The sequence below is a fragment of the Engystomops pustulosus genome, chromosome 8 (genome assembly GCF_040894005.1).
Source record: "Engystomops pustulosus chromosome 8, aEngPut4.maternal, whole genome shotgun sequence".
Taxonomy (NCBI): Eukaryota; Metazoa; Chordata; class Amphibia; order Anura; family Leptodactylidae; genus Engystomops; species Engystomops pustulosus.
The window spans coordinates 7,765,648-8,054,005 of record NC_092418.1 but is presented as its reverse complement, the minus strand read 5'-3'; the positions used below and the strand labels follow the sequence as shown (position 1 = coordinate 8,054,005).

Below are 288,358 nucleotides of genomic sequence, written 5' to 3'. Positions count from 1 at the left end.
ACAGTCCCAGTGCCTGGATCTATGTCAGCAGATGTTGCCATACAGACTGCAGCCAGTGTATTGTCCCTGGAGAAATGTGGAATCAGACCTTTCTGTGTGTTATGTACCACCAGGATTGTGAAATATGGATTTATATTCCAGGATTGTAGCTGCTCACACTGCTGTGCTCTGTGCATTTGTTACTCAGGTTTGTTCTACAAACCTAAAATATAAATCCACATTTCACAGTCCTGCTGCTACTAACAACTTAATCAGTGGTCTGAATACACATCTCTCCAGGGACAATACCAGGGGCGTAACTAGGCGAGGCAGGGCTCCATAGCAGGTTTATTAGGCCCCACCCCCCATTCCATACATATCTGAAGACATTTATACAATCAAACGCACACATATAGAGCATATAGCCACATATACAGCACATATACACATCACTTGTATGTTATATACTTATTATACTGTGCAATGTGCAGCGTAATAGGTATATAATGCTGCACATCCTCCACTCTTTAGTCTGTATGGCCAGATTACCGGGCCCCCCTGACACTGCGGGCCCCATAGCAGCTGCTACCACTGGACTGGCTGCAGTCTGTATGGTCAGATTACCGGGCCCCCCTGACACTGCGGGCCCCATAGCAGCTGCTACCACTGGACTGGCTGCAGTCTGTATGGTCAGATTACCGGGCCCCCCTGACACTGCGGGCCCCATAGCAGCTGCTACCACTGGACTGGCTGCAGTCTGTATGGTCAGATTACCGGGCCCCCCTGACACTGCGGGCCCCATAGCAGCTGCTACCACTGGACTGGCTGCAGTCTGTATGGTCAGATTACCGGGCCCCCTGACACTTAGGGCCCCATAGCAGCTGCTACGACTGGACTGGCTGCAGTCTGCATGGGTCGCACCTGCTGATAGATTCCCTCTAAGATAAATTTCCTTCAATTTCAGAGGCAAAACATTTTGTTCAGAAGAACTACAAGGGTCTGTGTGAGCGGCTGGGGCTCCTGTCCCCCATACTGCTGTCTTTACGGGCGAGACGAGTCATCAGTGATGCTGAAGAGGAGGAGATCACAGCGCACCGCACGCGCCTCCAGAGGAATGGCACGCTGTTAAATATGATCATAAAGAAAGGAGCCGAGGAGGAATTCTGTGCGGCTCTCCGAGAGAACGACTCCCGTCTGCTGCGGAGCCTCGAGGACTCATTGTCCAATATGAAAATTACATGAATCTCAAGCCATAATCCCCAAAAAAAATTGCAGGGTGAAATTTACAAACTTGGGTTTTTCTAGCATTTGCTGTCACATGACCTCTTTCACATGGACGGGTGAGCACACGGCCGCGCGTTGGAGAGGGTTGAGCGCTGTTCCCGTCTCCTCTCTCCATAGCGAGGCGCATATATATACAGATATAGCAGGCTCTATATGTCCCCCATGCACGGTGTAGTACTACACTTGTGTGCACCTATAGCCACCGATGGGGATGTATATACAACCACACATTATACGCCCCCACGCGGCAGTGTGACAGGGGCCTATTCTTGTCTAGTTTTTCCTTATACTTAACTAGTAAATAAATCCCGTACTTTATATGGCAGCCATGTACGGAGCGGTGCTGGGGCTTGTTTTTTGCAGGATGCATAGGATTTTTATCTCTGCTCACGAGACTTTCACATAATGTTATCAGACGCTTATGATAAATCTTCGCAGCGGTGTCCTCATCGGCAGTGGACGCGCACACCTAGGGCCACCGGTGGGGTCAAGGCTAAAGGCACCAGCAGCGTCTGGTTAGAGTTTAGGTTACCCCTAAGGGTGTTGTCTACGTGACCTCTAGGCTTTTACCGAATGAACCCTTAAATATTTAATAAGATTGGACATAACCAAATATCCGTGACTGAAGGGGAGCGGATCGTTACCACCAGCACGGAGCGGCCTACGGAGCGGCCTACGGAGCGACGCAGGGGACTGCACTCCATACCCAGAGCTACAGACGTCACTGGATCCCACCTAAGTCCTATTATATTATTTCATGCAGTATGTATCAATATATTAAGAGAACAGATTTTATTTAGTATGAATAGATCTGAGCATTGTATCACGTACAGTCCGTTGTATCATTCAGGCCATGGTTATGGTTTACAAGTTTATCCAATGCAGCTGAAAAATAATATTAAAGGGCAGGTGCCAAAATTTGAGATACATTAAGGTCTACACCCCCGCACCCCCCCCCCCCAACTACAGAATCGCTGAAGTCCTTTTGCATTGCAGCTGATGATTTAACCCCATCCTCCTCCTACACTAGTGACGTTATTTGCAGCAGTGCTGTAAATTGCTGTCCATTTTTAGCCCCGCCGAGCTCTTTCCTCACTTCATGGTCGCCGCTAGAGAAGGACAAGATTCTACCACTTTAAAAATGATAAAAATCCAAAAAATGCTTAGCAATGTGATTAATAGGGTCTCGGACGTGGACATCAGGCAGAGAATTAGGAAAATGTATTAAAACAAGCAATCAGCTGTAATCTGGACATCACACATTTCATAGATACTTCCATTTCTACAGTGTAACATAATCTCTAGAAATAATACAATGTAGAAAGTTATAAATGCTTTAGGTCACTTTTAGCAGCACAAGTGACAGCTGTGTGCAGGCTGGTGGGTTGCCAGTTTGCAAGTACAGGCGGACCCCTACTTACGAACAACCGACCCCTAGTTACAGACGGACCTCTGGATGTTGGTAAGTTACTGTACTTTAGCCTCAGGCTACAATAATCAGCTGTGACAGTTATCACAGGCGTCTGCAATGAAGCTTTAGTGTTACTCCTGGGAGAGCAGGGAGGGCTTAGAATACTTGGGTGGTAGTGATTGGGGGTAGAGAATAACAATTTAGGTGATAGGGGGATTTAAAGATGGGGCACTGACCCACCGGCAAGGAAGTCCTGGGCGAAGTCGGTTCCTGAGACCCGGTTCCCTAAGTCTGCTGCCGGTCGCGATGCGCGTCGGGAGTTCGGGGTGCAGCGTGGATGGCAAAATTTAGACATTTGCACCCTGCTTCCATTAGATCGTCTAATCTGACGGATTCGGATAAACCACGGAATTTTAAAAAGGATTTGTGTCACAAGATCAGCACTTACATGCAGCGGGAAGAAGCAGGTGAACTCCGGGGACCTCGGCGCAGCAGTGACACCTGCAGGATATCGGGCACACGATCTTATTGAATCCCAGCAGACCCGTATCCACGTCGGACAACGCGCCACAGGATCGTGACAGGACCGGGTCAGTAAATCCGCCCCATTGTCTTACTTGCAGTTAGACAGATTTCAGAGTCTGGTGCCAAAGGCTGCAGGGAACCCATTGCCGTGTCCAGGGCGCCTGTGGTTTGGTCGTTTGGGAAGGTTTTTGCAGTGGATACATATTGGTCAGCATAGCAGAAGGTTTGGAGGACTTGGTTTTTAGATGAATGGGGTGTGGAAGTGTTGTGTCTACTATTAGGACCGCGTTGTGCATGTACCTGGCAGGGTGCGGCTGCTATTGGGATGTGACTGACTTACGAGGACTCGCTATTAGTCTTCAGGTCACTGCTCTCCGCCGTCTCCTCAGCCGAACTCCGAGATTCCCGCACATTTGACCTTTAGCCAATAAGCGCTCGTCCTCCCCGCCAGCAGTGTGCGCATGCTCTGTGAGGACTATGACTATGTTGGCCACTCATTCTTCGTGTTGTTGCTCCCTCCTCTCTGCCTCTATCATGTGTCATTATACTGCTACCTGTAGGGGGCGCCATTCCCTCCACATTTGCAGCTCTGGAAACTTTGTATGCGCGAGCATCTCATGGTTTTGGAGCAGATTGTGACGGATCCTCAGCTCTCACAAGAGGTCCATGTATGAGAACTAACCCTGGCTGTGATTGGCTGGAGCGCCCGGCCTTAGCTGCTTCCTAGGGTCGTCAACTTGCTGTAAAATATTCACCAAACTTACCCAAACAGATGTGCGGATCATCTGCGTCACGTCCGTACGGCTGTGTGCCGAACCGAGGAGGAACTGTGCAGCGTCCTGCGGGACAAGGACCCCCTCGGGGAGGGGGGGGGGGCCTACACAATCTGTCCGCTCAGGCTACGTTCACACGTGCATTGAAACACAATACAACTGCTACAGAGATTTGTCTAATTACAGTACGTTAACATGTTTACATAACGCCTCGTTAGTGCAATGTTATCGCAAATGTAAACGAGGTCAATCTCTGTCTCCTCGGCTGTTGTATTGCGCTTCCAAACGCCACGTAATTACCACGTGTGATCGCAGCGCGGCGCGGATTCACATCATGTCTTACGGATTCTTGCAGGATTGGTCTTCCGGTGATTTGTCGCAAAAACGGATCATTGAAAAAACCTTATGTCCTCGGGGACCTCGTGGCTAATAATCCAGTTACCACATTTCTGAAAACATTGTTCATAATTTTTATACAGAATTACAATGATCCCCCAAATATTAAACATGAAACTTTCTGCCTCGGGGGATGATTTAGTTTCGAGCACAAAAAGGCAGAAAATATTTCAGAAAATTACTAATATATTTAAAAAAAAAAAAGGAATTGTTTTATATAATTTTTTTTTTTAAACATTTCTTTGGCTTTTATTTTCCCCCTCGGGATCTGGGGCTCCTCAGTGATGGCCGCTATGCAGCACATGAGAGTCCGTAACATGTGCACCATATGGCGGTACACAGAGTACTTACCACATCAGCAGCAGATGCCCATGTGTTGGCCGTATCCCCTGCTTCGTAGTGAGGGGCCACTGCCGGCCCGGGGGTGACCTGTGTCTTGTCATCCCTATGACCCCGACCTATGACCTTGTACCAGAGACAGCAATACACAGAGCGATACTCAATATCCTTTATTGTAACGGCCAGCGTGAGCGGCTGCAGGAGGATCAGACAGGGGGAGAGGCGCGATGCTCTGCAGACAACACAGGTCACCACAGAACTAGCACAAGTATCTGTCCCCGTATATAGGACGTCACAGCTCGGGGTATAATACTGCACCAATCACTGATCTGCTCTAACACCCAGTAACATCACACAGCAGCGGTGGCTGTGTACACAAAACGAGAGGGAAGGAGGGGGGGGGTCTGTAATGTGCACAGTGTGAATCTAGAGGTGAAGGGTCTCGCTTTATGGGAGCCGCACTCCCAAGATGTCACATAGTGGGATATATAGTATATACACATCAGGTACAGCGTGCAAAGCATTATGGGAGTGCCTCCAGGGCTGCTGTATATAGATCTATACGGGATTACCAGAACTAAGAAAACCACCACCCCCATCATCCATCCCAATGAAACTGAGCTGCAGTACCAGACACAACCTGTACACAAGGGTGGCGCCATCTCCCCTTTAACCTGTGCTTATCCCTGAGTCCTCTATGCCCCCCCCCCCCGGGGTCACTACACATTACAGTGTAATAGTGGTGCCTGGCGCCTCTCCCTGTGCATGATGGGAGCTGCTATACCGGCCCGAAAACCAGACGGGAGACACATGGCCACAAAACTAAAACTAATTCATGTCACATGGTGCGAATATAAAAGAAAAAAATGTAAAAAAAAAATTACAGTAAAATGATGAGTGGTCAACACAACCGAGAGCAGCGCCCCCCGAACTCACAGCAGAGAGAGTGACCCCAAACCTCCACCGGGGGGGGGGGCTGGGGGAGAGGTAACCTAGGCCCAGGAGGGTTCCTGGACACACAATACTCAGATAAGAAATGATTGCACGGGACCTTCTGCGCCCCCTACTTCTTCTTGGCGCGCTCGGCGCGGTCCAGGGCGGCCATGTTACAGGACGCAGTCACCAGGTGCAGGAGGCTGATGAGGGACTTCACCAGAGACACCGGGCAGCAGAGCCGGACCACCAGCCGGAAGAGGCCCACCGCCCCCAGGGGGCCCAAAGACACTGCGGGGGGAGGAGACGTTAGTACAGAGGGTCACCCCAAATATATCACTACACACTGCGGGGGGGAGGAGACGTTAGTACAGAGGGGCACCCCAAATATATCATCAACCACCCTGTGTATAACATTACACACACTGCGGAGGGGGAGGGCACCCCAAATATATCACCAATCACCCCATGTATAACACTACACACTGCGGAGGGGGAGGGCACCCCAAATATATCACCAATCACCCCATGTATAACACTACACACTGCGGAGGGGGAGGAGACCCCAAATATATCACCAATCACCCCATGTATAACACTACACACTGCGGAGGGGGAGGGCACCCCAAATATATCACCAATCACCCCATGTATAACACTACACACTGCGGAGGGGGAGGGCACCCCAAATATATCACCAATCACCCCATGTATAACACTACACACTGCGGAGGGGGAGGGGACCCCAAATATATCACCAATCACCCCATGTATAACACTACACACTGCGGAGGGGGAGGGCACCCCAAATATATCACCAATCACCCCATGTATAACACTACACACTGCGGAGGGGGAGGAGACCCCAAATATATCACCAATCACCCCATGTATAACACTACACACTGCGGAGGGGGAGGGCACCCCAAATATATCACCAATCACCCCATGTATAACACTACACACTGCGGAGGGGGAGGAGACCCCAAATATATCACCAATCACCCCATGTATAACACTACACACTGCGGAGGGGGAGGAGACCCCAAATATATCACCAATCACCCCATGTATAACACTACACACTGCGGAGGGGGAGGGCACCCCAAATATATCACCAATCACCCCATGTATAACACTACACACTGCGGAGGGGGAGGGCACCCCAAATATATCACCAATCACCCCATGTATAACACTACACACTGCGGAGGGGGAGGGCACCCCAAATATATCACCAATCACCCCATGTATAACACTACACACTGCGGAGGGGGAGGGGACCCCAAATATATCACCAATCACCCCATGTATAACACTACACACTGCGGAGGGGGAGGGCACCCCAAATATATCACCAATCACCCCATGTATAACACTACACACTGCGGAGGGGGAGGAGACCCCAAATATATCACCAATCACCCCATGTATAACACTACACACTGCGGAGGGGGAGGGCACCCCAAATATATCACCAATCACCCCATGTATAACACTACACACTGCGGAGGGGGAGGGGACCCCAAATATATCACCAATCACCCCATGTATAACACTACACACTGCGGAGGGGGAGGGCACCCCAAATATATCACCAATCACCCCATGTATAACACTACACACTGCGGAGGGGGAGGGCACCCCAAATATATCACCAATCACCCCATGTATAACACTACACACTGCGGAGGGGGAGGGCACCCCAAATATATCACCAATCACCCCATGTATAACACTACACACTGCGGAGGGGGAGGGCACCCCAAATATATCACCAATCACCCCATGTATAACACTACACACTGCGGAGGGGGAGGAGACCCCAAATATATCACCAATCACCCCATGTATAACACTACACACTGCGGAGGGGGAGGGCACCCCAAATATATCACCAATCACCCCATGTATAACACTACACACTGCGGAGGGGGAGGGGACCCCAAATATATCACTAATCACCCCATGTATAACACTACACACTGCGGAGGGGGAGGGGACCCCAAATATATCACCAATCACCCCATGTATAACACTACACACTGCGGAGGGGGAGGGGACCCCAAATATATCACCCCATGTATAACACTACACACTGCGGAGGGGGAGGGGACCCCAAATATATCACCAATCACCCCATGTATAACACTACACACTGCGGAGGGGGAGGGGACCCCAAATATATCACCAATCACCCCATGTATAACACTACACACTGCGGAGGGTGCTGAGACATTAGTACAGAGGGGCACCCCAAATATATCATCAACCACCCTGTGTATAACATTACACACACTGCGGAGGGGGAGGGGACCCCAAATATATCACCAATCACCCCATGTATAACACTACACACTGCGGAGGGTGCTGAGACATTAGTACAGAGGGGCACCCCAAATATATCATCAACCACCCTGTGTATAACATTACACACACTGCGGAGGGGGAGGGGACCCCAAATATATCACCAATCACCCCATGTATAACACTACACACTGCGGAGGGGGAGGGGACCCCAAATATATCACCCCATGTATAACACTACACACTGCGGAGGGTGCTGAGACATTAGTACAGAGGGGCACCCCAAATGAATCCTCTATTATAACCCGTGCCCCCGTGTATAGCTCTGCACACACCAGTAATGGGGGGAGGGGGATAGTGAGAATAGCGCCCACCTGCTGGTCCCTCGCTGAAGTGCAGCAGGTACAACATGCAGTAGAAGAGCTCGTTCCCAGCGCACATGAAGAACAGGACCGGCTGCGAGAAGAACAAGTCATTAATACAGGAACACGCTCCGAGCCCCCCGGACCCCGTGCATGAGGCGTCACACATACCCGGGAGGTGTAATAGAGGCGCAGCACCGGGTTACCGGACAGGTCGATGCTCTTGTGGCTGTCGCTGCCCTTTAGGGTTGAGCTGGTGACAATAAGAAAGGAACAGATGAGACGGATGACACCCGGAACACATCACCAGATTTAACCCATCAAACTCCGCCCCCCCCCCCCCCCCCCCTCTGGTCAGGTATGAAATGTCTTTCCCTCTTTACCTATAAAAAAAATATCTCCCCAAAGCCATGTGACACTGAGCACAGAAGAGTCAGGTTGCCTGAGATGAGGCAACTTTAGAGGCTGAAGTGGAATGATACCTGGTGTCATCGTAAAGATATGAATCTCATCTCTAAAACCACATCAGACTTGTGTTTCTGGAGATACAGGTAGGTAAATACACAGCTGGAGATGTGAGCCGCAGAAAAACATCCATTTCTTTTCTTTTGCTGCCTGTATCTCCGGTTCTGTAGCTCACGGAACCTCAAGCCCGATGTAATCTGAAACTATGTAACTAGTAGTATAGACTCAGGTTAATCTTTGACACCAGCGCTCTGCTCCTCGGTGCTATAGGAGCCCCTGATGAACAGTCTGGCAGGTATTAGATCCCTGGATGAGGGGAGGTCTCATCTTGCACCCACACCGCAGGGGGCAGTACCGGTAATTAACCCTTGGTGTGCGCGCCTGTGTCCCCTGGATACCTGTGCAGGTGCAGCCAGTGGCTGGCGATGTCCAGGCTCATGCTCAGCTGGAACAGCAGGGTGTACGCCGGGTACAGCAGGGACAGGTTCACCAGCAGGCACATGGTGGCGCAGCGGTCAGTCAGCATGTCCAGCATGGCGCCAAACTTGGTGCCTGGAGGAAAGAACACGTTATTACCCTGCTGCGTGCGGGGCCCGGCGCCTCCCCTGCCGCGTGCCTCACCTTGGTTGAGCGCTCGAGCTGCGTGTCCATCAAAGGCGTCCAGGAGGCCACTGAGCAGATAGAAGGTGGAAGCCACCAGGGGGGAGGTCGGCATGAAATAGAAGGCGACGAAGGCAAAGAGGATCCGGGCATAGCCTGCGGGAGAGAACACAGCCCTCATTACACTGCAGAGCTGCACTCACTATTCTGCTGCGGGAGTGAACACGGCCCTCATTACACCGCAGAGCTGCACTCACTATTCTGCTGCGGGGGATAACACAGCCCTCATTACACCGCAGAGCTGCACTCACTATTCTGCTGCGGGGGATAACACAGCCCTCATTACACTGCAGAGCTGCACTCACTATTCTGCTGCGGGGGATAACACAGCCCTCATTACACTGCAGAGCTGCACTCACTATTCTGCTGCGGGAGAGAACACGGCCCTCATTACACTGCAGAGCTGCACTCACTATTCTGCTGCGGGGGATAACACAGCCCTCATTACACTGCAGAGCTGCACTCACTATTCTGCTGCGGGAGAGAACACAGCCCTCATTACACCGCAGAGCTGCACTCACTATTCTGCTGCGGGGGATAACACAGCCCTCATTACACTGCAGAGCTGCACTCACTATTCTGCTGCGGGAGAGAACACGGCCCTCATTACACTGCAGAGCTGCACTCACTATTCTGCTGCCGGGGATAACACAGCCCTCATTACACCGCAGAGCGGCACTCACTATTCTGCTGCGGGAGAGAACATAGCCCTCATTACACCACAGAGCGGCACTCACTATTCTGCTGCGGGAGAGAACACGGCCCTCATTACACTGCAGAGCTGCACTCACTATTCTGCTGCCGGGGATAACACAGCCCTCATTACACCGCAGAGCGGCACTCACTATTCTGCTGCGGGAGAGAACATAGCCCTCATTACACCACAGAGCGGCACTCACTATTCTGCTGCGGGAGAGAACACAGCCCTCATTACACCGCAGAGCTGCACTCACTATTCTGCTGCCGGGGATAACACAGCCCTCATTACACTGCAGTGCTGCACTCACTATTCTGCTGCCGGGGATAACACAGCCCTCATTACACCGCAGAGCTGCACTCACTATTCTGCTGCCGGGGATAACACAGCCCTCATTACACCGCAGAGCGGCACTCACTATTCTGCGGCGGGAGAGAACACAGCCCTCATTACACCACAGAGCGGCACTCACTATTCTGCTGCGGGAGAGAACACAGCCCTCATTACACCGCAGAGCTGCACTCACTATTCTGCTGCCGGGGATAACACAGCCCTCATTACACTGCAGTGCTGCACTCACTATTCTGCTGCCGGGGATAACACAGCCCTCATTACACCGCAGAGCTGCACTCACTATTCTGCTGCCAGGGATAACACAGCCCTCATTACACCACAGAGCTGCACTCACTATTCTGCTGCCGGGGATAACACAGCCCTCATTACACTGCAGAGCTGCACTCACTATTCTGCTGCCGGGGATAACACAGCCCTCATTACACCGCAGAGCTGCACTCACTATTCTGCTGCGGGGGATAACACAGCCCTCATTACACCGCAGAGCTGCACTCACTATTCTGCTGCAGGGGATAACACAACCCTCATTACACTGCAGAGCTGCACTCACTATTCAGCTGCTGGGATAACACAGCCCTCATTACACCACAGAGCTGCACTCACTATTCTGCTGCAGGAGAGAACACAGCCCTCATTACACTGCAGAGCTGCACTCACTATTCTGCTGCAGGAGAGAACACAGCCCTCATTACACTGCAGAGCTGCACTCACTATTCTGCTGCAGGAGAGAACACAGCCCTCATTACACTGCAGAGCTGCACTCACTATTCTGCTGCAGGAGAGAACACAGCCCTCATTACACTGCAGAGCTGCACTCACTATTCTGCTGCAGGAGAGAACACAGCCCTCATTACACTGCAGAGCTGCACTCACTATTCTGCTGCGGGGGATAACACAGCCCTCATTACACCGCAGAGCTGCACTCACTATTCTGCTGCAGGGGATAACACAGCCCTCATTACACTGCAGAGCTGCACTCACTATTCAGCTGCTGGGATAACACAGCCCTCATTACACCACAGAGCTGCACTCACTATTCTGCTGCGGGAGAGAACACAGCCCTCATTACACCGCAGAGCTGCACTCACTATTCTGCTGCAGGGGATAACACAGCCCTCATTACACCGCAGAGCTGCACTCACTATTCTGCTGCGGTGATGATCACACCTCATGCACCTCTATCCGTACCCCATAGCTGCCTGACCACAGTCTGAGCCCAATGCATGAGGACAACTGGAGCCAATAACAGGGGACGGTTTGTTACAATGTGTCAGTGCAGCCACATCCCAGCAATGTATAGGACTGCAGTGACACTGACACACTGTAACAACCCCCCAGCTGTGCAGAAGCTCAACCTCTGGAGCCTTTCCCCACTCATGAAGTTGATGTGTAATGAGGAGTCGGTGGTAATTGGACCGATTTGTGCTCGATATTAGCTGGAAACTCCGCGACTGAGGCACCGGCCGCCATTATCCGATCTCCACGCCCGATTCTTACCGATCAGATTGGGCACAAACAGGAAAATATTCTCTTCCGACATCTTGTTCCGTGACGTCACTGGCCGGACTCTGGCTCCCTGGCAACCGCTGCGGCACAAGCGAGAGGTGGAGGACAGAGCGTCGCCTGCAGGAGCAGTGAGAAGGTGCAGCAGAGGTAGAGCATCTCCAGAAATATCATAGAGCGCAGGGGAAGGGTAGAGCGGCTCCTAGCGGAGGTCCTGGAGAATAGTAATAGGTAACGGCGCCACCTGATGGAGGCAGCGGGTACTGCAGGCGGCTCCTCCTCTCATCCAGGACATGATGAGGACCACCACATAAGATGTCACCCGGTGTGGGGCGTCCGCGCCTGCTCAGCGGGTTCTTCCACCATTACAGTATTTCTGGAGAGATTTGTCACCCCAAACCTGCTGACCCTGAATCGCTGTACATCTACACAAGGTCAGGGGTCACCGTCTACCTAACAGGAGCTGTGACCCTGATTATGGGGCGAGGGGCAGCACAGGGAGGACACAGCGGGCGGGGAAGGTAAATACATATTTATTCCATGTTCAGGGTGAGGGGGGTCTGGCGGCCCCCTCCACGTCACTGTCAGACCCCGGACGATTCCACTGTGCGATCCGATTGGTGAAACGACTGGAGGATCCACTGCCTGGAGAGAGCGGGACGGGCTGCGGGGGAACACAACCGGGGTCACACATCTGGTACTTATTACCCCCATGTCCCCCCGCGCACCTGCGCCCCGTGTCCCCCCGCACACCTGAAAGACGTTGAGCTCCTCCTCAGACAGTAACGGGGAGCGTCCATCAGAGAAGGAAGATAAGGAATGGCGCGGGGAGCGGCGGCGCTGGGTCAGGAAGGCTCCACCAATGTTCTCCTCGCTACGTACCGTCTCCAGCTGGAAGGAGAAGACTATAAAATGTAAGAACTATGACCATGTGTGACAACTACTCCCATCCGGTTCTCTCTATTATATACAATCACTTCTGGCTCTGATCCGGTTCTCTCTATAATATACAGTCACCTCCGGCTCTGATCCGGTTCTCTCTATAATATACAGTCACCTCCGGCTCTGATCCGGTTCTCTCTATAATATACAGTCGCCTCATGCGCTGATCCGGTTCTCTCTATAATATACAGTCACCTCCCGCGCTGATCCGGTTCTCTCTATAATATACAGTCGCTTCCCGCTCTGATCCGGTTCTCTCTATAATATACAGTCACCTCCGGCTCTGATCCGGTTCTCTCTATAATATACAGTCACCTCCGGCTCTGATCCGGTTCTCTCTATAATATACAGTCGCTTCCCGCTCTGATCCGGTTCTCTCTATAATATACAGTCGCTTCCCGCTCTGATCCGGTTCTCTCTATAATATACAGTCACCTCCCGCGCTGATCCGGTTCTCTCTATAATATACAGTCACCTCCCGCTCTGATCCGGTTCTCTCTATAATATACAGTCACCTCCCGCGCTGATCCGGTTCTCTCTATAATATACAGTCGCTTCCCGCTCTGATCCGGTTCTCTCTATAATATACAGTCACCTCCCGCTCTGATCCGGTTCTCTCTATAATATACAGTCACCTCCCGCTCTGATCCGGTTCTCTCTATAATATACAGTCACCTCCTGCGCTGATCCGGTTCTCTCTATAATATACAGTCGCTTCCCGCTCTGATCCGATTCTCTCTATAATATACGGTGCCCTCCTGCGCTGATCCGGTTCTCTCTATAATATACAGTCACCTCCGGCTCTGATCCGGTTCTCTCTATAATATACAGTCACCTCCGGCTCTGATCCGGTTCTCTCTATAATATACAGTCACCTCCCGTTCTGATCCGGTTCTCTCTATATCAGAACCCGGTCCACTCATCCTCTAGGCTTTGTACTGTGGGTCCGGTTCTGGTACCTGCTTGTGATGTGACGTCCTGTCAGTCACATCTTGGCTTCTGGTCACATCTTCTCCCTGTAGGACATAAACAGTTATCATGGGGTCAGTCAGGACCCCCATCCCCGGACCCCGGAATAGTCCTCACATTCTGTGTCCCGGTCCATAGTCCCGGGGTCCATGTTCTGTCAGCAGAAGATAAGAAGATGAGAAATAACGGAGAGATGACGCCACTAACGCCGTGCGCCGTGTCCTTACCTGCCATCACTCCCATCATCCGGTCTCTTCTCGGCTGTAAGGAGAGAGGCAGCGTCTTACAATGTGTCAGCCTTGGCGTGTGATGTGACTGCGTGTTACACGTATGTGCTCAGGCGTCCGGCACATGGAGAGGGGTGAGTGACTGGCCCCCCAGTGACCTCTCATACACCGGGTGTGAGGAGCTTAGGGACAATGTGCTGTAGTATAGATGCATTCTGCTTCTCTGCCAGTAGATGTCGCTGCTGCACCGTGTAATATGTGATGGTGCCCAGTGACTTGGGTACCTGGGGCAGGGGCCTGGGGGTGCACAAGACCCCGTGGCAATGGGCTCACAGAGGCCCATAATAGGGGGCACATGGGCCTGAAGTGCACAGGGGCCCGGGGTTGTTACCCTCTGGTGCACTTTGTACGGTCTCCAGGAAGGCTCCATAGCTGGTTCTGAGCTGGTGCTGGTTCCGGAACAGCGCTCTGTATTCTTCCAGGTTATTCTGCTCCAGCAGCGAATTCCCAATCTGGAAGGAGGCCTGGAAAGCCAAGGGGGAGGGATCTAGCCCCTCCGAGGCGTGGCCAAGGGCGCCCTCCGTGGGCTCATGTGCCGGCTGCAAGGAAGGTGAGAGTCAGTCACATCACGTCTGACAGGCAGCAGAGGTACTGACAGGGGTAATGGCCTCTGTAGTATCTCTGCTTGCTGCCGCCATGTACTGAGGCTCCGTTACACATCAGATCCCGCCCACGTCCTGATAGTTTGTTACAATGTATCAGTTCGGCCCCTCCTGCTCCGGGTGCTTTACCTCTGTGGACTCCAGGATCTCAGTTGCGCTTTGGACCCAGGTTTTCTCTTCCATCATGACTCGGGTTAGAACCTGCATTTCTCCTCCAGAGCTGCGCTCCTCCTTCCTCCCTGTATTCGGGTCGTTCTCCTCCATCTGCTACGGCGCACACCTGAGCCTGACCAATAATAACAGGTATTCAGGAGCACTGACCCCGCCCCCGCAGAGGCTCCTAGGATGGGGAGGAGCTACCCTAATAATAGCTAATGAGGGCTGACCCCGCCTCCACATAACCAGGGGCTCCTATGATGAGGAGGAGCTACCCTAATAATATCCAATAAAGCCCACCCCCGCAGGACCAGAGGCTCCTATGATGGGGAGGAGTTACCCTAATAATAGCCAATAAAGCCCGCCCCCGCAGGACCAGAGGCTCCTATGATGGGGAGGAGCTACCCTAATAATAGCCAATAAAGCCCGCCCCCACAGGACCAGAGGCTCCTATTAAGGGGAGGAGCTACCCTAATAATATCCAATAAAGCCCACCCCCGCAGGACCAGAGGCTCCTATGATGGGGAGGAGCTACCCTAATAATAGCCAATAAAGCCCACCCCCGCAGGACCAGAGGCTCCTATGATGGGGAGGAGTTACCCTAATAATAGCCAATAAAGCCCACCCCCGCAGGACCAGAGGCTCCTATGATGGGGAGGAGCTACCCTAATAATAGCCAATAAAGCCCGCCCCCACAGGACCAGAGGCTCCTATGATGGGGAGGAGCTACCCTAATAATAGCCAATAAAGCCCGCCCCCACAGGACCAGAGGCTCCTATGATGGGGAGGAGCTAACCTAATAACAGCCAATAAGGCCTTAGTATGAATCGGGGGGCAGTGTGTCTGGTGGCGCCATCTACCTCTCACACCACTACATTACATCCATACATTATCCTGTATCCGGGGGGAGGGGCCGCAGGTTATTCCCCGTCCTGCGCTCAGGCTACACTAACTGCCACTCTGCTGTCATGGAAACAAGGGTTGCTAGGCGCTCAGGCGGTTGCTGATGTCATCAAGCATGTGCCGGCCATTTATAACCGCAGCTCCATCTATAGATGAGGGGACTACAACCCCCAACGGAGCAGGAGAGAAGAGCCGAGACGTTATTATAAGGCTACAATCCTGACTGATACATTGTAACAGAAGAGCCGAGACCTTACATTCCTGACTGATACATTGTAACAGAAGAGCCGAGACCTTACATTCCTGACTGATACATTGTAACAGAAGAGCTGAGACCTTACATTCCTGACTGATACATTGTAACACAACCTCAGCTAAGAGCCAGGACGTCAGTTCAGGTTCAAATCCATTGCTATGACCACAAGAGTCTCCATTCACTGACAGCAGCAGAGGTGGTGAAGGATTACTTGATACATGGCTCCCAATCCTCTGCTTCCCTTCACACAGGCAGAAGAGGGATCTCCCAGAGTGGACACCAGGGCCCCGGGGGGCTATTAAATCCTCCGGCCAGTGCGGCGTCCATCCTAAAAGGAACCTGTCAGGATTGTAGCTTCTCCAGATGCATTGGGGACGTGTCCTCACACTGCTGTGCTCTGCGCTGTGAGTGTTCTGTATTAACCCTGGATGGATGTGCAATGACACCTCACACTGCTGTGCTCTCCATAGCCGTAGGTAGGTATAGTTCCCAGAGAGATGTGACAGCAAAGCTTTGTACATGTTGATAGTAGCAAAATCTTAAAAATGTGGATTTATATTCCAGGATTGTAGCTGGACTTGGGATACTCTTCACTGAGCACAGAACACTCCTTAACCTCTGCTCTGAGAAACCGCTGGTCATATAAAAAAAAAAAAGCTGTTCCCTGATTAGTGAAAAGATTTCCTAACATGAGTGCTCCAAGTCCAGCTATAATTCTGGAATATGTGAGAACATCTCAGTGTACCTGGAGAAGCTACAATTCCGGAATATAAACTAATATATCACAGTCCTGATGCTACTGACATACACAAAGGTCTGATTACACATCTCTCCAGGGACAACACATGAGACTGGTTACAGAGAGCACAGAGCACAGCAGTGTGAGGTCAGATTACACATCTCTCCAGGGACAACACATGAGACTGGTTACAGAGAGCACAGAGCACAGCAGTGTGAGGTCTGATTACACATCTCTCCAGGGACAATACATAACACTGGCTGCAGAGAGCACAGAGCACAGCAGTGTGAGGTCTGATTACACGTCTCTCCAGGGACAATACATAATACTGGCTGCAGAGAGCACAGAGCACAGCAGTGTGAGCTATGATTACACATCTCTCCAGGGATAATACATAACACTGGCTGCAGAGAGCACAGGGCACAGCAGTGTGAGGTCTGATTACACATCTCTCCAGGGACAATACATAACACTGGCTGCAGAGAGCACAGAGCACAGCAGTGTGAGGTCTCATTACACATCTCTCCAGGGACTATACATAACACTGGCTGCAGAGAGCACAGAGCACAGCAGTGTGAGGTCTGATTACACATCTCTCCAGGGACAATACATAACACTGGCTGCAGAGAGCACAGAGCACAGCAGTGTGAGGTCTGATTACACATCTCTCCAGGGACAATACATAACACTGGCTGCAGAGAGCACAGAGCACAGCAGTGTGAGGTCTGATTACACATCTCTCCAGGGACAGTACATAACACTGGCTGCAGAGAGCTCAGAGCACAGCAGTGTAAGGTCTGATTACACATCTCTCCAGGGACAATATATAACACTGGCTGCAGAGAGCACAGGGCACAGCAGTGTGAGGTCTGATTACACATCTCTCCAGGGACAGTACATAACACTGGCTGCAGAGAGCACAGAGCACAGCAGTGTGAGGTCTGATTACACATCTCTCCAGGGACAGTACATAACACTGGCTGCAGAGAGCACAGAGCACAGCAGTGTGAGGTCTGATTACACGTCTCTCCAGGGACAATACATAATACTGGCTGCAGAGAGCACAGAGCGCAGCAGTGTGAGGTCTGATTACACGTCTCTCCAGGGACAATACATAATACTGGCTGCAGAGAGCACAGAGCGCAGCAGTGTGAGGTCTGATTACACATCTCTCCAGGGACAATACATAACACTGGCTGCAGAGAGCACAGAGCACAGCAGTGTGAGGTCTGATTACACGTCTCTCCAGGGACAATACATAATACTGGCTGCAGAGAGCACAGAGCGCAGCAGTGTGAGGTCTGATTACACATCTCTCCAGGGACAATACATAACACTGGCTGCAGAGAGCACAGAGCACAGCAGTGTGAGGTCTGATTACACATCTCTCCAGGGACAATACATAGCACTGGCTGCAGAGAGCACAGAGCACAGCAGTGTGAGGTCTGATTACACATCTCTCCAGGGACAATACATAACACTGGCTGCAGAGAGCACAGAGCACAGCAGTGTGAGGTCTGATTACACATCTCTCCAGGGACAATACATAACACTGGCTGCAGAGAGCACAGAGCACAGCAGTGTGAGGTCTGATTACACATCTCTCCAGGGACAATACATAACACTGGCTGCACAGAGCACAGCAGTGTGAGGTCTGATTACACATCTCTCCAGGGACAATACATAACACTGGCTGCAGAGAGCACAGAGCACAGCAGTGTGAGGTCTGATTATACATCTCTCCAGGGACAATGCATAACACTGGCTGCAGAGAGCACATGGCACAGCAGTGTGAGGTCTGATTACACATCTCTCCAGGGACAATACATAACACTGGCTGCAGAGAGCACAGCAGTGTGAGGTCTGATTACACATCTCTCCAGGGACAATACATAACACTGGCTGCAGAGAGCACAGCAGTGTGAGGTCTGATTGCACATCTCTCCAGGGACACTACATAACACTGGCTGCAGAGAGCACAGAGCACAGCAGTGTGAGGTCTGATTACACATCTCTCCAGGGACAATACATAACACTGGCTACAGAGAGCACAGAGCACAGAGCACAGCAGTGTGAGGTCTGATTACACCTCTCCTGGGACAAAACATAACACTGGCTGCAGAGAGCACAGAGCACAGCAGTGTGAGGTCTGTTTACACATCTCTCCAGGGACAGTACATAACACTGGCTGCAGAGAGCACAGAGCACAGCAGTGTGAGGTGTGATTACACATCTCTCCAGGGACACTACATAACACTGGCTGCAGAGAGCACAGAGCACAACAGTGTGAGGTCTGATTACACATCTCTCCAGGGACAATACATAACACTGGCTGCACAGAGCACAGAGCACAGCAGTGTGAGGTCTGATTACACATCTCTCCAGGAACAATACATAACACTGGCTGCAGAGAGCACAGAGCACAGCAGTGTGAGCTATGATTACACATCTCTCCAGGGATAATACATAACACTGGCTGCAGAGAGCACAGGGCACAGCAGTGTGAGGTCTGATTACACATCTCTCCAGGGACAATACATAACACTGGCTGCAGAGAGCACAGAGCACAGCAGTGTGAGGTCTCATTACACATCTCTCCAGGGACTATACATAACACTGGCTGCAGAGAGCACAGAGCACAGCAGTGTGAGGTCTCATTACACATCTCTCCAGGGACAATACATAACACTGGCTGCATAGAGCACAGAGCACAGCAGTGTGAGGTCTCATTACACATCTCTCCAGGGACAATACATAACACTGGCTGCAGAGAGCACAGAGCACAGCAGTGTGAGGTCTGATTACACATCTCTCTAGGGACAGTACATAACACTGGCTGCAGAGAGCACAGAGCACAGCAGTGTGAGGTCTGATTACACATCTCTCCAGGGACAATACATAACACTGGCTGCAGAGAGCACAGAGCACAGCAGTGTGAGGTCTGATTATACATCTCTCCAGGGACAATACATAACACTGGATGCAGAGAGCACAGCAGTGTGAGGTCTGTTTACACATCTCTCCAGGGACAGTACATAACACTGGCTGCAGAGAGCACAGAGCACAGCAGTGTGAGGTCTGATTACACATCTCTCCAGAGACAATACATAACACTGGCTGCAGAGAGCCCAGAGCACAGCAGTGTGAGGTCTGATTATACATCTCTCCAGGGACAATACATAACACTGGCTGCAGAGAGCACAGAGCACAGCAGTGTGAGGTCTGATTATACATCTCTCCAGGGACAATACATAACACTGGCTGCAGAAAGCACAGAGCACAGCAGTGTGAGGTCTGATTATACATCTCTCCAGGGACAATACATAACACTGGCTGCAGAGAGCACAGAGCACAGCAGTGTGAGGTCTGATTACACATCTCTCCAGGGACAATACATAACACTGGCTGCAGAGAGCACAGAGCACAGCAGTGTGAGGTCTGATTATACATCTCTCCAGGGACAATACATAACACTGGCTGCAGAGAGCACAGAGCACAGCAGTGTGAGGTCTGATTACACATCTCTCCAGGGACAATACATAACACTGGCTGCAGAGAGCACAGAACACAGCAGTGTGAGGTCTGATTACACATCTCTCCAGGGACAGTACATAACACTGGCTGCAGAGAGCACAGAGCACAGCAGTGTGAGGTCTGATTACACATCTCTTCTTGGACAATACAGAACACTGGCTGCAGAGAGCACAGAGCACAGCAGTGTGAGGTCTGATTACACATCTCTCCAGGGACAATACATAACACTGGCTGCAGAGAGCACAGAGCACAGCAGTGTGAGGTCTGATTACACATCTCTCCAGGGACAGTACATAACACTGGCTGCAGAGAGCACAGCAGTGTGAGGTCTGATTACACATCTCTCTAGGGACAATACATAACACTGGCTGCAGAAAGCACAGAGCACAGCAGTGTGAGGTCTGATTATACATCTCTCCAGGGACAATACATAACACTGGCTGCAGAAAGCACAGAGCACAGCAGTGTGAGGTCTGATTACACATCTCTCCAGGGACAATACATAACACTGGCTGCAGAAAGCACAGAGCACAGCAGTGTGAGGTCTGATTACACATCTCTCCAGGGACAATACATAACACTGGCTGCAGAGAGCACAGAGCACAGCAGTGTGAGGTCTGATTACACATCTCTCCAGGGACAATACATAACACTGGCTGCAGAGAGCACAGAGCACAGCAGTGTGAGGTCTGATTATACATCTCTCCAGGGACAATACATAACACTGGCTGCAGAGAGCACAGAGCACAGCAGTGTGAGGTCTGATTACACATCTCTCCAGGGACAATACATAACACTGGCTGCAGAGAGCACAGCAGTGTGAGGACACATCTCTCCAGAGACCACACTGGCCGCTGTTACCCCTCCTGCTCATGGTGACTCCCCGCTGCCCCCCAGAGGTCGCACACGACACGGACGCCAGTTTCCATTCCAGTTTAATACTTTAATATCCAACATATGTCATGTAATGTAAAGTCTCTGCAGTTTCCTGAATGCCCGCGGCTCCGAGCCTCGTCCTCACCTCCCAATAAAATAAATGGAAAAAAAAAAATTACAGAAACTGCGGCCGGAGGCCTAGACGCCCCGCGGGGATAATGAGGAGTTTTTTTAATACATTCCTTAATAGTTTTGTCTTTTTTTCAGTTTTTACATTTTTTCTAATAAAAAAAAAAAAAAATCTCATCAGGCATCCGATCTCTCGCACGCGCACGGTACACACAGACGCACAACCGCCCGGCAGAACACCCAATGACGACAACAGCGACCGAACGGATCATAAAAGGGACTAAAAAATCATAATCAGGCGATTACCCAGTAAAGTGCTAGAAAAACAAGCCGTGTTTGATCTTCTACCACAGACGGGGGGTGAAATACGCTGGCCAAGGAGGCGGGGCTATGTACAAGGGGCGGAGTCACCCAGCGCAGGGGGGAGGGGAAGTCCTATAGTGCAGGAACGGAATCGAAGCAAAAAAAAAAAAAAAAAAGAGAAAACTTAGAGGGGACGTCAGAGAGCGGCCATATTGTCATCATCACAGGAATATGTAAGGGGAGGGGGCTCCCGCCACGGGATGGGGGGCGCTGGCCTCAGGAGTACGAGAGGTGGGAGCCGTTAGAGAGCTGAGACGTGACACTGGTGCTGCGGCTCAGCCCCGACTCTGAGGGTCCCCCCGGCGCCCCTCTCCTCAGGGGTTGGGGGCTGTTACGCAGGAGGAGGAGGCCGGCCCGGCCGCTGGAGGAGGACGGCGAGGCAGAGGAGGAAGAAGAGGAGGAGGAGGAAGGCATGGCGGAGGAGGAGCCGGGGGGGTGCAGGCCCCATGATGAGGAGGGAGGGGCTAGTAGTGTGGGTTGGCGCCAGAGTTGAGGTGCTCCAGTATTTTGCACCCCGTGGCTCCAGTGCGAGCCGCTGCGGGGCACAGGACGGGAGGGCCAGCCGGGGGGAGGCGCGGGGTAGCCCTGGTTGAACGCCTCCGCAGGGATTCCAGTCAGCGCCATGTTGCTGAATCCTAGTCGCATGCTCTCAGAGTCGAAGGCTTCGATCTCCCGGGCCTGGCGCTCCAGGAGGCTGCGGATCCGCTCCGAGCGTTCGCTCTGCAGGGCGAGCATCTCCTCCTCTATCTGCAGGGACAACAACACACAAGTAGAACACCCGCACCTCCTCCAAAATCCCCAGCATTACATGATCAGATCCTGGCTGCCCACAGCCGCCACTAGAGGGAGCCGCATGCAGCGCTATGATCAACACCGGAGCCCCCAGTGCCCGACTCCCACCCAACACAAGAACAGGGATCTACTTCCACCTGATTAACGGAGCGACAATCCATTCCCAACTATAATAACGTTATCCAAAACTACCCCTTCAACCCTACATGTATGACAGGTTGTAGCGACTGTCCCCAGCCCCCTCCTCCCACCGCTGCCCTCACCCTCTGCTACGGCACTGCCCCCGCTACCCCCTCACCCTCTGCACCATGGTGCCCCCGCTGCTCTAGCACTGCCCCCTCACCCTCTGCATCATAGTGCCCCGGCTGCCCCCTCTCACCCCCTGCTCCAGCAGTGCCCCCCACTCGTCCTCTGCACCATAGTGCCGCCGCTACCCCCTCACCTACGGCACTGCCCCCGCTACCCCCTCATCCTCTGCTACGGCACTGCCCCCGCTACCCCCTCACCCTCTGCACTAGTGCCCCCGACTACCCCCTCACCCTCTGCACCATGGTGCCCCCGCTGCAACTCTGCTCCAGCAGTGCCCCCCACCCGCTGCCCCCGCTTGTCCTCTGCTCCATAGTGTCCCCCTAACTCTGTGCTCCAGCAGCACCGCCCTTAGTCCCCGGTGCCCTCCTCACCACCGGCAGAGCCCCCGTTATCCCGCTCACCCTCTGTACCATAGTCCCCTCGGCCGCCCCTGCCCCCTCACCCTCTGCTCCAGCAGTGCCCGGCGGATGGACACGCGCTGCTCCAGCTCCTTGATCTCGCGCTCGTGCTGCGCCTCGGTGTGGATCTTGATCTTGCTCTGGTAGGCGTTCAGCAGTTCCAGTTCTTTCTGCAGCTGGATCCGCAGCTCCTGGTATTCCGACTCCTGGGTCTCATCCAGTCGGAGCTGAGAAAACAAGAGGATCATGGGATGAGCAGAGGAAAGTCCTGGATCCAACTAAGGAAATACACGGCGGTGCGGGGCACATTCACCACAGGCCCCCACTGGAAGCTGTAGTGTCACACTGGGGGCTTTAGTGGCAAACAACGTGGACAAGGGGAGCTGCAACCGATCGCTGGGGGCCGTAGTGACCTGCGCCAGGCACGCTGGGGGCCGTAGTGACCTGCGCCAGGCACGCTGGGGGCCGTAGTGACCTGCGCCAGGCACGCTGGGGGCCGTAGTGACCTGCGCCAGGCACGCGGTGGCCAGAGTGGCACATGCCCGGGTGCTCTGGGATTAATAGGGACACACCAGGAGCCGCAGCGCCCCCAGCCCTGATCCCCGGGACCTACGGCTTGTGTGGAGAGCATTTCGTTGATGCTGTGGTCGTACTGCTCGGCCAGGATCGCCAGCTTGCGGGTCTGCTCGTCCTTCAGCCTCTTGAGGATGCTCTTGTGCTCGCTCTTGGGGGTGGTCTCCAGCAGGTGGTTGCGCAGCGCCTTGTACTGCCGCGTCTGGATCTTGCACGTGTCCTGGAACTGACGCTTTATCTGAAGCTCCTTAGACTAGAGATGGAAATGTGTAAGGGGGAAGAGCAATGCAAGATGGAGGGGGAAAGGCAGAGAACAGGGGTGAAGAGAAGACATAGTCAATCCTTCCTGAGCCACCAGGGGGCGACAGACACTGCCCCTTCCATGCCTAGTGTAGCCTACATCAGGACCTATACACAGTGCAGCAGCAGCAGGGGACAGCACTTCCAGGTGTGTGGATGGAACCAGCGCCTTAAGCTTCCCCTGCTTGTCCTGCATTATACTCTAGTTACATCCAGAGCTGCAGTCACAACGGCCTTCAGTTTAAAAACGTCTCCCCAATAATATCAGGATGCCCCAAGGGTTATATATTAGACACCAATACACCACAATGGATGCAATTCGTGATGGGCTCTTCGTTGTGAGCTGGCTCATTAGGCTCCGCTCACCAAGAAGAGCCGGCTCTTGGCACCGGCTCGTTCTCGACCTTTCCATTACTAGACTCAATGTGCCGTGTTACCTCTAGAGGGAGCCAGCAGAATTGTGGATGCAGCTCTGGATGTGACTGGGGATGAAGGTTCATCATTGTACAGTGTTAGTCCCTGGCGCCCACCGGCTTTGCACCATTAACCCTTTCTCTGCCTACAAGACTCAGCCTTACAGCCCCCAGACCCCGGACGTGATGACAAATGGTTCATGATAGAAAGAAAAATGACACAAACTGGATGAGTTTCACTTCCGGTTTATTACAAACTAAAAACACAACGAAAAATAGAACACAAAAAAAAAAAATTAAAAAAAACTATGAACAGAAATGATGTATTTACAATGAAGGGGAATATATATATCTCCATCTGGAGGAGGTAATAAATAGGTTTAACCCCCGCCTGCCCGCTCTCGCCTCTCCCCGGGGCAGTGCAGGGGTTAAACGTTAAATATATATATATATCTCTAGTGGTAAATATTACACAGAATTCAGCAGGATTTTTCCTTTTTTTTTTTACAATGTACAAAAGGGAGAAAATAAATTAAAAAAATGGAACAGAAATAATACAATCAAATAACGGACGGAGAGCGCTTTGTTTTGTTTTTTTGTCTCATCTTGAAGTTTGGGGTAGGCTGGTCTCAGGCACAGAAAGGGTTAATGGGCTGCTCCCCCAGAAGGAGCAACATGACCCCACCCCCCACCCCCTGAGAAATGTCATACACACAAGAGCCACTAGGGGTCACCCACAGCATCAACTGCACCAAGCAATGATGTGCAATACCCCCCGCAGCCAGCAGATGCCCCCGCACACAGCGCTGCGCCCTCCTGCAACTCCAGCCAGCACCAACCTGCAGCTTCTGCAGAATCACAACCGCCATGAGCGACTTATAGCTCAGCAATAGCAAGGAAATCAGCAGCGACTCTTACCATGGATCCCCCTCCCCAGGAGGACACCACCATGACACTATATGACAGACCGTGGGGGAGGTGGAATGGTTAACCTCTTCCCTGCCACAGAGACCAGCGTGCGCCCTCAAAAATATATTAAAAAAATCAAAACAAAACCCTTCTTAGCGCCCCCTAGTGGTCTGATCCTGATGACGTCTAGTACATAGAAATCTGATAAAAAGTGCCAAGGCCTGGATACTGCCCCCTACTGGGTAATAAGTGCAGCACAGATACGTTTACCACAAGGAACGATGTGCAACAGGAAATCAGATACAATAGTGCAAGCAGCGAGCGTCGCCACCCTCCCTGCAGGCGCCATCTCTCCTTCACTTTATACATTAAGGCACTTTATGCATGTGAGCGGCGCAGCTGTCAGCGCCATGGTATAGGAGGGTGTGATCGTCTGGCGGTGCTGACCCTTCCCGCTGACCTTCCTATGGGGGGCGCCCTCTGCTCCCTGCTCTTGGCGTCCGCCCTCCGCCGCTGCTCTCGGCTCAGGAGTCTGGGGATGCGGCTGGGCTTCTCCTCTCTTATCAGCTTCATTTTGGTCATGTACATGAGGGCGAGAGGGGGCAGGACACCGCACAGCCTGCGCACACCCTTGGTTAGGCCATCATTTAGAGTCTTGGCCACCTGGGAGGGGGTCCTCGTGAGCCTCCACCACCACGAGGGCTTATGGTTCCCTGCAGAGGAGCGGCTGGCAGGCACAGGTATCCGGCTCCGGAAGCCGCCTTTATAGGTTTTAGGGAAGAGGTAGAAGAGCCCTCCCTCGCCCGCAGCCCCACAGCGCTGGAGAACCCTGAACAGAGGCCGGGGCAGCCGCAGCAGCGCCCGCAGCCAAAGCCGCCGAGATCTTTTGGGCCATCCTTTGAGCCACTGGCCTGCAGGCCGGCCCAGGGAACCAGCCGCCAGAAAGATGGAGAGGAAAATCCCTGGGGATGTGAAGACCCCCACAGCAATCGCCAGAACGGGCACATAATATAATCTGAGCCTGTAACTCATTGCCAGCGCAGCCAGCGCCCCCCAGCTCTGAGCCAGCAACATGAAGGTGGCAGAGCTCAGAGCAAAGACCCAGCACAGGAGGATGTACCCGCACAGGAGGCTGGCGCCAAGCGTCTCTAGGGCCACTAGTGCAGAGTCTAACAGGGGCCCCGATCTCCAGAGGGTGAGGAGAGCCAGCAGAAGAGGAAGCAGCGACCAAGGGCAGAAAGGTCTGGAGGCTGCCAGCAGAGTCAGGGCACCGCAGATGGCATGACTGGCCAGCGAGGAGGAGACCTGTGAAGGTGCCGGACGGGTAGAAACCTCCGGCTCTGGTGCCCAGGCAGACGACAGCTCAAAGTAAGGAGCGTCCTGGTCTGGACACCCATCGGCCTCGCTGCGCTCTAATGCCACATCTGCTGCTTCCTCCTCCTCCTCCTCAGAGCTGCAGAGGCTGAAGGAGTCTCCCTCTACCCCCTCCTCTTCCTCCTCCTCCTCCTCCTCCTCCTCCCCTGGCCTTACTTTGAGGCTCTTGGGTTGCTGCCGGACCTCCGCGGCGTGTTTCTGCCGTAGTTCCTGCTCTCGGCGCTTGTTGTACTCCAGCTGGTTGCCCAGCTCCGTCTGATGCTGGAGACGGATGAGCTCGCTGCGAGTGTGCTGCAGCATCTGCAGGTGCCGGAACTCCAGCTCCTGAGTGCACTCGTGCTGGCGCAGAAGCATGGCACATTCCAGGTCCCGCTGGGTCTGCTTCTTGTTCAGTTCCTGGAAGAGAAGGTAGTGGGGTCACCAGGAGTTTTATTGCCCATCCACGTTGTACCTACATGATCCCATGTCAGCAGCACTCACCTCTCTCAGGAGATCCTGATCCAGATTGTGCCGGGCCAGAAGCATCTTGCGCTTGTACTGTCGACACTGGAGCTCAAAGTACTGGCGCTGCCGGCGTAAAAGATTGGCCTCCTCCTCGGCCTGGTAGTGCTGCATACTCTCCTTCTGGCGGAGCAGCCATTCCTGCTTCTCCCGCTTCGGGGTGCTCTGGTTCTCCTGTAGTTCCTACAATAACAGGATGCATTTCATACTGGTTCCAGAAACCTCCATATACCCAGTGCCTAGAGAGCAGCGGAGCACAGGGCTGACCCAGTGTCTGCCGGCTCCAGGACCCTGAGTGTAGACAAGTTTGGAGACAGATTGTTACCTCCTTCAGCTGCTCCTTGCGGATCTTGTACTGTCGCTTCTGGCTCTCCAGCAGGTTTGTCAGCTCCTTCTTCTGCTGGCCCAGGATGTGCTGCTGAAACTTCTTCTCTTCAGTCATGGCAGCCTTGGCCTGGGAAGTAAAGACAACCTCACTGACACAACATCTAACCATCTACCTAAATAGAACCCACACAGGGTCACCCCATTAACATCACCGACAAGCAGTGGGGGACAGCACAGTATAAGCAATCACCAGCCGCCCGTCACCCTAGAAGACCCTACCTCCTTCTCAAAGATGGCCTGGTGCTTCTTGGACAGTTTATCAGTCTCCGCAGCGAAGTTGCTCCTCTGCGCTTCCAGCTCTTTGTCCAGGCGTTGCTGGTGCTCATCCAGCTCGGACTTCAGCTTGTTCTCCAGCGCCATAAGCTGCTTCTGGTGCTGTCTGCGCATGCGCTTGTACCCAGACATTTGTTCCCGTAATGCTGAATCCTGCTCATGTTCCTGGATTTGCCGCGTCACCTACGGATGAAGAAGGCACATAAGAGACATAATGAGGGTCTTAGAATTCCACAGTAGTGATACATTACAGAGCCTGAGGGGACCCTTACCAGCGAGGCTGTGCGGATCGTGGCAAAGTGGTCCCTGTTGCGGCAGTATGCCCTCCTGCGTGCGGCAGAGGATGACTGCTGAGCCTCCATCTCTGGCTGGTATGGATCATCGTAGATGTTGTCGTGAGGCTGGTAAGAAAACCAACGTGTTACTGCAGGAACGGTTAGGGAGCCGGGTGTGTGGGAGTAAACGTGAGGCGGCTAGAGCACAATGAGGAAAGGGCTCTTCCTATGGCCTCTAAGCATGCAGACACATCACCTGTAGGATATGGCAGCTCGGTCACATGTCTTACCGGCAGCCGGTGTATGACGGAGCTGTTGGAGGTGACGGTGTGCTCGCCCTCCTGCATCATGGCCATCTCTCCGCTGTCATCGGAGGCGTCAGCCAGGCTGTTCACCGAGCTGCTCTGACTGCTGGCGCTGATGGACATGCTGGGCACAGACTGGCTGCTCTCCATGCTGGTTATTGTACCCGTGCAATGGAGAAACTGCTCAGACTCCTAGAAGGAAGAGAGAAGACGGGTCACATCACAAGGTGAATGACACTTTATTTGCCTTGACTTCAATAAGACAGGGTGACAGCTGGGAACCCTGGTCATCATGACAATGAGAATCTGGCCCAGGTGTCAGGCTGCTGCTCCACTCCAAATCTCTAGGACTGACAAGGACGGCTCCCACAGACAGCACTGAGCTCCTGCTCGCCCTTCTCCTCCTGCCACCTGTGAGTAGAGTCCCATCCTCTCACCTCCTCCTCCTCAGTGGTCTCAGTGTTTGGCCCATTCTGGGTGTCCTGGAAGAGGATCTTCTTCATCTTGCGGTACTGCAGGTTGTCGAGCTCCCTCACTGCATCTTTTGTGCGCTGGATCAGTTCCATGATTACGGTTTGTGGCCTTTCCCTTTGCAGGAAACGATGCTGTAATGAAAGGGCAGAGGTCACATGAAGAGGTCACATGAAGAGGACACCGTCAGGTCAGAAATCCTCCGCACATGGGTCACTGGACTCTTCTACTCACCTTAAGCAGCATGTCAGAACTAGGCCGGTCCTGGGGAATCTTCTGGAGACATGAATCCACAAAGTTCCGGAAATATTCAGACCTACACAAAAGGGGAAAATTAATTATAAGTAACAATGACCCCCCCCCATAAGCTGCACAGTGTATACTAGTGATATACCAGGGCACAGGGGCCGGAGGAGGCTGCACAGCGTATACTAGTGATATACCAGGGCACCGGGGCCGGAGGAGGCTGCACAGCGTATACTAGTGATATACCAGGGCACCGGGGCCGGAGGAGGCTGCACAGCGTATACTAGTGATATACCAGGGCACAGGGGCCGGAGGAGGCCGCACAGCGTATACTAGTGATATACCAGGGCACCGGGGCCGGAGGAGGCCGCACAGCGTATACTAGTGATATACCAGGGCACCGGGGCCGGAGGAGGCCGCACAGCGTATACTAGTGATATACCAGGGCACCGGGGCCGGAGGAGGCCGCACAGCGTATACTAGTGATATACCAGGGCACAGGGGCCGGAGGAGGCCGCACAGCGTATACTAGTGATATACCAGGGCACCGGGGCCGGAGGAGGCTGCACAGCGTATACTAGTGATATACCAGGGCACCGGGGCCGGAGGAGGCTGCACAGCGTATACTAGTGATATACCAGGGCACCGGGGCCGGAGGAGGCTGCACGGTGTATACTAGTGATATACCAGGGGACCGGGGCCGGAGGAGGCTGCACGGTGTATACTAGTGATATACCAGGGGACCGGGGCCGGAGGAGGCTGCACGGTGTATACTAGTGATATACCAGGGCACCGGGGCCGGAGGAGGCTGCACAGCGTATACTAGTGATATACCAGGGCACCGGGGCCGGAGGAGGCTGCACAGCGTATACTAGTGATATACCAGGGCACAGGGGCTGGAGGAGGCTGCACAGTGTATACTAGTGATATACCAGGGCACAGAGGTCGGAGGAGGCTGCACAGTGTATACTAGTGATATACCAGGGCACCGGGGCCGGAGGAGGCTGCACAGTGTATACTAGTGATATACCAGGGCACAGGGGCTGGAGGAGGCTGCACAGTGTATACTAGTGATATACCAGGGCACAGGGGCTGGAGGAGGCTGCACAGCGTATACTAGTGATATACCAGGGCACCGGAGGAGGCTGCACAGCGTATACTAGTGATATACCAGGGCACAGGGGCCGGAGGAGGCTGCACAGTGTATACTAGTGATATACCAGGGCACCGGGGCCGGAGGAGGCTGCACAGTGTATACTAGTGATATACCAGGGGACCGGGGCCGGAGGAGGCTGCACAGCGTATACTAGTGATATACCAGGGCACCGGGGCCGGAGGAGGCTGCACAGTGTATACTAGTGATATACCAGGGGACCGGGGCCGGAGGAGGCTGCACAGTGTATACTAGTGATATACCAGGGGACCGGGGCCGGAGGAGGCTGCACGGTGTATACTAGTGATATACCAGGACACTGGGCCTAGTAGGATGTGGTACTTACCAGTGATTGGACTGCAGGACAGGAGACTCGTTCTGAGCGATGTGGTATAAGGCACTCATAGCATTCATATTAAACAGCGGTGGTTTCCTCTCAGCTACAGGAAACAAGAAACATGATGAAAATCATTCTACATGAAAATTTCTTCCCCACCTCAGGCGTCTCTCCTCCTCCCTGGTGGGGTCTCAGCGCTATGAGTCCATGCAATGGCGCTGCGAGGAGGGGGAGAGGTCAACACTAACACAGCGCAGGCCATGCACATCACGTAACTGTTTCACTGCTGATTTCTACTACTTATTTCATGCTGCACGCTCCTTTGTGTGATGCAAGCGGCCGGTGGATTTACTACTGAATTACTTTATGAGAGGACACAATACATCATGGGAACTGTGGGCAGTCTAAATTTGGCTTCAGGGCAGTTAAAGGAAGAAGTCACATACCTAACTCAATGCTTGTGATCCCCAGGGACCACACGTCTACCTTCCCGTCATACTGCCCCTCATCCATGGCAAGAATCACCTCCGGAGCCATCCTGCGGAAAAGAACAGAACAGGTCAGTGTATACACGAATATGCTGAGCAGGGGGGCAGGTAATCAGCCCTATTCCTAAGGTCCTTAGGCATCACCCATTACAGACCTCCGGAGCCCCCATTACCAGCACACAGTATGGGAGGAGGTGATTAGAAGTAAAGGAGATTAATACCAATATTATCCTTGTGCAGAGATCATCATTCACCACCCCAAAAGCACTCCAAGACCCAGATACTGGACTTTTGCCCCGACTATATGGAGGAGAATGTGAACACTGCCCAGTAATGGACATGTTATGGGCAGAACCACTCACCAGTACGGGGTCCCCACAAACGAATTAGCTGGAGCCACTATGGAAGCAGAACCGAAATCCCCCAGCTTGACCAGCCCCGGCTCTGTCAGGAGGATATTCCCAGCCTTCACATCTCTGCAGGGGAGGAATACATGACAGGAGTCACTAAGCAGCTCCTCCATCTCTTATGTAGGGTCACTGTCCATAGACACTTACCTGTGGATCATGTTGTGGGTGTGGAGGTAGGCCAGACCCTGGAGTGCACCATGGGTAATAGCAGCGATCTCCACCTCCTGAAGGGGCTTCTTGTGAACTACAGAATAGAGGAGCAACGGGAGCATGGACAAGAGCCGAGAAAGACAGGCAGAAGACCCCCATAGGACCCCAGCACTCACCCTCCAGGAGGTCGGAAGCAGATCCCAGGCAGTACTCCATCACCAGCTGATCAGCAGCGCCCGCGGGGCAGGGGAAACAGAAAGAAAGGCTATTAGTCAGATGTGTGCAAAAGATTATGGCTGGTGGGGATGAGGAGAGAGGGGGCAGAGGCCTGGCACATAGGAGGAGGGAGAGGAGAGAGGGGGCAGAGGCCTGGCACATAGGAGGAGGGAGAGGAGAGAGGGGGCAGAGGCCTGGCACATAAGAGGAGGAGGAGGGAGAGGAGAGAGGGGGCAGAGGCCTGGCACATAAGAGGAGGAGGAGGGAGAGGAGAGAGGGGGCAGAGGCCTGGCACATAGGAGAAGGAGGAGGAGGAGGAGGAGAGAGGGGGCAGAGGCCTGGCACATAGGAGGAGGAGGGAGAGGAGAGAGGGGGCAGAGGCCTGGCACATAAGAGGAGGAGGAGGGAGAGGAGAGAGGGGGCAGAGGCCTGGCACATAGGAGAAGGAGGAGAAGGAGGAGGAGGAGGAGGAGAGAGGGGGCAGAGGACTGTCACATAGGAGGAGGGAGAGGAGAGAGGGGGCAGAGGCCTGGCACATAGGGGGAGGAGGAGGAGAGAGGGGGCAGAGGCCTGGCACATAGGAGGAGGAGGGAGAGGAGAGGGGGGGCAGAGGCCTGGCACATAGGAGGAGGAGGAGGAGGAGGAGAGAGGGGGCAGAGGCCTGGCACATAGGAGGAGGAGGAGAGGAGAGAGGGGGCAGAGGCCTGGCACATAGGAGGAGGAGGGAGAGGAGAGGGGGGGCAGAGGCCTGGCACATAGGAGGAGGAGGAGGAGGAGGAGAGAGGGGGCAGAGGCCTGGCACATAGGAGGAGGAGGGAGAGGAGAGAGGGGGCAGAGGCCTGGCACATAGGAGGAGGAGGGAGAGGAGAGGGGGGGCAGAGGCCTGGCACATAGGAGGAGGAGGGAGAGGAGAGAGGGGGCAGAGGCCTGGCACATAGGAGGAGGAGGAGAGGAGAGAGGGGGCAGAGGCCTGGCACATAGGAGGAGGAGGGAGAGGAGAGAGGGGGCAGAGGCCTGGCACATAGGAGGAGGTGGAGGGAGAGGAGAGAGGGGGCAGAGGCCTGGCACATAGGAGGAGGGAGAGGAGAGAGGGGGCAGAGGCCTGGCACATAGGAGAAGGAGGAGGAGGAGGAGAGGAGAGAGGGGGCAGAGGCCTGGCACATAGGAGGAGGAGGAGGGAGAGGAGAGAGGGGGCAGAGGCCTGGCACATAGGAGGAGGAGGAGGGAGAGGAGAGAGGGGGCAGAGGCCTGGCACATAGGAGGAGGAGGAGGAGGAGGAGAGAGGGGGCAGAGGCCTGGCACACAGGAGGAGGGAGAGGAGAGAGGGGGCAGAGGCCTGGCACATAGGAGGAGGAGGAGGAGAGGAGAGAGGGGGCAGAGGCCTGGCACATAGGAGGAGGATGAGGGAGAGGAGAGAGGGGGCAGAGGCCTGGCACATAGGAGGAGGATGAGGGAGAGGAGAGAGGGGGCAGAGGCCTGGCACACAGGAGGAGGATGAGGGAGAGGAGAGAGGGGGCAGAGGCCTGGCACATAGGAGGAGGAGGAAGAGGAGAGAGGGGGCAGAGGCCTGGCACATAGGAGGAGGAGGAGGAGAGAGGGGGCAGAGGCCTGGCACATAGGAGGAGGAGGAGGGAGAGGAGAGAGGGGGCAGAGGCCTGGCACACAGGAGGAGGATGAGGGAGAGGAGAGAGGGGGCAGAGGCCTGGCACATAGGAGGAGGAGGAAGAGGAGAGAGGGGGCAGAGGCCTGGCACATAGGAGGAGGAGGAGGAGAGAGGGGGCAGAGGCCTGGCACATAGGAGGAGGAGGAGGGAGAGGAGAGAGGGGGCAGAGGCCTGGCACATAGGAGGAGGAGGAGGGAGAGGAGAGAGGGGGCAGAGGCCTGGCACATAGGAGGAGGAGGAGGAGGAGGAGAGAGGGGGCAGAGGCCTGGCACACAGGAGGAGGGAGAGGAGAGAGGGGGCAGAGGCCTGGCACATAGGAGGAGGAGGAGGAGAGGAGAGAGGGGGCAGAGGCCTGGCACATAGGAGGAGGATGAGGGAGAGGAGAGAGGGGGCAGAGGCCTGGCACATAGGAGGAGGATGAGGGAGAGGAGAGAGGGGGCAGAGGCCTGGCACACAGGAGGAGGATGAGGGAGAGGAGAGAGGGGGCAGAGGCCTGGCACATAGGAGGAGGAGGAAGAGGAGAGAGGGGGCAGAGGCCTGGCACATAGGAGGAGGAGGAGGAGAGAGGGGGCAGAGGCCTGGCACATAGGAGGAGGATGAGGGAGAGGAGAGAGGGGGCAGAGGCCTGGCACACAGGAGGAGGATGAGGGAGAGGAGAGAGGGGGCAGAGGCCTGGCACATAGGAGGAGGAGGAAGAGGAGAGAGGGGGCAGAGGCCTGGCACATAGGAGGAGGAGGAGGAGAGAGGGGGCAGAGGCCTGGCACACAGGAGGAGGATGAGGGAGAGGAGAGAGGGGGCAGAGGCCTGGCACATAGGAGGAGGAGGAGGAGGAGGAGGAGGAGGAGGAGGAGGAGGAGAGGGGGGGCAGAGGCCTGGCACATAGAAGGAGGAGGAGGGAGAGGAGAGAGGGGGCAGAGGCCTGGCACATAGGAGGAGGAGGAGGAGGAGGAGAGAGGGGGCAGAGGCCTGGCACACAGGAGGAGGGAGAGGAGAGAGGGGGCAGAGGCCTGGCACATAGGAGGAGGAGGAGGAGGAGAGAGGGGGCAGGGGCCTGGCACACAGGAGGAGGGAGAGGAGAGAGGGGGCAGAGGCCTGGCACATAGGAGGAGGAGGAGGGAGAGGAGAGAGGGGGCAGAGGCCTGGCACATAGGAGGAGGAGGAGGGAGAGGAGAGAAGGGGCAGAGGCCTGGCACATAGGAGGAGGAGGAGGGAGAGGAGAGAAGGGGCAGAGACCTGGCACATAGGAGGAGGAGGAGGGAGAGGAGAGAAGGGGCAGAGGCCTGGCACATAGGAGGAGGAGGAGGGAGAGGAGAGAGGGGGCAGAGGCCTGGCACATAGGAGGAGGAGGAGAGAGGGGGCAGAGGCCTGGCACATAGGAGGAGGAGGAGGGAGAGGAGAGAGGGGGCAGAGGCCTGGCACATAGGAGGAGGTGGAGAGGAGAGAGGGGGCAGAGGCCTGGCACATAGGAGGAGGAGGAGGAGGAGAGAGGGGGCAGAGGCCTGGCACATAGGAGGAGGAGGAGGAGGAGAGAGGGGGCAGAGGCCTGGCACATAGGAGGAGGAGGAGGAGGAGAGAGGGGGCAGAGGCCTGGCACATAGGAGGAGGAGGAGGGAGAGGAGAGAGGGGCAGAGGCCTGGCACATAGGAGGAGGAGGAGGGAGAGGAGAGAGGGGGCAGAGGCCTGGCACATAGGAGGAGGTGGAGGGAGAGGAGAGAGGGGGCAGAGGCCTGGCACATAGGAGGAGGAGGAGGAGGAGAGAGGGGGCAGAGGCCTGGCACATAGGAGGAGGTGGAGGGAGAGGAGAGAGGGGGCAGAGGCCTGGCACATAGGAGGAGGAGGAGGAGGAGAGAGGGGGCAGAGGCCTGGCACATAGGAGGAGGTGGAGGGAGAGGAGAGAAGGGGCAGAGGCCTGGCACATAGGAGGAGGTGGAGGGAGAGGAGAGAGGGGGCAGAGGCCTGGCACACAGGAGGAGGAGGGAGGAGAGAGGGGGCAGAGGCCTGGCACATAGGAGGAGGAGGAGGGAGAGGAGAGAAGGGGCAGAGGCCTGGCACATAGGAGGAGGTGGAGGGAGAGGAGAGAGGGGGCAGAGGCCTGGCACACAGGAGGAGGAGGAGGGAGAGGAGAGGGGGCAGAGGCCTGGCACATAGGAGGAGGAGGAGAGAGGGGGCAGAGGCCTGGCACATAGGAGGAGGAGGAGGGAGAGGAGAGAAGGGGCAGAGGCCTGGCACATAGGAGGAGGTGGAGGGAGAGGAGAGAGGGGGCAGAGGCCTGGCACATAGGAGGAGGAGGAGGAGGAGAGAGGGGGCAGGGGCCTGGCACACAGGAGGAGGGAGAGGAGAGAGGGGGCAGAGGCCTGGCACATAGGAGGAGGAGGAGGGAGAGGAGAGAGGGGGCAGAGGCCTGGCACATAGGAGGAGGTGGAGGGAGAGGAGAGAAGGGGCAGAGGCCTGGCACATAGGAGGAGGAGGAGGGAGAGGAGAGAGGGGGCAGAGGCCTGGCACACAGGAGGAGGAGGAGGGAGAGGAGAGAGGGGGCAGAGGCCTGGCACATAGGAGGAGGTGGAGGGAGAGGAGAGAGGGGGCAGAGGCCTGGCACATAGGAGGAGGAGGAAGAGGAGAGAGGGGGCAGAGGCCTGGCACATAGGAGGAGGAGGAAGAGGAGAGAGGGGGCAGAGGCCTGGCACATAGGAGGAGGAGGAGGAGAGAGGGGGCAGAGGCCTGGCACATAGGAGGAGGAGGAGGGAAGGAGAGAGGGGGCAGAGGCCTGGCACACAGGAGGAGAGGAGGGAAAGGAGAGAGGGGGCAGAGGCCTGGCACACAGGAGGAGGAGGAGGGAGAGGAGAGAGGGGGCAGAGGCCTGGCACATAGGAGGAGGAGGAGAGGGAGAGGAGAGAGGGGGCAGAGGCCTGGCACATAGGAGGAGGTGGAGGGAGAGGAGAGAGGGGGCAGAGGCCTGGCACATAGGAGGAGGTGGAGGAGAGGGAGAGAGGGGGCAGAGGCCTGGCACATAGGAGGAGGAGGAGGGAGAGGAGAGAGGGGGCAGAGGCCTGGCACATAGGAGGAGGAGGAGGAGGAGGAGAGAGGGGGCAGAGGCCTGGCACATAGGAGGAGGGAGAGGAGAGAGGGGGCAGAGGCCTGGCACATAGGAGGAGGGAGAGGAGAGAGGGGGCAGAGGCCTGGCACATAGGAGGAGGAGGAGGAGGAGGAGGAGGAGGAGGAGGAGGAGGAGGAGGAGGAGGAGGAGGAGGGAGAGGAGAGAGGGGGCAGAGGCCTGGCACATAGGAGGAGGAGAGAGGGGGCAGAGGCCTGGCACATAGGAGGAGGAGAGGAGAGAGGGGGCAGAGGCCTGGCACACAGGAGGAGGGAGAGGAAAGAGGGGGCAGAGGCCTGGCACATAGGAGGAGGAGGAGGGAGAGGAGAGAGGGGGCAGAGGCTGGCACATAGGAGGAGGAGGAGGGAGAGGAGAGAGGGGGCAGAGGCCTGGCACACAGGAGGAGGAGGAGGGAGAGGAAGAGGGGGCAGAGGCCTGACACATAGGAGGAGGAGGAGGAGAGAGGGGGCAGAGGCCTGGCACATAGGAGGAGGAGGAGGAGAGAGGGGGGCAGAGGCCTGGCACATAGGAGGAGGAGGAGGGAGAGGAGAGAGGGGGCAGAGGCCTGGCACATAGGAGGAGGGAGAGGAGAGAGGGGGCAGAGGCCTGGCACATAGGAGGAGGGAGAGGAGAGAGGGGGCAGAGGCCTGGCACATAGGAGGAGGAGGAGGAGGAGGAGGGAGGAGGAGGGAGGAGGAGGAGGAGGGAGAGGAGAGAGGGGGCAGAGGCCTGGCACATAGGAGGAGGAGAGAGGGGGCAGAGGCCTGGCACATAGGAGGAGGGAGAGGAGAGAGGGGGCAGAGGCCTGGCACACAGGAGGAGGAGGGGGAGAGGAGAGAGGGGGCAGAGGCCTGGCACATAGGAGGAGGAGGAGGGAGAGGAGAGAGGGGGCAGAGGCCTGGCACATAGGAGGAGGAGGAGGGAGAGGAGAGAGGGGGCAGAGGCCTGGCACATAGGAGGAGGAGGAGGGAGAGGAGAGAGGGGGCAGAGGCCTGGCACATAGGAGGAGGAGGGAGAGGAGGAGAGGGGGCAGAGGCCTGGCACATAGGAGGAGGAGGAGGGAGAGGAGAGAGGGGGCAGAGGCCTGGCACATAGGAGGAGGAGGAGGGAGAGGAGAGAGGGGGCAGAGGCCTGGCACATAGGAGGAGGTGGAGGGAGAGGAGAGAGGGGGCAGAGGCCTGGCACATAGGAGGAGGGGGGAGGAGGAGGAGGAGGAGGAGGAGAGAGGGGGCAGAGGCCTGGCACATAGGAGGAGGAGGAGGAGGAGAGGAGGGGGCAGAGGCCTGGCACACAGGAGGAGGAGGAGGAGGAGGAGAGAGGGGCAGAGGCCTGGCACATAGGAAGGAGGAGGAGGAGGGAGAGGAGAGAGGGGGCAGAGGCCTGGCACACAGGAGGAGGAGGAGGAGAGAGGGGGCAGAGGCCTGGCACATAGGGAGGAGGAGGAGGAGGAGGAGAGGGGGGCAGAGGCCTGGCACATAGGAGGAGGAGGAGGGAGAGGAGAGAGGGGGCAGAGGCCTGGCACATAGGAGGGAGGAGGAGAGGAGAGGAGAGGAGAGAGGGGGCAGAGGCCTGGCACACAGGAGGAGGAGGAGGGAGAGGAGAGAGGGGGCAGAGGCCTGGCACATAGGAGGAGGAGGAGGGAGAGGAGAGAGGGGGCAGAGGCCTGGCACACAGGAGGAGGAGGAGGGAGAGGAGAGAGGGGGCAGAGGCCTGGCACACAGGAGGAGGAGGAGGGAGAGGAGAGTAGAGAGGGGGCAGAGGCCTGGCACATAGGAGGAGGAGGGAGAGGAGAGAGGGGGCAGAGGCCTGGCACACAGGAGGAGGAGGAGGGAGAGGAGAGAGGGGGCAGAGGCCTGGCACATAGGAGGAGAGGGAGAGGAGAGGAGAGGGAGAGAGGGGCAGAGGCCTGGCACACAGGAGGAGGAGGGAGAGGAGAGAGGGGGCAGAGGCCTGGCACATAGGAGGAGGAGGAGGGAGAGGAGAGAGGGGGCAGAGGCCTGGCACACAGGAGGAGGAGGAGGAGAGAGAGGGGGCAGAGGCCTGGCACACAGGAGGAGGAGGAGGGAGAGGAGAGAGGGGGCAGAGGCCTGGCACATAGGAGGAGGAGGGAGAGGAGAGAGGGGGCAGAGGCCTGGCACACAGGAGGAGGAGGAGGGGAGAGGAGAGAGGGGGCAGAGGCCTGGCACACAGGAGGAGGAGGGAGGGAGGGAGAGGAGAGAGGGGGCAGAGGCCTGGCACATAGGAGGAGGAGGAGGAGGGAGAGGAGAGAGGGGGCAGAGGCCTGGCACATAGGAGGAGGAGGGGAGAGGAGAGAGGGGGCAGAGGCCTGGCACATAGGAGGAGGGAGAGGAGAGAGGGGCAGAGGCCTGGCACATAGGAGGAGGGAGAGGAGAGAGAGGGGGCAGAGGCCTGGCACATAGGAGGAGGGAGAGGAGAGAGGGGGCAGAGGCCTGGCACATAGGAGGAGGAGGAGAGAGAGGGGGCAGAGGCCTGGCACACAGGAGGAGGGAGAGGAGAGAGGGGGCAGAGGCCTGGCACATAGGAGGAGGAGGAGAGAGGAGAGGAGAGGGGGCAGAGGCCTGGCACATCAGGAGGAGGGAGAGGGAGAGGGGGCAGAGGCCTGGCACACAGGAGGAGGGAGAGGGAGAGAGGGGGCAGAGGCCTGGCACATAGGAGGAGGAGGAGAGAGGGGGCAGAGGCCTGGCGCACAGGAGGAGGGAGAGGAGAGAGGGGGCAGAGGCCTGGCACATAGGAGGAGGAGAGGGAGAGAGGGGGCAGAGGCCTGGCACATAGGAGGAGGGGAGGAGAGAGGGGGCAGAGGCCTGGCACATAGGAGGAGGAGGGAGAGGAGAGAGGGGGCAGAGGCCTGGCACATAGGAGGAGGAGGAGAGAGGGGGCAGAGGCCTGGCACATAGGAGGAGGAGAGAGGGGGCAGAGGCCTGGCACATAGGAGGAGGAGAGAGGGGGCAGAGGCCTGGCACATAGGAGGAGGAGGAGGAGGAGGAGAGAGGGGGCAGAGGCCTGGCACATAGGGAGGAGGAGGGAGGAGAGAGGGGGCAGAGGCCTGGCACACAGGAGGAGGAGGAGGGAGAGGAGAGGGGAGAGAGGCCTGGCACATAGGAGGAGGAGGAGGGAGAGAGAGAGGGGGCAGAGGCCTGGCACATAGGAGGAGGAGGGAGAGGAGAGAGGAGGCAGAGGCCTGGCACATAGGAGGAGGAGGAGGGAGAGGAGAGAGGGGGCAGAGGCCTGGCACATAGGAGGAGGAGGGAGAGGAGAGAGGGGGCAGAGGCCTGGCACATAGGAGAAAGGAGGGAGAGGAGAGAGGGGGCAGAGGCCTGGCACATAGGAGGAGGGAGAGGAGAGAGGGGGCAGAGGCCTGGCACATAGGAGAAGGAGAGGAGGAGGAGGAGGAGAGAGGGGGCAGAGGCCTGGCACATAGGAGGAGGAGGAGGGAGAGGAGAGAGGGGGCAGAGGCCTGGCACATAGGAGAAGGAGGAGGGAGGAGAGAGGGGGCAGAGGCCTGGCACACAGGAGGAGGAGGAGGGAGTGGAGAGAGGGGGCCATAGGAGAAGGAGGAGGGAGAGGAGAGAGGGGGCAGAGGCCTGGCACACAGGAGGAGGAGGAGGGAGAGGAGAGAGGGGGCAGAGGCCTGGCACATAGGAGGAGGAGGAGAGGAGAGAGGGGGCAGAGGCCTGGCACATAGGAGGAGGAGGAGGGAGAGGAGAGAGGGGGCAGAGGCCTGGCACATAGGAGGAGGAGGAGGGAGAGGAGAGAGGGGGCAGAGGCCTGGCACATAGGAGAAGGAGGAGGGAGAGGAGAGAGGGGGCAGAGGCCTGGCACATAGGAGGAGGGAGAGGAGAGAGGGGGCAGAGGCCTGGCACATAGGAGAAGGAGGAGGAGGAGGAGGAGGAGAGAGGGGGCAGAGGCCTGGGAAATTGAGAGGAGTGAAAAGGGTGGGTGCATGGGATGAAAGAGGACAGGGCAGAAACAGAAAAGCAAAGGAGACAATTTCATAAAATGCGGAGGGCAGTGCCAGTCTCTGGGACACAGGAGAATAGAGGGGGTGTATGGAAGTGATGCGGGCGGCCGGTGGGGGGCCATTGTCTAAAAGCTAGTGCTTTTTCTGTACACACAGAGCGCAGCTCCAGCCTCCCACACACAGCCATCAAAAGACACAAGTGCACCGAGCACAGCACATAGCAAGAGCGTATATGATCAGCGCCAAAGTGAACACACAGCTGCATGGCATACACAGGGGCACAGACCATGCCCACAACATACAGGGCACTGATACACAGACCAAGATCAAGATCCTGTGCAACCAGGAAAGTGTATATAGCTTATAACAAAGCTGCACTGAACTCAGAGCTGAGATCTCTAAGCATTCACAAGACTCCAGCAGCAGAATAGTGAGTGCAGCTCTGGAGTATAATACAGGATGTAACTCAGGATCAGTACAGGATAAGTAATGTCATGCATGTACACAGTGACTGCACCAGCAGCAGAATAGTGAGTGTAGCTCTGGGATATAATACAGGATGTAACTCAGGATCAGTACAGGATAAGTAATGTCATGTATGTACACAGTGACTGCACCAGCAGCAGAATAGTGAGTGCAGCTCTGGAGTATAATACAGGATGTAATTCAGGATCAGTACAGGATAAGTAATGTCATGTATGTACACAGTGACTGCACCAGCAGCAGAATAGTGAGTGCAGCTCTGGAGTATAATACAGGATGTAACTCAGGATCAGTACAGGATAAGTAATGTCATGTATGTACACAGTGACTGCACCAGCAGCAGAATAGTGAGTGCAGCTCTGGGGTATAATACAGGATGTAACTCAGGATCAGTACAGGATAAGTAATGTCATGTATGTACACAGTGACTGCACCAGCAGCAGAATAGTGAGTGCAGCTCTGGGGTATATTACAGGATGTAACTCAGGATCAGTACAGGATAAGTAATGTCATGTATGTACACAGTGACTGCACCAGCAGCAGAATAGTGAGTGCAGCTCTGGGGTATAATACAGGATGTAACTCAGGATCAGTACAGGATAAGTAATGTCATGTATGTACACAGTGACTGCACCAGCAGCAGAATAGTGAGTGCAGCTCTGGAGTATAATACAGGATGTAACTCAGGATCAGTACAGGATAAGTAATGTCATGTATGTACACAGTGACTGCACCAGCAGCAGAATAGTGAGTGCAGCTCTGGGGTATAATACAGGATGTAACTCAGGATCAGTACAGGATAAGTAATGTCATGTATGTACACAGTGACTGCACCAGCAGCAGAATAGTGAGTGCAGCTCTGCAGGATAATACAGGATGTAACTCAGGATCACTACAGGATAAGTAATGTCATGTATGTACACAGTGACTGCACCAGCAGCAGAATAGTGAGTGCAGCTCTGGTGTATAATACAGGATGTAACTCAGGATCAGTACAGGATAAGTAATGTCATGTATGTACACAGTAACTGCACTAGCAGCAGAATAGTGAGTGCAGCTCTGGAGTATAATACAGGATGTAACTCAGGATCAGTACAGGATAAGTAATGTCATGTATGTACACAGTGACTGCACCAGCAGCAGAATAGTGAGTGCAGCTCTGGGGTATATAATACAGGATGAAACTCAGGATCAGTACAGGATAAGTAATGTCATGTATGTACACAGTGACTGCACCAGCAGCAGAATAGTGAGTGCAGCTCTGGAGTATAATACAGGATGTAACTCAGGATCAGTACAGGATAAGTAATGTCATGTATGTACACAGTGACTGCACCAGCAGCAGAATAGTGAGTGCAGCTCTGGGGTATAATACAGGATGTAACTCAGGATCAGTACAGGATAAGTAATGTCATGTATGTACACAGTGACTGCACCAGCAGCAGAATAGTGAGTGCAGCTCTGGGGTATATAATACAGGATGAAACTCAGGATCAGTACAGGATAAGTAATGTCATGTATGTACACAGTGACTGCACCAGCAGCAGAATAGTGAGTGCAGCTCTGGAGTATAATACAGGATGTAACTCAGGATCAGTACAGGATAAGTAATGTCATGTATGTACACAGTGACTGCACCAGCAGCAGAATAGTGAGTGCAGCTCTGGGGTATAATACAGGATGTAACTCAGGATCAGTACAGGATAAGTAATGTCATGTATGTACACAGTGACTGCACCAGCAGCAGAATAGTGAGTGCAGCTCTGGGGTATATAATACAGGATGAAACTCAGGATCAGTACAGGATAAGTAATGTCATGTATGTACACAGTGACTGCACCAGCAGCAGAATAGTGAGTGCAGCTCTGGAGTATAATACAGGATGTAACTCAGGATCAGTACAGGATAAGTAATGTCATGTATGTACACAGTGACTGCACCAGCAGCAGAATAGTGAGTGCAGCTCTGGGGTATAATACAGGATGTAACTCAGGATCAGTACAGGATAAGTAATGTCATGTATGTACACAGTAACTGCACCAGCAGCAGAATAGTGAGTGCAGCTCTGGGGTATAATATCAGGTATGTAGTTACCCAGGCTGTGTGCTCCCGCAGGTAACATCCTTTATATTCAATAGTGTTGGGATGTCGCAGCTTTTGGAGAAATTTTACTTCCTTTATGATGTCTTGCCATTTCTGAAACGGAATGAAGACATTTAGTGAAGGTTTATGACCAGCAGATAACCCCCCGGCCCCGCCCCCGCGGTACCTACCTCATTAGACTGCTTGCCACTATAAGACATCTTCTTAATGGCGACGACCTCATTGTTGCGGATGTCTCGGGCCTGGAGGGGGAGAGCGGAGGTTATGGGGACGGTCGCTATTAGGCAGCACTGACCCTATAAATGCACCTGGAAACTTACAAAATAGACAGCGCCGAAGCTGCCGTGCCCGATCTCCCGCAGGTCGGCAAAGAGTTTTTCCGGGTCATCTTTAAAGAAGAGCTCGGCCACCTCGGGGTCCTTCAGGCTGCCCGCCCGGGCGTTGGACGGCATGACGAGGGCCAGGGGGTACCCCCCGCGGGATGCCGCCGCCACCACTCCCAGTGGAGAATGGACCCACCGAGGCTGCGGAGGAAGAATCACTGATTACTGCATGGGGGCAGGGAGAGGGGGCTTATTACCAGCGGGTACTAGAGGAGGGTAACGGGGCGGCTGGGGCGAGTACATGGCCCGGAGACCAGATAACATCACGCAGGTGACAACAGCATCATCACCCTGCACGACCCAGAGCACCCACCATTAACCCTCCCCATGCCACGTACATCACCACTGAACACATTGCACTAACCCCTGATTTGCCAGGTAGTTTCGGACCTGCATTAACCCCTCGAGTGCTGGCGAGACAGTCCAGGTTTAGTTGGGGAGATGAATGATGCAGAGCCCCCGCCTCCTCTGCTGACAGCCATAGTTACAGGTTTACTATTGGTTTTCACCCAGAGGGGCAGGAGACAGGAGTCAGGCTGAGCAGTCATAGTCAGTGCATCGTCTGCAGCCCCCGGCACAATGCAACGACACTGCAGCTACGACCCTCTCACTCTGTGCAGCCCATGGAGGAACCAGAAAGCAATTCACCTGCATCAGTACTCATCAGTAATGATCAGGAGTGATACCTCACCTGCTCCCGGGAAATCAGAACCAACTCCAAGGACAGATGTGAGCCACAATGCACCCAGCTGCCGCCCCTGACCCTACCGCCTCTGCCCGAGAGCCCCGGCCCTGCCTTCAGCTACCGCCCCTGACCCTAAAGCCGACTGCCACCCCTGACCCACCGGCCCTGACCCTGCACCCAGCCGCCGCCTCTGACCGTGAGCTCCTGACCCTGCCCCCAGCCGCCGCCTCTGACCGTGAGCTCCTGACCCTGCCCCCAGCCGCCGCCTCTGACCGAGAGCTCCTGACCCTGCCCCCAGCTGCCGCCCCTGACCCTACCGCCTCTGCCCGAGAGCCCCGGCCCTGCCTTCAGCTACCGCCCCTGACCCTAAAGCCGACTGCCGCCCCTGACCGTGAGCTCCTGACCCTGCCCCCAGCCGCCGCCCCTGACCGTGAGCTCCTGACCCTGCCCCCAGCCGCCGCCCCTGACCGTGAGCTCCTGACCCTGCCCCCAGCTGCCGCCTCTGACCGAGGGCCCTGACCCTGCCCCCAGCCGCCGCCTCTGACCGAGAGCTCCTGACCCTGCCCCCAGCTGCCGCCCCTGACCCTACCGCCTCTGCCCGAGAGCCCCGGCCCTGCCTTCAGCTACCGCCCCTGACCCTAAAGCCGACTGCCACCCCTGACCCACCGGCCCTGACCCTGCACCCAGCCGCCGCCTCTGACCGTGAGCTCCTGACCCTGCCCCCAGCCGCCGCCTCTGACCGAGGGCCCTGACCCTGCCCCCAGCCGCCGCCTCTGACCGAGGGCCCTGACCCTGCCCCCAGCCGCCGCCCCTGACCCTACCGCCTCTGCCCGAGAGCCCCGGCCCTGCCTTCAGCTACCGCCCCTGACCCTAAAGCCGACTGCCGCCCCTGACCGTGAGCTCCTGACCCTGCCCCCAGCCGCCGCCCCTGACCGTGAGCTCCTGACCCTGCCCCCAGCCGCCGCCCCTGACCGTGAGCTCCTGACCCTGCCCCCAGCCGCCGCCCCTGACCGAGAGCTCCTGACCCTGCCCCCAGCCGCCGCCCCTGACCGAGAGCTCCTGACCCTGCCCCCAGCCGCCGCCCCTGACCGAGAGCTCCTGACCCTGCCCCCAGCCGCCGCCCCTGACCGAGAGCTCCTGACCCTGCCCCCAGCCGCCGCCCCTGACCGAGAGCTCCTGACCCTGCCCCCAGCCGCCGCCCCTGACCGAGAGCTCCTGACCCTGCCCCCAGCCGCCGCCCCTGACCGAGAGCTCCTGACCCTGCCCCCAGCCGCCGCCCCTGACCGAGAGCTCCTGACCCTGCCCCCAGCCGCCGCCCCTGACCGAGAGCTCCTGACCCTGCCCCCAGCCGCCGCCCCTGACCGAGAGCTCCTGACCCTGCCCCCAGCCGCCGCCCCTGACCGAGAGCTCCTGACCCTGCCCCCAGCCGCCGCCCCTGACCGAGAGCTCCTGACCCTGCCCCCAGCCGCCGCCCCTGACCGAGAGCTCCTGACCCTGCCCCCAGCCGCCGCCCCTGACCGAGAGCTCCTGACCCTGCCCCCAGCCGCCGCCCCTGACCGAGAGCTCCTGACCCTGCCCCCAGCCGCCGCCCCTGACCGAGAGCTCCTGACCCTGCCCCCAGCCGCCGCCCCTGACCGAGAGCTCCTGACCCTGCCCCCAGCCGCCGCCCCTGACCGAGAGCTCCTGACCCTGCCCCCAGCCGCCGCCCCTGACCGAGAGCTCCTGACCCTGCCCCCAGCCGCCGCCCCTGACCGAGAGCTCCTGACCCTGCCCCCAGCCGCCGCCCCTGACCGAGAGCTCCTGACCCTGCCCCCAGCCGCCGCCCCTGACCGAGAGCTCCTGACCCTGCCCCCAGCCGCCGCCCCTGACCGAGAGCTCCTGACCCTGCCCCCAGCCGCCGCCCCTGACCGAGAGCTCCTGACCGAGAGCCCCTGACCCTGCCCCCAGCCACCGCCCCTGACCCTGCCCCCAGCCACCGCCCCTGACCCTGCCCCCAGCCACCGCCCCTGACCCTGCCCCCAGCCACCGCCCCTGACCCTGCCCCCAGCCACCGCCCCTGACCCTGCCCCCAGCCACCGCCCCTGACCCTGCCCCCAGCCACCGACCCTGCCCCCAGCCACCGCCCCTGACCCTGCCCCCAGCCACCGCCCCTGACCCTGCCCCCAGCCACCGCCCCTGACCCTGCCCCCAGCCACCGCCCCTGACCCTGCCCCCAGCCACCGCCCCTGACCCTGCACCCAGCCACCGCCCCTGACCCTGCACCCAGCCACCGCCTCTGACCCTGCACCCAGCCACCGCCTCTGACCCTGCACCCAGCCACCGCCTCTGACCCTGCACCCAGCCACCGCCTCTGACCCTGCACCCAGCCACCGCCTCTGACCCTGCACCCAGCCACCGCCTCTGACCCTGCACCCAGCCACCGCCTCTGACCCTGCACCCAGCCACCGCCTCTGACCCTGCACCCAGCCACCGCCTCTGACCCTGCACCCAGCCACCGCCTCTGACCCTGCACCCAGCTACCGCCCCTGACCCTGCACCCAGCTACCGCCCCTGACCCTGCACCCAGCTACCGCCCCTGACCGTGAGCTCCTGACCCTGTACCTAGCTACCGCCTCTGACCGAGAGCTCCTGACCCTGCCCCCAGCTACCGCCTCTGACCGAGAGCTCCTGACCCTGCACCTAGCTACCGCCTCTGACCGAGAGCTCCTGACCCTGCACCTAGCTACCGCCTCTGACCGAGAGCTCCTGACCCTGCACCTAGCTACCGCCTCTGACCGAGAGCTCCTGACCCTACACCCAGCTACCGCCTCTGACCGAGGACCCTGACCCTGCTCCCAGCCACCGCCCCTGACCGAGAGCTCCTGACCCTGCACCTAGCTACCGCCTCTGACCGAGATCTCCTGACCCTACACCCAGCTACCGCCCCTGACCGTGAGCTCCTGACCCTGTACCTAGCTACCGCCTCTGACCGAGAGCTCCTGACCCTGCACCTAGCTACCGCCTCTGACCGAGAGCTCCTTACCCTGCACCTAGCTACCATCCCTGACCGAGAGCTCCTGACCCTGCCCCCAGCTACCGTCTCTGACCGAGAGCTCCTGACCCTGCACCCAGCTACCGCCTCTGACCGAGAGTTCCTGACCCTGCACCTAGCTACCGCCTCTGACCGAGAGCTCCTGACCCTGTACCTAGCTACCGCCTCTGACCGAGAGCTCCTGACCCTGTACCTAGCTACCGCCCCTGACCGAGAGCTCCTGACCCTGTACCTAGCTACCGCCCCTGACCGTGAGCTCCTGACCCTGCACCTAGCTACCGCCTCTGACCGAGAGCTCCTGACCCTGCACCTAGCTACCGCCTCTGACCGAGAGCTCCTGACCCTGCACCCAGCTACCGCCTCTGACCGAGAGCTCCTGACCCTGCACCCAGCTACCGCCTCTGACCGAGAGCTCCTGACCCTGCACCCAGCTACCGCCTCTGACCGAGAGCTCCTGACCCTGTACCTAGCTACCGCCTCTGACCGAGAGCTCCTGACCCTGTACCTAGCTACCGCCTCTGACCGTGAGCTCCTGACCCTGCCCCCAGCTACCGCCCCTGACCGTGAGCTCCTGACCCTGCCCCCAGCTACCGCCTCTGACCGAGAGCTCCTGACCCTACACCCAGCTACCGCCTCTGACAGAGAGCTCCTGACCCTGTACCTAGCTACCGCCTCTGACAGAGCTCCTGACCCTGCCCCCAGCTACCGCCCCTGACCGTGAGCTCCTGACCCTGCCCCCAGCTACCGCCTCTGACCGAGAGCTCCTGACCCTACACCCAGCTACCGCCTCTGACAGAGAGCTCCTGACCCTGCACCTAGCTACCGCCCCTGACCGAGAGCTCCTGACCCTGCCCCCAGCTACCGCCTCTCGCCCTACAATACGCTGCCTTCTCTGACCCTATAGCCCACTACCACCTCTGGCCCACAACCCCTCGCTACCGCTCCTGACCCCCTGCTCTGATCCTACACACGGTTTCTTGATCTGACCCCAGGCCTTGATCCTACACCGACTACCACCTCTGAGCTACGATTAATCTATTGCCTTCACCCTACAACCAACCGCTCATCCCTGAGCTACCAAATGACACGCTACACTCCGCCTTTAGTTAGTCAATAACCTCCATCATAACCATCCTTCTAGAGCAGCAACAGACTCACTGCTGTCACCCAGCACCCGGCTGTTATATACCCTCTGTTCTTACTGTGCCACCAGCCACCATTGACTCGCCACTGTCCTCACCCTTGAACTGAATTACCCTTGCAGCAGCTGGCAATGGCTCCCAGGTTGCTCCACTGCCCTCGTAAAGCCACGGATGCCCATCCATTCCTATAACCAGGCTGCACCCATTAGTCTTCCTCCAGGCCCTGCACCCCTGTTCTTTAGGCACAATAATTTAAGGCGCAGATCTGAAAACCCAACACCAATTTCTTACACCCAACCCCCCCACCCTCACCTACTAGTGGATGGCAATGCCAACAGGTTGCTCCATTGCCCTCCATGAGCCCCAGACAACCCCCATTAGCCTATTGCCAACCCACAGTCCAACTCTCCACCCACCTACCACCAAACCACCACCTTGACCATAAACTCAGTCGTCACCGACCCACTGCCCTAACTAAATAAACTGGTGCCAATAACCTACTACCTACCCCTAGCTGCCACCAACTCACTGCCCTCACTACCACTCCCATCATTACCTGCTGCCCTCACCCCTATTCTGCCTGGAGACCCATTACCCCCACCTTTTATCATGAACTGGTTTCTCTTCCCCGCCATTCCCCCCCTTACTGTCCTAGTGGCTGGGAATGCCCACTGCCCTCCCTGTGCCCCAGACTGTCTACCACTAACCCACTGCACTCACCAATAGTCTCCCACCAGATCCTCCAGCCCAGTAGTGTCCTCGAGGGCGCCGTGCCCCTGCCCCGCCCCCCACCTACAGCCAGAGGGCGCCGTGCCCCTGCCCCGCCCCCCACCTACAGCCAGAGGGCGCCGTGCCCCTGCCCCGCCCCCCACCTACAGCCAGAGGGCGCCGTGCCCCTGCCCCGCCCCCCACCTACAGCCAGAGGGCGCCGTGCCCCTGCCCCGCCCCCCACCTACAGCCAGAGGGCGCCGTCCCCCTGCCCCGCCCCCACCTACAGCCAGAGGGCGCCGTCCCCCTGCCCCGCCCCCACCTACAGCCAGAGGGCGCCGTCCCCCTGCCCCGCCCCCACCTACAGCCAGAGGGCGCCGTCCCCTGTATCCCGGTAAATAAAGGGGTTATAAAAAGTTATTTAAGGCCGGGCTGGGGTGGACTATTTAAAAATAATAAACATGTACTTACCTCCTCCGGCGCCGCCCATGTCCCATGCCGTGGTCCGTTTGATCTGTGCCCCTGTTTGTTTACAGGGGCACAGAAAACGCACACAGGTAACTTCCGGTCCACGATGTGGCCGGCTCCTCCCATCCGTCCCCATCTCTCTGCGTTGTAAGCGGGGGGAGCTTCCGGCCGGCCTCCTCCCTGTGCGCCCTTGTAATCAAACCGGTGCACAGAGACAGACCGCGGCGCGGGACATCAGCAGCACCGGACGAGGCAAGTAGAGGTTTATTATTTTTAAATAGGGCCGGGCTGGGGTGGGGTGGGCTAAGTAAATTTTAACACCTGAATAACCCCTTTAAGTACGGTCACATGGGCCTACCAACTATTCCTAACAGAAAAGAATTCCTGAACTCAAACTTTACCCTTGGAGAGACAAGTTTCTTTTTATACACAAGGCACCGAACACCCACAACCCAGCCTGCCCGCAGTGTACCGAGGGAACCCACAGATCAGGTCACCCCACATCTCAGTTATTTCGGCAGTGAGGAGCATTGTTCACCCCTGAAATAACCCAAATACTCACGGTAAGACAAAAATATGATCAAAAGGAAACCCCCACTGCTATACAGCAATATGAGCCGCCACCAGGAACAGGAACTTTTTGATTACAGAGAAAAATCGCTGGACACTGGAGCCCCTGAGGGAGGCGGAGAACAGCTCGGGGGCTCCCTATATGCATAATTATGCAGGTCTCTCACAGCTCGAGCCGCGTCACTTACATGGGAATAGGTGGAGAGAAGCGCCCCTGGAGCTGCTGGAGGCGTGCATAACTACGCATGTAGGGAGCACCCGTGCCGGTCTCCACCTCCCTCAGGGGCTCCAGTGTCCAGCGATAGCACAACTTCTTTCTCTGCCATCAAAACGTCCCTGTACATGAGCTTTATAGATCAGTCTCCTGCAGCACTGCAGCAGTAAGTGATAGCGGCTCACACCGCTGGATAGCAGGGGCCGAGTGCCTTTAAATCAGTGATGATGTCCCCTGCAAGATAAAGGGGAACCCCAGAGAGGAGGCAGAGCCAGTGTGATCCCCGCACTTCAAGGGGATGTCCAATGACATAACTGCACATGATGCCTGGATGCTACGGGCTGCGCTATGAATAACAACATCACACCGATACTTCAGTCCATTGCCAGTGGAGAGGCCGACTATGAGACGGGGGTGATCTATTGCACTCTGCTAGCAGCCAGCTCTGCACAATACTCTATTGCTCACAGTTATCAGCCACTTCCTCCAGTTATAACCCCTGCCGGCTGTAATCATGGCTGGTCACAGGGACAATGGCTGGATACTTCCTGTGCTGCTCCGCGCCGTCCCTTCCTGGTGGACACAATGGCCGCACGGTAAACTCATTATATTACGGAGCAACCAAGACACCCCAAAAACATCAGACTCAGACAAGAGACAACGAAAACAATCAGATGTTCCTGCTCATAGCACATAATAGAGCAGCCGGTCACAGTACGAGCAAAGTTGAGCGACACTTCTGCTCCAGATGTGGAGGAATCTCAGGGTCATCAGACGCGTTCAGCCTGCAGGGTAAAGTATGGAGGTCATGGTCCTGGCAGACATAGCTAGGCCTCTACGCCAAGCACCATCTCTGCTCTAGTGCCAGCGCCCCAGAAGGCACGGCGGCCATCACTACTCGTCTTATACAATGTGGCGGCCATCACTACTCGTCTTATACAATGTGGCGGCCATCACTACTCGTCTTATACAATGTGGCGGCCATCACTACTCGTCTTATACAATGTGGCGGCCATGCTGGGAGTGAGGGGTGCTGAGGGTACAGAGATAACCTAGAAGTGTTTGGTTTTCTCCATTTTTATAGAAATTCTTTGTCCTGAGGAACTTCAAGTCAACAACTATGGCTTCACCTGGTGCAATGTCACAGCCAATCAGATACATACATAGTTATAGGGAGATTGTGGGCTCCCGAGGCTGGGGATGATGGGAGTCATACATAGGGAGATTAGATTGTGGGCTCCTGAGGCTGGGGATGATGGGAGTGATACATAGTTATAGGGAGATTGTGGGCTCCTGAGGCTGGGGATGATGGGAGTCATACATAGGGAGATTAGATTGTGGGCTCCTGAGGCTGGGGATGATGGGAGTGATACATAGGGAGATTAGATTGTGGGCTCCTGAGGCTGGGGATGATGGGAGTCATACATAGGGAGATTAGATTGTGGGCTCCTGAGGCTGGGGATGATGGGAGTGATACATAGGGAGATTAGATTGTGGGCTCCTGAGGCTGGGGATGATGGGAGTGATACATAGGAGCCCACAATCTAATCTCCCTATGTATCACTCCCATCATCCCCAGCCTCAGGAGCCCACAATCTAATCTCCCTGAGGCTGGGGATGATGGGAGTGATACATAGGGAGATTAGATTGTGGGCTCCTGAGGCTGGGGATGATGGGAGTCATACATAGGGAGATTAGATTGTGGGCTCCTGAGGCTGGGGATGATGGGAGTGATACATAGGGAGATTAGATTGTGGACTCCTGAGGCTGGGGATGATGGGAGTCATACATAGGGAGATTAGATTGTGGGCTCCTGAGGCTGGGGATGATGGGAGTCATACATAGGGAGATTAGATTGTGGGCTCCTGAGGCTGGGGATGATGGGAGTGATACATAGGGAGATTAGATTGTGGGCTCCTGAGGCTGGGGATGATGGGAGTGATACATAGGGAGATTAGATTGTGGGCTCCTGAGGCTGGGGATGATGGGAGTGATACATAGGGAGATTAGATTGTGGGCTCCTGAGGCTGGGGATGATGGGAGTGATACATAGGGAGATTAGATTGTGGGCTCCTGAGGCTGGGGATGATGGGAGTGATACATAGGGAGATTAGATTGTGGGCTCCTGAGGCAGGGGATGATGGGAGTCATACATAGGGAGATTAGATTGTGGGCTCCTGAGGCTGGGGATGATGGGAGTCATACATAGGGAGATTAGATTGTGGGCTCCTGAGGCTGGGGATGATGGGAGTCATACATAGGGAGATTAGATTGTGGGCTCCTGATGATTACAGTAAGGACAGGTTTCCTCTATGGTGGGAGCAGAGGGGTCTCCAGACCATACAATATATAGGGAGAATCTGTGCCTCTACAAGAGAACTGCAGACAACTACAAATCCCATAGTCATGTGGAAGGTGGAGCAGGAAGGAGTCCGTGCAGCATTCAAAAATTCCTGAGCTTCAGAGCTGCAGTCTCCCAGCATCCCCTGCTTCGTCAGTGCCCTGGTGCGTTGCATTCTGGGAAGTGTTTCCTCTCTAGTAGACTTTGTGCAGGCATGGCTGCCCCCTGCAGCAGTGTCTGGGGGGGGTCTATGCACAGGCAGGCTGGGTCGTGTCCAGGTGACAGCTGGGTGCTCTTTGGCACCTCCGGTTGCTCCACATTTGCCATTACTTGGACTCCATTGAGGCAATGGATTTTGCATTGTCGTACACATTAGTTATCACTGTTCCTGTGAGCTTACAATCTAAATTTCCGGACACACACAACAAGGGCCTATTTACCCATCAGGATATTTTTGCCGCTTGGGAAGTAACTAGAGCACAAAGAACCTGCAAGCATCAAGCTATGGAGTCACCGCGGCCCCGCTGTGACCCCCCCACATCAGCAGATGCCCCTCCTCCCGTGCACCCAAGACTCTAAACGCCCCCCACGTCTGGCCAGTACCACAGTAAACATCTTACAGAATCCAAACCCATCAAACTTTATTTACCACGACAACACAAAGAACGTCAGTCCTGATGGAGCCCCAACACATCTTCCACACCAGGAGGCTATTGTTCCCTGTTATCTACCAGTTCACGTGCTTGCAGGAGGGGTAGAGACGCCCTCCAAAAACATCAAAATAATATAGAACCCCCCCCCCCTCAATAAGTCACCATCGCTCTCCATCCGCCAGATGTATGTGTGGCGGGTTTATGGGGAGCCCAATGCTTATCCTTGGTTGAACCCATTGGGGGGCCAATCATTAAGGTCTCCCATACTAGTCGCCCCCCTGCCAATGGGCGCAGCGGGTCACTGATAGCAGATGCTGAGTGCCCGCCCCGGCAGGTGACACCGGCCACCATCTGTAGGTTGATATACGGACCCCCTACTATATGTAAGACCCCCGCACTTACCTGAAATTGTCAGGGTGCCGCGGGGTGGTCCTGGTCTCCGTGGGGGCGGCTCTCAGTGGGCGCGGGGCGTCAGCCGGTGCCCACGGCCTCCCATGTTGGCTCCCCGGGCAGAGAGCCCCCCAATCCCTGTAAGCCTGGTGGTCTCTGTGGACATAAGCGGGTGTCACCGCCTGAGGGCGATATCCAGGGTCTCTCAGAGGGCGATGGGTGCTCAGCTCAGTCCCTACAGAGGGGCCCCCATAGGGCCAGGCCCGGGCTATGCTATGTGTACACAGCCCTCCTCCTACATGATGTGCAGCACGGAGCGGGGTGCACGGGCGGCCTCGGTGTCAGTCTATAGGAGCATCGTACACCCCCTCCTCCCGTCCTCTCTATACTGCTCTCTCCTCCCCCTCCCACTTTTTTTTTTTTCCTCTCAGTCCATCCAAGATGGCGGACCGGGCGGGAACTAAACCGGAAGCTGCTAGGGACTCCTCGGGAGCATGCGCACAGCGGCGAGGCGGCTCCGGAGAGAGGGAGAAAGAGGTGCGGTGCGCAAGCGCGGAATCTGCTCGGTCCGTGGGCAGCCGAGTGTAAAAGGTGCGCATGCGTGCATGTTTTTTTTTCCCTTTCTCTTGTTGAGAATACTGGTAAAACTTTATTTACAAAAACTGTTACACGGCAAGCACAGAGGAATGGTCTCAGGGGGAAGTGAGGCCAGAGATGGGGTCACTGCTGGGGGGACAGTGCTAATAATAAGGGATAGCATTGAGTCTGGGGGGAGGTGCTTTATATAGACTCCATTTCTGAGACCTCATACTGTCCAGTTATGAATCAGCGCTGATTGTGAATCAATTTCTCCTGGAACAGGAATGAGAGCAAGACGACCCCTATAGAGGAGCGGTCCTGTAGGTGGTGACCCCAGACCAGTTCTCATACGTCTTGGCCGTTGTTTGGGTCGTGTTTGTATTCTGTTATTGCTATCACCAGGGGCATAATTTAAGGGGGTGCAGAGTGTATGGGCCCAAGAGGCTCAGGGGGGGGCCACAATGGGGCACATTTACTAAGGGTCCGTTGGACGCATTTCCGTCGGGTTTCCTGACTATTTTTGATTTGCGCTGAATTGCCCCGTTTTTTTTGGCGCATGCAATCGGATTGTGGCGCATCGGCACAGGCTTTCATGCAACACAAATCGGGGGGACGTCGGACAATCCGACTGATTCGGACAAACAGCGGGATTTAACTTTCAAAATCGTGACGCAAGATCAGCACTTATATACACCGGAAACAAGATGGTGAACTCCGGGGACCTGAGTGGGGAAGCGACACATGCAGGATATCGAGCGCACGATCTTAGTGACTCCCCGCACAGCGCATTATACACAGACAATGCACTTACATGCACCAGGAAGAAGAAGGTGAACTCCGGGGACCTGAGCGGGGAAGCGACACATGCAGGATATCGAGCGCACGATCTTAGTGACTCCCCGCACAGCACATTATACACGGACAATGCACTTACATGCACCAGGAAGAAGAAGGTGAACTCCGGGGACCTGAGCGGGGAAGCGACACATGCAGGATATCGAGCGCACGATCTTAGTGACTCCCCGCACAGCGCATTATACACAGACAATGCACTTACATGCATCAGGAAGAAGAAGGTGAACTCCAGGGACCTGAGCGGGGAAGTGACACATGCAGGATATCGGGGCAGGATCTTAGTGACTCCCCGCACAGCACATTATACACGGACAATGCACTTACATGCACCAGGAAGAAGAAGGTGAACTCCAGGGACCTGAGCGGGGAAGCGACACATGCAGGATATCGGGCACATGATCTTAGTGACTCCCTGCACAGCACATTATACACGGACAATGCACTTACATGCAACAGGAAGAAGAAGGTGAACTCCAGGGACCTGAGCGGGGAGGCGACACATGCAGGGTATCGGGTGCAGGATCTTAGTGACTCCCCGCACAGCGCATTATACACGGACAATGCACTTACATGCACCAGGAAGAAGAAGGTGAACTCCAGGGACCTGAGTGGGGAAGCGACACATGCAGGATATCAGGTGCAGGATCTTAGTGACTCCCCGCACAGCCCATTATACACGGACAATGCACTTACATGCACCAGGAAGAGGAAGGTGAACTCCAGGGACCTGAGCGGGGAAGCGACACATGCAGGATATCGGGCGCAGGATCTTAGTGACTCCCCGCACAGCCCATTATACACGGACAATGCACTTACATGCACCAGGAAGAAGAAGGTGAACTCCGGGGACCTAAGCGGGGAAGCGACACATGCAGGATATCGGGTGCACGATCTTAGTGACTCCCCGCACAGCGCATTATACACGGACAATGCACTTACATGCACCAGGAAGAAGAAGGTGAACTCCAGGGACCTGAGCGGGGAAGCGACACATGCAGGATATCGAGTGCACAATCTTAGTGACTCCCTGCACAGCGCATATACACGGACAATGCACTTACATGCACCAGGAAGAAGAAGGTGAACTCCGGGGACCTGAGCGGTGAAGCTACACATGCAGGATATCGGGCGCAGGATCTTAGTGACTCCCCGCACAGCGCATTATACACGGACAATGCACTTACATGCACCAGGAAGAAGAAGGTGAACTCCGGGGACCTGAGCGGGGAAGCGACACATGCAGGATATCGGACACACGATCTTAGTGACTCCCCGCACAGCGCATTATACACGGACAATGCACTTACATGCACCAGGAAGAAGAAGGTGAACTCCGGGGACCTGAGCGGGGAAGTGACACATGCAGGATATCGGGCGCACGATCTTAGTGACTCCCCGCACAGCGCATTATACACGGACAATGCACTTACATGCACCGGGAAGAAGAAGGTGAACTCCGGGGACCTGAGTGGGGAAGCAACACATGCAGGATATCGGGCGCAGGATCTTAGTGACTCCCCGCACAGCACATTATACACGGACAATGCACTTACATGCACCAGGAAGAAGAAGGTGAACTCTGGGGACCTGAGCGGGGAAGTGACACATGCAGGATATCGGGCGCATGATCTGAGTGACTCCCTGCACAGAGCATTATACACGGACCATGCACTTACATGCACCAGGAAGAAGAAGGTGAACTTCGGGGACCTGAGCGGGGAAGCGACACATGCAGGATATCGGGCGCAGGATCTTAGTGACTCCTCGCACAGCGCATTATACACGGACAATGCACTTACATGCACCAGGAGGAAGAAGGTGAACTCCGGGGACCTGAGCGGGGAAGCGACACATGCAGGATATCAGGCGCAGGATCTTAGTGACTCCCCGCACAGCACATTATACACGGACAATGCACTTACATGCACCAGGAAGAAGAAGGTGAACTCCGGGGACCTGAGCGGGGAAGCGACACATGCAGGATATCAGGCGCAGGATCTTAGTGACTCCCCGCACAGCACATTATACACGGACAATGCACTTACATGCACCAGGAAGAAGAAGGTGAACTCTGGGGACCTGAGCGGGGAAGTGACACATGCAGGATATCGGGCGCATGATCTGAGTGACTCCCTGCACAGAGCATTATACACGGACAATGCACTTACATGCACCAGGAAGAAGAAGGTGAACTCCGGGGACCTGAGCGGGGAAGCGACACATGCAGGATATCGGGCGCAGGATCTTAGTGACTCCTCGCACAGTGCATTATACACGGACAATGCACTTACATGCACCAGGAAGAAGAAGGTGAACTCCGGGGACCTGAGCGGGAAAGCGACACATGCAGGATATCGGGTGCAGGATCTTAGTGACTCCCCGCACAGCGCATTATACACGGACAATGCACTTACATGCACCAGGAAGAAGAAGGTGAACTCCAGGGACCTGAGCGGGGAAGTGACACATGCAGGATATCAGGCGCAGGATCTTAGTGACTCCCCGCACAGCACATTATACACGGACAATGCACTTACATGCACCAGGAAGAAGAAGGTGAACTCCGGGGACCTGAGCGGGAAAGCGACACATGCAGGATATCGGGTGCAGGATCTTAGTGACTCCCCGCACAGCGCATTATACACGGACAATGCACTTACATGCACCAGGAAGAAGAAGGTGAACTCCGGGGACCTGAGCGGGGAAGCGACACATGCAGGATATCGGACGCAGGATCTTAGTGACTCCCCACACAGCGCATTATACACGGACAATGCACTTACATGCACCAGGAAGAAGAAGGTGAACTCTGGGGACCTGAGCGGGGAAGTGACACATGCAGGATATCGGGCGCATGATCTGAGTGACTCCCTGCACAGAGCATTATACACGGACAATGCACTTACATGCACCAGGAAGAAGAAGGTGAACTCCGGGGACCTGAGCGGGGAAGCGACACATGCAGGATATCGGGCGCAGGATCTTAGTGACTCCTCGCACAGCGCATTATACACGGACAATGCACTTACATGCACCAGGAAGAAGAAGGTGAACTCCGGGGACCTGAGCGGGAAAGCGACACATGCAGGATATCGGGTGCAGGATCTTAGTGACTCCCTGCACAGCGCATTATACACGGACAATGCACTTACATGCACCAGGAAGAAGAAGGTGAACTCCAGGGACCTGAGCGGGGAAGCGACACATGCAGGATATCGGGCGCAGGATCTTAGTGACTCCCCGCACAGCGCATTATACACGGACAATGCACTTACATGCACCAGGAAGAAGAAGGTGAACTCCGGGGACCTGAGCGGGGAAGCGACACATGCAGGATATCGGGCGCAGGATCTTAGTGACTCCTCGCACAGCGCATTATACACGGACAATGCACTTACATGCACCAGGAAGAAGAAGGTGAACTCCGGGGACCTGAGCGGGAAAGCGACACATGCAGGATATCGGGTGCAGGATCTTAGTGACTCCCTGCACAGCGCATTATACACGGACAATGCACTTACATGCACCAGGAAGAAGAAGGTGAACTCCAGGGACCTGAGCGGGGAAGTGACACATGCAGGATATCAGGCGCAGGATCTTAGTGACTCCCCGCACAGCACATTATACACGGACAATGCACTTACATGCACCAGGAAGAAGAAGGTGAACTCCAGGGACCTGAGCGGGGAAGCGACACATGCAGGATATCGGGGGCAGGATCTTAGTGACTCCCCGCACAGCGCATTATACACGGACAATGCACTTACATGCACCAGGAAGAAGAAGGTGAACTCCGGGGACCTGAGCGGGGAAGCGACACATGCAGGATATTAGTGAATCACGACAGCTCCAAATCCTCGTCGGACATTCCGGATAAGCGGCGTCAATGGGATGGGTAAGTAAATATGCCCTAATGTGTCACTTTCCCATATCAGAAGAACAGACCTATAAACGGCACTAGAGGTAGCATAAAGTGTGGGCTACACCCCATAGAAGTTACTCAGGTGGTGCAACACATCAGTGCTAGGTGTGGCAGGATGGTTAGCTGTGTCTGTCACTACAGATACCAGGAGACCACCTACAGGACCGCTACCCACGAATTTAAGCTTGGCCCTGTCCACAGATCACAAAAAAGAGGGGGTCAGTACCTGAGTACCTCAGTCAGACCCCTCGTCGCTCCGGGAGATTAATGGAGCAGACGGCTGGGCATGACCATTCTGCTCCATTCATCTCTATGGAGCTGACGGAGATCAGTGAGCATCTCGCTCAGCAATTTCAGTCGGTTCCATTGAGATGTATGGAGCAGAACGGTCATGCGCAGCCATGTGCTCCATTAATCTCCCGGAGTGATTAGTGGTCCAACTGAGGTACCCGGGACCCCATCGGACTCCTCGTTTTTGTGATCACTGAGACCCCCACCGATCAGCAAGTCTAACTTGAATTAATTGGAAAACCCCTTTAAGGAGGAACGGGGGTGCAGTGCCAGAACCCTGCAAAATGATCTCCAGGAGCCCTCCACGAGGGCCCAATGTACACGGACTTATAGCCCAACACCTTGCAGGGTTATCGGCATTTGTCAGTGAACACCAAGATTGGTGTCCTGTGCTCTTCATGGGTTCACACTGAGCCCGTGACAGAAGTGACGGAAAGAGTCTTGAGACGCTGTGGAGGATGTTATGTTGCCTGCACCATCCTACAGCATGACCGGTGTGACAGTGGATCAGTAAGTCTTCCATGCAGGGCCGATTCTAGCATATTTGCTGCCTGAGGCGAATATTAAAATGCTGCCCCCCCCCCCACTCCCTGTTAAGTAAATCCTTAAACTTTACTAACAATTAACAACCCTACAGACAGCTCCCTGACACTGTGTGACTGACTACAGGATCTAAGAGGCATTAGTGGCATCTAGTACCTTATAGATGACAATCTCTTCCATCAGGAGGACTTTATTCCGGGTTCTCCAATCCATGACGTATCACTGCTGAATTCACGGCCAGATATCTTCAGCTCCGTGCAGCATCTCCACCCGGCGTCCCTAAAAATACCACAGTCACTTACAGTATAAAGTCTCCTGGAAAACAACACTGCGCTCCTAAATAATATATACCCCTCACAACACAAATGACCGCACGCTACCCCACATATAACACATCCCTTCATTATATAGGGATAAAATCTATATACATATAATATACTGTATCCCATATACAGCCCCTGCAGCTAAGTAATATACTGTACCCGATATACAGCCCCCCCCCAGCATAGTAATATACTGTATCCCATATACATCCCCCCAGCTTAGTAATATACTGTATCCCATATACATCCCCCAGCTTAGTAATATACTGTATCCCATATACAGCCCCCCCAGCTTAGTAATATACTGTATCCCATATACAGCTCCCCAGCTTAGTAATATACTGTATCCCATATACAACCCCCCAGCTTAGTGATATACTGTATCCCATATACATCCCCCCAGCTTAGTAATATACTGTATCCCATATACAACCCCCCAGTTTAGTGATATAGTGATATATAATATATACAGCACCCCCCAGTATAAAATGATTCTGGCCCCATATAATATATACTGAATCCCCCCCAGTATAAAATAATTATAGCCCCAAATAATATCTATAGCACCCCCCCAGTATAAAATAATTATAGCTCCAAATAATATCTATGGCATCACCCCCCCAGTATAAAATAATTATAGCCCCAAATAATATCTATAGCATCACCCCCCCAGTATAAAATAATTATAGCTCCAAATAATATCTATAGCATCCCCCCCAGTATAAAATAATTATAGCCCCAAATAATATCTATAGCATCACCCCCCCAGTATAAAATAATTATAGCTCCAAATAATATCTATAGCATCCCCCCCCAGTATAAAATAATTATAGCCCCAAATAATATCTATAGCATCCCCCCCAGTATAAAATAATTATAGCTCCAAATCCCCAAATAAAATATACAGAACCCCCCCGCCCCTAGTATAAAATAATTCTGGCCCCATATAATATATACAGCACCCCCCCCCCCCTAGTATAAAATAATTCTGGCCCCATATAATATCTATAGCATCCCCCTAGTATTAAACAATCATAGCCCCAAATAATATATATATATAGCATTCCCCCCAGTATAAAATAATTACGGTATAGCCCCAAATAATATAAATATATATTGCATCCCCCCCAGTAATAAAGAAATAATTATAGCCCCAAATAAAATAGCATTCCATGATACCTCCCCCCCCCCAGTTTAAAATAATTCTGCCCCATATGATATATATAGCCCCCCCCCCCCCGCAGTATTAATTATTAGCCACAATTAATTAAATACATGAAAAATAATAAAATCCTACTCACCTGCAGGCAGCTGCTCCCTCGCCGCGGCTCCGGTGTTCACGCGGCTCTCCTGTGAGACGCGGCTCCGCACAGTGACACAGGCGCCGCGCCATGACGTCATGGCGCCTGTGTCACTGCTTAGAACGGAGCGACGCAGCTGCCGGAAAGGCGCTGCGTCGCTCCGCATATAAATCGCGCCTGTGTCTTAAAGAGACAGGCGCGATTTATTTAGCTGGTGGGCGATTCGGGCGTTAATGGACGCCCGAATCGCCCACTTTAGAGCGGCGAATTTCGCCGCCCTTTACAGGGACCCGCATTCTGCCGCCTGAAGCGAGATTTTCATCTCGCCTCATGGCAGATGCGGCCCTGCTTCCATGTGCAGGCCAGAGGTGTCCTGACTGAGGATGAGATCATGGTGAGACCATATGCAGGTACAGGGGCCCCGGGTTCCTTATGATGTATGACAATGCTGAGCCTCATGTGGCTGTTGACTGTCAGCAGTTTCTCCATGATGAAGTTATTGTTATTGATGCCGTGGACTGTCCAGACCTGCATCCAACTGAGCATCTGGAACCTCAAGTCTCCTCCCATCCAGTAACACCACGTTGTACCACAGGCTGCCCAGGAGCTAACTGAGGTATGGTGGAGAACATCTGCCGTGTCATCATGAGCATGCCGAGGTGTTGTAGGGAGGTCATACAGGCACGTGGAGGCCACACACACTACTGAGCCTCATCAGGAGCATGCCGAGGAGTTGTAGGGAGGTCATACAGGCACGTGGAGGCCACACACGATACTGAGCCTCTTCAGGATCATGTCCAGGTGTTGTATGAAGGTTATACAGGCACACTGAGGTCACACACTACAGAGCACCACCAGGAGCATGCCGAGGCATCATAGGGAGGTCATACAGGCACATGGAGGCCACACACATACTAAACCTCATCAGGAGCATGCTGAGGCATCATAGGGAGGTCATACAGGCACATGGAGGTCACACACACTACTGAGCCTCATCAATAGCATGCCGAGGCATCATAGGGAGGTCATACAGGCACATGGAGGCCACACACACTACTGAGCCTCATCAGGAGCATGCCCAGGCATCATAGGGAGGTCATACAGGCACATGGAGGCCACACACAATACTGAGCCTCATCAGGAGAATGCCGAGGAATCATAGGGAGGTCATGCAGGCAAGTGGAGGTCACACACACTACTGAGCCTCATCAGGAGCATGCCGAGGCATCATAGGGAGATCATACAGGCACATGGAGGTCACACACACTACTGAGCCTCATCAGGAGCATGCCGAGGCATCATAGGGAGGTCATACAGGCACATGGAGGCCACACACACTACTGAGCCTCATCAGGAGCATGCCGAGGCATCATAGGGAGATCATACAGGCACATGGAGGTCACACACACTACTGAGCCTCATCAGGAGCATGCCGAGGCATCATAGGGAGGTCATACAGGCACATGGAGGCCACACACAATACTGAGCCTCATCAGGAGAATGCCGAGGAATCATAGGGAGGTCATACAGGCACATGGAGGACACACAATACTGAGCCTCATCAGGAGCATGCCGAGGCATCATAGGGAGGTCATACAGGCACATGGAGGCCACACACAATACTGAGCCTCATCAGGAGAATGCCGAGGAATCATAGGGAGGTCATACAGGCCCATGGAGGCCACACACAATACTGAGCCTCATCAGGAGCATGGGGAGGCATCATAGGGAGGTCATACAGGCACATGGAGGCCACACACACTACTGAGCCCCATCAGGAGCATGCCGAGGCATCATAGGGAGGTCATACAGGCACATGGAGGCCACACACACTACTGAGCCTCCCCAGGAGCATGCAGAGGAATCATAGGGAGGTCATACAGGCACATGGAGGTCACACACAGTACTGAGCCTCATCAGGAGCATGCCGAGGCATCATAGGGAGGTCATACAGGCACATGGAGGCCACACACAATACTGAGCCTCATCAGGAGCATGCCTAGTTATTGTAGGGAGGTCATACAGGCACATGGAGGCCACACACACTACTGAGCCTCATCAGGAGCATGCCCAGGCATCATAGGGAGGTCATACAGGCACATGGAGGCCACACACACTACTGAGCCTCATCCGGAACCTGGTTGTGTGTTGTAGGGAGGTCGTACAGGTAGATAGAGGCCACAGACCACTGAGCCTCATTGCCTTGAGGTATTTCCACTGTTGGATCGGCCTGCAATATGATTTTCCACTTTGATTTTGAGGATAATTCTGTATATATACACACAGACCTCCATGGGATATTGTTCCTTAGCACCTTCCACGATGTAATGATTACAATCATAGAATGTAACTGGAGATTTAATTCATTAATATCTAAGATAGAGGATTTTAATGTTCTTATCAGCCATTAGCTCTCTGCATCATCCCTGTTACCCTGTAGATCTGCTCAGAAACGCTGGGACAGGTAAGTATGGGGTGTTTTCTTTAATAATTTGAAACAAGTAACAGAGAATATGTTGGTGTGCCACAATGTGGGGGGGAGGGTACAAGAGGAGGCCCACAATATAGCGAGAGAGGGGGGTATAAGTGGGGGCCGCAATATGAGAAGGAGATGACAGGCCGCAATATGAGGGGGAGATGAGAGGACACAATATGAGGAGGAGATGAGAGGTCACAATATGAGGAGGGAGATGAGAGGACACAATATGAGGGGGAGATGAGAGGACACAATATGAGGAGGAGATGAGAGGGGATACAATATGAGGGGGAGAGGAGGGGCCACAATATGAGGAGGAGATGAGAGGCCACAATATGGGAAGGAGATGAGAGGCCACAATATGAGGAGGAGATGAGAGGCCACAATATGAGGGGGAGATGAGAGGATACAATATGAGGAGGAGATGAGAGGCCACAATATGAGGGGGAGATGAGAGGATACAATATGAGGAGGAGATGAGAGGCCACAATATGAGGGGGAGATAAGAGGACACAATATGAGGGGGAGATGAGGGACCACAATATGAGGAGGAGATGAGAGGGGATACAATATGAGGGGGAGATGAGGGACCACAATATGAGGGGGAGATGAGAGGGGATACAATATGAGGGGGAGATGAGATGATACAATATGAGGGGGAGATGAGAGGACACAATATGAGGAGGAGATGAGAGGCCACAATATGAGGAGGAGATGAGAGAACACAATATGAGGGGGAGATGAGAGGCCACAATATGAGGAGGAGATGAGAGGACACAATATGAGGGGGAGATGAGAGGCCACAATATGAGGAGGAGATGAGAGGCCACAATATGAGGGGGAGATGAGAGGCCACAATATGAGGAGGAGATAAGAGGACACAATATGAGGGGGAGATAAGAGGACACAATATGAGGGGGAGATGAGAGGCCACAATATGAGGGGGAGATGAGAGGCCACAATATGAGGGGGAGATGAGAGGCCACAATATGAGGAGGAGATGAGAGGTCACAATATGAGGGGGAGATGAGAGGTCACAATATGAGGGGGTGATGAGTGGGGCCACAATATGAGGGGGAGATGAGAGGTCACAATATGAGGAGGAGATGAGAGGCCACAATATGAGGGGGAGATGAGAGGATACAATATGAGGGGGAGATGAGAGGTCACAATATGAGGGGGAGATGAGAGGTCACAATATGAGGAGGAGATGAGAGGCCACAATATGAGGGGGAGATGAGAGGCCACAATATGAGGGGAGATGAGAGACCACAATATGAGGGGAGGGTGAAGGGCCACAGAAGGAGCTGGCTGAGGCACTGATTGCTTTTAATAGGTCCTACCTAAGGTGGACCTTACATCCATGTTCACCAGATTGAGTTACATTTACAAAGCTCGTTACTTCTTAAAAAGATTTATTGCCAGGAGAACACCCAACATGCAGAGAGTCTCCATTGGATGTGTGTAGCGGTGTTGAGCGTTTGGATGGCGCTAGGACGACCCAATGTGGTATTTTCAAGATTTTTTAATTTTATAAAATTAGCAACGCAGTGATAAATATAAATCTATAAAAATAACAATAATAGTTCCGAACAACGCGTTTCGCGCTCGAGCCGAGCGCTTCTTCTACTTCATGAACCAGAAGATACTACACGTGCATCACAGAGTGGTGCCTGCCAGCACAACTCCGCCAGGTGAGAGGTTATATTTATATTTATCATCCTACTATTGACAAAGGGTATTACACCATAGAAGCGCCCCTGTCTCTTTCTCCAAACATGCAGAGAAGGGGAGGTCTGACCGCTAGGACCCCTACAAATCATGATCCGTCCTAAAATCTCCTGCAGACCCTTTCAATCTTACCAAAGTTACCCCCAATCTAATGAAGGACAGGGAGGAGGCAACACTCTATGAATGTAAACATCCACTGTACAGTAACCATAATGACTCCCATTCATTCTCATGTGTGGCCCCTCCACAGGACGGGGCCCGGCTGTGACCGCCAGGAGAAGATTAGACATCGGACAATCCGGGAGAGTGGGGGGAATAGTTTATTTCAGTGTGAAAACAAAATTTATATCTGGAAAAACACCCACAGTCCCCATCACAGCGCCGCGGGGGTCCTCTTGTCCTTGATGGGGTTGACCCAACAGGCACTGACCACGAAGAGCAGGAGGGCAACGAGGAGGCAAACGAGCATCGCAGCCAACAAGTGCCCAGAGGAGACAGCACAGTCCTCCTGATAGGAAACAAAGGTGGTCCTGAGTGGCGCAAATCGCAGTGTGTCACTGTCCCCCCAAGTGTCAGCGTGTCCCTGTCCTGTCCCCCCAAGTGTCAGCGTGTCCCTGTCCTGTCCCCCCAAGTGTCAGCGTCTCCCTGTCCTGTCACCCAAGTGTCAGCGTGTCCCTGTCCTTTCCCCCCAAGTGTCAGCGTGTCCCTGTCCTGTCCTCCCAAGTGTCAGCGTGTCCCTGTCCTGTCCCCCCAAGTGTCAGCGTGTCCCAGTCCTGTGCCCCCAAGTGTCAGCGTGTCCCTGTCCTGTCCCCCCAAGTGTCAGCGTGTCCCTGTCCTTTCCCCCCAAGTGTCAGCGTGTCCCTGTCCTGTCCCCCCAAGTGTCAGCGTGTCCCTGTCCTGTCCCCCCAAGTGTCAGCGTGTCCCTGTCCTATCCCCCAAGTGTCAGCGTGTCCCTGTCCTGTCCCCCAAGTGTCAGCGTGTCCCTGTCCTGTCCCCCAAGTGTCAGCGTGTCCCTGTCCTATCCCCCAAGTGTCAGCGTGTCCCTGTCCTGTCCCCCAAGTGTCAGCGTGTCCCTGTCCTATCCCCCAAGTGTCAGCTTGTCCCTGTCCCTCAAGTGTCAGCGTGTCCCTGTCCTATCCCCCAAGTGTCAGCGTGTCCCTGTCCCCCAAGTGTCAGCTTGTCCCTGTTCCCCAAGTGTCAGCGTGTCCCTGTCCTGTCCCCCAAGTGTCAGCGTGTCCCTGTCCTGTCCCCCCAAGTGTCAGCGTGTCCCTGTCCTGTCCCCCAAGTGTCAGCGTGTCCCTGTCCTGTCCCCCAAGTGTCAGCGTGTTCCTGTCCGGTCCCCCAAGTGTCAGCGTGTCCCTGTCCGGTCCCCCAAGTGTCGGCGTGTCCCTGTCCTGTCCCCCAAGTGTCGGCGTGTCCCTGTCCTGTCCCCTCAAGTGTCAGCGTGTCCCTGTCCTGTCCCCTCAATTGTCAGCGTGTCCCTGTCCCCCCAAGTGTCAGCGTGTCCCTGTCCTGTCCCCCAAGTGTCAGCGTGTCCCTGTCCTGTCCCCCCAAGTGTCAGCGTGTCCCTGTCCCCCCAAGTGTCAGCGTGTCCTTGTCCCCCCAAGTGTCAGCGTGTCCCTGTCCTGTCCCCCAAGTGTCAGCGTGTCCCTGTCCTGTCCCCCCAAGTGTCAGCGTGTCCCTGTCCTGTCCCAAGTGTCAGCGTGTCCCTGTCCTGTCCCCCCAAGTGTCAGCGTGTCCCTGTCCTGTCCCCCCAAGTGTCAGCGTGTCCCTGTCCTGTCCCCCCAAGTGTCAGCGTGTCCCTGTCCTGTCCCCCCAAGTGTCAGCATGTCCCTGTCCTGTCCCCCCAAGTGTCAGCGTGTCCCTGTCCTGTCCCCCCAAGTGTCAGCGTGTCCCTGTCCTGTCCCCCAAGTGTCAGCGTGTCCCTGTCCTGTCCCCCCAAGTGTCAGCATGTCCCTGTCCTGTCCCCCCAAGTCTCAGCATGTCACTGTCCTGTCCCCCAAGTGTCAGCGTGTCCCTGTCCTGTCCCCCCAAGTGTCAGCGTGTCCCTGTCCTGTCCCCCCAAGTGTCAGCGTGCCCCTGTCCTGACCCCCCAAGTGTCAGCGTGTCCCTGTCCTGTCCCCCAAGTGTCAGCGTGTCCCTGTCCTGTCCCCCAAGTGTCAGCGTGTCCCTGTCCTGTCCCCCAAGTGTCAGCGTGTCCCTGTCCTGTCCCCCAAGTGTCAGCGTGTCCCTGTCCTGTCCCCCAAGTGTCAGCGTGTCCCTGTCCTGTCCCCCAAGTGTCAGCGTGTCCCTGTCCTATCCCCCAAGTGTCAGCTTGTCCCTGTCCTTTCCCCCCAAGTGTCAGCGTGTCCCTGTCCTATACCCCAAGTGTCAGCGTGTCCCTGTCCTGTCCCCCAAGTGTCAGCGTGTCCCTGTCCTGTCCTCCAAGTGTCAGCGTGTCCCTGTCCTGTCCCCCAAGTGTCAGCGTGTCCCTGTCCTGTCCCCCAAGTGTCAGCGTGTCCCTGTCCTGTCCCCCAAGTGTCAGCGTGTCCCTGTCCCGTCCCCCCAAGTGTCAGCGTGTCCCTGTCCTGTCCTCCCAAGTGTCAGCGTGTCCCTGTCCTGTCCCCCCAAGTGTCAGCGTGTCCCTGTCCTGTCCCCCCAAGTGTCAGCGTGTCCCTGTCCTATCCCCCAAGTGTCAGCTTGTCCCTGTCCTTTCCCCCCAAGTGTCAGCGTGTCCCTGTCCTGTCCTCCCAAGTGTCAGCGTGTCCCTGTCCTGTCCCCTCAAGTGTCAGCGTGTCCCTGTCCTGTCCCCCCAAGTGTCAGCGTGTCCCAGTCCTGTGCCCCCAAGTGTCAGCGTGTCCCTGTCCTGTCCCCCCAAGTGTCAGCGTGTCCCTGTCCTTTCCCCCCAAGTGTCAGCGTGTCCCTGTCCTGTCCCCCCAAGTGTCAGCGTGTCCCTGTCCTGTCCCCCCAAGTGTCAGCGTGTCCCTGTCCTATCCCCCAAGTGTCAGCGTGTCCCTGTCCTGTCCCCCAAGTGTCAGCGTGTCCCTGTCCTGTCCCCCAAGTGTCAGCGTGTCCCTGTCCTGTCCCCTCAAGTGTCAGCGTGTCCCTGTCCTGTCCCCCCAAGTGTCAGCGTGTCCCAGTCCTGTGCCCCCAAGTGTCAGCGTGTCCCTGTCCTGTCCCCCCAAGTGTCAGCGTGTCCCTGTCCTTTCCCCCCAAGTGTCAGCGTGTCCCTGTCCTGTCCCCCCAAGTGTCAGCGTGTCCCTGTCCTGTCCCCCCAAGTGTCAGCGTGTCCCTGTCCTATCCCCCAAGTGTCAGCGTGTCCCTGTCCTGTCCCCCAAGTGTCAGCGTGTCCCTGTCCTGTCCCCCAAGTGTCAGCGTGTCCCTGTCCTATCCCCCAAGTGTCAGCGTGTCCCTGTCCTGTCCCCCAAGTGTCAGCGTGTCCCTGTCCTATCCCCCAAGTGTCAGCTTGTCCCTGTCCCTCAAGTGTCAGCGTGTCCCTGTCCCCCAAGTGTCAGCTTGTCCCTGTTCCCCAAGTGTCAGCGTGTCCCTGTCCTGTCCCCCCAAGTGTCAGCGTGTCCCTGTCCTGTCCCCCAAGTGTCAGCGTGTCCCTGTCCTGTCCCCCAAGTGTCAGCGTGTTCCTGTCCGGTCCCCCAAGTGTCAGCGTGTCCCTGTCCGGTCCCCCAAGTGTCGGCGTGTCCCTGTCCTGTCCCCCAAGTGTCGGCGTGTCCCTGTCCTGTCCCCCAAGTGTCAGCGTGTCCCTGTCCTGTCCCCTCAATTGTCAGCGTGTCCCTGTCCCCCCAAGTGTCAGCGTGTCCCTGTCCTGTCCCCCAAGTGTCAGCGTGTCCCTGTCCTGTCCCCCCAAGTGTCAGCGTGTCCCTGTCCCCCCAAGTGTCAGCGTGTCCTTGTCCCCCCAAGTGTCAGCGTGTCCCTGTCCTGTCCCCCAAGTGTCAGCGTGTCCCTGTCCTGTCCCCCCAAGTGTCAGCGTGTCCCTGTCCTGTCCCAAGTGTCAGCGTGTCCCTGTCCTGTCCCCCCAAGTGTCAGCGTGTCCCTGTCCTGTCCCCCCAAGTGTCAGCGTGTCCCTGTCCTGTCCCCCCAAGTGTCAGCGTGTCCCTGTCCTGTCCCCCCAAGTGTCAGCATGTCCCTGTCCTGTCCCCCCAAGTGTCAGCGTGTCCCTGTCCTGTCCCCCCAAGTGTCAGCGTGTCCCTGTCCTGTCCCCCAAGTGTCAGCGTGTCCCTGTCCTGTCCCCCCAAGTGTCAGCATGTCCCTGTCCTGTCCCCCCAAGTCTCAGCATGTCACTGTCCTGTCCCCCAAGTGTCAGCGTGTCCCTGTCCTGTCCCCCCAAGTGTCAGCGTGTCCCTGTCCTGTCCCCCCAAGTGTCAGCGTGTCCCTGTCCTGACCCCCCAAGTGTCAGCGTGTCCCTGCCCTGTCCCCCCAAGTGTCAGCGTGTCCCTGTCCTGTCCCCCAAGTGTCAGCGTGTCCCTGTCCTGTCCCCCAAGTGTCAGCGTGTCCCTGTCCTGTCCCCCAAGTGTCAGCGTGTCCCTGTCCTGTCCCCCAAGTGTCAGCGTGTCCCTGTCCTATCCCCCAAGTGTCAGCTTGTCCCTGTCCTTTCCCCCCAAGTGTCAGCGTGTCCCTGTCCTGTCCTCCCAAGTGTCAGCGTGTCCCTGTCCTGTCCCCCCAAGTGTCAGCGTGTCCCTGTCCTGTCCCCCCAAGTGTCAGCGTGTCCCTGTCCTATCCCCCAAGTGTCAGCTTGTCCCTGTCCTTTCCCCCCAAGTGTCAGCGTGTCCCTGTCCTGTCCTCCCAAGTGTCAGCGTGTCCCTGTCCTGTCCCCCCAAGTGTCAGCGTGTCCCTGTCCTGTCCCCCCAAGTGTCAGCGTGTCCCTGTCCTGTCCTCCCAAGTGTCAGCGTGTCCCTGTCCTGTCCCCCCAAGTGTCAGCGTGTCCCTGTCCTGTCCCCCCAAGTGTCAGCGTGTCCCTTTCCTGTCCTCCAAGTGTCAGCGTGTCCCTGTCCTGTCCCCCAAGTGTCAGCGTGTCCCTGTCCTGTCCCCCCAAGTGTCAGCGTGTCCCTTTCCTGTCCCCCAAGTGTCAGCGTGTCCCTGTCCTGTCCCCCAAGTGTCAGCGTGTCCCTGTCCTGTCCCCCCAAGTGTCAGCGTGTCCCTGTCCTGTCCCCCAAGTGTCAGCGTGTCCCTGTCCTGTCCCCCAAGTGTCAGCGTGTCCCTGTCCCCCCAAGTGTCAGCATGTCCCTGTCCCCCCAAGTGTCAGCGTGTCCTTGTCCCCCCAAGTGTCAGCGTGTCCCTGTCCCCCCAAGTGTCAGCGTGTCCCTGTCCTGTCCCCCCAAGTGTCAGCGTGTCCCTGTCCTGTCCCCCAAGTGTCAGCGTGTCCCTGTCCTGACCCCCAAGTGTCAGCGTGTCCCAGTCCTGTCCCCCCAAATGTCAGCGTGTCCCTGTCCTGTCCCCCAAGTGTCAGCGTGTCCCTGTCCTGTCCCCCCAAGTGTCAGCGTGTCCCTGTCCTGTCCCCCCAAGTGTCAGCGTGTCCCTGTCCTGTCCCCCAAGTGTCAGCGTGTCCCTGTCCTGTCCCCCAAGTGTCAGCGTGTCCTTGTCCTGTTCCCCCAAGTGTCAGCGTGTCCCTGTCCTGTTCCCCCAAGTGTCAGCGTGTCCCTGTCCTGTCCCCCAAGTGTCAGCGTGTCCTTGTCCTGACCCCCAAGTGTCAGCGTGTCCCTGTCCTGTCCCCCCAGTTCTTCCATGTCAGGTGGTCTTACCTGAGACATCATTGCTTTCAGGCCGGGGTCTCCTCTATAGTGCAGACTATAACACTGTGGGGGTCTGTCGCTCTCGCCCTCCATCACATAGAGCTCTTCTGGGGGCTGCTGTCTGCTGGGGTTTGCTGCATAACACTGCAAGGACGACCTGCAGGGAGATGATCAGTGATGATGAAGATGTCCTGGGGCAGCTGTAAAGGACCCCGTATGTCTTGTCGTGTGGTAACATTTTGGGGTTCATGCTTTGGCGTCAGTTTGACAAAATCAGTGGGATCTGATAAGAGCTCATATAGATGGACTCACCAGCTGTGGGGCAGGAGGCTCCTGGGACCAGTGACTATAACACAGCACTTTCCTGAGCACTCGGCATCACTGAGGTTACATTGTGCGGACCGCCAGCTGCATGTCACCGTGAGGAGCAGATGGGAGTCTGTGTCCAAACCTGCGGAGAAGGACGGGGAGACAGGGGGTCTGCAACAAGGGAAATACACCCTAGGGGTCTGTCCTCACACTGCTGTGCTCTGTCTTCAATGCATCGAAGGGCTCCACATCATCTCCCCTCTGGTGACTGCTGTTGTAGCCAGAGGCCTGCTGGTGCAGAGAGTTCAGGGCACAGCAGTGTGAGGAGCACCCCCAGTGCACATGGAGAAGCTACAAGTATAAATCCAGCGACCCGGCGGGGGGGGGACTGGATCAGCACCGCGAGGACGGACCTGTCATCCCCAGCTGTCTGGCTGTGGCTCGTATCTGCAGAGCGCTGTGATTGACAGATGACGGCAGAGTCACGCTGGCCAGGACCGACGCGTTGGCGACATCTTCGGACGACTGGAGGGAGGGCACAGCAGCGGTGGCGTTCCAACGTGGACAGAGCTTAGAGGCGCTCAGTGTCTGCAGAACCGTGTCAAAATCCTAAAAAAACAGAGGACGAGAGAGGTGCCACTGCTCACAGCTGAGGGTTTGTCGCAGTGTACGAGTATATATTACATTCAGGAGCTGACAGGGCCCCCCTATAGATGGTGTACAATGTGCAGTGTAGTATATATATAATCCTGCACATCCTCCACTCTTGAGTGTGTGTGGTCAGATTACAGGGCCCCCTGACACTGCGGGCCCCATAGCAGCTGCTACCCCTGTAGTTACGCCCCTGGGAGCTGGGAAGATCCAGCAGGAGATTTCGGTTACACTGGATTCCTACAGGATACAGAACTTCCTTTCTCTCCTGTATTTTGTTACAATGTATCAGTCTGCAGTCCAGACACATGTAACAAATCCTCAGCTACGAGTCAGAAATTCATTCTGGGATCAGTTCACATTCCCAGTTGATACGACATGAGGAGCCATTCCCCGGATGTGATGGACGCTGCAGGGGACCCCAATGGCTGCAGGTCAGGGGGGCGCACACCCACACAACGAATCAGACAGGTATGTGAACAGAGCCTTAAAGGGATGCAGCCCGCGCCCTGGAATCCCCTTTACCTTGGTGTAGTCGGCGTCGTTCACCGGAAACGCGCGGATGTAGAATGCGTAGAACAGGAAGGTGGCGGCGAGCATCAGCAAACACAACCAAAACGTCACTAATGGCGGATGATGGCGGACGCAGAGGCGTAACCCCCCGCAGAACTGACAGGACATGGCGACCGCTCCTCATCCTCAGCACCTGAGGGGACACAAAACACAAGAGTAACCCCGCCCCCGCAGAGCCACAACAACATGATTACAGGGCGAATTATTCAGGGGCGGGGCTATACTCATCTGTCTCCTCCCCCACACATATTACCGCCACTCAGCTTTCCCAGATACAGACCCAGAGTCTAGTTATTACAGGGCACGTTTATTTGTATTGTGCGGGAGAGCAGGCTGCGCGCTAAGCATGCTGGGACTTGTAGTTCTACCTCCCATGATGCTCCAGGACTCCCCGCTCCCCCTCCCGCCGCGGTAGCGCCCCCTCTGATACCCCATGTGTAGCCGGCAGCAGGCTCGCGGCGGGGACTCTGTCACTCCGGTCCCTCAGCCCGTGCACTGAGGGTGAGGGCTACAACAAAATGGCGTCCGATCCACGACGGTTTAACGGATGTCCACGTGTCGCACAGTTACCATAGAAACTGCCAACGGCTCCGCGCTCCGGACACAAGTATCGCCGCCAGAGCGGAGGGAGCGGCCACCGACATGTACGACCCGACACCTCACACACCCCGACAGCCAGCCCAATCCCTGCCTGTAGCCGGCCTATCCTGTGTGATACTGACTGCTGAGTCGTGTATCTAATCCTATCCTGTGTGATACTGCCTGCTGAGTCGTGTATCTAATCCTATCATGTGTGATACTGCCTGCTGAGCTGTGTATCTAATCCTCTCCTGTGTGATACTGTCTGCTGAGCTGTGTATCTAATCCTATCCTGTGTGATACTGTCTGCTGAGCTGTGTATCTAATCCTATCCTGTGTGATACTGTCTGCAGAGCCGTGTATCTAATCCTATCCTGTGTGATACTGTCTGCTGAGCTGTGTATCTAATACCATCCTGTGTGATACTGTCTGCTGAGCTGTGTATCTAATCCCATCCTGTGTGATACTGCCTGCTGAGCTGTGTATCTAATCCTATCCTGTGTGATACTGCCTGCTGAGCTGTGTATCTAATCCCATCATGTGTGATACAGCCTGCTGAGCTGTGTATCTAATCCCATCCTATGTGATACTGTCTGCTGAGCTGTGTATCTAATCCTATCCTGTGTGATACTGACTGCTGAGTCGTGTATCTAATCCTATCATGTGTGATACTGCCTGCTGAGCTGTGTATCTAATCCTATCCTGTGTGATACTGACTGCTGAGTCGTGTATCTAATCCTATCAGGTGTGATACTGCCTGCTGAGCTGTGTATCTAATCCTATCAGGTGTGATACTGCCTGCTGAGCTGTGTATCTAATCCTATCCTGTGTGATACTGACTGCTGAGTCGTGTATCTAATCCTATTCTGTGTGATACTGACTGCTGAGTCGTGTATCTAATCCTATCCTGTGTGATACTGTCTGCTGAGCTGTGTATCTAATCCTATCCTGTGTCATACTGTCTGCTGAGCTGTGTATCTAATCCTATCCTGTGTGATAATGCCTGCTGAGCTGTGTATCTAATCCTATCCTGTGTGATACTGTCTGCAGAGCCGTGTATCTAATCCTATCCTGTGTGATACTGTCTGCTGAGCTGTGTATCTAATCCTATCCTGTGTGATACTGTCTGCTGAGCTGTGTATCTAATCCTATCCTGTGTGGTACTGCCTGCTGAGCTGTGTATCTAATCCCATCATGTGTGATACAGCCTGCTGAGCTGTGTATCTAATCCCATCCTATGTGATACTGTCTGCTGAGCTGTGTATCTAATCCTATCCTGTGTGATACTGACTGCTGAGTCGTGTATCTAATCCTATCATGTGTGATACTGCCTGCTGAGCTGTGTATCTAATCCTATCATGTGTGATACTGTCTGCTGAGCTGTGTATCTAATCCTATCCTGTGTGATACTGACTGCTGAGTCGTATCTAATCCTATCCTGTGTGATACAGTCTGCTGAGCTGTGTATCTAATCCTATCCTGTGTGATACTGTCTGCTGAGCTGTGTATCTAATCCTATCCTGTGTGATACTGTCTGCTGAGCTGTGTATCTAATACCATCCTGTGTGATACTGTCTGCTGAGCTGTGTATCTAATCCCATCCTGTGTGATACAGCCTGCTGAGCTGTGTATCTAATCCCATCCTATGTGATACTGTCTGCTGAGGGGGGGGGGGGGGTGCTGGGGCGCTATTTGTTGTTCCTTTCTATATTGGCGCAGGGGCCGCAGGTGACCCCCCCCCCCCCCCTCCTCTGCTGACTCGTCACATTCACAGAATCCCAGCCCAGGACCCGGAGTGCAGGAAGCTGTAACCAGGAAGACGCACATCCTGACCCGTATCCTGGGGAGGCGGCAGACAATGACACCCAGTGTGTGACCCTGCAGACTGTCCTCACACTGCTGTGCCCTCTGTATCCTCACACTGCAGAGATGTGTAATCAGTCCTCACACTGCTGTGCTCTCTATGTATCCTCACACTGCAGCGATGTGTAATCAGTCCTCACACTGCTGTGCCCTCTCTGTATCCTCACACTGCAGAGATGTGTAATCAGTCCTCACACTGCTGTGCCCTCTCTGTATCCTCACACTGCAGCGATGTGTAATCAGTCCTCACACTGCAGCGATGTGTAATCAGTCCTCACACTGCAGCGATGTGTAATCAGTCCTCACACTGCAGCGATGTGTAATCAGTCCTCACACTGCAGCGATGTGTAATCAGTCCTCACACTGCAGCGATGTGTAATCAGTCCTCACACTGCAGCGATGTGTAATCAGTCCTCACACTGCAGCGATGTGTAATCAGTCCTCACACTGCAGCGATGTGTAATCAGTCCTCACACTGCAGCGATGTGTAATCAGTCCTCACACTGCTGTGCCCTCTCTGTATCCTCACACTGCAGAGATGTGTAATCAGTCCTCACACTGCTGTGCCCTCTCTGTATCCTCACACTGCAGCGATGTGTAATCAGTCCTCACACTGCAGCGATGTGTAATCAGTCCTCACACTGCAGCGATGTGTAATCAGTCCTCACACTGCAGCGATGTGTAATCAGTCCTCACACTGCAGCGATGTGTAATCAGTCCTCACACTGCAGCGATGTGTAATCAGTCCTCACACTGCAGAGATGTGTAATCAGTCCTCACACTGCAGAGATGTGTAATCAGTCCTCACACTGCAGAGATGTGTAATCAGTCCTCACACTGCTGTGCCCTCTGTATCCTCACACTGCAGAGATGTGTAATCAGTCCTCACACTGCAGCGATGTGTAATCAGTCCTCACACTGCAGCGATGTGTAATCAGTCCTCACACTGCAGAGATGTGTAATCAGTCCTCACACCGCTGTGCAGCTAATGTTATGTACCGTCCCTGGTGAATTGTGTAGTCCACCCTTTGTATATGTCATTAGTAGCAGCAGGACTGTGATATACGGATTCACATTGCAGGTTTGCCTCTTCTCCAAGTGGCCTGGGGATGGGGAATGTCCTCACACTGCTTTCCCTATGACAGAGCGCAGCACGTGCACAGAAAGCCTTGAATGAAACAGGTTCAAAGGGCTCTCACCCCAATCGCAGGGTAGGACCTGATTCTGGTGACACCAGGCCTGTATCTGTATTCAGTGGAGGCTGCAGCAGGGCAATGGGGGGCTATCCTCACACTGCTGTGCTCCGTGTACAGGAAGGGCTGACTCAGGGACTGTCCTCACACTGCTGTGCTCCGTGTACAGGAAGGGCTGGCTCAGGGGCTGTCCTCACACTGCTGTGCTCCGTGTACAGGAAGGGCTGACTCAGGGGCTCTCCTCACACTGCTGTGCTCCGTGTACAGGAAGGGCTGACTCAGGGGCTCTCCTCACACTGCTGTGCTCCGTGTACAGGAAGGGCTGACTCAGGGGCTCTCCTCACACTGCTGTGCTCCGTGTACAGGAAGGGCTGACTCAGGGGCTCTCCTCACACTGCTGTGCTCCGTGTACAGGAAGGGCTGACTCAGGGGCTCTCCTCACACTGCTGTGCTCCGTGTACAGGAAGGGCTGACTCAGGGGCTCTCCTCACACTGCTGTGCTCCGTGTACAGGAAGGGCTGACTCAGGGGCTGTCCTAACACTGCTGTGCACTGTGTACAGGAACGGCTGACTCAGGGGCTCTCCTCACACTGCTGTGCTCCGTGTACAGGAAGGGCTGACTCAGGGGCTCTCCTCACACTGCTGTGCTCTGTGTACAGGAAGGGCTGACTCAGGGGCTCTCCTCACACTGCTGTGCTCCGTGTACAGGAAGGGCTGACTCAGGGGCTCTCCTCACACTGCTGTGCTCTGTGTACAGGAAGGGCTGACTCAGGGGCTGTCCTCACACTGCTGTGCTCTGTGTACAGGAAGGGCTGACTCAGGGGCTCTCCTCACACTGCTGTGCTCTGTGTACAGGAAGGGCTGACTCAGGGGCTCTCCTCACACTGCTGTGCTCTGTGTACAGGAAGGGCTGGCTCAGGGGCTCTCCTCACACTGCTGTGCTCTGTGTACAGGAGGGGCCCTGGCTGATGTGTCCTGCACTGCGCATCTACCATGACCGGGGGCAGCAGAGGATTTCGGGCACTTGTGTTAGGCTCTGCTCGGCTGAGCTGGACCTCTGCAGGGGATTTGTAGCAATGTGTCAGGAAAGCGCTGCACGAGGTAGGTCTGTACAGAGGAGTCGTGGAGGCAGGAGGGTAATAAAACTGACTTTAATGACAATCTCTCCCAGGCCCGGCCTTCCAATCGCCAAGTTTGGGTTTTGGAGCCTCAGCCACAGCGTGAGAAGGGTTAAAATAAGATGCAGAAAAAACAAACAAATAAACTAAAAAAGGTAAGAAGGTGCTTAGCGAGTTCTTAAAAGAAAAAAAAACGGAAACGCTTTCCTGGTGGAGAATCCTTCCCTGTGGTACCGCGGGGGTGGGGGGCGCCGCTCACATCACGGGGGAAGGGGGGGGGGGGGGGCAAAGCAAAAAGGAAGATAAAAAGGAAGCGCAGAGTCCAGGGAAGCGCCAGGGCTGAGGCCGCTCATCCACACACGTGCACAACGCTGGAGGCAACCCGGCCCCTCTGCCGCGACTATGGGGGGCAACACAAAATAAAAACCAAACTAAAATAGACTCTCCAGGAAATGCCACCTTAACCCCTTCCTGCACAGAGGGGTATAAAGCAGTCTCTCGAGGGGCACAATCTCTGTGGCGCATCTTGACTGCCGCTCTGCGGACTGAGTGTTGCGGGGGGAGGTGGTGGGGTCTGGGGGGATGGGCGCTTGTGGTCGGGCCTCACCAGGAGTCAGGGGGCTCCGCCCTGTGGAGGGTCCGTTAACCTTTACCATCCATGGTTTCTGCATATACAACTACACGAGAGGGATCTGCAAGAGAAGAGGTCACAGGTCAGCTCAGTGATGACATCCAGGACCCCCCCGGAGGTGACGCGACACATGGGCAGCGAGCGCCATCTCTTACCTTTCTTGTGTAAGTTCCAGACACGATTCCACTCTGCAAGACAAGCAAAGAAAGGGTTAAGCACTGAGCGAAACAATGTCACAAACCCTCAGCTGCAAGAGGCTAGGGAATTGTCAGAGAGAATACAGTGTAACAAACCTTCAGCAGTGTCTAGGCTGTATATACTGAAACAAGCCTGGAGCCCACATGATACAGTGTAACAAACCATCAGCAGTGTCTAGGCTGTATATACTGAAACAAGCCTGGAGCCCACATGATACAGTGTAACAAACCATCAGCAGTGTCTAGGCTGTATATACTGAAACAAGCCTGGAGCCCACATGATACAGTGTAACAAACCATCAGCAGTGTCTAGGCTGTATATACTGTAACAAGCCTGGAGCCCACATGATACAGTGTAACAAACCTTCAGCAGTGTCTAGGCTGTATATACTGTAACAAGCCTGGAGCCCACATGATACAGTGTAACAAACCTTCAGCAGTGTCTAGGCTGTATATACTGTAACAAGCCTGGAGCCCACATGATACAGTGTAACAAACCTTCAGCAGTGTCTAGGCTGTATATACTGTAACAAGCCTGGAGCCCACATGATACAGTGTAACAAACCTTCAGCAGTGTCTAGGCTGTATATACTGTAACAAGCCTGGAGCCCACATGATACAGTGTAACGAACCCTCAGCTGTGAGGAGCTCAGCTATGGACTCACCTTGCAGACTGTAGGTGACCATGGCCTCCCAGTCCCTGGGGTTGTCCATGGCGGTGGCCTCGGGGTCAGCACCTTCTATGTAGAAGCCATGGGACAGACGCACCATCACGGGGGTAGCTGTGTCCTGGTCACCGCCGCCTTCCACTCCTCCGGGGGTCTCCTCTTGGTGGTCCCTCCCCTCGGCGGGTGCTGCCTGGCCGGCCCCAGGTTCGTTGATGAATGACAGCCCCCACTCGTTCTGGAAAATGGCCCCCAGGTTGTCCTGGCTGACGGGGGAGGGTGGGGAGGAGGAGGACAGGGAGGAGCAGGAGGAGGAGGACAGGGAGCCGGGGTGTGGGGTGGGGCCGTCACCCTGGGGTGCAGTGTTCAGCAGGCAGTGGGGTAGGGTGGTGGAGGTGCGGAGGGCAGAGCTGGGCACCAGTCCTTTGCCGTCCAGGTTCTCCTTCACCTTGCTGGCGTAGCTGATTTTGGGCAGGGTCCTGGCGCTGCTGCTGTCCACAGGAAAGACGGGCAGAGGCTTGAAGAGCAGCCAGCTGTCGGTGGCGGGGAGCTCCTTGTCGGCGGGGGGCGAGGGCTGGCGGGAGAGCGCTTTACCTTTGTCCTGCTCAGGCCTCATATCCGCACACGGGGTTTCTGTGGAGTTTAAGGCTTCGCGGTTCCTGGGGCGCTGGGGGTGGGGCCCCCCTCCGGGCCGGGGCACCCACGCCTTACGTTTGCCGTCCCGGTACTGGCTCTCATAGTCCCAATAACCTTTGCGGTGGCCGGAGTAGGAGGTGCGGTGGTGGTGATGGTGGTGTGTGGGGTAGTAGTTGGGGTGGTACTGGGAAGCGGGGGGTCTCTGCACCCCTCGCCCGGAGGAGTCCTTCTCACAGCCGCGCAGGTGGCGCAGGTTCAGGGAGTTGGAGGGGCTGAGGGGGGCGCTCTCCTCGCTGCGGCCGCCTGATAGCGCCTCGATGTCCGCGCCGTAGCCGTTAGAGTCCCAGGAGCCTGAAGAGAAAGACCAGAAATGATTAGAGAAACCCCCAAGTCACATGACTCCTCTGCCCTAAAACCCCGCCCACATGACTCCTCTGCCCTAAAACCCCGCCCACATGACCCTCAGAAGCACTGCAGGGGTGTCCGCCATCACAGGAAGTGATACTAACACCAGGTCTCCTGATACATTGTATCTGCAACAATACAATGTAACAAAGTGTATCAGCTGGGGTCCTCCAGGCTGCTCCCCCCCCTCCTGTATACATACAGCTGGGGTCCTCCAGGCTGCTCCCCCCCCTCCTGTATACATACAGCTGGGGTCCTCCAGGCTGCTCCCCCCCTTCCTGTATACATACAGCTGGGGTCCTCCAGGCTGCTCCCCCCCCTCCTGTATACATACAGCTGGGGTCCTCCAGGCTGCTCCCCCCTCCTGTATACATACAGCTGGGGTCCTCCAGGCTGCTCCCCCCCCTCCTGTATACATACAGCTGGGGTCCTCCAGGCTGCCCCCCACCTCCTGTATACATACAGCTGGGGTCCTCCAGGCTGCTCCCCCCCTCCTGTATACATACAGCTGGGGTCCTCCAGGCTGCTCCCCCCCCTCCTGTATACATACAGCTGGGGTCCTCCAGGCTGCTCCCCCCCCTCCCTCCTGTATACATACAGCTGGGGTCCTCCAGGCTGCTCCCCCCCCTCCTGTATACATACAGCTGGGGTCCTCCAGGCTGCTCCCCCCCTCCCTCCTGTATACATACAGCTGGGGTCCTCCAGGCTGCCCCCCCCCTTCCTGTATACATACAGCTGGGGTCCTCCAGGCTGCTCCCCCCCCTCCTGTATACATACAGCTGGGGTCCTCCAGGCTGCTCCCCCCCCTCCCTCCTGTATACATACAGCTGGGGTCCTCCAGGCTGCTCCCCCCCCTCCTGTATACATACAGCTGGGGTCCTCCAGGCTGCTCCCCCCTCCCTCCTGTATACATACAGCTGGGGTCCTCCAGGCTGCCCCCCCCCTCCTGTATACATACAGCTGGGGTCCTCCAGGCTGCTCCCCCCCCCTCCTGTATACATACAGCTGGGGTCCTCCAGGCTGCTCCCCCCCCCTCCCTCCTGTATACATACAGCTGGGGTCCTCCAGGCTGCTCCCCCCCTCCTGTATACATACAGCTGGGGTCCTCCAGGCTGCCCCCCCCCTCCTGTATACATACAGCTGGGGTCCTCCAGGCTGCTCCCCCCCTCCTGTATACATACAGCTGGGGTCCTCCAGGCTGCTCCCCCCCCCCTCCCTCCTGTATACATACAGCTGGGGTCCTCCAGGCTGCTCCCCCCCCCTCCTGTATACATACAGCTGGGGTCCTCCAGGCTGCTCCCCCCTTCCTGTATACATACAGCTGGGGTCCTCCAGGCTGCTCCCCCCCCTCCTGTATACATACAGCTGGGGTCCTCCAGGCTGCTCCCCCCCCCTCCTGTATACATACAGCTGGGGTCCTCCAGGCTGTCCCCCCCCCTCCTGTATACATACAGCTGGGGTCCTCCAGGCTGCTCCCCCCCTCCCTCCTGTATACATACAGCTGGGGTCCTCCAGGCTGCTCCCCCCCCTCCTGTATACATACAGCTGGGGTCCTCCAGGCTGCTCCCCCCCCCCCTGTATACATACAGCTGGGGTCCTCCAGGCTGCTCCCCCCCCCTCCTGTATACATACAGCTGGGGTCCTCCAGGCTGCTCCCCCCCCCCTCCTGTATACATACAGCTGGGGTCCTCCAGGCTGCTCCCCCCCCTTCCTGTATACATACAGCTGGGGTCCTCCAGGCTGCTCCCCCCCTCCTGTATACATACAGCTGGGGTCCTCCAGGCTGCTCCCCCCCCTTGCTGTATACATACAGCTGGGGTCCTCCAGGCTGCTCCCCCCCCTTGCTGTATACATACAGCTGGGGTCCTCCAGGCTGCTCCCCCCCCCTTCCTGTATACATACAGCTGGGGTCCTCCAGGCTGCTCCCCCCCCTTCCTGTATACATACAGCTGGGGTCCTCCAGGCTGCTCCCCCCCCCTTCCTGTATACATACAGCTGGGGTCCTCCAGGCTGCTCCCCCCCCTTCCTCCTGTATACATACAGCTGGGGTCCTCCAGGCTGCTCCCCCCCCCCTCCTGTATACATACAGCTGGGGTCCTCCAGGCTGCTCCCCCCCCCCTCCTGTATACATACAGCTGGGGTCCTCCAGGCTGCTCCCCCCCCTTCCTGTATACATACAGCTGGGGTCCTCCAGGCTGCTCCCCCCTCCTGTATACATACAGCTGGGGTCCTCCAGGCTGCTCCCCCCCTCCCTCCTGTATACATACAGCTGGGGTCCTCCAGGCTGCTCCCCCCCTCCCTCCTGTATACATACAGCTGGGGTCCTCCAGGCTGCTCCCCCCTCCCTCCTGTATACATACAGCTGGGGTCCTCCAGGCTGCTCCCCCCCCTTCCTGTATACATACAGCTGGGGTCCTCCAGGCTGCTCCCCCCCTTCCTGTATACATACAGCTGGGGTCCTCCAGGCTGCTCCCCCCCTCCTGTATACATACAGCTGGGGTCCTCCAGGCTGCTCCCCCCCCCTTCCTGTATACATACAGCTGGGGTCCTCCAGGCTGCTCCCCCCCCTTCCTGTATACATACAGCTGGGGTCCTCCAGGCTGCTCCCCCCCCTTCCTGTATACATACAGCTGGGGTCCTCCAGGCTGCTCCCCCCTTCCTGTATACATACAGCTGGGGTCCTCCAGGCTGCCCCCCACCTCCTGTATACATACAGCTGGGTTCCTCCAGGCTGCTCCCCCCCCTCCTGTATACATACAGCTGGGGTCCTCCAGGCTGCTCCCCCCCCTCCCTCCTGTATACATACAGCTGGGGTCCTCCAGGCTGCTCCCCCCCTCCTGTATACATACAGCTGGGGTCCTCCAGGCTGCTCCCCCCCTCCTGTATACATACAGCTGGGGTCCTCCAGGCTGCTCCCCCCCTCCTGTATACATACAGCTGGGGTCCTCCAGGCTGCTCCCCCCCCTTCCTGTATACATACAGCTGGGGTCCTCCAGGCTGCTCCCCCCCTCCTGTAGTTCCAGGCTCCGCCCAGCAGACAGGAAGGAGGAAGCTGCAGAACGTTACACAAGAGCCGCTGCAGGAACGGGGCCAAGATATGGTAAAACTACAGGGGGGGGGGGGAATGTGGCCCCTCCCACCATACATCCCTATATTAACCCCTCCCTGCTCCAAGACGCTGTGTACCCCCTGATCTCTACAGGTCACAGGACTCCCCCCTTCCTGTAACATGTGAAAGCCACAACATGAGAGCAGAGACCCCCCCCCCCCCAAATATAGAGAGAAGAGACTGTGCAGACCCCCCCCCCCCCTCTCCTCCCGGTATATATATACACCCCCCCCCTCTCCTCCCGGTATATATATACACCCCCCCCCCCTCTCCTCCCGGTATATATATACACCCCCCCCCCCTCTCCTCCCGGTATATATATACACCCCCCCCCCCTCTCCTCCCGGTATATATATACACCCCCCCCCTCTCCTCCCGGTATATATATACACCCCCCCCCCCTCTCCTCCCGGTATATATATACACCCCCCCCCCTCTCCTCCCGGTATATATATACACCCCCCCCCCTCTCCTCCCGGTATATATATACACCCCCCCCCCTCTCCTCCCGGTATATATATACACCCCCCCCCCTCTCCTCCCGGTATATATATACACCCCCCCCCCCTCTCCTCCCGGTATATATATACACCCCCCCCCCTCTCCTCCCGGTATATATATACACCCCCCCCCCTCTCCTCCCGGTATATATATACACCCCCCCCCCTCTCCTCCCGGTATATATATACACCCCCCCCCCCTCTCCTCCCGGTATATATATACACCCCCCCCCCCTCCTCCCGGTATATATATACACCCCCCCCCCCTCTCCTCCCGGTATATATATACACCCCCCCCCCCCTCTCCTCCCGGTATATATATACACCCCCCCCCCCCTCTCCTCCCGGTATATATATACACCCCCCCCCTCTCCTCCCGGTATATATATACACCCCCCCCCCTCTCCTCCCGGTATATATATACACCCCCCCCCCTCTCCTCCCGGTATATATATACACCCCCCCCCCCTCTCCTCCCGGTATATATATACACCCCCCCCCCCTCTCCTCCCGGTATATATATACACCCCCCCCCTCTCCTCCCGGTATATATATACACCCCCCCCTCTCCTCCCGGTATATATATACACCCCCCCCCCCTCTCCTCCCGGTATATATATACACCCCCCCCCCCCTCCTCCCGGTATATATATACACCCCCCCCCCCCTCTCCTCCCGGTATATATATACACCCCCCCCCTCTCCTCCCGGTATATATATACACCCCCCCCCTCTCCTCCCGGTATATATATACACCCCCCCCCCTCTCCTCCCGGTATATATATACACCCCCCCCCTCTCCTCCCGGTATATATATATATATACACCCCCCCCCTCTCCTCCCGGTATATATATATATATACACCCCCCCCCTCTCCTCCCGGTATATATATATATATATATACACCCCCCCCTCTCCTCCCGGTATATATATATATATACACCCCCCCCCCTCTCCTCCCGGTATATATATACCCCCCCCCCTCTACTCCCGGTATATATATACACCCCCCCCCCTCTACTCCCGGTATATATATACCGCCTCTCACCTGTCTTGGGGCGGCTGCGGTTGATGTGGTTCATGTCGTGCTCGCTGGGGCTGAGTCTCTCCTTCCTCCGGCTCACTGCGCGCTCCCGCGGGTTACTGTTCTCATCCTGGGCCCGGTGCTCCTTGTGCATAATAATCACGATGCGGGGCGCGGGCGGCGGCGGTGGACGCGGGATCCGGGGACTGGACGAGACGAGAGGCGGGAACGGCGGAAAAGAACGAAACACAGCGGCCCCGGACACTGAACCTCACCCTCACAGGCGGCAGCAGGAAGAGGCTGAGGCCGCCCGCTCCGGCCCGGGGAGGAGCGTGACGGGGCGGGGCTACGTCGCAGGAGAGGCGTAGGGCACGTGCTACGTGACTATGCGCGCGTCGCCGCGAGGGGTTTCCGCCATGTTTTTGGTGGGAAAATGTCTGACGCAATACAAGGATTCATGAAAACTTCAAGTATTCGTGAGATAAACTACTAATATCCTCCCAACTGTGCACCAGGACGGAGTATACTATAATACTGCCCCCTATGTACAGGAATATAACTACTATAATACTGCCCCCTCTGTGCAAGAATATAACTACTATAATACTGTCCCCTATGTACAAGAATATAACTACTATAATACTGCCCCCTATGTACAAGAATATAACTACTATAATACTGCCCCCTATGTACAAGAATATAACTACTATAATACTGCCCCCTATGTACAGGAATATAACTACTATAATACTGCCCCCTATGTACAGGAATATAACTGCTATAATACTGCCCCTATGTACAAGAATATAACTACTATAATACTGCCCCCTATATACAGGAATATAACTACTATAATACTGCCCCCTATGTACAGGAATATAACTACTATAATACTGCCCCCTATATACAGGAATATAACTACTATAATACTGCCCCCTATGTACAGGAATATAACTACTATAATACTGCCCCCTATGTACAGGAATATAACTACTATAATACTGTCCCCTATGTACAAGACTATAACTACTATAATACTGCCCCCTATGTACAGGAATATAACTACTATAATACTGCCCCCTATGTACAAGAATATAACTACTATAATACTGCCCCCTATGTACAAGAATATAACTACTATAATACTGCCCTCTATGTACAAGAATATAACTACTATAATACTGCCCCCTATGTACAAGAATATAACTACTATAATACTGCTCCCTATGTACAAGAATATAACTACTATAATACTGCCCCCTATATACAGGAATATAACTACTATAATACTGCCCCCTATGTACAGGAATATAACTACTATAATACTGCCCCCTATGTACAAGAATATAACTACTATACTACTGCCCCCTATGTACAAGAATATAACTACTATAATACTGCCCCCTATGTACAGGAATATAACTACTATAATACTGCCCCCTATGTACAGGAATATAACTACTATAATACTGCCCCCTATGTACAGGAATATAACTACTATAATACTGCCCCCTATGTACAAGAATATAACTACTATAATACTGCCTCCTATGTACAGGAATATAACTACTATAATACTGCCCCCTATGTACAGGAATATAACTACTATAATACTGCCCCCTATGTACAGGAATATAACTACTATAATACTGCCTCCTATGTACAAGAATATAACTACTATAATACTGCCCCCTATGTACAAGAATATAACTACTATAATACTGCCCCCTATGTACAAGAATATAACTACTATAATACTGCCCCCTATGTACAGGAATATAACTACTATAATACTGCTCCTATGTACAGGAATATAACTACTATAATACTGCCCCCTATGTACAGGAATATAACTACTATAATACTGCCCCCTATGTACAGGAATATAACTACTATAATACTGCCCCCTATGTACAGGAATATAACTACTATAATACTGCCCCCTATGTACAGGAATATAACTACTATAATACTGCCCCCTATGTACAAGAATATAACTACTATAATACTGCCCCATATGTACAAGAATATAACTACTATAATACTGCCCCTATGTACAGGAATATAACTACTATAATACTGCCTCCTATGTACAAGAATATAACTACTATAATACTGCTCCCTATGTACAAGAATATAACTACTATAATACTGCCCCTATGTACAGGAATATAACTACTATAATACTGCCTCCTATGTACAAGAATATAACTACTATAATACTGCTCCCTATGTACAAGAATATAACTACTATAATACTGCCCCCTATGTACAAGAATATAACTACTATAATACTGCCCCCTATGTACAGGAATATAACTACTATAATACTGCCCCCTATGTACAGGAATATAACTACTATAATACTGCCCCCTATGTACAAGAATATAACTACTATAATACTGCCCCCTCTGTACAAGAATATAACTACTATAATACTGCCTCCTATGTACAGGAATATAACTACTATAATACTGCCCCCTATGTACAGGAATATAACTACTATAATACTGCCCCCTATGTACAGGAATATAACTACTATAATACTGCCTCCTATGTACAAGAATATAACTACTATAATACTGCCCCCTATGTACAAGAATATAACTACTATAATACTGCCCCCTATGTACAAGAATATAACTACTATAATACTGCCCCCTATGTACAAGAATATAACTACTATAATACTGCCCCCTATGTACAGGAATATAACTACTATAATACTGCCCCCTATGTACAGGAATATAACTACTATAATACTGCCTCCTATGTACAAGAATATAACTACTATAATACTGCCCCCTATGTACAGGAATATAACTACTATAATACTGCCCCCTATGTACAAGAATATAACTACTATAATACTGCCCCCTATGTACAGGGATATAACTACTATAATACTGCCCTCTATGTACAGGAATATAACTACTATAATACTGCCCTCTATGTACAAGAATATAACTACTATAATACTGCCCTCTATGTACAAGAATATAACTACTATAATACTGCCCCCTATGTACAAGAATATAACTACTATAATACTGCCCCCTATGTACAGGAATATAACTACTATAATACTGCCCCCTATGTACAAGAATATAACTACTATAATACTGCCCCCTATGTACAGGAATATAACTACTATAATACTGCCCCCTATGTACAAGAATATAACTACTATACTACTGCCCCCTATGTACAAGAATATAACTACTATAATACTGCCCCCTATGTACAGGAATATAACTACTATAATACTGCCCCCTATGTACAGGAATATAACTACTATAATACTGCCCCCTATGTACAGGAATATAACTACTATAATACTGCCCCCTATGTACAAGAATATAACTACTATAATACTGCCTCCTATGTACAGGAATATAACTACTATAATACTGCCCCCTATGTACAAGAATATAACTACTATAATACTGCCCCTATGTACAGGAATATAACTACTATAATACTGCCTCCTATGTACAAGAATATAACTACTATAATACTGCTCCCTATGTACAAGAATATAACTACTATAATACTGCCCCCTATGTACAGGAATATAACTACTATAATACTGCCCCTATGTACAGGAATATAACTACTATAATACTGCCCCCTATGTACAGGAATATAACTACTATAATACTGCCTCCTATGTACAAGAATATAACTACTATAATACTGCTCCCTATGTACAAGAATATAACTACTATAATACTGCCCCCTATGTACAAGAATATAACTACTATAATACTGCCCCCTATGTACAGGAATATAACTACTATAATACTGCCCCCTATGTACAGGAATATAACTACTATAATACTGCCCCCTATGTACAAGAATATAACTACTATAATACTGCCCCCTCTGTACAAGAATATAACTACTATAATACTGCCCCCTATGTACAAGACTATAACTACTATAATACTGCCCCCTATGTACAAGAATATAACTACTATAATACTGCCCCCTATGTACAAGACTATAACTACTATAATACTGCCCCCTATGTACAAGAATATAACTACTATAATACTGCCCCCTATGTACAAGACTATAACTACTATAATACTGCCCCCTATGTACAGGAATATAACTACTATAATACTGCCCCCTCTGTACAAGAATATAACTACTATAATACTGTCCCCTATGTACAAGAATATAACTACTATAATACTGCCCCCTATGTACAAGAATATAACTACTATAATACTGCCCCCTATGTACAAGAATATAACTACTATAATACTGCCCCCTATGTACAAGAATATAACTACTATAATACTGCCCCCTATGTACAAGAATATAACTACTATAATACTGCCCCCTATGTACAGGAATATAACTACTATAATACTGCCCCCTCTGTACAAGAATATAACTACTATAATACTGTCCCCTATGTACAAGAATATAACTACTATAATACTGCCCCCTATGTACAAGAATATAACTACTATAATACTGCCCCCTATGTACAAGAATATAACTACTATAATACTGCCCCCTATGTACAAGAATATAACTACTATAATACCGCCCCTATGTACAGGAATATAACTACTATAATACTGCCCCCTATGTACAGGAATATAACTACTATAATACTGCCCCCCTATGTACTAGAATATAGCTACTATAATACTGCCCCCTATGTACAGGGATATAACTACTATAATACTGCCCCCTATGTACAAGAATATAACTACTATAATACTGCCCTCTATGTACAAGAATATAACTACTATAATACTGCCCTCTATGTACAAGAATATAACTACTATAATACTGCCCCCTATGTACAAGAATATAACTACTATAATACTGCCCCCTATGTACAGGAATATAACTACTATAATACTGCCCCCTATGTACAGGAATATAACTACTATAATACTGCCCCCTATGTACAAGAATATAACTACTATAATACTGCCCCCTATGTACAAGAATATACTATAATACTGCCCCCTATGTACAGGAATATAACTACTATAATACTGCCCCCTATGTACAAGAATATAACTACTATAATACTGCCCCCTATGTACAAGAATATAACTACTATAATACTGCCCTCTATGTACAAGAATATAACTACTATAATACTGCCCCCTATGTACAAGAATATAACTACTATAATACTGCCCCCTATGTACAAGAATGTAACTACTATAATACTGCCTCCTATGTACAAGAATATAACTACTATAATACTGCCCCCTATGTACAAGAATATAACTACTATAATACTGCCCCCTATGTACAAGAATATAACTACTATAATACTGCCCTCTATGTACAAGAATATAACTACTATAATACTGCCCCCTATGTACAAGAATATAACTACTATAATACTGCCCCCTATGTACAAGAATGTAACTACTATAATACTGCCTCCTATGTACAAGAATATAACTACTATAATACTGCCCCCTATGTACAAGAATATAACTACTATAATACTGCCCCCTATGTACAGGGATATAACTACTATAATACTGCCCTCTATGTACAGGAATATAACTACTATAATACTGCCCTCTATGTACAAGAATATAACTACTATAATACTGCCCTCTATGTACAAGAATATAACTACTATAATACTGCCCCCTATGTACAAGAATATAACTACTATAATACTGCCCCCTATGTACAAGAATATACTATAATACTGCCCCCTATGTACAGGAATATAACTACTATAATACTGCCCCCTATGTACAAGAATATAACTACTATAATACTGCCCCCTATGTACAAGAATATAACTACTATAATACTGCCCTCTATGTACAAGAATATAACTACTATAATACTGCCCCCTATGTACAAGAATATAACTACTATAATACTGCCCCCTATGTACAAGAATATAACTACTATAATACTGCCCCCTATGTACAAGAATATAACTACTATAATACTGCCCCCTATGTACAAGAATATAACTACTATAATACTGCCCCCTATGTACAGGAATATAACTACTATAATACTGCCCCCTATGTACAAGAATATAACTACTATAATACTGCCCCCTATGTACAGGGATATAACTACTATAATACTGCCCTCTATGTACAGGAATATAACTACTATAATACTGCCCTCTATGTACAAGAATATAACTACTATAATACTGCCCTCTATGTACAAGAATATAACTACTATAATACTGCCCCCTATGTACAAGAATATAACTACTATAATACTGCCCCCTATGTACAGGAATATAACTACTATAATACTGCCCCCTATGTACAGGAATATAACTACTATAATACTGCCCCCTATGTACAAGAATATAACTACTATAATACTGCCCCCTATGTACAAGAATATACTATAATACTGCCCCCTATGTACAGGAATATAACTACTATAATACTGCCCCCTATGTACAAGAATATAACTACTATAATACTGCCCCCTATGTACAAGAATATAACTACTATAATACTGCCCTCTATGTACAAGAATATAACTACTATAATACTGCCCCCTATGTACAAGAATATACTATAATACTGCCCCCTATGTACAGGAATATAACTACTATAATACTGCCCCCTATGTACAAGAATATAACTACTATAATACTGCCCCCTATGTACAAGAATATAACTACTATAATACTGCCCTCTATGTACAGGAATATAACTACTATAATACTGCCCCCTATGTACAAGAATATAACTACTATAATACTGCCCCCTATGTACAAGAATATAACTACTATAATACTGCCCCCTATGTACATTAATATAATAAGGAAATACAGCATTAGAAGACCCATCCAGAAATGCAACTAGAACTAAGAACATCCAGGAATTCAGCACCAGAACCAAGCTTTTTACAGAAATTCTACCTTGGAACCAAGCTTCATATAGAAACACAGCCCCAGAACCAAGACCCATTCAGAAATACAGGACCAGAACCAATCTTTGTACATAAGTATAGCTCCACTTTTTTATACTGTTGCTCTAACTTATATGGTGGCTCCTCCTCTTCTTTATATTATGGCCCCATCTCATTATATTGAGCCTCCTTTATCCTGCTCCTTATATTGTGGCTCCTCCTCCTTATATTATAGCCCTTCTGTTTGTATAGTGTTCCCTCTTGCTCTTTATATTGTGGCTCCTCCTCTTTATGTTGTGGATCCTCCTTCTTATATTGTGGCTCCTCCTCTTTATGTTGTGGAACCTCCTTCTTATATTGTGATCCCTCCTCTTTATATTGTGGCCTCCTGCTCCTGATATTGTGGTCCCCTCTCCTCTTTATGTTGTGGCTCCTCCTCTTTATATTGTGGCTCCTCCTCCTTATATTATGGCTCCTCCTCTTTATACTGTGGCCTCCTGCTACTGATATTGTGGTCCCCTCTCCTCTTTATGTTGTGGCTCCTACTCTTTATATTGTGGCTTCTCCTCCTTATATTATGGCTCCTCCTCTTTATGTTGTTGATCCTCCTTTTTATATTGTGGCTCCTCCTCTTTATGTTGTTGATCCTCCTTCTTATATTGTGGCTCCTCCTCTTTATATTGTGGCCTCCTGCTTCTTATATTGCGGCTCCTCCCCTTTATATTGTGGCTCCTCCTCTTTATATTGTGGCTCCTCCTCTTTATATTATGGCTCCTCCTCTTTATACTGTGGCCTCCTGCTCCTGATATTGTGGTCCCCTCTCCTCTTTATGTTGTGGCTCCTCCTCTTTATATTGTGGCTCCTCCTCATTATATTGTGGCTCCTCCTCTTTATATTGTGGCTCCTCCTCTTTATGTTGTGATCACTCTTGCTTATAATGTAACATGCCTGACGCGCACCTCATGCATATGTACTGGGAATGTACAAAGCTGGGAGGGTATTGGCACAAAGCACTGGATCTTATTTTTAGGGTATATTCAGTACGGGGCAGTATGTGTTCATTGTGGTTTTGTTTTCAGTGTTGTAAATGGAAAATGTAATAAATACATAAATAATTGCCCTTTTTAGGGCACTCTGAAGAACTGCTTGGTGTTACTCATAGGCCGCTACAGTACATTCATAGCATCATACACTACATTACAGTCAGGCGCGGAGTAAGATCAGGGGGGGGGGGCCCTGGGCTGGATGAATCTTGTAGCACCTACAAGTCTGGAATTCTCTTCTTACATATGGTACTAGGATGTGTCCCTTCTGCCAGTATCTGTGGTTTCAGGACCTTTAAAGGTCCTGATATGGCTCCTGTAGACAAGATGTACCAAGATTTCATGGATAAGGGTCCTTCTCAGTATAACACTTGGTGAGTGGTTTGGGTGGCCATGGGCCCCCTAGAAGTCTTGGGCCCTGCCTCTATTATAATTCCAGTACTACATTCCAGTACCAGTCGTTGTACTATTTGCATCAAACCTTAAACTGCACCTGTGTTTTCCTGAAAGCAGTGTACCGGCGGCCCTGTACACGTGGGAAAGATAGAACATGCTCTATCCTTTCCCTGGTGTGCGGCCGTGCGCCACTATTTCCTATGGAGGGAGGAGGGGTCACCTGCTCCCCCCGCATACGGCGGTATGCACGCACGGCGGGCATACTGCGTGTGAATGAGGCCTTAACTGCATCCGTATGTTTCTTAACCTCTTAAAGACCACCACGTCTAAAAGCTACTTCTTTCTATGGCAGCACATCGTAAGAAGAGCTTTCAGGACCTCAGGTCCTGCTGGTGCTGGACTGTGTTATAAGACCCGGGATTGGAAAAGCTACAAAATTTCAAAAGTGATGACGCTTGGATATATTTGGTGTTGCTGTATGTTTATTGACCCAGAGAAAAAAAGTAATACCGGTGTGTTATTTACGTTCGATGGTACAGGCAGAATTTTTTTTTTTCGTGTGGGTGCTTTTGACGCGCAGAACTTGCATTGCGCTCTGACCCATTGTAATCAATGGGCTTTTTCAGACTTGCATTTTTTTTCACGCGCGTTTAAATCTCGACATGTTCTACTTTTGCAAGTCACGCGTGTGAAAAACGCACCATACACGTCTATGGAGACGCATAAAAAAACGCATGGCACTCTGAGGCCACGGTCACACGTACCGCTAGACGTCCGTTCATAACGTGAGGCTATTGCACAGGGGGAGGTCCTCAGCTCGAACGCACATGCGTTTCCAGAGAAATGCATGCTATCGGCTTAACAATCGCATGCATTTCCCTGGTAACGCATGTGCGTTCGGGCCGAGGACCGCCCCCTGAGACCGCCCCCTCGGGGGCAAGGACAAGCTGTCCTCGTGGGAGGTGTCTTACGCCAGACAGACGAGTTTCAACATGGCCCGCTGCCGTTTCTCCATGGCTGTCCTGAAACAGGTAGTAGCCAGCCTGGCACTGACCGGATGAGGAGGCAGGAGAAGAGAAAGAGGCAAAGGATCTTCAGTCCTCAGACGTACATAGGCCACAGGGATCCCTGATGCGAGCTCAGCAATCACCACATATAAAGACATGTAACGTGTTGTCATGTGCACCGTGAAACCAATGGCAGTGCACATCTTATTTCCTCCACGACATGTTGGTGAAGGGCGGGGATGGCCTGACCACCTCGCTTTGTGTGGAGACAGGCGGCCTTGTCACTCAGGGCGCGTTCACACGTTGCGTTTTGGTCGCGTTTTCATTGCGTTTGAAACGCATATACAACAGCTGATGAGAGGTGATTTGCCTAATTACATCACTGTTTACCTTTGTAAACGCAATGGGAATGATAAATTCCATCTCTATGAAGTGCAATTTGTTATGCAGAAAACAAGCCCTCGCACTGCTCTGTACATGGGGAAATAAAAAAGTTTGATTTTTGATGGTGGGAAGTGAAAAATGGAAATGAAAAAAACAAAAAAGGGCCAGGTCATTAAGGGGTTAAGAAGTGTGTTAACCCTTTAGATGTTTTTTTACAGTGGTTAAAGGGGACCTGTCATCAGTATGTTGTCAGCAGTTAAACACCTTCCAAATCCTTCCAGCTTAAGGGCATCATCCAGAAAATCTACTTTAACCCCTTACCGACATGTGACGTAATAGTACGTCACATGTCGGGTCCCGGTACATGGAGAGGGCTCGCGGGCCGACCCTCTCCATAGCCGGTAAGTCTTTGCTGCATATTGTAATGAATGAGGAGTAAAATCCCCATATACTGCCATATTGTAGTATGGCAGTATATGGTAGGATCGATCAGACAACCTAGGGTTAAAGTACCCTAGGGAGTCTGAAAAATAGTAAAAATAAAAAAAAAGTTAAAATAAAAAAATTATAATAAAAAAACCTAATAATTCAAATCACCCCCCTTTCCCTAGAATTGATATAAATGAACAGTAAAAATCATAAACACATTAGGTATCGCCGCGTCCGAAAATGTCCGATCTATCAAAATATGATAACGTTTTTTCACTGCGTTTAATCCCGTAACGGAAAATCGCGCCCAAAGTCGAAAATGGCACTTTTTTTGCCATTTAAAAAAAATTAAAAATTCTATAAAAAGTGATCAAAAGGTCATACAGTCCTAAAAATGATAACATTGTAAATGTCATCAAAATCCGCAAAAAAAAACACCACCCACAGCTCCGTACACTAAAGTATGAAAAAGTCAGAAGATGGCAAAATCCCCCAAAAAAATTTTGTACAGGAGGTTTTAATTTTTTTAAATGTATGAAAACATTATAAAACCTGTACAAATTTGGTATCCCCGTAATCGTACCGACCCAAAGAATAAAGTAGACATGTCATTTGGGGCGCACAGTGAAATCCGTAAAATCCAAGCCCACAAGAATACGGCACAAATGCGTTTTTTTACCAATTTCACTGCATTTGGAATTTTTTTCCCGCTTCCCAGTACACGGCATGGAATATTAAATACCACCATTTTGAAGTGCAATTTGTTAAGCAGAAAATAAGCCGTCACACAGCTCATGGAAAAATAAAAAAAGTTACAGATTTTTGGATGTGGGGAGTGAAAAATGAAAACGCAAAATCGAAAAAGGGCCGCGGCGGGAAGGGGTTAAAGTTAGATGTAAGGCTAAATTCACACTGCCGTGAGCCTGCCCTAGCATGGTGGGCACACGGCAGCGCGGGGAGAGGAGGAGGAGGTGAGCGCAGCTCACCCCCGTCCCTCTCCATAGGAAGTAATGGCGCACGGCGCCGTAATACGGGGAAAGATAGGATATGTCCTATCTTTCCCCGGGCTACGGAGCGGTACGGTGCCGCACGTGTGCTGCACCGTACCGGTCCCGTACAGGGCCATGAGCCCATAGGAGTGTATGGGGGACGTATATTGGCCGTATATACGTCCCCCATACTGTAGTGTGAATGTAGCCTAAGTTAAATGTAAAGTCAGGGAGGTGGAGAGTTTAGCGCTGAAGTCAAGTTCTCCTGCCTCTGATCACCTCTTCTCTGTGCTGGACTTCAGGAGACCTGATCAATAATGTCCCAGGACGCAAGGCCATCAATTGCAGTCAATTACAGTGAAGGGGGAATAATAAGGCAGGGAAAGCCTGATTTTCGTGTTAAAATCTCCGCCTGCATGACTTCATAAAACTAATTTACATCTCACTTCAAAGTAGATTTTCTGGAGGCTGCCACCGCACCAGGCCATGAAAGACACACGATCAGGTAGGGGTTCAGCTGCTTGACCTTCACAGGGGTCACGGGTGCTCCCACGACCCATATTGCAGGTCGCAGGCTCAACCGTGCCCATCCGTGTTTGCAGGGGGGGGGGGGTTGCATGCAGTGCTCACCTCTCCCCGCTCCTCATTCCCGTCTGCGGCCTGTCTCCTAGGGCGCATGCATCGGCTTCGGGAAATTAAAAGGGCCAGCGCACCGTGAATTTGCGCTGGTCATTTCCCAGAAATCTATATAAACCTGCCTCTTCCTGCACATCCACCCTGTCGGATCTTCGTGCTGTTGCTGTAACCTGCACCTCGTTCTAGCGATTGGATGTCCCGCTGTCACCCCAGACCTGTTCTCGACTTCGCTCCTCCACTGCAAACCCTGACCGATTGCCTGTCCCCGACCACGAGATTCCCGGCCGATTGTGTACCTCGACCTTGGCTGCCACCACGGGCTAGTCGCACTTGTGGAACGACCTGGTGGTACCAAGACCAACCTGCTCTGCGGCTGCTCTGGTGAAGACTGGGTATAACTTAGACTCCGGTCCCAGGTGTCAGCTTGTGTCATTGTCCAGAGGGACCACAGACCCCGAGCCTTGACATTGACAGCATACTGCTATTAGTTTATTAGTCCAATTTCTGATGACAGGTTCCCTTTAAAACAAAATGGAGGTGGAATTTACAAGCTGTAATTTATTTTTCTAGACAATACATTAATTTTGGCCAAAAATTAAACCGTCACAAAGTATCCAAACTCCATAAAGTTTTATTGCCCTGCACGGAGGGTGCTGATCTTCGCTGTAATTCCTGCGTACTGCCGGGGCTCAGCATCTGAGCAATCACTATGATGTAACTTACGTCAAGGTGCAGGAAGGGGTTAATAATACATGCGGCAGTATAACCACAATCCAGACATAAGAAAGACAATGTAAGTGCAATAACATCTACAGTGGATGAGCCATGGAGGATGAGCCACGAGTTTAAGCAATCCGCTATAGTAAGACCTCAACCCAGGAGATTACAGGATAGTCCCTGGAGCCCGCCCCGGGCCCCACCCAGAGCCCATAGAGCCTCATATTTCTGCAGAGCATTACGCTTCTGGTATACAAATTACTCCAGTCCTAAAGAAAGTTAATTCTACTTTTAAACTCTGAGATACGAGGAGGGAGAGGATCTTTCCAGCGGAAACCTATTCATTTACTAGCAAGATATAGCAGCGGCAGTATTGACTCCATGTATACACACTGTTCCCGAACAAGGGACTGGCGGCACAGCGTACAAGTGACTGATAGCTCGGTCCAGGTGAACAGGCCTCCTCCATGCTGCAATATGATGGAAGGTTCCCCCTGGGGCCCGTGATGGTAGTGGCAGCCAGGGATCACACGTGCAGACAATTTTGATGAACATAAAAACACACAGGGGCACATTTACGAAGAACAGTGCAGTGTGTACTATGTGCAGTGCCCTGTGTAGTATGCAGGGGGTGTACTATGTGAAGGGTGTGTACTATGTGCAGTTGTAGGAATTTCTGGCGCTCATTCTTCATGAATCCAGCGCCCTGCACTGCCCCCACTTTTTTTTTTGGTGCATCTTTAGCGTAGAGTGTGCAACACACTTCATTGGACTTTGCATGATAAATGTGGCGCACGGTCTGACTGAGCACCGGAGCGCCCCCTTCAGTGCAGAATTGTGTGTTGCATGAAGAATAGAGCAGCCGCGCCACAAAACGACTTCTTATACCTGTGCAGCTTGTACCTAAAAGAACGTCCGACAGCAAACTGGCGCGGCCTTTAGTAAATGAGCCCCAATGGGTGACCGGCTGAGGTAGCGGGTCCTTCCTGCTTGGTCCACGGGGAGGCTGGTGGTGGGATGCAGTCTGGTAGGTCCTGTAGCTCCATGCTGGAGAATGAGGTTGGCTGCTTGTGCAGCAGTTTTAGGGCGCTGTCCCACGTTGCGTTCGCAAACGCAGACGCAGACCAAACCGCGCCCACTGGGGCGGTCCGCGGTCCGATCGCATCGGTGTTTTTCAATGGAAACGCCAGCGCGGCTTGTTCCCGATCGCAGGCGTTTCCATAGCAAAACACCGATGCGATCGGACCGCGGACCGCCCCAGTGGGCGCGGTTTGGTCTGCGTCTGCGTTTGCGAACGCAACGTGGGACAGCGCCCTTAGGGCGCTTTCACACAATGCGGTTTTTGGCACATTACACTGGCTTCAGCCCGGATCACACCCTGAGGTTACATTGTGCTTCCACTGCATCTGCTAAAACGCAATGTAACCTCAGCGTGTGATCAAGGCTGAAGCCTCTGGAATGCGTCAAAAACGCAACGCATGGTGTGAACACGCCCTGAGGGCAGCAGGAGTCTCTGCGGATTCATTCTCTATTATAGAATCATGGTCACACGCGGCTTTCTATCCGTTTATTTTTTGTACGTGATGTCTTTTTTTTAGACCTTGTGCACATTTTCTATTTTCTGCAGTTTTGGGGCTGCACACCCGCGGGTCACCCCCACAGCGCCCTGTCACGACCAGCATGCACCGCGCCGCAGAGGACCCCGCTCCTCCCGGCCAATCAGATCCCCCGTCTCACGCGGCCGCAGGCCTGTGGCTCCAGTGAAAGCTGTGCCCACTCGCCGTCCAATGAGATGCCGGGCCGCGCGTGACGTCACCGGGAGTATATATAGCGGCAGGCCGGGTTTCCTTTCTCCTCTCGTCTTTAGTCTCCTCTGGTGGAAGTAGGAAGGAAGGTGCGTGCCGGGCGGGGGCGCAGTGGTGTGCCCGGGGCATGCTGGGACTTGTAGTTCTCCTGTGTGATGTTTGTGACGGGTTCCCCTTCCTCCTGCTGTTATATGTCACTGTACAGGATGTTATAAGCTGCTGTTCTCTGGTATCAGCCAGTCCCCGCCTCTGGTTCCTGACTCTCTGCTTCTCCTTTCAGAATGGCTTGTAACAAGGAACAGACCTTCATCGCCATCAAGCCTGACGGCGTCCAGCGGGGGCTCATCGGCGACATCATCAAGCGCTTCGAGCAGAAAGGCTTCCGCCTGGCGGCCATGAAGATGCAGCTGGTGACTACTGAGGGGGGGATGGTGGGGGCCCCCTGGACTTGTGACTACTGAGGGGGGAGGGGGAATGGTGAGGGGGCCCCCGGCCTTGTGTGACTACTAAAAGGGAAGGGGGGTGGTGGCGATGGCCCCCAGGGGTGACTTCGGTGGACCCCGGGGTGACTACAGGGGGATGCTGCAGTGGGCCCTGGGGGCGGGGGGTGACTACAGGGGAGTATTGCAGCGGTGTGACTACAGGGGAGTATTGCAGCGGTGTGACTACAGGGGGATGTTGCAGTGGGGCCCCGCTGTGTGACTACAGGGGGATGTTGCGGTGGGCCCCGGAGTGACTACAGGGGAATATTGCAGTGGTGTGGGTACAGGGGGGCAGTGACTACAGGGGGCCCCGGGCTTGTGTGGTCTTGACTTTGCCTCTAATCTCTGATTCCTAATCTCTGTCGCGGCTCACAATCTGCTCAGGTTCTCGGTGACCTTGTGCGATGCTCTGCAGGGTGATGCTGTCTGCGCCTCCAGGGCTTCCGGGTTTTTGGGAGGGTCGGGTTTCTGCTGCTTGACTCGTATTAACCCTTCAGTAGCTTCTCTCATCCTGAATGTATTAACTGTTTTTTTTTTCTTTTAGGCTTCCAAAGAGCTTCTGAAGGAGCATTACATCGACCTCAAGGACCGTCCCTTCTACAATGGGCTGGTGGAGTACATGCACTCGGGGCCAGTGGTCGCCATGGTCAGTGATGGGGGGGGTGCTGTCCATGGGGAGGGGGAGGGGACTCCTGTCAGATTCTGCCACTGATCAGGGGGTTGGTTTTGGGTCTCTGCAGATGGTCGCTCCTGCACTGTGCAGTCCTCTTTAGGCCTGTAGTGCAGATACTTGCAGGTTTTGCCCGTCTGTAGTCAGGACCCACCACCACCACCCCCCAGGGTGCAGTCAGGGAAAACCTCATCCTAATCTGTGTCCTTCAGGTCTGGGAAGGACTGAATGTTGTGAAGACCGGCCGTGTAATGCTGGGGGAGACCAACCCTGCCGACTCCAAGCCGGGCACCATCAGGGGAGACTTCTGTATCCAGGTCGGCAGGTGAGTAGCTGCTGGAACAGTGACCATGAGATGTAGCAATCTGACATGCTGGTAGGACACCATGTAAAGGGGCTCAGCTCCTCCTGCTCCATAACATGCTGCCTGAAGGTAGGACACTATGTACAATCTGCTCTGCTCCTCCTGCTCTATAACATGCTGCAGGTAGGACACTAGTGAACATTTAATAGGTGATCAGTCTGTTTTCTTGGCGACTTCTTGGAATGGGGTGACGTCGTTTATCTGGTATGTCTGGATACATTGCAGATTAGGCAGTAACATTGTATCATGTGGTTTATTTTAAAATCCATTCAAATGCTGCCGCTGGTCCCTGGGCTCAGGTTATCGGTTATTATGAGGCTTCTAATCTACCGTGTTATATTCTAAGATGTGGTTATGGTGTATGATGCATCGTAGCTGTAGGTGGACTCCCATATTTCCACAGTGGTGGATAGCACTAGGACTGTTACTACTTGCTCTATGTTGGGCTGCGCTGGGTCTATAGCAACAATGGTTGAACCTTCTAGAGACCAAGTGCCCAAACTACAACCAAAATCCACTTATTCTTGACAAACTGGCAGTGTAAGCAGTAACTTATTGCTGTCCTGTCAGACTTTATTGTATCAGTGTCCAGAAAACCTTGATGCAGTAGAAAGATATTTGTTATCATTGTAGCTTCCTATTAAGGGCCCCCTAGAGGGAGCACAGGGCCCAGAGCAGGAGCTAAGTGTTCCGGCTTTCCACCCTTCACTCCTATAGTCTCGGGCAGCCATGGAATGTGTCCCTAAATGCAGAACATCCATGGAGGATTTATCTGCTGGGTTGTGGCATTGCTGTGCACCTTGAAGTAGGTATAGGCATAGTGACCTCTACAGGCAGGGACAGGGATTGCAATATTTAGAATGTTTGTGGGGTTTGTCACTGCCAGGTGACCTCCCATTGAAAATGACTGCTGGGGGTGTAGCCTCGGGCAGCGATGGGCCCTGCTGTCATGTGTATCTCCATACATGAGGCTGTGGTATCCACCACTGAGTGCATGAGGACGTCAGCTTGGCACAAGAGTGGTTTAGACTAGATCCACCTTTCTTGCAGGCATTAGTAAATGTGTACTTCCCGGAGATGAAGATACTGGAGCGTCTTGTCCTCCTGTGACCATGGTCTGCAGCCAGTGTTGTGTAATCAGACCTCACTGCTGTGCTCTCTGCAGCCAGTGTTATGTATTGTCTCTGGAGAGATGTGTAATCAGACCTCACACTGCTGTGCTCTGTGCTCTCTGCAGCCAGTGTTATGTATTGTCTCTGGAGAGATGTGTAATCAGACCTCACACTGCTGTGCTCTGTGCTCTCTGCAGCCAGTGTTATGTATTGTCCCTGGAGAGATGTGTAATCAGACCTCACACTGCTGTGCTCTCTGCAGCCAGTGTTATGTATTGTCTCTGGAGAGATGTGTAATCAGACCTCACACTGCTGTGCTCTGTGCTCTCTGCAGCCAGTGTTATGTATTGTCTCTGGAGAGATGTGTAATCAGACCTCACACTGCTGTGCTCTGTGCTCTCTGCAGCCAGTGTTATGTATTGTCTCTGGAGAGATGTGTAATCAGACCTCACACTGCTGTGCTCTCTGCAGCCAGTGTTATGTATTGTCCCTGGAGAGATGTGTAATCAGACCTCACACTGCTGTGCTCTGTGCTCTCTGCAGCCAGTGTTATGTATTGTCCCTGGAGAGATGTGTAATCAGACCTCACGCTGCTGTGCTCTGTGCTCTCTGCAGCCAGTGTTATGTATTGTCCCTGGAGAGATGTGTAATCAGACCTCACACTGCTGTGCTCTCTGCAGCCAGTGTTACATATTGTCCCTGGAGTGCAAAGCCCCTGTCTTTGAATGACGGCTGTAAGAAGAGCCTTTACACTGTAGGCAATGGGTTCTGCAGCTATATACTGAGCACAGCAGTGTGAGGACACAGCCCCAGTGCATGTGGAACATCTACGAGCCTGATATATAAATGCATAATCAGTCCTGCTGATATGATCACATGTAACCCGAGACCACACAATTTATAACTAGGACTGTGACACTTGATGACGGGTTCCCTTGAAGTCTTGTGTTAGTCTCACCTTGTGACGTACCTCTAGTGGTTCTTCTGGGGTCAGCCTAATCCCCCAGGTCAGAGGTTATGTAGCCACACAGATGATGCTGGTGTCAGATAATCCAGTCCAATGTGACCTGTCATCTGCTGGTCTCTGCTGCGGATTAACCTCTTGTCATGTGTCAATCCTGCCGCACAGATGCTGACAGATCCTCAGATTACAGTAATTCCTTCCCTGCAGTGGATCTGTGCAGCGTAGGGTTAAACTCTCCTGTGCTGATCCAGTATGACACCCCCAGCGCTGCAGCACTCATGGATTGTATAGAATCTGCTGTGGGAGGTGTAGTCATGTCATGTCCTCTCCCCTCCTGCAGGAACATCATCCATGGCAGTGACTCTGTGGAGAGCGCCAAGAAGGAGATCGCCTTGTGGTTTAAGCCCGAGGAGGTGACGGACTGGTCCAGCTGTGCCTATCAGTGGGTGTACGAAAACTGAGCTCCACTCACCGCCACATCGTGTTCCGTTACTACAAGACGCAATAAGTGTTATACTCCGAGGCCATGACCCGCTGCAGGACGCTGCCCGGGACCTACCTGCTAACATACAATAAATCCTTCAACCTGGTTTGCACAATCTGATCTCATGTGGTTTTTGTTGTGGGTAATGGGTGGGCAGAGCAAAAGGCAGTTATTACAAGGGAGTGCTGCAGTGTGCCACTCCGGATCAGTATTATACTTCAGAGCTGCACTCACTACTCTGCTGCTGGTGCAGTCACTGTGTACATACATGACATTACTTATCCTGTACTGATCCTGAGTTACATCCTGTATTATACTCCAGAGCTGCACTCACTATTCTGCTGCTGGTGCAGTCACTGTGTACATACATGACATTACTTATCCTGTACTGATCCTGAGTTATTTCCTGTATTATACCCCAGAGCTGCACTCACTATTCTGCTGCTGGTGCAGTCACTGTGTACATACATGACATTACTTATCCTGTACTGATCCTGAGTTACATCCTGTATTATACCCCAGAGCTGCACTCACTATTCTGCTGCTGGTGCAGTCACTGTGTACATACATGACATTACTTATCCTGTACTGATCCTGAGTTACATCCTGTATTATACTCCAGAGCTGCACTCACTATTCTGCTGCTGGTGCAGTCACTGTGTACATACATGACATTACTTATCCTGTACTGATCCTGAGTTACATCCTGTATTATACTCCAGAGCTGCACTCACTATTCTGCTGCTGGTGCAGTCACTGTGTACATACATGACATTACTTATCCTGTACTGATCCTGAGTTACATCCTGTATTATACCCCAGAGCTGCACTCACTATTCTGCTGCTGGTGCAGTCACTGTGTACATACATGACATTACTTATCCTGTACTGATCCTGAGTTACATCCTGTATTATACTCCAGAGCTGCACTCACTATTCTGCTGCTGGTGCAGTCACTGTGTACATACATGACATTACTTATCCTGTACTGATCCTGAGTTACATCCTGTATTATACTCCAGAGCTGCACTCACTATTCTGCTGCTGGTGCAGTCACTGTGTACATACATGACATTACTTATCCTGTACTGATCCTGAGTTACATCCTGTATTATACTCCAGAGCTGCACTCACTATTCTGCTGCTGGTGCAGTCACTGTGTACATACATGACATTACTTATCCTGTACTGATCCTGAGTTACATCCTGTATTATACTCCAGAGCTGCACTCACTATTCTGCTGCTGGTGCAGTCACTGTGTACATACATGACATTACTTATCCTGTACTGATCCTGAGTTACATCCTGTATTATACTCCAGAGCTGCACTCACTATTCTGCTGCTGGTGCAGTCACTGTACATACATGACATTACTTATCCTGTACTGATCCTGAGTTATTTCCTGTATTATACCCCAGAGCTGCACTCACTATTCTGCTGCTGGTGCAGTCACTGTGTACATACATGACATTACTTATCCTGTACTGATCCTGAGTTACATCCTGTATTATACCCCAGAGCTGCACTCACTATTCTGCTGCTGGTGCAGTCACTGTGTACATACATGACATTACTTATCCTGTACTGATCCTGAGTTACATCCTGTATTATACTCCAGAGCTGCACTCACTATTCTGCTGCTGGTGCAGTCACTGTGTACATACATGACATTACTTATCCTGTACTGATCCTGAGTTACATCCTGTATTATACTCCAGAGCTGCACTCACTATTCTGCTGCTGGTGCAGTCACTGTGTACATACATGACATTACTTATCCTGTACTGATCCTGAGTTACATCCTGTATTATACTCCAGAGCTGCACTCACTATTCTGCTGCTGGTGCAGTCACTGTGTACGTACATGACATACTTATCCTGTACTGATCCTGAGTTACATCCTGTATTATACCCCAGAGCTGCACTCACTATTCTGCTGCTGGTGCAGTCACTGTGTACATACATGACATTACTTACCCTGTACTGATCCTGAGTTACATCCTGTATTATACCCCAGAGCTGCACTCACTATTCTGCTGCTGGTGCAGTCACTGTGTACATACATGACATTACTTATCCTGTACTGATCCTGAGTTACATCCTGTATTATACACCAGAGCTGCACTCACTATTCTGCTGCTGGTGCAGTCACTGTGTACATACATGACATTACTTATCCTGTACTGATCCTGAGTTACATCCTGTATTATACCCCAGAGCTGCACTCACTATTCTGCTGCTGGTGCAGTCACTGTGTACATACATGACATTACTTATCCTGTACTGATCCTGAGTTACATCCTGTATTATACCCCAGAGCTGCACTCACTATTCTGCTGCTGGTGCAGTCACTGTGTACATGGTATGTAATGTGTGGAGTGATGGACAGGTTCTGTGCCTTGTACTAGCTGAGGATCGGGCTTCGGCCATCTTGTGTCCCCACGTGCTGTGGTTTGGGGTGTAGTCTCAGCACATTCTCCTGCTGGTGGGGGCTATGGCAGCTGCTCAGGGTTTTGGCAATGCACTGACAGGTGCAGGTTCCTGCTCTCATGTACTGCAGCGCCCTGACACTACTGTATACTCTGCAGGATCATGTGATCAGGTGCAGATTATATTTCACTATCCTCATTTCTTCTGTTACCCTCCCATGATTCCATGCTCTATGTGCAGCCTGTGCCTGCTGTTTCATGGAGAGAATCCCTAATTTATAGTAAAGTCAGACATAGGAGCAGCAGAAGTGTAAAAGTTCTCTATAGGTTTATGTTAATCGGTGTAGTTGGAAAGTCTAGGACAACTTACCTGCTGTGCCTGGGATTTCAGGGGATTAATAGTATAAACCCCAAAGTTTCCTCAATTCTGACACTAATGAACAGGTTCTCTGCCTAATCCTCAGCACTTTCACTGCAGCCGCTAATATCAGGACTAATCCACACTCAGTGCAGCGGCCGCAACGTAATGACGTCTCCATGATCCCAAATCTCTCACACTAAGTAATGTCATGTACGGTATGTACAGTGACTGCACCAGCAGCAGAATAGTGAGTGCAGCTCTGGAGTATAATACAGGATGTAACTCAGGATCAGTACAGGATAAGTAATGTCATGTATGTACACAGTGACTGCACCAGCAGCAGAATAGTGAGTGCAGCTCTGGAGTATAATACAGGATGTAACTCAGGATCAGTACAGGATAAGTAATGTCATGTATGTGCACAGTGACTGCACCAGCAGAATAGTGAGTGCAGCTCTGGGGTATAATACAGGATGTAACTCAGGATCAGTACAGGATAAGTAATGTCATGTATGTGCACAGTGACTGCACCAGCAGCAGAATAGTGAGTGCAGCTCTGGGGTATAATACAGGATGTAACTCAGGATCAGTACAGGATAAGTAATGTCATGTATGTACACAGTGACTGCACCAGCAGCAGAATAGTGAGTGCAGCTCTGGGTATAATACAGGATGTAACTCAGGATCAGTACAGGATAAGTAATGTCATGTGTGTACACAGTGACTGCACCAGCAGCAGAATAGTGAGTGCAGCTCTGGAGTATCATACCATATAATGAATGGATGTGAGGCTGCACTGCCCTCTTCTGGTAGAAAGTAGCAGTGATCTTTTTATTTCCTGTTATATTGTTTTTTCCAGGATTCCTTAGTTTTCATTGGTGACTTTTTGAGTTTTTTTTTTTTTAAGTTTTGTCTCCGGGACGGAACTCAAAGTAGTAATTTGTTAGTTTTAGTTTTTCACCACACAGATTGAATGTGGTGATTATACAGTTCAGGGGCAACAGTGTTACACATTCAGTTACCTGCAGGGGGGGGAGAAATGTGCACATTGGGAGTTCTGGTTCTCATGGAGTGACCCGTTTTTCACCCTGCTGGGTGAGCTGGACATCTTTTACTGATTGGAGGTCCAACAGAACCCATGAGAATACAGACTTGCTGTATCCACCCTACACCCGTTATCCGGCCCCAATAATGGATGAACACATTTCCATAGGATGCGTCCTGTTCTGCCCAGCCAATGAGACCTTATCACTTTTCATCCAATGAGGAGCCGGGCAGCGGGTGATATCATGGGATGGGACCCTCCATGTGGCGGGACGTAACGCGTTCTACTCCAGTATCTGGGAGTCCTTGTGGATTACCTGGTAGCGCGGTGCCCATGGCCGCCCAAATCACCCACCAAATTTTAGACTAAAAAAGGTCCAACAAATGTCCTGAAGCCACAGATAGAAAGCAGCAGAAGAGACGCATGATCCATGTAGGAAGTGACTCCAGACTTGTAGGGGCCGTAATATCCCTACACCCCTGACCCATGGGGGTCTTCTGTTCCTGGATTCATTGTTATCAACAGCGCACGACTGGGGTTGCTTGGGCCCAACAGATAATATTATTCTTCATCATCCCCAGTAAACAGACCCTGCAAATCAGGTTGTCTTTTACTGTATCTATGGGGTCTGGGTACAATAACCTGCCCTTGTTCTCTGGTATCAGCCCCCGGTCTCTCTGATTTTGATGTGACAGCATGGAAGTAACTGTCCAGAGGAGTCTCATCCGTGACATCAAAAAAGTCTTCCAAATAACGAACATGAAGATGCAGCAGGTGACGACCTGAGAGAGCACCTGAGAGAGAAGAAAGGCGTTCCTGGAGGTTCACGCACCGGGAGTAGAGCAGGTCTGTAAACTGGTGATCACAGATCACCACCACTTGGTCTTTGTATTGTTTGCCTTTTTATACGGACCGAGCTCCTCCTTAAAGGGAAACCGTCACCACTATTTTCACAAATACAGGTAGTGACAGGTTCCTATAGAGCTCTAGTAAGTATCTGACACCCTGCTTGTAGCTAAAAATTATGCCCCTGTGATTCCCATATATTCAACTTTATAGTTTTACCTGGTAACTAAGCATGGCTACAGCGAGTCCAGGTGGGCGTGGCCTCCTCAGGCTGAATCCAGCAGCTCCTCCCCATCCCATCTCTGTATGCTGCTATAATGTCATGTGACCAGGGTGACATCATCACAGGTCCTATAGCTTTTGTAGCATTAGGAACTGTACACTATGCATATATGTCATTAAATCACAGCATATTTTATCACATGAAATCACAGCAGCCTGCATGCAGAGCAGTAGAAGTCCATGGAGGCTGCTGTGATGGTTTTATGTGGTCAGATATGTACATGGGGTATAGTTTTCATATTAAGTAGCTCAAGGACCTTTGATGATGTCACCCTGGTCACATGACATTAGGCCACGCCCCTGTGGACTCGCTCCAAAGCTGCATAGATACCAGGCAAGATTATAACTCTGATTTTATTTGGATCTGAGGGGAACAATTTTTAGCTACAAGCAGGGGGTCAGATAGTTACTAGAGCTCTATAGGAACCTGCCACTACCTGGATTTGTGAAAATAGTGGTGACGGGTTCCCTTTAAAGCTTGACATAAACTTGCATTTATCAATAATATGGATAATACAGCGACAGGACCCGACAAATGCATTTAATTTTTGCGACTCCGCATCCAGACATACCATGCTGGACAATATTTTTAACTTATCAACTGGAGAAAACGCAAAAAACATGGATTTACAGAAATTGTTCTGGGACCTGGAAAAACTCCTCGTTAAGGAAACACGTACATGGTGGGATTTTTCAACGCTACAACAATATGCAGAAAAAAATATGATCCCACGAGGTCTTCGCCTCAAAAAAATACCGACCACCGTGTACTCAGAGGAATTTGTTACAAATTGGAACTCCATACTTACCACATGTTCTTTACGCCTAATGGACTTAATTTTAAAACATGAAAAAATGGCGTTAGACAGTGTACGTGTGGAAATACAGAATACACAAAAACTTCTTCAACCCCATATGCAACATGCCCAGTTTATAGAGCTGGATAACAAATTGAAGAATCACATCTCGGACCTAGAGAAACATATCACCACTACAAAGAAAAACAAATTTCAACGTGACCTTTTGGACTACCAGACCAATACTGTCTATGAATGGGGCAGAAGAAACAGATATACACCCAAATCCATACTAAAGAAAAAAACCCTCCACATATGACACTGAGGAGGACAATAACAATAAAAAGGCAGTCAGCTTCAGTATCACTCGGATGATTCCACTATATCAGAGCCCACCATTTCTACAGGACCTCCAACCTACTATAGAAGCACCAAACGACAGAACAAGACAAAAAACGCACCAGGAGGGGGCGAAGAAAACATAACAAGACAATACCCGAGGAGGAGCACAAAGCCTGCGAAGAAAAAGTAAGCGTCTTAAATTTATCATCGTATATTATTAATGTCGCTCCTCTCTAAAGGACTCAATTATGCCCCCACCAATCATTTTGATCTATATAAAACTATTTTGGACGTTAACAATTTTGTTCGTTTATTAACAGTAAAAAAACATTTTTTCAAGCTAGAGGATATTGATAACTATAATGCTGATGATTCCAAAGAATTTATTGTAAATGATTTTAAATCAATTGATAAAAATTTGAATTTTCCTTCTGTCCAAGATGTTATTGTATATGATACACTGAATAGTCTAGCGGATTATACTTATGATAGAGAAAATGAAACTATTAACATAACCACTAATTTCAAGACTACTAACCCGCTATTCTATCCAGTACAATCAAAACCCCCAGTTCTGGATAAATTCCAGGAGGTTATTCAGTCAGAACTTGTTAGATTACATGGTGAAGCTAGCATGCCCAGAACCAAAAAATCAAATCTAACTAACGGAGAAAAACATGCAATCCATTCTCTTAAATCTAATTCAGACTTAATTATACGTAAAGCGGACAAGGGGGGGGGGGGGGGGGGCAGTAGTCCTTCTTAATTTCGGATTATACGTTATAATGTCTAAGATGTTATTACAGGATCAAAATAACTATATTCCACTTACATATAATCCCACCAAATGTTTTTTGACACGATTGGCTATATTGTTGGAAGAAGGTGTAACTTTGGGTATACTTACGCCTAAACAAGCTGAATATATGTATGTACAAAACCCAATTACACCCATCTTCCACTGTGCACCTAAGATACACAAAGACAAATTTCCACCACCGATGCGTCCCATAATTGCCGGCATCGGCTCTTTGAATGAACATACGGGAGCATGGCTGGATTCATTACTACAGCCATTGGTTATACGTTGTCACGGCTATTTAAAAGACATAAACATACTTCAAGTCTTGCAACAAACTAACTGGCAACCTCACTATTCATGGCTGACGTGTGACATAGAGGCTTTATACACCAGCATACCTCATTCACTAGCCACCACAGCTCTGTCATACCACCTTAACAAATATTCCAATTACTCTTATGATCTAAAAATGTATATTCTGGAAGTTATGCAATATTTATTAAACAGTAATTATTTCCAATATGACGATACATTTTTCTTGCAAAAATCAGGTGCGGCGATGGGGGCTAAGTTTTCCCCATTGCTGGCTAACCTATACGTTGCATGGTGGGAGGAGATGTATATTTTTGCCGATAATAACCCGTTCACTACTCAGATGGTCAGATACGGCCGCTTCATCGATGACGTCATCATCATATGGGGCGGCGATGTGGCGACCGTATCCAATTTCATCGAATACCTTAACAGCTATCCATTAAACCTATATTTTACATTTCAGTGGCACAATAATAACATCACCTTCTTGGATTTACATTTGGATACACATATTCATTCAGAACAGATTTTCACATCCACTTACCGAAAAAATACAGCCCGCAACACTATACTTCATAGCTCCTCACCCCATCCACACTATAAAAAGCATTCCGGTGGGGGAAATGCTTAGAGCCAGAAGAAATTGTTCCACTGATACAGCGTTTTTTAAGGAAGTTAACACTATTGAACAAAGACTAAAGAAGAGAGGCTACACTCAATGGAGCTTAGATAGAGCTAAAAACATTGGCCAAAATAGATCCAGGGAAAGCCTACTCTCTGATTCCCATAAACCTCCTTCTCCTCCTACACAAAGTGTTAAACCCACTTTTGTCACCACGTATAGTGTAGAACATAAAGCTATAAAAAACATCATTAGCACATATATACCTATGCTATACCAGGATGATATATTGCGGCAAATTTTACAAGAGGGCTTCTCCTTTTCCACCAGAAAAGCCCCAACCATAGGTAGTATACTGTCTCCGAGTGACACTAACAGAAACATTCATACAAGGTCTTGGCTAAACACCAAAGGATTTTTTAAGTGTGGGGCTAAAATCTGTAAAAGTTGCAAATTTGCACGAAACTGCAAAACAACATTAGATAAAAATAAAAATACGGAAATTACCATACGCGATTTTATAAACTACAATACTAAAAATGTTGTTTATGGCATTACATGCACTTTTTGCAACAAAGATTATATAGGTTGTACAAGCAGGGCATTAAAAGAACGCATAAGAGAACACCTTAATGGTGTCACCAATCCTGATTATATAAACCCATCCAATGCCGCCAGGCACTTTATTAACCATCATGATAGAGATTTATCAGGCTTTATTTTCTGTGGCTTGGAAAGGGTTAAACAGAATAGAAGGGGTGGCGATCTCAGAAGAAAACTTCTGAATCGGGAGGGATTTTGGATCCTCACTAAGGATTGTATATATCCTAGAGCAGTGATTTTCAACCTGTGTGCCGCGACACATGGTTGAGTGTGCCGCGGGGAGCCCCTGTGTAGCGCTGCCGCCGCGCCCCCGTGTTTCTGCCCCCCATACTTACCTCCAAGCCCCGCGTCGGCGATCCGCCCATCTTCTGTAGCTCCTGCACCGCGCGGCCCATGTCACGTGACGTACGCGACCTGACGTAAGGTCGCGTAAGTCACATGACATGGGCCGCGCGGTGCAGGAGCTACAGAAGATGGGCGGATCGCCATTAGGAGAGAAGTTACGCGGAAGAAGACATCAAGGGTAAGTATATAAGGTTATTATTTGTATAGGGAAGGAAGCTAGGGTCTTTTTTTTATTAGTAATGGGGGGCCTCTAGGGTCTTTTTTTTATTAGTTAAGGGGGGCCTCTAGGGCCTTTTAATTAGTAAAGGGGGGCCTCTAGGGCCTTTTAATTAGTAAAGGGGGGGGCCTCTAGGGCCTTTTAATTAGTAAAGGGGGGGGCCTCTAGGGCCTTTTAATTAGTAAAGGGGGGGGGCCTCTAGGGCCTTTTAATTAGTAAAGGGAGGCCGCTAGGGTCTTTTAATTAGTAAAGAGAGGCCGCTAGGGGCTTTTTATTAGTAAAGGGGGGCCTCTAGGGTCTATTAATTAGTAAAGGGAGGCCTCTAGGGCCTTTTAATTAGTAAAGGGGGCCTCTAGGGCCTTTTAATTAGTAAAGGGAGGCCTCTAGGGCCTTTTAATTAGTAAAGGGAGGCCGCTAGGGGCTCTTGATTAGTAAAGGGAGGCCGCTAGGGGCTCTTGATTAGTAAAGGGAGGGCTCTAGGGCCTTTTAATTAGTAAAGGGAGGCCACTAGGGGCTTTTATTTAGTAAACGGAGGCCGCTAGAGGTTTTTATTAGTAAAGGGAGGCCGCTAGGGCCTTTTAATTAGTAAAGGAGGGGGGCCTCTAGGGCCTTTTAATTAGTAAAGGGGGGCCTCTAGGGCCTTTTAATTAGTAAAGGGGGGCCTCTAGGGCCTTTTAATTAGTAAAGGGGGGCCTCTAGGGCCTTTTAATTAGTAAAGGGGGGGGCCTCTAGGGCCTTTTAATTAGTAAAGGGGGGGGGCCTCTAGGGCCTTTTAATTAGTAAAGGGAGGCCGCTAGGGTCTTTTAATTAGTAAAGAGAGGCCGCTAGGGGCTTTTTATTAGTAAAGGGAGGCCGCTAGGGGCTTTTTATTAGTAAAGGGAGGCCTCTAGGGTCTATTAATTAGTAAAGGGAGGCCTCTAGGGCCTTTTAATTAGTAAAGGGGGGCCTCTAGGGCCTTTTAATTAGTAAAGGGAGGCCGCTAGGGGCTCTTGATTAGTAAAGGGAGGCCGCTAGGGGCTCTTGATTAGTAAAGGGAGGCCGCTAGGGGCTCTTGATTAGTAAAGGGAGGCCGCTAGGGGCTCTTGATTAGTAAAGGGAGGGCTCTAGGGCCTTTTAATTAGTAAAGGGAGGCCACTAGGGGCTTTTAATTAGTAAAGGGAGGCCGCTAGGGTCTTTTAATTAGTAAAGGGAGGCCACTAGGGGCTTTTATTTAGTAAACGGAGGCCGCTAGAGGTTTTTATTAGTAAAGGGAGGCCGCTAGGGCCTTTTAATTAGTAAAGGGGGGGGCCTCTAGGGCCTTTTAATTAGTAAAGGGGGGGCCTCTAGGGCCTTTTAATTAGTAAAGGGGGCCTCTAGGGCCTTTTAATTAGTAAAGGGGGGGGGGCCTCTAGGGCCTTTTAATTAGTAAAGGGGGGGGCCTCTAGGGCCTTTTAATTAGTAAAGGGGGGGGCCTCTAGGGCCTTTTAATTAGTAAAGGGAGGCCGCTAGGGTCTTTTAATTAGTAAAGGGAGGCCGCTAGGGGCTCTTGATTAGTAAAGGGAGGCCTCTAGGGCCTTTTAATTAGTAAAGGGAGGCCTCTAGGGCCTTTTAATTAGTAAAGGGAGGCCGCTAGGGGCTCTTGATTAGTAAAGGGAGGCCGCTAGGGGCTCTTGATTAGTAAAGGGAGGGCTCTAGGGCCTTTTAATTAGTAAAGGGAGGCCACTAGGGGCTTTTATTTAGTAAACGGAGGCCGCTAGAGGTTTTTATTAGTAAAGGGAGGCCGCTAGGGCCTTTTAATTAGTAAAGGGGGGGGCCTCTAGGGCCTTTTAATTAGTAAAGGGGGGGGCCTCTAGGGCCTTTTAATTAGTAAAGGGGGCCTCTAGGGCCTTTTAATTAGTAAAGGGGGGGGGGCCTCTAGGGCCTTTTAATTAGTAAAGGGGGGGGCCTCTAGGGCCTTTTAATTAGTAAAGGGGGGGGGCCTCTAGGGCCTTTTAATTAGTAAAGGGAGGCCGCTAGGGTCTTTTAATTAGTAAAGGGAGGCCGCTAGGGGCTCTTGATTAGTAAAGGGAGGGCTCTAGGGCCTTTTAATTAGTAAAGGGAGGCAGCTAGAGGTTTTTATTAGTAAAGGGAGGCCGCTAGAGGTTTTTATTAGTAAAGGGAGGCCGCTAGGGCCTTTTAATTAGTAAAGGGGGGGGCCTCTAGGGCCTTTTAATTAGTAAAGGGGGCCTCTAGGGCCTTTTAATTAGTAAAGGGGGGGGCCTCTAGGGCCTTTTAATTAGTAAAGGGGGGGGCCTCTAGGGCCTTTTAATTAGTAAAGGGGGGGGGGGCCTCTAGGGCCTTTTAATTAGTAAAGGGAGGCCGCTAGGGTCTTTTAATTAGTAAAGAGAGGCCTCTAGGGCCTTTTAATTAGTAAAGGGAGGCCGCTAGGGGCTCTTGATTAGTAAAGGGAGGCCGCTAGGGGCTCTTGATTAGTAAAGGGAGGCCGCTAGGGGCTCTTGATTAGTAAAGGGAGGGCTCTAGGGCCTTTTAATTAGTAAAGGGAGGCCGCTAGGGGTTTTTTATTAGTAAACGGAGGCCGCTAGAGGTTTTTATTAGTAAAGGGAGGCCGCTAGAGGTTTTTATTAGTAAAGGGAGGCCGCTAGGGCCTTTTAATTAGTAAAGGGGGGGGGCCTCTAGGGCCTTTTAATTAGTAAAGGGGGCCTCTAGGGCCTTTTAATTAGTAAAGGGGGGGGCCTCTAGGGCCTTTTAATTAGTAAAGGGGGGGGCCTCTAGGGCCTTTTAATTAGTAAAGGGGGGGGGGCCTCTAGGGCCTTTTAATTAGTAAAGGGAGGCCGCTAGGGTCTTTTAATTAGTAAAGAGAGGCCTCTAGGGCCTTTTAATTAGTAAAGGGAGGCCGCTAGGGGCTCTTGATTAGTAAAGGGAGGCCGCTAGGGGCTCTTGATTAGTAAAGGGAGGCCGCTAGGGGCTCTTGATTAGTAAAGGGAGGGCTCTAGGGCCTTTTAATTAGTAAAGGGAGGCCGCTAGGGGTTTTTTATTAGTAAACGGAGGCCGCTAGAGGTTTTTATTAGTAAAGGGAGGCCTTTTATGACTGTTTTAGTGTCATTTTGTGCTATTTTAGTTGGTTGTGTGCCCCAGGATTTTCTAAGTATAAAAAGTGTGCCGCGGCTCAAAATAGGTTGAAAATCACTGTCCTAGAGGATTCAATGTGAGAAATGACTTGCTAGTCAATTACTAAATCCCAAACTTTTGTTTGTGTTTGTGTTATGCATTATGATGTTTTGTCTTATACCACGATGTTTTTTATTGTATAAACACATAGTATCTGAGGTGCGATAGAGACACACACACTTGTGAATTACCTTACCATTTCTGGTATCTAGAATACAAGTGTCTCTCGCACCACACTCACTTTTTATCTATGACTAATGACCGAGAAGGTCAGAAACGCGTCAGATACTGTTTTATTTTGTAATCGCTGTATCCATGCAAGAATAGAGCTTAAAGTTTTTTGATACTAACAAGCAAGAGTGCGACCCTCATCCTTTACAAGTTTATTGCACCTGAGAGAGAAGAAAGGCGTTCCTGGAGGTTCACGCACCGGGAGTAGAGCAGGTCTGTAAACCGGTGATCACAGATCACCACCACTTGGACTTTATAATGTACAGCGTAGGGTCTGTGTGGTGTGTTATGTACAGTGTAGGGTCTGTGTGGTGTGTGATGTACAGTGTAGGGTCTGTGTGGTGTGTGATGTACAGTGTAGGGTCTGTGTGGTATGTGATGTACAGTGTAGGGTCTGTGTGGTATGTGATGTACAGTGTAGGGTCTGTGTGATGTACAGTGTAGGGTCTGTGTGGTGTGTGATGTACAGTGTAGGGTCTGTGTGGTGTGTGATGTACAGTGTAGGGTCTGTGTGGTGTGTGATGTACAGTGTAGGGTCTGTGTAGTGTGTGATGTAGAGTGTAGGGTCTGTGTGGTGTGTGATGTATAGTGTAGGGTCTGTGTGGTGTGTGATGTACAGTGTAGGGTCTGTGTGGTGTGTAATATACAGTGTAGGGTCTGTGTGGTGCGTGATGTACAGCGTAGGGTCTGTGTGGTGTGTGATGTACAGTGTAGGGTCTGCGTGGTGTGTGATGTATAGTGTAGGGTCTGTGTGGTGTGTGATGTATAGTGTAGGGTCTGTGTGGTGTGTGATGTACAGTGTAGGGTCTGCGTGGTGTGTGATGTACAGTGTAGGGTCTGTGTGGTATGTGATGTACAGTGTAGGGTCTGTGTGGTATGTGATGTACAGTGTAGGGTCTGTGTGGTATGTGATGTACAGTGTAGGGTCTGTGTAGTGCGTGATGTACAGTGTAGGGTCTGTGTAGTGCGTGATGTACAGTGTAGGGTCTGTGTGGTGTGTGGTGTGTGATGTACAGTGTAGGGTCTGTGTGGTATGTGATGTACAGTGTAGGGTCTGTGTGGTGTGTGATGTATAGTGTAGGGTCTGTGTGATGTACAGTGTAGGGTCTGTGTGGTGTGTGATGTACAGTGTAGGGTCTGTGTAGTGTGTTATGTACAGTGTAGGGTCTGTGTGGTGTGTGATGTACAGCGTAGGGTCTGTGTGGTGTGTGATGTACAGCGTAGGGTCTGTGTGGTGTGTGATGTACAGCGTAGGGTCTGTGTGGTGTGTGATGTACGGTGTAGGGTCTGTGTGGTGTGTGATGTGCAGTGTAGGGTCTGTGTAGTGCGTGATGTACAGTGTAGGGTCTGTGTGGTGCGTGATGTACAGTGTAGGGTCTGTGTGGTGTGTGATGTACAGCGTAGGGTCTGTGTAGTGTGTGATGTACAGTGTAGGGTCTGTGTGGTGTGTGATGTACAGTGTAGGGTCTGTGTGGTGTGTGATGTACAGCGTAGGGTCTGTGTGGTGTGTGATGTATAGTGTAGGGTCTGTGTGGTGTGTGATGTACAGCGTAGGGTCTGTGTGGTGCGTGATGTACAGCGTAGGGTCTGTGTGGTGTGTGATGTACAGCGTAGGGTCTGTGTGGTGTGTGATGTACAGCGTAGGGTCTGTGTGGTGTGTGATGTACAGCGTAGGGTCTGTGTGGTGTGTGATGTACAGCGTAGGGTCTGTGTGGTGTGTGATGTACAGCGTAGGGTCTGTGTGGTGTGTGATGTACAGCGTAGGGTCTGTGTGGTGTGTGATGTACAGCGTAGGGTCTGTGTGGTGTGTGATGTACAGCGTAGGGTCTGTGTGGTGTGTGATGTACAGCGTAGGGTCTGTGTGGTGTGTGATGTACAGCGTAGGGTCTGTGTGGTGTGTGATGTACAGTGTAGGGTCTGTGTGGTGTGTGATGTACAGCGTAGGGTCTGTGTGGTGTGTGATGTACAGCGTAGGGTCTGTGTGGTGTGTGATGTACAGCGTAGGGTCTGTGTGGTGTGTGATGTACAGTGTAGGGTCTGTGTGGTGCGTGATGTACAGTGTAGGGTCTGTGTGGTGCGTGATGTACAGTGTAGGGTCTGTGTGGTGCGTGATGTACAGTGTAGGGTCTGTGTGGTGTGTGATGTATAGTGCAGGGGTCGGGATGTGGCTCTTTTGTTGGCTGCATCCGGCTCTCAGACAGATCTATAATAAATTGTGATGGTTGCTGCGTGACTGATCACTGGACACAGGGAGCCATCGTCTAAGCCTGGGTCAAAGGGAAGAGAGTGATTGTTACTTATGACTACTTATTTACTGGGGGCATGTGCCTTGGCCACCTATCTACCGGTGGCATGTGACGTGGCCACCTATGCCTCTGGGAGGCATGTGGTGGGTGTCAGGATTTGGAGTAGTGAACCCCCTGGACCACCGCAGATGATGTAAGCCAACACCTGGGACCGGAACCTAAGTGGCACCCGATGTTCAGCAGAGCCGCCACAGAGCAGGATGGTCTTGCTGCAGCGTGGTACCAGCAGGTTGTTCCACAGGCATGACTTGTCCACGGTGGCAGCCAAGGTTGTGGTACAGAATCACTAGGCAGTCTTGTGGTCAGGAACAGGCAGATGGTCAAGGCAGGCGGCAATGATGTGAGGTCGGGGACGGAGCAAGAGGTCAGGGCTGGCAGCGAAGGAGCAGAATCAGGAACAGGTCAGGGGTCACAAGGGGAGGTCAACACTTGGGAAGGAAACACTGTGGAGCTTCCTCATAGGCATGAAGCACTAAGATCTAGCAGGGAATGCTGGGAGCGCCGGTCTTTATAGGAACCCGGGAAGTGAGCAGCGCCAATCAGCGGCGCACTGGCCCTATAAATCTGCGAGTACCGGCGCATGCGCTGGCCAGCTGGGTCAGGACCAGGACAGTGGTGAGTTGCGTGAGCTTAGGGGATGGGTAAGGATTGGTGGGTGCCCCCATAGTGCTGCCATCCCTATAGAGATGTGTACATATATACAGGACTGTAACCACGAATACATAGATAAAGGCCTAGAACCGGAAAAGAGTCTAGAACATATCCCGATGTATCGTCTGGTTCAGTCCCCCCACCTCTGACAGGGGATCTGGGTGCTGCTCTGGGTGCTGCTCTGGGTGCCTCTTGAGTGACGCTACTGTCCATGTCTGGGCAGCTATCATTGGAGAAACACCCCCTGTATACACTCAGCGGAGACTGGGGACGGATACCATACAGTAGCATCCGACCTCCACGGCCCTATGGCCTCCGCTGACCATGTGATATAGGATGATATAGTGGAGTCTTTCATCCAGTGCGTCCTGCTGGACACAACAGAAACAGAGCTGCCGCAGGAGGAAAGAAGACCCCACGTGTCAGTACACGCCTATGGATACATACAGGGTACACCCCCCCCCCCCCCTGCATAAATGCTGAACGTGCGCAGAGAACAGGACTGGATCCTTCCAGCTTTAATGAACTGTCCACAACAGAGCCCCCTCCAAAGAGCTGTCCACAGCAGAGCCCCCTCCAGAGAGCTGTCCACAGCAGAGCCCCCTCCAAAGAGCTATCCACAGCAGAGCCCCCTCCAGAGAGCTGTCCACAGCAGAGCCCCCTCCAGAGAGCTGTCCACAGCAGAGCCCCCTCCAGAGAGCTGTCCACAGCAGAGCCCCCTCCAGAGAGCTGTCCACAGCAGAGCCCCCTCCAGAGAGCTGTCCACAGCAGAGCCCCCTCCAGAGAGCTGTCCACAGCAGAGCCCCCTCCAGAGAGCTGTCCACAGCAGAGCCCCCTCCAGAGAGCTGTCCACAGCAGAGCCCCCTCTAAAGAGCTGTCCACAGCAGAGTCCCCTCCAAACAGCTGTCCACAGCAGAGCCCCCTCCAAAGAGCTGTCCACAGCAGAGCCCCCTCCAGAGAGCTGTCCACAGCAGAGCCCCCTCCAGAGAGCTGTCCACAGCAGAGCCCCCTCCAGAGAGCTGTCCACAGCAGAGCCCCCTCCAGAGAGCTGTCCACAGCAGAGCCCCCTCCAGAGAGCTGTCCACAGCAGAGCCCCCTCCAGAGAGCTGTCCACAGCAGAGCCCCCTCCAGAGAGCTGTCCACAGCAGAGCCCCCTCCAAAGAGCTGTCCACAGCAGAGCCCCCTCAAGAGAGCTGTCCACAGCAGAGCCCCCTCCAAAGAGCTGTCCACAGCAGAGCCCCCTCCAAAGAGCTGTCCACAGCAGAGCCCCCTCCAAAGAGCTGTCCACAGCAGAGCCCCCTCCAAAGAGCTGTCCACAGCAGAGCCCCCTCCAGAGAGCTGTCCACAGCAGAGCCCCCTCCAGAGAGCTGTCCACAGCAGAGCCCCCCCTAAAGAGCTGTCCACAGCAGAGTCCCCTCCAAACAGCTGTCCACAGCAGAGCCCCCTCCAAAGAGCTGTCCACAGCAGAGCCCCCTCCAGAGAGCTGTCCACAGCAGAGCCCCCTCCAAAGAGCTATCCACAGCAGAGCCCCCTCCAGAGAGCTGTCCACAGCAGAGCCCCCTCCAGAGAGCTGTCCACAGCAGAGCCCCCTCCAGAGAGCTGTCCACAGCAGAGCCCCCTCCAGAGAGCTGTCCACAGCAGAGCCCCCTCCAGAGAGCTGTCCACAGCAGAGCCCCCTCCAGAGAGCTGTCCACAGCAGAGCCCCCTCTAAAGAGCTGTCCACAGCATAGTCCCCTCCAAACAGCTGTCCACAGCAGAGCCCCCTCCAAAGAGCTGTCCACAGCAGAGCCCCCTCCAGAGAGCTGTCCACAGCAGAGCCCCCTCCAGAGAGCTGTCCACAGCAGAGCCCCCTCCAGAGAGCTGTCCACAGCAGAGCCCCCTCCAGAGAGCTGTCCACAGCAGAGCCCCCTCCAGAGAGCTGTCCACAGCAGAGCCCCCTCCAAAGAGCTGTCCACAGCAGAGCCCCCTCCAGAGAGCTGTCCACAGCAGAGCCCCCTCCAAAGAGCTGTCCACAGCAGAGCCCCCTCCAAAGAGCTGTCCACAGCAGAGCCCCCTCCAAAGAGCTGTCCACAGCAGAGCCCCCTCCAGAGAGCTGTCCACAGCAGAGCCCCCTCCAGAGAGCTGTCCACAGCAGAGCCCCCCCTAAAGAGCTGTCCACAGCAGAGTCCCCTCCAAACAGCTGTCCACAGCAGAGCCCCCTCCAAACAGCTGTCCACAGCAGAGCCCCCTCCAAAGAGCTGTCCACAGCAGAGCCCCCTCCAGAGAGCTGTCCACAGCAGAGCCCCCTCCAAAGAGCTGTCCAAAGCAGAGCCCCCTCCAAAGAGCTGTCCACAGCAGAGCCCCCTCCAAAGAGCTGTCCACAGCAGAGCCCCCTCCAAAGAGCTGTCCACAGCAGAGCCCCCTCCAGAGAGCTGTCCACAGCAGAGCCCCCTCCAGAGAGCTGTCCACAGCAGAGCCCCCCCTAAAGAGCTGTCCACAGCAGAGTCCCCTCCAAACAGCTGTCCACATCAGAGCCCCCTCCAGAGAGCTGTCCACAGCAGAGTCCCCTCCAAAGAGCTGTCCACAGCAGAGCCCCCTACAAAGAGCTGTCCACAGCAGAGCCCCCTACAAAGAGCTGTCCACAGCAGAGCCCCCTCCAGAGAGCTGTCCACAGCAGAGCCCCCTCCAGAGAGCTGTCCACAGCAGAGCCCCCTCCAGAGAGCTGTCCACAGCAGAGCCCCCTCCAGAGAGCTGTCCACAGCAGAGCCCCCTCCAAAGAGCTGTCCACAGCAGAGCCCCCTCCAAAGAGCTGTCCACAGCAGAGCCCCCTCCAAAGAGCTATCCACAGCAGAGCCCCCTCCAGAGAGCTGTCCACAGCAGAGCCCCCTCCAGAGAGCTGTCCACAGCAGAGCCCCCTCCAGAGAGCTGTCCACAGCAGAGCCCCCTCCAGAGAGCTGTCCACAGCAGAGCCCCCTCCAGAGAGCTGTCCACAGCAGAGCCCCCTCCAGAGAGCTGTCCACAGCAGAGCCCCCTCCAGAGAGCTGTCCACAGCAGAGCCCCCTCCAGAGAGCTGTCCACAGCAGAGCCCCCTCTAAAGAGCTGTCCACAGCATAGTCCCCTCCAAACAGCTGTCCACAGCAGAGCCCCCTCCAAAGAGCTGTCCACAGCAGAGCCCCCTCCAGAGAGCTCTCCACAGCAGAGCCCCCTCCAGAGAGCTGTCCACAGCAGAGCCCCCTCCAGAGAGCTGTCCACAGCAGAGCCCCCTCCAGAGAGCTGTCCACAGCAGAGCCCCCTCCAGAGAGCTGTCCACAGCAGAGCCCCCTCCAGAGAGCTGTCCACAGCAGAGCCCCCTCCAAAGAGCTGTCCACAGCAGAGCCCCCTCCAAAGAGCTGTCCACAGCAGAGCCCCCTCCAAAGAGCTGTCCACAGCAGAGCCCCCTCCAGAGAGCTGTCCACAGCAGAGCCCCCTCCAGAGAGCTGTCCACAGCAGAGCCCCCCCTAAAGAGCTGTCCACAGCAGAGTCCCCTCCAAACAGCTGTCCACAGCAGAGCCCCCTCCAAAGAGCTGTCCACAGCAGAGCCCCCTCCAAAGAGCTGTCCACAGCAGAGCCCCCTCCAGAGAGCTGTCCACAGCAGAGCCCCCTCCAAAGAGCTGTCCAAAGCAGAGCCCCCTCCAAAGAGCTGTCCACAGCAGAGCCCCCTCCAAAGAGCTGTCCACAGCAGAGCCCCCTCCAGAGAGCTGTCCACAGCAGAGCCCCCTCCAGAGAGCTGTCCACAGCAGAGCCCCCCCTAAAGAGCTGTCCACAGCAGAGCCCCCTCCAAACAGCTGTCCACAGCAGAGCCCCCTCCAGAGAGCTGTCCACAGCAGAGTCCCCTCCAAAGAGCTGTCCACAGCAGAGCCCCCTACAAAGAGCTGTCCACAGCAGAGCCCCCTACAAAGAGCTGTCCACAGCAGAGCCCCCTCCAGAGAGCTGTCCACAGCAGAGCCCCCTCCAGAGAGCTGTCCACAGCAGAGCCCCCTCCAGAGAGCTGTCCACAGCAGAGCCCCCTCCAGAGAGCTGTCCACAGCAGAGCCCCCTCCAAAGAGCTGTCCACAGCAGAGCCCCCTCCAAAGAGCTGTCCACAGCAGAGCCCCCTCCAGAGAGCTGTCCACAGCAGAGCCCCCTCCAAAGAGCTGTCCACAGCAGAGCCCCCTCCAGAGAGCTGTCCACAGCAGAGCCCCCTCCAAAGAGCTGTCCACAGCAGAGCCCCCTCCAAAGAGCTGTCCACAGCAGAGCCCCCTCCAGAGAGCTGTCCACAGCAGAGCCCCCTCCAGAGAGCTGTCCACAGCAGAGCCCCCTCTTAAGAGCTGTCCACAGCAGAGTCCCCTCCAAACAGCTGTCCACAGCAGAGCCCTCTCGAAAGAACTGTTCGCCTATATGAAGCTCCCCCATTGGCTGCTGCTCACTAGAGAGGACTATTAAGTCACAACATCATCCAATATAGTAACAGTGCCTACACAGTATCCAATACAGTCACAGGGACCCCACAGTATCCAATACAGTCACAGGGACCCCACAGTATCCGATATAGTCACAGGGACCCCACAGTATCTGATATAGTCACAGGGACCCCACAGTATCCAATACAGTCACAGGGACCCCACAGTATCCGATATAGTCACAGGGACCCCACAGTATCCGATATAGTCACAGGGACACCACAGTATCTAATACAGTCACAGGGACACCACAGTATCCGATATAGTCACAGGGACCCCACAGTATCCGATATAGTCACAGGGACCCCACAGTATCCGATATAGTCACAGGGACCCCACAGTATCCGATATAGTCAAAGGGACCCCACAGTATCCGATATAGTCACAGGGAACCCACAGTATCCGATATAGTCACAGGGACCCCACAGTATCCGATATAGTCACAGGGACACCACAGTATCCGATATAGTCAAAGGGACACCACAGTATCCAGTATAGTCACAGGGACCCCACAGTATCCGATATAGTCACAGGAACCCCACAGTATGCGATATAGTCACAGGGACACCACAGTATCCGATACAGTCACAGGGACCCCACAGTATCCGATATAGTCACAGGGACACCACAGTATCCGATATAGTCACAGGGACCCCACAGTATCCAATACAGTCACAGGGACCCCACAGTATGCGATATAGTCACAGGGACACCACAGTATCCAATATAGTCACAGGGACCCCACAGTATCCGATATAGTCGCAGGGACCCCACAGTATCCGATATAGTCGCAGGGACCCCACAGTATCCGATATAGTCGCAGGGACCCCACAGTATCCGATATAGTCACAGGGACCCCACAGTATCCGATATAGTCACAGGGAACCCACAGTATCCGATATAGTCACAGGGACCCCACAGTATCCGATATAGTCGCAGGGACCCCACAGTATCCGATATAGTCGCAGGGACCCCACAGTATCCGATATAGTCGCAGGGACCCCACAGTATCCGATATAGTCGCAGGGACCCCACAGTTTCCGATATAGTCACAGGGACCCCACAGTATCCGATATAGTCACAGGGACCCCACAGTATCCGATATAGTCACAGGGACACCACAGTATCCGATATAGTCAAAGGGACACCACAGTATCCGATATAGTCACAGGGACACCACAGTATCCAATATAGTCACAGGGACCCCACAGTATCCGATATAGTCACAGGAACCCCACAGTATGCGATATAGTCACAGGGACACCACAGTATCCGATACAGTCACAGGGACCCCACAGTATCCGATATAGTCACAGGGACCCCACAGTATCCAATATAGTAACAGGGACCCCACAGTATCCGATATAGTCACAGGGACCCCACAGTATCCGATATAGTCACAGGAACCCCACAGTATGCGATATAGTCACAGGGACCCCACAGTATCCGATATAGTCACAGGGACCCCACAGTATCCGATATAGTCACAGGGACCCCACAGTATCCGATATAGTCACAGGGACCCCACAGTATCCGATATAGTCACAGGGACCCCACAGTATCCAATACAGTCACAGGGACCCCACAGTATCCGATATAGTCACAGGAACCCCACAGTATGCGATATAGTCACAGGGACCCCACAGTATCCGATATAGTCACAGGGACACCACAGTATCCAATACAGTCAAAGGGACACCACAGTATCCGATATAGTCACAGGGACCCCACAGTATCCGATATAGGCACAGGGACCCCACAGTATCCAATATAGTCGCAGGGACCCCACAGTATCCAATATAGTCACAGGGACCCCACAGTATCCGATATAGTCACAGGGACACCACAGTATCCGATATAGTCACAGGGACCCCACAGTATCCAATACAGTCACAGGGACCCCACAGTATCCGATATAGTCACAGGAACCCCACAGTATGCGATATAGTCACAGGGACCCCACAGTATCCGATATAGTCACAGGGACACCACAGTATCCAATACAGTCACAGGGACACCACAGTATCCGATATAGTCACAGGGACCCCACAGTATCCGATATAGGCACAGGGACCCCACAGTATCCAATATAGTCGCAGGGACCCCACAGTATCCAATATAGTCGCAGGGACCCCACAGTATCCGATATAGTCGCAGGGACCCCACAGTATCCGATATAGTCGCAGGGACCCCACAGTATCCGATATAGTCGCAGGGACCCCACAGTATCCGATATAGTCGCAGGGACTCCACAGTATCCGATATAGTCACAGGGACCCCACAGTATCCGATAAAGTCACAGGGACCCCACAGTATCCGATATAGTCACAGGGACCCCACAGTATCCAATATAGTCGCAGGGACCCCACAGTATCCGATATAGTCACAGGGACCCCACAGTATCCGATATAGTCACAGGGACCCCACAGTATCCGATATAGTCACAGGGACCCCACAGTATCCGATATAGTCACAGGGACCCCACAGTATCCGATATAGTCACAGGGACCCCACAGTATCCGATATAGTCACAGGGACACCACAGTATCCAATATAGTCACAGGGAACCCACAGTATCCGATATAGTCACAGGGACCCCACAGTATCCGATATAGTCACAGGGACCCCACAGTATCCGATATAGTCACAGGGACACCACAGTATCCGATATAGTCAAAGGGACACCACAGTATCCGATATAGTCACAGGAACCCCACAGTATGCGATATAGTCACAGGGACACCACAGTATCCGATACAGTCACAGGGACCCCACAGTATCCAATATAGTCACAGGGACACCACAGTGTCCAATATAGTCACAGGGACCCCACAGTATCCGATATAGTCACAGGGACCCCACAGTATCCGATATAGTCACAGGGACCCCACAGTATCCAATATAGTAACAGGGACCCCACAGTATCCGATATAGTCACAGGGACCCCACAGTATCCGATATAGTCACAGGGACACCACAGTATCCAATATAGTCACAGGGACCCCACAGTATCCGATATAGTCACAGGAACCCCACAGTATGCGATATAGTCACAGGAACCCCACAGTATGCGATATAGTCACAGGGACCCCACAGTATCCGATATAGTCACAGGGACACCACAGTATCCGATATAGTCACAGGGACCCCACAGTATCCAATACAGTCACAGGGACCCCACAGTATCCGATATAGTCACAGGAACCCCACAGTATGCGATATAGTCACAGGGACCCCACAGTATCCGATATAGTCACAGGGACCCCACAGTATCCGATATAGTCACAGGGACCCCACAGTATCCGATATAGTCACAGGGACCCCACAGTATCCAATATAGTAACAGGGACCCCACAGTATCCGATATAGTCACAGGGACCCCCCAGTATCCGATATAGTCACAGGGACCCCACAGTATCCAATATAGTCACAGGGACCCCACAGTATCCAATATAGTCACAGGGACCCCACAGTATCTGATATAGTCACAGGGACCCCACAGTATCCGATATAGTCACAGGGACCCCACAGTATCCGATATAGTCACAGGGACCCCACAGTATCCGATATAGTCACAGGGACCCCACAGTATCCAATATAGAAACAGGGACCCCACAGTATCCGATATAGTCACAGGGACACCACAGTATTTGATACAGTCACAGGGACACCACAGTATCCGATATAGTCACAGGGACCCCACAGTATCCGATATAGTCACAGGGACCCCACAGTATCCAATATAGTCGCAGGGACCCCACAGTATCCGATATAGTCGCAGGGACCCCACAGTATCCGATATAGTCGCAGGGACCCCACAGTATCCGATATAGTCGCAGGGACCCCACAGTATCCGATATAGTCGCAGGGACCCCACAGTATCCGATATAGTCGCAGGGACCCCACAGTATCCGATATAGTCACAGGGACCCCACAGTATCCGATATAGTCACAGGGAACCCACAGTATCCGATATAGTCACAGGGACCCCACAGTATCCGATATAGTCACAGGGACACCACAGTATCCGATATAGTCACAGGAACCCCACAGTATGCGATATAGTCACAGGGACACCACAGTATCCGACACAGTCACAGGGACCCCACAGTATCCAATATAGTCACAGGGACACCACAGTGTCCAATATAGTCACAGGGACCCCACAGTATCCGATATAGTCACAGGGACCCCACAGTATCCGATATAGTCACAGGGACCCCACAGTATCCGATATAGTCACAGGGACCCCACAGTATCCGATATAGTCACAGGGACCCCACAGTATCCGATATAGTCACAGGGAACCCACAGTATCCGATATAGTCACAGGGACCCCACAGTATCCGATATAGTCACAGGGACACCACAGTATCCAATACAGTCACAGGGACACCACAGTATCCGATATAGTCACAGGGACCCCACAGTATCCGATATAGTCACAGGGACCCCACAGTATCCAATATAGTCGCAGGGACCCCACAGTATCCAATATAGTCGCAGGGACCCCACAGTATCCGATATAGTCACAGGGACCCCACAGTATCCAATATAGTAAAAGGGACCCCACAGTATCCGATATAGTCACAGGGACCCCACAGTATCCGATATAGTCACAGGGACCCCCCAGTATCCGATATATAGTCACAGGGACCCCACAGTATCCAATATAGTCACAGGGACCCCACAGTATGCGATATAGTCACAGGGACACCACAGTATCCAATATAGTCACAGGGACCCCACAGTATCCGATATAGTCACAGGGACCCCACAGTATCCGATATAGTCACAGGGACCCCACAGTATCCGATATAGTCACAGGGACCCCACAGTATCCGATATAGTCAGAGGGACCCCACAGTATCCGATATAGTCACAGGGACCCCACAGTATCCGATATAGTCACAGGGACCCCACAGTATCCAATACAGTCACAGGGACCCCACAGTATCCGATATAGTCACAGGGACCCCACAGTATCCGATATAGTCACAGGGACACCACAGTATCCAATACAGTCACAGGGACACCACAGTATCCGATATAGTCACAGGGACCCCACAGTATCCGATATAGTCACAGGGACACCACAGTATCCAATACAGTCACAGGGACACCACAGTATCCGATATAGTCACAGGGACCCCACAGTATCCAATATAGTCGCAGGGACCCCACAGTATCCAATATAGTCGCAGGGACCCCACAGTATCCGATATAGTCGCAGGGACCCCACAGTATCCGATATAGTCACAGGGACACCACAGTATCCGATATAGTCACAGGAACCCCACAGTATGCGATATAGTCACAGGGACACCACAGTATCCGATACAGTCACAGGGACCCCACAGTATCTGATATAGTCACAGGGACACCACAGTGTCCAATATAGTCACAGGGACCCCACAGTATCCGATATAGTCACAGGGACCCCACAGTATCCGATATAGTCACAGGGACCCCACAGTATCCGATATAGTCACAGGGACCCCACAGTATCCGATATAGTCACAGGGACCCCACAGTATCCGATATAGTCACAGGGAACCCACAGTATCCGATATAGTCACAGGGACCCCACAGTATCCGATATAGTCACAGGGACACCACAGTATCCGTTATAGTCAAAGGGACACCACAGTATCCGATATAGTCACAGGAACCCCACAGTATGCGATATAGTCACAGGGACACCACAGTATCCGATACAGTCACAGGGACCCCACAGTATCCAATATAGTCACAGGGACACCACAGTGTCCAATATAGTCACAGGGACCCCACAGTATCCGATATAGTCACAGGGACCCCACAGTATCCGATATAGTAAAAGGGACCCCACAGTATCCGATATAGTCACAGGGACCCCCCAGTATCCGATATAGTCACAGGGACCCCACAGTATCCAATATAGTCACAGGGACCCCACAGTATCCAATATAGTCACAGGGACCCCACAGTATCTGATATAGTCACAGGGACCCCACAGTATCCGATATAGTCACAGGGACCCCACAGTATCCGATATAGTCACAGGGACCCCACAGTATTCAATATAGTCACAGGGACCCCACAGTATCCAATATAGTCACAGGGACCCCACAGTATCCAATATAGTCACAGGGACCCCACAGTATCCGATATAGTCACAGGGACCCCCCAGTATCCGATATAGTCACAGGGACCCCCCCAGTATCCGATATAGTTACTGTATATGGCAGGAAAGATCAGGCCATTTATGGTTAAAGTATCCTAGAGGGTCTAAGAAATAGTGAAAAAAAATAAAATGTTTAAAAAAAGTAACAAATTAATAATTTATTAAAATTTCAAATCACCCCCCTTTCCCTAAAACTGATATAAAACTAAATAAACAGTAAAAATCACAACCACATAAGTATCGCAGTGTCCCAAAATGCCCGATCTATCAAAATATAAAAACTGTTCTTGCCGGTGGTGACCCCCATAACGGGAAATGGCGCCCAAATGTCCCAAACGCCACTTTTATACCATTTTACATCACATTAAAAATTAATAAAAAGTGATCAAAATGTCGCACAGACCTGAAAATGGAAGCAATTAAAAAGTAAAAAATGACCCCCAGCTCCAATTTTTCTTTGGAATTTTTTTCCAGCTTCCCAGAACACGTCCTGGAATAATAAATAATCACGGAGAAGTAACAAACCTCACACAGATCTGTGCACGGAACATGAAAAGTTACGGATTTTTGAAGGTGGAGAGTTTCATCCTAGGAGTGATAGGAGGAAACTGTCCCCTGCTGGTGTGATGATGTGGAGGCCATGGTATAGGACAGTCACCCCTAGTAGTGATAGGAGGACACACTGCCCCCTGCTGGTGAGATGATGTGGGGGCCATGGTATAGGACAGTCACCCCTAGAAGTGATAGGAGGACACTGCCCCCTGCTGGTGTGATGATGTGGGGGCCATGGTATAGGACAGTCACCCCTAGTAGTGATAGGAAGACACACTGCCCCCTGCTGGTGTGATGATGTGGGGGCCATGGTGTAGGACAGTCACCCCTAGCAGTGATAGGAGGACACTGCCCCCTGCTGGTGTGATGATGTGGGGGTCATGGTATAGGACAGTCACCCCTAGAAGTGATAGGAGGACACTGTCCCCTGCTGGTGAGATGATGTGGGGGCCATGGTATAGGACAGTCACCCCTAGAAGTGATAGGAGGACACAGCCCCCTGCTGGTGTGATGATGTGGGGGGCATGGTATAGGACAGTCACCCCTAGTAGTGATAGGAGGACACACTGCCCCCTGCTGGTGTGATGATGTGGTGGGCATGATATAGGACAGTCACCCCTAGCAGTGATAGGAGGACACTGCCCCTTGCTGGTGTGATGATGTGGGGGCCATGGTATAGGACAGTCACCCCTAGCAGTGATAGGAGGACACTGCCCCCTGCTGGTGTGATGATGTGGGGGCCATGATATAGGACAGTCACCCCTAGCAGTGATAGGAGGACACTGCCCCCTGCTGGTGAGATGATGTGGGGGCCATGGTATAGGACAGTCACCTCTAGTAGTGATAGGAGGACACACTGCCCCCTGCTGGTGTGATGATGTGGGGGCCATGGTATAGGACAGTCACCCCTAGCAGTGATAGGAGGACACTGCCCCCTGCTGGTGTGATGATGTGGGGGCCATGATATAGGACAGTCACCCCTAGCAGTGATAGGAGGACACTGCCCCCTGCTGGTGAGATGATGTGGGGGCCATGGTATAGGACAGTCACCTCTAGTAGTGATAGGAGGACACACTGCCCCCTGCTGGTGTGATGATGTGGGGGCCATAGTATAGGACAGTCACCTCTAGTAGTGATAGGAGGACACACTGCCCCCTGCTGGTGTGATGATGTGGGGGCCATAGTATAGGACAGTCACCTCTAGTAGTGATAGGAGGACACTGCCCCCTGCTGGTCTGATGATGTGGGGGCCATGGTATAGGACAGTCACCCCTAGTAGTGATAGGAGGACACTGCCCCCTGCTGGTGTGATGATGTGGGAGCCATGGTATAGGACAGTCACCCCTAGCAGTGATAGGAGGACACTGCCCCCTGCTGGTGTGATGATGTGGGGGCCATAGTATAGGACAGTCACCTCTAGTAGTGATAGGAGGACACACTGCCCCCTGCTGGTGTGATGACCCCTAGTAGTCATAGGAGAAAACTAAGCGCTCTGTGGTCATGTGCGTCTCCTCTCATGGCCAGGCTGCACACAATAAGAATAATAATTTTTATGTATATGGCGCCATCATATTCTGTAGCGTTACACATCATAGGAGACACATACAATATAATATTACATGACAGAGGGCAAACAGTCATATGGAACAATAGGAGTGCGGTCCCTGATCACAAGACAGTAAGCTATTGTGTCAGTGACACTGATGGTGAACCTTTTAGAGGCCGAGTGCCCAAACTGCAACCCAACACCCGCTTATTTATCACGAGGTGCCAACCAAAAATTAGAGCAGTAACTTATTGCTCCCTGTTCAACAACTCTTAATCATATTGGCCTCCTGAGGACAGCAGCACAGTAGAAAGATGGAAAATTTTCATCATTTTAGATTCTTTCCAGTTTTGTACACAGGATCGTGCGGCCACCAGGAGGTCCTAAAATAATTCAACCCGGTCTAATTCTCCCTCTTCCTACTCTCCCAAGAGCGAAGTCAGTATCAGAATATGTCTGAACGCAGCATCTTTTAAGTTTCTTGGAACTGACGGAAGATTCTTTGAGTCCTGTCTGGTGCTGGGGTGATGGCCCGGGTGCCCACAGAAAGGGCTCAGAGTGCCACCCGTGCCATAGGTTCACCACCACTGGTCTATGAGGATGAGAGGGTGACACAAGAGCTTACAGTCTATGAGGATGAGAGGGTGACACAAGAGCTTACAGTCTATGAGGATGAGGGGGTGACACAAGAGCTTACAGTCTATGAGGATGAGGGGGGACACAAGAGCTTACAGTCTATGAGGATGAGAGGGTGACACAAGAGCTTACAGTCTATGAGGATGAGGGGGTGACACAAGAGCTTACAGTCTATGAGGATGAGGGGGTGACACAAGAGCTTACAGTCTATGAGGATGAGGGGGTGACACAAGAGCTTACAGTCTATGAGGATGAGGGGTGACACAAGAGCTTACAGTCTATGAGGATGAGGTGGTGACACAAGAGCTTACAGTCTATGAGGATGAGGGGGTGACACAAGAGCTTACAGTCTATGAGGATGAGAGGGTGACACAAGAGCTTACAGTCTATGAGGATGAGGGGGTGACACAAGAGCTTACAGTCTATGAGGATGAGGGGGACACAAGAGCTTACAGTCTATGAGGATGAGGGGGTGACACAAGAGCTTACAGTCTATGAGGATGAGGGGTGACACAAGAGCTTACAGTCTATGAGGATGAGGGAGGACACAAGAGCTTACAGTCTATGAGGGGTGACACAAGAGCTTACAGTCTATGAGGATGAGGGGGTGACACAAGAGCTTACAGTCTATGAGGATGAGAGGGTGACACAAGAGCTTACAGTTTATGAGGATGAGGGGGTGACACAAGAGCTTACAGTCTATGAGGATGAGGGGGTGACACAAGAGCTTACAGTCTATGAGGATGAGGGGGTGACACAAGAGCTTACAGTCTATGAGGATGAGGGGGTGACACAAGAGCTTACAGTCTATGAGGATGAGAGGGTGACACAAGAGCTTACAGTCTATGAGAATGAGGGGGTGACACAAGAGCTTACAGTCTATGAGGATGAGAGGGTGACACAAGAGCTTACAGTCTATGAGGATGAGGGGGTGACACAAGAGCTTACAGTCTATGAGGATGAGAGGGTGACACAAGAGCTTATAGTCTATGAGGATGAGAGGGTGACACAAGAGCTTATAGTCTATGAGGATGAGGGGGGACACAAGAGCTTACAATCTATGAGGATGAGGGGGTGACACAAGAGCTTACAGTCTATGAGGATGAGGGGGTGACACAAGAGCTTACAGTCTATGAGGATGAGAGGGTGACACAAGAGCTTACAGTCTATGAGGATGAGGGGGTGACACAAGAGCTTACAGTCTATGAGGATGAGGGGTGACACAAGAGCTTACAGTCTATGAGGATGAGGGGGTGACACAAGAGCTTACAGTCTATGAGGATGAGGGGGGACACAAGAGCTTACAGTCTATGAGGATGAGGGGGGACACAAGAGCTTACAGTCTATGAGGATGAGGGGGGACACAAGAGCTTACAGTCTATGAGGATGAGGGGGTGACACAAGAGCTTACAGTCTATGAGGATGAGAGGGTGACACAAGAGCTTACAGTCTATGAGGATGAGAGGGTGAAACAAGAGCTTACAGTCTATGAGGATGAGGGGGGACACAAGAGCTTACAGTCTATGAGGATGAGGGGGTGACACAAGAGCTTACAGTCTATGAGGATGAGGGGGTGACACAAGAGCTTACAGTCTATGAGGATGAGGGGGTGACACAAGAGCTTACAGTCTATGAGGATGAGAGGGTGACACAAGAGCTTACAGTCTATGAGGATGAGGGGGTGACACAAGAGCTTACAGTCTATGAGGATGAGGGGGGACACAAGAGCTTACAGTCTATGAGGATGAGGGGGTGACACAAGAGCTTACAGTCTATGAGGATGAGGGGGTGACACAAGAGCTTACAGTCTATGAGGATGAGAGGGTGACACAAGAGCTTACAGTCTATGAGGATGAGGGGGTGACACAAGAGCCCTACAGTCTATGAGGATGAGGGGGGACACAAGAGCTTACAGTCTATAAGGATGAGGGGGTGACACAAGAGCTTACAGTCTATGAGGATGAGGGGGTGACACAAGAGCTTACAGTCTATGAGGATGAGGGGTGACACAAGAGCTTACAGTCTATGAGGATGAGGGGTGACACAAGAGCTTACTGTCTATGAGGATGAGGGGGGACACAAGAGCTTACTGTCTATGAGGATGAGGGGGGACACAAGAGCTTACAGTCTATGAGGATGAGGGGGTGACACAAGAGCTTACAGTCTATGAGGATGAGGGGGGACACAAGAGCTTACAGTCTATGAGGATGAGGGGGTGACACAAGAGCTTACAGTCTATGAGGATGAGGGGGTGACACAAGAGCTTACAGTCTATGAGGATGAGAGGGTGACACAAGAGCTTACAGTCTATGAGGATGAGGGGGTGACACAATAGCCCTACAGTCTATGAGGATGAGGGGGGACACAAGAGCTTACAGTCTATGAGGATGAGGGGGTGACACAAGAGCTTACAGTCTATGAGGATGAGGGGGTGACACAAGAGCTTACAGTCTATGAGGATGAGGGGTGACACAAGAGCTTACAGTCTATGAGGATGAGGGGTGACACAAGAGCTTACTGTCTATGAGGATGAGGGGGGACACAAGAGCTTACTGTCTATGAGGATGAGGGGGGACACAAGAGCTTACAGTCTATGAGGATGAGGGGGTGACACAAGAGCTTACAGTCTATGAGGATGAGGGGGGACACAAGAGCTTACAGTCTATGAGGATGAGGGGGTGACACAAGAGCTTACAGTCTATGAGGATGAGAGGTCGACACAAGAGCTTACAGTCTATGAGGATGAGAGGGTGACACAAGAGCTTATAGTCTATGAGGATGAGGGGGGACACAAGAGCTTACAGTCTATGAGGATGAGGGGGTGACACAAGAGCTTACAGTCTATGAGGATGAGGGGGTAACACAAGAGCTTACAGTCTATGAGGATGAGGGGGTGACACAAGAGCTTACTGTCTATGAGGATGAGAGGGTGACACAAGAGCTTACAGTCTATGAGGATGAGGGGGTGACACAAGAGCTTACAGTCTATGAGGATGAGGGGGTGACACAAGAGCTTACAGTCTATGAGGATGAGGGGTGACACAAGAGCTTACAGTCTATGAGGATGAGGGGGGACACAAGAGCTTACTGTCTATGAGGATGAGGGGGGACACAAGAGCTTACTGTCTATGAGGATGAGGGGTGACACAAGAGCTTACAGTCTATGAGGATGAGGGGGTGACACAAGAGCTTACAGTCTATGAGGATGAGGGGGGACACAAGAGCTTACTGTCTATGAGGATGAGGGGGGACACAAGAGCTTACTGTCTATGAGGATGAGGGGGTGACACAAGAGCTTACAGTCTATGAGGATGAGGGGGGACACAAGAGCTTACAGTCTATGAGGATGAGGGGGGACACAAGAGCTTACAGTCTATGAGGATGAGGGGGTGACACAAGAGCTTACAGTCTATGAGGATGAGAGGGTGACACAAGAGCTTACAGTCTATGAGGATGAAGGGTGACACAAGAGCTTACAGTCTATGAGGATGAAGGGTGACACAAGAGCTTACAGTCTATGAGGACGAGGAGGTGACACAAGAGCTTACAGTCTATGAGGATGAGGGGGTGACACAAGAGCTTACAGTCTATGAGGAAGAGGGGTGACACAAGAGCTTACAGTCTATGAGGATGAGGGGACACACAAGAGCTTACAGTCTATGAGGATGAGGGGGTGACACAAGAGCTTACAGTCTATGAGGATGAGGGGGTGACACAAGAGCTTACAGTCTATGAGGATGATGGGAGACACAAGAGCTTACAGTCTATGAGGATGAAGGGTGACACAAGAGCTTACAGTCTATGAGGATGAAGGGTGACACAAGAGCTTACAGTCTATGAGGATGAAGGGTGACACAAGAGCTTACAGTCTATGAGGACGAGGAGGTGACACAAGAGCTTACAGTCTATGAGGATGAGGGGGTGACACAAGAGCTTACAGTCTATGAGGAAGAGGGGTGACACAAGAGCTTACAGTCTATGAGGATGAGGGGACACACAAGAGCTTACAGTCTATGAGGATGAGGGGGTGACACAAGAGCTTACAGTCTATGAGGATGAGGGGGTGACACAAGAGCTTACAGTCTATGAGGATGATGGGAGACACAAGAGCTTACAGTCTATGAGGATGAGGGGGTGACACAAGAGCTTACAGTCTATGAGGATGAGGGGGTGACACGAGAGCTTACAGTCTATGAGGATGAGGGGGTGACACAAGAGCTTACAGTCTATGAGGATGAGGGTGGACACAAGAGCTTACAGTCTATGAGGATGAAGGGTGACACAAGAGCTTACAGTCTATGAGGATGAGGGGGTGACACAAGAGCTTACAGTCTATGAGGATGAGGGGGTGACACAAGAGCTTACAGTCTATGAGGATGAGGGGGTGACACAAGAGCTTACAGTCTATGAGGATGAGGGGGTGACACAAGAGCTTACAGTCTATGAGGATGAAGGGGTGACACAAGAGCTTACAGTCTATGAGGATGAGGGGGTGACACAAGAGCTTACAGTCTATGAGGATGAGGGGTGACACAAGAGCTTACAGTCTATGAGGATGAGGGGGTAACACAAGAGCTTACAGTCTATGAGGATGAGGGGGTGACACAAGAGCTTACAGTCTATGAGGATGAGGGGGTGACACAAGAGCTTACAGTCTATGAGGATGAAGGGGTGACACAAGAGCTTACAGTCTATGAGGATGAGGGGGGACACAAGAGCTTACAGTCTATGAGGATGAAGGGGTGACACAAGAGCTTACAGTCTATGAGGATGAGGGGGGACACAAGAGCTTACAGTCTATGAGGATGAGGGGGTGACACAAGAGCTTACAGTCTATGAGGATGAGGGGGTGACACAAGAGCTTACAGTCTATGAGGATGAGGGGGTGACACAAGAGCTTACAGTCTATGAGGATGAGGGGGGACATAAGAGCTTACAGTCTATGAGGATGAGGGGGGACATAAGAGCTTACAGTCTATGAGGATGAGGGGGGACACAAGAGCTTACTGTCTATGAGGATGAGGGGGGACACAAGAGCTTACTGTCTATGAGGATGAGGGGGGACACAAGAGCTTACTGTCTATGAGGATGAGGGGGGACACAAGAGCTTACAGTCTATGAGGATGAGGGGGTGACACAGGAGCTTACAGTCTATGAGGATGAGGGGGACACAAGAGCTTACTGTCTATAAGGATGAGGGGGGACACAAGAGCTTACTGTCTATGAGGATGAGGGGGGACACAAGAGCTTACTGTCTATGAGGATGAGGGGGGACACAAGAGCTTACAGTCTATGAGGATGAGGGGGTGACACAAGAGCTTACAGTCTATGAGGATGAGAGGGTGACACAAGAGCTTACAGTCTATGAGGATGAGGGGGTGACACAAGAGCTTACAGTCTATGAGGATGAGGGGATGACACTAGAGCTTACAGTCTATGAGGATGAGTGGGGGGACACAAGAGCTTACAGTCTATGAGGATGAGGGGGTGACACAAGAGCTTACAGTCTATGAGGATGAGAGGGTGACACAAGAGCTTACAGTCTATGAGGATGAGGGGGTGACACAAGAGCTTATAGTCTATGAGGATGAGGGGGGACACAAGAGCTTACAGTCTATGAGGATGAGGGGGTGACACAAGAGCTTACAGTCTATGAGGATGAGGGGTGACACAAGAGCTTACTGTCTATGAGGATGAGGGGGGACACAAGAGCTTACTGTCTATGAGGATGAGGGGGGACACAAGAGCTTACTGTCTATGAGGATGAGAGGGTGACACAAGAGCTTACAGTCTATGAGGATGAGGGGGTGACACAAGAGCTTATAGTCTATGAGGATGAGGGGGACACAAGAGCTTACAGTCTATGTGGATGAGGGGGTGACACAAGAGCTTACAGTCTATGAGGATGAGGGGTGACACAAGAGCTTACTGTCTATGAGGATGAGGGGGGACACAAGAGCTTACTGTCTATGAGGATGAGGGGGGACACAAGAGCTTACTGTCTATGAGGATGAGGAGGTGACACAAGAGCTTACAGTCTATGAGGATGAGGGGGTGACACAAGAGCTTACAGTCTATGAGGATGAGGGGAGACACAAGATCTTACAGTCTATGAGGATGAGGGGGTGACACAAGAGCTTACAGTCTATGAGGATGAGGGGGACACAAGAGCTTACAGTCTATGAGGATGAGGAGGTGACACAAGAGCTTACAGTCTATGAGGATGAGGGGGTGACACAAGAGCTTACAGTCTATGAGGATGAGGGGGACACAAGAGCTTACAGTCTATGAGGATGAGGAGGTGACACAAGAGCTTACAGTCTATGAGGATGAGGGGGTGACACAAGAGCTTACAGTCTATGAGGATGAGGGGGTGACACAAGAGCTTACAGTCTATGAGGATGAGGGGGTGACACAAGAGCTTACAGTCTATGAGGATGAGGGGGTGACACAAGAGCTTACAGTCTATGAGAATGAGGGGGTGACACAAGAGCTTACAGTCTATGAGGATGAGAGGTGACACAAGAGCTTACAGTCTATGAGGATGAGGGGGGACACAAGAGCTTACAGTCTATGAGGATGAGGGGGGACACAAGAGCTTACAGTCTATGAGGATGAGGGGGGACACAAGAGCTTACAGTCCATGAGGATGAGGGGGTGACACAAGAGCTTACAGTCTATGAGGATGAGGGGGTGACACAAGAGCTTACAGTCTATGAGGATGAGGGGGGACACAAGAGCTTACAGTCTATGAGGATGAGGGGGTGACACAAGAGCTTACAGTCTATGAGGATGAGGGGGTGACACAAGAGCTTACAGTCTATGAGGATGAGGGGGACACAAGAGCTTACAGTCTATGAGGATGAGGGGGTGACACAAGAGCTTACAGTCTATGAGGATGAGGGGGTGACACAAGAGCTTACAGTCTATGAGGATGATGGGGGACACAAGAGCTTACAGTCTATGAGGATGAGGGGGTGACACAAGAGCTTACAGTCTATGAGGATGAAGAGGTGACACAAGAGCTTACAGTCTATGAGGATGAGGGGAGACACAAGAGCTTACAGTCTATAAGGATGAGGGGGTGACACAAGAGCTTACAGTCTATGAGGATGAGGGGGTGACACAAGAGCTTACAGTCTATGAGGATGAGAGGTGACACAAGAGCTTACAGTCTATGAGGATGAGGGGGGACACAAGAGCTTACAGTCTATGAGGATGAGGGGGTGACACAAGAGCTTACAATCTATGAGGATGAGGGGTGACACAAGAGCTTACAGTCTATGAGGATGAGGGGTGACACAAGAGCTTACAGTCTATGAGGATGAGGGGTGACACAAGAGCTTACAGTCTATGAGGATGAGGGGGGACACAAGAGCTTACAGTCTATGAGGATGAGGGAGGGACACAAGAGCTTACAGTCTATGAGGATGAAGGGGTGACACAAGAGCCTACAGTCCATGAGGATGAGGGGGTGACACAAGAGCTTACAGTCTATGAGGATGAGGGGTGACACAAGAGCTTACAGTCTATGAGGATGAGGGGGGACACAAGAGCTTACAGTCTATGAGGATGAGGGGGTGACACCAGAGCTTGCAGTCTATGAGGATGAGGGGGTGACACAAGAGCTTACAGTCTATGAGGATGAGGGGGTGACACAAGAGCTTACAGTCTATGAGGATGAGGGGGTGACACAAGAGCTTACAGTCTATGAGGATGAGGGGGTGACACAAGAGCTTACATTCTATGAGGATGAGGGGGTGACACAAGAGCTTACAGTCTATGAGGATGAGGGGGACACAAGAGCTTACAGTCTATGAGGATGAGAGGTGACACAAGAGCTTACAGTCTATGAGGATGAGAGGTGACACAAGAGCTTACAGTCTATGAGGATGATGGGGACACAAGAGCTTACAGTCTATGAGGATGAGGGGGTGACACAAGAGCTTACAGTCTATGAGGATGAGGAGGTGACACAAGAGCTTACAGTCTATGAGGATGAGGGGGTGACACAAGAGCTTACAGTCTATGAGGATGAGAGGTGACACAAGAGCTTACAGTCTATAAGGATGAGGGCGTGACACAAGAGCTTACAGTCTATGAGGATGAGGGGTGACACAAGAGCTTACAGTCTATGAGGATGAGGGGGGACACAAGAGCTTACAGTCTATGAGGATGAGGGGGTGACACAAGAGCTTACAGTCTATGAGGATGAGGGGGTGACACAAGAGCTTACAGTTTATGAGGATGAGGGGGACACAAGAGCTTACAGTCTATGAGGATGAGAGGTGACACAAGAGCTTACAGTCTATGAGGATGAGAGGTGACACAAGAGCTTACAGTCTATGAGGATGATGGGGGACACAAGAGCTTACAGTCTATGAGGATGAGGGGGTGACACAAGAGCTTACAGTCTATGAGGATGAGGGGAGACACAAGAGCTTACAGTCTATAAGGATGAGGGCGTGACACAAGAGCTTACAGTCTATGAGGATGAGGGGGACACAAGAGCTTACAGTCTATGAGGATGAGGGGGGTGACACAAGAGCTTACAGTCTATGAGGATGAGGGGGTGACACAAGAGCTTACAGTCTATGAGGATGAGGGGAGACACAAGAGCTTACAGTCTATAAGGATGAGGGCGTGACACAAGAGCTTACAGTCTATGAGGATGAGGGGGACACAAGAGCTTACAGTCTATGAGGATGAGGGGGTGACACAAGAGCTTACAGTCTATAAGGATGAGGGGGTGACACAAGAGCTTACAGTCTATGAGGATGAGGGGGTGACACAAGAGCTTACAGTCTATGAGGATGAGAGGTGACACAAGAGCTTACAGTCTATGAGGATGAGGGGGGACACAAGAGCTTACTGTCTATGAGGATGATGGGTGACACAAGAGCTTACAGTCTATGAGGATGAGGGGGTGACACAAGAGCTTACAGTCTATGAGGATGAGGGGGTGACACAGGAGCTTACAGTCTATGAGGATGAGGGGGTGACACAAGAGCTTACAGTCTATGAGGATGAGGGGGGACACAAGAGCTTACAGTCTATGAGGATGAGGGGGTGACACAAGAGCTTACAGTCTATGAGGATGAGGGGGTGACACAAGAGCTTACAGTCTATGAGGATGAGGGGGTGACACAAGAGCTTACAGTCTATGAGGATGAGGAGGGACACAAGAGCTTACAGTCTATGAGGATGAGGGGGGACACAAGAGCTTACAGTCTATGAGGATGAGGGGGTGACACAAGAGCTTGCAGTCTATGAGGATGAGGGGGTGACACAAGAGCTTACAGTCTATGAGGATGAGGGGGTGACACAAGAGCTTACAGTCTATGAGGATGAGGGGAGGACACAAGAGCTTACAGTCTATGAGGATGAGGGGGTGACACAAGAGCTTACAGTCTATGAGGATGAGGGGAGGACACAAGAGCTTACAGTCTATGAGGAAAAGGGGAGGACACAAGAGCTTACAGTCTATGAGGATGAGGGGTGACACAAGAGCTTACAGTCTATGAGGATGAAGAGGTGACACAAGAGCTTACAGTCTATGTGGATGAGGGAGGGACACAAGAGCTTACAGTCTATGAGAAGGAGGGGGTGACACAAGAGCTTACAGTCTATGAGGATGAGGGGGTGACACAGGAGCTTACAGTCTATGAGGATGAGGGATGACACAAGAGCTTACAGTCTATGAGGATGAGGGGGACACACAGGAGCTTACAGTCTATGAGGATGAGGGATGACACGAGTTATAACTACTATAATACTGCCCCCTCCTGGTAGCTGTAATGTACTGGTGACACATTGTTGCTGTGGTTGGGAGGAGATACTATGTAGCTGTTGTACATTCTGTGCTGTAGCATCTCTGGTGCAGTTCCTCCTGTATGGTGGGTGCTCTGTACTTGTGGGGGGCTGCTGGGCCCCTGTCCTCCAGGCTTGGTCTCTGGTGTGGGGGTCTCTGTGTGCCCCCTGTATTCTGTGGTCATAATGCCTGTGCTCTCTCCCCTTCCAGTGCCCAGCAGAGCCTGCAATGCAGAGAGCAGGGAGGAGAGAGGGGGAGGAGATGGAGGGGGAGCAGGATAAGGAATGATGGAGGAGGAGGTGACAGTCTGCACAAAGGAGAAGCAGGTGGCATCAATACACCATGCAAAACACAGGGCGCACTACAGATGCCAGCATGCCCAGCTGATGTCTGCCTCCACACAGGCTGCCAGTACTCCTAGCAGGCCATGAGATCCTCTGAGCCCTGGTACCCAGAGAACTACTACCCCCAGCAAGCCATGAGACCCTCTGAGCCCTGGTACCCAGAGAACTACTACTCCTAGCAGGCCATGAGACCTTCTGAGCCCTGGTACCCAGAGAACTACTACCCCCAGCAGGCCATGATACCCTCTGAGCCCTGGTACCCAGAGAACTACTACTCCCAGCAGGCCATGAAACCCTCTGAGCCCTGGTACCCAGAGAACTACTACCCCCAGCAGGCCATGAGACCCTCTGAGCCCTGGTACCCAGAGAACTACTACTCCCAGCAGGCCATGAAACCCTCTGAGCCCTGGTACCCAGAGAACTACTACCCCCAGCAGGCCATGAGACCCTCTGAGCCCTGGTACCCAGAGAACTACTACCCCCAGCAGGTCATGAGACCCTCTGAGCCCTGGTACCCAGAGAACTACTACTCCCAGCATGCCATGAGACTCTCTAAGCCCTGAGCTACTCAAACACTGGTACCCAGAGAACTACTAGTCCCAGCAGGCTATGAGACCCTCTAAGCCCTGGTACCCAGAGAACTATTACTCCCAGCAGGCCATGAGACCCTCTGAGCCCTAGTACCCTGGGAACTATTGTTCCCAGCAGGCCATGAGACCCTCTGAGCCCTGGTACCCAGAGAACTACTACCCCCAGCAGGCCATGAGACCCTCTGAGCCCTGGTACCCAGAAAACTACTACTCCTAGCAGGCCATGAGACCCTCTGAGCCCTGGTACCCAGAGAACTACTACTCCCAGCAGGCCATGAGACCCTCTGAGCCCTGGTACCCAGAGAACTACTACTCCCAGCATGCCATGAGACCCTCTGAGACCTGGTACCCAGAGAACTACTACCCCCAGCATGCCATGAGACTTTCTGAGCCCTGGTACCCAGAGAACTACTACTCCCAGCAGGCCATGAGACCCTCTGAGCCCTGGTACCCAAAGAACTACTACTCCCAACAGGCCATGAGACCCTCTGAGCCCTGGTACCCAGACAACTACTACTCCCAGCATGCCATGACACCCTCTGAGCCCTGGTACCCAGAGAACTACTACTCCCAGCATGCCATGAGACTCTCTAAGCCCTGAGCTACTCAAACACTGGTACCCAGAGAACTACTACTCCCAGCATGCCATAGGACTCTCTAAGCCCTGTACTACTCAAACACTGGGACCTGGGGAACTATTACTCCCAGCATGCCATGAGACCCTCTGAGCCCTGGTACCCGGAGAACTACTACTCCTAGCATTTCATGAGACCCTCTGAGCCCTGGTACCCAGAGAACTACTAGTCCCAGCATGTCTGGGTCTCCTCCATCTGTTTTGGTGCCATAAAATTGCACAGTGCACTGATGCTGTTGGAGAACTAACAGTCCCAGCACAACCTGCATCCTCAGGAGGCCTCGCTCCATCCTCTCACCTGCTGCTCCAGTGAAGCTCAAACCCCTGCAGAACTACTGGTCCCAGCATGCCTGGGCCTTTTCTTCTCCCGCTGGTTCTTGTAGTTCCTCTTCAGTATGTAGGGAGCGCGGAGCTGACCTTGAGCCTCAGCAGTTCTCATTCCTCCAGACCTGGTGTGGGTGCTGGTGGACTATAAGTCCCAGCATGTCCACAGTCCTCTGGACCTCCAGCCATACTGTTTAAGAATGAGTTATTTAGTAATTCTCCGGGACTACTACTGCTAGAATATAGGCAGGAGGAACCAGTATATTACAAGGGGAGGACTACTACTCCTAGAATAGAGGCAGGAGGAACCAGTATATTACAAGTGGAGGACTACTACTCCTAGAATACAGGCAGAAGGAACCAGTATATTACAAGTGGAGGACTACTACTCCTAGAATATAGGCAGGAGGAACCAGTATATTACAAGTGGAGGACTACTACTCCTAGAATAGAGGCAGGAGGAACCAGTATATTACAAGTGGAGGACTACTACTCCTAGAATACAGGCAGAAGGAACCAGTATATTACAAGTGGAGGACTACTACTCCTAGAATACAGGCAGAAGGAACCAGTATATTACAAGGGGAGGACTACTACTGCTAGAATATAGGCAGGAGGAACCAGTATATTACAAGGGGAGGACTACTACTCCTAGAATACGGGCAGGAGGAACCAGTATATTACAAGTGGAGAACTACTACTCCTAGAATGTAGGCAGGTGGTACAAGTATATTACAAGTGGAGGACTACTACTCCTAGAATACGGGCAGGAGGAACCAGTATATTACAAGTGGAGGACTACTACTCCTAGAATATAGGCAGGAGGAACCTGTATATTACAAGGGGAGGACTACTACTCCTAGAATAGAGGCAGGAGGAACCAGTATATTACAAGTGGAGGACTACTACTCCTAGAATACAGGCAGGAGGAACCAGTATATTACAAGGGGAGAACTACTACTCCTAGAATACAGGCAGGAGGAACCAGTATATTACAAGGGGAGGACTACTACTCCTAGAATAGAGGCAGGAGGAACCAGTATATTACAAGTGGAGAACTACTACTCCTAGAATATAGGTAGGAGGAACCAGTATATTACAAGTGGAGGACTACTACTCCTAGAATGTAGGCAGGTGGTACAAGTATATTACAAGTGGAGGACTACTACTCCTAGAATATAGGCAGTATGAACCTGTATATTACAAGGGTAGGACTACTACTCCTAGAATATAGGCAGGAGGAACCAGTATATTACAAGGGGAGGACTACTACTCCTAGAATACAGGCAGGAGAAACCAGTATATTACAAGTGGAGAACTACTACTCCTAGAATAGAGGCAGGAGGAACCAGTATATTATAAGTGGAGAACTACTACTCCTAGAATAGAGGCAGGAGGAACCAGTATATTACAAGTGGAGGACTACTACTCCTAGAATACAGGCAGGAGGAACCTGTATATTACAAGTGGAGAACTACTACTCCTAGAATATAGGCAGGAGGAACCAGTATATTACAAGGGGAGGACTACTACTCCTAGAATGTAGGCAGGTGGTACAAGTATATTACAAGTGGAGGACTACTACTCCTAGAATATAGGCAGTATGAACCTGTATATTACAAGGGTAGGACTACTACTCCTAGAATATAGGCAGGAGGAACCAGTATATTACAAGGGTAGGACTACTACTCCTAGAATATAGGCAGGAGGAACCAGTATATTACAAGGGGAGGACTACTACTCCTAGAATACAGGCAGGAGAAACCAGTATATTACAAGTGGAGGACTACTACTCCTAGAATAGAGGCAGGAGGAACCCGTATATTACAAGTGGAGGACTACTACTCCTAGAATACAGGCAGGAGGAACCAGTATATTACAAGTGGAGGACTACTACTCCTAGAATATAGGCAGGAGGAACCAGTATATTACAAGTGGAGGACTACTACTCCTAGAATACAGGCAGGAGGAACCAGTATATTACAAGTGGAGGACTACTACTCCTAGAATATAGGCAGGAGGAACCAGTATATTACAAGTGGAGGACTACTACTCCTAGAATATAGGCAGGAGGAACCAGTATATTACAAGTGGAGGACTACTACTCCTAGAATACAGGCAGGAGGAACCAGTATATTACAAGTGGAGGACTACTACTCCTAGAATATAGGCAGGAGGAACCAGTATATTACAAGTGGGGGACTACTACTCCTAGAATATAGGCAGGAGGAACCTGTATATTACAAGGGGAGGACTACTACTCCTAGAATATAGGCAGGATGAACCAGTATATTACAAGGGGAGGACTACTACTCCTAGAATACAGGCAGGAGGAACCTGTATATTACAAGTGGAGAACTACTACTCCTAGAATATAGGCAGGAGGAACCAGTATATTACAAGTGGAGGACTACTACTCCTAGAATGTAGGCAGGTGGTACAAGTATATTACAAGGGGAGGACTACTACTCCTAGAATATAGGCAGGAGGAACCAGTATATTACAAGTGGAGGACTACTACTCCTAGAATGTAGGCAGGTGGTACAAGTATATTACAAGGGGAGGACTACTACTCCTAGAATATAGGCAGGAGGAACCAGTATATTACAAGTGGAGGACTACTACTCCTAGAATATAGGCAGGAGGAACCTGTATATTACAAGGGGAGGACTACTACTCCTAGAATACAGGCAGGAGGAACCAGTATATTACAAGGGGAGGACTACTACTCCTAGAATATAGGCAGGAGGAACCAGTATATTACAAGGGGAGGACTACTACTCCTAGAATACAGGCAGGAGGAACCAGTATATTACAAGGGGAGGACTACTACTCCTAGAATATAGGCAGGATGAACCAGTATATTACAAGGGGAGGACTACTACTCCTAGAATAGAGGCAGGAGGAACCCGTATATTACAAGTGGAGGACTACTACTCCTAGAATATAGGCAGGAGGAACCAGTATATTACAAGGGGAGGACTACTACTCCTAGAATATAGGCAGGATGAACCAGTATATTACAAGGGGAGGACTACTACTCCTAGAATATAGGCAGGAGGAACCTGTATATTACAAGGGGAGGACTACTACTCCTAGAATACAGGCAGGAGGAACCAGTATATTACAAGTGGAGGACTACTACTCCTAGAATATAGGCAGGATGAACCAGTATATTACAAGGGGAGGACTACTACTCCTAGAATAGAGGCAGGAGAAACCCGTATATTACAAGTGGAGGACTACTACTCCTAGAATACAGGCAGGAGGAACCTGTATATTACAAGTGGAGAACTACTACTCCTAGAATATAGGCAGGAGGAACCAGTATATTACAAGTGGAGAACTACTACTCCTAGAATGCAGGCAGGAGGAACCAGTATATTACAAAGGGAGGACTACTACTCCCACAATGCGCTCTCTCCATACTGGGTCTAATCCCTTGGTTGTCTGTTGTGTTGACCTTAGGAAGCTGGTGCTGTCCATTGGTTCTGGTGCTGATCTGCAGCAGGAAGAGGACTACTACTCCTAGAATATTCACTTGTCATGTTTGAACTACTGCCTTGGTTATCTAGTGTTGACCTGAGGACCACTAATCCTATTGCTGATCCCAGAGGACTACTACTCCTAGCATACCAGTAGCCATGCTGCCCAGTGCTGATCCTGCAGCATGAGGACTATTGCTCCTTGGTACACGATTTAGAGCTGATCTGAGTAGTTCAGAACAGTCCTACTGCTGATCCCAGAGGACTACTACTCCTAGCATGTCCAGTGGTCATGCTGCCCGGTGCTGAACCAGACCTAATTCTATTTAGTGCTATTTAGTGCTGATCCTTTGGTTGTCCATTGTGAGTGAGGAAGCTGGCGCTGTCCATTAGTTCGGGTGCTGATCCGGACAGTTGTTCATGCTGGTTCTACTGACATTCCAGTGCTGGTGCTAATCCTGGAGGACTACTACTCCCACTATGTCCTTGTCTTTGCTGCTGTTCCTGAGGAGCTGAGGGGCGCTGTCTACAAGTCCTATGCTGACCCCGCAGGACTACTACTACTGGGGTCCATCATGCCTGGTGCTTATCCTGCTGCAACTGAAGGACAACTACTCCTATCATATTCACTACTCATGTTGTCTGTTTCAAGGTCTACTCCTAGGTCTCTTTACATGATTCAGTGCTGGTGCTGATCCTGGAGGATTACTACTCCCACTATGTCCTTGTCTATACTGCTGTTCCATTGTTTACCTGGGGAGCTGAGGGGCGCTGTCCACCAGTGCTGGTGCTGATCCTGGAGGACTACTACTCCCACAATGTCCTTGTCTTTGCTGCTGTTCCTGGGGAGCTGAGGGGCGCTATCCACCAGTGCTGGTGCTGATCCTGGAGGACTACTACTCCCACTATGTCCTTGTCTATGCTGCTGTTCCTGGGGAGCTGAGGGGCGCTATCCACCAGTGCTGGTGCTGATCCTGGAGGACTACTACTCCCACTATGTCCTTGTCTATGCTGCTGTTCCTGGGGAGCTGAGCGGCGCTGTCCACCAGTGCTGGTGCTGATCCTGGAGGACTTGGGTCAGGGGGGGGGGGCTTGAAGTTTCTGCCTGGGTGCCCACCCTTCCCTGGGTGATGTGCTGTAATGATAGGCTGCGCCCCCTTTAGTTACAGGGCCTGGGGGCGGGGGGCTATGCTGATGATGCAGCTACAGAAATCCATAATTAACGCTAAATAAAAAATGACTATTATATGCAAATCAGGACTCTGCAACGTGTTAACGCTAACACCCCTGCCCCTATCCCCATGGGGGGCGAGATTTTGTCTGGGTCCCATCTGGCCGCACGTTTCCTGTTCCCTCCCTCCCCCCGCCCTCCTTAAACTCCTATTGATTCAGCTCTTGGGTAAAGAATCACCTTCAGCTGTCAGAGCCCACATAGCAGCACCCTGCAGAACGGGCATCTCCGCCAGACACCCCTGCACATCCCCCCTCAGCACCACAACAGAGGGGACAGGAGAGGGAGGGGGCTACATCTTGTAGGTGGGAGCCAGAGCTGCACCTTTCCCATAAGACACAAGGAGGTGTATGATCGCAGCGCAGCAGACGGCGCAGCCAGGGACCAGATCTGCTCCATCCCCCCGGATACAAGAAGTGCCCTGCCTGGGGTAGATCTGCTCCATCCCCCTGGATACAAGAGCCCTGCCTGGGGTAGATCTGCTCCATCCTCCCGGATACAAGAATTGCCCTGCCTGAGGTAGATCTGCTCCATCCCCCTGGATACAAGAATTGCCCTGCCCGGGATAGATCTGCTCCATCCCCCCCGGATACAAGAATTGCCCTGCCTGGGGTAGATCTGCTCCATCCCCGTGGATACAAGAATTGCCCTGCCTGGGGTAGATCTGCTCCATCCCCCTGGATACAAGACTTGCCCTGCCTGGGGTAGATCTGCTCCATCCCCCTGGATACAAGAATTGCCCTGCCTGGGGTAGATCTGCGGGGCAGGATGCGAGCTGTGGATGTTGTCTTCTCCGTGGTGGTACTGCTCCTGGCTGCTGTGGAAGGTGAGCTGCATGGCTGCTGCAGTGTCAGACGTGTGTGCATGGTGTATAGGAGATGTCATGATACGCGGGATAAGATTGTGTATGGGCTGGAGAGCAGGACATATGGGACATATGGGGCATATAGGGCATATAGGGGCGCAGGGTGTATGGGATCAGGAAAAACGCCAGTGGAAAAAAAGGGCCATCGGCTTCCATTGTCTCAGCGTGGTGCGTCCTGCTGCCGGATCGCCATGCGTAGGGTGATGGGAGAGCCCTTCATGTGTATGGGACGTACAGAGCCTATGGGGGGTCATATAGATGGGGGGCGCCTATAGAGGCACGCAGGGAGCGCTGCCAGGTGTCATGTCGCCCTGCGCTCTGCCTGGTTGGCTGCATGTGGTTGCTGGGGGAGGCCTGAGCGTGGGGAGGAGAGGGTTAACCACGCCGCTACTCCCGGAGCAGACAGCGGAACGTCTCACCTGCCCCGTCTCCCAGGAGTTGGGTTATCTTCTCCGATCCCATTATGTATGAGGAGGGGGTGAGGGGGCACTTAATCAGGGTCATCCCGAATCTGTCACCTCAATCACATCCTCATTGCTCAGTCATGTTCTCGCCTCCACCCTCCTGCGCTGCCATCACAGCCGCGTCCCCGGGACATTATATCTTATTACATCCCATTATATTATATGACATTGTATCCTATTGTATTACGTTACATTGTATCTTATTACATCCTATTATATCATATGACATTGTATCCTATTGTATTACGTTACATCCTATTACATCACGTTACATTATATGACATTGTATCCTCTCATATGTTATTGCATTATGTATGACGTGTGCCCCCCACCCCACCAGGGCCCCTGGCAGCAAACACCTTCTAGGCCCAACCAGTATTTAAAGGGCACCATTATATATAACATGTAAGACCTTGACTCATCCTCTTCTGTAAAAGGTTAAATCTGATTCCAGAAAGGCTGGGTGACAACCAATAAGGCGGACATTACTGCGTCTTAGCCCAACTTTCCTGGACTCCTGAAAAGGGGGTAACACTTACGCCGTGGTAGGACCATAATTACCAGGACCTTGTGTGCCATCTCCAGCGGGTCACAAGGCTCCAGGGCATCTATAATCCTATTATACTGGCCCAGTCTGACACTACATCTCCCAGCATGCAGCATGACGAGGCAGATTTGTCACTTAGTGGACTGGAAAGCTGGGTGACAACCTTAATGTCACTAGAAGCTGATATAACTGTGCAATGACTAAACATTGGGGCGCAACCTCACAGTAACCTGTCATCTATAATATGACCTCGTCTTCAATATCTCATGGTGACATCACTGAGGTACGAGGCACCAGGTACCTCACAGTAACCTGTCATCTATGATGTGACCAGGTCTATAATCCTCATGAAATTCCCAATAGCAACCAATTAGATTTCGGCTTTCATCCTCTAATATGAGTTACAGAAATACAGCTGAGATGTGATTGGTTGCTCTGGGCCACTGTTTTGTTATAATTGAATGGAATCTCTCAACTTTTGCAGTGGTGAAAGGGGGGCATAAGATGTGGGTGAGCCCCACCTCATCACCTGCCCCTTACTCTGTCTCCACACAATATGATTCTGCCCCACATGCCCCCCCCCCCCCCATCTGCCCCTCATATTATGTCCACCTCCGGCTCCCTGTCACATCATGGCCTCCTCCTCAACCTCACATTGTGCCTCTACCAGCTCTGCCTCATATTGTGGCCTCTCCATAATATTGTGGCCCTTCATCTCCTCCTCATATTGTATCCCCTCTCATCTCCCCCTCATATTGTGGCCTCTCATCTCCTCATATTGTGTCCTCTCATCTCCCCCTCATATTGTAGCCTCTCATCTCCTCCTCATATTGTGTCCTCTCATCTCCCCCTCATATTGTAGCCTCTCATCTCCTCCTCATATTGTGTCCTCTCATCTCCCCTTCATATTGTGGCCCCTTATCTCCCCCTCATATTGTATCCGCTCATCTCCTCCTCATATTGTGGGCTCTCATCTCCTCCTCAAATTGTGGCCTCTCCTCTCCCCCTCATATTGTGGCCTCTCATCTCCTCCTCATATTGTGGCCTCTCATCTCCTCCTCAAATTGTGGCCTCTCCTCTCCCCCTCATATTGTGGCCTCTCATCTCCCCCTCATATTGTGGCCTCTCATCTCCCCCTCATATTGTGGCCTCTCATCTCCTCCTCATATTGTGTCCTCTCATCTCCCCCTCATATTGTATCCCCTCTCATCTCCTCATATTGTGTCCGCTCATCTCCCCCTCATATTGTGGCCTCTCATCTCCCCCTCATATTGTGGCCTCTCATCTCCTCCTCATATTGTATCCCCTCTCATCTCCTCATATTGTGGCCTCTCATCTCCCCCTCATATTGTGGTCTCTCATCTCCTCCTCATATTGTGGCCTCTCATCTCCCCCTCATATTGTGGCCTCTCATCTCCTCCTCATATTGTGGCCTCTCATCTCCCCCTCATATTGTGGTCCCTCTCATCTCCCCCTCATATTGTATCCGCTCATCTCCCCCTCATATTGTATCCCCTCCCATCTCCCCCTCATATTGTGGCCTCTCATCTCCCCCTCATATTGTATCCCCTCTCATCTCTAACTCATATTGTGGTCCCTTTCATCTCCCCTCATATTGTGGCCCCTCTCATCTCCCCCTCATATTGTGGCCTCTCATCTCCCCCTCATATTGTGGCCTCTCATCTCCCCCTCATATTGTGGCCTCTCATCTCCTCCTCATATTGTGGCCTCTCATCTCCCCCTCATATTGTGTCCTCTCATCTCCTCATATTGTGTCCTCTCATCTCCCCCTCATATTGTGTCCTCTCATCTCCCCCTCATATTGTGTCCTCTCATCTCCTCCTCATATTGTGGCCTCTCATCTCCCCCTCATATTGTGGTCCCTCTCATCTCCCCCTCATATTGTATCCGCTCATCTCCCCCTCATATTGTATCCCCTCCCATCTCCCCCTCATATTGTGGCCTCTCATCTCCCCCTCATATTGTATCCCCTCTCATCTCTAACTCATATTGTGGTCCCTTTCATCTCCCCTCATATTGTGGCCCCTCTCATCTCCCCCTCATATTGTGGCCTCTCATCTCCCCCTCATATTGTGGCCTCTCATCTCCCCCTCATATTGTGGCCTCTCATCTCCTCCTCATATTGTGGCCTCTCATCTCCCCCTCATATTGTGTCCTCTCATCTCCTCATATTGTGTCCTCTCATCTCCCCCTCATATTGTGTCCTCTCATCTCCCCCTCATATTGTGTCCTCTCATCTCCCCCTCATATTGTGGCCTCTCATCTCCCCCTCATATTGTATCCGCTCATCTCCTCCTCATATTGTGGGCTCTCATCTCCTCCTCAAATTGTGGCCTCTCATCTCCCCCTCATATTGTATCCCCTACCATCTCCCCCTCATATTGTGGCCTCTTATCTCCCCCTCATATTGTGGCCTCTCATCTCCCCCTCATATTGTATCCCCTCTCATCTCCTCATATTGTGTCCGCTCATCTCCCCCTCATATTGTGGCCTCTCATCTCCTCCTCATATTGTGGCCTCTCATCTGCTCCTCATATTGTGGCCTCTCATCTCCCCCTCATATTGTGTCCTCTCATCTCCTCCTCATATTGTGGCCCCTCCCATCTCCAACTCATATTGTGGCCCCTCTCATCTCCCCTAAAATTGTGGCCTCTCATCTCCCCCTCATATTGTGGCCTCTAATCTCCTCCTCATATTGTGGCCGCTCTCATGTCCAACTCATATTGTGGTCCCTCTCATCTCCTCCACATATTGTGGTCCCTCATCTCCCCCTCATATTGTGGTCCCTCATCTCCCCCTCATATTGTGGCCCCTATCACCTCCCCCTCATATTGTGGACCCTCTCATCTCCCCCACATATTATGGCCTCTCATCTACCCCTCATATTGTGTACTCTCATCTCCCCCTCATATTGTGGCCTCTCATCTCCTCCTCATATTGTGGCCTCTCATCTCCCCCTCATATTGTGGCCTCCCATCTCCTCCTCATATTGTGTCCTCCTCTCATTTCCCCCTAATATTGTGGCCTCTCATCTCCTCCTCATATTGTGGCCTCTCATCTCCTCCTCATATTGTTGCCTCTCATCTCCCCTCATATTGTGGCCCCTCTCATCTCCCCCTCATATTGTGTCCTCTCATCTCCTCCTCATATTGTGGCTCTCATCTCCTCCACATATTGTGGCCTCTCATCTCCTCCTCATATTGTGGCCTCTTATCTCCTCCTCATATTGTGGCCTCTCATCTCCCCCTCATATTGTGGCCTCTCATCTCCTACTCATATTGTGACCTCTCATCTCCTCCTCATATTGTGGGCTCTCATCTCCTCCTCATATTGTGGCCCCTCTCATCTCCCCCTCATATTGTGGCCTCTCATTTCCCCCTCATATTGTGGCCTCTCATCTCCCCCTCATATTGTGGCCCCTCTCATGTCCTCCCTCATATTGTGGGCTCTCATCTTCCCCTCATATTGTGGCCTCTTATCCCCCCTCATTATGTGTCCCCTCTCATCTCCCCTCATATTGTGTCCTCTCATCTCCCCCTCATATTGTGGCCTCTCATCTCCCCTCATATTGTGGGCTCTCATCTCCTCCTCATATTGTGACCTCTCATCTCCTCCTCATATTGTGGCCCCTCTCATCTCCCCCTCATATTGTGGCCTCTCATCTCCTCCTCATATTGTGGCCCCTCTCATCTCCCCCTCATATTGAATCCGCTCATCTCCTCCTCATATTGTGGCCCCTCTCATCTCCCCCTCATATTGTGGCCCCTCTCATCTCCTCCTCATATTGTGGCATCTCATCTCTCCTCATATTGTGGCCTCTCATCCCTCCTCATATTGTGGCCTCTCATCTTCCCCTCATATTGTGTCCTCTCATATCCTCCTCATATTGTGGTCCCTCATCTCGTCCTCATATTGTGTCCTCTCATATCCTCCTCATATTGTGGTCCCTCATCTCCCCCTCATATTGTGGTCCCTCATCTCCCCCTCATATTGTGACCTCTCATCTCCCCTCATATTGTGGCCTCTCATCTCCCCCTCATATCGTGTCCCCTCTCATCTCCCCCTCATATTGTGGTTTCTCATCTCCCCCTCATATTGTGGCCTCTCATCTCCCCCTCATATTGTGGCCTCTCATCTCCTCCTCATATTGTGGCCTCTCATCTCCTCCTCATATTGTGGCCTCTCATCTCCTCCTCATATTGTGGCCCCTCTCATCTCCTCCTCATATTGTGTCCTCTCGTCTCCTCCTCATATTGTGGCCTCTCATCTCCCTCTCATATTGTGTCCTCTCATCTCCTCCTCATATTGTGGCCTCTCATCTCCTCCTCATATTGTGTCCTCTCATCTCCTCCTCATATTGTGGCCTCTCATCTCTCCCTCATATTGTGGCCTCTTATCTCCTCCTCATATTGTGGCCTCTCATCTCACCCTCATATTGTGGCCTCTCATCTCCCCTCATATTGTGGCCTCTCATCTCTCCCTCATATTGTGGCCCCTCTCATCTCTCCCTCATATTGTGGCCCCTCTCATCTCCCCCTCATATTGTGGCCTCTCATCTTCTCCTCATATTGTGGATTCTCATCTCCTCCTCATATTGTGTCCTCTCATCTCCCCCTCATATTGTGGCCTCTCATCTTCCCCTCATATGGTGTCCTCTCATCTCCCCCTCATATTGTGGCCTCTCATCTCCCCTTCATATTGTGGCCTCTCATCTCCTCCTCATATTGTGACTTCTCATCTTCCCCTCATATTGTGTCCCCTCTCATCTCCCCCTCATATTGTGTCCTCTCATTTCCTTCTCATATTGTGGCCTCTCATCTCTCCCTCATATTGTGGCCTCTCATCTCCTCCTCATATTGTGGCCTCTCATCTCACCCTCATATTGTGGCCCCTCTCATCTCCCCCTCATATTGTGGCCCCTCTCATCTCCCCCTCATATTGTGGCCCCTCTCATCTCCCCCTCATATTGTGGCCTCTCATCTCCCCCTCATATTGTGGCCCCTCTCATATCCCCCTCATATTGTGGCCTCTCATCTCCCCCTCATATTGTGGCCCCTCTCAAATCCTCCCTCATATTGTGGGCTCTCATCTCCCCCTCATATTGTGACCCCTTACATCTCCCCCTCATAATGTGACCCCTCTCATCTCCTCATCATATTTTGACCCCTCTCATCTCCCCCTCATATTGTGGACCCTCTCATCTCCCCCTCATATTGTGGCCTCTCATCTTTTCCTTATATTGTGTCCTCTCATCTCCTCCTCATATTGTGGCCCATCTAGTCTCCCCCTCATATTGTGGGCTATCATCTCCCCCTCATATTGTGGCCCCTCTCATCAACCCCAATATATTGTGGCCTCACATCTCCCCCTCATATTGTGGCCTCTCATCTCCTCCTCATATTGTGGCCCATTTCATCTCCCCCTCATATTGTGGCCTCTCATCTTCCCCTCATATTGTGGCCTCTTATCCCCCCCTCATTCTGTGGCCCCTGTCATCTCCCCCTCATATTGTGGCCTCTCATCTCCTCCTCATATTGTGGCCTCTCATCTCCCCCTCATATTGTGGCCTCTCATCTCCCCCTCATATTTTGGCCTCTCCTCTCCCCCTCATATTGTGGCCCCTCTCATCTCCTCCTCATATTGTGGCCTCTCATCTCCCCCTCATATTGTGGACCCTCTCATCTACCCCTGATATTGTGGACCCACTCATCTACCCCTGATATTGTGTCCCCTCTCATCTCCTCCTCATATTGAGGCCCCTCATCTCCCTCTCATATTGTATCCCCTCTCATCTCCCCCTCATATTGTGGCCTCTCATCTCCTCCTCATATTGTATCCCCTCTCATCTCCCCATCATATTGTGGCCTCTCATCTCCCCCTCATATTGTGACCTCTCATCTCACCCTCATATTGTGGCCTCTCATCTCCCCTCATATTGTGGCCTCTCATCTCTCCCTCATATTGTGGCCCCTCTCATCTTCCCCTCATATTGTGGCCCCTCTCATCTCCCCCTCATATTGTGGCCTCTCATCTCCTCCTCATATTGTGGATTCTCATCTCCCCCTCATATTGTGTCCTCTCATCTCCCCCTCATATTGTGGCCTCTCATCTTCCCCTCATATTGTGTCCTCTCATCTCCCCCTCATATTGTGACTTCTCATCTTCCCCTCATATTGTGTCCCGTCTAATCTCCCCCTCATATTGTGTCCTCTCATTTCCTTCTCATATTGTGGCCTCTCATCTCTCCCTCATATTGTGGCCTCTCATCTCCTCCTCATATTGTGGCCTCTCATCTCCCCCTCATATTGTGTCCTCTCACCCCCCCCCCCTCATATTGTGTCCTCTCATCTCCCCATCATCTTGTGGCCCCCTCACATTTCCCTCTCATATTGTGGCCCCTCTCATCTCCTCCTCATATTGTGGCCTCTCATCTCCCCCTCATATTGTGGCCTCTCATCTCCCCCTCATATTGTGGCCTCTCATCTCCCCCTCATATTGTGGCCTCTCATCTCCTCCTCATATTGTGACCTCTCATCTCCTCCTCATATTGTGGCCTCTCATATCCCCCTCATATTGTGGCCCCTCTCATCTTCCCCTCATAATGTGGCCTCTCATTTCCTCCTCATATTGTGGCCTCTCATCTCCCACTCATATTGTGGCCTCTCTCATCGCCCCATCATATTGTGGCATCTTACCCCCTTTCATATTGTGGCCTCTCATCTGCTCCTCAAATTGTGGCCTCTCATCTCCCCCTCATATTGTATCCCCTCTCATTTCCCCCTCATATTGTGGCCTCTCATCCCCCCCTCATATTGTATCCCCTCTCACCCCCCCTCATATTGTATCCCCTCTCATTTCCCCCTCATATTGTGGCCTCTCATCTCCTCCTCATATTGTGGCCTCTCATCTCCCCCTCATATTGTGGCCTCTCATCTCCCCCTCATATTGTGGACTCTCATCCCTCCCTCATATTGTATCCCCTCTCATTTCCCCCTCATATTGTGGCCTCTCATCTCCTCCTCATATTGTGTCCCCTCTCATCTCCTCCTCATTTTGTGGCCTCTCATCTCCTCCTCATATTGTGGTCTCTCATCTCCCCCTCATATTGTGTCCTCTCATCTCCCCCTCATATTGTGTCCTCTCATCTCCTGCTCCTATAGTGGCCTCTCATCTTCTCCTCATATTGTGGCCCCTCTCATCTCCCCCTCATATTGTGGCCTCTCATCTCCTCCTCATATTGTGTCCTCTCTCATCTCCTCCTCATATTGTGGTCTCTCATCTCCCCCTCATATTGTGTCCTCTTATCTCCTCTTCATATTGTGGCCTCCCATCTCCCCCTCATATTGTGTCCCCTCTCATCTCCCCCTCATATTGTGGCCCCTCTCATCTCCCCCTAATATTGTGGCTTCTCATCTCCCCCTCATATTGTGTCCTCTCTCATCTCCCCCTCATATTGTGTCGCCTCTCATCTCCCCCTCATATTGTGGCCCCTCTCATCTCCCCCTCATATTGTGGCCCCTCTCATCTCCCCCTCATATTGTGGCCTCTCATCTCCCCCTCATATTGTGACCTCTCATCTCCCCCTCATATTGTGTCCTCTTATCTCCCCCTCATATTGTGGCCTCTCATCTCCTCCTTATATTGTGTCCTCTCATCTCCCCCTCATATTGTTACCTCTCATCTCCCCCTCATATTGTGGCCCCTCATTTCCTTCTCATATTGTGGCCCCTCATCTCCTTCTCATATTGTGGCCTCTCATCTCTCTCTTTTAACATGGCCACTTCACCACCCCCTCATATTGTGGCCCCTCATCTCTCTTCATATTGGCCCCTCACATCTCCCCTTCATATTGTGGCCTTTCATCCCCTGCTCATATTGGGGCATCTATTCTCCCCTTCATATTGTGTCCCCTCTCATCTCCCCCTCATATTGTGGCCCCTCTCATCTCCCCCTCATATTGTGGCCCCTCTCATCTCCCCCTCATATTGTGGCCTCTCATCTCCCCCTCATATTGTGACCTCTCATCTCCCCCTCATATTGTGTCCTCTCATCTCCCCCTCATATTGTGTCCTCTCATCTCCCCCTCATATTGTGGCCTCTCATCTCCCCCTCATATTGTGACCTCTCATCTCCCCCTCATTTTGTGTCCTCTCATCTCCCCCTCATATTGTGGCCTCTCATCTCCCCCTCATATTGTGGCCTCTCATTTCCCCCTCATATTGTGTCCTCTCATCTCCCCCTCATATTGTGTCCTCTCATCTCCCCCTCATATTGTGTCCTCTCATCTTCCCCTCATATTGTTACCTCTCATCTCCCCCTCATATTGTATCCCCTCTAATCTCCCCCTGATATTGTGGCCTCTTGTTTCCCCCTGATATTGTGGTCCCTCTCATCTGCCCCTCATATTGTGGCCCCTCATTTCCTTCTCATATTGTGGCCCCTCATCTCCTTCTCATATTGTGGCCCCTCATCTCTCTTCATATTGGCCCCTCACATCTCCCCTTCATATTGTGGCCTTTCATCCCCTGCTCATATTGGGGCATCTAGTCTCCCCTTCATATTGTGGCCCCTCGCATCTCCCCTTCACATTGTTGGCTCTGATGTCTCCCTCATATTGTGGCCCTTTAATCCTTTCCTCATAATGTGGCCTCTCACATCTTCCCCTCATATAGTAACCTCTCATCTCCCGTTAATATTGTGACCCCTCTAATCTCCCCCTTATATTGTAGGCCCTTTATAACTCCCCCTCATATTGTGGTCCCATCATCACCCCCTCATATAGTGGCTTCTATTCTCCCCCTCATCATCCCCTCACATTGTGCCCCATCATCTCCCTCTCATATTATGGCATCTCATATTTGTATGGAGGATGAGGTGTAACATGGGGTGTGTATCAGTGTATGTGGTGGAGTCACAGATTTTGTGTCCCCCTCAGGGCTGCCCCTGCTGGATGATGAAGCCTCAGAAGCCCCGGCCCTGCTGCGCACGCCGCCCCCCGGGCGCTCGGACCCCGTGTCTCTGGAGCAGCTCGTTCATCAGGCCGTCATGAAGAAGGACTTCCTGGGACAAGATGGCTTCTTCACGGGTGAGAACGCAAAACCAAAACCGATGGAGCCGCTGTCATGAATACAATGCCGGAACCGCAGTAAAGACCGGAATACTTGTGCAGCCCCCTGCACACCACACCGCACACGGCACATAGTACACACTGCACAAGTCTGAGAAGTGTGCTCCAAACACATCCAGAGCTGCATTCACAGTACTCTTACTCCACTCACTTACAGAGCTGCACTCACAGTTCTTATTCTCCAGTCACAAGCCAGTCCCAGTTCTGAGCAGGATTGTACCTTTACTACAGAGTTAAAATTGCAGCTCTGGATGTTATTCGAATATTCAGAAATCAGCTTTGGATGTGGATGGAGTATATAAGGATTGCTAATGCAGCTTTGGATGTGACTAGAGTATAGGAATAATTGACAGCAGCTCCGGATGTGATCCGAATAAAGAAATTGGGAAACTGACTCCAGACATGATTGGAGAACAAGGATTACATATGCAGCTTTAGCTGTGACCGGAGAACAAGAGAAGTGGCAACAGCTTTAGCTGTGACTAGAGTAGAGCTCTGGGGTGCTGGTGTAGGGTTTAGAGTCTCAGGTTTCCTCGCTGTCCTGTTTCCATGGATAATATTATTGTGTTGTCTCCTACATTGGATCTTGTCTGATTTTATGGATTTTTATGACGATTTAGATATTCTTTCTTAAAAGGGAATGTGTCAGCAGATGAGATCATACAGACTGCCCCCAGTGTTATGTATTGTCCCTGGAGAGATGTGTAATCAGACCTCACACTGCTGTGCCCTGTGCTCTCTGCAGCCAGTGTTATGTATTGTCCCTGGAGAGATGTGTAATTACACCTCACACTGCTGTGCTCTGTGCTCTCTGCAGCCAGTGTTATGTATTGTCCCTGGAGAGATGTGTAATCAGACCTCACACTGCTGTGCTCTGTGCTCTCTGCAGCCAGTGTTATGTATTGTCCCTGGAGAGATGTGTAATCAGACCTCACACTGCTGTGCTCTGTGCTCTCTGCAGCCAGTGTTATGTATTGTCCCTGGAGAGATGTGTAATCAGACCTCACACTGCTGTGCTCTGTGCTCTCTGCAGCTAGTGTTATGTATTGTCACTGGAGAGATGTGTCATCAGACCTCACACTGCTGTGCTCTGTGCTCTCTGCAGCCAGTGTTATGTATTGTCCCTGGAGAGATGTGTAATCAGACCTCACACTGCTGTGCCTTGTGCTCTCTGCAGCCAGTGTTATGTATTGTCCCTGGAGAGATGTGTAATCAGACCTCACACTGCTGTGCCTTGTGCTCTCTGCAGCCAGTGTTATGTATTGTCCCTGGAGAGATGTGTAATCAGACCTCACACTGCTGTGCTCTGTGCTCTCTGCAGCCAGTGTTATGTATTGTCCCTGGAGAGATGTGTAATCAGACCTCACACTGCTGTGCTCTGTGCTCTCTGCAGCCAGTGTTATGTATTGTCCCTGGAGAGATGTGTAATCAGACCTCACACTGCTGTGCTCTGTGCTCTCTGCAGCCAGTGTTATATACTGTCCCTGGAGAGATGTGTAATCAGACCTCACACTGCTGTGCTCTCTGCAGCCAGTGTTATGTATTGTCCCTGGAGAGATGTGTAATCAGACCTCACACTGCTGTGCTCTGTGCTCTCTGCAGCCAGTGTTATGTATTGTCCCTGGAGAGATGTGTAATTAGGCCTCACACTGCTGTGCCTTGTGCTCTCTGCAGCCAGTGTTATGTATTGTCCCTGGAGAGATGTGTAATCAGACCTCACACTGCTGTGCTCTGTGCTCTCTGCAGCCAGTGTTATGTATTGTCCCTGGAGAGATGTGTAATCAGACCTCACACTGCTGTGCTCTGTGCTCTCTGCAGCCAGTGTTATGTATTGTCCCTGGAGGGATGTGTAATCAGACCTCACACTGCTGTGCTCTGTGCTCTCTGCAGCCAGTGTTATGTATTGTACCTGGAGAGATGTGTAATCAGACCTCACACTGCTGTGCTCTGTGCTCTCTGCAGCCAGTGCTATGTATTGTCTCTGGAGAGATGTGTAATCAGACCTCACACTGCTGTGCTCTGTGCTCTCTGCAGCCAGTGTTATGTATTGTCCCTGGAGAGATGTGTAATCAGACCTCACACTGCTGTGCTCTGTGCTCTCTGCAGCCAGTGTTATGTATTGTCCCTGGAGAGATGTGTAATCAGACCTCACACTGCTGTGCTCTGTGCTCCCTGCAGCCAGTGTTATGTATTGTCCCTGGAGAGATGTGTAATCAGACCTCACACTGCTGTGCTCTGTGCTCCCTGCAGCCAGTGTTATGTATTGTCCCTGGAGAGATGTGTAATCAGACCTCACACTGCTGTGCTCTGTGCTCTCTGCAGCCAGTGTTATGTATTGTCCCTGGAGAGATGTGTAATCAGACCTCACACTGCTGTGCTCTGTGCTCTGTGCAGCCAGTGTTATGTATTGTCCCTGGAGAGATGTGTAATCAGACCTCACACTGCTGTGCTCTGTGCTCTCTGCAGCCAGTGTTATGTATTGTCCCTGGAGAGATGTGTAATCAGACCTCACACTGCTGTGCTCTGTGCTCTCTGCAGCCAGTGTTATGTATTGTACCTGGAGAGATGTGTAATCAGACCTCACACTGCTGTGCTCTGTGCTCTCTGCAGCCAGTGCTATGTATTGTCCCTGGAGAGATGTGTAATCAGACCTCACACTGCTGTGCCTTGTGCTCTCTGCAGCCAGTGTTATGTATTGTCCCTGGAGAGATGTGTAATCAGACCTCACACTGCTGTGCTCTGTGCTCTCTGCAGCCAGTGTTATGTATTGTCCCTGGAGAGATGTGTAATCAGACCTCACACTGCTGTGCTCTGTGCTCTCTGCAGCCAGTGTTATGTATTGTCCCTGGAGAGATGTGTAATCAGACCTCACACTGCTGTGCTCTGTGCTCTCTGCAGCCAGTGTTATATACTGTCCCTGGAGAGATGTGTAATCAGACCTCACACTGCTGTGCTCTCTGCAGCCAGTGTTATGTATGGTCCCTGGAGAGATGTGTAATCAGACCTCACACTGCTGTGCTCTGTGCTCTCTGCAGCCAGTGTTATGTATTGTCCCTGGAGAGATGTGTAATTAGGCCTCACACTGCTGTGCCTTGTGCTCTCTGCAGCCAGTGTTATGTATTGTCCCTGGAGAGATGTGTAATCAGACCTCACACTGCTGTGCTCTGTGCTCTCTGCAGCCAGTGTTATGTATTGTCCCTGGAGAGATGTGTAATCAGACCTCACACTGCTGTGCTCTGTGCTCTCTGCAGCCAGTGTTATGTATTGTCCCTGGAGGGATGTGTAATCAGACCTCACACTGCTGTGCTCTGTGCTCTCTGCAGCCAGTGTTATGTATTGTACCTGGAGAGATGTGTAATCAGACCTCACACTGCTGTGCTCTGTGCTCTCTGCAGCCAGTGCTATGTATTGTCTCTGGAGAGATGTGTAATCAGACCTCACACTGCTGTGCTCTGTGCTCTCTGCAGCCAGTGTTATGTATTGTCCCTGGAGAGATGTGTAATCAGACCTCACACTGCTGTGCTCTGTGCTCTCTGCAGCCAGTGTTATGTATTGTCCCTGGAGAGATGTGTAATCAGACCTCACACTGCTGTGCTCTGTGCTCCCTGCAGCCAGTGTTATGTATTGTCCCTGGAGAGATGTGTAATCAGACCTCACACTGCTGTGCTCTGTGCTCCCTGCAGCCAGTGTTATGTATTGTCCCTGGAGAGATGTGTAATCAGACCTCACACTGCTGTGCTCTGTGCTCTCTGCAGCCAGTGTTATGTATTGTCCCTGGAGAGATGTGTAATCAGACCTCACACTGCTGTGCTCTGTGCTCTGTGCAGCCAGTGTTATGTATTGTCCCTGGAGAGATGTGTAATCAGACCTCACACTGCTGTGCTCTGTGCTCTCTGCAGCCAGTGTTATGTATTGTCCCTGGAGAGATGTGTAATCAGACCTCACACTGCTGTGCTCTGTGCTCTCTGCAGCCAGTGTTATGTATTGTACCTGGAGAGATGTGTAATCAGACCTCACACTGCTGTGCTCTGTGCTCTCTGCAGCCAGTGTTATGTATTGTCCCTGGAGAGATGTGTAATCAGACCTCACACTGCTGTGCTCTGTGCTCTCTGCAGCCAGTGTTATGTATTGTACCTGGAGAGATGTGTAATCAGACCTCACACTGCTGTGCTCTGTGCTCTCTGCAGCCAGTGTTATGTATTGTCCCTGGAGAGATGTGTAATCAGACCTCACACTGCTGTGCTCTGTGCTCTCTGCAGCCAGTGCTATGTATTGTCTCTGGAGAGATGTGTAATCAGACCTCACACTGCTGTGCTCTGTGCTCTCTGCAGCCAGTGTTATGTATTGTCCCTGGAGAGATGTGTGATCAGACCTTACACTGCTGTGCTCTGTGCTCTCTGCAGCCAGTGTTATGTACTGTCCCTGGAGAGATGTATAATCAGACCTCACACTGCTGTGCTCTGTGCTCTCTGCAGCCAGTGTTATGTATTGTCCTAGGAGAGATGTGTAATCAGGCCTCACACTGCTGTGCTCTGTGCTCTCTGCAGCCAGTGCTATGTATTGTCTCTGGAGAGATGTGTAATCAGGCCTCACACTGCTGTGCTCTGTGCTCTCTGCAGCCAGTATTATGTATTGTCCCTGGAGAGATGTGTGATCAGACCTCACACTGCTGTGCTCTGTGCTCTCTGCAGCCAGTGTTATGTACTGTCCCTGGAGAGATGTATAATCAGACCTCACACTGCTGCGCTCTGTGCTATCTGCAGCCAGTGTTATGTATTGTCCCTGGAGAGATGTGTAATCAGACCTCTCACTGCTGTGCTCTGTGCTCTCTGCAGCCAGTGTTATGTATTGTCCCTGGAGAGGTGTGTAATCAGACCTCACACTGCTGTGCTCTGTGCTCTCTGCAGCCAGTGTTATGTAGTGTCCCTGGAGAGATGTGTAATCAGACCTCACACTGCTGTGCTCTGTGCTCTCTGCAGCCAGTGTTATGTATTGTCCTAGGAGAGATGTGTAATCAGGCCTCACACTGCTGTGCTCTGTGCTCTCTGCAGCTAGTGTTATGTATTGTCACTGGAGAGATGTGTAATCAGACCTCACACTGCTGTGCTCTGTGCTCTCTGCAGCCAGTGTTATGTATTGTCCCTGGAGAGATGTGTAATCAGACCTCACACTGCTGTGCTCTGTGCTCTCTGCAGCCAGTGTTATGTATTGTCCCTGGAGAGATGTGTAATCAGATCTCACACTGTTGTGCTCTGTGCTCTCTGCAGCCAGTGTTATGTATTGTCCCTGGAGAGATGTGTAATCATACCTCACACTGCTGTGCTCTGTGCCCTCTGCAGCCAGTGTTATGTATTGTCCCTGGAGAGATGTGTAATCATACCTCACACTGCTGTGCTCTGTGCTCTCTGCAGCCAGTGTTATGTACTGTCCCTGGAGAGATGTGTAATCAGACCTCACACTGCTGTGCTCTGTGCTCTCTGCAGCCAGTGTTATGTACTGTCCCTGGAGAGAGGTGTAATCAGACCTCACACTGCTGTGCTCTCTGCAGCCAGTGTTATGTATTGTCCCTGGAGAGATGTGTAATCAGACCTCACACTGCTGTGCTCTGTGCTCTCTGCAGCCAGTATTATGTATTGTCCCTGGAGAGATGTGTAATCAGACCTCACACTGCTGTGATCTGTGCTCTCTGCAGCCAGTGTTATGTATTGTCCCTGGAGAGATGTGTAATCAGACCTCACACTGCTGTGATCTGTGCTCTCTGCAGCCAGTGTTAGGTATTGTCCCTGGAGAGATGTGTAATCAGACCTCACACTGCTGTGCTCTGTGCTCTGTGCAGCCAGTGTTATGTATTGTCCCTGGAGAGATGTGTAATCATACCTCACACTGCTGTGCTCTGTGATCTCTGCAGCCAGTGTTATGTATTGTCCCTGGAGAGATGTGTAATCAGACCTCACACTGCTGTGCTCTGTGCTCTCTGCAGCCAGTGTTATGTATTGTCCCTGGAGAGATGTGTGATCAGACCTCACACTGCTGTGCTCTGCGCTCTCTGCAGCCAGTGTTATGTATTGTCCCTGGAGAGATGTGTCCTCACACTGCTGTGCTCTGTGCTCTCTGCAGCCAGTATTATGTATTGTCCCTGGAGAGATGTGTAATCAGACCTTACACTGCTGTGCTCTGTGCTCTCTGCAGCCAATGTTATGTATTGTCCCTGGGGAGATGTGTAATCAGACCTCACACTGCTGTGCTCTGTGCTCTCTGCAGCCAGTGTTATGTACTGTCCCTGGGGAGATGTGTAATCAGACCTCACTTTGCTGTGCTCTGTGCTCTCTGCAGCCAGTGTTATGTATTGTACCTGTAGAGATGTGTAATCAGACCTCACACTGCTGTGCTCTGTACTCTCTGCAGCCAGTGTTATGTTTTGTCCCTGGAGAGATGTGTAATCAGACCTCACACTGCTGTGCTCTGTGCTCTCTGCAGCCAGTGTTATGTATTGTCCCTGGAGAGATGTGTAATCATACCTCACACTGCTGTGCTCTGTGCTCTCTGCAGCCAGTGTTATGTATTGTCCCTGGAGAGATGTGTAATCAGACCTCACACTGCTGTGCCCTGTGCTCTCTGCAGCCAGTGTTATGTATTGTCCCTGGAGAGATGTGTAATCAGACCTCACACTGCTGTGATCTGTGCTCTCTGCAGCCAGTGTTATGTATTGTCCCTGGAGAGATGTGTAATAATACCTCACACTGCTGTGCTCTGTGCTCTGTGCAGCCAGTGTTATGTATTGTCCCTGGAGAGATGTGTAATCAGACCTCACACTGCTGTGCTCTGTGCTCTCTGCAGCCAGTGTTATGTATTGTCCCTGGAGAGATGTGTAATCAGACCTCACACTGCTGTGCTCTGTGCTCTCTGCAGCCAGTGTTATGTATTGTCCCTGGAGAGATGTGTAATCAGACCTCACACTGCTGTGCTCTGTGCTCCCTGCAGCCAGTGTTATGTATTGTCCCTGGAGAGATGTGTAATCATACCTCACACTGCTGTGCTCTGTGCTCTCTGCAGCCAGTGTTATGTATTGTCCCTGGAGAGATGTGTAATCAGACCTCACACTGCTGTGCTCTGTGCTCTCTGCAGCCAGTGTTATGTATTGTCCCTGGAGAGATGTGTAATCAGACCTCACACTGCTGTGCTCTGTGCTCTCCCTGCAGCTAGTGTTATGTATTGTCCCTGGAGAGATGTGTAATCAGACCTCACACTGCTGTGCTCTGTGCTCCCTGCAGCCAGTGTTATGTACTGTCCCTGGAGAGATGTGTGATCAGACCTCACACTGCTGTGCTCTGTGCTCTCTGCAGCCAGTATTATGTATTGTCCCTGGAGAGATGTGTAATCAGACCTCACACTGCTGTGCTCTGTGCTCCCTGCAGCCAGTGTTATGTACTGTTCCTGGAGAGATGTGTGATCAGACCTCACACTGCTGTGCTCTGTGCTCTCTGCAGCCAGTGTTATGTACTGTCCCTGGAGAGATGTATAATCAGACCTCACACTGCTGTGCTCTGTGCTCTCTGCAGCCAGTGTTATGTATTGTCCCTGGAGAGATGTGTAATCAGACCTCACACTGTTGTGCTCTGTGCTCTCTGCAGCCAGTGTTATGTATTGTCCCTGGAGAGATGTGTAATCATACCTCACACTGCTGTGCTCTGTGCCCTCTGCAGCCAGTGTTATGTATTGTCCCTGGAGAGATGTGTACTTATACCTCACACTGCTGTGCTCTCTGCAGCCAGTGTTATGTATTGTCCCTGGAGAGATGTGTAATCAGACCTCACACTGCTGTGCTCTGTGCTCTCTGCAGCCAGTGTTATGTATTGTCCCTGGAGAGATGTGTAATCAGACCTCACACTGCTGTGCTCTGTGCTCTCTGCAGCCAGTGTTATGTATTGTCCCTGGAGAGATGTGTAATTAGACCTCACACTGCTGTGCTCTGTGCTCTCTGCAGCCAGTGTTATGTATTGTCCCTGGAGAGATGTGTAATCAGACCTCACACTGCTGTGCTCTGTGCTCTCTGCAGCCAGTGTTATGTATTGTCCCTGGAGAGATGTGTAATCAGACCTCACACTGCTGTGCTCTGTGCTCTCTGCAGCCAGTGTTATGTATTGTCCCTGGAGAGATGTGTAATCAGACCTCACACTGCTGTGATCTGTGCTCTCTGCAGCCAGTGTTATGTATTGTCCCTGGAGAGATGTGTAATAATACCTCACACTGCTGTGCTCTGTGCTCTGTGCAGCCAGTGTTATGTATTGTCCCTGGAGAGATGTGTAATCATATCTCACACTGCTGTGCTCTGTGATCTCTGCAGCCAGTGTTATGTACTGTCCCTGGGGAGATGTGTAATCAGACCTCACACTGCTGTGCTCTGTGATCTCTGCAGCCAGTGTTATGTACTGTCCCTGGGGAGATGTGTAATCAGACCTCACTTTGCTGTGCTCTGTGCTCTCTGCAGCCAGTGTTATGTATTGTACCTGTAGAGATGTGTAATCAGACCTCACACTGCTGTGCTCTGTGCTCTCTGCAGCCAGTGTTATGTATTGTCCCTGGAGAGATGTGTAATCAGTCCTCACACTGCTGTGCTCTGTGCTCTCTGCAGCCAGTGTTATGTATTGTCCCTGGAGAGATGTGTAATCAGACCTCACACTGCTGTGCTCTGTGCTCTCTGCAGCCAGTGTTATGTATTGTCCCTGGAGAGATGTGTAATCAGTCCTCACACTGCTGTGCTCTGTGCTCTCTGCAGCCAGTGTTATGTATTGTCCCTGGAGAGATGTGTAATCAGACCTCACACTGCTGTGCTCTGTGCTCTTGCTCATTGCTTATTACTGTAACAATAATGCCTCTAGCGTTAGGTCATTAAGGCTACAAGTAGAGACTTACTAAGTTTTAAAGATTTAATACACAGAAGTGCAGTGCAGACATAAGAAAATCTATTGTCAGATAAAAGATAAAAATAGATACAAAGAATATACATACAATACATAAATAGTTATAAATAAGTAAACACTTATAAACCTAAGGAATAGAAGAATTACTTGTACAGTGGAGCAAAGCAGGAAATAATTCTTATAGAATACACAGAGGTTCTGCACACACTGACAGTACAGACTGCCATCTCACAGGATTATTGGACCATCAGTACCATGTCCACCTATAACAGTATACACAGTGATGTCACAGTACAGGATAATACACACAGTGATGTCACAGTAAAGGGATAATACACACAGTGATGTCACAGTACAGGGATAATACACACAGTGATGTCACAGTACAGAGATAATACACACAGTGATGTCACAGTACAGGAATAATACACACAGCGATGTCACAGTACAGGGATAATACACACAGCGATGTCACAGTACAGGGATAATACACACAGTGATGTCACAGTACAGGGATAATACACACAGTGATGTCACAGTACAGGGGATAATACACACAGTGATGTCACAGTACAGGATAATACACACAGTGATGTCACAGTAAAGGGATAATACACACAGTGATGTCACAGTACAGGGATAATCCACACAGTGATGTCACAGTACAGGGATAATACACACAGTGATGTCACAGTACAGGGGATAATACACATAGTGATGTCACAGTACAGAGATAATACACACAGTGAAGTCACAGTACAGGTGTAATACACACAGTGATGTCACAGTACATAATAATACACACAGTGATGTCACAGTACAGGGATAATACACATAGTGATGTCACAGTACAGAGATAATACACACAGTGCTGTCACAGTACAGGGGATAATACACACAGTGATGTCACAGTACAGAGATAATACACACAGTGATGTCACAGTACAGGTGTAATACACACAGTGATGTCACAGTACATAATAATACACACAGTGATGTCACAGTACAGGGATAATACACACAGTGATGTCACAGTACAGAAATAATACACACAGTGATGTCACAGTACAGGGATAATACACACAGTGATGTCACAGTACAGGAATAATACACACAGTGATGTCACAGGACAGGATAATACACACAGTGATGTCACAGTACAAGGACAATACACACAGTGATGTCACAGTACAGAGATAATACACACAGTGATGTCACAGTACAGGGATAAAACACACAGTGATGTCACAGTACAGGGATAATACACACAGTGATGTCACAGTACAGGGATAACACACACAGCGATGTCACAGTACAGAGATAACACACACAGTGATGTCACAGTACAGGGATAACACACACAGCGATGTCACAGTACAGAGATAATACACACAGCGATGTCACAGTACAGGGATAATACACACAGTGATGTCACAGTACAGGGATAATACACACAGTGATGTCACAGTACAGGGATAATACACGCAGTGATGTCACAGTACAGAGATAATACACACAGTGATGTCACAGTACAGGGATAATACACACAGTGATGTCACAGTACAGGGATAATACACACAGTGATGTCACAGTACAGAGATAATACACACAGCGATGTCACAGTACAGAGATAATACACACAGTGATGTCACAGTACAAGGATAATACACACAGTGATGTCACAGTACAGGGATAATACACACAGTGATGTCACAGTACAGAGATAATACACACAGTGATGTCACAGTACAGGGATAATACACACAGCGATGTCACAGTACAGAGATAATACACACAGTGATGTCACAGTACAGGGATAATACACACAGTGATGTCACAGTACAGGGATAATACACACAGTGATGTCACAGTACAGGGATAATACACACAGTGATGTCACAGTACAGAGATAATACACACAGTGATGTCACAGTACAGGGATAATACACACAGTGATGTCACAGTACAGGGATAATACACACAGTGATGTCACAGTACAGGGATAATACACACAGTGATGTCACAGTACAGGGATAATACACACAGTGATGTCACAGTACAGGGATAATACACACAGTGATGTCACAGTACAGAGATAATACACACAGTGATGTCACAGTACAGGGATAATACACACAGTGATGTCACAGGACAGGGATAATACACACAGTGATGTCACAGTACAGAGATAATACACACAGTGATGTCACAGTACAGGGATAATACACACAGTGATGTCACAGTACAGGGATAATACACACAGTGATGTCACAGTACAGGGATAATACACACAGTGATGTCACAGTACAGGGATAATACACACAGTGATGTCACAGTACAGAGATAATACACACAGTGATGTCACAGTACAGAGATAATACACACAGTGATGTCACAGTACAGGGATAATACACACAGTGATGTCACAGTACAGGGATAATACACACAGTGATGTCACAGTACAGGGATAATACACACAGTGATGTCACAGGACAGAGATAATACACACAGTGATGTCACAGGACAGAGATAATACACACAGTGATGTCACAGTACAGGGATAATACACACAGTGATGTCACAGTACAGGGATAATACACACAGTGATGTCACAGTACAGGGATAATACACACAGTGATGTCACAGTACAGGGATAATACACACAGTGATGTCACAGTACAGAGATAATACACACAGTGATGTCACAGTACAGAGATAATACACACAGTGATGTCACAGTACAGGGATAATACACACAGTGATGTCACAGTACAGGGATAATACACACAGTGATGTCACAGTACAGGGATAATACGCACAGTGATGTCACAGTACAGGGATAATACGCACAGTGATGTCACAGTACAGGGATAATACACACAGTGATGTCACAGTACAGAGATAATACACACAGTGATGTCACAGTACAGAGATAATACACACTGTGATGTCACAGTACAGGGATAATACACACAGTGATGTCACAGTACAGAGATAATACACACAGTGATGTCACAGTACAGGGATAATACACACAGTGATGTCACAGTACAGGGATAATACACACAGTGCTGTCACAGTACAGGATAATACACACAGTGATGTCACAGTACAGGGATAATACACACAGTGATGTCACAGTACAGGATAATACACACAGTGATGTCACAGTACAGGGGATAATACACACAGTGATGTCACAGTACAGGGATAATACACACAGTGATGTCACAGTACAGGGGATAATACACACAGTGATGTCACAGTACAGGGATAATACACACAGAGATGTCACAGTACAGGGATAATACACACAGTGATGTCACAGTACAGGAATAATACACACAGTGATGTCACAGTACAGAGATAATACACACAGTGATGTCACAGTACAGGGGATAATACACACAGTGATGTCACAGTACAGGGATAATACACACAGTGCTGTCACAGTACAGGGGATAATACACACAGTGATGTCACAGTACAGGGATAATACACACAGTGCTGTCACAGTACAGGATAATACACACAGTGATGTCACAGTACAGGATAATACACACAGTGATGTCACAGTACAGGGGATAATACACACAGTGATGTCACAGTACAGGGATAATACACACAGTGATGTCACAGTACAGGATAATACACACAGTGATGTCACAGTACAGAGATAATACACACAGTGATGTCACAGTACAGGGGATAATACACACAGTGATGTCACAGTACAGGGATAATACACACAGTGATGTCACAGTACAGGGATAATACACACAGTGATGTCACAGTACAGGATAATACACACAGTGATGTCACAGTACAGGGGATAATACACACAGTGATGTCACAGTACAGGGATAATACACACAGTGATGTCACAGTACAGGGGATAATACACACAGTGATGTCACAGTACAGGGATAATACACACAGAGATGTCACAGTACAGGGATAATACACACAGTGATGTCACAGTACAGGAATAATACACACAGTGATGTCACAGTACAGAGATAATACACACAGTGATGTCACAGTACAGGGGATAATACACACAGTGATGTCACAGTACAGGGATAATACACACAGAGATGTCACAGTACAGGGATAATACACACAGTGATGTCACAGTACAGGAATAATACACACAGTGATGTCACAGTAGAGAGATAATACACACAGTGATGTCACAGTACAGGGGATAATACACACAGTGATGTCACAGTACAGGGATAATACACACAGTGCTGTCACAGTACAGGGGATAATACACACAGTGATGTCACAGTACAGGGATAATACACACAGTGCTGTCACAGTACAGGATAATACACACAGTGATGTCACAGTACAGGATAATACACACAGTGATGTCACAGTACAGGGGATAATACACACAGTGATGTCACAGTACAGGGATAATACACACAGTGATGTCACAGTACAGGATAATACACACAGTGATGTCACAGTACAGAGATAATACACACAGTGATGTCACAGTACAGGGGATAATACACACAGTGATGTCACAGTACAGGGATAATACACACAGTGATGTCACAGTACAGGGATAATACACACAGTGATGTCACAGTACAGGATAATACACACAGTGATGTCACAGTACAGGGGATAATACACACAGTGATGTCACAGTACAGGGATAATACACACAGTGATGTCACAGTACAGGGGATAATACACACAGTGATGTCACAGTACAGGGATAATACACACAGAGATGTCACAGTACAGGGATAATACACACAGTGATGTCACAGTACAGGAATAATACACACAGTGATGTCACAGTACAGAGATAATACACACAGTGATGTCACAGTACAGGGGATAATACACACAGTGATGTCACAGTACAGGGATAATACACACAGAGATGTCACAGTACAGGGATAATACACACAGTGATGTCACAGTACAGGAATAATACACACAGTGATGTCACAGTAGAGAGATAATACACACAGTGATGTCACAGTACAGGGGATAATACACACAGTGATGTCACAGTACAGGGATAATACACACAGTGCTGTCACAGTACAGGGGATAATACACACAGTGATGTCACAGTACAGAGATAATATATTCTTTTATCGGGGAAGATGTAATTGTCCCCTCGGAGGCTTCGCTATTGATCGTCAGGGATGGAGGATCCTTATCTGTGTGTGAGGTGGTCCTGTAATTATAAAATCCATAGGTCAGACAGCGGGGGTCCCTGCGGACTGGAGGAGAGCATCCATCACAGCCACACGGGGGAGGGGAGGACGCTGGGACATTGTTCTATGGTATCAGCCATTCCAGGGTGCCCCTAACCCACAACTCCAGTATTATACTCCAGTCACAGCCAAAGCTGCGGTCACATTTCTACAAGTTCTCTCTTCCATCTTCCTAATATCAGAGACCAGACCTCTATATTACCATCACACCCCAGACCAGACCTCTATATTACCATCACACCCCAGACCAGACCTCTATATTACCATCAGAACCCAGACCAGACCTCTATATTACTATCAGACCCCAGACCAGACCTCTATATTACCATCAGAACCCAGACCAGACCTCTATATTACTATCAGACCCCAGACCAGACCTCTATATTACCATCAGAACCCAGACCAGACCTCTATATTACCATCAGACCCCAGACCAGACCTCTATATTATTACCAGACCCCAGACCAGACCTCTATATTATTACCAGACCCCAGACCAGACCTCTATATTACCATCAGACCCCAGACCTCTATATTACCATCACACCCCAGACCTGACCTCTATATTACTATCAGACCCCAGACCTGACCTCTATATTATTACCAGACCCCAGACCTGACCTCTATATTACCATCAGACCCCAGACCAAACCTCTATATTATTACCAGACCCCAGACCAGACCTCTATATTACCATCAGACCCCAGACCAGACCTCTATATTACCATCACACCCCAGACCTGACCTCTATATTACTATCAGACCCCAGACCTGACCTCTATATTACCATCAGACCCCAGACCAGACCTCTATATTACCATCAGACCCCAGACCAGACCTCTATATTACTATCAGACCCCAAACCTCTATATTACCATCAGACTCCAGACCGACCTCTATATTACTATTAGACCCCAGACCAGACCTCTATATTACCATAAGACCGAAGACCAGACCTCTCTATTACTATCAGACCCCAGACCAGACCTCTATATTATTACCAGACCCCAGACCAGACCTCTATATTATTATCAGACCCCAGACCAGACCTCTATATTACTACCACACCCCAGACCAGACCTCTATATTACCATAAGACCGAAGACCAGACCTCTATATTATTACCAGACCCCAGACCAGACCTCTATATTACTACCACACCCCAGACCAGACCTCTATATTACCATAAGACCGAAGACCAGACCTCTATATTACTATTAGACCCCAGACCAGATCTCTCTATTACTATAAGACCCCAGACCAGACCTCTATATTACCATCACACCCCAGACCAGACCTCTATATTACTATTAGACCCCAGACCAGATCTCTATATTACCATAAGACCGAAGACCAGATCTCTATATTACCATTAGACCCCAGACCAGATCTCTATATTACTATCAGACCCCAGACCAGACCTCTATATTACTATCAGACCCCAGACCAGACCTCTCTATTACTATCAGACCCCAGACCAGACCTCTCTATTACTATCAGACCCCAGACCAGACCTCTATATTACTATCAGACCCCAGACCTCTATATTACCATCAGACCCCAGACAAGTCCTCTATATTACTATCAGACCCCAGACCAGACCTCTATATTACTATCAGACCCCAAACCAGACCTCTATATTACTATCAGACCCCAGACCTCTATATTACTATCAGACCCCAAACCAGACCTCTATATTACCATCAGACCCCAGACCAGACCTCTATATTACCATCAGACCCCAGACCAGTCCTCTATATTACTATCAGACCCCAGACCTCTATATTACTATCAGACCCCAGACCAGACCTCTATATTATTACCAGACCCCAGACCTCTATATTACCATCAGACCCCAGACCAGTCCTCTATATTACTATCAGACCCCAGACCTCTATATTACTATCAGACCCCAAACCAGACCTCTATATTATTACCAGACCCCAGACCAGACCTCTATATTACCATCAGACCCCAGACCAGACCTCTATATTACTATCAGACCCCAGACCAGACCTCTATATTACCATAAGACCCCAGACCAGACCTCTATATTACCATCAGACCCCAGACCAGACCTCTATATTACTATCAGACCCCAGACCTGACCTCTATATTACCATCACACCCCAGACCTGACCTCTATATTACTATCAGACCCCAGACCTGACCTCTATATTACCATAAGACCCCAGACCAGACCTCTATATTACCATCAGACCCCAGACCAGACCTCTATATTACCATCAGACCCCAGACCAGACCTCTATATTACTATCAGACCCCAAACCTCTATATTACCATCAGACTCCAGACCGACCTCTATATTACTATTAGACCCCAGACCAGACCTCTATATTACCATAAGACCGAAGACCAGACCTCTCTATTACTATCAGACCCCAGACCAGACCTCTATATTATTATCAGACCCCAGACCAGACCTCTATATTACTACCACACCCCAGACCAGACCTCTATATTACCATAAGACCGAAGACCAGACCTCTATATTATTACCAGACCCCAGACCAGACCTCTATATTACTACCACACCCCAGACCAGACCTCTATATTACCATAAGACCGAAGACCAGACCTCTATATTACTATTAGACCCCAGACCAGATCTCTCTATTACTATAAGACCCCAGACCAGACCTCTATATTACCATCAGACCCCAGACCAGACCTCTATATTACTATTAGACCCCAGACCAGATCTCTATATTACCATAAGACCGAAGACCAGACCTCTATATTACTATCAGACCCTAGACCTCTATATTACCATTAGACCCCAGACCAGATCTCTATATTACTATCAGACCCCAGACCAGACCTCTATATTACTATCAGACCCCAGACCAGACCTCTCTATTACTATCAGACCCCAGACCAGACCTCTCTATTACTATCAGACCCCAGACCAGACCTCTATATTACTATCAGACCCCAGACCTCTATATTACCATCAGACCCCAGACAAGTCCTCTATATTACTATTAGACCCCAGACCTCTATATTACTATCAGACCCCAGACCAGACCTCTATATTACTATCAGACCCCAGACCAGACCTCTATATTACCATCAGACCCCAGACAGGTCCTCTATATTACTATCAGACCCCAGACCTCTATATTACTATCAGACCCCAAACCAGACCTCTATATTACCATCAGACCCCAGACCAGTCCTCTATATTACTATCAGACCCCAGACCTCTATATTACTATCAGACCCCAAACCAGACCTCTATATTACTATCAGACCCCAGACCAGACCTCTATATTACTATTAGACCCCAGACCAGATCTCTATATTACCATAAGACCGAAGACCAGACCTCTATATTACTATCAGACCCAAGACCTCTATATTACCATTAGACCCCAGACCAGATCTCTATATTACTATCAGACCCCAGACCAGACCTCTATATTACTATCAGACCCCAGACCAGACCTCTCTATTACTATCAGACCCCAGACCAGACCTCTATATTACCATCAGACCCCAGACCAGTCCTCTATATTACTATCAGACCCCAGACCTCTATATTACTATCAGACCCCAAACCAGACCTCTATATTACCATCAGACCCCAGACCAGTCCTCTATATTACTATCAGACCCCAGACCTCTATATTACTATCAGACCTCAGACCAGACCTCTATATTACCATCAGACCCCAGACCAGACCCCTATATTACTATCAGACCCCAGACCAGACCTCTATATTATTACCAGACCCCAGACCTCTATATTACCATCAGACCCCAGACCAGTCCTCTATATTACTATCAGACCCCAGACCTCTATATTACTATCAGACCCCAAACCAGACCTCTATATTACTATCAGACCCCAGACCAGACCTCTAAATTACTATCAGACCCCAGACCTCTATATTACTATCAGACCCCAGACCAGACCTCTATATAACTACCAGACCCCAGACCAGACCTCTATATTATTACCAGACCCCAGACCAGACCTCTCTATTACTATCAGACCCCAGACCAGACCTCTATATTACTATCAGACCCCAGACCAGACCTCTATATTAATATCAGACCCCAGACCAGACCTCTATATTACTATCAGACCCCAGACCAGACCTCTATATTACTATCAGACCCCAGACCAGACCTCTATATTATTACCAGACCCTAGACCAGACCTCTATATTACCATCAGACCCCAGACCAGACCTCTATATTATTACCAGACCCCAGACCAGACCTCTATATTACTATCAGACCCCAGACCAGACCTCTATATTACTATCAGACCCCAGACCAGACCTCTATATTACTATCAGACCCCAGACTAGACCTCTATATTACTATCAGACCCCAGACCTTTATATTATTACCAGACCCCAGACCAGACCTCTATATTACTACCAGACACCTGACCAGACCTCTATATAACTACCAGACCCCAGACCAGATCTCTATATTACCATCAGACCCCAGACCAGACCTCTATATTACTACCACACCCCAGAACTGACCTCTAAATTACTACCAGACCCCTGACCTGACCTCTATATAACTACCAGACCCCAGACCAGACTTCTATATTACCATCAGACCCCAGACCAGACCTCTATATTACCATCAGACCCCAGACCAGACCTCTATATTACCATCACACCCCAGACCTGACCTCTATATTACTATCAGACTCCAGACCTGACCTCTATATTACCATAAGACCCCAGACCAGACCTCTATATTACCATCAGACCCCAGACCAGACCTCTATATTACCATCAGACCCCAGACCAGACCTCTATATTACTATCAGACCCCAGACCTCTATATTACCATCAGACTCCAGACCGACCTCTATATTACTATTAGACCCCAGACCAGACCTCTATATTACCATAAGACCGAAGACCAGACCTCTCTATTACTATCAGACCCCAGACCTGACCTCTATATTACCATAAAACCCCAGACCAGACCTCTATATTACCATCAGACCCCAGACCAGACCTCTATATTACCATCAGACCCCAGACCAGACCTCTATATTACTATCAGACCCCAGACCTCTATATTACCATCAGACTCCAGACCGACCTCTATATTACTATTAGACCCCAGACCAGACCTCTATATTACCATAAGACCGAAGACCAGACCTCTCTATTACTATCAGACCCCAGACCAGACCTCTATATTATTACCAGACCCCAGACCTCTATATTACCATAAGACCGAAGACCAGACCTCTCTATTACTATCAGACCCCAGACCAGACCTCTATATTATTACCAGACCCCAGACCAGACCTCTATATTATTATCAGACCCCCGACCAGACCTCTATATTACTACCACACCCCAGACCAGACCTCTATATTACCATAAGACCGAAGACCAGACCTCTATATTATTACCAGACCCCAGACCAGACCTCTATATTACTACCACACCCCAGACCAGACCTCTATATTACCATAAGACCGAAGACCAGACCTCTATATTACTATTAGACCCCAGACCAGATCTCTCTATTACTATTAGACCCCAGACCAGACCTCTATATTACCATCAGACCCCAGACCAGACCTCTATATTACTATTAGACCCCAGACCAGATCTCTATATTACCATAAGACCGAAGACCAGACCTCTATATTACTATCAGACCCAAGACATCTATATTACCATTAGACCCCAGACCAGATCTCTATATTACTATCAGACCCCAGACCAGACCTCTCTATTACTATCAGACCCCAGACTAGACCTCTATATTACTATCAGACCCCAGACCTCTATATTACCATCAGACCCCAGACCAGTCCTCTATATTACTATCAGACCCCAGACCTCTATATTACTATCAGACCCCAAACCAGACCTCTATATTACCATCAGACCCCAGACCAGTCCTCTATATTACTATCAGACCCCAGACCTCTATATTACTATCAGACCCCAGACCAGACCTCTATATTACCATCAGACCCCAGACCAGACCCCTATATTACTATCAGACCCCAGACCAGACCTCTATATTATTACCAGACCCCAGACCTCTATATTACCATCAGACCCCAGACCAGTCCTCTATATTACTATCAGACCCCAGACCTCTATATTACTATCAGACCCCAAACCAGACCTCTATATTACTATCAGACCCCAGACCAGACCTCTATATTATTACCAGACCCCAGACCTCTATAGTACCATCAGACCCCAGACCAGTCCTCTATATTACTATCAGACCCCAGACCTCTATATTACTATCAGACCCCAAACCAGACCTCTATATTACTATCAGACCCCAGACCAGACCTCTATATTACTATCAGACCCCAGACCTCTACATTACTATCAGACCCCAGACTGGACCTCTATATTACTATCAGACCCCAGACCTGACCTCTATATTACTATCAGACCCCAGACCAGACCTCTATATTACTATCAGACCCCAGACCTGACCTCTATATTACTATCAGACCCCAGACCAGACCTCTATATTACTATCAGACCCCAGACCAGACCTCTATATTACTATCAGACCCCAAACCAGACCTCTATATTACTATCAGACCCCAGACCAGACCTCTATATTATTACCAGACCCTAGACCAGACCTCTATATTACCATCAGACCCCAGACCAGACCTCTATATTACTATCAGACCCCAGACCTCTATATCAATATCAGACCCCAGACCTGACCTCTATATTACTATCAGACCCCAGACCAGACCTCTATATTACTATCAGACCCCAGACCAGACCTCTATATTACTATCAGACCCCAGACCAGACCTCTATATTACTACCAGACCCCTGACCAGACCTCTATATTACTATCAGACCCCAGACCTTTATATTATTACCAGACCCCAGACCAGACCTCTATATTACCATCAGACCCCAGACCAGACCCCTATATTACTATCAGACCCCAGACCAGACCTCTATATTATTACCAGACCCCAGACCTCTATATTACCATCAGACCCCAGACCAGTCCTCTATATTACTATCAGACCCCAGACCTCTATATTACTATCAGACCCCAAACCAGACCTCTATATTACTATCAGACCCCAGACCTCTACATTACTATCAGACCCCAGACTGGACCTCTATATAACTACCAGACCCCAGACCAGACCTCTATATTACTATCAGACCCCAGACCAGACCTCTATATTATTACCAGACCCCAGACCAGACCTCTCTATTACTATCAGACCCCAGACCAGACCTCTATATTACTATCAGACCCCAGACCAGACCTCTATATTACTATCAGACCTTAGACCAGACCTCTATATTATCACCAGACCCTAGACCAGACCTCTATATTACTATCAGACCCCAGACCAGACCTCTATATTACTATCAGACCCCAGACCTGACCTCTATATTACTATCAGACCCCAGACCAGACCTCTATATTACTATCAGACCCCAGACCTTTATATTATTACCAGACCCCAGACCAGACCTCTATATTACCATCAGACCCCAGACCAGACCCCTATATTACTATCAGACCCCAGACCTCTATATTACTATCAGACCCCAGACCAGACCTCTATATTACTATCAGACCTTAGACCAGACCTCTATATTATCACCAGACCCTAGACCAGACCTCTATATTACTATCAGACCCCAGACCAGACCTCTATATTACCATCAGACCCCAGACCAGACCTCTATATTACTATCAGACCCCAGACCTCTATATCAATATCAGACCCCAGACCTGACCTCTATATTACTATCAGACCCCAGACCAGACCTCTATATTACTATCAGACCCCAGACCAGACCTCTATATTACTACCAGACCCCTGACCAGACCTCTATATTACTATCAGACCCCAGACCTTTATATTATTACCAGACCCCAGACCAGACCTCTATATTACCATCAGACCCCAGACCAGACCCCTATATTACTATCAGACCCCAGACCAGACCTCTATATTATTACCAGACCCCAGACCTCTATATTACCATCAGACCCCAGACCAGACCTCTATATTACCTCAGACCCCAGACCAGACCTCTATATTACCTCAGACCCCAGACCAGACCTCTATATTATTACCAGACCCCAGACCAGACCTCTATATTACCATCAGACCCCAGACCAGACCTCTATATTACCATCACACCCCAGACCTGACCTCTATATTACTATCAGACCCCAGACCTGACCTCTATATTACCATAAGACCCCAGACCAGACCTCTATATTACCATCAGACCCCAGACCAGACCTCTATATTACCATCAGACCCCAGACCAGACCTCTATATTACTATCAGACCCCAGACCTCTATATTACCATCAGACTCCAGACCGACCTCTATATTACTATTAGACCCCAGACCAGACCTCTATATTACTATTAGACCCCAGACCAGACCTCTATATTATTACCAGACCCCAGACCAGACCTCTATATTATTATCAGACCCCAGACCAGACCTCTATATTACTACCACACCCCAGACCAGACCTCTATATTACCATAAGACCCCAGACCAGACCTCTATATTACTATTAGACCCCAGACCAGACCTCTATATTACCATCAGACTCCAGACCGACCTCTCTATTACTATCAGACCCCAGACCAGACCTCTATATTATTACCAGACCCCAGACCAGACCTCTATATTATTATCAGACCCCAGACCAGACCTCTATATTACTACCACACCCCAGACCAGACCTCTATATTACCATAAGACCGAAGACCAGACCTCTATATTATTACCAGACCCCAGACCAGACCTCTATATTACTACCACACCCCAGACCAGACCTCTATATTACCATAAGACCGAAGACCAGACCTCTATATTACTATTAGACCCCAGACCAGATCTCTCTATTACTATTAGACCCCAGACCAGACCTCTATATTACCATCAGACCCCAGACCAGACCTCTATATTACTATTAGACCCCAGACCAGATCTCTATATTACCATAAGACCGAAGACCAGACCTCTATATTACTATCAGACCCAAGACCTCTATATTACCATTAGACCCCAGACCAGATCTCTATATTACTATCAGACCCCAGACCAGACCTCTATATTACTATCAGACCCCAGACCAGACCTCTCTATTACTATCAGACCCCAGACCAGACCTCTATATTACTATCAGACCCCAGACCTCTATATTACCATCAGACCCCAAACCAGACCTCTATATTACCATCAGACCCCAGACCAGTCCTCTATATTACTATCAGACCCCAGACCAGACCTCTATATTACCATCAGACCCCAGACCAGACCCCTATATTACTATCAGACCCCAGACCAGACCTCTATATTATTACCAGACCCCAGACCTCTATATTACCATCAGACCCCAGACCAGACCTCTATATTACTATCAGACCCCAGACCTCTATATTACTATCAGACCCCAAACCAGACCTCTATATTACTATCAGACCCCAGACCAGACCTCTATATTACTATCAGACCCCAGACCAGACCTCTATATTACTATCAGACCCCAGACCTTTATATTATTACCAGACCCCAGACCAGACCTCTATATTACTACCAGACCCCTGACCAGACCTCTATATAACTACCAGACCCCAGACCAGATCTCTATATTACCATCAGACCCCAGACCAGACCTCTATATTACTACCACACCCCAGACCAGACCTCTATATTACTACCAGACCCCTGACCTGACCTCTATATTACTACCAGACCCCAGACCTGACCTCTATATTACCATCAGACCCCAGACCTGACCTCTATATTACTACCAGACCCCTGACCTGACCTCTATATAACTACCAGACCCCAGACCAGACCTCTATATTACTACCACACCCCAGACCAGACCTCTATATTACCATCAGACCCCAGACCAGATCTCCATATTACCATCAGACCCCAGACCAGACCTCTATATTACTACCACACCCCAGAACTGACCTCTATATTACTACCAGACCCCTGACCAGACCTCTATATAACTACCAGACCCCTGACCTGACCTCTATATAACTACCAGACCCCAGACCAGACCTCTATATTACTACCACACCCCAGACCAGACCTCTATATTACTATTAGACACCAGACCAGATCTCTATATTACCATAAGACTCCAGACCGACCTCTCTATTACTATCAGACCCCAGACCAGACCTCTATATTATTATCAGACCCCAGACCAGACCTCTATATTACTACCACACCCCAGACCAGACCTCTATATTACCATAAGACCCCAGACCAGACCTCTATATTACTATTAGACCCCAGACCAGACCTCTATATTACCATCAGACCCCAGACCAGACCTCTATATTACTATTAGACCCCAGACCAGACCTCTATATTACCATCAGACTCCAGACCGACCTCTCTATTACTATCAGACCCCAGACCAGACCTCTATATTATTACCAGACCCCAGACCAGACCTCTATATTATTATCAGACCCCAGACCAGACCTCTATATTACTACCACACCCCAGACCAGACCTCTATATTACCATAAGACCGAAGACCAGACCTCTATATTACTATTAGACCCCAGACCAGATCTCTCTATTACTATTAGACCCCAGACCAGACCTCTATATTACCATAAGACCGAAGACCAGACCTCTATATTACTATTAGACCCCAGACCAGATCTCTATATTACTATCAGACCCCAGACCTCTATATTACCATAAGACCGAAGACCAGACCTCTATATTACCATCAGACCCCAGACCAGACCTCTATATTACTATTAGACCCCAGACCAGATCTCTATATTACCATAAGACCGAAGACCAGACCTCTATATTACTATCAGACCCAAGACCTCTATATTACCATTAGACCCCAGACCAGATCTCTATATTACTACCACACCCCAGACCAGACCTCTATATTACCATCAGACCCCAGACCAGACCTCTATATTACCATCAGACCCCAGACCAGACCTCTATATTACTATCAGACCCCAGACCAGACCTCTATATTACTACCACACCCCAGACCTGACCTCTATATTACTATCAGACCCCAGACCTCTATATTACTACCAGACCCCTGACCTGACCTCTATATTATTACCAGACCCCAGACCTGACCTCTATATTACTACCAGACCCCAGACCTCTATATTACTACCACACCCTAGACCAGACCTCTATATTACCATCAGACCCCAGACCAGACCTCTATATTACTACCAGACCCCAGACCTGACCTCTATATTACTACCACACCCCAGACCTGACCTCTATATTACTACCACACCCCTGACCTGACCTCTATATAACTACCAGACCCCAGACCAGACCTCTCTATTACTACCAGACCCCTGACCTGACCTCTATATTACTACCACACCCCAGACCAGACCTCTATATTACCATCAGACCCCAGACCAGACCTCTATATTACCATCAGACCCCAGACCAGACCTCTATATTATTACCAGACCCCAGACCTCTATATTACTACCACACCCCAGACCAGACCTCTATATTACTACCAGACCCCAGACCTCTCTATTACTACCACACCCCAGACCTGACCTCTATATTACTACCAGACCCCAGACCTCTATATTACTACCACACCCCTGACCAGACCTCTATATTACTATCAGACCCCAGACCTGACCTCTATATTACTACCAGACCCCAGACCTCTATATTACTACCACACCCCAGACCAGACCTCTATATTACCATCAGACCCCAGACCAGACCTCTATATTACTACCAGACCCCAGACCAGACCTCTATATTACTACCAGACCCCAGACCTGACCTCTATATTACTACCAGACCCCAGACCTGACCTCTATATTACTACCACACCCCAGACCAGACCCCTATATTACTATCAGACCCCAGACCTGACCTCTATATTACTATCAGACCCCAGACCAGACCTCTATATTATTACCAGACCCTAGACCAGACCTCTATATTATTACCAGACCCCAGACCAGACCCCTATATAACTATCAGACCCCAGACCTGACCTCTATATTACTATCAGACCCCAGACCAGACCTCTATATTACCATCAGACCCCAGATCTGACCTCTATATTACTACCAGACCCCAGACCTGACCTCTATATTACTACCAGACCCCAGACCTGACCTCTATATTACTACCACACCCCAGACCAGACCCCTATATTACTATCAGACCCCAGACCTGACCTCTATATTACTATCAGACCCCAGACCAGACCTCTATATTATTACCAGACCCTAGACCAGACCTCTATATTATTACCAGACCCTAGACCAGACCTCTATATTATTACCAGACCCCAGACCAGACCTCTCTATTACTATCAGACCCCAGACCAGACCTCTATATTATTACCAGACCCTAGACCAGACCTCTATATTATTACCAGACCCTAGACCAGACCTCTATATTATTACCAGACCCTAGACCAGACCTCTCTATTACTATCAGACCCCAGACCAGACCTCTATATTATTACCAGACCCTAGACCAGACCTCTATATTATTACCAGACCCCTGACCTGACCTCTATATTATTACCAGACCCCTGACCTGACCTCTATATTATTACCAGACCCCAGACCAGACCCCTATATTACTATCAGACCCCAGACCTGACCTCTATATTACTATCAGACCCCAGACCAGACCTCTATATTATTACCAGACCCCAGACCAGACCTCTATATTATTACCAGACCCCTGACCTGACCTCTATATTATTACCAGACCCCTGACCTGACCTCTATATTATTACCAGACCCCAGACCAGACCCCTATATAACTATCAGACCCCAGACCTGACCTCTATATTACTATCAGACCCCAGACCAGACCTCTATATTACCATCAGACCCCAGATCTGACCTCTATATTACTACCAGACCCCAGACCTGACCTCTATATTACTACCAGACCCCAGACCTGACCTCTATATTACTACCACACCCCAGACCAGACCTCTATATTACTATCAGACCCCAGACCAGACCTCTATATTATTACCAGACCCCTGACCTGACCTCTATATTATTACCAGACCCCAGACCAGACCTCTATATTACTATAAGGCCCCAGACCAAACCTCTATATTACTATCAGACCCCAGACCAGACCTCTATATTACTATCAGACCCCAGACCAGACCTCTATATTACTATCAGACCCCAGACCAGACCTCTATATTACTATCAGACCCCAGACCAGACCTCTATATTACTATCAGACCCCAGACCAGACCTCTCTATTACTATCAGACCGCAGACCAGACCTCTATATTACTACCAGACCCCAGACCAGACCTCTATATTACTATCAGACCCCAGACCAGTCCTCTATATTACTATCAGACCCCAGACCAGACCTCTATATTACTATCAGACCCCAGACCAGTCCTCTATATTACTATCAGACCCCAGACCAGACCTCTATATTACTACCAGAGCTTCCAGTGACAATGCAGCAGGTCCTGATGGAGTCAGTAGATTTTGGATGCAGCTTTGGATGTGACTGGAGTATGCTGATGTGTTGCTCTTTACCCTTTCTCAGGTACGACCTCTGTCCCCACCCGGGCGGCCCCGGTGTCTCTGAGCGATGACCTGGCTCCTGCGGGGGTCAGCGAGACCTCGGGGGTCCTCACCACGGCTGTTGGCGGGTCCTTCTCCCTTCCTCCCCCCCTGAGTACATTGACCCCTCCGTCCCCAGCACCCACAGGAGTCCCGGGCCCCTCTGAGGGCGAGGAGGAGACCACCACCACCCTGATCACCACCACCACCGTGACCACCGTGCACAGCCCAGGTGAGGGGACGCCATGCTGGGGGTTGTAGTCCCACTGTGGCCGCAGGAGTCTTCATCTCTACTGTTCTGTCTTCTTCTCCGCAGTTCTATGTAACAATAACATCTCGGAGCTGGAGGGGCTCCTGGAGGCCCCAGAATATTCCGGGGGCAGTTTCTTCGGGGGCCTGGACTGTACATACAGCGTCTCCGTGTACATGGGGTACGGAGTGGAGATCCGGGTAAGTGTCCCCCCCTATGTCACCCAACATGGCCGCCTCCGAGGAACCACCCAGCTTTCCCACAATCCTGTATGAATTGCTAGAGCGGCCATATTGGTTGCACCCAGCTTTCCCAGACACAGATAATAGACAACATTGTCTCTTTCCAGGTGGAGAAGCTGAACCTGTCCAAGGAGGAGGCGCTGAGCGTGGAAGGTCTAGAAGAAGACCACCGCTTCCTGCTGGCCAATGAGACCCTGATGGCGGAGGGTCAGGTGATCCGTAGTCCATCCAATCACATTGCAGTACGATTTCAGACCTACCGCGCCACCAGCCCCGGGGCATTTAAATTGCGTTACCAAGGTGACAATAATCACATAGTAACAAATGTCATATTACAGGAATCTACATAGCGGGCAGTATTATAGTAGTTATATTCTTGTACATAGGGGGCAGTATTATAGTAGTTATATTCTTGTACATAGGGGGCAGTATTATAGTAGTTATATTCTTGTACATAGGGGACAGTATTATAGTAGTTATATTCCTGTACATAGGGGGCAGTATTATAGTAGTTATATTCCTGTACATAGGGGGCAGTATTATAGTAGTTATATTCTTGTACATAGGGGGCAGTATTATAGTAGTTATATTCTTGTACATAGGGGGCAGTATTATAGTAGTTATATCCCTGTACATAGGGGGCAGTATTATAGTAGTTATATTCTTGTACATAGGAGCAGTATTATAGTAGATATATTCCTGTACATAGGGGGCAGTATTATAGTAGTTATATTCCTGTACATAGGGGGCAGTATTATAGTAGTTATATTCCTGTACATAGGGGGCAGTATTATAGTAGTTATATTCTTGTACATAGGGGGCAGTATTATAGTAGTTATATTCTTGTACATAGGGGGCAGTATTATAGTAGTTATATCCCTGTACATAGGGGGCAGTATTATAGTAGTTATATTCTTGTACATAGGAGCAGTATTATAGTAGATATATTCCTGTACATAGGGGGCAGTATTATAGTAGTTGTATTCCTGTACATACGGGGCAGTATTATAGTAGTTATATTCTTGTACATAGGGGGCAGTATTATAGTAGTTATATTCTTGTACATAGGGGGCAGTATTATAGTAGTTATATTCTTGTACATAGGGGGCAGTATTATAGTAGTTATATTCTTGTACATAGGGGGCAGTATTATAGTAGTTATATTCTTGTACATAGGGGGCAGTATTATAGTAGTTATATTCTTGTACATAGGGGGCAGTATTATAGTAGTTATATTCTTGTACATAGGGGACAGTATTATAGTAGTTATATTCCTGTACATAGGGGGCAGTATTATAGTAGTTATATTCCTGTACATAGGGGGCAGTATTATAGTAGTTATATTCTTGTACATAGGGGGCAGTATTATAGTAGATATATTCCTGTACATAGGGGGCAGTATTATAGTAGTTATATTCCTGTACATACGGGGCAGTATTATAGTAGTTATATTCTTGTACATAGGGGGCAGTATTATAGTAGTTATATTCTTGTACATAGGGGGCAGTATTATAGTAGTTATATTCTTGTACATAGGGGGCAGTATTATAGTAGTTATATTCTTGTACATAGGGGGCAGTATTATAGTAGTTATATTCTTGTACATAGGGGGCAGTATTATAGTAGTTATATTCTTGTACATAGGGGGCAGTATTATAGTAGTTATATTCTTGTACATAGGGGGCAGTATTATAGTAGTTATATTCTTGTACATAGGGGGCAGTAGTATAGTAGTTATATTCCTGTACATAGGGGGCAGTACTATAGTAGTTATATTCTTGTACATAGGGGGCAGTATTATAGTAGTTATATTCCTGTACATAGGAGGCAGTATTATAGTAGTTATATTCCTGTACATAGAGGGCAGTATTATAGTAGTTATATTCTTGTACATAGGGGGCAGTATTATAGTAGTTATATTCTTGTACATAGGGGACAGTATTATAGTAGTTATATTCCTGTACATAGGGGGCAGTATTATAGTAGTTATATTCCTGTACATAGGGGGCAGTATTATAGTAGTTATATTCTTGTACATAGGGGGCAGTATTATAGTAGATATATTCCTGTACATAGGGGGCAGTATTATAGTAGTTATATTCTTGTACATAGGGGGCAGTATTATAGTAGTTATATTCTTGTACATAGGAGGCAGTATTATAGTAGTTATATTCCTGTACATAGGGGGCAGTATTATAGTAGTTATATTCCTGTACATAGGGGGCAGTATTATAGTAGTTATATTCTTGTACATAGGCGGCAGTATTATAGTAGATATATATTCCTGTACATAGGGGGCAGTATTATAGTAGTTATATTCCTGTACATAGGGGGCAGTATTATAGTAGTTATATTCTTGTACATAGGGAGCAGTATTATAGTAGTTATATTCTTGTACATAGGAGGCAGTATTATAGTAGTTATATTCCTGTACATAGGGGGCAGTATTATAGTAGTTATATTCTTGTACATAGGGGGCAGTATTATAGTAGTTATATTCTTGTACATAGGGGCAGTATTATAGTAGTTATATTCTTGTACATAGGGGGCAGTATTATAGTAGTTATTTTCCTGTACATAGGGGGCAGTATTATAGTCGTTATATTCTTGTACATAGGGGGCAGTATTATAGTAGTTATATCCCTGTACATAGGGGGCAGTATTATAGTAGTTATATTCCTGTACATAGGGGCAGTATTATAGTAGTTATATTCTTGTACATAGGGGCAGTATTATAGTAGTTATATTCTTGTACATAGGGGGCAGTATTATACATAGGGGGCAGTATTATACATAGGGGGCAGTATTATAGCAGTTATATTCCTGTACATAGGGGGCAGTATTATAGTAGTTATATCCTTGTACATAGGGGGCAGTATTATAGTAGTTATATTCCTGTACATAGGGGGCAGTATTATAGTAGTTATATTCTTGTACATAGAGGGCAGTATTATAGTAGTTATATCCTTGTACATAGGGGGCAGTATTATAGTAGTTATATTCCTGTACATAGGAGGCAGTATTATAGTAGTTATATTCCTGTACATAGAGGGCAGTATTATAGTAGTTATATTCTTGTACATAGGGGGCAGTATTATAGTAGTTATATTCTTGTACATAGGGGACAGTATTATAGTAGTTATATTCCTGTACATAGGGGGCAGTATTATAGTAGTTATATTCCTGTACATAGGGGGCAGTATTATAGTAGTTATATTCTTGTACATAGGGGGCAGTATTATAGTAGATATATTCCTGTACATAGGGGGCAGTATTATAGTAGTTATATTCTTGTACATAGGGGGCAGTATTATAGTAGTTATATTCTTGTACATAGGAGGCAGTATTATAGTAGTTATATTCCTGTACATAGGGGGCAGTATTATAGTAGTTATATTCCTGTACATAGGGGGCAGTATTATAGTAGTTATATTCTTGTACATAGGCGGCAGTATTATAGTAGATATATATTCCTGTACATAGGGGGCAGTATTATAGTAGTTATATTCCTGTACATAGGGGGCAGTATTATAGTAGTTATATTCTTGTACATAGGGAGCAGTATTATAGTAGTTATATTCTTGTACATAGGAGGCAGTATTATAGTAGTTATATTCCTGTACATAGGGGGCAGTATTATAGTAGTTATATTCTTGTACATAGGGGGCAGTATTATAGTAGTTATATTCTTGTACATAGGGGCAGTATTATAGTAGTTATATTCTTGTACATAGGGGGCAGTATTATAGTAGTTATTTTCCTGTACATAGGGGGCAGTATTATAGTCGTTATATTCTTGTACATAGGGGGCAGTATTATAGTAGTTATATCCCTGTACATAGGGGGCAGTATTATAGTAGTTATATTCCTGTACATAGGGGCAGTATTATAGTAGTTATATTCTTGTACATAGGGGCAGTATTATAGTAGTTATATTCTTGTACATAGGGGGCAGTATTATACATAGGGGGCAGTATTATACATAGGGGGCAGTATTATAGCAGTTATATTCCTGTACATAGGGGGCAGTATTATAGTAGTTATATCCTTGTACATAGGGGGCAGTATTATAGTAGTTATATTCCTGTACATAGGGGGCAGTATTATAGTAGTTATATTCTTGTACATAGAGGGCAGTATTATAGTAGTTATATCCTTGTACATAGGGGGCAGTATTATAGTAGTTATATTCCTGTACATAGGGGGCAGTATTATAGTAGTTATATTCCTGTACATAGGGACAGTATTATAGTAGTTATATTCCTGTACATAGGGGGCAGTATTATAGTAGTTATATTCCTGTACATAGGGGGCAGTATTATAGTAGTTATATTCCTGTACATAGGGGGCAGTATTATAGTAGTTATATTCCTGTACATAGGGGGCAGTATTATAGTAGTTATATTCTTGTACATAGGGGGCAGTATTATAGTAGTTATATTCCTGTACATAGGGGACAGTATTATAGTAGTTATATTCTTGTACATAGGGGGCAGTATTATAGTAGTTATATTCCTGTACATAGGGGGCAGTATTATAGTAGTTATATTCCTGTACATAGGGGGCAGTATTATAGTAGTTATATTCCTGTACATAGGTGGCAGCAGTATTATAGTAGTTATATTCCTGTACATAGGGGGCAGTATTATAGTAGTTATATTCCTGTACATAGGGGGCAGTATAATAGTAGTTATATTCCTGTACATAGGGGGCAGTATTATAGCAGTTATATTCCTGCACATAGGGGGGAGTATTATAGCAGTTATATTCCTGTACATAGGGTGCAGTATTATGGTAGTTATATTCTTGTACATAGGGGGCAGTATTATAGTAGTTATATTCCTGTACATAGGGGGCAGTATTATAGTAGTTATATTCTTGTACATAGGGGGCAGTATTATAGTAGTTATATTCCTGTACATAGGGGGCAGTATTATAGTAGTTATATTCCTGTACATAGGGGCAGTATTATAGTAGTTATATTCTTGTACATAGGGGGCAGTATTATAGTAGTTATATTCCTGTACATAGGGAGCAGTATTATAGTAGTTATATTCCTGTACATAGGGGGCAGTATTATAGTAGTTATATTCTTGTACGTAGGGGGCAGTATTATAGTAGTTATATTCCTGTACATAGGGGGCAGTATTATAGTAGTTATATTCCTGTACATAGGGGGCGGTATTATAGTAGTTATATTCCTGTACATAGGGGGCAGTATTATAGTAGTTATATCCCTGTACATAGGTGGCAGTATTATAGTAGTTATATTCCTGTACATAGGGGGCAGTATTATAGTAGTTATATTCCTGTACATAGGGGGCAGTATTATAGTAGTTATATCCCTGTACATAGGTGGCAGTATTATAGTAGTTATATTCCTGTACATAGGGGGCAGTATTATAGTAGTTATATTCCTGTACATAGGGGGCAGTATAATAGTAGTTATATTCCTGTACATAGGGGGCAGTATTATAGTAGTTATATTCCTGTACATAGGGGGCAGTATTATAGTAGTTATATTCCTGTACATAGGGTGCAGTATTATGGTAGTTATATTCTTGTACATAGGGGGCAGTATTATAGTAGTTATATTCCTGTACATAGGGGGGAGTATTATAGCAGTTATATTCCTGTACATAGGGTGCAGTATTATGGTAGTTATATTCTTGTACATAGGGGGCAGTATTATAGTAGTTATATTCCTGTACATAGGGGGCAGTATTTTAGTAGTTATATTCCTGTACATATGGGGCAGTATTATAGTAGTTATATTCCTGTACATAGGGGCAGTATTATAGTAGTTATATTCTTGTACATAGGGGGCAGTATTATAGTAGTTATATTCCTGTACATAGGGGGCAGTATTATAGTAGTTATATTCCTGTACATAGGGGCAGTATTATAGTAGTTATATTCTTGTACATAGGGGGCAGTATTATAGTAGTTATATTCCTGTACATAGGGAGCAGTATTATAGTAGTTATATTCCTGTACATAGGGGGCAGTATTATAGTAGTTATATTCTTGTACGTAGGGGGCAGTATTATAGTAGTTATATTCCTGTACATAGGGGGCGGTATTATAGTAGTTATATAATTCTGTACATAGGGGGCAGTATTATAGTAGTTATATCCCTGTACATAGGTGGCAGTATTATAGTAGTTATATTCCTGTACATAGGGGGCAGTATTATAGTAGTTATATTCCTGTACATAGGGGGCAGTATTATAGTAGTTATATTCTTGTACGTAGGGGGCAGTATTATAGTAGTTATATTCCTGTACATAGGGGGCAGTATTATAGTAGTTATATTCCTGTACATAGGGGGCGGTATTATAGTAGTTATATTCCTGTACATAGGGGGCAGTATTATAGTAGTTATATCCCTGTACATAGGTGGCAGTATTATAGTAGTTATATTCCTGTACATAGGGGGCAGTATTATAGTAGTTATATTCCTGTACATAGGGGGCAGTATTATAGTAGTTATATCCCTGTACATAGGTGGCAGTATTATAGTAGTTATATTCCTGTACATAGGGGGCAGTATTATAGTAGTTATATTCCTGTACATAGGGGGCAGTATAATAGTAGTTATATTCCTGTACATAGGGGGCAGTATTATAGTAGTTATATTCCTGTACATAGGGGGCAGTATTATAGTAGTTATATTCCTGTACATAGGGTGCAGTATTATGGTAGTTATATTCTTGTACATAGGGGGCAGTATTATAGTAGTTATATTCCTGTACATAGGGGGGGAGTATTATAGCAGTTATATTCCTGTACATAGGGTGCAGTATTATGGTAGTTATATTCTTGTACATAGGGGGCAGTATTATAGTAGTTATATTCCTGTACATAGGGGGCAGTATTTTAGTAGTTATATTCCTGTACATAGGGGGCAGTATTATAGTAGTTATATTCCTGTACATAGGGGCAGTATTATAGTAGTTATATTCTTGTACATAGGGGGCAGTATTATAGTAGTTATATTCCTGTACATAGGGGGCAGTATTATAGTAGTTATATTCCTGTACATAGGGGCAGTATTATAGTAGTTATATTCTTGTACATAGGGGGCAGTATTATAGTAGTTATATTCCTGTACATAGGGAGCAGTATTATAGTAGTTATATTCCTGTACATAGGGGGCAGTATTATAGTAGTTATATTCTTGTACGTAGGGGGCAGTATTATAGTAGTTATATTCCTGTACATAGGGGGCGGTATTATAGTAGTTATATTCCTGTACATAGGGGGCAGTATTATAGTAGTTATATCCCTGTACATAGGTGGCAGTATTATAGTAGTTATATTCCTGTACATAGGGGGCAGTATTATAGTAGTTATATTCCTGTACATAGGGGGCAGTATTATAGTAGTTATATTCCTGTACATAGGGGGCAGTATTATAGTAGTTATATCCCTGTACATAGGGGGCAGTATTATAGTAGTTATATTCTTGTACATAGGGGGCAGTATTATAGTAGTTATATTCCTGTACATAGGTGGCAGCAGTATTATAGTAGTTATATTCCTGTACATAGGGGGCAGTATTATAGTAGTTATATCCCTGTACATAGGGGGCAGTATTATAGTAGTTATATTCCTGTACATAGGGGACAGTATTATAGTAGTTATATTCCTGTACATAGGGGGCAGTATTATAGTAGTTATATTCCTGTACATAGGGGGCAGTATTATAGTAGTTATATTCCTGTACATAGGGGGCAGTATTATAGTAGTTATATTCTTGTACATAGGGGACAGTATTATAGTAGTTATATCCCTGTAAATAGGGGGCAGTATTATAGTAGTTATATCCCTGTACATAGGGGGCAGTATTATAGTAGTTATATTCCTGTACATAGGGGGGCAGTATTATAGTAGTTATATTCTTGTACGTAGGGGGCAGTATTATAGTAGTTATATTCCTGTACATAGGGGGCAGTATTATAGTAGTTATATTCCTGTACATAGGGGGCAGTATTATAGTAGTTATATTCCTGTACATAGGGGCAGTATTATAGTAGTTATATTCTTGTACATAGGGGGCAGTATTATAGTAGTTATATTCCTGTACATAGGGAGCAGTATTATAGTAGTTATATTCCTGTACATAGGGGGCAGTATTATAGTAGTTATATTCTTGTACGTAGGGGGCAGTATTATAGTAGTTATATTCCTGTACATAGGGGGCGGTATTATAGTAGTTATATTCCTGTACATAGGGGGCAGTATTATAGTAGTTATATCCCTGTACATAGGTGGCAGTATTATAGTAGTTATATTCCTGTACATAGGGGGCAGTATTATAGTAGTTATATTCCTGTACATAGGGGGCAGTATTATAGTAGTTATATTCCTGTACATAGGGGGCAGTATTATAGTAGTTATATCCCTGTACATAGGGGGCAGTATTATAGTAGTTATATTCTTGTACATAGGGGGCAGTATTATAGTAGTTATATTCCTGTACATAGGTGGCAGCAGTATTATAGTAGTTATATTCCTGTACATAGGGGGCAGTATTATAGTAGTTATATCCCTGTACATAGGGGGCAGTATTATAGTAGTTATATTCCTGTACATAGGGGACAGTATTATAGTAGTTATATTCCTGTACATAGGGGGCAGTATTATAGTAGTTATATTCCTGTACATAGGGGGCAGTATTATAGTAGTTATATTCCTGTACATAGGGGGCAGTATTATAGTAGTTATATTCTTGTACATAGGGGACAGTATTATAGTAGTTATATCCCTGTAAATAGGGGGCAGTATTATAGTAGTTATATCCCTGTACATAGGGGGCAGTATTATAGTAGTTATATTCCTGTACATAGGGGGGCAGTATTATAGTAGTTATATTCCTGTACATAGGGGGCAGTATTATAGTAGTTATATTCCTGTACATAGGGGGCAGTATTATAGTAGTTATATTCTTGTACATAGGGGACAGTATTATAGTAGTTATATCCCTGTAAATAGGGGGCAGTATTATAGTAGTTATATCCCTGTACATAGGGGGCAGTATTATAGTAGTTATATTCCTGTACATAGGGGGGCAGTATTATAGTAGTTATATTCTTGTACGTAGGGGGCAGTATTATAGTAGTTATATTCCTGTACATAGGGGGCAGTATTATAGTAGTTATATTCCTGTACATAGGGGGCAGTATTATAGTAGTTATATTCCTGTACATAGGGGGCAATTTTTATTAGTATAAACAAACAGAAAATATTACAATACATTCTCATCAGAATGAGCAGACAATTATTTAACACATATCTTACAGATCAAAAAATAATAAATTCATAATAATCTTAACTCAAAAAGTCCATCACTGGTAAAAAGAAAAATGTGGAAATTAATATAATTACTTGATCAGTTACCCAGACATATGTTCCTCCATAACTTAACATTATTACCATTTTTTTTAACCTCTATGGATCGTATCCACCTCAGCTCTGAGAGTATTTGGGTTACTGCGGTCATGGGCTGGAAGGACTCGCTGTGTGCAGACACTCTGGTCCTGGTGTGCCAGTGGTAATATTTGATTGTACTGATGATCAGGTACATGGTCCCTCTGTCGATGCCGGCTACCTGTGGTGTCACCCCATAGATTATGTCCGGGTAGGTCAGAGACTGCAGTCTTGATATTCCGAGTCTGTGGGACACCTTCTGCCATATCTGCCTCCCTCCTGGGCACTCAGTGATAAAATGCTCCATGGTCTCCTCCTGCTGACATCCCAAGGGGCACAAACGCTCAGAGAGACTCAAGAATTTTAAATTTCCCCTGACAAAGAGCCTCCCATACAAGGATAACCAGGTGATATCAAAGAGCTTTGCAGGGAGCCTAGGACTATTGAGGAGCTTCAGGCTCTCCTGCAGGATGGCCGTTGTGCAGTCCCTCAGAGCTGGCCGAACAGTATAGAAGGTCCTACAGATATTGGTATAAAGGTCCTTCCTGGTCTTACTCTCCAGATAGGTCTTATCTATTCTCCACTTTTTCAAACACCGTATCCCATACTCCAGATACTGGGGGAGGAAGCCAGGAGTCCATCGGCCCCTCTTGAGACTGCCGCCTCGCACCCAAGACTCTGCAAAAGGCAATATCCAGTCCCTGACACTACTTACCCACAGGAGACCATTGTTTGAGTCCAGGCAACCAAAATTAACTTTCAGAAACATGGAGTCAAAGAAAACCCTTGGATTTAACATATCCAGCCCACCCTCTCTCCTCTGCAGGTAGGTGATCCCTCTTTTTACTGGGTTCAACCTGTTCCCCCATAAAAGCTGGAAGAACAGGCTAAAGAGCCTAGCGGAGAAAGATTCTGGCAAAGGAAAGACGACAGAGACGTAGAGGAAGACAGGGACCAGGTAAGTCTTCAGCAGAGTAACCCTTTCTCTATAGGTCAGCCTCCAGTTCTTCCATCGCTGAACCTTTGTATTTCCGGTTTCCAACTTCTCTTCCCAATTTAGTTTGGCATTATCTTCCCTCCCAAATTTAACCCCAAGGATCTTAATATGGGTGGAGGCCTTGGCGAACTGTGGCAGATCAAAGCCAGGAGCAGTATCCAATGTCCAGAAAGCTTGACTCTTCTCAAGGTTGACCAGAGACCCGGAGGCCTCTGAGTAACTTCTGATGGCTGCAGATAACATCTCCACCTCACGAGGTTCAGATATCACCACAGTCACATCATCCGCGTAGGCGACTACCTTCAAAGGCAAGCAATGGGGGACCGGCACCCCCTGAAAATCGCACCGCTGCAGTGATCGCAGAAACAAGTCTATGGCAAACACATACAGCAGTGGACTCAGGGGGCAGCCCTGTCGCACCCCGGCCTCTACTTCAAAAGTGTCCCCCTGCCAACCATTGATCAGAGGAAAGCTCTTCGCCTCTCTGTACAAAGTTCTCAGCCAATCTATAAATTGTCCCGGAATACCGTACTTTGATAAAGTGGCCCATAGATAATCATGATCAACCCTGTCAAAGGCTTTAGCCTGGTCCAGACCTACAACATATCTCCCACACCTCAGAGCTTTACATCTCTCAAACATCTCCCTTATCGAGATAACTGCTCCAGAGATGTTCCGCCCTCTTACTGTGCCGTACTGAGAGCCTGCCAACAGTGCCGGGGACAAACAGACTAATCTAGAAAATAGAATTTTTGCCAAAATCTTCCTGTCGACATTCAAGAGGGCGATCGGCCTCCAGTTCTTGATGTCACTAGGCTCCTTACCTTTGGACAGCAGAATAAGGGAGGACACTCTCATGGATGGAGGCATCAGGTGATTTTCTAGACAATTGGTAAACACATCCACAAGGATCGGGGCTAAGAGGTCTTTAAACTTTTTATAGAATTCAGCTGCAATACCATCAGGACCTGGTGCCTTCTTCAGATGTAACTTATCAATGGCCTCTTTAACCTCCTCCTCTGTTATTCCTGCTGTCAAAGGAGAAAAATCCAAATCTTTAGTGTCAGGGCCTGGAGTTGCCTCCAAGAATTGAGCCATTTTCTCTTTATCCAAAACCTTCTTCTGAAATAATTCAGCATAGTAGGATCTCACCACCCCCAGGATACCCTCCCGAGATTCCTGTAAAACTCCCTGGGAGTCAGTGAGACCTGTGATCGATTTCTTGGCCACACGTTCCCGGCAATTTTCATACGGATCAGGAACGCCCAGTTTTCCGTAATCTCTTTCTATTACCAGGGACGTGTAGCGGCTGTACTGATACTGCTTTATCTCAGATTTCAGTCGGTCAATCTTTTGTTTGTCCCCCCCTCCCGCCGAATACAGTGACTCCAATTCTTTCCGCAGCTTGAGATACTGGCTGTACTTACTCTTACCCTTCTTCACTGACAGTCTCTTTAAGAGGGACCGGATCTCCTCCTTGACGTTCTCCCACCAGTCGGATATGTTGTCGTAGAAGTCTTGTCTCTGGAGCTGGTCCTGAAAAAGGGAGTGGATACAATTCTGGACATAGGCATCATCCAGGATGCTGGAATTAAGCCTCCATAACCCCCGACCAATGTCCGAGCGGTTAGAGGCTCCCATACAAAATAATAAGACAAGATGGTCAGAATATGGGACGACCCTCTCACTCATCCCACTTACAGTCTCTGAGGGACTCACAAAAGCCATATCAATTCTGCTATGCCTGTCAGCACAGGAGTAGGTGTACCTAGGTTTCCTCCCGTCCAAGGTAAATACATCACGTAGATGGGCCTGTGATATTATGCTCTGTAGGACCCTGGAGTCTCTGACCACTGCTCTGCCCGAGGACCTGTCACCTGATGTCATGGTAACATTAAAGTCGCCTGCCATTATTACAGGGATTGAGGTGAAAAGATACTGCTGTACCTCATGGAACAGCTGGATTCTCTCTGTCACTGTCTGTGGGCCATAGATGTTGATCAGCCGGAGCCGCCTACCATGGATGGTCACCTCTAGCACCAGGCACCTCCCCATAGCGACCTCCGTCAGCCTGTGCACCGTCACGTCTGTGGTGTTAAACAGTATGGCGACCCCGGCGTACGGCTCCACAGCCAGTGACCAGTAAGAAGGACCAGACCGCCACTCACGCTCAGCCTCACGGAGATACCCCAAGGTGATCAGATGGGTCTCCTGCAGGAAGATGACATCAGCGTCCAGATATCTCAGGTGGTCATACACGGCGTGTCTAGTCCTTCTTACTTTAATGCTGTTGACGTTGCTGGAAGCAACTTTTAGAGAGAATCCAGCCATAGCAATGATAAAGAGCAGAGCAGCGACCCCCATCATCATGAGTCAGAGTCATCCTCCCCCTGTCTTCCACCTGTCTCCATGTCTGACTCCACAGCGGTATCTTCAGGAGGGGGCTTCTTTTTAGTTGGAGGGTCTCCTGTATCCGCTTCACACTCATTTTGAATGCGCTGTAACTCTCTCTCATAATCCCCATCTGACTCTGACAGAACATCATATCTGTTAGATAGGACCATGACCCCGGCATCACCACTGGACTTTCTCCTGGTTTTTGGGCCTAAATTACAATCTTCCTCAGGTTTACGAGAGGATTTATCTTTTTTTTTCCTCTTGTTCTTTTTTGACTCCTCAAATTCTGATGTTTTTACAGAGGTGGCTGCCTGAGGCTGGCCCCGAGTGACCATCTCCATATTCCCCTGATGTCTGCTGTCTGACTGCTGGGGTTCTGGTACTGTCTCACCTGACCCCTGCTGTACCTCCCGCCTGGTCAGAATTTGCCCCGACACCAAGGCCTCCTCCTCTAAGGCATCTGCCTCCTGCACCATTTCATCATCTGAGAAGTCCCTGGCGATGTTGTGCCAGGCCTCTGGGCAGTCCTTGTGTGGGTGGCCAATCTCTCCGCAGAGGTTACATCGGACCGTCTCACAGGTGGCACTGAGATGACCGACCTCCCCACACAGGTTACATTTTGCCACTGTGCATACTTTGGCCACGTGACCGATCTTCCCACACCTAAAGCACTTCCGTGGCTGCCCGGGATAGAAGCAGACGCCTTTCTCTCTGCCTATATAGAAGGAGTTGGGGAGGTGCAGGGTGATGTTGTTATATTGGCGCAGTTTCACTAGCACCTTCCACCCTCCAGTCCAAATGCCACCACTGTCTCTGTTCTTAGTGAGGTCAGACACCAGATCACAATGGCGCCTGAGCCACACTAGAACATCCTGGGGAGGAACCGACTCGTTCCAGAAGATTATATTTACCACCACAGTATCTGGCCTGGATATGGGGACAAAAATAAACTTATTCCAGCCGTCAGTGTCCCTAAGCCGGGGGAATTTATGCCAAAACCTATCCAGACTGGACATAAGCTTAAAGCTGACATCATAGCCCTGTCTGTCTGGAAGGTTGATGACTGCCAGGATGTCATCTGGGGAGAACCCCATCTGGTGGCACAGGAGATCCCGCACCACAAACCTCCTATCTGGGAGATCTTCCTTTGCGCCTCTGATCTTAAAGCGCACCACGTTCCTCCTCTTAAATGCCTGCCCGGAGTAGTGTGCGCCGGAGGTGAAGGAGGGAGCGCCGCGGCTCCAGGCGTTTCTAGGAGGTTCCTGGCGTGGCTCACTACGGGTATTAGGGGGAGGGTCTGATCTAGAGGGACCTGACTCTACTAGGGGGCTTGATGTTAAAGGGGGGAAGTCACACACATTATCTTGTACCACCCCCTGCCCCCCATCTACCTCTATGTTATCCCCCGGTGACTGCACCTCCCAGATAGACTGAGGGTCCCCTCCATCCCCCGACCCCTCAGGTACAGCAGAATGTCCAACAGTGTCCCCAGTCTCAAGCACATTAGAGTTCTCCTGGGTCACCGCATCACCTTGACCCATAGATGAAAGTTCACCATCAACAGACACTGCTGGGACTTGTGGTACTACAGGTCCATGCTCCTGCTCTGGGACCGCTGCAGAGCTCTGCGGCTGATCTGGTGTCTGTCCCTTCTGGAATGAGAAGCTCGCAGGCCTGAGAACCTGTGTAACACGTGGGGAGACATCTGGGGGGACAGGTCCTGCTTGTGCTGTAGGGGCCCGGGGCCCAGAGTCACAGCTCTGCCTCTGCTGGGAGAAGCGCTCCTGGTTTCTGTAAGACTCGGCCAGGGGTCCCATCTTCTCCAGGACAAAGTCCATATCCCTGACCACCTGTGCCAGCTCTATGCCTAGTCCCTGCAGCTTGGAGTTATACAGGGTGCTGCTCTCAGGGTGCGCAGTTCTAAGAGAGTACATACAGTCAATTTGCATCTGCAGCATTTTCTTATGGTTAGTCAGCTCCCCCATCCTCCTTACCAGAGTCGGTATCTCCTCCGCCAACTGCAGCTCCGGTGCCCGTGCGGTCTGCTTCCCCTGCTGTGCTGGTCGGGGTGCAGCTCCAGATGGTTTGGGTGCACCCGTCTCCTTCCCAGGCTTGTGGCTTGCACTGGCAGGGGCCTGTTCACACTGTGCAGTGCTCATGGTAACAGTCTGCGGCTTTACTGCTGACCTGGTGCGGCCTGTGCAGGCCATGCTGGACACCACCTCCCTCTGCTGCTGGTTCTCTCGCAGGGTCTGTCTCTCCAGGGACGTTCTCCTCTGTCTGGGTGGGGGGCTGTGCACCTGCTGCTGATCTCTCACTCTGCTGCATCACCTGTGCTCCTCCACGCTGGCTGGTCATGGCACTTGCTGCTTTCACTGCAGTATTCATGTTCAAATCTTTCTCTTTCTTCAATAAAGCGACATCACGTCCACAATCTTCACTCTTCATGACTTTGGGATTTGCATTCCTGGTAGAAAGTATTTGGGAGTTCACTCCCGGTGTAGGCCTGGAAGCCTGGGCCTTGCCTGGGGAATCGCCCCACCCAGGGTGGCCCCGCCCTGGGCTAGCTCCAGACATGAGGAGGGTCAAGAGCTCACACCACACACAACCTCACCTCTAGGGGGCAGTATTATAGTAGTTATATTCTTGTACATAGGGGACAGTATTATAGTAGTTATATTCCTGTACATAGGGGCAGTATTATAGTAGTTATATTCCTGTACATAGGGGGCAGTATTATAGTAGTTATATTCTTGTACATAGGGGACAGTATTATAGTAGTTATATTCTTGTACATAGGGGGCAGTATTATAGTAGTTATATTCCTGTACATAGGGGGCAGTATTATAGTAGTTATATTCTTGTACATAGGGGCAGTATTATAGTAGTTATATTCCTGTACATAGGGGGCAGTATTATAGTAGTTATATTCCTGTACATAGGGGGCAGTAGTATAGTAGTTATATTCCTGTACATAGGGGGCAGTAGTATAGTAGTTATATTCCTGTACATAGGGGGCAGTATTATAGTAGTTATATTCCTGTACATAGAGGGCAGTATTATAGTAGTTATATTCCTGTACATAGGGGGCAGTATTATAGTAGTTATATTCTTGTACATAGGGGGCAGTATTATAGTAGTTATATTCCTGTACATAGGGAGCAGTATTATAGTAGTTATATTCCTGTACATAGGGGCAGTATTATAGTAGTTATATTCCTGTACATAGGGGGCAGTATTATAGTAGTTATATTCTTGTACATAGGGGGCAGTATTATAGTAGTTATATTCCTGTACATAGGGGGCAGTATTATAGTAGTTATATTCCTGTACATAGGGGGCAGTATTATAGTAGTTATATTCTTGTACATAGGGGGCAGTATTATAGTAGTTATATTCTTGTACATAGGGGGCAGTATTATAGTAGTTAAATTCCTGTACATAGGGGGCAGTATTATAGTAGTTATATTCTTGTACATAGGGGGCAGTATTATAGTAGTTATATTCTTGTACATAGGGGGCAGTATTATAGTAGTTATATTCTTGTACATAGGGGGCAGTATTATAGTAGTTATATTCCTGTACATAGGGGGCAATATTATAGTAGTTATATTCCTGTACATAGGGGGCAGTATTATAGTAGTTATATTCTTGTACATAGGGGGCAGTATTATAGTAGTTATATTCCTGTACATAGGGGGGCAGTATTATAGTAGTTATATTCCTGTACATAGGGGGCAGTATTATAGTAGTTATATTCTTGTACATAGGGGGCAGTATTATAGTAGTTATATTCTTGTACATAGGGGGCAGTATTATAGTAGTTATATTCTTGTACATAGGGGGCAGTATTATAGTAGTTATATTCCTGTACATAGGGGGCAGTGTAATAGTAGTTATATTCCTGTACATAGGGGGCAGTATTATAGTAGTTATATTCCTGTACATAGGGGGCAGTGTAATAGTAGTTATATTCTTGTACATAGGGGGCAGTATTATAGTAGTTATATTCTTGTACATAGGGGACAGTATTATAGTAGTTATATTCCTGTACATAGGGGGCAGTATTATAGTAGTTATATTCTTGTACATAGGGGGCAGTATTATAGTAGTTATATTCCTGTACATAGGGGGCAGTGTTATAGTAGTTATATTCCTGTACATAGGGGGCAGTATTATAGTAGTTATATTCTTGTACATAGGGGCAGTATTATAGTAGTTATATTCTTGTACATAGGGGGCAGTATTATAGTAGTTATATTCTTGTACATAGGGGGCAGTATTGTAGTAGTTATATTCCTGTACATAGGGGGCAGTATTATAGTAGTTATATTCCTGTACATAGGGCGCAGTATTATAGTAGTTATATTCTTGTACATAGGGGGCAGTATTATAGTAGTTATATTCCTGTACATAGGAGGCAGTATTATAGTAGTTATATTCTTGTATATAGGGGGCAGTATTATAGTAGTTATATTCTTGTATATAGGGGGCAGTATTATAGTAGTTATATTCTTGTACATAGGAGGCAGTATTATAGTAGTTATATTCCTGTACATAGGGGGCAGTATTATAGTAGTTATATTCTTGTACATAGGGGGCAGTATTATAGTAGTTATATTCCTGTACATAGGGAGCAGTATTATAGTAGTTATATTCCTGTACATAGGGGGCAGTATTATAGTAGTTATATTCCTGTACATAGGGAGCAGTATTATAGTAGTTATATTCCCGTACATAGGGGGTAGTATTATAGCAGTTATATTCTTGTACATAGGGGGCAGTATTATAGTAGTTATATTCTTGTACATAGGGGGCAGTATTATAGTAGTTATATTCTTGTACATAGGGGGCAGTATTATAGTAGTTATATTCTTGTACATAGGGGCAGTATTATAGTAGTTATATTCCTGTACATAGGGGGCAGTATTATAGTAGTTATATTCTTGTACATAGGGGGCAGTATTATAGTAGTTATATTCCTGTACATAGGGGGCAGTATTATAGTAGTTATGTTCCTGTACATAGGGGGCAGTATTATAGTAGTTATATTCTTGTACATAGGGGGCAGTATTATAGTAGTTATATTCTTGTACATAGGGGGCAGTATTATAGTAGTTATATTCTTGTACATAGGGGGCAGTATTATAGTAGTTATATTCCTGTACATAGGGGGCAATATTATAGTAGTTATATTCCTGTACATAGGGGGCAGTATTATAGTAGTTATATTCTTGTACATAGGGGGCAGTATTATAGTAGTTATATTCCTGTACATAGGGGGGCAGTATTATAGTAGTTATATTCCTGTACATAGGGGGCAGTATTATAGTAGTTATATTCTTGTACATAGGGGGCAGTATTATAGTAGTTATATTCTTGTACATAGGGGGCAGTATTATAGTAGTTATATTCTTGTACATAGGGGGCAGTATTATAGTAGTTATATTCCTGTACATAGGGGGCAGTGTAATAGTAGTTATATTCCTGTACATAGGGGGCAGTATTATAGTAGTTATATTCCTGTACATAGGGGGCAGTGTAATAGTAGTTATATTCTTGTACATAGGGGGCAGTATTATAGTAGTTATATTCTTGTACATAGGGGACAGTATTATAGTAGTTATATTCCTGTACATAGGGGGCAGTATTATAGTAGTTATATTCTTGTACATAGGGGGCAGTATTATAGTAGTTATATTCCTGTACATAGGGGGCAGTGTTATAGTAGTTATATTCCTGTACATAGGGGGCAGTATTATAGTAGTTATATTCTTGTACATAGGGGCAGTATTATAGTAGTTATATTCTTGTACATAGGGGGCAGTATTATAGTAGTTATATTCTTGTACATAGGGGGCAGTATTGTAGTAGTTATATTCCTGTACATAGGGGGCAGTATTATAGTAGTTATATTCCTGTACATAGGGCGCAGTATTATAGTAGTTATATTCTTGTACATAGGGGGCAGTATTATAGTAGTTATATTCCTGTACATAGGAGGCAGTATTATAGTAGTTATATTCTTGTATATAGGGGGCAGTATTATAGTAGTTATATTCTTGTATATAGGGGGCAGTATTATAGTAGTTATATTCTTGTACATAGGAGGCAGTATTATAGTAGTTATATTCCTGTACATAGGGGGCAGTATTATAGTAGTTATATTCTTGTACATAGGGGGCAGTATTATAGTAGTTATATTCCTGTACATAGGGAGCAGTATTATAGTAGTTATATTCCTGTACATAGGGGGCAGTATTATAGTAGTTATATTCCTGTACATAGGGAGCAGTATTATAGTAGTTATATTCCTGTACATAGGGGCAGTATTATAGTAGTTATATTCCCGTACATAGGGGGTAGTATTATAGTAGTTATATTCTTGTACATAGGGGGCAGTATTATAGTAGTTATATTCTTGTACATAGGGGACAGTATTATAGTAGTTATATTCCTGTACATAGGGGGCAGTATTATAGTAGTTATATTCTTGTACATAGGGGGCAGTATTATAGTAGTTATATTCCTGTACATAGGGGGCAGTATTATAGTAGTTATATTCTTGTACATAGGGGGCAGTATTATAGTAGTTATATCCCTGTACATAGGGGCAGTATTATAGTAGTTATATTCCCGTACATAGGGGGTAGTATTATAGCAGTTATATTCTTGTACATAGGGGGCAGTATTATAGTAGTTATATTCTTGTACATAGGGGGCAGTATTATAGTAGTTATATTCTTGTACATAGGGGGCAGTATTATAGTAGTTATATTCTTGTACATAGGGGCAGTATTATAGTAGTTATATTCCTGTACATAGGGGGCAGTATTATAGTAGTTATATTCTTGTACATAGGGGGCAGTATTATAGTAGTTATATTCCTGTACATAGGGGGCAGTATTATAGTAGTTATGTTCCTGTACATAGGGGGCAGTATTATAGTAGTTATATTCTTGTACATAGGGGGCAGTATTATAGTAGTTATATTCCTGTACATAGGGGGCGATATTATAGATGGTTGTACATGATAGTAGTAGCAGTTATTCTTTCTTCTCTGTAGCTTATGTCCTGAGCTGTGTATTTCCTCCGCGACCTGAGAATGGAGAAGTTACAGTCACAGACCTGCACCCCGGGGGATCTGCCAACTTCCACTGTGCCCCCGGTTTTACCCTGAGAGGTGCCCCCTCCTTGCTGTGCCTGAATATCTCGCGGCCGCAGTGGAGTGGGAAGCCTCCAGTCTGCACAGGTGAGAAATGTTGGAGAAGGGCACAAGATCCGGATGTTTGTCTCGTCCTATTACACAGCGGCTGCAGAATAGTGAGTGCAGCTCTGGAGTCTCCGATGCTTCTGCACTGTAGTAATATACGGTATTATCTGTCTCTCAGCGACATGTGGCGGTGTGATACGTAATGCCACAGTTGGTCGCATCGTATCCCCCGATGTGACGGCGCATCACGGGAACAACCTGAGCTGCCATTGGTTGATCGAGGCGTCAGAGGGTCAGCGGCTGCACCTGCACTTTGAGAGGGTCTCCCTGGATGAGGACAATGACAGGTCAGTCCCCCCCATGTCCGTGGCCCCTATGTCTCGCCCCCTGTGCCCCCCTCATGTCTCTCGTCTCTCCGCAGGTTGGTCGTGCACTCGGGAAGCTCCACGTTGTCCCCCCTGATCTATGACTCGGATATAGACGATGCCCCGGAGAGGGGACTCCTGAGTGACGCTCAGTCCCTGTACATTGAGCTGGTGTCCGAGAACCCCGCCGTCCCCCTACTACTCAGCCTCCGCTATGAAGGTGACTGCTCAGAACTTTTATACTCTGGTCACATCCAAAGCTGCAGTCACTATTCTGCTATACTCCTCTGTGATTTCCCATGATGCATTACATTACTGCACAATCTTACGCTGCAGCTCTGGGTGTAATTAGAGAAGTAAACATGGAAATCTATAGATATAAAACTCTTGTGGTCACCTTGGAGATTACATTGTCGTGGGGGAGATGGGGGGGATGGAGCCCCCCTCTACCCCCTGCTACCGGTCCCCTCATTCCTCTCGCTTTCCTTGCAGTGTTCTCCGAGACCCGATGCTATGAACCGTTCCTGGCTCACGGTAACTTCAGCAGCACAGACCCGCTCTTCTCCCCGGGGACCCTGGTCTCCTTCTCATGTAATGCGGGGTACATGCTGGAGCAGGGACCCCCAGTAATAGAGTGTGTGGATCCCACCGACCCTCACTGGAACGAGAGCGAACCTGTGTGCAAAGGTAAGTGACCTCCACAGCCTAGAGTAACAGCGCCATACTGTACCCAGATATATAGTGCTATACTGTACCCAGATATATAGTGCCATACTGTGCCCAGATATATAGTGCTATACTGTACCCAGATATATAGTGCCATACTGTGCCCAGATATATAGTGCTATACTGTACCCAGATATATAGTGCTATACTGTGCCCAGATATATAGTGCTATACTGTACCCAGATATATAGTGCTATACTGTACCCAGATATATAGTGCTATACTGTGCCCAGATATATAGTGCTATACTGTACCAAGATATATAGTGCCATACTGTACCCAGATATATAGTGCCATACTGTGCCCAGATATATAGTGCTATACTGTGCCCAGATATATAGTGCTATACTGTACCCAGATATATAGTGCTATACTGTGCCCAGATATATAGTGCTATACTGTGCCCAGATATATAGTGCTATACTGTACCCAGATATATAGTGCTATACTGTGCCCAGATATATAGTGCTATACTGTACCCAGATATATAGTGCTATACTGTACCCAGATATATAGTGCTATACTGTGCCCAGATATATAGTGCTATACTGTACCCAGATATATAGTGCCATACTGTACCCAGATATATAGTGCTATACTGTACCCAGATATATAGTGCTACAATGTACCCAGATATATAGTGCCATACTGTACCCAGATATATAGTGCTATACTGTACCCAGATATATAGTGCCATACTGTACCCAGATATATAGTGCTATACTGTACCCAGATATATAGTGCTATACTGTACCCAGATATATAGTGCTATACTGTGCCCAGATATATAGTGCTATACTGTACCCAGATATATAGTGCTATACTGTACCCAGATATATAGTGCTACAATGTACCCAGATATATAGTGCCATACTGTACCCAGATATATAGTGCCATACTGTACCCAGATATATAGTGCTATACTGTACCCAGATATATAGTGCTATACTGTACCCAGATATATAGTGCCATACTGTACCCAGATTTATAGTGCTATACTGTACCCAGATATATAGTGCTACAATGTACCCAGATATATAGTGCCATACTGTACCCAGATATATAGTGCTATACTGTACCCAGATATATAGTGCTATACTGTGCCCAGATATATAGTGCTATACTGTACCCAGATATATAGTGCTATACTGTACCCAGATATATAGTGCTACAATGTACCCAGATATATAGTGCCATACTGTACCCAGATATATAGTGCCATACTGTACCCAGATATATAGTGCTATACTGTACCCAGATATATAGTGCCATACTGTGCCCAGATATATAGTGCTATACTGTACCCAGATATATAGTGCTATACTGTACCCAGATATATAGTGCCATACTGTACCCAGATATATAGTGCTACAATGTACCCAGATATATAGTGCCATACTGTACCCAAATATATAGTGCCATACTGTACCCAGATATATAGTGCTATACTGTACCAAGATATATAGTGCCATACTGTACCCAGATATATAGTGCCATACTGTGCCCAGATATATAGTGCTATACTGTGCCCAGATATATAGTGCTATACTGTACCCAGATATATAGTGCTATACTGTGCCCAGATATATAGTGCTATACTGTGCCCAGATATATAGTGCTATACTGTACCCAGATATATAGTGCTATACTGTGCCCAGATATATAGTGCTATACTGTACCCAGATATATAGTGCTATACTGTACCCAGATATATAGTGCTATACTGTGCCCAGATATATAGTGCTATACTGTACCCAGATATATAGTGCCATACTGTACCCAGATATATAGTGCTATACTGTACCCAGATATATAGTGCTACAATGTACCCAGATATATAGTGCCATACTGTACCCAGATATATAGTGCTATACTGTACCCAGATATATAGTGCCATACTGTACCCAGATATATAGTGCTATACTGTACCCAGATATATAGTGCTATACTGTACCCAGATATATAGTGCTATACTGTGCCCAGATATATAGTGCTATACTGTACCCAGATATATAGTGCTATACTGCACCCAGATATATAGTGCTACAATGTACCCAGATATATAGTGCCATACTGTACCCAGATATATAGTGCCATACTGTACCCAGATATATAGTGCTATACTGTACCCAGATATATAGTGCTATACTGTACCCAGATATATAGTGCCATACTGTACCCAGATTTATAGTGCTATACTGTACCCAGATATATAGTGCTACAATGTACCCAGATATATAGTGCCATACTGTACCCAGATATATAGTGCTATACTGTACCCAGATATATAGTGCTATACTGTGCCCAGATATATAGTGCTATACTGTACCCAGATATATAGTGCTATACTGTACCCAGATATATAGTGCTACAATGTACCCAGATATATAGTGCCATACTGTACCCAGATATATAGTGCCATACTGTACCCAGATATATAGTGCTATACTGTACCCAGATATATAGTGCCATACTGTGCCCAGATATATAGTGCTATACTGTACCCAGATATATAGTGCTATACTGTACCCAGATATATAGTGCCATACTGTACCCAGATATATAGTGCTACAATGTACCCAGATATATAGTGCCATACTGTACCCAGATATATAGTGCTATACTGTACCCAGATATATAGTGCTATACTGTACCCAGATATATAGTGCTATACTGTGCCCAGATATATAGTGCTATACTGTACCCAGATATATAGTGCCATACTGTACCCAGATATATAGTGCTACAATGTACCCAGATATATAGTGCCATACTGTACCCAAATATATAGTGCCATACTGTACCCAGATATATAGTGCTATACTGTACCCAGATATATAGTGCTATACTGTACCCAGATATATAGTGCTATACTGTGCCCAGATATATAGTGCTATACTGTACCCAGATATATAGTGCTATACTGTACCCAGATATATAGTGCTACAATGTACCCAGATATATAGTGCCATACTGTACCCAGATATATAGTGCTATACTGTGCCCAGATATATAGTGCCATACTGTACCCAGATATATAGTGCCATACTGTACCCAGATATATAGTGCCATACTGTACCCAGATATATAGTGCTATACTGTACCCAGATATATAGTGCTATACTGTACCCAGATATATAGTGCCATACTGTACCCAGATTTATAGTGCTATACTGTACCCAGATATATAGTGCTACAATGTACCCAGATATATAGTGCCATAATGTACCCAGATATATAGTGCTATACTGTACCCAGATATATAGTGCTATACTGTGCCCAGATATATAGTGCTATACTGTACCCAGATATATAGTGCTATACTGTACCCAGATATATAGTGCCATACTGTACCCAGATATATAGTGCCATACTGTGCCCAGATATATAGTGCTATACTGTACCCAGATATATAGTGCTATACTGTACCCAGATATATAGTGCTATACCGTGCCCAGATATATAGTGCTATACTGTACCCAGATATATAGTGCCATACTGTACCCAGATATATAGTGCCATACTGTGCCCAGATATATAGTGCTATACTGTACCCAGATATATAGTGCTATACTGTACCCAGATATATAGTGCCATACTGTACCCAGATATATAGTGCTATACTGTACCCAGATATATAGTGCCATACTGTACCCAGATATATAGTGCTATACTGTGCCCAGATATATAGTGCTATACTGTACCCAGATATATAGTGCCATACTGTACCCAGATATATAGTGCTACAATGTACCCAGATATATAGTGCCATACTGTACCCAAATATATAGTGCCATACTGTACCCAGATATATAGTGCTATACTGTACCCAGATATATAGTGCTATACTGTACCCAGATATATAGTGCCATACTGTGCCCAGATATATAGTGCTATACTGTACCCAGATATATAGTGCTACAATGTACCCAGATATATAGTGCTATACTGTGCCCAGATATATAGTGCTATACTGTGCCCAGATATATAGTGCCATACTGTACCCAGATATATAGTGCTATACTGTACCCAGATATATAGTGCTACAATGTACCCAGATATATAGTGCCATACTGTACCCAGATATATAGTGCCATACTGTGCCCAGATATATAGTGCTATACTGTACCCAGATATATAGTGCTATACTGTACCCAGATATATAGTGCTACAATGTACCCAGATATATAGTGCCATACTGTACCCAGATATATAGTGCTATACTGTACCCAGATATATAGTGCTATACTGTACCCAGATATATAGTGCCATACTGTACCCAGATATATAGTGCTATACTGTACCCAGATATATAGTTCTATACTGTACCCAGATATATAGTGCCATACTGTACCCAGATATATAGTGCTACAATGTACCCAGATATATAGTGCCATACTGTACCCAGATATATAGTGCTATACTGTACCCAGATATATAGTGCTATACTGTGCCCAGATATATAGTGCTATACTGTAACAAGATATACAGTGCTATACTGTACCCAGATATATAGTGCTATACTGTACCCAGATATATAGTGCTATACTGTGCCCAGATATATAGTGCTATACTGTACCCAGATATACAGTGCTATACTGTACCCAGATATATAGTGCCATACTGTACCCAGATATATAGTGCTATACTGTACCCAGATATATAGTGCTATACTGTACCCAGATATATAGTGCCATACTGTGCCCAGATATATAGTGCTATACTGTACCCAGATATATAGTGCTATACTATACCCAGATATATAGTGCCATACTGTACCCAGATATATAGTGCCATACTGTGCCCAGATATATAGTGCTATACTGTGCCCAGATATATAGTGCCATACTGTACCCAGATATATAGTGCTATACCGTGCCCAGATATATAGTGCTATACTGTACCCAGATATATAGTGCTATACTGTACCCAGATATATAGTACCATACTGTACCCAGATATATAGTGCCATACTGTACCCAGATATATAGTGCTATACTGTACCCAGATATATAGTGCTATACTGTACCCAGATATATAGTGCTATACTGTACCCAGATATATAGTGCCATACTGTGCCCAGATATATAGTGCTATACTGTACCCAGATATATAGTGCTATACTGTGCCCGATATATAGTGCCATACTGTACCCAGATATATAGTGCTACAATGTACCCAGATATATAGTGCCATACTGTGCCCAGATATATAGTGCCATACTGTTCCCAGATATATAGTGCCATACTGTACCCAGATATACAGTGCCATACTGTGCCCAAATATATAGTGCTATATTGTGCCCAGATATATAGTGCCATACTGTACCCAGATATACAGTGCCATACTGTGCCCAAATATATAGTGCCATACTGTGCCCAGATATATAGTGCCATACTGTACCCAGATATACAGTGCCATACTGTGCCCAAATATATAGTGCTATACTGTACCCAGATATATAGTGCCATACTGTACCCAGATATACAGTGCCATACTGTGCCCAAATATATAGTGCTATACTGTGCCCAGATATATAGTGCCATACTGTACCCAGATATACAGTGCCATACTGTGCCCAAATATATAGTGCCATACTGTGCCCAGATATATAGTGCCATACTGTACCCAGATATACAGTGCCATACTGTGCCCAAATATATAGTGCTATACTGTACCCAGATATATAGTACTATACTGTGCCCAGATATACAGTGCTATACTGTACCCAGATATATAGTGCTATACTGTACCCAGATATATAGTGCTATACTGTACCCAGATATATAGTGCTATACTGTACCCAGATATATAGTGCTATACTGTACCCAGATATACAGTGCTATACTGTACCCAGATATATAGTGCTATACTGTACCCAGATATATAGTGCTATACTGTACCCAGATATATAGTACTATACTGTGCCCGATATACAGGGGGCCTGGAACACTTTGCCCGCAGAGGTCCAGTGTGAGGTTCTGACCCGGCGCTGCCCTCTCCTGGTAACATGATGATTGTACTAGAATACAGAACGTCTTCCCATTGGTCTGTGGCACCTGAGAACCCAGGGGTCAGGGAGGGTCAGCGACCAAAATCTGGGCCCTGGTGCTGGATGTAGGACACGTAGATGTCCCCCGCACATACATCACTGCGTGTGCGAGGCGTGAAGGGGGAGGAGCTCCCACAAGTGTCTTACCAATTTCCAGTTGCCTTGGTAACTAATGTAGGGCTCCTGATTAACCCTTGAATGACTACAGCTGGAACCAAAGGAAATGACACAAAGAAACAATATACACGAGACGCTGTATCCTGAGTGTCCCTGTCCTGTCCCCCCAAGTGTCAGCGTGTCCCTGTCCTGTCCCTCAGGTGTCAGCGCGTCCCTGTCCTGTCCCCCCAAGTGTCAGCGTGTCCCTGTCCTGTCCCCCAAGTGTTAGCGTGTCCCCGCCCTGTACCCCCAAGTGTCAGCGTGTCCCTGTCCTGTCCCTCAGGTGTCAGCGCGTCCCTGTCCTGTCCCCCCCAAGTGTCAGCGTGTCCCTGTCCTGTCCCCCCAAGTGTCAGCGTGTCCCTGTTCTGTCCCCCCAAGTGTCAGCGTGTCCCTGTTCTGTCCCCCTAGTGTCAGCGTGTCCCTGTCCTGTCCCCCAAGTGTCAGCGCGTCCCTGTCCTGTCCCCCAAGTGTCAGTGTGTCCCTGTCCTGTCCCCCCAAGTGTCAGCGTGTCCCTGTCCTGTCCCCCCAAGTGTCAGCGTGTCCCTGTCCTGCCCCCCAAGTGTCAGCGTGTCCCTGTCCTGTCCCCCAAGTGTCAGCGTGTCCCTGTCCTGTCCCCCCCAAGTGTCAGCGTGTCCCTGTCCTGTCCCCCCCAAGTGTCAGCGTGTCCCTGTACCCCAAGAGTTGGTGTGTCCCTGTCCTGTCCCCCAAGTGTCAGCGTGTCCCTGTCCTGTCCCCCAAGTGTCAGCGTGTCCCTGTCCTGTCCCCCAAGTGTCAGCGTGTCCCTGTCCTGTCCCCCCAAGTGTCAGCGTGTCCCTGTCCTGTCCCCCCCAAGTGTCAGCGTGTCCCTGTCCTGTCCTCCAAGTGTCAGCGTGTCCCTGTCCTGTCCCCCCAAGTGTCAGCGTGTCCCTGTCCTGTCCCCCCAAGTGTCAGCGTGTCCCTGTCCTCCAAGTGTCAGCGTGTCCCTGTCCTGTCCCCCCAAGTGTCAGCGCGTCCCTGTCCTGTCCCCCCCAAGTGTCAGCGTGTCCCTGTCCTGTCCCCCCAAGTGTCAGCGTGTCCCTGTCCTGTCCCCCCAAGTGTCAGCGTGTCCCTGTCCTGTCCCCCCAAGTGTCAGCGTGTCCCTGTTCTGTCCCCCTAGTGTCAGCGTGTCCCTGTCCTGTCCCCCAAGTGTCAGCGTGTCCCTGTCCTGTCCCCAAGTGTCAGCGTGTCCCTGTCCTGTCCCCCAAGTGTCAGCGTGTCCCTGTCCTGTCCCCCAAGTGTCAGCGTGTCCCTGTCCTGTCCCCCCAAGTGTCAGCGTGTCCCTGTCCTGTCCCCCCCAAGTGTCAGCGTGTCCCTGTCCTGTCCTCCAAGTGTCAGCGTGTCCCTGTCCTGTCCCCCCAAGTGTCAGCGTGTCCCTGTCCTGTCCCCCCAAGTGTCAGCGTGTCCCTGTCCTGTCCCCCCCAAGTGTCAGCGTGTCCCTGTCCTGTCCCCCAAGTGTCAGCGTGTCCCTGTCCCGTCCCCCCCAAGTGTCAGCGTGTCCCTGTCCTGTCCCCCCAAGTGTCAGCGTGTCCCTGTCCTGTCCCCCCCAAGTGTCAGCGTGTCCCTGTCCTGTCCTCCAAGTGTCAGCGTGTCCCTGTCCTGTCCCCCCAAGTGTCAGCGTGTCCCTGTCCTGTCCCCCCTAGTGTCAGCGTGTCCCTGTCCTGTCCCCCAAGTGTCAGCGTGTCCCTGTCCTGTCCCCCAAGTGTCAGCGCGTCCCTGTCCTGTCCCCCCCAAGTGTCAGCGTGTCCCTGTCCCCCCCAAGTGTCAGCGTGTTCCTGTCCTGTCCCCCCAAGTGTCAGCGTGTCCCTGTCCTGTCTCCCAAGTGTCAGCGTGTCCCTGTCCTGTCCCCCAAGTGTCAGCGTGTCCCTGTCCTGTCCCCCAAGTGTCAGCGTGTCCCTGTCCTGTCCCCCAAGTGTCAGCGTGTCCCTGTCCTGTCCCCCCAAGTGTCAGTGTGTCCCTGTCCTGTCCCCCAAGTGTCAGCGTGTCCCTGTCCTGTCCCCCAAGTGTCAGCGTGTCCCTGTCCTGTCCCCCAAGTGTCAGCGTGTCCCTGTCCTGTCCCCCCAAGTGTCAGCGTGTCCCTGTCCTGTCCCCCCCAAGTGTCAGCGTGTCCCTGTCCTGTCCCCCAAGTGTCAGCGTGTCCCTGTCCTGTCCCCCAAGTGTCAGCGTGTCCCTGTCCCGTCCCCCCCAAGTGTCAGCGTGTCCCTGTCCTGTCCCCCAAGTGTCAGCGTGTCCCTGTCCTGTCCCCCCAAGTGTCAGCGTGTCCCTGTCCTGTCCCCCCCAAGTGTCAGCGTGTCCCTGTCCTGTCCTCCAAGTGTCAGCGTGTCCCTGTCCTGTCCCCCCAAGTGTCAGCGTGTCCCTGTCCTGTCCCCCCAAGTGTCAGCGTGTCCCTGTCCTCCAAGTGTCAGCGTGTCCCTGTCCTGTCCCCCCAAGTGTCAGCGCGTCCCTGTCCTGTCCCCCCCAAGTGTCAGCGTGTCCCTGTCCTGTCCCCCCAAGTGTCAGCGTGTCCCTGTCCTGTCCCCCAAGTGTCAGCGTGTCCTGTCCTGTCCCCCCCAAGTGTCAGCGCGTCCCTGTCCTGTCCCCCCCAAGTGTCAGCGCGTCCCTGTCCTGTCCCCCCCAAGTGTCAGCGTGTCCCTGTCCTGTCCCCCCAAGTGTCAGCGCGTCCCTGTCCTGTCCCCCCCAAGTGTCAGCGCGTCCCTGTCCTGTCCCCCCCAAGTGTCAGCGTGTCCCTGTCCTGTCCCCCAAGTGTCAGCGTGTCCCTGTCCTGTCCCCCAAGTGTCAGCGTGTCCCTGTCCTGTCCCCAAGTGTCAGCGTGTCCCTGTCCTGTCCCCCAAGTGTCAGCGTGTCCCTGTCCTGTCCCCCAAGTGTCAGCGTGTCCCTGTCCTGTCCCCCCAAGTGTCAGCGTGTCCCTGTCCTGTCCCCCCCAAGTGTCAGCGTGTCCCTGTCCTGTCCTCCAAGTGTCAGCGTGTCCCTGTCCTGTCCCCCCAAGTGTCAGCGTGTCCCTGTCCTGTCCCCCCAAGTGTCAGCGTGTCCCTGTCCTGTCCCCCCCAAGTGTCAGCGTGTCCCTGTCCTGTCCCCCAAGTGTCAGCGTGTCCCTGTCCCGTCCCCCCCAAGTGTCAGCGTGTCCCTGTCCTGTCCCCCCAAGTGTCAGCGTGTCCCTGTCCTGTCCCCCCCAAGTGTCAGCGTGTCCCTGTCCTGTCCTCCAAGTGTCAGCGTGTCCCTGTCCTGTCCCCCCAAGTGTCAGCGTGTCCCTGTCCTGTCCCCCCTAGTGTCAGCGTGTCCCTGTCCTGTCCCCCAAGTGTCAGCGTGTCCCTGTCCTGTCCCCCAAGTGTCAGCGCGTCCCTGTCCTGTCCCCCCCAAGTGTCAGCGTGTCCCTGTCCCCCCCAAGTGTCAGCGTGTTCCTGTCCTGTCCCCCCAAGTGTCAGCGTGTCCCTGTCCTGTCTCCCAAGTGTCAGCGTGTCCCTGTCCTGTCCCCCAAGTGTCAGCGTGTCCCTGTCCTGTCCCCCAAGTGTCAGCGTGTCCCTGTCCTGTCCCCCAAGTGTCAGCGTGTCCCTGTCCTGTCCCCCCAAGTGTCAGTGTGTCCCTGTCCTGTCCCCCAAGTGTCAGCGTGTCCCTGTCCTGTCCCCCAAGTGTCAGCGTGTCCCTGTCCTGTCCCCCAAGTGTCAGCGTGTCCCTGTCCTGTCCCCCCAAGTGTCAGCGTGTCCCTGTCCTGTCCCCCCCAAGTGTCAGCGTGTCCCTGTCCTGTCCCCCAAGTGTCAGCGTGTCCCTGTCCTGTCCCCCAAGTGTCAGCGTGTCCCTGTCCCGTCCCCCCCAAGTGTCAGCGTGTCCCTGTCCTGTCCCCCAAGTGTCAGCGTGTCCCTGTCCTGTCCCCCCAAGTGTCAGCGTGTCCCTGTCCTGTCCCCCCCAAGTGTCAGCGTGTCCCTGTCCTGTCCTCCAAGTGTCAGCGTGTCCCTGTCCTGTCCCCCCAAGTGTCAGCGTGTCCCTGTCCTGTCCCCCCAAGTGTCAGCGTGTCCCTGTCCTCCAAGTGTCAGCGTGTCCCTGTCCTGTCCCCCCAAGTGTCAGCGTGTCCATGTCCTGTCCCCCCAAGTGTCAGCGTGTCCCTGTCCTGTCCCCCCAAGTGTCAGCGTGTCCCTGTCCTGTCCCCCCCAAGTGTCAGCGTGTCCCTGTCCTGTCCCCCCAAGTGTCAGCGTGTCCCTGTCCTGTCCCCCCCAAGTGTCAGCGTGTCCCTGTCCTGTCCCCCCAAGTGTCAGCGTGTCCCTGTCCTGTCCCCCCAAGTGTCAGCGTGTCCCTGTTCTGTCCCCCCAAGTGTCAGCGTGTCCCTGTTCTGTCCCCCTAGTGTCAGCGTGTCCCTGTCCTGTCCCCCAAGTGTCAGCGTGTCCCTGTCCTGTCCCCCAAGTGTCAGCGTGTCCCTGTCCTGTCCTCCAAGTGTCAGCGTGTCCCTGTCCTGTCCCCCCAAGTGTCAGCGTGTCCCTGTCCTGTCCCCCCAAGTGTCAGCGTGTCCCTGTCCTGTCCCCCCCAAGTGTCAGCGTGTCCCTGTCCTGTCCCCCAAGTGTCAGCGTGTCCCTGTCCCGTCCCCCCCAAGTGTCAGCGTGTCCCTGTCCTGTCCCCCCAAGTGTCAGCGTGTCCCTGTCCTGTCCCCCAAGTGTCAGCGTGTCCCTGTCCTGTCCCCCAAGTGTCAGCGTGTCCCTGTCCTCTCCCCCAAGTGTCAGCGCGTCCCTGTCCTGTCCCCCCAAGTGTCAGCGTGTCCCTGTCCTGTCCCCCAAGTGTCAGCGTGTCCCTGTCCTGTCCCCCCCAAGTGTCAGCGTGTCCCTGTCCTGTCCTCCAAGTGTCAGCGTGTCCCTGTCCTGTCCCCCCAAGTGTCAGCGTGTCCCTGTCCTGTCCCCCCTAGTGTCAGCGTGTCCCTGTCCTGTCCCCCAAGTGTCAGCGTGTCCCTGTCCTGTCCCCCAAGTGTCAGCGCGTCCCTGTCCTGTCCCCCCCAAGTGTCAGCGTGTCCCTGTCCCCCCCAAGTGTCAGCGTGTTCCTGTCCTGTCCCCCCAAGTGTCAGCGTGTCCCTGTCCTGTCTCCCAAGTGTCAGCGTGTCCCTGTCCTGTCCCCCAAGTGTCAGCGTGTCCCTGTCCTGTCCCCCAAGTGTCAGCGTGTCCCTGTCCTGTCCCCCAATTGTCAGCGTGTCCCTGTCCTGTCCCCCCAAGTGTCAGTGTGTCCCTGTCCTGTCCCCCAAGTGTCAGCGTGTCCCTGTCCTGTCCCCCAAGTGTCAGCGTGTCCCTGTCCTGTCCCCCAAGTGTCAGCGTGTCCCTGTCCTGTCCCCCCAAGTGTCAGCGTGTCCCTGTCCTGTCCCCCCAAGTGTCAGCGTGTCCCTGTCCTGTCCCCCAAGTGTCAGCGTGTCCCTGTCCTGTCCCCCCAAGTGTCAGCGTGTCCCTGTCCTGTCCCCCCCAAGTGTCAGCGTGTCCCTGTCCTGTCCTCCAAGTGTCAGCGTGTCCCTGTCCTGTCCCCCCAAGTGTCAGCGTGTCCCTGTCCTGTCCCCCCAAGTGTCAGCGTGTCCCTGTCCCCCAAGTGTCAGCGTGTCCCTGTCCTGTCCCCCCAAGTGTCAGCGTGTCCCTGTCCTGTCCCCCAAGTGTCAGCGTGTCCCTGTCCTGTCCCTCAGGTGTCAGCGTGTCCCTGTCCTGCCCCCCCAAGTGTCAGCGTGTCCCTGTCCTGTCCCCCAAGTGTCAGCGTGTCCCTGTCCTGTCCCCCAAGTGTCAGCGTGTCCCTGTCCTGTCCCCCAAGTGTCAGCGTGTCCCTGTCCTGGCCCCCCAAGTGTCAGCGTGTCCCTGTCCTGTCCCCCCCAAGTGTCAGCGTGTCCCTGTCCTGTCCCCCAAGTGTCAGCGTGTCCCTGTCCTGTCCTCCAAGTGTCAGCGTGTCCCTGTCCCGTCCCCCCCAAGTGTCAGCGTGTCCCTGTCCTGTGCCCCCAAGTGTCAGCGTGTCCCTGTCCTGTCCCCCCAAGTGTCAGCGTGTCCCTGTCCCCCCAAGTGTCAGCGTGTCCCTGTCCTGTCCCCCCAAGTGTCAGCGTGTCCCTGTCCTGTCCCCCCAAGTGTCAGCGTGTCCCTGTCCTGTGCCCCCAAGTGTCAGCGTGTCCCTGTTCTGTCCCCCCAAGTGTCAGCGTGTCCCTGTTCTGTCCCCCCAAGTGTCAGCGTGTCCCTGTTCTGTCCCCCCAAGTGTCAGCGTGTCCCTGTTCTGTCCCCCAAGTGTCAGCGTGTCCCTGTTCTGTCCCCCCAAGTGTCAGCGTGTCCCTGTCCTGTCCCCCAAGTGTCAGCGTGTCCCTGACCTGTCCCCCCAAGTGTCAGCGTGTCCCTGTCCTGTCCCCCCCAAGTGTCAGCGTGTCCCTGTCCTGTCCCCCAAGTGTCAGCGTGTCCCTGTCCTGTCCCCCCAAGTGTCAGCGTGTCCCTGTCCTGTCCCCCCCAAGTGTCAGCGTGTCCCTGTCCTGTCCCCCAAGTGTCAGCGTGTCCCTGTCCTGTCCCCCCAAGTGTCAGCGTGTCCCTGCCCTGTCCCCCAAGTGTCAGCGTCTCCCTGTCCTGTCTCCCCAAGTGTCAGCGTGTCCCTGTCCTGTCCCCCACAAGTGTCAGCGTGTCCTTGTCCTGTCCCCCAAGTGTCAGCGTGTCCCTGTCCTGTCCCCCCAAGTGTCAGCGTGTCCCTGTCCTGTCCCCCAAGTGTCAGCGTGTCCCTGTCCTGTCCCCCAAGTGTCAGCGTGTCCCTGTCCTGTCCCCCCAAGTGTCAGCGTGTCCCTGTCCCGTCCCCCCCAAGTGTCAGCGTGTCCCTGTCCTGTCCCCCCAAGTGTCAGCATGTCCCTGTTCTGTCCCCCCAAGTGTCAGCGTGTCCCTGTCCTGTCCCCCAAGTGTCAGCGTGTCCCTGTTCTGTCCCCCCAAGTGTCAGCGTGTCCCTGTCCTGTCCCCCAAGTGTCAGCGTGTCCCTGTCCCCCCAAGTGTCAGCGTGTCCCTGTCCTGTCCCCCAAGTGTCAGCGTGTCCCTGTCCTGTCCCCCCAAGTGTCAGCGTGTCCCTGTCCTGTCCCCCAAGTGTCAGCGTGTCCCTGTCCTGTCCCCCAAGTGTCAGCGTGTCCCTGTCCTGTCCCCCAAGTGTCAGCGTGTCCCTGTCCTGTCCCCCAAGTGTCAGCGTGTCCCTGTCCCCCCAAGTGTCAGCGTGTCCCTGTCCTGTCCCCCAAGTGTCAGCGTGTCCCTGTCCCCCCAAGTGTCAGCGTGTCCCTGTCCTGTCCCCCAAGTGTCAGCGTGTCCCTGTCCCCCACGTGTTGATGTAATGTATGATGCCTTGTGGCCTCCCCCCTGACATTCTCTATCTCTTCTGTCTTGTAGCGCTCTGTGGGGGGGAGATCTCTGAACCGGCCGGTGTGATCCTGTCTCCTGATTGGCCGCAGAATTATGCAAAGGGACAGGACTGTGTGTGGGGGATCCATGTGCAGGAGGACCGGCGGGTGCTGCTCGAGATAGAGATGTGAGGACACACGATACACATAATACATGCGATACACACACGATGCATGCACACATGATACGTACACACATGATACATACATACATGATGCATACACACACGATGCATACACAGATGATACATATACACATGATACATATACACATGATACCTACACACATGATACATACGCACATGATGCATACACACACGATACATACACACACGATGCATACACACACGATGCTTACACACACATGATACATATACACATGATACATACACACATGATACATATACACATGATACATATACACATGATACATATACACATGATACATTTGCACATGATGCATACACACACGATACATACACACACGATACATACACACACGATGCATACACACACGATGCTTACACACACATGATACATATACACATGATACATATACACATGATACATACACACATGATACACACACATGATACATACACACATGATACACACACATGATACATACACACATGACACATACACATGATGCAGCAATGCCCCCTCTTACCCCCCATGTTTATGCAGTGACCCCCCATTGATACCTCTTTTAACCTTTCCCCTGCAGACTGAACATCCGCCGCAGCGACGCTCTGACGGTCTATGACGGTGATGACCTCACAGCGCGGGTCCTGGGGCAGTACATGGGGGTTCACCAGAGGTTTAACCTCTTCTCTTCCGCCAATGATGTGACCCTACAGTTCCAGTCTGACCCCAATGACCCCGTGTTCAGCCTGAGCCAGGGATTCATCATACACTTCAAAGGTAGAGATGGCTCATGGCCAGACTGTCCCCGCTCTACACAGGTCACATCCAAAGCTGCATACACAGAGCGCTGCATAGAGCTGTAACATCCACGCATAACTGTGAATGCTGCTCTGGATGTAACTGGAGCATAAGACCTGACGCATTGTGTAGGACGTGACATCGAGATGGTTCCAGATGTTTCCTCTTCCCTCTAGAGGTGCCACGGAATGACACGTGCTCCGCCTTACCCGAAATACAGTCCGGGTGGAAGACCTCTTCACACCCCGACCTCATCCGCGGCACGGTGGTGACCTATCAGTGTGAACCAGGCTATGACATCATCGGATCAGACATACTGACCTGCCAGTGGGACCTATCCTGGAGCAATGCTCCGCCCACCTGTGAGAAAAGTGAGTGACTCTATGTCCAGCCAATCAGAGAGCGTGGCCCTGGCAGGTCCTGGGGCCCCTGTGATTGGTCTTACATAGTTGATAACAATGTCTCTCCATCCCCTCAGTCTTGAACTGCGCTGACCCCGGGGAGATTGCGAATGGCGTCCGCAGGGCATTCGATCCACGTTTCCCTATTGGCTCCCACGTCCACTATTCCTGCAATGAGGGTTACACGCTAGAAGGAAGCGAAATCCTGACCTGCTACAACCGGGACACCGGCACCCCGAAATGGAGTGACAGGATCCCCAAGTGTGTCTGTAAGTAACAGAGAACCCCCCGGCGACAAGCCCCTGGTCTCCTGTAGACGCGGAGGAGCCCTCTGCCTGGTGACCCTAAGGGCGGATGAACCTTCTCTAGATGTAGGTCTCTTCCACCCTGACACTTCCCATGATGCCGAGCGATGGAGACTCCCTCTCTCAGGTCCTGGTGGAAGTATCTCAGAAAGCCAAGAATGATCCTACTCTCACATCGTCCTCCTGTAGACCTTCTACTACTCGTGGCCTCTCTGGAGCTGGACCAGGCCCAACAGACTGAGTGCAGAATAGTGAGTGACCAGCAGAAGCCACCAGAGGGCATCAGCAAGAACTTTAGCATTGCGGGAGTCTAGCTTCTTAGAGGGAGCAGAAGGCTCTCCTGTCACAGTGGTGGGTCAGCCAACTCTAGGCTCAGGCTACTTCCAGCTTAGTAGCTCCAAACGTCCATAAAATGGAGACACAAGCACACGTGGTACATAAGGTCCTGTAACTTTAGGGCCCAAGCCCAAAACTCCTGCTCTGGTGATAAGTACTGCTGTACAAGGCCCTGTCTTCTCTATAGTCTCTCTGGTGTAGGTCCTTCTGTCTTCTCTATAGTCTCTCTGGTGTAGATCCTTCTGTCTTCTCTATAGTCTCTCTGGTGTAGGACCTTCTGTCTTCTCTATAGTCTCTCTGGTATAGGTTCTTCTGTCTTCTCTATAGTCTCTCTGGTGTAGATCCTTCTGTCTTCTCTATAGTCTCTCTGGTGTAGGTCCTTCTGTCTTCTCTATAGTCTCTCTGGTGTAGATCCTTCTGTCTTCTCTATAGTCTCTCTGGTGTAGATCCTTCTGTCTTCTCTATAGTCTCTCTGGTATAGGTTCTTCTGTCTTCTCTATAGTCTCTCTGGTGTAGGACCTTCTGTCTTCTCTATAGTCTCTCTGGTATAGGTTCTTCTGTCTTCTCTATAGTCTCTCTGGTGTAGATCCTTCTGTCTTCTCTATAGTCTCTCTGGTGTAGGTCCTTCTGTCTTCTCTATAGTCTCTCTGGTGTAGATCCTTCTGTCTTCTCTATAGTCTCTCTGGTGTAGATCCTTCTGTCTTCTCTATAGTCTCTCTGGTGTAGGACCTTCTGTCTTCTCTATAGTCTCTCTGGTGTAGGACCTTCTGTCTTCTCTATAGTCTTTCTGGTGTAGGTCCTCCTGTCTTCTCTATAGTCTCTGTGGTGTAGATCCTTCTGTCTTCTCTATAGCCTCTGGTGTAGGACCTTCTGTCTTCTCTATAGTCTCTGGTGTAGGTCCTCCTGTCTTCTCTATAGTCTCTCTGGTGTAGGTCCTTCTGTCTTCTCTATAGTCTCTGGTGTAGGACCTTCTGTCTTCTCTATAGTCTCTGTGGTGTAGGACCTTCTGTCTTCTCTGTAGTCTCTGGTGTAGGTACTCCGGTCTTCTCTATAGTCTCTGGTGTAGATTCTCCTGTCTTCTCTATAGTCTCTCTGGTGTAGGTCCTCCTGTCTTCTCTATAGTCTCTCTGGTGTAGGACCTTCTGTCTTCTCTATAGTCTCTCTGGTGTAGATCCTTCTGTCTTCTCTATAGTCTCTCTGGTGTAGGACCTTCTGTCTTCTCTATAGTCTCTCTGGTATAGGTTCTTCTGTCTTCTCTATAGTCTCTCTGGTGTAGATCCTTCTGTCTTCTCTATAGTCTCTCTGGTGTAGGTCCTTCTGTCTTCTCTATAGTCTCTCTGGTGTAGATCCTTCTGTCTTCTCTATAGTCTCTCTGGTGTAGATCCTTCTGTCTTCTCTATAGTCTCTCTGGTATAGGTTCTTCTGTCTTCTCTATAGTCTCTCTGGTGTAGGACCTTCTGTCTTCTCTATAGTCTCTCTGGTATAGGTTCTTCTGTCTTCTCTATAGTCTCTCTGGTGTAGATCCTTCTGTCTTCTCTATAGTCTCTCTGGTGTAGGTCCTTCTGTCTTCTCTATAGTCTCTCTGGTGTAGATCCTTCTGTCTTCTCTATAGTCTCTCTGGTGTAGATCCTTCTGTCTTCTCTATAGTCTCTCTGGTGTAGGACCTTCTGTCTTCTCTATAGTCTCTCTGGTGTAGGACCTTCTGTCTTCTCTATAGTCTTTCTGGTGTAGGTCCTCCTGTCTTCTCTATAGTCTCTGTGGTGTAGATCCTTCTGTCTTCTCTATAGCCTCTGGTGTAGGACCTTCTGTCTTCTCTATAGTCTCTGGTGTAGGTCCTCCTGTCTTCTCTATAGTCTCTCTGGTGTAGGTCCTTCTGTCTTCTCTATAGTCTCTGGTGTAGGACCTTCTGTCTTCTCTATAGTCTCTGTGGTGTAGGACCTTCTGTCTTCTCTGTAGTCTCTGGTGTAGGTACTCCGGTCTTCTCTATAGTCTCTGGTGTAGATTCTCCTGTCTTCTCTATAGTCTCTCTGGTGTAGGTCCTCCTGTCTTCTCTATAGTCTCTCTGGTGTAGGACCTTCTGTCTTCTCTATAGTCTCTCTGGTGTAGGTTCTTCTGTCTTCTCTATAGTCTCTCTAGTGTAGTTCCTTCTGTCTTCTCTATAGTCTCTGGTGTAGATCCTTCTGTCTTCTCTATAGTCTCTCTGGTGTAGGACCTTCTGTCTTCTCTATAGTCTCTCTGGTGTAGGTCCTTCTGTCTTCTCTATAGTCTCTGGTGTAGGACCTTCTGTCTTCTCTATAGTCTCTCTGGTGTAGGTCCTCTTGTCTTCTCTATAGTCTCTCTGGGGTAGGTCCTCCTGTCTTCTCTATAGTCTCTCTGGTGTAGGACCTTCTGTCTTCTCTATAGTCTCTCTGGTGTAGGTTCTTCTCTCTTCTCTATAGTCTCTGATGTAGGACCTTCTGTCTTCTCTATAGTCTCTGGTGTAGGTCCTCCTGTCTTCTCTATAGTCTCTGGTGTAGGACCTCCTGTCTTCTCTATAGTCTCTGGTGTAGGTCATTCTGTCTTCTCTATAGTCTCTCTGGTGTAGGTCCTCTTGTCTTCTCTATAGTCTCTCTGGGGTAGGTCCTCCTGTCTTCTCTATAGTCTCTCTGGTGTAGGACCTTCAGTCTTCATTATAGTCTCTGGTGTAGGACCTTCTGTCTTCTCTATAGTCTCTGTGCTGTAGGCCCTTCTGTCTTCCCTATAGTCTCTGGTGTAGGTTCTTCTGTCTTCTCTATAGTCTCTCTGGTGTAGGACCTTCTGTCTTCTCTATAGTCTCTGGTGTAGGTCCTCCTGTCTTCTCTATAGTCTCTCTAGTGTAGGTCCTTCTGTCTTCTCTATAGTCTCTCTGGTGTAGGTTCTTCTGTCTTCTCTATAGTCTCTGGTGTAGATCCTCCTGTCTTCTCTATAGTCTCTCTGGTGTAGGACCTTCTGTCTTCTCTATAGTCTCTCTGGTGTAGATCCTTCTGTCTTCTCTATAGTCTCTCTAGTGTAGGTCCTTCTGTCTTCTCTATAGTCTCTGTGCTGTAGGTCCTTCTGTCTTCTCTATAGTCTTTCTGGTGTAGGTCCTTCTGTCTTCTCTATAGTCTCTCTGGTGTAGATCCTTCTGTCTTCTCTATAGTCTCTGGTGTAGGAACTTCTGTCTTCTCTATAGTCTCTCTGGTGTAGGACCTTCTGTCTTCTCTATAGTCTCTCTGGTGTAGGACCTTCTGTCTTCTCTATAGTCTCTCTGGTGTAGGTTCTTCTGTCTTCTCTATAGTCTCTGGTGTAGGACCTTCTGTCTTCTCTATAGTCTCTCTGGTGTAGGACCTTCTGTCTTCTCTATAGTCTCTGGTGTAGGACCTTCTGTCTTCTCTATAGTCTCTGTGCTGTAGGTCCTTCTGTCTTCTCTATAGTCTCTGGTGTAGGTTCTTCTGTCTTCTCTATAGTCTCTCTGGTGTAAGACCTTTTGTCTTCTCTATAGTCTCTCTAGTGTAGGTCCTTCTGTCTTCTCTATAGTCTCTCTGGTGTAGGTCCTTCTGTCTTCTCTATAGTCTCTCTAGTGTAGGTCCTTCTGTCTTCTCTATAGTCTCTCTGGTGTAGGTTCTTCTGTCTTCTCTATAGTCTCTGGTGTAGGACCTTCTGTCTTCTCTATAGTCTCTGGTGTAGGTCCTCCTGTCTTCTCTATAGTCTTTCTGGTGTAGGACCTTCTGTCTTCTCTATAGTCTCTCTGGTGTAGGACCTTCTGTCTTCTCTATAGTCTCTCTGGTGTAGGTCCTTCTGTCTTCTCTATAGTCTCTCTGGTGTAGGTTCTTCTGTCTTCTCTATAGTCTCTGGTGTAGGACCTTCTGTCCTCTCTATAGTCTCTGGTGTAGGTCCTCCTGTCTTCTCTATAGTCTCTCTGGTGTAGGACCTTCTGTCTTCTCTATAGTCTCTCTAGTGTAGGTCCTTCTGTCTTCTCTATAGTCTCTCTGGTGTAGGACCTTCTGTCTTCTCTATAGTCTCTCTGGTGTAGGACCTCCTGTCTTCTCTATAGTCTCTGGTGTAGGTCCTTCTGTCTTCTCTATAGTCTCTGTGCTGTAGGTCCTTCTGTCTTCTCTATAGTCTTTCTGGTGTAGGTCCTTCTGTCTTCTCTATAGTCTCTCTGGTGTAGGTCCTTCTGTCTTCTCTATAGTCTCTCTGGTGTAGGTCCTTCTGTCTTCTCTATAGTCTCTCTGTTGTAGGACCTTCTGTCTTCTCTATAGTCTCTGGTGTAGGTCCTCCTGTCTTCTCTATAGTCTCTGGTGTAGGACCTTCTGTCTTCTCTATAGTCTCTGTGGTGTAGGACCTTCTGTCTTCTCTATAGTCTCTCTGGTGTAGGTCCTTCTGTCTTCTCTATAGTCTCTGGTGTAGGACCTTCTGTCTTCTCTATAGTCTCTGTGGTGTAGGACCTTCTGTCTTCTCTGTAGTCTCTGGTGTAGGTACTCCTGTCTTCTCTATAGTCTCTGGTGTAGATTCTCCTGTCTTCTCTATAGTCTCTCTGGTGTAGGTCCTCCTGTCTTCTCTATAGTCTCTCTGGTGTAGGACCTTCTGTCTTCTCTATAGTCTCTCTGGTGTAGGTTCTTCTGTCTTCTCTATAGTCTCTCTGGTGTAGGTCCTTCTGTCTTCTCTATAGTCTCTGGTGTAGATCCTTCTGTCTTCTCTATAGTCTCTCTGGTGTAGGACCTTCTGTCTTCTCTATAGTCTCTCTGGTGTAGGTCCTTCTGTCTTCTCTATAGTCTCTGGTGTAGGACCTTCTGTCTTCTCTATAGTCTCTCTGGTGTAGGTCCTCTTGTCTTCTCTATAGTCTCTCTGGGGTAGGTCCTCCTGTCTTCTCTATAGTCTCTGGTGTAGGTCCTCCTGTCTTCTCTATAGTCTCTCTGGTGTAGGACCTTCTGTCTTCTCTATAGTCTCTGGTGTAGGACCTTCTGTCTTCTCTATAGTCTCTGGTGTAGGACCTTCTGTCTTCTCTATAGTCTCTCTGGTATAGGTTCTTCTGTCTTCTCTATAGTCTCTCTGGTGTAGGTCCTCCTGTCTTCTCTATAGTCTCTCTAGTGTAGGTCCTTCTGTCTTCTCTATAGTCTCTCTGGTGTAGGTTCTCCTGTCTTCTCTATAGTCTCTCTGGTGTAGATCCTTCTGTCTTCTCTATAGTCTCTCTAGTGTAGGTCCTTCTGTCTTCTCTATAGTCTCTCTGGTGTAGGACCTTCTGTCTTCTCTATAGTCTCTGATGTAGGTCCTCCTGTCTTCTCTATAGTCTCTCTGGTGTAGGACCTTCTGTCTTCTCTATAGTCTTTGGGGTAGGTCCTCCTGTCTTCTCTATAGTCTCTCTAGTGTAGGTCCTCCTGTCTTCTCTATAGTCTCTCTGGTGTAGGACCTTCTGTCTTCTCTATAGTCTTTGGGGTAGGTCCTCCTGTCTTCTCTATAGTCTCTCTAGTGTAGGTCCTCCTGTCTTCTCTATAGTCTCTCTGGTGTAGGACCTTCTGTCTTCTCTATAGTCTCTGGTGTAGGTTCTTCTGTCTTCTCTATAGTCTCTGGTGTAGGTCCTCCTGTATTCTCTATACTCTCTCTGGTGTAGGACCTTCTGTCTTCTCTATAGTCTCTCTGGTGTAGATCCTTCTGTCTTCTCTATAGTCTCTGGTGTAGGTTCTTCTGTCTTCTCTATAGTCTCTCTGGTGTAGGACCTTCTGTCTTCTCTTTAGTCTCTGGTGTAGGTTCTTCTGTCTTCTCTATAGTCTCTGGTGTAGGTTCTTCTGTCTTCTCTATAGTCTCTGGTGTAGGACCTTCTGTCTTCTCTATAGTCTCTCTGGTGTAGGTCCTCTTGTCTTCTCTATAGTCTCTCTGGTGTAGGACCTTCTGTCTTCTCTATAGTCTCTGGTGTAGGTCCTTCTGTCTTCTATATAGTCTCTCTGGTGTAGGACCTTCTGTCTTCTCCATAGTCTCTCTGGTGTAGATCCTTCTGTCTTCTCTATAGTCTCTCTGGTGTAGGACCTTCTGTCTTCTCCATAGTCTCTCTGGTGTAGGACCTTCTGTCTTCTCTATAGTCTCTGGTGTAGGTCCTCCTATCTTCTCTATAGTCTCTCTGGTGTAGGTTCTTCTCTCTTCTCTATAGTCTCTGGTGTAGGACCTACTGTCTTCTCTATAGTCTCTGGTGTAGGACCTCCTGTCTTCTCTATAGCCTCTGGTGTAGGTTCTTCTGTCTTCTCTATAGTCTCTCTGGTGTAGATCCTTCTGTCTTCTCTATAGTCTCTCTGGTGTAGGACCTTCTGTCTTCTCTATAGTCTCTCTGGTGTAGGACCTTCTGTCTTCTCTATACTCTCTCTGGTGTAGGTCCTTCTGTCTTCTCTATAGTCTCTCTAGTGCAGGTCCTTCTGTCTTCTCTATAATCACTGGTGTAGGTCCTTCTGTCTTCTCTATAGTCTCTCTGGTGTAGGTCCTCCTGTCTTCTCTATAGTCTCTCTGGTGTAGGACCTTCTGTCTTCTCTATAGTCTCTGGTGTAGGACCTTCTGTCTTCTCTATAGTCTCTGGTGTAGGTCCTCCTGTCTTCTCTATAGTCTCTCTGGTGTAGGTCCTCTTGTCTTCTCTATAGTCTCTCTGGTGTAGATCCTTCTGTCTTCTCTATAGTCTCTCTGGTGTAGATCCTTCTGTCTTCTCTATAGTCTCTCTGGTGTAGGACCTTCTGTCTTCTCTATAGTCTCTCTGGTGTAGGTCCTTCTGTCTTCTCTATAGTCTCTCTAGTGCAGGTCCTTCTGTCTTCTCTATAATCACTGGTGTAGGTCCTTCTGTCTTCTCTATAGTCTCTCTGGTGTAGGTCCTCCTGTCTTCTCTATAGTCTCTCTGGTGTAGATCCTTCTGTCTTCTCTATAGTCTCTCTGGTGTAGGTCCTTCTGTCTTCTCTATAGTCTCTCTGGTGTAGGTTCTTCTGTCTTCTCTATAGTCTCTGGTGTAGGTCCTCCTGTCTTCTCTATAGTCTCTCTGGTGTAGATCCTTCTGTCTTCTCTATAGTCTCTCTGGTGTAGGTCCTTCTGTCTTCTCTATAGTCTCTCTGGTGTAGGTCCTTCTGTCTTCTCTATAGTCTCTCTGGTGTAGGTCCTTCTGTCTTCTCTATAGTCTCTCTGTTGTAGGACCTTCTGTCTTCTCTATAGTCTCTGGTGTAGGTCCTCCTGTCTTCTCTATAGTCTCTGGTGTAGGACCTTCTGTCTTCTCTATAGTCTCTGTGGTGTAGGACCTTCTGTCTTCTCTATAGTCTCTCTGGTGTAGGTCCTTCTGTCTTCTCTATAGTCTCTGGTGTAGGACCTTCTGTCTTCTCTATAGTCTCTGTGGTGTAGGACCTTCTGTCTTCTCTGTAGTCTCTGGTGTAGGTCCTCCTGTCTTCTCTATAGTCTCTGGTGTAGATTCTCCTGTCTTCTCTATAGTCTCTCTGGTGTAGGTCCTCCTGTCTTCTCTATAGTCTCTCTGGTGTAGGACCTTCTGTCTTCTCTATAGTCTCTCTGGTGTAGGTTCTTCTGTCTTCTCTATAGTCTCTCTGGTGTAGGTCCTTCTGTCTTCTCTATAGTCTCTGGTGTAGATCCTTCTGTCTTCTCTATAGTCTCTCTGGTGTAGGACCTTCTGTCTTCTCTATAGTCTCTCTGGTGTAGGTCCTTCTGTCTTCTCTATAGTCTCTGGTGTAGGACCTTCTGTCTTCTCTATAGTCTCTCTGGTGTAGGTCCTCTTGTCTTCTCTATAGTCTCTCTGGGGTAGGTCCTCCTGTCTTCTCTATAGTCTCTGGTGTAGGTCCTCCTGTCTTCTCTATAGTCTCTCTGGTGTAGGACCTTCTGTCTTCTCTATAGTCTCTGGTGTAGGACCTTCTGTCTTCTCTATAGTCTCTGGTGTAGGACCTCCTGTCTTCTCTATAGTCTCTGGTGTAGGTCATTCTGTCTTCTCTATAGTCTCTCTGGTGTAGGACCTTCTGTCTTCTCTATAGTCTCTCTGGTATAGGTTCTTCTGTCTTCTCTATAGTCTCTCTGGTGTAGGTCCTCCTGTCTTCTCTATAGTCTCTCTGGTGTAGGTTCTTCTGTCTTCTCTATAGTCTCTCTGGTGTAGATCCTTCTGTCTTCTCTATAGTCTCTCTAGTGTAGGTCCTTCTGTCTTCTCTATAGTCTCTCTGGTGTAGGTTCTCCTGTCTTCTCTATAGTCTCTCTGGTGTAGATCCTTCTGTCTTCTCTATAGTCTCTCTAGTGTAGGTCCTTCTGTCTTCTCTATAGTCTCTCTGGTGTAGGACCTTCTGTCTTCTCTATAGTCCCTGATGTAGGTCCTCCTGTCTTCTCTATAGTCTCTCTGGTGTAGGACCTTCTGTCTTCTCTATAGTCTTTGGGGTAGGTCCTCCTGTCTTCTCTATAGTCTCTCTAGTGTAGGTCCTCCTGTCTTCTCTATAGTCTCTCTGGTGTAGGACCTTCTGTCTTCTCTATAGTCTTTGGGGTAGGTCCTCCTGTCTTCTCTATAGTCTCTCTAGTGTAGGTCCTCCTGTCTTCTCTATAGTCTCTCTGGTGTAGGACCTTCTGTCTTCTCTATAGTCTCTGGTGTAGGTTCTTCTGTCTTCTCTATAGTCTCTGGTGTAGGTCCTCCTGTATTCTCTATACTCTCTCTGGTGTAGGACCTTCTGTCTTCTCTATAGTCTCTCTGGTGTAGATCCTTCTGTCTTCTCTATAGTCTCTGGTGTAGGTTCTTCTGTCTTCTCTATAGTCTCTCTGGTGTAGGACCTTCTGTCTTCTCTTTAGTCTCTGGTGTAGGTTCTTCTGTCTTCTCTATAGTCTCTGGTGTAGGTTCTTCTGTCTTCTCTATAGTCTCTGGTGTAGGACCTTCTGTCTTCTCTATAGTCTCTCTGGTGTAGGTCCTCTTGTCTTCTCTATAGTCTCTCTGGTGTAGGACCTTCTGTCTTCTCTATAGTCTCTGGTGTAGGTCCTTCTGTCTTCTCTATAGTCTCTCTGGTGTAGGACCTTCTGTCTTCTCCATAGTCTCTCTGGTGTAGATCCTTCTGTCTTCTCTATAGTCTCTCTGGTGTAGGACCTTCTGTCTTCTCCATAGTCTCTCTGGTGTAGGACCTTCTGTCTTCTCTATAGTCTCTGGTGTAGGTCCTCCTATCTTTTCTATAGTCTCTCTGGTGTAGGTTCTTCTCTCTTCTCTATAGTCTCTGGTGTAGGACCTACTGTCTTCTCTATAGTCTCTGGTGTAGGACCTCCTGTCTTCTCTATAGCCTCTGGTGTAGGTTCTTCTGTCTTCTCTATAGTCTCTCTGGTGTAGATCCTTCTGTCTTCTCTATAGTCTCTCTGGTGTAGGACCTTCTGTCTTCTCTATAGTCTCTCTGGTGTAGGACCTTCTGTCTTCTCTATACTCTCTCTGGTGTAGGTCCTTCTGTCTTCTCTATAGTCTCTCTAGTGCAGGTCCTTCTGTCTTCTCTATAATCACTGGTGTAGGTCCTTCTGTCTTCTCTATAGTCTCTCTGGTGTAGGTCCTCCTGTCTTCTCTATAGTCTCTCTGGTGTAGGACCTTCTGTCTTCTCTATAGTCTCTGGTGTAGGACCTTCTGTCTTCTCTATAGTCTCTGGTGTAGGTCCTCCTGTCTTCTCTATAGTCTCTCTGGTGTAGGTCCTCTTGTCTTCTCTATAGTCTCTCTGGTGTAGATCCTTCTGTCTTCTCTATAGTCTCTCTGGTGTAGATCCTTCTGTCTTCTCTATAGTCTCTCTGGTGTAGGACCTTCTGTCTTCTCTATAGTCTCTCTGGTGTAGGTCCTTCTGTCTTCTCTATAGTCTCTCTAGTGCAGGTCCTTCTGTCTTCTCTATAATCACTGGTGTAGGTCCTTCTGTCTTCTCTATAGTCTCTCTGGTGTAGGTCCTCCTGTCTTCTCTATAGTCTCTCTGGTGTAGATCCTTCTGTCTTCTCTATAGTCTCTCTGGTGTAGGTCCTTCTGTCTTCTCTATAGTCTCTCTGGTGTAGGTTCTTCTGTCTTCTCTATAGTCTCTGGTGTAGGTCCTCCTGTCTTCTCTATAGTCTCTCTGGTGTAGATCCTTCTGTCTTCTCTATAGTCTCTCTGGTGTAGGTCCTTCTGTCTTCTCTATAGTCTCTCTGGTGTAGGTTCTTCTGTCTTCTCTATAGTCTCTCTGGTGTAGATCCTTCTGTCTTCTCTATAGTCTCTGGTGTAGGTCCTTCTGTCTTCTCTATAGTCTCTCTGGTGTAGGACCTTCTGTCTTCTCTATAGTCTCTGGTGTAGGACCTTCTGTCTTCTCTATAGTCTCTGGTGTAGGTCCTCCTGTCTTCTCTATAGTCTCTCTGGTGTAGGTCCTTCTGTCTTCTCTATAGTCTCTCTGGTGTAGGTTCTTCTGTCTTCTCTATAGTCTCTGGTGTAGGTCCTTCTGTCTTCTCTATAGTCTCTCTGGTGTAGGACCTTCTGTCTTCTCTATAGTCTCTGGTGTAGGACCTTCTGTCTTCTCTATAGTCTCTGGTGTAGGTCCTCCTGTCTTCTCTATAGTCTCTCTGGTGTAGGTCCTTCTGTCTTCTCTATAGTCTCTCTGGTGTAGGTCCTCTTGTCTTCTCTATAGTCTCTCTGGTGTAGATCCTTCTGTCTTCTCTATAGTCTCTCTGGTGTAGATCCTTCTGTCTTCTCTATAGTCTCTCTGGTGCAGGTCTCCAGTAGGGGGCGCTGTGCAGTATTAGAGGCTTTGGATATTTTCAGTTGTCCTCTGCAGGTGACGCGATGTTCAGACTTGCAGGTTGTATTTATAGCGGATGATCCCCCGGGGCCTCCACACCTGCAGCCGCTGGGTCTCTGCCATCACCGTGACCTTGGCCATGGTGGTCTTCTGCAGTTGTCTGTGGCCATCACACGGCGCCCTCTCCTGGCTGCCTGTGGTATTACACATAGTTCCTGGACAATTATAAGCATATTACAGGCGGATGCCCCCGCACTGTGTTATCCTATGATGTTCTGTGTGTAGTGAAGTACGAGCCGTGCCTGAACCCGGGGGTCCCAGAGAACGGCTACCAGACCCTCTACAAGCACCACTACCAGGCCGGGGAGGCGCTCCGATTCTTCTGCTACGAGGGCTTCGAGCTGATCGGGGAAGTCACCATCATCTGCGTCCCCGGACACCCATCCCAGTGGACGAACCAACCTCCTCTCTGCAAAAGTAAGTGCCCCCCCCTCCCCCTCCGCGCTGCCCCCTGCTGGTTGTACTGTTGCGCTGACTCTCTTACTCTCTCCTATTACTAGTTGCATACGAGGAGCTCCTGGATGACCGCAAGCTGGAAGGTGTGAATTAGCGGCTGTTGTCTGTTGTGACACCCCCGTCCACACAAACATGTCCCCCCCAAACATGTCACCCCCACCATTACTCCTATGTCACACCCACCATTAACCATCATCACCGTCATGAGGTTGGTGGTCCTGACATCCATGATCAGTAGGTGACCCTCCCTCTTACCAGGTAAGTTACACATTTGCCTTCTCTTCTAGTTGCCCAGACGACAGACCCCTCCCACCAGATGGAGGGCGGGAATATTGCGCTGGCGATCTTCCTGCCGATCATCCTGGTCATCCTGCTGATCGGCGCCATCTACATCTACTACACAAAGTGAGTCGGAGGGGCACCCAATCCCATGGAGGCGGCTTCCTTTATACTTCAAGTAGTCACGGCCCCGCCTCTATGCCGCAAGTAGTCACGGCCCCGCCTCTATGCCGCAAGTAGTCACGGCACCGCCTCTATGCCGCAAGTAGTCACGGCCCCGCCTCTATGCTGCAAGTAGTCACGGCCCCGCCTCTATGACGCAAGTAGTCACGGCCCCGCCTCTATGCCGCAAGTAGTCACGGCCCCGCCTCTATGCCGCAAGTAGTCACGGCCCCGCCTCTATGCCGCAAGTAGTCACGGCCCCGCCTCTATGACGCAAGTAGTCACGGCCCCGCCTCTATGCCGCAAGTAGTCACGGCCCCGCCTCTATGACGCAAGTAGTCACGGCCCCGCCTCTATGACGCAAGTAGTCACGGCCCCGCCTCTATGCCGCAAGTAGTCACGGTCCCGCCTCTATGACGCAAGTAGTCACGGCCCCGCCTCTATGACGCAAGTAGTCACGGCCCCGCCTCTATGACGCAAGTAGTCACGGCCCCGCCTCTATGCCGCAAGTAGTCACGGCCCCGCCTCTATGACGCAAGTAGTCACGGCCCCGCCTCTATGACGCAAGTAGTCACGGCTCCGCCTCTATGCCGCAAGTAGTCACGGCCCCGCCTCTATGCCGCAAGTAGTCACGGCCCCGCCTCTATGACGCAAGTAGTCACGGCTCCGCCTCTATGCCGCAAGTAGTCACGGCCCCGCCTCTATGACGCAAGTAGTCACGGCCCCGCCTCTATGCCGCAAGTAGTCACGGCCCCGCCTCTATGCCGCAAGTAGTCACGGCCCCGCCTCTTTGACGCAAGTAGTCACAGCCACGCCCCTATGACGCAAGTAGTCACGGCTCCGCCTCTATGCCGCAAGTTCACATCTTATGAGAATGAATTGTTATGGGTGTGGTTTGCTATTAAAGGGGAAGGTCATTTATATTTGGATGAAAGAAAGTTGCCCTTAAGGAGGCTGTTTGGTAGAAATGTCAGTGATGATGGTGGGTACATAAAGGGGATGTCAGGAATAGGAGCACATTACTGCTCGTCATGGACTTCCCCTTTAACTGTGACTCTGGTGTCTTCTCTCCTTTAGGTTTCAGGGGAAGTCTCTGTTTGGATTTTCCTTCCCGGCCTCCCACTCATACAGCCCCATCACGGTGGAGTCCGACTTCAACAACCCATTATACGAGGCGGGGGTGAGTGTCACCAACTAAGGGGAAGATGGGTGGCAAATCCTGCACTAGAGCCTCCAAAGCTCTGAGCATACAGAGCGCAGCCCTGGAGAGCGGTGTGATCATACCACTATGTATGTTAGTAGCAGCAGGACTGTGATATGTGGATTTATATCCCAGGGTTGTAATTGGTACTGTCCTCACACTGTTGTGCTCTGTGCTCTCTGCAGCCAGTGCTGGGAATTGTCACTGTAGAGATGTTTAATCACACCTCTATGTATATTAGTAGCAGCAGGACTGTGAGATATGGAATTATATCCCAGGTTTGTAGATGGTACGGTCCTCACACTGCTTTTCTCTCTGTTTTATGCATTGAGCTGCTTCATCGCTCCTCCCCACAGAGTGAAGAGACCGTGGAGCGAGAACAACAGTGTGAGAGCAGCCCCCCATGGGAATCAATGTTAGTAGCAGCAGAATTGTGAAAACGTGGATTCCCTTTGGGGGGGGGGGGCTGCTCTCACACTGCTGTATCTCCACAGCCCTTTTTCTCTGAGGGGAGGAGCTATGAAGCAGCTCAGTGCAGAGAACATAGACAAAAGCAGTGTGAGGACACTACAATGCTGAGATATAAATCCATATATAACAGTCCTGCTGCTACTAACACACATAGAGGTATGATTAAACATCTCTACAATGACAATTCCCACCACTGGCTGCAGAGAGTGCAGGGCACAGCAGTGTTGGGTGGGGAGCCTGGGAAAGCTGGGTGGGGATCCTGGGAAAGCTGGGTGAGGATCCTCGTGCCATAATAAGTGACGTCTCCTTCTCTTTCAGGACACCCGGGAGTATGAAGTGTCGATTTGAAGATGGGTTTCATTGTGGGTCCGACTACGGGTGGGTGGGGGTATACACCAGATTATACACAGGTCGAGGGTCTTACTTTACAGATTGCAATCACAAGCTGCACAGCCCCTCACCCTGCGATCGTCCATCATGTGACCCGTCACCATCACCCACAGAGTTGTAAACACAGAGGGTTGGGGGGCTCCACACTCTGCCCGTGTCTCTGTCCGCGAGCTAGGCCGCCATCTTGGGGAAGCCTTTGTAATAGCACAGTAAGAGACGGACATCAGCCAGATCCTGTATTATAGCGTTATTTATTTCCCGGTGATAATACCGTATATCGTATTGTGAGGCCGCCGCCCGGCACGTTGCGCTTTTTTAACCTTCATTCAGCTAAATTATCGTGATTGTAAAATATAAGGTTTTTTTTTTTAATTTATTGGCCGCGTTCATCATGGACGGTTTTATTTTTGCTCTGTCTTGTCGCACGGCTCCTGGGAGGGGCACCCCCTTTTGAATGACCCCCTCTTAACGTTAAAAAAAAAAAAAATCTAAATTTAGGCAAAAAAAAAAATTCAGGGATTTATCTGAAAATAAAATGAGATTTTCCTTCTTGGTCTCCAAGAAAATGTCCGCCCTCGATCAGCGCCAGAACCGCTCCTTAGTGTCAGGTGACTCGTTATGTTTATAACTCTGTGCCTTCACCCCCCTCCATCTCCCATTGACCCGTGATGTGACCTCCCAACCTTGTAAATGTCATTTGTGCCAAAGTAATTCTGCAATGTCTGTGCTCTAGCGGGAGCTGCTCATGTCCCAGGGGGCCGCCCATCACCCTCCAGCGCCCAGGGGGGGGGGGGGCGCCCGTCACCCTCCAGTGCCCAGGGGGGGGCCCGTCACCCTCCAGCGTCCGGGGGGGGGGGGGGCTGCCCGTCACCCCCCACCACTGTCTGTCTATTAGAGGGAGATACAAACATGGCCGCCCGGGTGCATCCAGGAGCGGTGCCTCTCCCTCCATGCCGTCTGTGTCACCTCCAGCTCCGCTTCTCAAACTGGCTTTATTTTCAGGCAATAAAGAGCGAGATTTGTAAAAAAACAACAAGCGTTTGGTCTTTTTTTTCTTCTTTATACTAAGAATTGGTCATTAATAATATTGTCCTCTTTGAGAAATTAGAGCTTCTCTATGATTGGTCGCTGTAGGTAACAAGGCCGGCCCCTGAGGGATCAATGTCTCCCACCTACAGGAAGGAAATGCGTCATGTGACCGGTGCTGTGAGGGATCGCCTTCTATCCTGGATATGGACGTCACAGACCCGACAGCCAATCCCATTCTGACCACCACGGGGCGGGGAAGACACATTACAATCACGGCACATGGTGGGCAGTGAATCCCTTCTGTGGGCACCACTGACTTAAGTAGGTCACACACACACTGGAGGGGCAGGTCATGTGACTGTGCGGAGCTAGCGGGGCAGGTCATGTGACTGTGCGGAGCAGGTCATGTGACTGTGCGGAGCTAGCGGGGCAGGTCATGTGACTGTGCGGAGCTAGCGGGGCAGGTCATGTGACTGTGCGGAGCTAGCGGGGCAGGTCATGTGACTGTGCGGAGCTAGCGGGGCAGGTCATGTGACTGTGCGGAGCTAGCGGGGCAGGTCATGTGACTGTGCGGAACTAGCGGGGCAGGTCATGTGACTGTGCGGAGCAGGTCATGTGACTGTGCGGAGCTAGCGGGGCAGGTCATGTGACTGTGCGGAGCTAGCGGGGCAGGTCATGTGACTGTGCGGAGCTAGCGGGGCAGGTCATGTGACTGCGCGGAGCTAGCGGGGCAGGTCATGTGACTGTGCGGAGCTAGCGGGGCAGGTCATGTGACTGTGCGGAGCTAGCGGGGCAGGTCATGTGACTGTGCGGAGCTAGCGGGGCAGGTCATGTGACTGTGCGGAGCTAGCAGGGCAGGTCATGTGACTGTGCGGAGCTGTGGATTCAGGAGCCTTCTGCAACGAATACAAGATCATCCCATGTAGTCAGGGCATAGATGGTGCGAGTCAGTGATGAGTGAGGTAGGTAGCAGGAGCCATCGTGTGTGCGTTCAGTTACTGTGGAGTTTGGATCAGTCTTTTCCCCGACCTTCTGGATTTATCCGGGTTATAATCCCCCTGATATGTAGAAATAATGCAGATTACATGTAGACTAAGACTCCCATCATCTCCCTGCCCTCCTATTCCTACGCGTTTCACCAGGTCACAGTCATTACTAGTTCCCGTTTTCTCTTCTATCCCTCCCCCGAGGGGCTGAAGCAGCGGGACACAAGACTGCGCCAATTTTAAGCCCAAATGATTTGCTTTATTGGGCCGTGAAGATTTTTAGAACTAATGTTGACATTTTATTTGATGCGCAGTTTTTATCAATAGTTCAAAGTATAGACGGCAGGAGGCGGCTAAAGTACCCCAGGGGGGGGTAAAAAAAAGTTCACCCCCTTTACTTAGAACTGGAAAAAAAAAAATTGTTTCCCCATAAAATTATGCCCAGTGTAACGGAAAATAACACCCAAAAATCAGATTCACCACTAATTCCCCATTTTGCATCCCATAACTTTGCTCTACACCCCCAAGTATAAAAAAGCAGATCACTCCTCCCAGTTACGGACTATGAAAGAAGGGGAGTGAAAAGGTTAATGGGCTGCAATCATCTCACTACAACCAATTACAAAAAAGGGGCGGTTCATGTTCCAGAAAGGGGTGTGATTTAGTAAAAAGGAGGCCGGGGTTACTACACAGCAGCGAACGATAGTGAATGACCCCCACACAGGTCGCCATATCCCCCCCCACCCAGCGTTATATCAGGGCGACGCTAAGACAATCAAATAAGTCGTTTATTTGCCACTTTATGTAGAAAAGACATTAAAACCAGCAAAATGGCGCAAACACCGGATGAGATTACGCTAAAACGGGTAAAAACCTTGACAGATGAGAAATTAGTCCTCCAGGGGATCAGGGGTTAATCGGGATGGGGCTGAGCTCCTGCTTCCCCAGAGGAGAGTGCAGGACGGCCGGGCGGATGGGCTGCAGCACTTTCTGGGAGTCCACCTGTCCGGACGCCATCTGATCAAGGAGCTCGTCCACCTGCAGCAAGAAGAATGTATCCTGATACACAGCACCAAACCCCCAGCACAACAACATCCTGCGGCCAACACTAACGGGAGGTCACTGAGCACCAAATACTAATCTGTATGTAGTGATCTCCCACTAGTGGTGGCTGTATAATCTGTATGTAGTGATCTCCCCCTAGTGGTGGTGTATAATGTGTATGTAGTGAGCTCCCCCTAGTGGTGGTGTATAATGTGTATGTAGTGATCTCCCCCTAGTGGTGGTGTATAATCTGTATGTAGTGATCTCCTCCTAGTGGTGGTGTATAATGTGTATGTAGTGATCTCCCCCTAGTGGTGGTGTATAATGTGTATGTAGTGATCTCCTCCTAGTGGTGGTGTATAATCTGTATGTAGTGATCTCCCCCTAGTGGTGGTGTATAATCTGTATGTAGTGATCTCCCCCTAGTGGTGGTGTATAATCTGTATGTAGTGATCTCCTCCTAGTGGTGGTGTATATTGTGTATGTAGTGATCTCCCCCTAGTGGTGGTGTATAACCTGTATGTAGTGATCTCCCCCTAGTGGTGGTGTATAATCTGTATGTAGTGATCTCCTCCTAGTGATGGTGTATAATGTGTATGTAGTGATCTCCCCCTAGTGGTGGTGTATAATGTGTATGTAGTGATCTCCCCCTAGTGGTGGTGTATAATGTGTATGTAGTGATCTTCCCCTAGTGGTGGTGTATAATGTGTATGTAGTGATCTCCCCCTGGTGGCGGTGTATAATCTGTATATAGTGATCTCCTCCTAGTGGTGGTGTATAATCTGTATGTAGTGATCTCCCCCTAGTGGTGGTGTATAATGTGTATGTAGTGATCTCCCCCTAGTGGTGGTGTATAATCTGTATGTAGTGATCTCCCCCTAGTGGTGGTGTATAATGTGTATGTAGTGATCTCCCCCTAGTGGTGGTGTATAATCTGTATGTAGTGATCTCCCCCTAGTGGTGGTGTATAATGTGTATGTAGTGATCTCCTCCTAGTGGTGGTGTATAATGTGTATGTAGTGATCTCCCCCTAGTGGTGGTGTATAATCTGTATGTAGTGATCTCCTCCTAGTGGTGGTGTATAATGTGTATGTAGTGATCTCCCCCTAGTGGTGATGTATAATGTGTATGTAGTGATCTCCCCCTAGTGGTGGTGTATAATGTGTATGTAGTGATCTCCTCCTAGTGGTGGTGTATAATCTGTATGTAGTGAGCTCCTCCTAGTGGTGGTGTATAATGTGTATGTAGTGATCTCCTCCTAGTGGTGGTGTATAATGTGTATGTAGTGATCTCCCCCTAGTGGTGGTGTATAATGTGTATGTAGTGAGCTCCCCCTAGTGGTGGTGTATAATGTGTATATAGTGATCTCCCCCTAGTGGTGGTGTATAATGTGTATGTAGTGATCTCCCCATAGTGGTGGTGTATGATGTGTATGTAGTGAGCTCCCCCTAGTGGTGGTGTATAATGTGTATGTAGTGATCTCCCCCTAGTGGTGGTGTATAATGTGTATGTAGTGATCTCCCCCTAGTGGTGGTGTATAATCTGTATGTAGTGATCTCCTCCTAGTGGTGGTGTATAATCTGTATGTAGTGATCTCCCCCTAGTGGTGGTGTATAATGTGTATGTAGTGATCTCCTCCTAGTGGTGGTGTATAATGTGTATGTAGTGATCTCCTCCTAGTGGTGGTGTATAATGTGTATGTAGTGATCTCCCCCTAGTGGTGGTGTATAATCTGTATGTAGTGATCTCCCCCTAGTGGTGGTGTATAATCTGTATGTAGTGATCTCCCCCTAGTGGTGGTGTATAATGTGTATGTAGTGATCTCCTCCTAGTGGTGGTGTATAATCTGTATGTAGTGATCTCCTCCTAGTGGTGGTGTATAATCTGTATGTAGTGATCTCCCCCTAGTGGTGGTGTATAATGTGTATGTAGTGATCTCCTCCTAGTGGTGATGTATAATCTGTATGTAGTGATCTCCCCCTAGTGGTGGTGTATAATCTGTATGTAATGATCTCCCCCTAGTGGTGGTGTATAATCTGTATGTAGTGATCTCCTCCTAGTGGTGGTGTATAATCTGTATGTAGTGATCTCCTCCTAGTGGTGGTGTATAATCTGTATGTAGTGATCTCCCCCTAGTGGTGGTGTATAATGTGTATGTAGTGAGCTCCCCCTAGTGGTGGTGTATAATCTGTATGTAGTGATCTCCTCCTAGTGGTGGTGTATAATGTGTATGTAGTGATCTCCTCCTAGTGGTGGTGTATAATCTGTATGTAGTGATCTCTTCCTAGTGGTGGTGTATAATGTGTATGTAGTGATCTCCTCCTAGTGGTGGTGTATAATGTGTATGTAGTGATCTCCTCCTAGTGGTGGTGTATAATCTGTATGTAGTGATCTCCTCCTAGTGGTGGTGTATAATCTGTATGTAGTGATCTCCCCCTAGAGGTGGTGTATAATGTGTATGTAGTGATCTCCTCCTAGTGGTGGTGTATAATCTGTATGTAGTGATCTCCCCCTAGTGGTGGTGTATAATGTGTATGTAGTGATCTCCCCCTAGTGGTGGTGTATAATCTGTATGTAGTGATCTCCCCCTAGTGGTGATGTATAATGTGTATGTAGTGATCTCCTCCTAGTGGTGGTGTATAATCTGTATGTAGTGAGCTCCCCCTAGTGGTGGTGTATAATGTGTATGTAGTGATCTCCCCCTAGTGGTGATGTATAATGTGTATGTAGTGATCTCCTCCTAGTGGTGGTGTATAATCTGTATGTAGTGATCTCCCCCTAGAGGTGATGTATAATGTGTATGTAGTGATCTCCCCCTAGTGGTGGTGTATAATCTGTATGTAGTGATCTCCTCCTAGTGGTGGTGTATAATGTGTATGTAGTGATATCCCCCTAGTGGTGGTGTATAATCTGTATGTAGTGATCTCCTCCTAGTGGTGGTGTATAATGTGTATGTAGTGATCTCCCCCTAGTGGTGGTGTATAATGTGTATGTAGTGATCTCCCCCTAGTGGTGGTGTATAATGTGTATGTAGTGATCTCCTCCTAGTGGTGGTGTATAATGTGTATGTAGTGAGCTCCCCCTAGTGGTGGTGTATAATGTGTATGTAGTGATCTCCTCCTAGTGGTGGTGTATAATGTGTATGTAGTGATCTCCTCCTAGTGGTGGTGTATAATCTGTATGTAGTGATCTCTTCCTAGTGGTGGTGTATAATGTGTATGTAGTGATCTCCTCCTAGTGGTGGTGTATAATGTGTATGTAGTGATCTCCTCCTAGTGGTGGTGTATAATCTGTATGTAGTGATCTCCTCCTAGTGGTGGTGTATAATCTGTATGTAGTGATCTCCCCCTAGAGGTGGTGTATAATGTGTATGTAGTGATCTCCTCCTAGTGGTGGTGTATAATCTGTATGTAGTGATCTCCCCCTAGTGGTGGTGTATAATGTGTATGTAGTGATCTCCCCCTAGTGGTGGTGTATAATCTGTATGTAGTGATCTCCCCCTAGTGGTGATGTATAATGTGTATGTAGTGATCTCCTCCTAGTGGTGGTGTATAATCTGTATGTAGTGAGCTCCCCCTAGTGGTGGTGTATAATGTGTATGTAGTGATCTCCCCCTAGTGGTGATGTATAATGTGTATGTAGTGATCTCCTCCTAGTGGTGGTGTATAATCTGTATGTAGTGATCTCCCCCTAGAGGTGATGTATAATGTGTATGTAGTGATCTCCCCCTAGTGGTGGTGTATAATGTGTATGTAGTGATCTCCTCCTAGTGGTGGTGTATAATGTGTATGTAGTGATATCCCCCTAGTGGTGGTGTATAATCTGTATGTAGTGATCTCCTCCTAGTGGTGGTGTATAATGTGTATGTAGTGATCTCCCCCTAGTGGTGGTGTATAATGTGTATGTAGTGATCTCCCCCTAGTGGTGGTGTATAATGTGTATGTAGTGATCTCCTCCTAGTGGTGGTGTATAATGTGTATGTAGTGAGCTCCCCCTAGTGGTGGTGTATAATGTGTATGTAGTGATCTCCTCCTAGTGGTGGTGTATAATGTGTATGTAGTGATCTCCCCCTAGTGGTGGTGTATAATCGGTATGTAGTGATCTCCTCCTAGTGGTGGTGTATAATGTGTATGTAGTGATCTCCCCCTAGTGGTGGTGTATAATGTGTATGTAGTGATCTCCCCCTAGTGGTGGTGTATAATCTGTATGTAGTGATCTCCTCCTAGTGGTGGTGTATAATCTGTATGTAGTGATCTCCTCCTAGTGGTGGTGTATAATGTGTATGTAGTGAGCTCCCCCTAGTGGTGGTGTATAATCTGTATGTAGTGATCTCCTCCTAGTGGTGGTGTATAATCTGTATGTAGTGATCTCCTCCTAGTGGTGGTGTATAATCTGTATGTAGTGATCTCCTCCTAGTGGTGGTGTATAAGCTGTATGTAGTGATCTCCTCCTAGTGGTGGTGTATAATGTGTATGTAGTGAGCTCCCCCTAGTGGTGATGTATAATCTGTATGTAGTGAGCTCCCCCTAGTGGTAGTGTATAATCTGTATGTAGTGAGCTCCCCCTAGTGGTGGTGTATAATCTGTATGTAGTGATCTCCTCCTAGTGGTGGTGTATAATGTGTATGTAGTGATCTCCTCCTAGTGGTGGTGTATAATCTGTATGTAGGGATCTCCCCCTAGTGGTGGTGTATAATGTGTATGTAGTGAGCTCCCCCTAGTGGTGGTGTATAATGTGTATGTAGTGATCTCCTCCTAGTGGTGGTGTATAATCTGTATGTAGTGATCTCCTCCTAGTGGTGGTGTATAATGTGTATGTAGTGATCTCCTCCTAGTGGTGGTGTATAATCTGTATGTAGTGATCTCCTCCTAGTGGTGGTGTAAAATCTGTATGTAGTGATCTCCCCCTAGTGGTGGTGTATAATCTGTATGTAGTGATCTCCCCCTAGTGGTGGTGTATAATGTGTATGTAGTGAGCTCCCCCTAGTGGTGATGTATAATCTGTATGTAGTGAGCTCCCCCTAGTGGTAGTGTATAATCTGTATGTAGTGAGCTCCCCCTAGTGGTGGTGTATAATGTGTATGTAGTGATCTCCCCCTAGTGGTGGTGTATAATCTGTATGTAGTGATCTCCTCCTAGTGGTAGTGTATAATTTGTATGTAGTGATCTCCCCCTAGTGGTGGTGTATAATGTGTATGTAGTGAGCTCCCCCTAGTGGTGGTGTATAATCTGTATGTAGTGATCTCCTCCTAGTGGTGGTGTATAATCTGTATGTAGTGATCTCCCCCTAGTGGTGGTGTATAATCTGTATGTAGTGATCTCCCCCTAGTGGTGGTGTATAATCTGTATGTAGTGATCTCCCCCTAGTGGTGGTGTATAATGTGTATGTAGTGATCTCCTCCTAGTGGTGGTGTATAATCTGTATGTAGTGATCTCCTCCTAGTGGTGGTGTATAATGTGTATGTAGTGATCTCCTCCTAGTGGTGGTGTATAATCTGTATGTAGGGATCTCCCCCTAGTGGTGGTGTATAATGTGTATGTAGTGAGCTCCCCCTAGTGGTGGTGTATAATGTGTATGTAGTGATCTCCTCCTAGTGGTGGTGTATAATCTGTATGTAGTGATCTCCTCCTAGTGGTGGTGTATAATGTGTATGTAGTGATCTCCTCCTAGTGGTGGTGTATAATGTGTATGTAGTGATCTCCCCCTAGTGGTGGTGTATAATCTGTATGTAGTGATCTCCTCCTAGTGGTAGTGTATAATGTGTATGTAGTGATCTCCTCCTAGTGGTGGTGTATAATCTGTATGTAGTGAGCTCCCCCTAGTGGTGGTGTATAATGTGTATGTAGTGATCTCCTCCTAGTGGTGGTGTATAATCTGTATGTAGAGATCTCCCCCTAGTGGTGGTGTATAATCTGTATGTAGTGATCTCCCCCTAGTGGTGGTGTATAATGTGTATGTAGTGATCTCCCCCTAGTGGTGGTGTATAATGTGTATGTAGTGATCTCCCCCTAGTGGTGGTGTATGATGTGTATGTAGTGAGCTCCCCCTAGTGGTGGTGTATAATGTGTATGTAGTGAGCTCCCCCTAGTGGTGATGTATAATGTGTATGTAGTGATCTCCCCCTAGTGGTGATGTATAATGTGTATGTAGTGATCTCCCCCTAGTGGTGGTGTATAATGTGTATGTAGTGATCTCCCCCTAGTGGTGGTGTATAATGTGTATGTAGTGATCTCCTCCTAGTGGTGGTGTATAATGTGTATGTAGTGATCTCCTCCTAGTGGTGGTGTACAATGTGTATGTAGTGATCTCCCCCTAGTGGTGGTGTATAATCTGTATGTAGTGATCTCCTCCTAGTGGTGGTGTATAATGTGTATGTAGTGATCTCCTCCTAGTGGTGGTGTATAATGTGTATGTAGTGATCTCCCCCTAGTGGTGGTGTATAATCTGTATGTAGTGATCTCCCCCTAGTGGTGGTGTATAATGTGTATGTAGTGATCTCCCCCTAGTGGTGGTGTATAATGTGTATGTAGTGATCTCCTCCTAGTGGTGGTGTAAAATCTGTATGTAGTGATCTCCCCCTAGTGGTGGTGTATAATCTGTATGTAGTGATCTCCTCCTAGTGGTGGTGTATAATGTGTATGTAGTGAGCTCCCCCTAGTGGTGGTGTATAATGTGTATGTAGTGAGCTCCCCCTAGTGGTGGTGTATAATGTGTATGTAGTGAGCTCCCCCTAGTGGTGGTGTATAATCTGTATGTAGTGATCTCCTCCTAGTGGTGGTGTATAATCTGTATGTAGTGATCTCCTCCTAGTGGTGGTGTATAATCTGTATGTAGTGATCTCCCCCTAGTGGTGATGTATAATGTGTATGTAGTGATCTCCCCCTAGTGGTGGTGTATAATGTGTATGTAGTGATCTCCCCCTAGTGGTGGTGTATAATCTGTATGTAGTGATCTCCCCCTAGTGGTGGTGTATAATCTGTATGTAGTGATCTCCTCCTAGTGGTGGTGTATAATGTGTATGTAGTGATCTCCCCCTAGTGGTGGTGTATAATGTGTATGTAGTGATCTCCTCCTAGTGGTGGTGTATAATCTGTATGTAGTGAGCTCCTCCTAGTGGTGGTGTATAATCTGTATGTAGTGATCTCCCCCTAGTGGTGGTGTATAATGTGTATGTAGTGATCTCCTCCTAGTGGTGGTGTATAATGTGTATGTAGTGATCTCCCCCTAGTGGTGGTGTATAATGTGTATGTAGTGATCTCCCCCTAGTGGTGGCTGTATAATGTGTATGTAGTGATCTCCCCCTAGTGGTGGTGTATAATGTGTATGTAGTGATCTCCCCCTAGTGGTGGTGTATAATGTGTATGTAGTGATCTCCCCCTAGTGGTGGTGTATAATGTGTATGTAGTGAGCTCCCCCTAGTGGTGGTGTATAATGTGTATGTAGTGATCTCCCCCTAGTGGTGGTGTATAATGTGTATGTAGTGATCTCCTCCTAGTGGTGGTGTATAATGTGTATGTAGTGATCTCCTCCTAGTGGTGGTGTATAATCTGTATGTAGTGATCTCCCCCTAGTGGTGGTGTATAATGTGTATGTAGTGATCTCCCCCTAGTGGTGGTATATAATCTGTATGTAGTGATCTCCCCCTAGTGGTGGTGTATAATGTGTATGTAGTGATCTCCCCCTAGTGGTGGTGTATAATCTGTATGTAGTAATCTCCCCCTAGTGGTGGTGTATAATGTGTATGTAGTGATCTCCTCCTAGTGGTGGTGTATAATGTGTATGTAGTGATCTCCCCCTAGTGGTGGTGTATAATCTGTATGTAGTGATCTCCTCCTAGTGGTGGTGTATAATGTGTATGTAGTGATCTCCTCCTAGTGGTGGTGTATAATCTGTATGTAGTGATCTCCTCCTAGTGGTGGTGTATAATGTGTATGTAGTGATCTCCTCCTAGTGGTGGTGTATAATCTGTATGTAGTGACCTCCTCCTAGTGGTGGTGTATAATGTGTATGTAGTGATCTCCCCCTAGTGGTGGTGTATAATGTGTATGTAGTGATCTCCTCCTAGTGGTGGTGTATAATGTGTATGTAGTGATCTCCTCCTAGTGGTGATGTATAATGTGTATGTAGTGATCTCCTCCTAGTGGTGGTGTATAATGTGTATGTAGTGATCTCCCCCTAGTGGTGGTGTATAATCTGTATGTAGTGAGCTCCCCCTAGTGGTGATGTATAATGTGTATGTAGTGATCTCCCCCTAGTGGCGGTGTATAATCTGTATGTAGTGATTTCCTCCTAGTGGTGGTGTATAATGTGTATGTAGTGATCTCCCCCTAGTGGTGGTGTATAATCTGTATGTGAGGAGCTCCCCCTAGTGGTGGTGTATAATCTGTATGTAGTTATCTCCCCCTAGTGGTGGTGTATAATCTGTATGTAGTGATCTCCCCCTAGTGGTGGTGTATAATCTGTATGTAGTGATCTCCCCCTAGTGGTGGTGTATAATCTGTATGTAGTGATCTCCCCCTAGTGGTGGTGTATAATGTGTATGTAGTGATCTCCTCCTAGTGGTGGTGTATAATCTGTATGTAGTGATCTCCCCCTAGTGGTGGTGTATAATGTGTATGTAGTGATCTCCTCCTAGTGGTGGTGTATAATGTGTATGTAGTGATCTCCCCCTAGTGGTGGTGTATAATCTGTATGTAGTGATCTCCTCCTAGTGGTGGTGTATAATCTGTATGTAGTGATCTCCTCCTAGTGGTGGTGTATAATCTGTATGTAATGATCTCCTCCTAGTGGTGGTGTATAATGTGTATGTAGTGATCTCCCCCTAGTGGTGGTGTATAATGTGTATGTAGTGATCTCCTCCTAGTGGTGGTGTATAATGTGTATGTAGTGATCTCCTCCTAGTGGTGGTGTATAATGTGTATGTAGTGATCTCCCCCTAGTGGTGGTGTATAATGTGTATGTAGTGATCTCCTCCTAGTGGTGGTGTATAATCTGTATGTAGTGATCTCCTCCTAGTGGTGGTGTATAATGTGTATGTAGTGATCTCCCCCTAGTGGTGGTGTATAATGTGTATGTAGTGATCTCCTCCTAGTGGTGGTGTATAATCTGTATGTAGTGATCTCCTCCTAGTGGTGGTGTATAATCTGTATGTAATGATCTCCTCCTAGTGGTGGTGTATAATGTGTATGTAGTGATCTCCCCCTAGTGGTGGTGTATAATGTGTATGTAGTGATCTCCTCCTAGTGGTGGTGTATAATGTGTATGTAGTGATCTCCTCCTAGTGGTGGTGTATAATGTGTATGTAGTGATCTCCTCCTAGTGGTGGTGTATAATGTGTATGTAGTGATCTCCTCCTAGTGGTGGTGTATAATCTGTATGTAGTGATCTCCCCCTAGTGGTGGTGTATAATGTGTATGTAGTGATCTCCTCCTAGTGGTGGTGTATAATGTGTATGTAGTGATCTCCTCCTAGTGGTGGTGTATAATGTGTATGTAGTGATCTCCCCCTAGTGGTGGTGTATAATCTGTATGTAGTGATCTCCCCCTAGTGGTGGTGTATAATGTGTATGTAGTGATCTCCCCCTAGTGGTGGTGTATAATGTGTATGTAGTGATCTCCCCCTAGTGGTGGTGTATAATGTGTATGTAGTGATCTCCTCCTAGTGGTGGTGTATAATCTGTATGTAGTGATCTCCCCCTAGTGGTGGTGTATAATGTGTATGTAGTGATCTCCTCCTAGTGGTGGTGTATAATGTGTATGTAGTGATCTCCTCCTAGTGGTGGTGTATAATGTGTATGTAGTGATCTCCCCCTAGTGGTGGTGTATAATCTGTATGTAGTGATCTCCCCCTAGTGGTGGTGTATAATGTGTATGTAGTGATCTCCCCCTAGTGGTGGTGTATAATGTGTATGTAGTGATCTCCCCCTAGTGGTGGTGTATAATCTGTATGTAGTGAGCTCCTCCTAGTGGTGGTGTATAATCTGTATGTAGTGATCTCCCCCTAGTGGTGATGTATAATGTGTATGTAGTGATCTCCCCCTAGTGGTGGTGTATAATGTGTATGTAGTGATCTCCCCCTAGTGGTGGTGTATAATCTGTATGTAGTGATCTCCCCCTAGTGGTGGTGTATAATGTGTATGTAGTGATCTCCTCCTAGTGGTGGTGTATAATCTGTATGTAGTGATCTCCTCCTAGTGGTGGTGTATAATCTGTATGTAGTGATCTCCTCCTAGTGGTGGTGTATAATCTGTATGTAGTGAGCTCCCCCTAGTGGTGGTGTATAATCTGTATGTAGTGATCTCCCCCTAGTGGTGGTGTATAATGTGTATGTAGTGATCTCCTCCTAGTGGTGGTGTATAATCTGTATGTAGTGATCTCCTCCTAGTGGTGGTGTATAATGTGTATGTAGTGATCTCCTCCTAGTGGTGGTGTATAATCTGTATGTAGTGATCTCCCCCTAGTGGTGGTGTATAATCTGTATGTAGTGATCTCCCCCTAGTGGTGGTGTATAATCTGTATGTAGTGATCTCCTCCTAGTGGTGGTGTATAATCTGTATGTAGTGAGCTCCTCCTAGTGGTGGTGTATAATCTGTATGTAGTGAGCTCCTCCTAATACATCTATAGGTAGATATACTATTTGATAAGTTAGGACCCCGGTTCTTACCCTCCGGGCGTATTCTGGATCTTCCTGCGGCTGGAATCGTCCGGATTTGTTCCTTGTGCGCGATGCTCTGCAGAGAGAAGAGACAGGTGACTCTGGTCAGGAGTCTATACATATCGGGGCACATAGCACAGAGGTCGGGACCCAGCAGAACCAATGACTCCCCTGTTATCAGCCATTTCTGTTCAGAGGTCCCTGAATCATGGGCCCAAAACCTGTGGATAGAACTGCATTTCCCCTGGTGGCTGCTTGGAACGTCACCACCAAAGGGGGAATGGGTCGGTACCATGTGACATTGTCTGGACCCCGGAAGGGGACACAAGGTCAATTAAGTGTCTTTTTATAGACTCTCCCTGAACAGGTTACCGGAGGTGCAGTAATGTTAGAGTTGTCCACACAACCTCCGGTATAGCACAACACTTGCCCACAACCCTGAATGGCTAAAAGACCCCCATCACCAGCCTCAGTGAGACAGAACCTCATGAGCATAGTAGGCCGCCACCAGATTCTCATTTGATATAAACCCGGTCCATAATGGGATTATATCGGGTCAGTAGCTAACCAGGGAGCGTATATGAAAGGTATGAGACCTCTGCACTTCGCTTATATAAGCAATAATCTAATCTAATAATCACTAGCGTCTTCCCTGCTCTGTACAAGCAGTAACTGATTCTGAGTCCTGATTGGCTGGGCTGATTGTGCATGTTCATGTGAATGCCCTCAGTGCTCTGGCCTCAGTGCCTTTAGCTGATGTCACAATCAGCAGGTCCCGCCCACTTTAGAAGCTGAGAGGATTTTACACATAGGGCTGATAGACATAAGAGGTTGGATCTCAGGTTAGGAAGAAGCCGGCAGCAGGTTGTGTGGGGCTTGTGACAGGTTCTCTCCAGCTGAGCGACAACTATTTTATGTCAAGTTTCACCAAACTACTACCTCCTCCTCTAGCTACTACCCTGCCGGCGCAGCCTGGGCTAGACGAGGCCTAGTCTATGACCAAGGCCCGAGCCGGTGCTAACCATCTAATCGCCCCCATACCTGCACTCACCTCACAGCCCCAGAGCTCTGCAGGCCGGGGTTAGGACACGATTTATCTGTAAAATAGGAGAGAATGTTATATCCCACCCGCTGTGTCAGCGCTTACTGACTTCTGGTATTCTATTCATGACGAGGCGCGGGACCGGACCGGAACCAGGGGCGTGGGCTCCTCCCCGATGCCAGGGACCGGAGCCAGGGGCGCGGGCTCCTCCCCGATGCCAGGGACCGGAGCCAGGGGCGCGGGCTCCTCCCCGATGCCAGGGACCGGAACCAGGGGCACGGGCTCCTCCCCGATGACAGGGACCGGAACCAGGGGCACGGGCTCCTCCCCGATGACAGGGACCGGAACCAGGGGCACGGGCTCCTCCCCGATGACAGGGACCGGAACCAGGGGCACGGGCTCCTCCCCGATGACAGGGACCGGAACCAGGGGCACGGGCTCCTCCCCGATGACAGGGACCGGAACCAGGGGCACGGGCTCCTCCCCGATGACAGGGACCGGAACCAGGGGCACGGGCTCCTCCCCGATGCCAGGGACCGGAACCAGGGGCATGGGCTCCTCCCCGATGCCAGGGACCGGAACCAGGGGCATGGGCTCCTCCCCGATGCCAGGGACCGGAACCAGGGGCGTGGGCTCCTCCCCGATGCCAGGGACCGGAACCAGGGGCGTGGGCTCCTTCCTGATGACAGGGACCGGAACCAGGGGCGTGGGCTCCTCCCCGATGCCAGGGACCGGAACCAGGGGCACGGGCTCCTCCCCGATGCCAGGGACCGGAACCAGGGGCACGGGCTCCTCCCCGATGCCAGGGACCGGAACCAGGGGCATGGGCTCCTCCCCGATGCCAGGGACCGGAACCAGGGGCATGGGCTCCTCCCCGATGCCAGGGACCGGAACCAGGGGCATGGGCTCCTCCCCGATGACAGGGACAGGAACAAGGGGTGAGGAGTGTGGGCTCCTTTTCAATGACAGGGACCGGAACCAGGGGCGCGGGCTCCTCCCTGATGACAGGAGCAGGGCACGGGCTCCTCCCTGATGACGGGGCGAGGGGCTGGTACCTTGTGGCGCTGTCTTCTGTGCACGCTGGTCCTTCTCCTGGTTCCTGTGGAGGGACACAGTGTGAGGAGCGGCTCCGGCTGCTGCAGGGCCTCATGGCGGGGGCTACTTACCTCTGCATACATTCCTCACAGAGGAGGTTGTCGGTGAGTCCTGGGGGGGTGGGGGAGGAGGAGGGGACCAGGAGCAGAGGGGTGAACGAGCCGCGGATGGAGACACAGGGGCGGCCGCAGCGCAGAGACAGCTGATACCAGCGAGGAATAGTCAGCTCCTGCCCATGGACCACGCACCAGCCCCGGCCGCCTGCAAGACAAGACACTGTGCATTACACGTGACCCCGCCCCCGAAGAGCCTACCCATAAACCCCGCCCTCCTGGAGGTCACGTGACTGGGAGCCGCTCCGGGACGCATCTCCCCATCACTAACAACATTCCTCCGCGTTACCCCGGCAACGGCGCTGACCTCACACTGCTGACGTCACGCGGGGCGGAGACCACGTGATCCTATTGGCGGGTCACAATCACATGACCCCGAGGATGCGTTAACCCGTCCAATGCCGAGAAGGCGGCGCCCACCAGGTAACAGCAGACAGAGGGTCTCACCTTCCGGCTCTCCCCGAGCCTCATCCCGGGTGTCCGGAGGAGGAGGAGTCCGCGGAGACTTCTGCAAGAAACGTCACAGTCACCAACTGACACGGGGGCCCCAGCCAGGAGGAGGGACACGGGGGCCCCAGCCAGGAGGAGGAGGGGGGACACGGGGGCCCCAGCCAGGAGGAGGGACACGGGGGCCCCAGCCAGGAGGAGGAGGGGGGACACGGGGGCCCCAGCCAGGAGGAGGGACACGGGGGCCCCAGCCAGGAGGAAGGACACGGGGGCCCCAGCCAGGAGGAGGAGGGGGGACACGGGGGCCCCAGCCAGGAGGAGGAGGGGGGACACGGGGGGCCCCAGCCAGGAGGAGGAGGAGGAGGGACGGGGGGCCCCAGCCAGGAGGAGGAGGAGGAGGGACACGGGGGGCCCCAGCCAGGAGGAGGAGGAGGAGGGACACGGGGGGCCCCAGCCAGGAGGAGGAGGAGGAGGGACACGGGGGGCCCCAGCCAGGAGGAGGAGGGACACGGGGGGCCCCAGCCAGGAGGAGGAGGAGGAGGGACACGGGGGGCCCCAGCCAGGAGGAGGAGGGGGGACACGGGGGGCCCCAGCCAGGAGGAGGAGGGGGGACACGGGGGGCCCCAGCCAGGAGGAGGAGGGGGGACACGGGGGGCCCCAGCCAGGAGGAGGAGGGGGGACACGGGGGGCCCCAGCCAGGAGGAGGAGGGGGGACACGGGGGGCCCCAGCCAGGAGGAGGAGGGGGGACACGGGGGGCCCCAGCCAGGAGGAGGAGGGGGGACACGGGGGGCCCCAGCCAGGAGGAGGAGGGGGGACACGGGGGCCCCAGCCAGGAGGAGGAGGGACACGGGGGGCCCCAGCCAGGAGGAGGAGGGACACGGGGGGCCCCAGCCAGGAGGAGGAGGGACACGGGGGGCCCCAGCCAGGAGGAGGAGGGACACGGGGGGCCCCAGCCAGGAGGAGGAGCAGGGGGGACACGGGGGGCCCCAGCCAGGAGGAGGAGCAGGGGGGACACGGGGGCCCCAGCCAGGAGGAGGGACACGGGGGCCCCAGCCAGGAGGAGGAGGGGGGACACGGGGGCCCCAGCCAGGAGGAGGGACACGGGGGCCCCAGCCAGGAGGAGGGACACGGGGGCCCCAGCCAGGAGGGGGGACACGGGGGCCCCAGCCAGGAGGAGGAGGGGGGACACGGGGGCCCCAGCCAGGAGGAGGAGGAGGAGGGACACGGGGGGCCCCAGCCAGGAGGAGGAGGAGGAGGGACACGGGGGGCCCCAGCCAGGAGGAGGAGGAGGAGGGACACGGGGGGCCCCAGCCAGGAGGAGGAGGAGGAGGGACACGGGGGGGCCCCAGCCAGGAGGAGGAGCAGGGGGGACACGGGGGCCCCCAGCCAGGAGGAGGAGCAGGGGGGACACGGGGGCCCCAGCCAGGAGGAGGAGGGGGGACACGGGGGGCCCCAGCCAGGAGGAGGAGGGGGGACACGGGGGGCCCCAGCCAGGAGGAGGAGGGGGGACACGGGGGGCCCCAGCCAGGAGGAGGAGGGGGGACACGGGGGGCCCCAGCCAGGAGGAGGAGGGGGGACACGGGGGGCCCCAGCCAGGAGGAGGAGGGGGGGGACACGGGGGCCCCAGCCAGGAGGAGGAGGGGGGGGACACGGGGGCCCCAGCCAGGAGGAGGAGCGGGGGGGACACGGGGGCCCCAGCCAGGAGGAGGAGCGGGGGGGACACGGGGGCCCCAGCCAGGAGGAGGGTAGACACGGGGGCCCCAGCCAGGAGGAGGGTAGACACGGGGGCCCAAGCCAGGAGGAGGGTAGACACGGGGGCCCAAGCCAGGAGGAGGGGAGACACGGGGGCCCAGCAAGGAGGAGGAGGGGGAGCACAGGGGGTCCCAGCAAGGAGGAGGAGGGGGGGCACAGGGGGTCCCAGCAAGGAGGAGGGGGGGGGCACAGGGGGTCCCAGCAAGGAGGAGGGGGGGGGGGACAGGGGATCCCATCAAGGAGGAGGGGGGGGGGACACAGGAGGTCCAAGCAAGGGGGGGGGGGGACACAGGGGGTCCCAGCAAGGAGGAGGGGGGGACACAGGGGGTCCCAGCAAGGAGGAGGGGGGGACACAGGGGGTCCCAGCAAGGAGGAGGGGGGGACACAGGGGGTCCCAGCAAGGAGGAGGGGGGGACACAGGGGGTCCCAGCAAGGAGGAGGGGGGGACACAGGGGGTCCCAGCAAGGAGGAGGGGGGGACACAGGGGGTCCCAGCAAGGAGGGGGGGGGGACACAGGGGGTCCCAGCAAGGAGGGGGGGGGACACAGGGGGTCCCAGCAAGGAGGGGGGGGGGGACACAGGGGGTCCCAGCAAGGAGGGGGGGGGGGACACAGGGGGTCCCAGCAAGGAGGAGGGGGGGCACAGGGGGTCCCAGCAAGGAGGAGGGGGGGACACACACAGGGGGTCCCAGCAAGGAGGAGGGACACACACAGTAGAGAGAGAGGGGGGAGTAGTCGTGATGAGGGGCGCATGTCCTCACCTGTCCGCCGCTCTCTGCTTGCTTGAAGTGCTCCTGTAGCCTTTGGACGAGCTCTGTGTTCTGTCAGAGAGTAAAGGGTTAAAGGGATTTCCCGTTTTCTAGCAGTTCCCTCAGATCCGGGATGAAAGGTTCTTACTATAATTCCCTCTTATGTGAAATCTCCTCTACCTTTTAAAAATAAAACATTTCCTTCAACGTCATGTGACAATGAGCAGAGAAGAGTCAGATTTTGCCTGAGATGAGTCAAATTTAGAGGCTACAGGGGAAGTGTTTGGTTCCATAGCACCTAGAAAGCTGCTGCTGGTGTCATTATAAAGAATCTCCTCCTCACATCAGGATTGTGCGTCTATGATCTACAGAACGGGAGATGCAGGTAATGATATCGGTGGGATGTGGATCCTCATCTTCCTTTTCTGCCGGTGTCTTTACCTGGATCTCTGGTTCTGTAGCGCACGGAACCGCAATGCTGATGTCATCTGAAAGCTGAGATTCTGATGGCTTTATGATCAGCTTGTAATATGTCTGCACCATGGGTCACATGACTCCGCTGGGGGCGCCCTTGGGTGCTGCTCACATTGTGATGATTAGGCTCCCTGTAGCAGGGGTGACAGGTCCTTAGTCATGTGATCAGTCTAGGGGGGTCCTCACCTTTCCTGCCCCCCGCAGGCCGAGCTTCTTGCAGTACTGCTGCAGCTGCGCCCTCTTCAGAAGATGCAGAGAGGACGGGGTTAAGTCCAGCTCCGCAGCCTTGTCCTGGCGCCTGGGCATAGTGACTGGGGGACTACAAGTCACAGGATCACCTCTGGCAGGCTACCTACCTGCTACCTATGGCCGCACTGCCGGGGGGAGGGTCTCCTTATCTGTTCACTTAATTAGTAGCAGCCAATCAGGAGATCCCAGTAATCAGCTCCATAGTGCAGTGTCCCCCGGGGCATGCTGGGAGTTGTAAGAAGTGGCCCCTTTATATCACATTGGAGGGCCCATACAGGGCGCCCCCTACAGGATCACCGCGCTCTGGACCCTGTTCACATTCACTGGTTTCGGTTACAGTTTTTGTAGTTGTGACTAACAGCGCAGTTTTATCGTTTAGTCATGTCTGGTCTATAGGGGATCGTTTGGTGATGCCTGATCTGTAAGAATTGCATGAGATTGTTTGTTCATGCCTGATCTGTGCAGGATCATTTAGTCGTGTCTGATCTGTAGGGACTACACAGGATTGTTTAGTCGTGTCTGATCTATAGGGACTACACAGGATCGTTTAGTCGTGTCTGATCTATAGGGACTACACAGAATCGTTTAGTCGTGTCTGATCTATAGGGACTACACAGGATTGTTTAGTCGTGTCTGATCTATAGGGACTACACAGAATCGTTTAGTCGTGTCTGATCTATAGGGACTACACAGAATCGTTTAGTCGTGTCTGATCTATAGGGACTACACAGGATCATTTAGTCGTGTCTGATCTATAGGGATCTATACAGGATCATTTAGTCGTGTCTGATCTATAAGGAATACACAGGATCGTTAAGTTGTGTCTGATCTATAGGGACTATACAGAATGATTTAGTCATGCCTGATCTATAGGGACTGCAGTGTTGTTTAGTTGTGTCTGATCTATAGGGACTACACAGGATCATTTAGTCATGTCTGGTCTATAGGGACTACACAGGATCGTTTAGTCATGGCTGGTCTATAGGGACTATACAGGATCTTTTAGTCATGTCTAGTCTATAAAGACTACATAGGATCGTTTAGTCATGTCTGGTCTATAGGGACTACACAGGATCGTTTAGTCATGTCTGGTCTATAGGGACTATACAGGATCTTTTAGTCATGTCTAGTCTATAGGGACTACATAGGATCGTTTAGTCATGTCTGGTCTATAGGGACTACACAGGATCGTTTAGTCATGTCTGGTCTATAGGGACTACACAGGATCGTTTAGTCATGTCTGGTCTATAGGGACTACACAGGATCGTTTAGTCATGGCTGGTCTATAGGGACTACACAGGATCATTTAGTCATGGCTGGTCTATAGGGACTACACAGGATCGTTTAGTCATGGCTGGTCTATAGGGACTACACAGGATCGTTTAGTCATGTCTGGTCTATAGGGACTACACAGGATTGTTTAGTCGTGTCTGATCTATAGGGACTACACAGGATTGTTTAGTCGTGTCTGATCTATAGGGACTACACAGGATTGTTTAGTCGTGTCTGATCTATAGGGACTACACAGGATTGTTTAGTCGTGTCTGATCTATAGGGACTACACAGAATCGTTTAGTCGTGTCTGATCTATAGGGACTACACAGAATCGTTTAGTCGTGTCTGATCTATAGGGACTACACAGGATCATTTAGTCGTGTCTGATCTATAGGGATCTATACAGGATCATTTAGTCGTGTCTGATCTATAAGGAATACACAGGATCGTTAAGTTGTGTCTGATCTATAGGGACTATACAGAATGATTTAGTCATGCCTGATCTATAGGGACTGCAGTGTTGTTTAGTCGTGTCTGATCTATAGGGACTACACAGGATCATTTAGTCATGTCTGGTCTATAGGGACTACACAGGATCGTTTAGTCATGGCTGGTCTATAGGGACTATACAGGATCTTTTAGTCATGTCTGGTCTATAGGGACTACACAGGATCGTTTAGTCATGTCTGATCTATAGGGACTATACAGGATCGTTTAGTCATGTCTAGTCTATAGGGACTACACAGGATCGTTTAGTCATGTCTGATATATAGGGACTATACAGGATCGTTTAGTCATGTCTTGTCTATAGGGACTACATAGGATCGGTTAGTCATGTCTGGTCTATAGGGACCACACAGGATCGTTTAGTCATGTCTGGTCTATAGGGACTACACAGGATCGTTTAGTCATGTCTGGTCTATAGGGACTACACAGGATCGTTTAGTCATGTCTGGTCTATAGGGACTACACAGGATTGTTTAGTCATGTCTGGTCTATAGGGACTACACAGGATCGTTTAGTCATGTCTGGTCTATAGGGACTACACAGGATCGTTTAGTCATGTCTGGTCTATAGGGACTACACAGGATCGTTTAGTCATGTCTGGTCTATAGGGACTACACAGGATCGTTTAGTCATGTCTGGTCTATAGGGACTACATAGGATCGTTTAGTCATGTCTGGTCTATAGGGACTACACAGGATCGTTTAGTCATGTCTGATCTATAGGGACTATACAGGATCGTTTAGTCATGTCTAGTCTATAGGGACTACATAGGATCGGTTAGTCATGTCTGGTCTATAGGGACTACACAGGATCGTTTAGTCATGTCTGGTCTATAGGGACTACACAGGATCGTTTAGTCATGTCTGGTCTATAGGGACTACACAGGATCGTTTAGTCATGTCTGGTCTATAGGGACTACACAGGATCGTTTAGTCATGTCTGGTCTATAGGGACTACACAGGATTGTTTAGTCATGTCTGGTCTATAGGGACTACACAGGATCGTTTAGTCATGTCTGGTCTATAGGGACTACACAGGATCGTTTAGTCATGTCTGGTCTATAGGGACTACACAGGATCGTTTAGTCATGTCTGGTCTATAGGGACTACACAGGATCGTTTAGTCATGTCTGGTCTATAGGGACTAGTGTTTGCTGTTCTGGTAGCGCTATAGAAATACTGATGATATAAAACTGGAATGGCGGGGGAGGGGGGGGGGATCTTGCAGGGTCCACACTGAGAACTCCCAGGAACGGGATAAATCTGGGAAATTGGGAGAGAACACGGATCCGCAATCTCCATCCAGAGCAGACATGACTAATGGATCTAAGGGCAGGCCTGAGCAGTGGATCCCCTGTACCCCTGGGGTGCAGGGTCTATCGGGAGCTGACCCAGTGAATGTTAACCCTTGGCATGCTGCAGTAGGTGTGAGTGTAGCTCCGCCCCCATGACGCTCGTGTCCCCGCACATCACCCCACCCCGCACCGCAGCACTTTCCATTCTCAGTCACCGTCACCGTGGAAACACAAATAAGCCGATGACATCTAACGAGTGGCCGCAGCGGATTGGCCGATCATTGTGTCTGTGATGATGTCATAACTCTTTGCACCTCTGCCCCCCTCCCCCCCATCTCACGGCCATTGACATCACAGCCTCCAGAAGAGCAAATACCTGGCAGGTGAAGGGGCGCGATGCTCTGCAGAGGGCTGCAGGCTTCTGATGTGATGGGGGGGGGGCAGCTGGTGAAGGGTTAATAGTGGGAGGGGCTGCTGCAGCATTGCCGTGAGGTTTCTTATCGCATCTGCAGTTCAGCAGGTGAGGGGTTAACGGAAGCGGCTGTCGGCTCCTGGCATGAATATGTATAACAGTGAGGGGGCATCATGTGCCTCTGCCTGTCACACGCCCCCCTCACACCCTGCATCATCCTCTCCGCAGAGCCAGCAGCAGCACATAAAGCCGGAGCAGCAGAGCCACGCGCGCTGCACACTGCTACACCCAGCCGGCATGAGACAGCGCAGAGACGGTAAGACAGAGCCCCGTGCCACCTATACAGCACCCCGTACCATCACTGCCACCTATACACCACCCCGTACCATCACTGCCACCTATACACCACCCCGTACCATCACTGCCACCTATACATCACCCGTACCATCACTGCCACCTATACACCACCCCGTACCATCACTGCCCCTATACACCACCCCGTACCATCACTGCCACCTATACATCACCCCGTACCATCACTGCCACCTATACATCACCCCGTACCATCACTGCCACCTATACACCACCCCGTACCATCACTGCCACCTATACAGCACCCCGTACCATCACTGCCACCTATACAGCACCCCGTACCATCACTGCCACCTATACAGCACCCCGTACCATCACTGCCACCAATACAGCACCCCCTACCATCACTGCCACCTATACAGCACCCCGTACCATCACTGCCACCTATACAGCACCCCGTACCATCACTGCCACCTATACACCACCCGTACCATCACTGCCACCTATACACCACCCCGTACCATCACTGCCACCTATACAGCACCCCGTACCATCACTGCCACCTATACACCACCCCGTACCATCACTGCCACCTATACACCACCCCGTACCATCACTGCCACCTATACACCACCCCGTACCATCACTGCCACCTATACATCACCCGTACCATCACTGCCACCTATACACCACCCCGTACCATCACTGCCCCTATACACCACCCCGTACCATCACTGCCACCTATACATCACCCCGTACCATCACTGCCACCTATACATCACCCCGTACCATCACTGCCACCTATACACCACCCCGTACCATCACTGCCACCTATACAGCACCCCGTACCATCACTGCCACCTATACAGCACCCCGTACCATCACTGCCACCTATACAGCACCCCGTACCATCACTGCCACCAATACAGCACCCCCTACCATCACTGCCACCTATACAGCACCCCGTACCATCACTGCCACCTATACAGCACCCCGTACCATCACTGCCACCTATACACCACCCGTACCATCACTGCCACCTATACACCACCCCGTACCATCACTGCCACCTATACAGCACCCCGTACCATCACTGCCACCTATACACCACCCCGTACCATCACTGCCACCTATACATCACCCGTACCATCACTGCCACCTATACACCACCCCGTACCATCACTGCCACCTATACACCACCCCGTACCATCACTGCCACCTATACACCACCCCGTACCATCACTGCCACCTATACATCACCCCGTACCATCACTGCCACCTATACACCACCCCGTACCATCACTGCCACCTATACAGCACCCCGTACCATCACTGCCACCTATACACCACCCCGTACCATCACTGCCACCTATACATCACCCGTACCATCACTGCCACCTATACACCACCCCGTACCATCACTGCCACCTATACACCACCCCATACCATCACTGCCACCTATACACCACCCCGTACCATCACTGCCACCTATACAGCACCCCGTACCATCACTGCCACCTATACACCACCCCGTACCATCACTGCCACCTATACACCACCCCGTACCATCACTGCCACCTATACACCACCCCGTACCATCACTGCCACCTATACATCACCCCGTACCATCACTGCCACCTATACAGCACCCCGTACCATCACTGCCACCTATACACCACCCCGTACCATCACTGCCACCTATACACCACCCCGTACCATCACTGCCACCTATACACCACCCCGTACCATCACTGCCACCTATACATCACCCCGTACCATCACTGCCACCTATACACCACCCCGTACCATCACTGCCACCTATACACCACCCCGTACCATCACTGCCACCTATACACCACCCCGTACCATCACTGCCACCTATACACCACCCCGTACCATCACTGCCACCTATACAGCACCCCCTAACATCACTGCCACCTATACAGCACCCCCTACCATCACTGCCACCTATACAGCACCCCGTACCATCACTGCCACCTATACAGCACCCCGTACCATCACTGCCACCTATACACCTCCCAGCACTCATAGCCGTCCTGTGCCCCCCATACACTATCACTACCACCTGTGCCACAGATACATTACCATCACTGCCACCTATACACCACCCCGTACCATCACTGCCACCTATACAGCACCTCGTACCATCACTGCCCCCTATACACCACCCCGTACCATCACTGCCACCTATACAGCACCTCGTACCATCACTGCCACCTATACAGCACCCCGTACCATCGCTGCCACCTATACAGCACCCCGTACCATCGCTGCCACCTATACACCACCCCGTACCATCACTGCCCCTATACAGCACCCCGTACCATCACTGCCCCTATACAGCACCCCGTACCATCACTGCCACCTATACACCACCCCGTACCATCACTGCCCCTATACACCACCCCGTACCATCACTGCCACCTATACATCACCCCGTACCATCACTGCCACCTATACATCACCCCGTACCATCACTGCCACCTATACACCACCCCGTACCATCACTGCCACCTATACAGCACCCCGTACCATCACTGCCACCTATACAGCACCCCGTACCATCACTGCCACCTATACAGCACCCCGTACCATCACTGCCACCAATACAGCACCCCCTACCATCACTGCCACCTATACAGCACCCCGTACCATCACTGCCACCTATACAGCACCCCGTACCATCACTGCCACCTATACACCACCCGTACCATCACTGCCACCTATACACCACCCCGTACCATCACTGCCACCTATACAGCACCCCGTACCATCACTGCCACCTATACACCACCCCGTACCATCACTGCCACCTATACATCACCCGTACCATCACTGCCACCTATACACCACCCCGTACCATCACTGCCACCTATACACCACCCCGTACCATCACTGCCACCTATACACCACCCCGTACCATCACTGCCACCTATACATCACCCCGTACCATCACTGCCACCTATACACCACCCCGTACCATCACTGCCACCTATACAGCACCCCGTACCATCACTGCCACCTATACACCACCCCGTACCATCACTGCCACCTATACATCACCCGTACCATCACTGCCACCTATACACCACCCCGTACCATCACTGCCACCTATACACCACCCCATACCATCACTGCCACCTATACACCACCCCGTACCATCACTGCCACCTATACAGCACCCCGTACCATCACTGCCACCTATACACCACCCCGTACCATCACTGCCACCTATACACCACCCCGTACCATCACTGCCACCTATACACCACCCCGTACCATCACTGCCACCTATACATCACCCCGTACCATCACTGCCACCTATACAGCACCCCGTACCATCACTGCCACCTATACACCACCCCGTACCATCACTGCCACCTATACACCACCCCGTACCATCACTGCCACCTATACACCACCCCGTACCATCACTGCCACCTATACATCACCCCGTACCATCACTGCCACCTATACACCACCCCGTACCATCACTGCCACCTATACACCACCCCGTACCATCACTGCCACCTATACACCACCCCGTACCATCACTGCCACCTATACACCACCCCGTACCATCACTGCCACCTATACAGCACCCCCTAACATCACTGCCACCTATACAGCACCCCCTACCATCACTGCCACCTATACAGCACCCCCTACCATCACTGCCACCTATACAGCACCCCGTACCATCACTGCCACCTATACAGCACCCCGTACCATCACTGCCACCTATACACCTCCCAGCACTCATAGCCGTCCTGTGCCCCCCATACACTATCACTACCACCTGTGCCACAGATACATTACCATCACTGCCACCTATACACCACCCCGTACCATCACTGCCACCTATACAGCACCTCGTACCATCACTGCCCCCTATACACCACCCCGTACCATCACTGCCACCTATACAGCACCTCGTACCATCACTGCCACCTATACAGCACCCCGTACCATCGCTGCCACCTATACAGCACCCCGTACCATCGCTGCCACCTATACACCACCCCGTACCATCACTGCCCCTATACAGCACCCCGTACCATCACTGCCCCTATACAGCACCCCGTACCATCACTGCCACCTATACACCACCCCGTACCATCACTGCCACCTATACACCACCCCGTACCATCACTGCCACCTATACAGCACCCCGTACCATCACTGCCACCTATACAGCACCCCGTACCATCACTGCCCCCTATACAGCACCCCGTACCATCACTGCCCCTATACAGCACCCCGTACCATCACTGCCACCTATACACCACCCCGTACCATCACTGCCACCTGTACACCACCCCCTACCATCACTGCCACCTATACAGCACCCAGCACTCACTGCCACCTATACACCACCCCGTACCATCACTGCCACCTATACAGCACCCCGTACCATCACTGCCACCTATACAGCACCCCGTACCATCACTGCCACCTATACACCACCCCGTACCATCACTGCCACCTTTACAGCACCCCCTACCATCACTGCCACCTATACAGCACCCCGTACCATCACTGCCACCTATACAGCACCCCGTACCATCACTGCCACCTATACAGCACCCCGTACCATCACTGCCCCCTATACATCACCCCGTACCATCACTGCCACCTATACAGCACCCCGTACCATCACTGCCACCTATACAGCACCCCGTACCATCACTGCCACCTATACATCAACCTTACCATCACTGCAACCTATACAGCACCCCCTACCATCACTGCCACCTATACACCACCCCCTACCATCACTGCCACCTATACAGCACCCCGTACCATCACTGCCACCTATACATCACCCCGTACCATCACTGCCACCTATACAGCACCCCGTACCATCACTGCCACCTATACACCACCCCGTACCATCACTGCCACCTATACACCACCCCGTATCATCACTGCCCCCTATACAGCACCCCGTACCATCACTGCCCCCTATACACCACCCCGTACCATCACTGCCCCCTATAAACCACCCCCTACCATCACTGCCACCTATACACCACCCCGTACCATCACTGCCACCTATACACCACCCCGTATCATCACTGCCCCCTATACACCACCCCGTACCATCACTGCCACCTATACAGCACCCCGTACCATCACTGCCACCTATACACCACCCCGTACCATCACTGCCACCTATACATCACCCCGTACCATCACTGCCACCTATACACCACCCCGTACCATCACTGCCACCTATACACCACCCCGTACCATCACTGCCACCTATACACCACCCCGTACCATCACTGCCACCTATACAGCACCCCGTACCATCACTGCCACCTATACAGCACCCCGCACCATCACTGCCACCTATACACCACCCCGTACCATCACTGCCACCTATACAGCACCCCGTACCATCACTGCCACCTTTACACCACCCCGTACCATCACTGCCACCTATACAGCACCCCGTACCATCACTGCCACCTATACACCACCCCGTACCATCACTGCCACCTATACACCACCCCGTACCATCACTGCCACCTATACAGCACCCCGTACCATCACTGCCACCTATACACCACCCCGTACCATCACTGCCACCTATACAGCACCCCGTACCATCACTGCCACCTATACACCACCCCGTACCATCACTGCCACCTATACACCACCCCGTACCATCACTGCCACCTGTACACCACCCCGTACCATCACTGCCACCTATACACCACCCCGTACCATCACTGCCACCTATACATCACCCCGTACCATCACTGCCACCTATACAGCACCCCGTACCATCACTGCCACCTATACACCACCCCGTACCATCACTGCCACCTATACAGCACCCCGTACCATCACTGCCACCTATACATCACCCCGTACCATCACTGCCACCTATACACCACCCCGTACCATCGCTGCCACCTATACACCTCCCAGCACTCATAGCCGTCCTGTGCCCCCCATACACTATCACTACCACCTATACACCACCCCGTACCATCGCTGCCACCTATACACCTCCCAGCACTCATAGCCGTCCTGTGCCCCCCATACACTATCACTACCACCTGTGCCACAGATACATTACCATCACTGCCACCTATACAGCACCTCGTACCATCACTGCCACCTATACACCACCCCGTACCATCACTGCCACCTATACACCACCCCGTACCATCACTGCCACCTATACATCACCCCGTACCATCACTGCCACCTATACACCACCCCGTACCATCACTGCCACCTATACACCACCCCGTACCATCACTGCCACCTATACACCACCCCGTACCATCACTGCCACCTATACAGCACCTCGTACCATCACTGCCACCTATACAGCACCTCGTACCATCGCTGCCACTTATACAGCACCCCGTACCATCGCTGCCACCTATACAGCACCCCGTACCATCACTGCCCCTATACACCACCCCGTACCATCACTGCCCCTATACACCACCCCGTACCATCACTGCCACCTATACAGCACCCCGTACCATCACTGCCCCCTATACACCACCCCGTACCATCACTGCCACCTATACAGCACCCCGTACCATCACTGCCACCTATACAGCACCCCGTACCATCACTGCCCCTATACACCACCCCGTACCATCACTGCCACCTATACAGCACCCCGTACCATCACTGCCACCTATACAGCACCCCGTACCATCACTGCCCCCTATACATCACCCCGTACCATCACTGCCACCTATACAGCACCCCGTACCATCACTGCCACCTATACAGCACCCCGTACCATCACTGCCACCTATACATCAACCTTACCATCACTGCAACCTATACAGCACCCCGTACCATCACTGCCACCTATACAGCACCCCGTACCATCACTGCCACCTATACATCACCCCGTACCATCACTGCCACCTATACAGCACCCCGTACCATCACTGCCACCTATACACCACCCCGTACCATCACTGCCACCTATACACCACCCCGTATCATCACTGCCCCCTATACAGCACCCCGTACCATCACTGCCCCCTATACACCACCCCGTACCATCACTGCCCCCTATACACCACCCCCTACCATCACTGCCACCTATACACCACCCCGTATCATCACTGCCCCTATACACCACCCCGTACCATCACTGCCACCTATACAGCACCCCGTACCATCACTGCCACCTATACACCACCCCGTACCATCACTGCCACCTATACATCACCCCGTACCATCACTGCCACCTATACACCACCCCGTACCATCACTGCCACCTATACACCACCCCGTACCATCACTGCCACCTATACACCACCCCGTACCATCACTGCCACCTATACACCACCCCATACCATCACTGCCACCTATACAGCACCCCGTACCATCACTGCCACCTATACAGCACCCCGCACCATCACTGCCACCTATACACCACCCCGTACCATCACTGCCACCTATACAGCACCCCGTACCATCACTGCCACCTTTACACCACCCCGTACCATCACTGCCACCTATACAGCACCCCGTACCATCACTGCCACCTATACACCACCCCGTACCATCACTGCCACCTATACACCACCCCGTACCATCACTGCCACCTATACAGCACCCCGTACCATCACTGCCACCTATACACCACCCCGTACCATCACTGCCACCTATACAGCACCCGTACCATCACTGCCACCTATACACCACCCCGTACCATCACTGCCACCTATACACCACCCCGTACCATCACTGCCACCTGTACACCACCCCGTACCATCACTGCCACCTATACACCACCCCGTACCATCACTGCCACCTATACATCACCCCGTACCATCACTGCCACCTATACAGCACCCCGTACCATCACTGCCACCTATACACCACCCCGTACCATCACTGCCACCTATACAGCACCCCGTACCATCACTGCCACCTATACATCACCCCGTACCATCACTGCCACCTATACACCACCCCGTACCATCGCTGCCACCTATACACCTCCCAGCACTCATAGCCGTCCTGTGCCCCCCATACACTATCACTACCACCTATACACCACCCCGTACCATCGCTGCCACCTATACACCTCCCAGCACTCATAGCCGTCCTGTGCCCCCCATACACTATCACTACCACCTGTGCCACAGATACATTACCATCACTGCCACCTATACAGCACCTCGTACCATCACTGCCACCTATACAGCACCTCGTACCATCGCTGCCACTTATACAGCACCCCGTACCATCGCTGCCACCTATACAGCACCCCGTACCATCACTGCCCCTATACACCACCCCGTACCATCACTGCCCCTATACACCACCCCGTACCATCACTGCCACCTATACAGCACCCCGTACCATCACTGCCCCCTATACACCACCCCGTACCATCACTGCCACCTATACAGCACCCCGTACCATCACTGCCACCTATACAGCACCCCGTACCATCACTGCCCCTATACACCACCCCGTACCATCACTGCCACCTATACAGCACCCCGTACCATCACTGCCACCTATACAGCACCCCGTACCATCACTGCCACCTATACACCACCTCGTACCATCACTGCCACCTGTACATCACCCTGCGCCCCATTTACACAGCACAGTATAACCATGGGCATCTACACTGGCGTAATGTACCCGCTGTTAACAAAAATGGACACTAATGTACCATGACCGGTGCCCACACACCTGGTGATACTCACATATAGCCTGGGCACGGGGGGCTGGTGGCACGTGTAGTGGCAGTCATGTGACATGGGGGATAGTGCCAGTGAGTCATACACAAGCCGTGCCACCCACACATGGCTCTGACTCACTGCATGATTCACATACCTGGTGCCCCCCATAGATCTGCCCGTGCTGTGCCCCCCAGGATCCCGCTAGGTGCCCGCTTACGTTGTTGTTGCTTCTTCAGTTTTATTGAATTTTTTTCCTTGTTGCAGGTTTTACCAAGTGATTGAGAGAAGTGACCGGAGCCCCTGTGCCCGCCGCTCCTGCCCGGCCGCCCACCCGGAGCCGCTCTATATGCCCCTGCAGCTGCCAGCCATGAATTTCCGCAGTCACCGCCTCCTGCGCCGCTCCCCTCCTCCGCCTCCAGCCATCTCCACCAAACCCACGGCGGTGGGCGGAGCCTCGGGCAGCGGACTCTCCGGCCTGGGCAGCATAGCCCAGATCAGCCCGTGCCTCTACCTCTCCAGTGGGAACGCGGCGGGCAGCCGGCAGCTGGTCTACGCCCGCAACGTCACCTGCATCGTCAACGCCACGCTGGAGATCCCCAACTCTAACTGGCCGGACGTGGACTACATCAAGGTGCCCGTGCCGGACCTGCCCCACGCCCCGCTCGCCCTCTACTTTGATTCGGTGGCGGATCGGATCCATCAGAACGGGAAAAGGAACGGCAGGACATTGGTCCACTGCGTGGCGGGGGTCAGCCGCTCGGCCACCCTCTGCATCGCCTACCTGATGAAGTACCACCGCCTGTCCCTGCTGGACGCCCACCAGTGGGTGAAGACCCGGAGGCCGGTGGTCCGACCCAATGCCGGGTTCTGGCAGCAGCTGATCCAGTACGAGAAGAAGCTCTTCGGCAAGAACACGGTCAGGCTGGTGCCATCCCCCCTCGGACTCATCCCAGACATATACGAGCGGGAAACCCGCAACCTCATCCCCGTCTGGGGCTTCAGATGAGACCCTGCGGGCTCCGCCGGCCCACAAGGACCAGCGCTGGTGCTGCTCAGTATCCGGCCCGTATGAGACTGGACACATCCCCTCCCAGGGGCCCGGCCCGTCTTCTGGAAGTAAATCCTACTCCAAGCTCTGCAACTTCCTGATTGCCTTTATTTCACTTCCTTCCATTCTCTGCTTGCTGTCAGTGAATCCCAACACTTTGCACAACTGAGGGTTTGTTAGTGTTGTCACAATCTCCTGTGAGCTGAGGTTATCAGTAGCACAAGTCTCTCTCCTGCCCCAAATGTTTTCTTACTCCCCATCAGCCCATTATTCAGGTTATTTGGCTCTCAGAAGGTTGGCAGGATACATTGCACCAAACCCTCAGCTGTGAGTAAAGCGTAAAAGGAGCTAAACAGGTAAGGAACGCACATCTGTCTCCTGCCCCGATCGTTTGTTACAATGTATCAGTCTGTGGTGCACATTGTTTTATGTTGACTGGATACATTACGTGAGCAAATAATCAGTCGTCGGGGCAGGTTTGTTACAATGTATCCACAGAAGACAATTCTGTCCTAATAGTTTGTTACAGTGTTTTCAGGCTCTCGATATTTAGTGTGGATTTGATGCATTGTAACAAACCCTCAGCTGTAAGCAATACTTCCAGACAAGACAAATCTCTTTCCTGAATACTTCCTACATTTTACCTGCACTGATACATTGTAACAAACTAAAGCGTAGGAGAGATGACGGTGCATTCTGGACAGTCGTGTTTTCACAGCTGGAGGTTTGTCACAATGTATTTACTCTCTCTCCTCATTTCTACTGCAATAATCCATCGGTCTGGAGACCAGGCTGTATAATGTTTCCACTCACTGACAGCAAGCGGAGCAGTCTGAGAAGTTGCGGCTCGTTTCACTCTCTGCAGAAGACGCCGGGTCCGGTCCGTCCCATGATAGAGTCTGTTTTATTTTTGTGTGATTGTATGGAGGCTGGGCTGCTGCTGGTGGGGGCGTGTCCCTGGGGCGGTGGGCGTGTCCCCCTGGCGGCCGCCCCTTGTTATTTTTATTGTGACGACCACCCTCTGGCGCCATCTCTAGTGGACACTTATTTTTCAGCTGTAGGTGGCGACATGTAGATTTCTAAATAAAAAACTTTAACAAAAAGTTATGAGAAAAATTCAGCTTTATTTACAAAAACAAAACAAAACATTAAAACTTGATAAAAAAAAATACAGAACAGATATAAGGACACAACATGGGGGGGGGGCACAGACCACACGGGGGAGGGGCAGAGGCTCCCAGCATGCCTGGCTGCCTGTGATGGACAGTAGATTACGTGTAAAGTGCACAGGGGGAGGGGCTGGGCACAGAGCGTCAATCAATAGGCGGGATCTGCAGACTACAAATCCCAGCATGCTCCGAGCCATCCCCCCCCCCCAGAGAGCACTGGTACAAGTCCTATGTACAAGAGATGGAACAGATTAACCCTTCAGTCACTGTCTCCGTCGTCACTGATGATCCCCTTTAAGCCGGACCAGTCCACTGGCCTCTTTTTGCGGGGGGGACCTTCTCCTTCAGAGTCGGATCCCACAGTTTTCCTGTAGGGTGAGGGGTCACGGGTCGGAGAGGCCTGGTAAGGGTTGCAGGTGTTTCGCCTGCGCGGTCGTCCTGCAGAAGAGAGAGACTGTCATCAGCAACTACTACAACTCCCACAATGCAACACATGCTACCAGCACTGGACCTTACTGGGGGGCACCCAGAGGACTGATCCAACAGATGGGGGGGGGGGGGGCATCCAGTGTCGTCTGACAAAAGTGGACAGGTCTTCAATACAGAAATTCTGGTAATTTGCAGCTCTGGATGTGACTGATGCAGGAAAATGGACCGAGGCTCAACCACAACATTGTGTCTATCAGCCGCCACCACTAGTGGGAGCTCACACATACAGTGGCCAATAACAGGAGGCAATAAAGAGAAGACATGAAGTGCAGGAGCTCTAATGGGGTATACGGTATATACTGTGCACTCACCGGAGGTCTCAATGATGTTACTGGTGTCTAGTTCTGCCAGCTCCGCCGCCTCCTCGCGCTTCAGCCGCACCACCCGGCACTTCTCCAGAGACGGATTCCCTGCACAGAGAGATAAGGTTTCGCATCATCACATCTGGGACCACTCCCCCAGGCTGCTCCAAGACCCCGCCCCATATATGGCTCCACCCCCACATGGTCATTTCATAGGGGGCGGGGTCTGGGAGCAGCCTATGAAATGACCATGTGGGGGGTGGAGCCATAGATATGGGGCGGGGTCTGGGAGCAGCCTATGAAATGCCAATGAGTGGGTGGAGCCATATCTAAGGCTCCACCCCCCACATGGTCATTTCATAGGCTGCTCCCAGACCCCGCCCCATATATATATGGCTCCACCCCCCATATCTATGGCTCCACCCACCACATGGTCATTTTATAGGCTGCTCCCAGACCCGCCCCATATCTATGGCTTCACCCACCACATGGTCATTTCATAGGCTGCTCCCAGACCCCGCCCTATATCTATGGCTCCACCCACCACATGGTCATTTTATAGGCTGCTCCCAGACCCGCCCCATGCTGCTGACCTTTCACCCCAAGGTCCTCCAGCTCCTTCTTCAGGACCTCGGCCATGGCCTTGACGGAGCGGCAGCCGTGCAGCAGCTTCTTGTAGTTCCTCCGGGCTCCGCAGGTCAGGATGTACTTCTTGAGGCGGATGATGGAGGGGTGCTCCTCCCTGGAGACGCTCTGTATAGAGGGGACACCTGTGTATTAGCTCCGGCCCCTCCCCCTGCGCTCCCCTCCCCCGCACGGACCCTTTACCTGCTTCTTGCTGCTCTTCCCCTTGTCCCCGGATGTCTCGGAGGAGTCGCTGTCTCCATCGTCGCTCTCCTCCTTCTCAGCGCTCTTCTTGCTCTTCCCTCCTTTGCCGCCTGTCTCTTTGCTCTGATTGGGCGCACTCTTGGACTTCTTTGCAGTCTCATCATCAGTATTCAGGTCACTCTCATCCTCGCTGTCACTCTTTGAGGTCTTTTTACTTGGTTGTCTCTTCTTGCTGTCACTCTGTGGTGCAGTCTCTCCCTCGTCACTGTCACTCTCTTCCTCACCATCACTGTCCTTCGCAGCCTTATTGGACGCTCTCTTCTTAGCGCTCTCTTCCTCGTCACTGTCACTATCATGGTCCTTCTTCTTGGGCGCTCTCTTTCCTGCGCTCTCTTCCTCGTCGCTGTCACTAGCTGCTTTATTCCTGGGCGCTCTCTTTCCTGCGCTCTCTTCCTCGTCGCTGTCACTATCTTTAGCGGCTTTCTTCTTGGGCGCTCTCTTTCCTGCGCTCTCTTCCTCCTCGCTGTCACTATCACTGTCTTTAGCGGCTTTCTTCTTGGGCGCTCTCTTTCCTGCGCTCTCTTCCTCCTCGCTGTCACTCGCTGCCTTCTTCTTGGGCGCTCTCTTTCCTGCACTCTCTTCCTCCTCACTGTCACTGTCTTTAGCTGCTTTCTTCCTGAGCGCTCTCTTTCCTGCGCTCTCTTCCTCCTCGCTGTCACTATCACTGTCTTTCTTCTTGGACGCTCTCTTTCCTGCGCTCTCTTCCTCCTCGCTGTCACTGTCTTTAGCTGCTTTCTTCTTGGACGCTCTCTTTCCTGCGCTCTCTTCCTCCTCGCTGTCACTGTCTTTAGCTGCTTTCTTCTTGGACGCTCTCTTTCCTGCGCTCTCTTCCTCCTCGCTGTCACTGTCTTTAGCGGCTTTCTTCTTGGGCGCTCTCTTTCCTGCGCTCTCTTCCTCTCTCTTAGCAGCCGTCTTCTTGGCACCCACCTTACCTTGCGCTCTCTTGACTTTGCCCTGCGGTCTCTCTAGTTTTGCCCTCTGTTTCTGTCTCTCAGGCTCCTCCATGTCGCTCTCGCTGTCTGTCTCCTTGTTCTGCAGTCTCTTCGCAGCCTTGGGTCTCCTCTTCTCGTTGGTCTGTGCGCTCTCTTTCTTAGTATTCTGAGCTCTCTTCCTTGCTGCCATCTCCTCTGTCTCGCTGTCAGTCTTTTGCTTCTTGTCTGTGATCTCTCCATCTGTCTCTTCCTCTGAGCGCTCTCGGACGGTCTCTTTACCCCTCTTAGGTGTGGTCTTTACTCTCCTCCTGGATCCGTCCTTAGCGGCCGCCGTCTCTCCTGCTCTCTCTTTTGTGAGTCCCTTCTTGAATGCCTGAGTCTCGGGTGAACTTCCGGACAGTCTCTTGATGTCTCTTTGTTCAATCCCAGAATCCTCTTCGGACTCGTCATCTGGAAGAGGAAGTTACCATTAGCCCGGCTCCAACAATATAAAGCAGCGCTCATCCTGAGCTGCCTGGTTCAGGAATGTAACATGGAGAGCGATCACCATTAACCCCTCACACCCCTGCAGCAGCTTCTTCTAGCCCTGAGCAGCTGATGTGATAAGTCTCACAGCTGAAGGTTTGTTACAATGTTTTCCTGGAAAGATACATTGTAGACAGAGAAAGGATCGGCGCCGCCTCTTACCTTTTATCTGCTTGCGCCTCTTCCCCGGAGGCTCCTGGGTCTCTGCCGCCTCCTCACTGTCCGGGCGCCCCCTCTTCTGCACCTTCATAATGAGGGGCTCATCATCACTGGAGTCCTCCGCCTAAGGGAGACAACGCTGCAGAACATCACATCACATCACACTGCAGAACATCACACTGCCTGTCTATACTATCTGTGTGTGCTGTGTGCAGGGTCTCCAGTGTATCCTATGAGATGTGACATCACACTGCCTGTCTATACTATCTGTGTGTGCTGTGTGCAGAGTCTCCAGTGTATCCTATGAGATGTGACATCACACTGCCTGTCTATACTATCTGTGTGCTGTGTGCAGGGTCTCCAGTGTATCCTATGAGATGTAACATCACACTGCCTGTCTATACTATCTGTGTGCTGTGTGCAGGGTCTCCAGTGTATCCTATGAGATGTAACATCACACTGCCTGTCTATACTATCTGTGTGTGCTGTGTGCAGGGTCTCCAGTGTATCCTATGAGATGTGACATCACACTGCCTGTCTATACTATCTGTGTGCTGTGTGCAGAGTCTCCAGTGTATCCTATGAGATGTAACATCACACTGCCTGTCTATACTATCTGTGTGCAGTGTGCAGGGCCTCCAGTGTATCCTATGAGATGTAACATCACACTGCCTGTCTATACTATCTGTGTGCTGTGTGCAGGGTCTCCAGTGTATCCTATGGGATGTAACATCACACTGCCTGTCTATACTATCTGTGTGCTGTGTGCAGAGTCTCCAGTGTATCCTATGAGATGTGACATCACACTGCCTGTCTATACTATCTGTGTGTTGTGTGCAGAGCCTCCAGTGTATCCTATGAGATGTAACATCACACTGCCTGTCTATATTATCTGTGTGCTGTGTGCAGAGTCTCCAGTGTATCCTATGAGATGTGACATCACACTGCCTGTCTATACTATCTGTGTGCTGTGTGCAGGGCCTCCAGTGTATCCTATGAGATGTAACATCACACTGCCTGTCTATATTATCTGTGTGCTGTGTGCAGAGTCTCCAGTGTATCCTATGAGATGTAACATCACACTGCCTGTCTATATTATCTGTGTGCTGTGTGCAGAGTCTCCAGTGTATCCTATGAGATGTAACATCACACTGCCTGTATATACTATCTGTGTGCTGTGTGCAGGGTCTCCAGTGTATCCTATGAGATGTGACATCACACTGCCTGTCTATACTATCTGTGTGTGCTGTGTGCAGGGCTCCAGTGTATCCTATGAGATGTGACATCACACTGCCTGTCTATACTATCTGTGTGCTGTGTGCAGAGTCTCCAGTGTATCCTATGAGATGTAACATCACACTGCCTGTCTATACTATCTGTGTGTGCTGTGTGCAGAGTCTCCAGTGTATCCTATGAGATGTGACATCACACTGCCTGTCTATACTATCTGTGTGTGCTGTGTGCAGAGCCTCCAGTGTATCCTATGAGATGTGACATCACACTGCCTGTCTATACTATCTGTGTGTGCTGTGTGCAGGGTCTCCAGTGTATCCTATGAGATGTAACATCACACTGCCTGTATATACTATCTGTGTGCTGTGTGCAGAGTCTCCAGTGTATCCTATGAGATGTGACATCACACTGCCTGTCTATACTATCTGTGTGTGCTGTGTGCAGAGTCTCCAGTGTATCCTATGAGATGTGACATCACACTGCCTGTCTATACTATCTGTGTGCTGTGTGCAGAGTCTCCAGTGTATCCTATGAGATGTGACATCACACTGCCTGTATATACTATCTGTGTGCTGTGTGCAGAGTCTCCAGTGTATCCTATGAGATGTAACATCACACTGCCTGTCTATACTATCTGTGTGTGCTGTGTGCAGAGTCTCCAGTGTATCCTATGAGATGTAACATCACACTGCCTGTCTATACTATCTGTGTGTGCTGTGTGCAGAGTCTCCAGTGTATCCTATGAGATGTGACATCACACTGCCTGTCTATACTATCTGTGTGCTGTGTGCAGAGTCTCCAGTGTATCCTATGAGATGTAGCATCACACTGCCTGTCTATACTATCTGTGTGCTGTGTGCAGAGTCTCCAGTGTATCCTATGAGATGTAACATCACACTGCCTGTCTATACTATCTGTGTGTGCTGTGTGCAGAGTCTCCAGTGTATCCTATGAGATGTAACATCACACTGCCTGTCTATACTATCTGTGTGTGCTGTGTGCAGAGTCTCCAGTGTATCCTATGAGATGTGACATCACACTGCCTGTCTATACTATCTGTGTGCTGTGTGCAGAGTCTCCAGTGTATCCTATGAGATGTAGCATCACACTGCCTGTCTATACTATCTGTGTGCTGTGTGCAGAGTCTCCAGTGTATCCTATGAGATGTAACATCACACTGCCTGTCTATACTATCTGTGTGTGCTGTGTGCAGAGTCTCCAGTGTATCCTATGAGATGTAACATCACACTGCCTGTCTATACTATCTGTGTGCAGAGTCTCCAGTGTATCCTATGAGATGTAATATAACACTGCCTGTCTATACTATCTGTGTGTGCTGTGTGCAGGATCTCCAGTGTATCCTATGAGATGTGACATCACACTGCCTGTCTATACTATCTGTGTGCTGTGTGCAGAGTCTCCAGTGTATCCTATGAGATGTAACATCACACTGCCTGTCTATACTATCTGTGTGTGCTGTGTGCAGAGCCTCCAGTGTATCCTATGAGATGTAACATCACACTGCCTGTCTATACTATCTGTGTGCTGTGTGCAGGGTCTCCAGTGTATCCCATGAGATGTAACATCACACTGCCTGTCTATACTATCTGTGTGCTGTGTGCAGAGTCTCCAGTGTATCCTATGAGATGTGACATCACACTGCCTGTCTATACTATCTGTGTGTGCTGTGTGCAGAGTCTCCAGTGTATCCTATGAGATGTAACATCACACTGCCTGTCTATACTATCTGTGTGTTGTGTGCAGAGTCTCCAGTGTATCCTATGAGATGTAACATCACACTGCCTGTCTATACTATCTGTGTGCTGTGTGCAGAGTCTCCAGTGTATCCTATGAGATGTGACATCACACTGCCTGTCTATACTATCTGTGTATGCTGTGTGCAGAGTCTCCAGTGTATCCTATGAGATGTAACATCACACTGCCTGTCTATACTATCTGTGTGCTGTGTGCAGAGTCTCCAGTGTATCCTATGAGATGTAACATCACACTGCCTGTCTATACTATCTGTGTGCTGTGTGCAGAGCCTCCAGTGTATCCTATGAGATGTAACATCACACTGCCTGTCTATACTATCTGTGTGCTGTGTGCAGGGTCTCCAGTGTATCCTATGAGATGTAACATCACACTGCCTGTCTATACTATCTGTGTGCTGTGTGCAGAGTCTCCAGTGTATCCTATGAGATGTAACATCACACTGCCTGTCTATACTATCTGTGTGCTGTGTGCAGAGTCTCCAGTGTATCCTATGAGATGTGACATCACACTGCCTGTCTATACTATCTGTGTGCTGTGTGCAGAGTCTCCAGTGTATCCTATGAGATGTGACATCACACTGCCTGTCTATACTATCTGTGTGTGCTGTGTGCAGAGTCTCCAGTGTATCCTATGAGATGTGACATCACACTGCCTGTCTATACTATCTGTGTGTGCTGTGTGCAGGGTCTCCAGTGTATCCTATGAGATGTGACATCACACTGCCTGTCTATACTATCTGTGTGCTGTGTGCAGAGTCTCCAGTGTATCCTATGAGATGTGACATCACACTGCCTGTCTATACTATCTGTGTGCAGAGTCTCCAGTGTATCCTATGAGATGTGACATCACACTGCCTGTCTATACTATCTGTGTGCAGAGTCTCCAGTGTATCCTATGAGATGTGACATCACACTGCCTGTCTATACTATCTGTGTGTGCTGTGTGCAGAGTCTCCAGTGTATCCTATGAGATGTGACATCACACTGCCTGTCTATACTATCTGTGTGTGCTGTGTGCAGGGTCTCCAGTGTATCCTATGAGATGTGACATCACACTGCCTGTCTATACTATCTGTGTGCTGTGTGCAGAGTCTCCAGTGTATCCTATGAGATGTGACATCACACTGCCTGTCTATACTATCTGTGTGCAGAGTCTCCAGTGTATCCTATGAGATGTGACATCACACTGCCTGTCTATACTATCTGTGTGTGCTGTGTGCAGAGTCTCCAGTGTATCCTATGAGATGTAACATCACACTGCCTGTCTATACTATCTGTGTGTGCTGTGTGCAGAGTCTCCAGTGTATCCTATGAGATGTGACATCACACTGCCTGTCTATACTATCTGTGTGCTGTGTGCAGGGTCTCCAGTGTATCCTATGAGATGTGACATCACACTGCCTGTCTATACTATCTGTGTGTGCTGTGTGCAGGGTCTCCAGTGTATCCTATGAGATGTAACATCACACTGCCTGTCTATACTATCTGTGTGCAGAGTCTCCAGTGTATCCTATGAGATGTGACATCACACTGCCTGTCTATACTATCTGTGTGTGCTGTGTGCAGAGTCTCCAGTGTATCCTATGAGATGTAACATCACACTGCCTGTCTATACTATCTGTGTGTGCTGTGTGCAGAGTCTCCAGTGTATCCTATGAGATGTGACATCACACTGCCTGTCTATACTATCTGTGTGTACTGTGTGCAGGGTCTCCAGTGTATCCTATGAGATGTGACATCACACTGCCTGTCTATACTATCTGTGTGCTGTGTGCAGGGTCTCCAGTGTATCCTATGAGATGTGACATCACACTGCCTGTCTATACTATCTGTGTGTGCTGTGTGCAGAGTCTCCAGTGTATCCTATGAGATGTGACATCACACTGCCTGTCTATACTATCTGTGTGCAGAGTCTCCAGTGTATCCTATGAGATGTAATATAACACTGCCTGTCTATACTATCTGTGTATGCTGTGTGCAGAGTCTCCAGTGTATCCTATGAGATGTGACATCACACTGCCTGTCTATACTATCTGTGTGTGCTGTGTGCAGGGCTCCAGTGTATCCTATGAGATGTGACATCACACTGCCTGTCTATACTATCTGTGTGTGCTGTGTGCAGAGTCTCCAGTGTATCCTATGAGATGTGACATCACACTGCCTGTCTATACTATCTGTGTGTGCTGTGTGCAGAGTCTCCAGTGTATCCTATGAGATGTAACATCACACTGCCTGTCTATACTATCTGTGTGTGCTGTGTGCAGAGCCTCCAGTGTATCCTATGATATGTGACATCACACTGCCTGTCTATACTATCTGTGTGTGCTGTGTGCAGAGCCTCCAGTGTATCCTATGAGATGTGACATCACACTGCCTGTCTATACTATCTGTGTGTGCTGTGTGCAGAGCCTCCAGTGTATCCTATGAGATGTAATATAACACTGCCTGTCTATACTATCTGTGTGTGCTGTGTGCAGAGCCTCCAGTGTATCCTATGAGATGTGACATCACACTGCCTGTCTATACTATCTGTGTGTGCTGTGTGCAGGGTCTCCAGTGTATCCTATGAGATGTGACATCACACTGCCTGTCTATACTATCTGTGTGTGCTGTGTGCAGGGTCTCCAGTGTATCCTATGAGATGTAACATCACACTGCCTGTCTATACTATCTGTGTGTGCTGTGTGCAGAGTCTCCAGTGTATCCTATGAGATGTGACATCACACTGCCTGTCTATACTATCTGTGTGTGCTGTGTGCAGGGTCTCCAGTGTATCCTATGAGATGTAACATCACACTGCCTGTCTATACTATCTGTGTGTGCTGTGTGCAGAGTCTCCAGTGTATCCTATGAGATGTGACATCACACTGCCTGTCTATACTATCTGTGTGCTGTGTGCAGAGTCTCCAGTGTATCCTATGAGATGTGACATCACACTGCCTGTCTATACTATCTGTGTGCTGTGTGCAGAGCCTCCAGTGTATCCTATGAGATGTGACATCACACTGCCTGTCTATACTATCTGTGTGTGCTGTGTGCAGAGTCTCCAGTGTATCCTATGAGATGTGACATCACACTGCCTGTCTATACTATCTGTGTGCTGTGTGCAGAGTCTCCAGTGTATCCTATGAGATGTAACATCACGCTGCCTGTCTATACTATCTGTGTACTGTGTGCAGGGTCTCCAGTGTATCCTATGAGATGTAACATCACACTGCCTGTCTATACTTTCTGTGTGCTGTGTGCAGAGTCTCCAGTGTATCCTATGAGATGTAACATCACACTGCCTGTCTATACTTTCTGTGTGCTGTGTGCAGGGTCTCCAGTGTATCCTATGAGATGTGACATCACACCGCCTGTCTATACTATCTGTGTGTGCTGTGTGCAGAGTCTCCAGTGTATCCTATGAGATGTGACATCACACTGCCTGTCTATACTATCTGTGTGCAGTGTGCAGAGTCTCCAGTGTATCCTATGAGATGTAATATAACACTGCCTGTCTATACTATCTGTGTGTGCTGTGTGCAGGGTCTCCAGTGTATCCTATGAGATGTGACATCACACTGCCTGTCTATACTATCTGTGTGTGCTGTGTGCAGAGTCTCCAGTGTATCCTATGAGATGTAACATCACACTGCCTGTCTATACTATCTGTGTGCAGAGTCTCCAGTGTATCCTATGAGATATAACATCACACTGCCTGTCTATACTATCTGTGTGCTGTGTGCAGAGTCTCCAGTGTATCCTATGAGATGTGACATCACACTGCCTGTCTATACTATCTGTGTGCTGTGTGCAGGGTCTCCAGTGTATCCTATGAGATGTAACATCACACTGCCTGTCTATACTATCTGTGTGTGCTGTGTGCAGAGTCTCCAGTGTATCCTATGAGATGTGACATCACACTGCCTGTCTATACTATCTGTGTGCAGTGTGCAGAGTCTCCAGTGTATCCTATGAGATGTAATATAACACTGCCTGTCTATACTATCTGTGTGTGCTGTGTGCAGGGTCTCCAGTGTATCCTATGAGATGTGACATCACACTGCCTGTCTATACTATCTGTGTGTGCTGTGTGCAGAGTCTCCAGTGTATCCTATGAGATGTAACATCACACTGCCTGTCTATACTATCTGTGTGCAGAGTCTCCAGTGTATCCTATGAGATATAACATCACACTGCCTGTCTATACTATCTGTGTGCTGTGTGCAGGGTCTCCAGTGTATCCTATGAGATGTGACATCACACTGCCTGTCTATACTATCTGTGTGTGCTGTGTGCAGAGTCTCCAGTGTATCCTATGAGATGTAACATCACACTGCCTGTCTATACTATCTGTGTGCAGAGTCTCCAGTGTATCCTATGAGATATAACATCACACTGCCTGTCTATACTATCTGTGTGCTGTGTGCAGGGTCTCCAGTGTATCCTATGAGATGTGACATCACACTGCCTGTCTATACTATCTGTGTGCTGTGTGCAGAGTCTCCAGTGTATCCTATGAGATGTGACATCACACTGCCTGTCTATACTATCTGTGTGTGCTGTGTGCAGAGCCTCCAGTGTATCCTATGAGATGTAACATCACACTGCCTGTCTATACTATCTGTGTGTGCTGTGTGCAGAGTCTCCAGTGTATCCTATGAGATGTGACATCACACTGCCTGTCTATACTATCTGTGTGCTGTGTGCAGGGTCTCCAGTGTATCCTATGAGATGTAACATCACACTGCCTGTCTATACTATCTGTGTGTGCTGTGTGCAGAGTCTCCAGTGTATCCTATGAGATGTAACATCACACTGCCTGTCTATACTATCTGTGTGTTGTGTGCAGAGTCTCCAGTGTATCCTATGAGATGTAACATCACACTGCCTGTCTATACTATCTGTGTGCTGTGTGCAGAGTCTCCAGTGTATCCTATGAGATGTGACATCACACTGCCTGTCTATACTATCTGTGTGTGCTGTGTGCAGGGTCTCCAGTGTATCCTATGAGATGTGACATCACACTGCCTGTCTATACTATCTGTGTGTTGTGTGCAGAGTCTCCAGTGTATCCTATGAGATGTAACATCACACTGCCTGTCTATACTATCTGTGTGTGCTGTGTGCAGGGTCTCCAGTGTATCCTATGAGATGTAACATCACACTGCCTGTCTATACTATCTGTGTGTTGTGTGCAGAGTCTCCAGTGTATCCTATGAGATGTAACATCACACTGCCTGTCTATACTATCTGTGTGCTGTGTGCAGGGTCTCCAGTGTATCCTATGAGATGTAACATCACACTGCCTGTCTATACTATCTGTGTGTGCTGTGTGCAGGGTCTCCAGTGTATCCTATGAGATGTGACATCACACTGCCTGTCTATACTATCTGTGTGTGCTGTGTGCAGAGTCTCCAGTGTATCCTATGAGATGTAACATCACACTGCCTGTCTATACTATCTGTGTGCAGAGTCTCCAGTGTATCCTATGAGATGTAACATCACACTGCCTGTCTATACTATCTGTGTATGCTGTGTGCAGAGTCTCCAGTGTATCCTATGAGATGTGACATCACACTGCCTGTCTATACTATCTGTGTGCTGTGTGCAGAGTCTCCAGTGTATCCTATGAGATGTAACATCACACTGCCTGTCTATACTATCTGTGTGTGCTGTGTGCAGGGTCTCCAGTGTATCCTATGAGATGTAACATCACACTGCCTGTCTATACTATCTGTGTGTTGTGTGCAGAGTCTCCAGTGTATCCTATGAGATGTAACATCACACTGCCTGTCTATACTATCTGTGTGCTGTGTGCAGAGTCTCCAGTGTATCCTATGAGATGTGACATCACACTGCCTGTCTATACTATCTGTGTGTGCTGTGTGCAGGGTCTCCAGTGTATCCTATGAGATGTGACATCACACTGCCTGTCTATACTATCTGTGTGCAGAGTCTCCAGTGTATCCTATGAGATGTAACATCACACTGCCTGTCTATACTATCTGTGTGCTGTGTGCAGGGTCTCCAGTGTATCCTATGAGATGTGACATCACACTGCCTGTATATACTATCTGTGTGCTGTGTGCAGAGCCTCCAGTGTATCCTATGAGATGTAACATCACACTGCCTGTCTATACTATCTGTGTGCTGTGTGCAGAGTCTCCAGTGTATCCTATGAGATGTAACATCACACTGCCTGTCTATACTATCTGTGTGCTGTGTGCAGAGTCTCCAGTGTATCCTATGAGATGTGACATCACACTGCCTGTCTATACTATCTGTGTGCTGTGTGCAGGGTCTCCAGTGTATCCTATGAGATGTAACATCACACTGCCTGTCTATACTATCTGTGTGATGTGTGCAGGGTCTCCAGTGTATCCTATGAGATGTAACATCACACTGCCTGTCTATACTATCTGTGTGTGCTGTGTGCAGAGCCTCCAGTGTATCCTATGATATGTGACATCACACTGCCTGTCTATACTATCTGTGTGTGCTGTGTGCAGAGCCTCCAGTGTATCCTATGAGATGTGACATCACACTGCATGTCTATACTATCTGTGTGTGCTGTGTGCAGAGCCTCCAGTGTATCCTATGAGATGTGACATCACACTGCCTGTCTATACTATCTGTGTGTGCTGTGTGCAGGGTCTCCAGTGTATCCTATGAGATGTGACATCACACTGCCTGTCTATACTATCTGTGTGCTGTGTGCAGGGTCTCCAGTGTATCCTATGAGATGTAACATCACACTGCCTGTCTATACTATCTGTGTGATGTGTGCAGGGTCTCCAGTGTATCCTATGAGATGTGACATCACACTGCCTGTCTATACTATCTGTGTATGCTGTGTGCAGAGTCTCCAGTGTATCCTATGAGATGTAACATCACACTGCCTGTCTATACTATCTGTGTGCTGTGTGCAGAGTCTCCAGTGTATCCTATGAGATGTAACATCACACTGCCTGTCTATACTATCTGTGTGTGCTGTGTGCAGAGCCTCCAGTGTATCCTATGAGATGTGACATCACACTGCCTGTCTATACTATCTGTGTGTGCTGTGTGCAGAGTCTCCAGTGTATCCTATGAGATGTAATATAACACTGCCTGTCTATACTATCTGTGTGCTGTGTGCAGAGTCTCCAGTGTATCCTATGAGATGTGACATCACACTGCCTGTCTATACTATCTGTGTGTGCTGTGTGCAGAGTCTCCAGTGTATCCTATGAGATGTAACATCACACTGCCTGTCTATACTATCTGTGTGCTGTGTGCAGAGTCTCCAGTGTATCCTATGAGATGTGACATCACACTGCCTGTCTATACTATCTGTGTGCAGAGTCTCCAGTGTATCCTATGAGATGTGACATCACACTGCCTGTCTATACTATCTGTGTGTGCTGTGTGCAGGGTCTCCAGTGTATCCTATGAGATATAACATCACACTGCCTGTCTATACTATCTGTGTGTGCTGTGTGCAGAGTCTCCAGTGTATCCTATGAGATGTGACATCACACTGCCTGTCTATACTATCTGTGTGCTGTGTGCAGAGTCTCCAGTGTATCCTATGAGATGTAACATCACACTGCCTGTCTATACTATCTGTGTGTGCTGTGTGCAGGGTCTCCAGTGTATCCTATGAGATGTGACATCACACTGCCTGTCTATACTATCTGTGTGCTGTGTGCAGAGTCTCCAGTGTATCCTATGAGATGTGACATCACACTGCATGTCTATACTATCTGTGTGCTGTGTGCAGAGCCTCCAGTGTATCCTATGAGATGTAACATCACACTGCCTGTCTATACTATCTGTGTGCTGTGTGCAGGGTCTCCAGTGTATCCTATGAGATGTAACATCACACTGCCTGTCTATACTATCTGTGTGCTGTGTGCAGAGTCTCCAGTGTATCCTATGAGATGTGACATCACACTGCCTGTCTATACTATCTGTGTGCTGTGTGCAGAGTCTCCAGTGTATCCTATGAGATGTGACATCACACTGCATGTCTATACTATCTGTGTGCTGTGTGCAGAGCCTCCAGTGTATCCTATGAGATGTAACATCACACTGCCTGTCTATACTATCTGTGTGCTGTGTGCAGGGTCTCCAGTGTATCCTATGAGATGTAACATCACACTGCCTGTCTACACTATCTGTGTGCTGTGTGCAGAGTCTCCAGTGTATCCTATGAGATGTAACATCACACTGCCTGTCTATACTATCTGTGTGCTGTGTGCAGAGTCTCCAGTGTATCCTATGATATGTGACATCACACTGCCTGTCTATACTATCTGTGTGCTGTGTGCAGAGTCTCCAGTGTATCCTATGAGATGTGACATCACACTGCCTGTCTATACTATCTGTGTGTGCTGTGTGCAGAGCCTCCAGTGTATCCTATGATATGTGACATCACACTGCCTGTCTATACTATCTGTGTGTGCTGTGTGCAGAGCCTCCAGTGTATCCTATGATATGTGACATCACACTGCCTGTCTATACTATCTGTGTGTGCTGTGTGCAGAGCCTCCAGTGTATCCTATGAGATGTGACATCACACTGCCTGTCTATACTATCTGTGTGTGCTGTGTGCAGGGTCTCCAGTGTATCCTATGAGATGTAACATCACACTGCCTGTCTATACTATCTGTGTGTGCTGTGTGCAGAGTCTCCAGTGTATCCTATGAGATGTGACATCACACTGCCTGTCTATACTATCTGTGTGCTGTGTGCAGAGTCTCCAGTGTATCCTATGAGATGTGACATCACACTGCCTGTCTATACTATCTGTGTGTGCTGTGTGCAGGGTCTCCAGTGTATCCTATGAGATATAACATCACACTGCCTGTCTATACTATCTGTGTGTGCTGTGTGCAGAGTCTCCAGTGTATCCTATGAGATGTGACATCACACTGCCTGTCTATACTATCTGTGTGTACTGTGTGCAGAGCCTCCAGTGTATCCTATGAGATGTGACATCACACTGCCTGTCTATACTATCTGTGTGCTGTGTGCAGAGCCTCCAGTGTATCCTATGAGATGTGACATCACACTGCCTGTCTATACTATCTGTGTACTGTGTGCAGGGTCTCCAGTGTATCCTATGAGATGTGACATCACACTGCCTGTCTATACTATCTGTGTGTGCTGTGTGCAGAGTCTCCAGTGTATCCTATGAGATGTGACATCACACCGCCTGTCTATACTATCTGTGTGTGCTGTGTGCAGAGTCTCCAGTGTATCCTATGAGATGTGACATCACACTGCCTGTCTATACTATCTGTGTGCAGTGTGCAGAGTCTCCAGTGTATCCTATGAGATGTAATATAACACTGCCTGTCTATACTATCTGTGTGTGC

General features: G+C 50.4%; 9 protein-coding genes across 13 annotated transcripts in view; 3 read left to right on the top strand and 6 right to left on the bottom strand.

Annotated features, from left to right (window-relative positions):
• Positions 1-4,862: 4,862 nt before the first annotated feature.
• Positions 4,863-12,149, bottom strand: CDIPT (CDP-diacylglycerol--inositol 3-phosphatidyltransferase). Its single transcript, XM_072119479.1, has 6 exons — positions 11,983-12,149; positions 9,396-9,530; positions 9,173-9,326; positions 8,481-8,562; positions 8,322-8,403; positions 4,863-5,931 (listed from the first exon to the last, which is right to left on the bottom strand). Exons 1-6 carry the CDS (start codon positions 12,023-12,025, stop codon positions 5,771-5,773), a joined length of 657 nt encoding a protein of 218 aa, XP_071975580.1. The 5' UTR covers positions 12,026-12,149; the 3' UTR covers positions 4,863-5,770.
• Positions 12,150-21,298: 9,149 nt separating this feature from the next.
• Positions 21,299-54,398, bottom strand: TAOK2 (TAO kinase 2). 3 transcript variants are annotated; one of them, XM_072119486.1, is made up of 20 exons: positions 53,941-54,391; positions 43,664-43,867; positions 43,514-43,585; positions 43,335-43,436; positions 31,985-32,030; positions 31,806-31,902; positions 31,611-31,724; positions 31,207-31,298; positions 30,770-30,863; positions 29,259-29,340; positions 28,991-29,158; positions 28,539-28,745; positions 28,246-28,374; positions 27,920-28,156; positions 27,639-27,767; positions 27,293-27,496; positions 26,969-27,208; positions 23,857-24,069; positions 23,288-23,470; positions 21,299-22,491 (listed from the first exon to the last, which is right to left on the bottom strand). In XM_072119486.1, the coding sequence occupies exons 2-20, from the start codon at positions 43,793-43,795 to the stop codon at positions 21,961-21,963; spliced, it is 3,072 nt and encodes a 1,023-aa protein (XP_071975587.1). In that variant the 5' UTR covers positions 43,796-43,867; positions 53,941-54,391; the 3' UTR covers positions 21,299-21,960. The 3 variants fall into 3 exon arrangements, with proteins under 3 accessions (XP_071975587.1, XP_071975585.1, XP_071975586.1); XM_072119484.1 differs by lacking the exons at positions 21,299-22,491; positions 23,288-23,470; positions 23,857-24,069 and having other exon boundaries at positions 24,974-27,208; positions 53,941-54,398; XM_072119485.1 differs by lacking the exons at positions 21,299-22,491; positions 23,288-23,470; positions 23,857-24,069; positions 53,941-54,391 and adding an exon at positions 44,091-44,221 and having other exon boundaries at positions 24,974-27,208.
• Positions 54,399-66,251: 11,853 nt separating this feature from the next.
• TMEM219 (transmembrane protein 219) lies at positions 66,252-73,768 on the bottom strand. Of its 2 annotated transcripts, none has more exons than XM_072119477.1 (6): positions 73,636-73,768; positions 73,158-73,338; positions 72,395-72,590; positions 71,985-72,123; positions 71,682-71,829; positions 66,252-66,457 (listed from the first exon to the last, which is right to left on the bottom strand). In XM_072119477.1, the coding sequence occupies exons 2-6, from the start codon at positions 73,311-73,313 to the stop codon at positions 66,323-66,325; spliced, it is 774 nt and encodes a 257-aa protein (XP_071975578.1). In that variant the 5' UTR covers positions 73,314-73,338; positions 73,636-73,768; the 3' UTR covers positions 66,252-66,322. The 2 variants fall into 2 exon arrangements, with proteins under 2 accessions (XP_071975578.1, XP_071975579.1); XM_072119478.1 differs by having other exon boundaries at positions 73,574-73,752.
• A 4,207-nt stretch (positions 73,769-77,975) lies between these two features.
• On the bottom strand, positions 77,976-85,481 carry LOC140074511 (FMR1-interacting protein NUFIP2-like). Its single transcript, XM_072119476.1, has 4 exons — positions 85,151-85,481; positions 79,452-80,438; positions 78,745-78,777; positions 77,976-78,650 (listed from the first exon to the last, which is right to left on the bottom strand). Exons 1-4 carry the CDS (start codon positions 85,278-85,280, stop codon positions 78,601-78,603), a joined length of 1,200 nt encoding a protein of 399 aa, XP_071975577.1. The 5' UTR covers positions 85,281-85,481; the 3' UTR covers positions 77,976-78,600.
• Positions 85,482-99,354: 13,873 nt separating this feature from the next.
• Positions 99,355-103,614, top strand: LOC140074509 (nucleoside diphosphate kinase A1). The gene is made up of 5 exons (XM_072119474.1): positions 99,355-99,512; positions 99,704-99,833; positions 100,450-100,551; positions 100,788-100,900; positions 103,356-103,614. Exons 2-5 carry the CDS (start codon positions 99,705-99,707, stop codon positions 103,474-103,476), a joined length of 465 nt encoding a protein of 154 aa, XP_071975575.1. The 5' UTR covers positions 99,355-99,512; position 99,704; the 3' UTR covers positions 103,477-103,614.
• Positions 103,615-148,766: 45,152 nt separating this feature from the next.
• On the top strand, positions 148,767-238,940 carry SEZ6L2 (seizure related 6 homolog like 2). Its single transcript, XM_072119473.1, has 18 exons — positions 148,767-149,444; positions 159,451-159,600; positions 187,415-187,663; positions 187,748-187,881; positions 188,031-188,223; positions 207,816-208,001; positions 208,141-208,309; positions 208,384-208,547; positions 208,820-209,014; positions 222,614-222,752; positions 223,352-223,548; positions 223,746-223,940; positions 224,048-224,239; positions 235,612-235,803; positions 235,887-235,925; positions 236,130-236,247; positions 237,361-237,463; positions 238,274-238,940. Exons 1-18 carry the CDS (start codon positions 149,387-149,389, stop codon positions 238,301-238,303), a joined length of 2,703 nt encoding a protein of 900 aa, XP_071975574.1. The 5' UTR covers positions 148,767-149,386; the 3' UTR covers positions 238,304-238,940.
• Positions 238,941-241,130: 2,190 nt separating this feature from the next.
• LOC140074506 (uncharacterized) lies at positions 241,131-258,476 on the bottom strand. Its single transcript, XM_072119471.1, has 8 exons — positions 257,915-258,476; positions 257,267-257,326; positions 254,755-254,815; positions 254,266-254,455; positions 254,155-254,198; positions 253,109-253,154; positions 252,067-252,133; positions 241,131-241,398 (listed from the first exon to the last, which is right to left on the bottom strand). The coding sequence occupies exons 1-8, from the start codon at positions 258,032-258,034 to the stop codon at positions 241,267-241,269; spliced, it is 720 nt and encodes a 239-aa protein (XP_071975572.1). The 5' UTR covers positions 258,035-258,476; the 3' UTR covers positions 241,131-241,266.
• Positions 254,624-271,627, top strand: DUSP14 (dual specificity phosphatase 14). Of its 2 annotated transcripts, XM_072119469.1 has the most exons (3): positions 254,624-254,730; positions 261,694-261,781; positions 270,756-271,627. In XM_072119469.1, the coding sequence occupies exons 1-3, from the start codon at positions 254,706-254,708 to the stop codon at positions 271,495-271,497; spliced, it is 855 nt and encodes a 284-aa protein (XP_071975570.1). In that variant the 5' UTR covers positions 254,624-254,705; the 3' UTR covers positions 271,498-271,627. The 2 variants fall into 2 exon arrangements, with proteins under 2 accessions (XP_071975570.1, XP_071975571.1); XM_072119470.1 differs by lacking the exon at positions 261,694-261,781 and having other exon boundaries at positions 254,640-254,730.
• A 1,016-nt stretch (positions 271,628-272,643) lies between these two features.
• HIRIP3 (HIRA interacting protein 3) overlaps positions 272,644-288,358 on the bottom strand; it is a 21,101-nt gene continuing 5,386 nt past the window's right edge. The window contains exons 3-7 of the mRNA XM_072119462.1: positions 276,007-276,127; positions 274,328-275,769; positions 274,093-274,252; positions 273,509-273,607; positions 272,644-273,146 (exon numbers count right to left, since the gene is read on the bottom strand). Of these exons, the coding sequence (XP_071975563.1) occupies positions 272,968-273,146; positions 273,509-273,607; positions 274,093-274,252; positions 274,328-275,769; positions 276,007-276,127 (2,001 nt within the window). The 3' untranslated portion in view covers positions 272,644-272,967. The remainder of the gene's footprint in view (positions 273,147-273,508; positions 273,608-274,092; positions 274,253-274,327; positions 275,770-276,006; positions 276,128-288,358) is intronic.

Bases quoted from the DNA above. Each gene is read 5' to 3' on its own strand.
- CDIPT (XM_072119479.1), bottom strand. From the start codon at position 12,025: ATGTCGGAAGAGAATATTTTCCTGTTTGTGCCCAATCTGATCG. The intron at 9,327-9,395 runs GTGAGGCACGCG...TCTTTCCTCCAG, and splicing joins AGCTCGAGCGCTCAACCAAG to GCACCAAGTTTGGCGCCATG. The intron at 8,563-9,172 runs GTATCCAGGGGA...TATTGTCACCAG, and splicing joins CACTGGCTGCACCTGCACAG to CTCAACCCTAAAGGGCAGCG.
- TAOK2 (XM_072119484.1), bottom strand. From the start codon at position 43,795: ATGCCGTCCAACGCCCGGGCGGGCAGCCTGAAGGACCCCGAGGTGGCC. The intron at 30,864-31,206 runs GTATGTGACTTC...TGTTTCCTGTAG, and splicing joins GATCACAAGCATTGAGTTAG to CTGAGAGGAAACCACCGCTG. The intron at 28,375-28,538 runs GTAAGACATGTG...TTTTCTTACCAG, and splicing joins CCGTCATACACCGGCTGCCG to CCTCACGACAACATCTACGA.
- TMEM219 (XM_072119477.1), bottom strand. From the start codon at position 73,313: ATGTCCTGTCAGTTCTGCGGGGGGTTACGCCTCTGCGTCCGCCATCAT. The intron at 72,591-73,157 runs GTAAAGGGGATT...CTGTTTTTTTAG, and splicing joins ACGACGCCGACTACACCAAG to GATTTTGACACGGTTCTGCA. The intron at 72,124-72,394 runs GTCCGTCCTCGC...CCTTCTCCGCAG, and splicing joins CAGACAGCTGGGGATGACAG to GTTTGGACACAGACTCCCAT.
- LOC140074511 (XM_072119476.1), bottom strand. From the start codon at position 85,280: ATGCACAAGGAGCACCGGGCCCAGGATGAGAACAGTAACCCGCGGGAG. The intron at 78,778-79,451 runs GTGAGTCCATAG...CTTGTCTTGCAG, and splicing joins GGTCACCTACAGTCTGCAAG to AGTGGAATCGTGTCTGGAAC. The intron at 78,651-78,744 runs GTAAGAGATGGC...CTTCTCTTGCAG, and splicing joins CTGGAACTTACACAAGAAAG to ATCCCTCTCGTGTAGTTGTA.
- LOC140074509 (XM_072119474.1), top strand. From the start codon at position 99,705: ATGGCTTGTAACAAGGAACAGACCTTCATCGCCATCAAGCCTGACGGC. The intron at 99,834-100,449 runs GTGACTACTGAG...TTTTTCTTTTAG, and splicing joins CGGCCATGAAGATGCAGCTG to GCTTCCAAAGAGCTTCTGAA. The intron at 100,552-100,787 runs GTCAGTGATGGG...TGTGTCCTTCAG, and splicing joins CGGGGCCAGTGGTCGCCATG to GTCTGGGAAGGACTGAATGT.
- SEZ6L2 (XM_072119473.1), top strand. From the start codon at position 149,387: ATGCGAGCTGTGGATGTTGTCTTCTCCGTGGTGGTACTGCTCCTGGCT. The intron at 149,445-159,450 runs GTGAGCTGCATG...TGTCCCCCTCAG, and splicing joins GCTCCTGGCTGCTGTGGAAG to GGCTGCCCCTGCTGGATGAT. The intron at 187,882-188,030 runs GTAAGTGTCCCC...GTCTCTTTCCAG, and splicing joins GGTACGGAGTGGAGATCCGG to GTGGAGAAGCTGAACCTGTC.
- DUSP14 (XM_072119469.1), top strand. From the start codon at position 254,706: ATGCCGAGAAGGCGGCGCCCACCAG. The intron at 254,731-261,693 runs GTAACAGCAGAC...TCCTCTCCGCAG, and splicing joins GAGAAGGCGGCGCCCACCAG to AGCCAGCAGCAGCACATAAA. The intron at 261,782-270,755 runs GTAAGACAGAGC...TCCTTGTTGCAG, and splicing joins CATGAGACAGCGCAGAGACG to GTTTTACCAAGTGATTGAGA.
- LOC140074506 (XM_072119471.1), bottom strand. From the start codon at position 258,034: ATGCCCAGGCGCCAGGACAAGGCTGCGGAGCTGGACTTAACCCCGTCC. The intron at 254,456-254,754 runs GTGAGACCCTCT...CTTGTCTTGCAG, and splicing joins GGCTCGGGGAGAGCCGGAAG to GCGGCCGGGGCTGGTGCGTG. The intron at 253,155-254,154 runs GTACCAGCCCCT...CCTATTTTACAG, and splicing joins ACAGAAGACAGCGCCACAAG to ATAAATCGTGTCCTAACCCC.